Here is a 288,358-nt window from a genome sequence, read left to right as displayed (position 1 = left end):
CGTATTACGCACCCCTTTCCGTAGGCGTAATTGTTCGACCACATAGGGTTTGCTGGACCCGGGCTTTCCCTCTTCATTGTTTACCTTGTCGTTGGGCGCTAGATTTTCCTGCTAGCAGATCATCAATCAAAAACGAAGACCGGCTTGGACTGCCGTGTTTTTGGCCCCCCTCCCTCCTATCCCATTCCTTTCCTCGCCCTCCTCTTTCGTCCCAACAACTCGCCGGCGTATCAGTAGGTGGTCAAAGAATGCGGTGGCCGCCCGGTCTGCGCGTGGGATTGTGAGCGCCCGGGAGAAGTGACAGGCGCCTCCATTAGACAAAGTTTTCACCTTCGCCTGAACAGTAACCAGCAGCGCCACCAGCGTCCGTCAAGTCCGCGGAAGGGCAGGGTGAAGGAATACGTCAACCGACCGCCGGCCGACTGTCGTGCTGGGTCCGTTGTTTTTCCTACGCCGTCCGTGTGTCAGTGTGTCAGCTCCGGCACAAATCTCGGTGGGATTAGGGACCGGGGAGAGAACGCTTCTTTCCAGACGCCAAGCAAGATTTGCGTGTGGCAGTTCCGCGCGCGAAATATAAAAGAGCGCCGTTTTATTCCCGACCGTCCTCTTGTTTTGATGAGCGAATGTGAAAACAGGTCCGCTAAATGCCACCGAAAAAATGCAATCTGTCATGCCGGTGGTCCCAGGCGAGGCGCAAAGATTGTTTTTCCACGTTCCTTTGAAGTGGTAACCTTTTTGCCGTTTCCTTGGCACATTAATAAACAGTTTGCCAAGGGGAAGCCACCGTTAAAAAATAACTCCATTTTTCATCACCAAATTTGACCAATAAAGTCATAATAGAATGCCTTGGGAGACACTCGGGATTGGACACTTTCGTCTTTTTTCCTTCCTCTCTTGCGAAACGTTTCCATCAGCTCCAAATGCTGTGACACGCACGTCATCGCTGGTTTTCTTTGACCATGAAACACTGTTTGACCAACCTGATCTGCCGGGAAAGGAGAACACCAGTTGAGTTGAGGAACCGGGCAACCTTTTCCCTCCACCTTGCACCTTGGCCGGTTGTTACGATTTGTTGTCGGTTCTCTTCCGATTTGCACTCGAAAATGTTGTTTACGGAATGCGTGCAGAACAATAATCACCCTCCGCAAGCTAAACGTCCCGCGCGCCAAAGAACGGTTCAATGAATGAGAACGCGCTTCGCGGCTCGACAGGAAAGATGGAAAAAATCACAAATCGAAGCGGAAATGGAATCCGCTACACGTGCAAAAAGGCTGGATCACTAATGATGATGTTTCGCTTTAAGAGCACGGCGACGGTGGGACACGGTGGCGGAACGATGATTGATTGAGGAATCGCGAAAGATAAATTACTTATAACGGGTTGATCGGTGCTTCAGATCGACGTCGCCGTCGCCGTGAGTCGTTATTTCAAAGTGAAGAAGTTTGTCTTCTTCCTTGGGGGGTAGCGAGGAGGGGGAGAGGTGGACCGGATTGAAATGACTCCAGGATTGGTTGATTGATGAAACGTTCACGCTTGAATGAGGTGAAAGTTTATTTTGGGAGGTTTTAGGATTTCATTTCGTTAATGTCTAAATTTTCCTCTTTATGGCAATGAGATAACTTTTCGGCAAGGTTCTGTAATTTCAATATTGATTTTTTTCTTCGGTTGGGTTTAATATGAGATGCTCGATCCACGAATAGTTGAAGTTTCTTACATTGAGAACCTTGCTACATGCTTTTTTTAATCATATCAGTGTTTGAAACAAAGCTCGGAGTAATTAAATATACAGAAATACTTCCAAGAGAATCTTTTTTCTCCATTGGTGAGCTATTGTTTTTCTTGTGGAGAAATTAATGTGTTGATCCTAATCTCGGTGGCATATTTCGAACATTCCCGAAAAATCCCACAATCAACGGCTACAGTAGTATGTGGCTAATAGGGATAAAAGTTGCGTGTGTAGGGTTGACCACATGATTTAAACTCCACGCTACGGTCGCGGAGCCGTCCATCGAACTTCCCCCGCAGGGAGTGTAAATGTGTTACGCTTTTATGCTATCACCAAAGCCATAAAGATTATACTGAAATCCCGCTTTTACAGTCAGTGGAATGAATCTATAAATCCTCTCGCTATGGACTGCCAAAAGCGTCGTGTGGTCATAAAATATTTGATGTTCGAAAACGGCATCGCGGAAGGATTGTGACGTTTGTGTGAAATTTTGGTTTAGAGCGATGGAATGAGGAAGTAAGATATGGAGAAAAGACTTTCATCACCAGAGAAATAATAAACTTTTCAAATCTGTTGTTTTGATAAGAACGAATGATCAACATTCAATATTAAGCTTACATAGAACAAACAAACCATGCTATTTTATGTATCATATCGGTCAATCATGGTGTAATTAGGAAGACGAACTTACGCCTAATGCAGAATTAAAACAACGAAGGAGCTAGTTTCTCGCGTGTAGATCACAAATCCTTCCAAATCTCTTCTCTAGAAATGATCGAATGTGACATAAAATTTGACTTCGTCTCGAAGGACTAATAATTTGTACGTGTCTGAGCCTCAAGAAGAGTCGCTTTTTTGTCTCTCTTTTCTTATGTCGTTGCCGTCTGACTGATTGAGCTATCAGTTCTTGAATATCTAGAAGATTTGATGGATTCGTTACCTGTAAAGATAGATTCCACTGAGAGATTCTAATCATAGTACACCATGCGACAAATCCAGAGTATTTAATTCTTATTGAACATTTTAAAACAAATTCGTCAAAAATGGAACGTAAGAAAATATATGTTAACGATTGATGCCAATCAATTTGACTCATTGGATTATGCCTATGATATGATTTAGGTTAGATAAGTTAGCTTACTGCATCCATGATATTAATTTTAGTCAAATAAGTTTAAATATTCGACATTTGGTTTGGTAAAAGCAATTCACTGGATGTTTTATTTTATTACGAAGATAGAGATACAATTTTCAACCACGATCGGAAAGACACTTCCCGGATAACCTGATGGGAGCTGATTTCATGCAGGCCATTTTCGGACGAATTCATGGAATCATAGCCAGTTCGGTCTTTTCATGATAAGCACTTTCAGGTACCGGAGCCAACGGGACATCCCTCCGGGCTAAGAATGTCCAGTAACTAAGCGCCCGCCGGTGGCATAAGACGTTCATAATTAATTACATTTACATAAAGCCTCGTTCTATGCAGCGGACAGCACGGCTTCCGCGTCCCTTGTTGATGGCATCGTTTTCCGTTCATTCGTCATGTGTTTTTCGACACCGACGGAAAACGGAAAAAAAGAATATCATCCTCACCATCCCGCGGGCTCAAAGTGAAAAGAAAATGAGCACGAGCTTCACCGCCGCGCGGGGAACGGAGCGGCAGGTGGAATATCATCTTACGGTGCCGTTTTTGGCGTTCTTTTATGCTCCAGCAAAACAACTTGCACCTTCATCAAACGGGGCATGTTGTAAATGGAAACCCACAGGCAGTGAAAGCGCTAAGCTGATACTGCGTGTTTTTCGGATGGTGCCTGTCTCTGGTCTTTTTGTTGTTGTTGTTGTTGTTGATTTCTCACCAGAATTTTCTCTCGCCGACGATTTCACCAGGGAACCAGGGTTTGTTCGTTGTCGTTCGCCCGGAAGGAGCGTAAGGATGTTTTTTTCCCCTTCGGTTTCTTACATGCCAACGTGCCATGAAATTGGGCTGAAGCGCGGTAATTTCGGAGCTTGTCAGCCTCGGGAAATGGAGGAAAATTTAATTTTTGAAGCGCCTTTTCTTCCCGGGCCGTCTTTCTTTAATGCCCGTGGCCGTACGGCGCGATATGAAAGTACGATGATCGGCATGGGAGGCACGGAGTGAGGCAAAAACTTTGACGGTAATTAGGAGATGAGCAGCCGCCGGCAGTGGCTTGCACTCCCGTGATCAGTACACGAAACGACCGGCAACGGTTGCACTCAGTTGAGGAGCTCGCGGGAAACCATTGCGGAGTAGAATTTGAACGTTGCGAAAATGAGGAATTATTTACTCTGATGGAGGACCATCGTGAAGGATACGGTTCTTGACACGAGCCGATCCATGCTGTGTTTGAAATATTTCACAAGAAACGATAATACCAGCCAGCGGACTGGAGCAATGTTTGTTTGATCTCTTCAGCTTTTCCAACCATGAAAAAATGTTTCCATCTAAAAAATTGCTTTTTATTTCACATTTTACTAAATTGGTTTCTTATTGACTTGGCGTTCTATTAACAATTTCTTTCTTCTCCTTTCTTTACAGATTTTATCAACACGCCAAAAGTTTCAATATACCTGACCACAGAACATCTAATACATTGCCGTATTTAGAATACCACAGCTGATCAAAGAGGAGTTTCTTTTGTGTCTTGCTAACTCTATCTAACCAGTTTTAATAAATTTTCATACTCTTTTGTAGATTCCCCATACACAACCATAAGGAAATGAAGTGAAAAGAGTTGTGCAGTGTATCGTTCGAAAAAGTGTACGCCAAAGTATCTGTGCGCGTGTGAGTTTGGAAAAGCCCCGAAGAAAGCTGGAATGAAACTCGTCCAGCTCAGTTGTGGTTGTTCGTGGGCTTTACTTTTAACACTACTCTCGGAAAACCCCATGAAGTGAATTTCAAAGGTTGTGCACACTAGCGTTGTTGTTTTCCTTTAACTTCTACTCCTTCCCCCCATCCGGTACTGTGGTTGTGGCATCATCAAACAAAAAGTGAAAGAAGAAGAATTGTGTCGAATTGTACAGAATCCAAGCCAACTGACGACGAAACCGTCAGTTTCGGCAAAAAAGGGGCGCAGCAAGCACGCGCGTGTACAGTAGCTTCCGTTAGCATGTTTACTCTTACCGAAATTCGAAACTACCTGTAGCTGTACGTACAAGTGGATGTCGCTGTATAAGATATTTTCTATCGCCTATTTATACATACATTATACATCTCTCTATATATACATACATGCGTGCAAGCATACCTAAGCTACTACAGTGTTGTGTACTAGAGTAACGTGGTGGACGTGGCGAGTAGTGTGTTTCGCCGTTTGATGCATCACGTCTTAGGTGAGAATGCGAGTATGCGAGTTCGTGTGTTTGCAAAAATGCACCACCAACATCAGAGTGTAGATCCAAATCGCTTCATCTCGAACGGTTGTGAGCAGGCGGGAAAAACATGTTGAAATTCGCACGCAAAATCGCCGACCCGGGCGAACCGGATACGCGACGTCTTTAGACACCGTCGGCAGTGCGGGCGACAACAGGCCGGGGAGAGATTGCTGTCGATGGCAGACGAAGGTAGAACTGGTGCATAACGGAGACAAACAAAATAGATAACTAATTACCGTCCTCTCTAACGTATAAGATGCAACGTAGTTCTTCATTCGCGAAAACGAGCGAAGTGTATATCTGTAGAGTAACCATAGAAACGCTCTTCTTTTAATCAAAGTAAATATCCCGGGAGTTGATGTTGCTGGTGGAGCAGCCCGCAATGAGTGACCCGTTTTCTGCTCAATCCTAGTAAGGCTACCTGTTGTAAACAGTAGGCGCAATCGTTTTAAACCCTGCTCAGTATCGACGTCGTTGTTTTGGAATGTGAAGGTGAACCCGACTCAAACCCAAACGGGAACGTGTGTGCCAAAGAAGAAGACGAAGAAGAAGAAATCCACCGAAGCATACGAAGATGCGAAGCTCCCTCTGACAGTATTTCCCAAACCAACGCAAATCAATTGCTCATAACGCAACCTTGGAAGAGAGGTCGCGGTAAAAAGTCATCGAATCACGTAATGTTACACCGCCGATTTGAAAAAGGTACAAAAAGTAGTGTATTGCAGTAGAAGTGTATGAAAGTGAACCAGGCAGACGGGCCGTTTGTTCTTCCTGGTAATATTGTGGTGACTATCTGAACCAACAATTTAGTGAAAGTGTCGCTTGAAGCAACCCCAAAGACGGACGAGTTTTAAAGGAGTAGAACCTACTTTAAGCCCATGTGCTTCTGAGGTTAGGCGTGTGGAATTGTTATGGCGTCCCAGCTCTTCGGTTGGCATCGATCCGTGTCCGTTCCGTTAATGTCGGGCCTGTGAGTCAGCTCAAAGGTGCTGCCAGTTACACATGATCTCGATGATGATGATGATGATGATGATGATGATGACGATGCGGCACCACGACCGTGTGGTTTTGATGGTGGAGAAAAATGGCAGCCTCCACGCGCAGCAGCAGCGCCTCGTAACCGCCCGAAGCAACCGGTGAATCGGAACCAGAACCAGGAACCAGAACCCAGCAGTCAAGGCGGCGGCAGTGAGGCAGTTCGGAGCCACCGGAAACGATTCCGCCGAGTGCCGCGCCCGGTTATCGTGCTCCCCGCAACCGCCCTGCCCGCCCGCCCGCAGGGTTTCGCGAACCACTTTCGGTAATTTTATTTCCCGATTTTCCCGCGCGTTCCACGTGGCCCTTCCGCATGCGATTACGATAAATGAGCCTGGCGAACGGTTGTGACTGTTGCTTGCGCGTGTTGCGTTCCGTTTCGTGCGTTCATGCGTGATTGCCTGCGTGAGCCGGGCACCGGTGGAGGTGGTGAAACGACGACGGTGAAACCGGGGCAGTGGTTTCGGAAGGGCAAAGCAAAGCTAAGGCCGGCTGCGTGTTGGTCGGGGTTTTACCCCGCGTGATTCGCACAAATCCCATTCCCGAAGCTCGGGAAACTCGCACCGCGTGGTTCGAAAGAAAAAGGTTATTTCACGCGCAATTGGAAAAGCTCCACCACGGGGCCAACAGCATCATCATCAGCAGCAGAAGAAGCGAGTGAAAAAGTTCTATTGTGCCATTTGTGAGTGCGGAAGTCGAGCCGAGCGTCGAGCGCTGGGGACGGTGCTGGAAAAAGGTGTAAGGTAAGTTTTCCCGGTCGCTTCCCCCCCCCCTGCCGAGGCGATGATTGCTTTTTATTAATTTATGTACTATGCTATGCGTTTGGTCGGCTTTCGTACCATCGTTGGCACTAACACCGAACGCTAGCGAAGAGGCGCGTGCGTGCGCACGGCATCTCGTTACCGGACCGTCGGTACCGCCGGGAATTTGGGTGCCATTTTATGACCAAATCGCAATTGCCTGCCCGCGCAGATTTGCCGGGGGAGAAAGGTTTATTAATGATACTTTTCTCACCTGGCGCGAATGGGATGAATGGGTGAATAACGCACCGTGAAGCGCGTGTCAACGTGCTCACCGACGCCGGGTTCCTTTTGCAGACATGATTTTCCAACAATTTGCCCACAACAATACACGTGCACGGCGTGGGTGGGCTGTTGTTCAATGGTGAAGATAAATAACGCTCGGCTCGATTGGCACTTTCGCAAGACGCTTCCATTCTTCCGCATGATTAATGGATGTGGTTTGTTGGGAGAAAGGCGAAGGCAAACGTACTGCAGTGATATTTCAAATATTTATTGCGTACATCTCGCATTCCCCTCGAGGGATGAGAAAACGCTATGTGAAACAGTGTGTGTGTGTGGCAGTGGATTAACGATTCCTTTAAAAGGTTAATTACAGCGAAGCCAAAGGGCGAACTAGCTACGGAAGCAACTATCAACAATGTTGTACGCTACGCACATGTGGTTCATTTTAATGTGTTATCTTGAAAATCGTTAAAACGGCGTCTTCTGGCTTTAATCGCACGGCTTTTTTCACGGTCTTAAGGCTAAAACGGCAACATATGACGAAAGAGGGAGGCCGACCCGGTTCCTCGGAAATGGTTCGCGCTCCAGATTGCACACGACACAACCCAAAATCCCCAATCCCGAGCGCATGGAGCATGGCGCACAATATTTATGCAAACGCTGTTCACAATTTATGTTCACCAGCAATTTACGGTCGCTACCTTGCCCTTTACGGTGGATGAAGATATTTCGGTTGCGCGTGTGTGTGTGTTTGTTTGAGTAAACCATGAACAACAACAACAACAGGAAAAAAGGGCCCGGTGTGAAAACATCCGACGAGTTCGCACCGTTCTAGCCTTTTGCATATATGAGGACAGCATCCAGCACTAGCTTCTACGCCGTCGGTGGCCGTTACCCTGGGAGCGGGTGGTATTGACATACGTATTTATATTGAAAAAAAAAGGAAAGAATAACTCATGGAAACACAAAAAACCACCCGCTGGTCTCGTCCGCCTTCGTGCGTCTGGGTTGTTGGGGGTTTTGGAGACAGGTGTGAAATATTGGCGACTCGTTGGTGAATATTGCTCAAGCGCGGAGTTTTTCCTCCAAACAACGGCTGTTGTTGTTTTACCATGGCATTTTTTTTTTTAATTCTATTCCGCGACAGATAAACTTATATTTTAAAGGTTGAACCCGGCTGGGGGGTGCTGGGGGTATTGTTTCCGTTAGCCAAAGCCAAAGTTTAAACCAAACCGAAAAGTGTCAGATGTTTTTTGGACGATCATAAAATTGGAAGAATGTAAGTACCACCATTAAGCGACCGGGTCGATGAGTCATTCAGTGTCGGAGTGGCAGTGGGAAAGCTTAGCATATTTTCCGATTATTATTATTATTTTTTTTTGCTTGGTTCCTGGTGACAATCCGCTACTGAGCTGGCCTTAATGCCAGGCGAGTTGGTGTCGTCGTCCGTCCGTTCATGGTGGATTTGTTTTAACCGCGGAATCAAATCACTCGAAACCGTTGCCAAACGTTGCGGTGCGTTTTCCCTCGCCGGCTGCAAAATCGCGGGATGATGAGGGGGGATGGGAGAGGGGAAGGGGTAGGGGAGCGCAGGAAAGTGGAGGAGCTAAAGGGGGCAAGTACTCGAACACTCGCGCGCGCGGGAGAATAATTAAAATTATAACGAAGATAATTTGACTTGTTCTTCTTGTCTTTCTCGCGGGTGTTTGGGAAGAGGCGGGGGTTTGGGACTCGTACGGAGGCAGCATGAGTGCGGCGGGAGGGCGTATGTGTACGTACGTGTCCCGCGTATGATGATCGGGTACGAAAATAGCAATTTTCAAGAGGCGAATTTATGTCCATCGGTTGCGCCGCCGATGGCCGATTGTATTTCCGAGAATTTTTGGGCAACGATGGTGGTTATTTTAACTCGTCTACCGAGCGTTTAAGATCCGTGCCGCCTCCGTGGCCCGCTAAGCCATTCAGCCATCGGTGCGGACGAAGGGGGCACTATTGTGTCACCTTTTGGCATGCACCCGACCGGCCGGAGTTGACCGGCGTTGGGAACGTTCCGCGGCGGTTGAGAACGCACGCCGCCGGACGGTTGGCGATAAATTGTGATGGGATTTTATCCTCTCGTTTTCTTCGCCGGCACTGCTTACGGCAGGGGTGGGGTGTTCTGTATGTAGGGCGGGATGCAGCGGTATTTGTTTTCATGTTTTCGCATCCCGAGCGCACGGAACGTAAGAGGGCGATTATTCAACATGAGCGATACGCTGGGCGGATTACGATTTATTTTAGTGTGTTGATTAAAATTTCATTCCCGCACTGAGGGAAACTTAGTGAAACAGTAAATATAACAAACTTATTATGAATGTTTTCAAAAATTGTTGTCAAAACTATATTATCGATTATCGAGAAAAGATGAGTACAGCAATAAATAGGTGACACTTATGTCTGTAAGGAAAAACCACAGACCACTTTAGCGATGTAACAGTTTGTTCCAACTTAAACCACCCCACGACGAGGGCAAATGGAAAGGTGTGCGGCCTCATTGGCGCGCAAGGCGTCATACTTCAAAGGCACTCCAGCCGGATGGCAGAAACTTCACCAATCCATTTAACCCACTCGTTTGGCACAAGCCCACTTGAGGCCGTATTTTCGTCGGCTCCGGTTTCGGTGGGCTGGAAGGCGAACAAAAATTCATCCCGCAACAACAAGCAGCCACTTGAAATCGTTTTGTCTTTCCCGTGTATTCGAGCTTTTTCCCGGTGTTGTTATTTTTGTAGTGGAGTTGATTCGATTCGCCACTTGACGCACGTTCGCGCTACTCCAACACACTTCGACTTTCATCTCATTTGGGCGTTTTGGTTGTTTTTTTTCTGACACCTTTACCCCTTAGCCCTCCTGGGGAAGAACTTTCCCATCGTTTTCCCGGCGCGGAGGAGGAAAACTTGTTCATATTTTATTCCCCGCTCACTCATCATCATCACGCGACGAGTAGCGTCGAGGACGTGCTGGACGACCTCTGGGGGCCGGGCATGAACAATCGGTCCCAGGAACCCGTTTCACTCTTCATCAACTATTCTGTTTGCCTGCCTCGTGCGGGGCGTCCTCTGCTCGCCTGTTGAAGCACCTCCGGCGCAGCAAAACAACAACCTTCCAAGTCTTGGAGGGCCTGGAAAGTTTGTTTTGATCTTCTCCCTCTCCATTCACCCACTTCCAACCGTCAAGCGCACCGGACGCAAACCGGACGAAGACGACGTCGTTTTTGTTCTGCCGCCGACAAAAGACGGTCAGCTCAGGAAACCGGCGAATGACGAGAGCTCGCCTTGCTTATCGCAATCCACGCCGTCCGGTTCAGCTTCCACGGGCCACGTGGGAAGAACCCTTTCGGTTAATTATTCTTAATTTCTTATGATAATTTCTTTATCTCGCAGTTGTCGCCCGGTCGGTGAATGACTGCGGAGGAAAATTTCGTGGAAGTTGGGCGAGTAAAAAGACGACGGGGTGTAGTGCAAACATAATCCTTCACTTTAAAATGTCAAGTAAAAAGAGCTGCCTTGGCTGGATTGGCTCTTCGGAGGATGTGCATTTGATGTCCAGCGCAGATGAAGAGATAGTCTCGCCCTGACCATGTTCCAGAATTTCAATCGTTCGTGGAAGAAACTGTATTTGTTAACCATTACCAAACATTTCCATTGGCATTTGGTGAATTGATCATCAAATTGTTTGGAAAAAACGACGTAACCTCTGCGTTACCTAAGTTGCACCGGTTTGAAGACACTTGACAAACAGTGATTCGGTGCACGTGTCCTTCCGGCCTGAAGAAACATTAAACTCCTATTGCTCCACACAGTGTGTACGCAAATTTTCGAAAAGCCTTCCGGGAAGTGAAAGCATAAAAAAAGCAGAACAGCTTTCCCCACAAGAGCAACCTACCGTCGATGTCGTCCGTTCTGTCACAAACTCTACTTGGTAGTCAAGTGCGAACCGAGGCCTGTGGTGGATTGTTTAGATGTTGAATTTCCTAATTAGTGCCAAGTACGATGCCACGCCAGGGATGGCATGAAGGCCCGGTGGGGGGTGGCAAAACTGGCAAGAAACTTTTTCCCTAGGAACATCCAAGGCCCCGTTTCGGACGTGGAGTGTAGAGTGAACCGTGCCCGCTGGCCATCTCGGGTGAAACACTAAAAGACACCCGAGATGGCCGGGAGCGGGGAGGTGAGAAAGAAGAGCAAACGAAGGGACGTGAAGTTCGTTAGATGGAAATTAAAAAAGGAAATAAAGGAAGGAAGACCCGGGTTTGTGTGGTCGTCCTTGCTTCGTTAGGATCTTTGCAGAACGTTCCCGGTGTGTTTGGAATTAAGTGTGTGTTTGGGGCGATCGCTTGGATGGAAGGAATCTTGCCCGAAAGTGTAAGCGTTCGTGTGTTCGAACTCGTAAGATAAGTTCGCCCTCGTACTCGTTGTGCATGCGCTCGTGAGCAGCTGCGATCGCCATTCGGAGGTAATGGATTTTATGGTCTCAAACTTGACACACTGAAGCAGACTGCCATCGGCATTCACATCGAACAGTTGGGCCATAAACGGGGGAAAGCAACCCCACCTGGACCGCTGGCTTGGCTCCGTCCTTCCTTCGCTCGGTTGCGCGCGCGTGGGGAAAACTTTACCATAGTTTTCTCCGAAAACCATCGTTCGTCACAAACAAACAACAGTGTGATGTGTGGCAGTTCCGAATCTCATCTCTTCCAACCATCGGGGCTCGCCTTGAGGCGCCGGCCGTTTCGGGGCGTTCGGGATGGGGAGGCCAGTTGTTTGTAGTTAGTTTGGCCAACTTTGCCTCCTAACCTGCCGCCACCGGCGATGACGTTGTAATGGTTTTATGTGGTGGTGTCCCGTCCAGTTCGGCTCGATGTGTTCCGGTTTTTGCTTTTACGGCACTTTTTACGACCGAATGAATGCTTTCGTCGGTTGGAGTTACTCCTTGGGCGGTCACTGAAATGAAGTGACCGACCTGGTGCTGTTTGTCGATAAGAGGATGTCGTATCTCGTGCAGCGCTTGCAAGAAGTAACGATTGGAGTTTGTTTTTTTTTACTATCATTCGTCAACGCATTTTTCCTGCCCGGAAGAATTATCGTTCTTTTACCTACACAATGATGGCGCTCACAAACAAGTGCTTTGAAGTGGACTAAAGAAAATATTTTGAAAGCAACAACTAACTGTATGCGGTGCAGTAATGGCACCAGTCGGGTGGCGACGTAATTAAAAGTACAGCTTAACTAACGGAAAAGCAGCATTGTGCGGGAACAAACATAATCGTATGAAAGTATAAACCGGGTAGCAAAAATAAGCAAAAGCGCCCTCTTTACAAATAAGCCCGTGGAAAAGGATGCACAACGTTATCGCAACGGAGCCATCGGACAGGAGGAGGAGGGGATTGAGGGGCTGTGGAAAGTCGACATTTTTCCGTTGCCAGGGCCACGCGCTGCCAGCGTGTCCCGTAAGCCAGGCGATTACAAAGGAAAAAGGTCCACTTAAGAAGATTTTGTTTTCCGCTCGAGAGCGAAAAAGTTATTTACCTCAGCGTGCCATCCCTTTGCCCGGCTTCTTTTGACCTTCCCCCAACTATCGTTGGACTGGAAACAGTACGTGGACAGCAAGGGGAGGAAAAGCAGAGAAAATGAAGAAATGAAAATGACCAAACGCCCCTCGCCGGGCGTCGCGTTCGTCCGTCGTCGTTTGACTTCTTTGGAGATTTTCAACCTTTCAGCCGTCGGGATGGTGAATTCCTGAAAATGGAATGAAAGTCAGAAGAGTGCAAAACGAGTGGCAATTTGACTCGCGTTCCCCTCTTTTCACGTTTCCATCAAAGCACGCGGAAAAAGGGGTCCCGGATGGGCCTCTCGAGTGTGGAAGGAAAATGGCGAGTTCAAGGAACGGTGGAGATCGCGCTACGGAACGCATCCCCGGGACGCAACAGGACGCCTCGGTCAAACCGGACGGCTTCGGCCGGGGGAATGTTGGAAGCGCAGCGAAAAATGCCAGCGCCGAAGGAATTCAGCTGAAATGTAACATAATTAAATTTTTATCATTAAATTACGCCTCACGGTGGGAGCTGCAAGGCAAGTGCCGTCCTTCCTTGTCCACCGCCAGGAAAGTGGTCGCATTGTCCTTCGGCCGTACGTCGCCAATGGTTCAGCGTGCTTTGGAAAGGCTGCCCGTGACGGTCGTCGACATTTGAGACATTGTATGACGACGCCGGGAGTGGTGTGTGGTTCGGACTTTCGTGTCGAGATTTGCCAGACAACCCTGGGCTGGGACGATTCGACGCCATCTCGCGCGTCACGTGGAGACGCCATTTTCATCATCAGCGTGGAAAATCTAAGCCATAACTCTTTCCCAGTCACTCTCTCTCTCTCTTTCTTTCTCATGGTTCAGAAGGATGTCGAGGTGATAGTGTGTTGGTTTCGATTCGACCATCCAGCCTCTTCGGTTCCTGGTTGGAGGTGACCGAAACAAAGCCGTCCGCTCGGATCAAACTAGCAGCGATGCACCGTGAAGCGCGTCGCCTTGGGGGCTTGAACTGACACCGACAGGTGTGTTTACGGGTTTTCGTGCGGTGCGGGAAACGAAACTATGCCGCAACGGCAAACGTCGTCGGCGTCGTGAGCGATGTCGGCTCCGAACGACGACGGAAACGAGCCATTTGAGTAGAATCACATTAGCAGCGTGGCAGATGCGGCATGGGAATGGGTGTGTTGATATGGTATTTTGACTAAGTCGGCTGCAGTTGGCGAGGAAAGTGGTTGGAAAGAAAGTGGCCGCCGCGCGCTCGGGCGAGAAAGTGTCGGAAAAGTGGCGAAGAATGGTACACGGATTAACGAATTTTTGGACAACGCTACATCCGTCGCAAATTTATCGTATTAATCCACGTCGCAGCTTGCCGTACGGGGGGCCGGAATCGAGGGGCGACGGGGGAATAGTGGTGTGGGCCGCGCGCTACCCAAAACTAATGGAGATGAAAAGGTCTTCGGATGTTTAGAGATGCCTACACATTCTCGGGTTTTTTTGGTAATGAGCTGTCTCGTGTTGGTTTTGTCGGTGGAATGTTGAGACACCACGATATATCATTTGAAATTTTGAGTCCATATTTTCTTAAAATTTTGTTTCAAATTTAACCCTTACAAGAAAAAGCCTTGATGGAGGCGCCTGGTGGCTCATGCGTTGTTTTTTTATTATGATGTTGATATTTTTCAATTGACAAACAACTTAATGCTACTTTCAAGATGCTTTTCTTTACCCTTGATTTTCCACTGCCATTAGTCAACGATACAAAGAAATTTGCTCAACCGCTCATCACGCGTCCAATCGGGTGACAAGAAGCGTTGGAAAACATCGCCGTCCCTTCGGATGGCAACAATATGGCAGCGTCTCGGGCAAAGCAAACACACGCCTCGGTTCATTGCCGGTCAGACTTTTCTGGGCAACCGTCCAAACTAAGTGCCATTAAACAATCGAGAAGTGAGACACTGTCGAGATTTCATAATTTGTTACGAACGTTCACGTTTGGGGAAAATTAATACCACTTGGTTATCGAATGGGTTTGCTCGTTTTCTGTTTACTTCTAATTTTAGAACGACAACAGTTCGTGCAGGAAACATCTGCTCCAACCTAACCCACTGGCAATGGCCTCCAGGGCTCGAACGGTTGTTTGGACAATCTGTGAAAATGTGTCACTTATTTTATCACACGTCGACTTTCGCTGTCCACAAATAGTGCTGAGGCGTCATTTTTGTGCCATTGTGAATTCATCACCAAAACCCTGACACGAACTCACCGCCTCGAGATTGGACCGGGGCTTATGGCACGGGCGTGGGTAGAATGAAAGTAAATCCCCATCCGAAAACGTGCCGGGAAAGAATGAAGCAACATAACAAACACTTCGCTTTGCTTGCGCACTCCGGAGGGCTCGCATTAGGATCAAGAATCAAAGATCGCTTCTGGCTGTCAACGCTTTGGTTGTGTGTGTGTTTGTGTTGGTGTTTGTTTTTTTCCCACCCGGTTCATCCTTCCTGCATTTTTATTCAACTTCCGGAGGCCATCGGAGACACGTGTTTGCTTTGCTTTTGGGCGAGGGCGCCGGCCCGAACGAAATCGAAGTCGAATAAATTGAAAATTCAAAAAGCCCACCATCGAAATCATCATCCCCACAATGGGGGCAAGGTTTGGCAGGTTTGGGCACTCCGCACACGTCCCCAGGTTTTCTTCAGGTTCACCTTCCCGAGCATCTTACAACTTCGATGAAACCCGGTTGGGGCTCCGATTGCTTCAACCTCGGTCTCGGGCTGTTGTTTTGTTGTGTGCCGAGAGTGTTTTGAGGGTGCTTTTTTTTGCTTTCCTCGTTTTCCACCGAACCTCGTTCTTCTTGTGCGCCATCTTGCCAGCCTGCCACCTGGGAGTGACGAAGCATTTCGCTCCGAAATGCTTCCACACACCGGTGCCATTTTATTCGCTCGTTCGCTCGTCCTTGTTTCAGTCGATTCGATTGCCATGTGACACAATCAACAGCCTCCGGCTTGCAACCACAAGAAACGGAGAGAGAGGGAGAAAGGTCGTTTCTTTGTGGCTCGATTTTCCTCACGGGAAAACACCTGCCCTACCCCCACCCCATCTTCCTCCCTTCCTATTGCGATTCACCCTCGCCGGGGGGGCCAAAGAAGACCCTTCATTTGTCCGTTTCCGGTTGCCTTCAATCATCGTCATCGTACCTCTGTCATCCTCCACCGCCCTCCCTCGCTTGCCTGCCCCCCGGAGTGGGCTTGTTTCTTCTTCTACGGTTTCCCACCGTGAATGATCAGGATTGGTTTATTTTTTCTTTGCCTCCAAACGGCTCTGGAGAAACTCGCAACGATGGAGGTTGCATTAAAGTTTTCCCTGAATGGCCAAAAATATCACCATCCTTCGCTCTAAAAACACACACACAAGCACACACTAAGGTACACTGAGACCACTGCTTCCTTCGACCGAGCTCTATCCCCGGTGGACGCATATATATATTCGGGTTTCTTTTCCAGTCGTTGCGCCTCCTTACACGTCTCGCGCCTCGATCCGATTTTTCCGATGCGGCGAGGGCCCTTCGTTGGAAGCAAAGGAAGTGAAAAGAGCGAACCGACCGAGCGAGGACATGTGGCACCGGATGCCGGAACACCGGCCCGGGGAATGGGAAATCGAAATCCGGTAGGAAAGTGAAGGTGATTCTTCAATTTTACTCTTGAATAGAGACGATAATGAATATCGAATAAATTGGTTTTTTTCTCTCTCTTTCGATTTTGTCGTCCTTATTTTTCTTCGGCTTGCAGGTTGTCTTTTTCTGCCTTCGCGTTCTTTCTTCTTGTGAGTCTCTCATTTCGGACTCAATTGGAAGCCATTGAATCTATGTCCTCCGTTCCCTTCGTGTTGCTCGTACAGGTTTCCTCTCTTTGGATTCACTTTTTACAGGTATAACTTTTGTATCGATCTATTTTCTTCTATTTCTTTTTTTTGTATAATTCTCTCTTCCATTCCATTTCGAACTGGCATTTGGGCTCCCGTGTTCAACCGAGGAAGTGTCAGATTGCCTATCTTTGATTGTTACGGATTTATTTCCGGGGAAAAAATGTAAAACAACAGATCCTTTAGGTTGAAAATGTTCTACCTTTTTTGGATTCAAAACAAGCGTAACAGCAGGTTGTGCGTATGACGACGCACAATTGTGCTGTATTTGTGCCGGTTGCCATGATTTATGTCCCTCCCCCCCCGCTCACTCCTTTCGCTCTAAGCCGGAAAGCCGAAACTCGGGAAATGCTCTCCCGTCAAGCAACGAAATGGAAACGAAACCGAAAGATTCTTCCCGGATGTGTAGCTTTAACGACACATTCGCACACACACCGAAAAACATTCACACACTTCCACGGCCGTGCGGCTAAGGAACAATCCCTGTGGGGATGGGGGAAAACTGGCCTCGGCGAGCGCTTGCTCGTTGATTGATGCGAAGACGTGGTTGCCTCCGGCTCGAGCGGCAAAGCGAGCAAAACTGCTTACTTATTCATAGTCACGTACTTCTGACTTGCTCTCCAGTGGCGTAATCCTCAGCCACCGGCAAGAGCAACTTACATTGCAAACCACCGTTCTGCACCGTTTTCCCCTCCCACCATCGCTTTCTCGGATCTCAGTTGGTGGAAGTGAATTTTCCTTTCCAATTGCGCCGACGGACGCGCGATTGAATGATTCGTTCGATTTTGGCCAAACCCATCGTGGTTCATTTCTATCGCGGGGAGGAAGTACGAAGACTACAAATGTTTCGTGTTGTGTCTGCGGCCCGGATTGGATGCGTGTTCGCGTACCATTCGCTTCCGCCTTCCTTTCGGCCCGGAATTAATCTGCTCTTAATCTTCAGGGAAGTAAAATTGGGTACAGGGAAGAGATTGGGAAAATGTGCAAAAAAGACGAAACACACCAAGCACAATCATCACGACAAACACTCGACCCCTGAGCTGGGCTGGTCAGCCCCCGCATCGCTCGCTAAATTGATTGGGGTCGATTAAATGCTATTTGTCTCTATTTCAAAGATCACCCTCCCCGTTGGGTGGGTGGGCGCAACCGAACACACTTTCGTACACGCTGCCATTAAAACGGCAGCTAAGGCATGGTTTTATAGCCGGCCCTGCCGAAAGCGGAAAACTGACCGCCACTAGAACGGGTGGGAGGGAAAGAGGATGGAAAGCAACAAAAAATCGGAAACATCAAAATCTGATCCATTTAATGTCTGTTCATCTCCATCAACTGCTTGTCCGCTTGTTGTCGCTGGTATGTCGCTATGGGTAGCGTCCCCTTTTTATTCTAGGCGTCCATTTTTTTTGCTTCTTCTATTCTTTTTTCTTCTGCCCTCCCACTGTTTGCCTCTCGCGTTTGGGAAAAGGAATTTGATTAGACGATGCTGGTCCGCTTCCTTTCGCGCTCCGAAAGTGGACAAAACCCGTGTTCGGTGTTAATTACTTTGTAGAACAAAATGTCTCGGCCCATCGGCGGCTTCGTCACCATCATCATCAGCATCGAACCCCGATGCCAATCAGTGGGCTCCAGCCGGTGGCCAGTTCGAAAACCGGTAGTCTTTTTTCCGCCCTTTCCCTGTCGTGCCGTGTCTCGTGGCTCGTGGTCCCTGTTCCATCAGTTTAGCAATTAAAAGTTTTTAAGTGCGGGACGACGTTGCCTGTCCTAGGTTGTAATATTCCTTCGACATGCCATCCTCATCGCAATGCCTGGCCGCCCACCGCCCGACGATGTTGGATGTTGTTGCGCTGCGTTGACGCTCGAGCGAACTTTTCCAAGTGTCCAACTTTCGGAATCACTCAGAAACCGGGCTTCGGACAGGGCTGGAGTGACGGGCTGCTGACGTTGCTGCCTCAATTGCGCTGGCAAGAAGCAGCGGGGGGAGGGTGTTTAACTTTAGAAATCCATCCAAGCGCTAGGCCTTGCGAAACATCAAAGGATAATGAGCGAGTAGCGCGCCGGTCACTTGGGTGGAGGGACGAAAAGGCGCGCGGAAGGTGCGTGGGAAGAGCAAACCAAGCACAGTTGACAACCCACGAAGGTGTGGGAGGAAGGGACGGGAAATGGCTCGACAAAGTGTAGTAATCGTGCTGAGTGCCATTTGATCATTCAACTATAAACGATTGAGATTAAAATAACGCTTTCATCGTTGTCTCGGCATGCGGTAAAGTTTTATTCGGGCAAGTTTTCTTTTTATATCAACAAGCTTTCTCAGCAGACAAACTTGTCAATTTAGACGGAATCAATTAAAAGTAAACTGTGTGACAGTTTTAGAAGTTAAATGTGTTTTTTTGTTTTCCACTTGCATGCTCGTAACATGACTCAATCCAAAATATAGCCTACTTATTTTGGTGAGGTCTTCCAATAAAAAATGGATGGATAAGTATTGTGATTCTTAATCATTAATGTTATATAATATGTACCTGTTTCTCTTCTTTATTTCAAAGTATGAAATTACGAAAAGTTTTAGCTCATGACATGTAATAATTTCTAGCGTACATGTTTTCATAATGAAATGTGTAACATAAAAAAAAGAAAAGATTGATAAAATGGCTTGCTTTTCGAAAATTACTTTTCTTTGAGCAATCAAGCACCATTTCCCATCCGAAACACGCACGTGCTCCACTTTATTAAAGATTATTCCGCGTACAACAGACTCGAGAAACAGTGGAACACATTCCTGTTTGACCTTTGTGCTGATCGCTTCCTTTTCATGCAAGGCTGTTTGGCTGCGTGTGTGTGTGTTTGTGAAACATAATTATTTCTTGTGCTTTGCTGAGCTTCGAGGGGAAGGGTTGCAGCAGCTTGCCTTTGGAACGGATGGAAACGGGGTTAAGTAGTATGAGCTTATGTAGTGCTTAGGTTGAATTGTTCCGGTTGTCCAACTTCTACTCGCGTAGGACGTGAAGGTGAAAGATGAGCTACGCGTTCGGGTTAAGCAGCACTTGAGCAGCAGTTAGCCAAGAGAGTTTTCGCGAATGAAGAAGGGCTGAAGACGCTCAAGGGATTGTAAACACTGGTATTGTGCGGTGGGGGAGGCTAAAGCCACTCGGCGCTTTTCGGCCGACTGCTGTTTTGTCGGTTGATGGTTTCGTTTATCAATTTTGTAGAGCAGTGCAAGCAGCTCCAATTGTGGATCGCCTGCTTCGGATGGTCGGTGGGAGGAGAAAAAACAACTGGTGGTGGAGCAGACGGTGTACGTGGTGCGCCTGCGGCAGGTGTCTGATTTTGTTGGAGGCAAGTCAAACGAGCGGATGCTGACGGTGAAGGTGAAGACCCGCTGCCACCGGTTGTAGTGTGCGCCCCGCGGCGAGTGTGGTGTTGATGGAGAAAATAATTAAATTAAATTTCTCAAACAAGCACCACTGGGCCACGAGCGGGGTGTTCCATGCCAACGGGTCCTGCAGGGAGGATGAGGTTTCGCGGACTTTGAACAACGGGATGGCAGTGAAAGGCTTCCGTTTCGACGCGCGGTGCTGCCCGGGACAGATAACGGCTTCATTTAATCAAATAGCACCGGGTTTAATCAGCAGGAGATGTTGTACAAAAATTCACCGCCAGGCTGGCTCGGAGGTGATGGATACAATCGAGGTTGATTGAGTGAATGAAGCGAGAGAAAAAAATCGCTGGAAAAACTTTTCCAGAATCGTTTGGCTGCTGTTTCAAATTTTCATTTTACAATTGTTATGTCTTAGCATTCATTGTTTGAAAAAAGCTGTTGGAAAAAGTCTTCATATAGAACATTTTCCCATGTAAGGATTTTTGTTGCTGGGAAAATAAGAAGAAAACTCTCCAACGTCTGGAATAAATGCTTGAACAAGACTTTTGTGATTCTCGTTTTCACATCATTTTGATTATTTTTTCCTCTATTTCGATCTTAACCATCATAACACTAAAATTGCACTTTTCATTTATCTTGCTGTTTTATTAATCTGCTTTTGTAATAGAAAGAGCTGAACAATAAAAGGTAACATTCCATCTGATAGCGCATATAAACCGTTAAGACACGGTATTTTTTCTGTTGAAGAAAATTTTTGTTACGTACCTTTTTCTCTTTGTTGAAATATACGAACACTATATTGACAAAAAAGCAGCAATCTTTGAGCTATACTTTTGGTTCTTGTAAAGTGTCCTTTTGCTTTTTTTCTGGGAGGTGTATTATTTTTAATTCATCGCCGGTTGAGGAGTTGGGTCGAATAATGGGAAATGAAAGTAAAAGAGGATGTTTCTGATGTAAGCAATTGCTTTCTGCTTATGGTTGGTGCAGAAAAAGTAGCGACATTTTACAGTGCAAAAAAAAAAATCATCCGTGGTGTAGGCGAATAAACAGAACAAAACGGAACTTGATAAAAGAAAAGGTTACACTGTGCTTTGGCTACGGTTCACTGTACCATTCTCACCAATAAAACGAAAGATTCATATTATGCCAAAACATTGTTCGAGATTTTTAAGCAAACGGGCGGACGCTGAGTGTTTCTTCGCTAATGCTACGCAAAGCGCTACCTAAGCCTACCTTCTAATGGAAACAGCAGTACGATGGAAAGATGAAAGCAACAACAAATAAATCTTTCATTCGTGGGCTTTTACCCGTTGCAAATATAGCAGGGTAAAGCTACGCTATATATTTGTTTGGATATAATGAGTGTGAAAAAATTGAAATATTGAAAATGGAAAAACGAAAACAACCAAACCCACAACATTAGAATAAGCAACCTTTCGATAAGTTAATACAATCGTAAAAGAAGAGAAAAGACATTTTATAATTCAAGAAAAATATATTTTTCCAGCTTTGAATAAAAAAAACTGAACAAAATGGACGCAAAGATTGGAATGTGCATTTGGGCGTAGGAAATATCATAAATTATGAATGGTTACATTCTCAAAGATACTGTCCATCGTTACTGAGATAAATGTAACCAGACAGGGTTCATCGTCAGAAACCCCGAATCAGTTGCAAATATGCTCGTTTGTGAGCAGATTATTCGTCACTGTCGCAACACGTCACCGGCGTCTTTCTTCCGCGTTCGTATCACGGAACGAATCGCCGCCTCAGCTCGGCCGCACACAATTAACGCAAACGAGTGCATACATTTCGGTGGGCAGCGATGCGACATCGCAGACAGATAACGAAGATGCTAGCGAAGATGGGTGGGACACCTTTGCACCATCGGGATCGTGACTTCAACATAGCAACATTGCGCACATAACGCGTCGAAGCGGTATTCGCGAGCGTGTGGTAACTACATTCTCCACATTCGTCACCCCTACCGGACTAAAAAGTAAAAGAAGTAAGGCGCACACACACTCACAGACATATGGTAACGCATGCTAGTCGCTGAATAGGTTGCCTTTCGCTCGGGTAATAGGACTGCGACAAACTGCGCTTCTTGCTTCGCTAATTTTCCCGAATTGCTCACCTCTGGCACGGCTGCATTCCATCCGAATGCGCGCCTGCAGCCGTGCCAGACGGCTTTTAATTGGATCTTGAATTTTCTTCGGCCTCGCCTCGTCGTTGCACGGTGTAAAAAAGAACCCAGCGGCTGCACGGGCGGGAATTTCTATCCACCCGTACAAATGGAGGCGCCCAGTACGCCACGCTCGGGGCGGGAAGAGGCTGTGTGGGTATTTTTGCAGAGACTAGTTTTTTTTTAATTACACATAAATGGAAATGTTTTAATCACCACTGTAGCTATGGGAAACGTGAACAGTGAATAGGAGAAATGAATAATAGAAGCTTCATTCAAAAATTAAAATACTAAAAGACTGTCCTTTCCCTTGTCCGATGTGTTCGTTTGCCTTCTGGCTGCACTGGAATGAAAATAAAAAAAGTGGCGCCTTCCATAGTGTTATCTTGTCCACCCCAAGCGTAAGCTATTTCTTCTCCTATCTCCGGCAAACAGACAGCCCTCTCGCGGTGTCCCAAGACGATAGGCAGAGAGACAACGCGTTCCTGCCCTACACTCGTGCGGCAGCCTCGGCTTTCCCGCTTGCATACACGGGAAAAGGGGATTAAATATTCACTCTCCCGGTGGCGAGTATGAAATTGTATAATTAGCTTTGTTTTGCAACACAATGGCAACGTCGCCGGCGCTGTCAGGGCCCGTGGCCAAGGGTCCTTGGCGGGAAGGTTGGACGCGATAGTGGCGGTGAAAGTATTAAAATGCAAGCGTAAAGCCAGTTCGTGGGGTGAAACGTAAAGCTGGTGACGGGAAGCTGCAAAAGAACAACCGTTTGCTCGGAAGTCCTTGGGGATTGGCAACGAAGAACGACATCGAAGAGCAGTGCTGTGGAATGCCATTGTTGTAGCATTCAAATGGACATCTGAGATGCTTGTGAGCTCCGAGAGGTCTATTTCCACGGAGTGCTGTCTCTCTGAAAGGGTTTGATAAAATTATTCAACTGTTTCTTCATTACTTTAGTTAGAAGGTTCTATCATCTTTTCCCCGCATTTAAAAGAAAGCATTACTATGTTTCCACTTTGTTAATAAACTGAAACTTGATCCGTTTGTTGAATATGTACCGGCAGGAGAAGTATATATCCTATAGGTTACCTTGTGTTCTGGTTAAGTTAATTCAATGATAGAGCACTTACTTACAATTGTATTGATAATGTTGATCCATACCTTCATTGCTTTTACCATCTCTCGTAAATTGAGGCTTTTGCATCATCCTGGAAAGAAGTTTCTATTCCAACCAGTTTATTGTCATACAGCATCGGCGTAGCAGTTGTATACGTAATGTATTGAATAATGAAATGAAAAATTCTTAATGCACCTGAAATTGGCAATGGGTTCTAGTTACGAATGGCGTGGAGTTGTCTGCACGATAAATTCCGCTCCTTCTAAACATCGCATGGCAACGTTTCGGTGCGTTCGGTTCAACCGAAAATGAACCCTGTACTGTCGACCGTAATGATATTAAAGCAATGCGTATCCTTTACTCCGAAACCCATCCACGAGTCCATTGTCCGTTTGCCGCATTAATAAAATCATGAACATCCCCGAGCGGGTCACAGCAACTAGACTGCGGTGCAGTTGTTTGAAATTTTCCCGTCGCTGCCCACTGTGGAAAAAAAATGAAACAAAGCAAAAACTATCCTCCAATACTTTCCGTCCCCAAACACACGCACATTCACACACACAGATACAAAGCACATTTGGTCAGTGCGTCGCATACCGTGGAGCCTAGCATCGAAATAATTTTATCAAACGCGTCCCGGTCGATAAACGGGGCAGCGTTGTGTGTGTGTGTGTGTGTGTGTAGTGTTTATTCAGATGATTCGGAATTCAGATCCCGTTTGGGAAGTGTTGTTATTGTTGTACTCCCTCTTTTATATCCTGGCTTTGCTTCATTTGCTTGCCGGCCTGCGTGCGCCATGTTGGTCGGCCTAAAATCGCCTGCATTCGTATTCACGCTTTTTCATGCAAGCAATTCCAACAACTAGCCGCTCGGTGAGTATTGTTTCCGGTGACTCCGTTTTCCATTTTCTGCGACCGGTGGAAAACATGTCGATATCGGTTGGTTAAAAATTTGCCAATCGCTTTGTTTTTATATTCACCTCGTTCATGCTCTTGTGGGTTCCTCGCGAGTTGAATAGAAATATTGTTTTCCAGCGGCTGAATGGAAGGATTTTCCAGTGCTTGTGGGAAAATTGTTGGCCTGGCAATACAAATGGTTTTACTCATGCAGAACCCGTTGCTAGTTGGGAATATTTTTCACGATCCTGAAAATCCCTTTGAAAGCTCACGTTTCTTTTTATTGCTCTTATTTTCAATAAACGGTTTGCAAAATGTATTGGCGAATGTTGTTGAATGCTTTGCAGAGAAATAACTTTTGCTTTTTAATTGAATTGCTTATTAAAGCCTTTTGTAATGCAAAGAACGAGAATAAAAGAGTTCTTATTGATTAGTACTGTGACATTTGTTATTTCAAATAATTAAAATGGAATAGATGTATAGAATAAAGATGTTTTGCTTGAAGACTCTAACCTGCTCCAACGGCGCACGTTTTTCGACGTATAAAAGCTCTTCTTGAGGGCAAGAAACATTTGTATGCCTGGGCATACATTGGCAATATGAAATAAAACTAATTAAATCAATACGATATTAATTTACACGCTTAAGCCAGCATCCAGCACGTTCGATCCTTTATGTCTTCGGGGCCGGGTTCGGTGTACAAAGTAGATGAAAAAGTAAGCAAGAAACTCCAACGATAAAGCCTCCCACATCGTTCGGTGCCTGAAGCTACGGACGATGGTTGGGGTTCCTGCCAGAAATTCGCACACACACACAGAAGCCTACGTGGTTCAGCTTTTCCTACCCTTGCGCATTTGTTGGGAATTATTTTGGGTGGCCAATCAAAGGACTTGGCGGAAATCGACTAATCGATGGGCAACTGAATTGACCAACCCTACTTTCCGTTACGGCGTTCTAGACTCCTTGGCTTGGTTAATTGATCCAGTTTCCCCGTATTCTCATCTAGCGAGGCAGCTTTTCAGCAGGAACGGGCGGAATAGGACCGGTTTATTGGGGATGTACATTGGGGTAGAAACTATGTATATCGCAACATTTTCCACGATAACAATCAGAACGCAAAAGCAAAGTGTAACGAAGCTGGCTGGTGCTCGTTTTCCACCGGTTATCGGCGAATGTAACGGATAGCAATGCAGCACATTGCACGCTGTGTTGTAGCTCTCGAAAAAGTGCTACAAACATAGGATGGCTGTTATCGTAGCCTCGCTGCACACTACGAACCCCAACGACCCGTACAGTCGGGGGAAAAGCCTGCAGGCTCAATCGATGAGATGTGCGATACAACGACTACAGCAAGCAGTAAGTCATGCAGTTTATTTTGATTGGACGGTTGCTCTCTCCCCTAGCAATTCTCCCTCCGTCCACCGGAGCTGACAGAACTTTTTCCGGGAAACGCTTTTCTCGTCAAATTATGGAAGACGGTTTCGTTTCGCAGGAAAGCGGAGAATATTTTTTTCCCCCATTTTTTGTTGCTTCTGTTGCCATCCCTATCATCCTACGCCAATCAGGGAGGGATCGTCCTCGTTCCTTCCTGCCCTTACTGTGCCATTTGGGCGAGAGTTATTGATTCCGATGACCTAATTTTGTTGCTTCCGGGGCAGATTTCCGCTTCGGTTAGCTTGCGTTTCGATAACTGCTGGTGCATCGGTGGCCAAGCTTTGTGTGAGTATATGTTTGTTTGTGTGTCGGAAAAACTGCAAAAAAAAAATCTAACACACATTACGCGACTGATAGGCGCCCAACAGGGACGACTTACAATGTTCGCTGTGATGTTGGCTGAATGATTCTGGTAATGATGCAACGGTTACCATTTTTTTAAATGTATTTTCAATGTTTAAAGTTATAGTTACGGCTCAATGCTCCCACCAGCATAATCGCAGCGTTTTGCACTTGTTGTGCTCTGTCGACTTTTCCCTTTGCATGATTTTCCAGCAAAGCTAAGGAGGTAGTTCATGTTGAACAACCCTGTTTTTACTTGTAAACCTGTAGTACCGTGAGCTTTTCATTCTGGGAAGGGTTGTTTTTTCTGTTTACTATTAAAATCTTTGTAAAGCAGACGGTGCATGAACATGAAGGGAAATGTTGAGAGCGTTTTATCATGGTCTTTGTGTAGATGTTCGACGTAGGAAATCGCAGAAATAAAATTGAACGATTTTTATTCGTTAAAAGGTTGCTTTTCGTTTCTATAAGTAATGGTTTTAATATGATGTTATCTATTATAAACATCACAGAAAAGCAAGAAATGTCATTCGTATATAAAATGCATTACACTTTTAATCAAATAAACAGAGAGACATAATTGTTTCTGCTGTACAAGTTTGCGGTTAAAATGAATTCGACCGCTTCCCAAACTCATCAAACCTCACCCGTTGGCGTAACCAGAGGGTTGATGCAAATTTCCCCCACAATTCAATCGGTCATAATAAACCCGACCACAAATTGTGGTTTTTTCTATCACCCTTCCACCGGCCGAGATGCCATCCGCCCCGCGGGGAGTCGCCCGGTTTGCTTACACTAGCGACATTTGACCACCACAAACATTGACAGATGAACCGAGCCGCTTGTAGCTGTCTACACGACGCACGGCGTCCGACATATCCGAAACTCTCGGATGACCCTCCGGTTCGGGCGGTCGGTTTCCATTTTCCCGACAGCCCGAAGCCGAGCGCAGAAAGAAGGGCGCAAAAGGCGAGACACTGTCTCAAGTGGGTTTACAGCTCAAGACAAATATTTATGTTTTCATAATTCCCACCTTCTCCTCCTTCTCCGCTGGGAGGGGGCAGCGGTGTGCGGGGGCCACCCAAACGGTATCCCCGATCCCGGGCAGAACTGACCTTCGGTGATCAGCATCATTCATCGGTGGATTTCGTTGGCGTTTCTCCACCCGATGGGCAGGGGTTTTGCGGTGCGAATTAGATTTGTTGGTGGGCCGATTGTTTGTCTTTCGACGGGTTTTCCTCAGGCCGTACTCCTCTCCCCTCCCCCTGGCTTGCTCCTTTCGTATTGCGTTTGATTTTTCCCACCCACTTGGTCGGCTGGACGTTTCGAGGGTGCTTAAGTTTTCATTTCACTTCCTTTCCGCCTCTCATTTGCCAGAGTGGTCTCGATACGATTGAATATTCTCCACTTATTTCTGAGTAGGGGTAGGTTTTTTTTTCTTTTTCTCGGATGGATGGAATGTCATAATAGTTTCAAGCGTGAAAATAACCACTTCCCACGAGGAAAGAGTTCAGATGGGATGGATTGCGGTTTTTTTTTCTTCTCGGGTGTTAATTTGAAACCCAACGAAGCATAAATTATGCCAAGAAGTGATGCAAAAAGTAGATTGTTTACAACTTACCGAACAACAAGATACACAACCAAAGTACCGCTCATGTATTAAGTGTAAAGCCGCGAAATTCCATAACACCTCCATGTGCAAAACTGAACCATAAACCAACCTTGTGCTCAACGTTTATTTGATTGAAGATCATTCAAACGAGCAGAATGAAATACTGAGGAGCTGTTTTTATTTACTTCGGAAACATAAATAAGGTCAACATTTTAAACCCATAAAGTCGTATCAGATCAGCGTGTGAGAAAATTAATGAATGTGTTTGTGTCCATTTATTTCCGCTTGGTTTTTGGTGCTTGGTAGCTATTTTGCACGTGTGGGGGTGCCACGGTGTGGTCATTTATTTTTTTCCATTCTTCTACGACCGCAGAATGCCGCTCAATCTTTTGCGATGACTTAATCGTGCGAAAAGTTGTATTTCGCTCGCTTGTCATAATAATGGTGCGCGAAGTTTCTGTGTTTGCTTTATTTCCATGTTCCCGGCTAACTTCACTTTGCATTTATTTATTCCGTCATCGGTGCTATTAATGTTGTGGCTCGTTTTTGCTTTGTCTTCTTGGAGAACACAACGGACGGATATTTTGAAAATACGACGTGTTGATGGTTACGATTGTGTTTCGCTCTTGTGTTTTCGTGCATGAAAAATGGTTTACGAAGCATTTTGGGATGTTTCCAGTTTAGTTTTATTTTCATACGTTTGTATGTATCATAAATACGCGTATAATTAGGTCGCTTGTGGCATACTTTAAAGGATTTGAAATTGTTCTTATATACTTGCACTTTTTGTTCATTTTTGCTTTAAAAGCAATTAAAGTTCCGTTCAGTTTCATTTTTGCAGAAGATATAAAGTATACCACGCGCTCCAAGTGCTCATCCGGCTCAGCGCCTGCATCACACGCTGCTTGTGTATAAATGACTCCAACGGAATGCATCACGTTCGAGTCTGATTTACGTCCCGGGCCAAAAGGCATAACCGCAGCCCAGTTCAGCGGTTAGCATACGCTTCAATTATGCATTTTATGCCCCAAAACAGCGCCATCCACCCCCTCTGGAGCGTTGTTTCTAGTTCGCTTGGCCAAGCCTGAACCGGGCCGACGGGTTGTGGAGGCGCCTTTCGCTCGAAATCGACGTTTTGAGGCATGCCGGGCTGCATACCGAATGCAATTTATTCTCGAACAAACAGATGCTCCACACCGGTTCGTGGTTTTTTCCGGCCGGCCGGTTTCCTTCCCTCGCCCCAAGGTGCGGGGGGGGGGGGGGGGGCAACGATGTCCCCGAAGCCGGTGTACGCGATCGGACCACGGGCCAGACAACGGTTCCATGCCCCGCAGACCGAGGCAGGCGGACGGGCGTATGGGTTGGGAATAATTTAAATGTTCATATGTTTATTTATTTGCTCTGACGAACGAATTGGTTCAACAGTCGGGAAAGTAGGATGGAACCCGGGGCGAAAAAAAGGTTCAAAAACGACGCATACAGTGGGGGGCCATGAGGGGATCCGTTCGGGGACGTAAATTAGAGTTCGGCGATAATTATATCCCATTCGTTGACGCTTCGTTACCACCATCGAATTGGAAAACCGGTGGTCGTTGCGCCGTTTGAAACGGAAAGCCGTAGCCCATTAAACTAGACCAGACGAGAAATAGATTGCATTTAAATCATTCGTTCTCTCTCGATGCATCACTAATGGCACCGCGGTGGACACTGGTTTCTTCTTCTTCTTGGCTGGCTGCCTTTTTCCCGCTCCTTTGCTCGAACGAAGCGATCGGCTACCGAAATTCGAAGTAAATCAAGAGCGTCAATAAACACAGCGTCTCTACACCAATGCGCCGCGAGGACACACACCGAAAGTATTTCGAGAAGAATGTTTTCATCCCTCATGCGTGGCCATGTGTTTGTGTTCACTTCCCCAAGCGGATCGCAATTAGCAATCGCGACAAACCCGATCCAAGCAAATCGAAGCATGGGCGCGAAATTCGTGCGCACGGATTTATTTACATAAATTATCGTGCCAAGAGTGCTGGCGGGTACGTGCCGGCAACGCCCGGGAGGAAAATGTGCGACGATGTGGGGAGAGTATCTGCATAACTTAAGCACCGTTCATTAAGGAAAATTTGAATTCGTGCTTGCGTGTTTTGTTTGGGGGGATGTTTGGGAGCCTCGAAAAGCCTTGAGCTCGAAACATGTATTTTTAATGTTTCGCATAGGTAAGCTTATACTCTCATGATGGCTATGTTTCTAAAGCGTTTTAATATTTCTGATTTTAAATCTCTTTTAATGCTACTGTATGATGAATGAAGGTCGGTGAAAGAAGGTTCCTTTTTTTTTCTTCAAGATCGGTAAAATAAAAAAACAACGAAGTAAATACTGTTCGCAACATAACGGTAGTCCACGGCGCACCTTTCAGTTCATCATGTTAATTAAACCCTTCCGGGAAGCATTCGCTCAAGATTGGCTACATATTTATGCCCTTCTAAAGAAGCACCACCCTTTCACGACCCCTTCCCGCCAACCATCTTTACGCGTCTCGTTATAGATAAATAATTAATATCGCAACGAGGAGGAAACATTTTTATCCAAAATTCCATCGCCACCGACGGGTTCCGGGTGAGCTTTGCTTAGAAATAATAATTCTCACCCTCGACGGTATCCACCCCGACGCCCCAGTCCGCTTCTTCCACCCCTCGAAACGAGTGAGCCAACCTTTCGGCATCTCCCCCTCTCCCCGGAATGCTGGAGGCGTTGAAATATCTTCCCACGAGAATACCGAAGGGAACCGCTTAGCGAGGAGGAGGAAGGAACGGATCGGGGATGAGCTATTGGGACCAGCCATAAAACTTGCTTCCACTCAATCAACCCGAAAATGGAAATTCCATGTTCATGCGCAAAACCGGCGGTGCACCCTTCTTTCGGTCGCTCGGGAATCGCAGCCAAATCGCGCGGAAGGAAGCATATTAATTAATGGCTAATTAATATGATCTCAACCGAAAATAGCGAAAATAATTCATCGCTCTCTGGGTGCTCGGTGACGGCGACGGGAAGGGTGGTTGGTTGGGAGATCGGTATTGATTTTTCGAAGCTCGGGGGAGCCTCCGACCCAAAGGGAAGGGATCATGATCTATTGCGGTGATCGTGGAATCGGGAGTTCATAAGAAAAGATTTCATTAGTAAGATTGCATGCTTTCCAACGCCAGTCAATTTTAGTGATTTATTTCTAATATTAGCACTACATAAACTAAACTGTTTTCTAATAACCATTGGAAACATGCTGAATTAAGTTCTTGCATTTTTTACTAACTTACGCACTTTGGTTTAAGAGCTTCCATGGTCGGTTTCAACACTCTTCAAATACCAAATATCGATTGATTGACATTTTTCCTTCGCTCCCCGGTGAAAGGTGGAGGGAAAACCGAGAGCGAAAATCGTTCCACGCTGATGCAGCGAATATTGTCCTGATCGAATTATTGTGCTAGAAATAATTCGGATGGAATTTGCCCGCTGCTGGTTTTCCGTTAGCGTGGAGTTTTTTTTTTTCCTCCCCTTTTCCATTGTTTTCCTGCAGTGTGAAGCTGATGTCGAACTGCAAAATGTCCGTTCATCGTTTCATTGTGCTGGCAGTGGATCTGGCCCTCCCCCTTTGCCCCTCGGTGGTCACATCACCGCAGCATTAAAGGCGGACAGCGTGAATGCAACGATGCATCGGCGAACCGGGCGAAACGGCAATTTATCGCCGGCTGAAATTTGTTTACCGTCTGACGGCTTCCGCCATTTTTGTTGTCCTGCGGTGCGGTGCGCCACGATTGTCGCCGGGCTACACTGTTTTGTCTCGTCGCTTTCGTCCCCGCTATCTTTATTTTCTTTTTCCATTTCTCTCTCTCTCTCTCCCTCCCTCTAACTATCTCTGCTCGTTCCCGCGGTCTGTGGTTGATTTAAGGGTGCCTGTTGTGTCCTTTTCTGACAGCTTCCCGCTTCCCCCCTTCGTTGTCCGGTGGCTGGTGATGATGATACTTTCGCTTCAGAAAACACCCCTTTTTGAAACCCCGCGACGATGCGATTGCGAGGATGGGATGCGAAAACTGTCCAAGGATGTGGGACGGATGCCAAGTTGCCAAAATTCTGCCACCCGTGGTCCCGAAAATAGACCCGGCCCGGTGGAGCATGCATGAGTCACCGTGGTGCACAACTTGCCCCTCTCCCCGCTTCCCGTCCTCAGTTCTCTCTCTCTCCTTTTCTCACCAACATTCTGGACCGGTCACCGGTGGGAAAGCTGCCGACGATCCACGGAAATTCCGACTCGTCGTTGTGGGGAGGGAGGTGAAACGCCGGCGAGCAGACAATCTTTCCGACCAGTTCGAGTTGCATGCTTTAGAGTCAGCACGTGGAACACACACACACACACACTCGCCAAACGATCGATGTTGGTCAAGCGCCAAGCTAACGGTGCGCGGTTTTGCCATCGCTTCGGTGAACGGATCCGCTGGCAATTCGAGGACGTGTTGTGAGACATGCATGAAAAAAGGCACGATTGTGCCACGAAATGACTCGTCACTCACCACGCCATGTCTTTCCACCCCCCTCCGCCCCAATCCCGGGTCTTTTTCACGAACCATGGGAAGGATACGGTTTCCTGCCACGTTGGCGAGATGACGATGCAGCTGCAGCTTCCCTCCTGAACCATGCGGGAACCCTTAAGGGTGCTTCAATTATTCTTACTCAATTCAAACCGCGATGCGTTCATTGTACCGGGATGATTTGACGAGGATGATTTTGATCACAACATTGTCTTTGTAAGAAGCACTATTTCATCATATTTAAAATGTAAATAGATTTAAGTAAATATAGTAAGAGCAGATGCCAATATAATTAAGATCGAAATCAAGCTTCCTGTGATCATCAACAGTCAATTATTCAATTGTCTATCGTGTTTCTGGATCCTTTTTTCAATGCGTATGCGTTCGCTAGGAAAAAACGGTGAACACTATGCAACTGCTGGAAAATTAAGTTCACTGAACCTAAAGTGCAATTAAACTCAATTCCGCACACGCATAATCATCAAGTAGACTTGATTCTTTTGTCCTCCTTCCATCCGTACCAAGTGTCTAGGGGTTTTGCTTCTGTACACCCACAGGAAAATAGCTACACTTGCTTGCCTGGGCTGTTTCGGTATGAAAATGGCTCCCTAATGAGTGTGTGCAAGACGATCATACACCTTTCGGCTTGCCGTCATGTTGCCACCGTTTAAAATTTCCCTCGCAACCGACAATTATCCGACGGCCCGTGCGGACGGAAAAAACGTTTCTTGGCCGGAAGCAAAACATCGTTTTCTTTGGTTCGCAGGTGTTTTCCGAAACACACACACACACACACACACACCCTCACACAATAATAGCGCTAATCGAATGTCGCGCACCGAAAGCGTCGCGCTGCCGAGCCAACACGTCCACGCCAATCGGGGGGAAAATGCTGGGACTTGGCCAGCAACGACACGCGGACTACTGGCAGAAGGAAAAAGGCATTTCAATTACGTTTAATAGCAGTCAATTATTTTCTCCCCTCCCCGCGGGGGCGGGGTGTGCCTTTTGATTGTGAATTTTTCATCGCTTACAATGGCTTTTTCCCCCCCCATCTCTTCTCATTTCGACCCAGGTTACCCCTGAAAGGAGCTTCTGTGCGCCGCCCGGGAGGATATCGTCCCCGCACGAGGGTTGAACAACGCCGACGCTCCGTAGGTCATGGCTGCTGTTAACTCGGTGAGTATGGGTGTGGCTATATTTCCGGGCTCTAGCAATAAATTGCGTTGGAATGCATCCACAATCACCGATGATCGATTAAATTGTCGGCTCGATGTAATCGATTTAGCTACTCAACTCGAAGGTGGAAAGGGAACCGACTCTAATTTATACTTTTTCCCGAGTCCATCGCGTCAGCGGGATCGCTGTTGGTTTAATGCAGCTTGGTAGCGCAATTATGGAAGCGATTTGTTAGCAAGACCCGCCCGGACCAACCTTTCAACTAAATGGTGCGATTATGATGTGTTTATTGGACTCGAACCCGGGTTCAAAAGGTTGCTCAAGTCCGGCTTCTTGCAACGGGATCGCAGGTGCTATCTAACGTGGTAACAAATGGAGCGAGCGGGAAAAAATAATTGGAAACCATTTTCCGAAGCAAATCGATAAAAGTGTTACGAATCAATGATCCACGCTCTCGTCTTGAGTTCTGTAAGAAAGCTGGACGTAGAACGGGCGCTGAGGAGGGGAAAATAAATACTCCGCTAGTGCAGGAAGGAGGGGACCACATCGTGCGACCTATTTTTATTTTGTTCAAACCTTAATGGGCAGCTATTTATTTACTCCCTCGGCTACCATTTCACCTTCTCGCACCACGGGTTTTTCCTTTTCTTCAATTCCACCCATTCCCGGCCGAATCGGTGGAAATAAAAACGCCAAGCGTTCAAATGCTTGTTACGTGACCGGAATTTCGAATTTTCCGCCCTTTTTTGGTGTCTCCAAACCGCGCACCACCTCCCATCGTTCCATCCATCCGTCCGGGCACATCATCGTTTGGTTTTTCTTCGACGAGTTTTCCTCCAGCGCTTGGGTCCAACCCGGGGCAGAGTGTTTTCTTTTATTCACGTGCTGCTGTGAATTTTCCTGGCATGATTTTCTCCTTTTGCTGTTGTTTCGCTGCCACCCGACCGGTTCCATTCGGTTCGGTTCGGTGCGCGCTGCCTGACTTTTCAGAACGCTCGCGTCTCGCTGTGAAGCTGGTGGGCTGGAAAATTGAGTCATTTTGATTGAGCTCGTGCTGATGCTGTGCGGCGCTGCTTGGCTGCTTGAGAGGCAATGGGACCCGTGGCCAGTTTGACGGGATTAATGAAATTGGCAGTAGCTTCTGCTGCTTGGTTCGATTCCAGCTTCGTGACTTTCCTCCGGCGGGACCGAAATGCCGCTAAACGGTGCTGTGATGATTGATTGGACGCGACGGGAATCGTAAAACTGCAGAAGGAAAAACGGCGATGCGAAAGCTGCGTGCGGCTCCAAATTCGTCATTCATTCAATTAGAAGGGGAGGTGATTGACGAAGATTCTAATTGGTGGCTTAGGGTTAGAATCACTTTTTAAATTTAATCAAAACGATCTGGATGAAGAGTAGTGTGGTTTCATTTGGGTTCAGCGAAGAGGGATTATTCTTAAAATGGGTTTAAAACGGACGTCAGGAAAAATTAAACGTTTCTTGTGGTACTTGTACCGCGTTCGATGGAATTATCATCAAAATTGAAATGTGAATGCATAGATACAACTTTCTAAATATCGTTATTTATAATCTTTACGTTCAATGTGTTTTGACTTATGTATTTTGACAGCTAAACAAATGTTCCGTTGTCAATTGTTGAGTAACATTCTTGAACCGCATAAAACGAACCTGCTCGTGAGTCATTTTACATCTGCTCGAAGACGATGAATCCGTCCTTCGACTTCACTCCAAACGGTGGCATAAGCAACCGATCAAACGCGACCGGCCCTACACCCCCCCCCCCTCCCCCCGCTCAACCCAGCTGCACAAATTGCATGCAAATCATCGCTGACGTTGGTGGATCCCCTTCGTTGGCTGTGATGCAATCAAAAATGGTCCGGGTTAGAAACGCGCAGCCGGGAGCGGGCCAATGTCATGCCACCGTTTGATTCATGATCCGTTCCATCCGTTGCCCGGCGTTGCCCCCGATCGCCGATCCCCATACCTTTTCCTTTCAATTTTCCGCAACGTGTTTGTTTTGCAGCTCGTCGCCGTCGTCGTCGTCGTCGGGCGTCGTTTGTTTATTTTCGTTCCTGTATTGCATCGTCGTTTGGTGGGATGCGCGCACAGGGACGCGAGCGGGGTTTGTTCATTTTCCACGTTGTTTACTTTGAACTCAATTTTCACTCGCGCTCAGCATCGGGCGGAAGGGAGAATACAAACCCGCAACAACAACCCATCGGGAAGCTCCCCCAAGGCACCACCCCTACGGCCTCTTTGTGCAGTTCATCTCGAGGTACTCCGTTTTTGTAATGTTTATCCACAAACAAATTATTGTCGTCTCGATGGATTGGATCGATTATTTTCTGCCCCGTTTTCGGTACATTCTTCCGCTTGCCGAAGGAACGATGGGAACATTTTATTGGAATATTTAACGTGCGCAGTTCATCGCAAGGGTCAAATAGGAGGCTCTTAGTCTTAGTTATAATATTTCTTTCAACAGTTTTCAGTTTTCCGAGTGCAAACTATCTACGTTTTTTTTGTGTAAATTGTTGGAACCTGTCTTAGTCTTTATGTTTCCGTTTGTTGTTTACTTATCATTTGAGTGCTACTATATCTTGCTTCGTAGGAGTGTGAATCGAAAAATAATGGCTGTTTTTCCACCTACTCATCGCAGATTGTTTCATTCACACGTCTTCAAGAATGTTAACGAATATTCGTTCTAGATGCAAAACGGTCCGTAGGCTATAGGAGTAGAAGGTTTTGGAAAAATATAACGCTCTTCAAACGATTCTTTGGAACAACAGAGCTTGTCACCAGGGAGAGTTAAAAGGAGAGGGATTGAGAAACCCAAGTGAGAGGTCCGTTTTCTCTCATCATTTGTAAAAGGTTGCAGGGCCTTTTCCCGCTGGAAAATGTAAAGCACGAAAACATCACACTCACCCCACCACCGCTCCCTTCCGCGCCCTACACCGAGGCAAGCGCGCAGGAAATTTATTAGACAGTAATTAAATGATGATGTGTTTTCGGATGTTGTTGCCGAACCCACGCGGGAAATCCCGTCCGGATCCTCCGTCCGTAAGTGCGTGTTTTCGAAAGGTTTTATGCGACGCGGGAACGCTGCGTTGTTGTGCACGTTTGCTGCCGATGTTGCTTAGCCGCTAATGAGCGACATTTGATGGAACGCCCATTTTACGACCGCAACGCCCATCTCTCCCCCCGCCAAGGGAGCTTGGATGGGGGGAAAATGGTAGCCCCCTCCACCGGTTTCGGTAGGATGGCCGGAGTTTCGGTTCGACTAATGGATCACCGGCTGGAGTCTTCAGGCCCCCGTGCCGCTCATTGCCCATCGGGTCGTCGTCGCTGGCGCGCTGTTAGCGTCTTGTTGATGGACAACTTATGGTTCATAAAAGCCGGGAACGGTGCGCGAAGACTTACCGGTTCATCCCGTGAGCCAGCGTGCCGTTAAAGCCCCAAAGTCCCGCCTAATGGCGAATGCGGGCTCTTTTGATCCGCCAGCTCAGCGAATAGTTTCTGGAGTGCTGTAAGCCTACGTTGGAAGAGGAATTTCTCATCATTATTTTCTACTTTCTGCTAATGTTTTCAAAGCTGGATCAATTTTCAAAATGTAATATTTGAAACAAATTTCCCTAGCATTTCACAGAACATACATCGTGGATGTTTTTGCAACAACAGCATAGGAAACGTGCCCGTCTGCATAGAATTGTTTTGACATAAGTGAATCCTTCTAAAAATCTCGAAGTAAACAACATAACCTCATTTATGGCAAAATCATAAGTAGTTTCAGATATTTCGGTTATTTCCTGTCCGTTACATACCATTATATTTTGTGGAAATGGTAACGAAATTTTACCAATTGTCTTATCGTTCCAAGGACAACAAATAATATCTTTCATATATAAAGTACTACTAAGCGCGCACATCATATGCTTCGCTTTTATAATACAGCCATGAGTGCGTCCGTCATATTGCATTTCGTGGTGAATAACTATATACCTAGTGCCAATGTCGGCTTCCCCGCAAGGTGATATTAAAATCTGTCGCACATGATGCACCCGATATCTGGAGTGCACACAAGACAAAGTTCATCAAAATTCAATTAGAGTCATCACAAAAAAATCTTAATTCACTACGGGGAATCGCGCTTGGTGTTGGTGACACGACTCGCCCTAGAATGGCATGACATGCACAAGTTCCTCCCGAAGAGTTTCGATAGCCTGGATTTCTGTGTGTCCCTTGCACTAGGGGCGTGCCCTGGTTTGCATTTCCCGAAAAAAAAGACCCGAACAGAAGCTTTAGGAGATGCTGAGCAATACGCTCGTAAAACGCATTTTTTTCCCCAACTTTCGGTTCCGGCAGAACTTTGCGGAACGTCCCTGAATCCAAACGAAACTTCTAGAAGAAAAACTCCTGCGCGGAACATAAAAAAACAAGCTATGGTATCATTGTGAGCGGCTTGGTGGTATGTGCAGGAACTTGGTCGGAGGGGAGGGTAACGATTGGAAACTTTATTAATAACGAAAATCAGCATGTGGTCTGCGGTCGTTTCGATTCCGATCGCGACCCCGAGCCGAGTTTCTTCCCGATCGAAATGTGCCACACCTGCGGGCAGGTCCTGGGGTTTCCTCGGGACGGGGAAAGCATTGGAGGATCATTCTATTAAAGTTTAAAGTGTCTGATTGCAAAGTTGCCTGTTCTTTTCTTTCCGGGTGAACTTGATTAGAGACCGTTCATTATGAGTTTAGGGACTTTTTTTTTCGATGCTTTTTTGTGGTCGTCTTTGGGATGCCACGGTGTTGGAGTTTTGCGGCATGAATTATACACAAGATGGCGACGGTACCGAGCTGGCGAAGGTTCGCAAAACTTATCGCAAAGGGAGAGAATGGTTGACCTTCCGGCTGTCACGAACACTCGTATGTGGTTTCCGCAGGGACAAAAAGAAGGAAGCTTAACGAGGGTAAATCGGACCGTTTTACCAATGGATATGAATACCATAACTTATGATCCGTGGGCCCTATGGAGTAGACGCGGGTTAGCTAGGAGTGGGCTGTTTTTATTGGAGACCCAATTTACGGCCGCTTCGTTTATCCCTTCTCCAGTGGTAGCTGCTCCTCCGGGACGTCCTCCGGATCGCCGTGCGTTGGTTTCGGTTGGGTGAACGAAATCGCGCTGCCGAATTGGTCCACCTTGGGAACTATCGATGCGCGACGCCGGACCAGCTCCACAACGGCCTTGGTTGGTCGCTCGCGGTCGTACTTGTGCAGCCAGAGTAGGTGCACGAGCTTGTAGAGGACACCGCAGCAGGCGGCCGTATAGCCAACGTACCGGAAGGCAAGCTTAAGCCCGACGCGGGCTATCAAAAACCCTCCGATGAACGAACCGATGCCCTTGCCGAGGCAGAAGTGCACCATGCCGGCGACACCGATGAGGGTGGCCACCATGCTGGTCGGCGCCAGGACGGCACAGTACGTCGTGGCGACAACCCACATGAAGTAGCACGAGATGGCCTCGTTCAGCTCGATCGGGAAGCACCAGAACGGGTTCGAGATCCACGAGTAGCCAAGAATTCGCAGGGCATGGGCGAAGAACGCCACCACCAGCAGGTTGACGTGACCGACGCGGTGCGTGATCCGATTCAGCAGGGCCATCATCGGAATGCTGGCGACCGTCCCGACGGTGTACGTCAGTCCGAGCAGGTAGTTCGGCGAGCCCATCGCGGTCATGATCACGAACAGGTAGCTCTCGATGAAGCCCCAGAAGTTGCCGAGCAGAAACAGGAACGCCAGGAAGGCCAGCACGTGCGGCAGTCGTAGCAGCTTTCCCAGATCCCGCAGCACGTTCTCCGACGGTGTCTTGCGTCCGATCGGCATCAGCCAGACGGAAACCAGCGAGCACAGCAACAGTGCGTCGTAGGTGTAAAACGCCGGCGTGTAGACGGTGACTGTTTTCCCGCGCGACATCACGTCGATCATCAAACCGGTCAGCGGCGTGAAGATGGCCATACCCACGCTGGAAAACAGCTTCTCCCGGCCAAAGTCTCCACCGTGCTGCTCGATCATGTCGAGTGCGATCGGATCGGTGATGGTAAGTGTCGAGGCCAGCATCGATGTTGCCACGAAGCGCACCACTAGATACATCCAGAAGGTCCGATCGTACTCGCTTCCAGACGGGATCAGCTCTGTCACTATGGTGATGTCTGTGGACTGCAGCACGCACTTGCTCACGTTGTAAGGGCCACAGCTCGGCTCGCTCGTTCCATTGGCGGCGTACAGGTAGGCGGGGTAATTCTCCACCACCTCTCCATCATCGCATTGCGCCGCGTCGAGCGTCCACTTGTGTGGACAGCGGCCCAAGTTGCTCTAGCGACGGGGAAGAGATATACTTCATCACTCGATGACACACTCGCGCAGCCAACGCAAACACCTACCTCGATGTGCATAAATGGACCCCTCTCCGACACCTCGACGCTGTACGTGTGCTGCCGGACGGTGTCCGCCCTCGGTGGGATGAAGTGGATGCAGTGATGCGCCACCAGGTTCAGCACGATGCTCGACAGCAGCACGGGTTTGTAGCGCCCGAAGCGATCAATCAGAAACCCGGTCAGCGGTGGACTGAGGCAGGAGGTGAACAGCAGCGTCAGGTACACGGAGGCAACCTCTTCCACCGTCAGCCCGATGCTCTGCATGTGAATCGTGAGGTACGGGATGAGGGCACTGGTGGCTCCAAACAGCAGGAACAGCGTCACCTTCAGTTGCAACAGCTGTGGATTGAACCAGCGGCCACTTTTCGGCGCCGGAACATCACCTTTCGACCTTCCGGACTCCATCACGACCGTGGTGAGATATCGTACTGACGACCCTCGTGTCTCTTGTCACAGTGAGGCGATGGATAAAAACGACCTAAGACGGCGACACGCACGCCGAGCGGTACAAACACAAACAAACGAGTTGTTTAGCCTAATCCCGGTAATTGTGACGGATAGCTGGGCGGTTGGTTTATTGTGCGGTTTAGACCAGACCCGACTGGCCACAAGTCTTATCAGCTGATTGCGGCCAGCAAATTGCTCTACAGCAGTAAGATCTCCACGTCCATTCGCGTACGATGGTGATCTTCTAAAGGCAGCTGTGTTCGGTCTGTATGACATAATAAAACTAAGATGAACGATAACAAACTCATAAAACGGATGGAAATCGCTCACGTTTTTAGTAGATGATGTTTTTCTAACGTGAAACTAACGAAGTTTTAATCAGAAAAATTTCTACTTTCAAAGTCACACTCGCTTTTTTTAAGCTGCTTGAATAAACAAGTATGCAAAGTGCTGAATTTGATGCTTTAAAAGTGTGACGCTTGGGTTCGATACGGAGCTGGTAAAAATGTTTACTTAAAACAATTTCCCCAGCTCGATGCCCGGTGGTTGTTTTCATTAATATTTATCGTCAACTCCCGGACACACACACTGCCAAGGGGAAAACAAAACTCTCCCGTTCGCCCTTGAGCTCCAGGACTCAATTTAATTCCACTGCCTGAAACAACGCTTCATGCAACGGTGAAGTTGCGAAAAGTCCAATTGCGAACGGCAAATCCATCAAGCAGCTGGAGCAGTGTACCCGAACGCAAAGATACTTCCATTTTCTTGTACCTCGTTCGCCTTAGAAGGCTTTTTGTCGGGTTGAGGGGAGGCAAAAACTCATTTGAAAGTTCTATCATTGCCAACCATTTACCGTTTGCTGTTTGTAGGCTGCCGTTCCGGCGATGCCATTCCTCGCGTGGCCGTGATTTCCCTTCCCGGAGTGTCGAGAGTGCCCGAGCGGGCGGCGGAAGAAAATATTCTTTGAGCTAAAAAGTTTCAACCTAACGTTTTGTGCCCCCACTCTGCCGCCGTCACCACCGCCGCCGGAATGAATGACGACTGCTGGTTGTGTTATTTTTTCCTACCGATTTCTGTTTGCGCATTCAGGAAACGGAAACTTACTTTCCAGCGCGGTTTCCTTCGTTGCCCGCTTCGTTGCCTTCTTACGTTGACAATTGCGAATAGGAACATTGCTTTGTGCGGGAAATTGTTGGTGGAAAACTGACTGCCAGCAGCACCGAATACGGAAACCGAACGGGATGTGATCTGGAATGTATGGGAATGTTTTTATTTATTTTGTCGAGCGCCGACAACGACAACGAAGGCGCCATTGAACCTGAAGGACGCAAAACTTCAGATGCGTGATGGCAACCGTCGATCAGCGAGGGCTTCGAGTGTTGTTGGTTGCGTTCGTAGATGAATCATTCACTACTCAAAACTCTTAGCCTAGAGTGCGCCTCGTGGACGCCACGTTTTTAGAACGAAAATTTCAATCTGGAATTGAAAACACAAAATCAAAACTTCATGAGAATAAACAAGGAAATAGAACTTCAAAATTATAAAAATCTCCTAGACGTAAGATTCGTTAAAAACTACTGTTGTATGTAAATGTTATATTTTTCCACAACTTTCCGGTGTCAGTACTGATTCATTTATCAACATAAAACAAACTGACTAACCTACTTTCCCCCATTGGACATGTCGCGAGACTAAAATTCGGCCATCCCACATCCACCCGGTGGACCAACGTCTTCGCCGGCAAACAAAACAATGGCAACGGAGATGCTATGGATACGAAAAAAAAAAACCACTTCGCCAGCAGAGTGTTGAGAGCCGACACGACGACCAAGCGCTTTATGTTCGGCGCGTAACACAATTAAACACTTTAAATATTTCTTCGGGAAAGTTCACACCTCCCGGCCTCCCGAGGGGCAAAGGGTTTGTGCCGAAGCGCGGGGAATATGTTTCTCGAGTTTCTTTTTTGGTTTGATTTTAAGACTGTCGAAAAATAAAACGGGAAAGCAAAAAAAAAACAATCCATCCTTGGGTGAAGTTGCGTCGTGAAAAATAGAACTCCCGTGCACGATATCGGCATGCCGCCGTATCGTCCCAATTGCGTGCACGGTTCGTGGTCTGTGTGCGATTCCCACCGTACGCCAAGGATTAATGATACGGTTTTCGGCCCGACACACACACACACACACATACACACACATGTACGCCGGTGTTTGGCAACGGGGAACACCCGAGATTAAGAAGCAGCAATTCGAAGGCAGCCGCATGGACGAAGATTTATGACAAATCGTAGGCCACCGTACTGACCCGGCCGGCATTTTTATGCAGTCGTCCTCCGCCCGGTGACCCTACTTAATTTCCCGGCGTTCGGTGGGCAACGGTTTTTTCGCCGTATATTTTCCTCCACCCCACCGATGGCGGGGATGACCTCGTCGACTCAGACCGGCACTTCGATCAGACAGTTGAATGGCGATCGTTTCGAGGAATTGATCCAAACTAGTTGTGGCCGTCTTTATTTTTCTCGTTTTCCCTAGCATCGGAGCCATGGACGGGGAGGAAAACACCATCCGGCACCGTGCGGGTTTGGTGACAATGAAAAACGCACTTCTCGGCGGGACATTCCTGTACCGTCTCACGCCGGCGAGCCATCACTTCGAATCCCACGGGGCGGGCGTAATTAAAATAGAATCATTAAGAAAGGGGGGAGGAAAACATAAGAAAAGAAAATGCTCACTCCGATGGCCACTTTTTGTTACGTTTCGGGAGACGAAACAATCTTGCTGTTCTCGTCAGTCGGAGCGGATAACCCAAATAAGCAGAACGCTCGAATCACGTAGAATTTACATTACTCCCGTTCGGTCCTTTCTAGTCTGGTAACCCCACCGACCCTACGCCCCTGGTACTCCCCCTTCTCGTTCGCATCATTTCGCTTCGGGAAAGCGTTTTTCTGCGTTAAACTTTTTACAGCGGCAGGTTGTAACGTTTTAATCGCACCTCATTCCACCATGCGCGATAAATTTATTGCTCTGCAAAATAATTGCAGTTTTATTTCAATAGCATTTCGCACATCGATGGGAAGGCAAACTACCGATTGCATGACGAATGTGCTTCAACCGCTCGCAAACAGGGCGTTTTTACGACTTTTGTTTCAAATGAGATGGCTGCCCTATAATTGTGACCTCATTGCAGAATTGCGCAATCAAGCCGAGTTGAATCACGTGAATGTTATTTTGTTTTGTGCGAGATTGTTTCTCGGTTATATCATGTTTAAGCCTGGCGGTGGTTAAACTTTTATCGCACATGCAGAAACATGACACTTTCAAAGTGACTCAATGGTGGCATGGTGGCTTTCTCTGCAGATGAAATTGAAAATTTTCCATTGATGTTTCAACCCGGTCCGGTCCAAAAATGAAAAACATTAGTTAATTTGTTTCGAAGCTTGTGCCGCGTAGAAAATTATTTTAATCGAGAAAGAAAAACAGAAGCAGTCTCAGGTGAATCATCTTTCGAATACCACCCCGGATTGTCCGTGTGACGCTCCCGGTAGCTTACATGATCAACTTTCTTCACTTTAAAAGTCAACCTCAAACATTCCCCATTCCGCCGAGGGGTGGAAAAATAAAGAAAAGAACGCTAAAACTCAGCCACTCGTGCGACGGCAGTGCGAACGCTTGTTTGTCGACCCCGGTTCTGCCCGACAACTATGCGAAAGTCTGGAAATGCCTTTGGTTTTCCTTTTCGAATAGAGATGAAAGGCCGGCGGAAACATGACACACGCGGTAACGGGTTGATATCAACCATCGGGGGTCCCCCGAATTTAGGGGGGGCAAACTTTGGAGGAATTTCGTAATTTGATTTTGTTCGTCAGGTTCCAGTTTCGCATTCTATTTCCCCAACGCGTCTTATTTATCGTGAAGGAAGTGCGATAGCTCTTTTGGACCTGTAAAAGGGTAGATGTTCTCTTTCTGCAGTGGAAATTCTATGTTAACTGTACAAGAGCTTATTATATCTATAAATTAATTCGCCAAAGAATATCGAGAAAAGCATTCATTTTTTAACAATTCTTGCGCTAAATGGAATTACACATAATGCGATGGTATCCGTTCGATCAAATCAAATTTGGTTCTTGTGCTTAAATTCTGATAGTTTCGCCTTCACACGAACTCAAAATAAACCAATGCAATGGAGGATTAACCACAACCACAATAGTACAATGTTTAAAGAGGCAACGATAGATCGGGTAATTCCGCGAAATGCATCGACCATAATCATGACAGATTCCATCAAAATGGTCTTTCAACTGATTAATTAATCTCAACTATTGCTATGCCGTGTGATAATGCGAGGGAAATGAATGGAAAACTGCATCTAACAAAAAACAGGTTCATTCATTAGAATGATGACGGATGATAAAACAACATCACATCTATCATAAACGTGCATATTTACACGGCAACATTTTCAATTACCGTGTTTATATCGCTTCAAAATCTGTTCCATAGAAGGATAAATAATGGATGTTGTATTTACAGCATAAATCGTCATGGAATTGAGGAGAGTTTTTATGTCATTCATCAAACAATAGTTCTTTTTTCTGCTTTCAATTAAATGGGTTCTAACAACGAGATTTTTTGTCTCTATTTGCAGATCTGGTTAGAGTTTTATATTTACCACGCTGGTGCAGTAAATATGTACCAAAGCATCTGCTTATACGTCAAAGCAAATACGCTAGTTTTTCCCAGCAATGGTTGTGTTTCAACTCATTCGATCATCGGATTTACCCATTTCCCGGCGTTAAGCTCGTGTGTTTTCTAAATGCTTGCGCTAGAAACAATCTCATTCTTTAATGGCCTCTCTTCTCTTCTGCCTTTGTCGCTTGATCCGATGGTCTCGATCCAACCATCTGCCAGTACAAATGCTAATGGCACTCTCAGTGGGGCTTACACTCTTCAACCACTTTTTGTTTTTTTTATTTCTTTTGCTCAGGACTACGATCCTGCAAACGAGCTCCGCTCTTTTTATTTCTTGTTTTTGTTTTTCCTTACATTTATTTTTCTTGGTGCGCTCGCATTTGTATTTTGCTCGTGCATTCTGTTTTTCACCCGTTATCGCGTACTCTGGTTGGCCTTAAAATACTTTCCAAGCCCTTTTCCCCACTTCAAATGCACACACACACACACACACACTTTCGTTCACTCGGACGGTTTTTATCTTTTTCGCCGTGCTCCCCTCTTCACACTACGACAAACACTTGAGTGCAACACTCCGATTCCGGTAGGACATTGCCGGACGACATTACACGATGGAGTATTTTTCTCTACTCCCCCCTCCCCTCCCCACTCCCCATCACCCACCTCTTTTTGTTGAACCCCTTTTCGGGTCACTGTGGGAGTCGCGAAAACTACGGATAAGGGAGCTGGAAACCGTTCTCTTGAGAGCGTTATCACATTAAAAGGATCCCCATGGTTGAGAATGTTCTGCACTGCCTCCCCAACCCAATCCCACCCAGGACCAGTTACCCACTGCTTACTGCAGATTTCCACTTCAAGATGCTCCAGCGATTGAGAATAACATTGCCACCACGCTGGGCTAGCTTCGGTCCCGCCGGAAAAACAATATTGTACTGGTGCGGTACGTGGCGGAAAACTCCCAGCGGGGGACCACGGGATAAAAATGCACCACTCGCAGTGCAGCGCCAGCGAGTCCTTCATGCAGCCGTTTTCCCTTGGTTTCCCGCGCCACCATCACATTTCTTTGTTTTACTTTGCACTTTTCCCGGCTGGCCCGGGGAAAGCACCCGCTTGTTGGTGGAACCTTCCCTGTTTGGTGGGAGATCGTACAGCAAGGGGAAATGCAACCGAGGGGGCCGAGCTGTCGATTCCATTCTTCTTCGCCCGTCGACGACGATGTCAATAGCTGCTCACTGCTGAGAGCACATACACTTCACTGCTTTTCGTCTGGCCGTTCGTGGGGCGGGTGCTTCTGCAGTCGTTACAGTTTTGCTCCGGCCCGGTAGTAATGGAAGCTGGGTAGATGTCAGCCCCCCCGTCCCCGCTCTCCGCACTCTGGACGAACGTCATCGACAATAAAATGGCTCGGGAAAGTTTTCACACTGCACAATCCGGGCGACTCCTGGGTACGGTGACGTCACGGTCGGTGTGATTGGGGGGACGGTAAGGGGGGGAGGAACTTTAGTGAGCTTGATGGCGCAAAAATCGATAACAGTAACAACGGAACTCCGGTCCGAACGGTACCCGGGAGATGCTTGAGATGTTGTGCTAGTTGTGGTGAAGGCTGCGAAGTACGGTTTATAATCTGACTTCGTTCTGGGACTTCAAAGCTATTACAATGCAGAACACACTCTCATCAACACCGACTTGTTTTTATTCTTAGTGGAGTGTTGATGTTTCTAACATAATTATTGTTTTTTTGTTTGTAAAACTTGATTTAAGTATTGAGTATCAATTTATTTTCAAATTGTATTTAAATACACTAAGTAGAATTTAAAGTTGTTTTCCGTTAAAACCCAAAACAATTTAAAGCAATTTACCTGGCCCGTACACACATATACAAACACACTTTCGGCAGTAGTTTGACCCAGTTTCAAACCACATGCAAATCTCTGCCTAACACAATTGCACACAACTCGTCTTTCTTGCGTCGTTAATGGAATTAAATTCAACATTTGAACAATTTCATCGTCCAAGAACTAGTACGGAAATGTGCGACGGGCACGACAATGGGAACGAAGGCGTTCGGGACGTAACCTTCCGGCGCATGTTTGCCAAACAAATTCCGTCCTCCCGCAACCGCCCTCCCATGCACTTATAAGCGCTTCCAGCAGGAATCTAACAAGTTTTACGAGCAATAAAGTTTCTTTACCACTTCATTACCCCTCGGGGAGGGGGAAGGTTTGGAGCGGGTGGGCGCGAGTGAGAAAGCTTTCGAAAGCGGCCGTTCCGAACGCAAAACGGAACGCGTCCAGCCTCGGCAGGATCAGGGCCAGCAGTGGCGCAACAGCGCGGCAAAAGGAGCGGTTGCTGCTTTAAGCTCCGGAGTGGCGGTGTGCCTTTTCTGGACGGATTTGTACGGATAGGCGAGGTGGCTGCACAAAAGAAAACTTTTCCCTCCAGCTCGCAGCCGCAGTTCGTTCTTAACGCTGCGTCGTCGACTCGGAAAATGTCGAAGAATCGCTCCGGAGATGGTTTGGTGCCTTCGACAAAACCAATCAATGGAACGCACCGTGCATGGAGAAGTAAATCCTTCCAAGTCGCACCAGGTGGGGTGCTGTGGGGGAGAGAAGAGGGGGTACAAAAAACCTGGAGCCAGAAAGAGGCATGACGCGTTTCGGGAAGGCAACGGAAAACAAAATCAATTACTTAAATTAGCAGTAAACGAAAGTTGCGCTTGCTCGAAGTGGAGGCGCATTTTTTTTTATTCTCACCACCACTTCGTTTACCCACCCATTTCCACTCAACCATGGTTCGATTTTTCGTGCGAACCGTAATGCTGCTTATATTTTGTCCCGTTTTTCCTGTGTGTGTGTGTGTGCCCAGTAATCCCCCGTCCTTGGGTTTTGCTTCGGTTCGGCTGCCAAAGTGGATTGGTTTGGTTGGTTGGTTGGTGATTGTAGGAAGAAAAAAGAAGTAGGAGGAGGAGGAGAAGAAGGGCTCGGCAAAACCGTTCGGTTAATGGAGTGATGGTGCCGGCGATGGAAGGCAATTGGGCGAGTTGAACGAGTTCCGTCCAATAAATGAAGTGGAGTTCAACTACGCGCAACTGTGCGAAAGTTATCCGACGTTTTTCCATCACTGTCGTTTTCTCTTTTCCACGCACCAATTTTTTTCTGTTTCCCTCTTCCTATCTCGCTCACCATCCGGAACCGAAAACGAAATTAATTAACCACAAAACTTTGCCCCGCCCACCTTTAGCCCCTTCGCTTTCCAGCCGATCCGGGCTTTCCATCCCATGTGCGAAAAATGTTAATTTCCATCCGAAAACTAGATCCAATCGAACGAGGGCGAGTTTCCAACCGGTATCGGCGTGACGTGAGGGGAAAATGGGAAACTAAACCAACGGTGCTGGAACACGGCCGGGTCATGGTTCATCATTTATCTTGTCAGCATGCGCTCGGCAGTTTTCACTCCCCCTCTCAGAAGCATGTTAAAACCAAGGCAAACCAAGGTAAACCATTAGACTGTAGAAAGATTAAAGCGACCACCCGGGGGCTTTTACAATTTGACCAGCGCATCAAAGTTGAGGGCCAAGTGTTATAGTATATTCTGTTTATCCTGCGCTTTGAAAACCACGGATGGATTTCCGGATAACTTTTCGCACACGGAGTGGTATTAGTAAACTCCTTTAGTGACTCTAGCTGGGCGACGGTGCTGTTGCATAGACAGTAAGGTAGAGTAATGTCCGGTCTATTAAAATATCTTCAAAGCGTCCGGGGTTGTTTCAAGCAGCCCGCAAGAAGGGATCACAATCCATCGGGGGATTATTTGTCTTTCGCGTGGACAAGAATTTGCATCGGAACAAACACTACCCTCACCTTCATTATCCTCGGTGGGTGTGTGCTGGAGTGGATGGGGAGAGGGGGTAGACCCTTTTGTCGCAACACGCAGTGGAATGTGCGCCCACACGGGCCATAATTAATCCTCCCGACGACGACTTCCTTCCGTTCCTTCTAGCGCGACAACCCCATTGTCAAGACAAACAATACAAAACCACGCCGAGGCGGGCATCTTGGCATCTCCGGCAGGAACAATCAATCCATCAACTGTCATGGCGACCGACAAGAGGACACACCGCGGTATCCTACACGGGACATTGTGCTCAGCAAAGTGCTTGGAATGTCTCCTTCTGCAGTGGAAAGTCAAGCCGTTTGCCCAAAAACTCAAGAAACCCAAGCCTCGGTAAGGACACGAGCCCTTGGTTGCCCCGTAGCGAAGCGCACGTACTCCAGCACCGAGGAGTTAATTATAACCAAATTGAATATTTGCATCTGCAAAACCACCATCCACCACCCGCCCCCGATGGCGTCCCACCCCTTCTGGCGGTGTAGACAAGCACCGAACGATAAAAGCATGCAACATCAAAGCAATCGACTCGTCGTCTGGTGCACGAGATCCCGCCGGTCTGCGGGTGGCAGGTTCCGGTGGTCTGTTGTGCGCCTGTTGTCGCATGGCCCAAAGTTTGCTGCAGCCATACACACCGCCCCCTTTCAGTTCTCCTACCCTTCGTGTTGCGAGCAAATAATGTCCTCGTGCGTACCGCTTATCGACGCCTTCTGCTCTGCCTTAATTCGATGCTGTCAGACGCCGTCTCGGGTGATCGTTCCCTTGCCATCCTGGAAACCGCCTTGTCTCCCTTGACCTCTCACACGCACAAGGCACGCTTGTCGTGGCAACATTTTTATTTCTATTTCGTTTGAACTTTGGCATTGCCCTTACGAGCCCCACAAAATGGTGCCACCATCAAATTATCGAACGATGCAGCATGCTGCAAAGGTACTTAAATGGTTCTCAGGTGTGTTTGGGGGAGGATTTTATGTTGTGTAGGACGGAGGTTTTGTGGTTAAAACAAGTATTTTTAACAGACTGCGACGTGTTTGCAAACTGGCTTCATAAGCAAAACCAATGGAGACGATAGAGATAGCTTAATGTTCGGTAAAGAATGTTCAACATTTGCTCCGCATGGTAAGATACTTCTTATTAAAAAACAATTTACGTGATTAAAGGATAGACCAACAAGAATCTTATCTTGAAACAATGTAATGACTTCAATGTGAGCAAAGACGAAATGTTGCGAATAAAAGCATCGTTGAACGATGTTAGCTAGCAACCGGAAAACAAACCGCAAATCTTCCGAAAAATCAATTTGTCACTTTAAATTAAACATCCAACCAAAGTTGGCACCACATTTTAACGCCAAACTCCCTTTTGTATAACGCTCCCCCTTTTTCTCGGTACACTGGCTCGGTTTTGTTGTCGGGAAACAAAAAAAAAACGGGCGCTTTCCTGTTTGTATCGGCAAGTTGAATGTCATCGTAAATTTACGCTGCACGCAAACCAGACCAGGCCATTTCCTTAGCTCCGGTTGCCCGTCGTTATCGCCAAACAAAGCCAGGCACGGGGTTCCACAACGAAAAAAGGATCATGCATGAATGCACGAACGCCTGGCGACGAACAATGGCCGTGGCCGGGTCGAGATTAACCCGAAAGGGTCGGCACCGGCCTTGCCCGAACACTTCAATTTGTATAATTACTTGTCATGTGCACCGTCACTGCGAGGTTGATGATGTGCACATCAGCCATCGATCGGAAGTGGGAGATATAAATTCGACCCCCCCTCCCACGCCTGCTCTTCGAGGGATCCTTTTCATGCTCGACGCTTATCGCACCAAACCGTCTTCCCTTCCGGCTGTGTGAGCCTTCGGGCCTGATTTCAAAGTACACACACAAACAAGCCCGGCAAAAAAGCAGCTTCAAAGGAAAAGGGCCGTTTTGTGGCCGTGGTTTTCGGGGGGGGCCGTTGCCCGTCGGGATCAACTCGGCTGTAGGCGTTTGATCTGCATATGACGTCGCCGTGAAGCACGCCGGCAACCACGATAAGGAACGAGAGCGTGGAGCGACGAATCTCGAGCCCGGCCGTGACGCTCGACGACCCGATAGCGATTGATAACGAACCAATCACGCTGATGGAATGCGTGTGACAGAGTGTCATCGTTTTGATCTCGCTAATAGTGTTATTGGTTATTGGAAAAATAGAGTCTCGCCTTCTCCGCATCGGCCGTCGGAGGATTCCATGAATCCGGTCCTGGGAGGGGCTGGAAAAACTGAAGGATCAAGTTTTTGCTGGACCGTCACGATTAAATTTCCAGATAAACGTGCCCAACTTATTTTGCGGGGTTATCAGATCCATCCTTTGATTGTGGATGGCGCATGGCTTTAATAGGAAATGATTCTTTTTCTGATATTTGTATTTCGTTTTTCAATGAAAAATGTCATCAATTTCCATTTATGAATTTATGTAGAAATGGAATGGAAAGACAATTACTAGAGACTAGTTCGAAACTTGATTAGTTCTTTTTAAGGACAATAATGGAAATAGTAATTTTTGAGACTAGATTACGTGTAAAATTTTTAACATTCGCGTTAATCGTAACTCACGGTTCTGTTTGTAATGCAAACCCGTTCAACGCAGCCCGTTGGATGGATGAATTATGGAAGGATTTTCCACCGCTGAGCGAGATGAAGACGCAAACTGAACGGAAGAACAGAAAAAAACAACAACCGAGTGACAGAGTAAAAATAAACATAAATACCACCGCCTCGATTAAGGGTCGAAGCGAAGGGTGAAGGGCGCGACATAAATTATGATCGCTATTAACTGTCCATTTCTCTTCGCTCGGCAACCCGAGCACTCGGACAGCGCTCGGGAGCTAATTCAGTTAAATAATATATTGGTGCTCTCGCGGGTCCCGTCTGTCCATCGGTCGGACGCGAATGAATTGATCCACCCGGGAAAGGCCAACCCCCGGCGGGTTGGTGGGTGGGTGGGTGGGAGAAAAATTATGCCGCCTTGTGCATATTTCCAACCGAATTCGAGCGCAAAAGAAATAACCCACAATTCAACGGGCGGAATAAAAACGGGAACTCTGCCAAAAACAGACGCCATGTCTTCCGTTACTGGAAACAAGCAGGAAAAAACCCCTTCCGATTACAACTGGCGAACTTTATACTATTTCGCAGCGTTTCGTTGTTGTTTGTTGTCTGTTTTGTTCGGAAAACGAATGGGACAAACGGCGAGACGTCGCGGGCGAAGAAAAGCGAGCGAAGCGAATGCGGAAAGTTTGGCCAGGGGAGCCATAAATCAACGTCATTACATCACTTAATCGAAACAAACATTCGCGTTACATAATAACCGAGGTTTGATTTATCTCTCCGGTCCGGAATATGTTGTGCCGGGAATGCCATTCGCCCAAAAGTGCTCCCATTTCGATGGCCCCCATTCTTGCGGGATAAAAATGAGTATCAAAAACCCGACCCAATCCACCGAACGGTGCAGGTCAACTGGGGACTAGGAAGAAGATAGCTGGCAACGTTTATGGTTTTACTGGCGATAGAGCATATCGTTTCGGTTTCCGAGGCTGTAAGGCTGTACGGGTTTCTCGTTCCGCTTTCATGCGATTGCGATAAATTTCCATCCTTCTAGGATGGTCGAAAGGAGGCATAACTCCTCGCCCACATATCCCTTTTAAGTCAACGTACCTTTTCTATCCTAAATTTAAACTGCACATCCTGAGATGGCTTATTTCGGAAAGCTAGTGAATCATAATATATAAAACAAAAACATTACACACGACATGGCAAATTTTCCGATTTGATTTTTTTTACACATCTTCACATCTTTCTATTCTGGATGCTATTTTGACCTAGATTTCTTACCATTTCCTTCACACCCTTGCCTTGATTATTTCTTCTCCACCCGAAAAAAAACGTACACAGTCAACAATCTCGCTTTCTTCGGCCTGACGCTTTTCTTGGTCCGCTGCTTCGAAGAAAACATTATCTCGACCCAGCCGGGCGAGTGCGGGGTAAATCCTTTTTCTCGCTGGAACCGCTTCGCGTCTGTGTGTCTGGGTGGATCATAAAAATAATCTCAACTCTAATTTACTGCCAACTGTGCCCGTATATCGATTTATCTTCGGTGTGAACGGGGGAGGTCAAATGAGGGGTGGGATTGAGATAAAGCATAAAAGGGTGGAAATGGATCCAGTGTTGGGGGTGAGGAGAGCAGAGCCTTGCCGAACTGTGAGGCAGCTTGTTTACGAATAATATTTGATGGAGATTACAAGTATCTAGCAAAAATCGACTGCCAGCCGAGCATGTCTAATCGCCGGTTGCCTGTAAATCGGTGTTTCGGGCTAACGGCAAGGCCATAAGACCATCGCAATAGCAATAACGAACTGGCTCGGCCATCCCACAGGAACTGATTGGCAAATCAACAACACGATCATAAGGACAACAAATATGTGGCACGAAATTAGGCAGCCATTGATAGAGGTCACCAGTAGCTCATAAAAAGTGCCTTAGATTTAATGTTATTTCGTTAACACGAAGAGGGAAGGAGATAGATTTACAAATAAAAAGGATCGTAAAATTGGTTTCTTAATCAAGTGCTTGTAAGGATTACTAACAACCTTTAAGGATTACAAAACATTTTAAATTTTATGCTCTCAACTCAATTCAACTGTTTTAATGAAAACAAAATCCGAGTTGATGCTCTTTTTGTGAAAATTAAGATAATCCGAAGACGACTCGCAAAGCTAATGAGATCCCTTGTACCGAATTCTCCGCCCTTTATCCGAACTTGTTTTCCTTTTTGTGAGACCTGGCATCTTAAATTGGAACAAGTTGAGAAAGTATTACTTTTCTCAACATCTATTGTTTAAAAGAAGGGCCCTGAAATTCAAGAGCCTTTGGTTACAGCATTTACATAACGCCACCATTGAATATTTACGCTATGTTTTTATTTTTGATAAAAGCTTAGTAACAACACCACGTTACTGAGATCAAGAACCGACCATAATTATAATTATTACTAAACGAGAGCCCGTAGCAAAATAATAACTTAATGGATAATACTTAACAGATGCGCCTTGCATATATTTTAATTAATTTTAAACATTAATTAATTGAAAACCAGAACGTATTTGTAATCGGCAGATATGGGCTTCTTTGGAAGTTGCTAGTAATGCTTCATAATGTTATTGCTGTCTTGCAATCCCTCCTTGGAATATTCGATCAAGCATTATATCGCCTGTGACGACGCAAACAAACGCCAGAAGCCTAACGGCGAAAGACAGAGCAACTTTTCGCTGCATCCTTTTGCGGGATTTCTCGTGCTAATGAGAACGAGGTGCAGAGTGGAAGCCCCATCCGAGGGCCTGAGGGAACAGAAACTATGAACACGCTGCCAGAACAAGACGAACGATGTCAGCAAATGGATGTTTTCAATCAGTTGGACTTTAATTAAATTAAAATAAACCAAGCAAACCGTCCCTTCACCGCAGGCCCGGAGCAAAGCTAGGGGTGAGGGGCGGAAGGAATGCCTTGGTGACGATCGCACCCAGTCGGTACACAGCTCCAATCTGGGTTCGGTGGATGCTGGCCGGGAGAGGAAAACGCAGACGCGGGTTGTCTCGTTGCGACAAGAAAATTGTGCTCAAATATCTTCTTCCGCCGTTGCCATAGAGAAGTGTTGTGGAATGGTGATGAGGATGGGGATGGCGGTGCCGTTGCGATGGTAACGTGGCGGTTTTGTGCTGTGTGTACGTGCTCCGTTCAGCTTCACAGAGAAACCAAACTAGTTTTCCACACATTCCCGCTGGCAGAAACCGAGCCCTATGATGTTCTGATTCTTCCTCTATGATGTTCCGATCTCTGTTCACCGATGCCAGCTTATGAGGCGAACATGCGACACGTTTGCATTGGGCAGGGAGAAAAGGGAACCGTTGCACCGGCAGCCGGGGAAACAAAGGAAAAAGACTCGGATGATCGAGAGATGTGACAAAGGGAACCACAAAGATGCAGGTGGAGTTTTCCATTCACTGACTTATTCATCCTAATGCTGTTAGGGATGCATTGAAACCTGCCATCCTGTCGGGCTATCGGATGTGCAACATACGGTGGGATCCTTCGAATCGCTTTCGGGGATTAACTAATGAATCTACCATTTCTGCAGCACGTCGGTTCTTGTCTTGACGGCAAAACGGAAAATCATATTTGAAAAAAAGTTTAACTATGCATTTACTAATGAACACTTTGTGTCTTCTTTTCTTTACAGGTAAGTAAGAGTCGGTTCTCAGAGCAAATAATATCAACATTAATCTACAATCACAACGTGGTGTAAAGGACAATCATCTATTATCGATGTTGGTTGATACTACGAAAGCTCCACTGGTTCGTACGTAGTAATTCCATGTAATTAAGGAATTTTTCTGAATATTTGATATTGTGTTGTTTTCTAATTGGCTTGTGATGTGATTGCTAGCCCGGCTCTTATGAAATACCATGCGCCTCCACCGGTTCTACTAGTAGTATACTTGTGACATTGCGGTTTTATGGGTGTTTTCCGTTTCGGATTTTTATATGCAGTCTTTCTCATTAGGTAAAGTACGCGGTTGCAAAAGAAAAAATAATACCATGGATAAAGAAATAATAGAATGTTTCCATTGTTTCGTTCATGTAATGTACCGACTCAACCTTATCCGGATCTCTGGCAGGTCCGGTGGAACAATACGTTAGCCCTAGGGGCCGTTATCTTGCCGGTGCGGTTTATGTATGATGCTGTTCGCGTATCCCACGTAGCTCGTCGGTTTTGTTCCTTGCTTTTCATTCCATTGCCATCGATACGTGCACATAAGTACGTTGAGTACGTCCATGGGTATGCAAATACCCAACGTCGTGTGTCCACTCCCCGGGGGATGTTTATGTTTGATTTTCGAAACACCTCGCCACCGTCCAGGAACGCTTTAGTGGAGCTTAGCTCCCCTTCCTAGCTGGTTTCCCGCTGCGTGCTAACGGTGGTTTGTCTTAAGACATTGGAGAATCACAACGTAATGCAGGAGTACAGGAACGAGGCAAAAACTGTTGTCCCTCGTATTACCTATAGTGAATAATTTGTATACAGATTTCATATTCAGCGACAGAGAAATAAAAACCCAAGCCAAAAAAAAGCTCCAATTCAAACCGGAAAATGCGGTTCACCAGTGGAACGATTATCTTTCCTCGGCCCTGGTCCCCGGTGCAGGTGTCTTTCAGCTTTAAAAAAAAACCCAGTCGTTCATCAACTTCACCGGACTGGGATATGGAAATCCCCCCGTGGTGCCCTTTTACTATCGCATGTTTTATAAATGTCCCCGTTAGGCTCAAAACGGAGCGAAAAATGGATAATCTCGCGGATGTTTCGCCGAACTGTACGCGCACAGCGCGGCCATTTTGTGGAACGCAAGCGTACGCATTTCCCTGCCATCGCAACTTCGCACTGCGTCATGAAAAGTTTTCATGGCATGTCTCTTCCGGCTGGCAGGTTGCAAATGGAAAGCTGGAATGCTCGCGAAGCTTCGGTACGACGGATTTCAAGAGTTGGTATTTTAAAACCATTCCACCATACCATCAAAAGCAATACTTTTGGTTAACGCTGCTGGATTTCGCTTTCAGCTTCATGGAATAAAAATCAAACTTTCATTGTTTTTACTTTTGAAATTTATTTATAAATGCAAAGCAACGGCAAAACGTACACTGGATTATGCACGAATTAGCTTGGAATTAAGTTTGGTAAAAAACTACCATTTTTTTCTATTCTGCACAAAAACAGAGATTTTTTTTTTCGATGAAAATGTATATTTATATCATCTTAGAATGTCATTTTGGCAGTGAATTTATCTTTCCATCTTTTTAATTTTGAAATGTTCTCAATATCACGCTCAACGAAAAAGTCAAATTCATATTCTAGCTTCGTTTTACTTGTTTTCATAGCACACTGAAGTGATTTTTCGTTGTAGAGTACCAAACTATGAAACGGGAAACGATAACGAGCAGTGTTCTCTAGTCCTCTAGGCATGTTTTAAACTGGCCCTGTATGTTATTCAAATTTTCCCGCCGCACCCGCGCGCATTGAACCGAGCTTCCCTTGACGCACTATCGGCCCGGTACGGATCGAGATTGGCAGCAGCCGACGGGCAACCATCCCAAGAGAATGGTTATTCCCTTTCGATCTGCCTTCATGACAGCCCAGCACAAGGTTGCTCGAAGTGATTGGAAATTCTTACCAACCAGCGTGCGCCTCCGGGGACGGCTCGATGGAGAATATGTTCTGGGAGAGTTTTGGGTACGACGGTGTGGAAGGAGCAAGTAGATGAACTCATTTCTAGCCTTCTAGCATAGGCTGTTGTTTTAAAATTAGTATGCTTGCGAGAGAAGCCAAAGGGCGTATATGAAAACTACAAATTGATGCTATTCAAGTGTGTTCGTGATGGTTATTAAATTGGCTTATTATTAAATTAATTATACCAATTTATCGTACATCAATTCATCTGTCAAAAGCTGGCAGTTTCAATGACACCGGTTGCCCATTTCATTTCTCTACTTGGCAAAAGTTATCAAAGTGCCACTCAACACTGCCCAAGCCTCGCTTAAGCCAGCATTGGAGTGATGCTTACCGGTTGAAGTTTTTCGGGTTGAAAATTTTCAACAACAGGCTCTCAAGGGTTCCCTCAGCGATCGGAATCAACAACCAGTTCAAGGAGCAGCCATAAATAATCTGCCAGCTGTGCATGGACTCCTCTTCCAGGTTTCATCCTCAAAATAGGTCACTAAAGTCTTGTTTTGCCAAATTTTGTAGTTTGATAATCCTGCTCTCTGCAAGGGAATATCCAAAACCAGGTACACTCCAGTCGAGTGGGATAACTTCTCTTGATTCTCCGGCCACTCCTGGATTAGCAAACAACGATAGGGAGTTTTAAGCAACACGTTAATCCAGCCTCTGCCATTTTGCTGAGATCCTGAGCTGGATTGAAGGCAAATGTTGTCATAGTGATTCGATGGCAAGCGTCGTTTGCCCACCCGCTGTAGCGGAATGCAGTCGAGCTTTTATTAGATGGGTAACGGAAAACTGGTCTGTACGAGCTAAAACTTTTACCCCTCGATGACACTTACCTCCATGGCTTCCATAGTCGGCAGCGGGTCTGTGGTTCGAACGATGTAGAGAGTTATCCCATCCCTCAGGCTCATTATGACTCGTCGGCATAATCTCGACGAGCGGGTGGTAAAGTTTTTACATCGTAGCACCACCTACAACCAAGCGTCTACCTGGTACCTGGTGCTGTCGGGAAACTTTGGCCAAACCATTTTCCGAGTAAGGACACCATCGGAACCACGGGCCAAGGCCATTCTCTTCGCCGGAAAAGCATCCCCCCTCCCCCGGTGCAATGCGATGAACGCTGCGTCCCGCGTTATCGGTGGGAAACTACACTTCATTACCCACATTTTCATCCACACTTTCTGCAGTGCTTCGAGCATGTAGCCCCATTTCGGTGGAGTGAAACATTGTACTAAAGTTGCGTAGGGGGAAAAAGCAGAGGAAAATCGCACATCACTTCCATTAATCCACTTCGCTGCCGGTTTGCGATGATTCGGTGCGCGCAGTTTTTCTTTTTCGCAGGCAAGAAATTAAATTTGAAAATCCATTTCTCTTCTCTCCGCTTGACGGGCGCTCGTCTGACGGCGGGATGGGAGTTTGTTCTTTCCCATATTACGCACCCGCCCTTCGTCCCGAGTCACGAGCACATGCCAATGATGGGAAATGAGGTTTCGCGCCACTCAAGCCGGTAACATTTAACCATGCGTATTTCCAGGACCTAACACGTGGGCTCGTGTGAGTGTCTGCAGGAGTAACTTTTCCCTAACCGACTCCCTCCGTAACTTGTACGCAACCTCGATTATGCTAAACTTCGTTCCAAGCTACGGAAAACGACGGTGTGCTTAAAATTTAAATTCCTTTGAGGGCGCACGGAAAGAAAAACTGAACTCCGGTGGAGTCAATGACGAGGGCCAACGCGTGCTCTTACAAATTTTCCCGCCGCCGTAACTTCTTCGATTACGACTGTACGAGCTGGCGCATATAAAGCATACGTACTGACGCTCGTCTTCCATTTGCTTTCGCTTTTGCACCGCGAAGCGACGGAAAAGAAAAGTTATTCCCCTTGGCTTGTTGATAAAATTTTCCCTATTTTGTCAAACTCTCCATGTGTGTGCTTCGCATGTGCGCCTCCTCCTCCTCCCACTCGCCCCCTTTCGAAGCGAGTTTTCCTCGCTGCGATGGATGGTTTAAGTAATTTTTGTTTCCCAAATTTCAAGTCTTTTCTTTTCCTTTCCAAGTGCTTCCACCGGCCGATCCACAAACGAGCTGTAAATTGATTTGAACAAGTTTTCAACTTTACACCAGCCAGCTGGTTTTCTTATCCCTACCGCTATCGAATGGAACTCGGCCCGGTGGAAAACTCTATATGTGTGTGTAGGTTTGGAAGCAATGTTGTTCCTCCTGCTAAAACAGAGGTTTACGAGGGTTGGAAAGCGCGCGGAGCGTAAAGCGAACGAAACCCATTAGTCGTGTTAACCAAGTTGGTTTGTGATCTACGAGGTGCCTCGGGTTGGGTTGGGGATGGGGAAGGGGTGGAGAGAGGTGTCCACGCATTTCGGCGGTTTTCGGTGCCGGTTGTTTATAGCCTTGTCGGTGCGAATATGAACAAACGATCGTTTGTGGACGACGCTCGCATCTTTTCCGGCACATAATGTGTGTGTGTGTGTGTGTGCGTGTGAGAGAGAAAGAGAAAGATGCCACTTTCGTTTCGCTACTGATTTGCTTTGAGGTTGGGACGGAAACTTCCGAAACTGTGAAACACAACCGGAACCAACCTTTCGTCCAAATGAAAGAAAGCTACCACAACGATGGTGGTTTAGGAAAGGGAGACGAAAAGCAAGGAAAATTTCACCAAGACGTCAACAGCCCACCCCATCCGAAAATGGGTGGGCCAGCACTCGTCGTCGTCGTCGTCGTCTTGGTTGGGCACAGCAAAACATCGTCGCTCGTGTACGCTCGTAAATTTTCCACAAATCCCAATAAATAACAACCTTAATTTAATTATGATAATAAATATACGAACGAAAATGGCGAAGCGGAAGTGAACTTGGTTCGGGCTTGGCGGTTTTTCTCGCGCACCCCCAGGAAATGTACTCCGATGGAGACGCCTGGTGGAAGAGGTTTCCGATTCGGCTTCGGTGGGGTGTCCTACGGATGGGGCTCATTTCACTTTTATGAATTAAAAGGCCAATCTGGAATGGCTCCTGAAGGAGGAGGGGGGGGGGAGAGTGGGCGGGAAATCAATGACCGATTTGTTGGTCCTTCTTGGTGTTCATGTAAAGATCGAGGGCCCTGGCCCCCAGCGGCTGATTAAGCCGCTATTAACTGGGTCACTTTCGACATGTCGTGTCGAACCGCTTCCGGTGATGTGAGGCAGATTTTATGGGTCTCCTGTCTTTCCGGCCCGTCTGCTAGCCTGGCCAGCTTTCACACATCACGTACAAAAGGAGGCACTGCCTGGCGGGATGGCTGGGCTCACTTAAAGATTGTGACGACGCCGCTTGTGAAGCTCCCATTTGCAGACATGTATACATTGTTAATAATAAATTACATCCCATCGGGTCGGCGCACACCGAGACGCTCGTTCCAAATCGCTCGGTCTGAAGGCTGGATCCGGTAACATCCGAGCGGACGGCAACATGCGATTGAAATGAAAATCGCGTTACGTTCAATTTTCCGCCTGTATCTGACATGTTTACATCCGGGCGACAGCCTTGTGCAGGCTTCGTTTTTCGGGAAGTTAAAACCCAACGCTCACCCACTCGGGGGAAATCCTGTTTCCCACTGGAACACGAGGCGCGTCCTGTCGTCGAAAAAAAAGACAGATCGCGAAAGGTTAGGACATTTTCTTTTCGCCATTCACAGCACGGGAGGGATTGAGGAGTGGGAAGGCAGCTGAGGAAGAACAAGCCGGCGCCTTTATATGACACCGAATTACTCTCCCGCACACATGCACGCACGGCTGTTTGGCTGATGGAAAAATTTTAATCAAAGTCAGATTCGCTCGGTACGGTAATTTTCCTTCACTCGCCTCGCTTCAGCGGGATTGATGGAGGATATTTAAGTGCAGTTTTGTTGTTTCGCATGTTTTCCCAAACCGGGCGCACCCGCCCCCCGGAGGGAATGCAGCCAGGGAAAGTGTGCACATTTTAAGAAAATGAACCAATCGGTTTGGCAAATCCCAGGAGTCGGCAGTTTGCGTCACATTGCGTGTTTCGTTTAACGTTTTAATTTTTCATTCGACTGTTTTTACTGCGATGTTGGGAAAGCAAACTCTTCACCAACTGTTTATTAAAGTAGATTGTTTGAGAAATATTTAAGCTCAAATAATAATAATATATACAAATAATAATACAATCAGCCCTTTTCGTAGAGACAGTAAGAAAAAGCCTCCAAAATCGAATATAAGGTTGATTTTAGTATTTTAGTCACTTTAAAAGTCAATTGTAAACCATTTTGGAGTTCTTTTATAAAGGTAGTCTGTAGACAAAGATATGATCTACTGAATCTCAATCTTTTCCGTACAATACTCGTAAGATTATAGTAAAAAAAACTGTATCGTAATCAAAATGTATATTACAATTTCTATATTTCATTTTACAAGGAGTTCATCACGATTCATGATTCTTTTCTCTGTAGTTGATCGGAAAGTTACTTTGATTGTTTATTTTTACACGGTCCTGTTAGGTACTTTTCAAACACAAATGATAGCTTCACTCGTGGGAAAAAGTTTTTTCCGGCCGAAAACAAAATTTTGCAACGCGAGCAATTGCTGTACGTTGTTCTATCATCGCCTTATATCGCTTATACAATTATTCCTTTGAGCCGAAAGCTGCCCAACATTGCAGTGTACGCTTTAGGGTAAACAATATCGTGTAGCAAGCGTTTCATAACGCAAATCGTCTACCAAAGACAAGCGCACATACACATACACACACACAGCCAAGCGGTTGATTCCACTTTCTCCATTAGTGCCCCTTGAAGGTACTTAGCAAGACAAACTTCACCATTTTCCTTCGCCCGTTCACACTTTTTGCAACGCTCTCTTTCTCTCTCTCTCTCTCTCAGCGTCATCCACGTGAAGCCATCCATTTCGATCCAATTTTCCCTGCCCCCCCTCCCTCCCACCATCATCCGTCAAACTACGGTGGATACATATTTGTCGGTCATATTTTATAGCTGAGATCACTTTGTCATTCAAAGCATCTCCCGATCCCCGCACACCCACACGCTCCCATCGCTACCGTGGACACGCTTTTGAAGTGCCCACTTTTCCTAACCCCCTCGTCCCTCCGCCTCCGTTTCCCGACCCGCTAGGTCCTCCAGTGGTGTGGAGTGTGTAACCCGCGCGCGGGCAAAAGTTTGGCGGAATGGAATCGGGCCACCATCGTTTCCCACCACAGCCGTCCTCCCCGGCCGCGCCTCCGTTCGGGCTGCCCGCTGAAACGGTCGTTTATCATCGACTCTGAAGTGGGCCTTGTTTCGCCGGAAGGAAAGAAAACAAACAAGCCAAATCCCTTGTTTCGTCTTCGGTCGGCCACTCTGTCTCTCTCTCGCCACTTTTCGCGTCTCCGACTCCGGAATCGTTTGGACTGTTGGCCGGCGTGGCGGGGTCGTGCCGTGGTGGAGGCACGCGGTCTACTTTCAGCAACAAAAACAACAACAACGAGCATAACCAGCACTACCACCACCACCAGCACCACATTTCGACAGCTTCCGGTCTCTTTCCGGGAGGCCTATTGATATATCATTTTGGCAGCCGACGCCGCACGCCGTTGTTGGCATCGGGCCGGTCGCCGCGCTGGCCACGTGGTGTCCTTTTTCCCCGTGGCCGAAAACGGAACATGTTTCGGGTCGGAAAAGTCCCAAAACAAAAAACAACAACAATGCCAACTACTCCAACCGTCGTCGAGCTGGGACTGAAGAGGCGAAATAAATAGAAGGCACAACACACACACACACACACACACAGCAAAAACAAACTCTCACTGCCACAGAAAAGTTGTAAAGCAGAACGAAAGTTAATGTATATTTGTCCCCGCGATTCCCTCCCCCGCTCGCCTTTCGGAGGCCCATGGAATTCGCTTGCTTTGGCCATCGGACGTTTCTTTGTTTTCCGATTCGCCTTTTGCTTAGCGTGTGGAAAACTTTTCACTTGCCGTCGACTTTAACATACAATGTCGTTTAGGCCGTAAAACACAACCAACATTAGTATCGGCTGTGTATATGGGACTTGAAGGGAAACTTTTCACGTGGAAACAGTTCCGTAGAAAAATATCTTTGGCAAAGTACGGCTGGATCAGGATGAGCTGTGCTCAGATGCCGGAGAAGCATAAACATTATAGATCCACTTCGTAGCCCCTACAGTTTTTTCTACCTTTTAACATAATTCACAATTAGTCTTGCACCATTTAAGAGATAGCTTGAACGAAAACCAATTTCTTAAGAACCTTCTATAAGTTTGTGGGATTTTCATCGTTATGTGACTTTTCAAAGAAAATTGTAGAGGCTTTCACTTTATTTAATTAAGGTCAAATGTGTCACGAACTAGAGTTGTGTAAATCTGATTCAGATTCATGAATCTGAATGAAACTCTCGCCTTGTAAGGGATTCATGGTAAGGGAATCTTTCGTTGAGAGATTCATGAATCCCAAAGACACACCAAATGATGAAAAGTCACCAGCCAAAAATGGGTTGAGGGACCCCCTTTGTTTTTTGGTCTCATTATCCACGCCTTTGAAAGAATCAGGGATTTTCGTGACGGACCCATGAAAGATTCATGAAGATTCATTAAGGTTTCGAAAGATTCGTTAAGCTTTGAAGATTCGAATCCGCAAAGATTCATAAATCCCTATGAATGAATCTTAGGCGAAAGATTCTTATGAATGAATCTCGCGAAAAGATTCATTAAGCACAACACTAAAGAGAACGCTTGGAAAAAAAACACATTACTGCTAAATTCAATAACGATCAGCATTAACTCTAGATTGTTTATTGTGAAGAAAACTTCATATTATTTACTACTATGTATTTGAATACATATTACTTTAAAATTGAGGCTGCTTACATAAAAACTTATTTTTGTGTTCTACGTTTTTAAACTAGTTCCAATCACTAAACGACTCCAACATAATAAATGGGTTGTAAATTAGTTTCAAACAATTGAAATAGAACATCAAACATACAATATCAAGAATCGCTAAAAATTAGTAAAATTAATCCCAAGTACAGCAAGAGAAGTAAAGAAGGTGGCAAGAGCAAAGTTTCAAACTATTCCATTTTTCAAAATGAAGGCCAAACTTTTCCAAGTAAGTGAAAATATAATTTCCAGTAGACCATTCCTTCACACGCTTAGAATTATAGATCCAACTATTTGCCTCAACGCGTTGGCCTAGGAAACAGTCCGTTAATTTGCTTCACACCAATCAGCCCCATACATGACAGGGGCACTAATTAACTTCCACATTGACGGCTGCATTGTACCGGGCAGAGGCAGCCTCGGGCCACCAACAGCAGCAGCACCAGCAGCTACCGGGCACAAAGTGGACACTTTATGAACCCCCTCCGATTGGGCTTTCGGGTTTGCGCGAGCATTCTTAATTAATAACGAGAAAACCGTAACAAAGTTAGAAAACCGCTTAGCGTCACATGCGGAAAAGAACGGCCCGAGCAAAGTGGCCACCGCAGCTCACTGGATGGCCGTTTGCGTAATGATGGCGCTTCGGCGGAAGGGTAGGTGTCGGTGATTGCGATGATGAAGTGAGCACTCTCCGCAGGGAACGACGACACAGTTAGGCGAACGCCTTGTCACGTGCCTTGCGAATCCGACCATCTTACTCGGAACGGGAGTCGGATACAACAACGGCGCTCCAGCCATCGGAAACAGCTGCGATGCCCGCTGGACTCACTTCCGGCAAAAGTTTATTTACTAACCAACTCGAATCGGTGTGGTTGTGTGTGGGTGTGTGTATTGCTGTGACACAACGGAGCCGGATGGGTTTGAAGGAGGAAAATTGCCAACGGCATCATCATCCAGGCGAGGTTGGAGCAGAAGGACTGGACAGCAGAAAATAGATGTAAACCATTACCAATTCATTGGCGTGCTACGCTTCCGGACCGGAACTCGGTAGACTGTGGTGTCGCCATTGCTTTTCTGCTCGTGCTAGGTTGTTTCGATGTAGCATTGTTGGTTTATCAGGAAATCATTGTTTTTTTTAAGTTTACAGATAGTCTACCGCACGAGTTTACATTTTATGCAAAAGAAAGTCAACAAATATGTTTTTATATAATTTTCCGGTGTGAAGTGCAAACATTGAAAATGATATTGAAATAACAATAACAATTATTTGATTCGATGGTTATAAAAAAAATATATGCTTCAGAGTATGACGATATCTCCTATGAAATGGTGCTGGTGATTAAAAGGAGTAAATCAATTTAAGTTTTTTGCAATTAATGTTTCAAAATTTAGAACACGTTCAAACATATCACTCTGTGTTTGGTGTTGTTTTACAATTGATGACTCACACCAAATCAATCACTCCAACGTTGACCCAGTTGACCAAATGAAACATTAAAGCCAAAGGTGGCTTGCTATAGGTTTTACCAAACCTCCTCCTACCTTTGGCTGTCACATTCTTAAATCTTAATAACCAACCGTTTCTTTTTTTTTATAAAGACTTTTTTGAGAACACCGGAAAGAACAACAAATGACCAGCGATTTTTTATTACCCATTGCTAGCCACTTCTGCTTGCTGCGTGAGTAGACGCATTTAAATTTATAGTTCATCCGAAGGGCGACTCACGAAATAGGACATAAAAATGACGTCCTCCAATCGGCTTTCCGAGCATGCTGGTTTGGCGAAGCCGGCGAGTGCCAACGTTGATGCTGCGTGTCACAAAGGTGTTTCTTGGTTTTCTACTGTTGGTATGCATTCTTCTGTTGGTGTCTAATTTTAATTTGATTTGTCACTCGACGGACATGAGCCCGGTGGGAAAGGGGTACTGTTGTTGGGGTGAGATATTATAAATGGGGTTCTCGAATCATGCCTTTTGTCGGTAAATTTCACTGCGTTAGTAATTGTTGGTTTTTGAAAATTATTATTCATCAACTAGATTAAAAATAAATAACTAAATAGTAAATTCTGTTAGTATTACTTTTAAACAGAAACCAAAAGAAAAGCACACGAGGTGACAAAGAATATAACAATGACTAATAAATATCGTAAAAAGCTCAATAAATTTCCCCACTTACGCACAACCAAGGTTGAGCAAGCAGCAGACGGTGCCTAAGTAATTAACATTCCGTTCGATTGTTTATATTTCAAGTATTTGTCAGCGGTGCGGGAACAACTGTTCGAACCCTTTCCCTATTTAATCACCAAAGAAGGTTCGCTGAGCCATTCTTTATTTTTACATTTTAAAGAATCAACTAACGTCTCGGAAAATAATCTACCATGCGCTTGCTGACGACATCCGCATCCAAGTTGGGTGAGAATTATGGCTTAACCACAGCGCGTCGTTGGTTTAATCTTCTGCGATTAATATGCGAACGTTTTCCGGCCTGGGCGGCGGGGAAACAGCGCCTCCCAACCCTGCGTCCTTCTGCGGGCTGCGGGACGCGATTCTAATCGCAAAACCCGAAAGTGTGTGTACCCCGATTGAAACAACAAACTTCGTCGTTCGTAACCGTAAGCCGAAACTACGCGTAAGCATATGCATATTTTTATGCGTGTTTGATTTTATTCATAAATTTTCCCCCTGACGCGGCAATGAAGTGTTTATTTTCACAATTAATCTATGCAAAGAGCGCGAGCGCACGTCTTGGTGTGTTTGTTGGATCCGCCTTTTCCGCTGCGTTGGCCTCCCCCTCTTTGACTCGACTTCCCGTGAGGAGGAAGGGGCAGAATACCCCTTACGGGCCGAAGAAATAATCGCATTACCCAAGCTCCACTCCTCCCCCACCATTTCGGTTTCGCTTCGGTCCATTGTTGCCAGCGGCCTAAGACGACGCCGTTGCGCCATCGCAATTTAATACACGCAACATGGGTTTTATCGGCTCATTTCGTTCGCCTCGAAGCGCCTCGGTTAAGTTTGTTGCCGCCGAAGGACGAGACCTCCGCACGGCGATCGCACCGCTACACGACCGCACGCTTTCCAAATCACAATCCGTTCACGACACTCCCCCTCGCACCTCGTGTTTTACATGTGTGCGAAGGAGAGAGAAAGATTGAGCATGCATCGAAGTGAAATGCTAGATTTACGATCAGCGTCGCTTTCTGTGGTTTAACGTTGCTGAAAATAAATTCTTTACCGTTTGCCCCTCAAGACTTCCACCCCCCCGACGAAGAGCATCGTGGTTCGCAATCACGATAGAAATTCACCATTTTCTCGAATCGTGTTCGCTCCACCACCAGTCCCCGTCCGCCCGTCCAAGAAACCCCTGCGTCGTGCGCACCGGAACCATCTTGTAACAGAACTATTCCTGCTGCTTGTAAACATATTGCATTCTATTCCTTCACCATTCACCCACCCCCACCACTCCTCGCTTTTTGTCTTCGGGCGAACCAACAAACGAATGAAGAACTATTTCACTCGGAAATACTACCCCGCGGCATTCGAGTTCGGTTCTGGCCGTTTCGTCTCCCGCCCATCGGAAAACCCCCTTCTTGCTGTCGGTCACGGATCAATAGTCTTCCGAGATTCGCTGCTCGCTTCCATTCGATTGGTTCGACGATAGTTTTCCGCTTTCCTTTGTAGCTCCCGTCCTCCTTTTTTATCCCCCCGGAGCGGCGAGAACGGACTCATTTTCCGCAGTTCGTCAGCAGAGGCATCGTTTTACACCCTTGACGAGCCCTCGAAAGGGTGGTGGTGGTGGTGGTGATGTTTCTACTGCAGACGTTGATAACTGCCACTATGTTATCTAGCAGTTGGTGGAAGCACACGACGAGATCTAACCGACAACGTTGCTGATGTCTGAGTGTGACGAAAATCGACACTGTGTCGACGACGAGTTTCGATGCATAGCAAATGGGATTCGGTTTTCCTTCTCTTCTGATACCATTTTGTGCTTGCATAGGGTACGAGAGAAGAAAAAAAGAGAGTCACCCCTTCCTCCCCACAATGGGTTGCAGCCTCCCTTCATCGCGATTTGTGCAGCTACCCAATTTCGTGAGCCGAACTTCATCAGTGGTAATGATTTTCGATTTCGAATTCAACTGATTGAAAATTCTCCTTCCGTTGCACAATTCGTTGGCAGTCAGGGGAGATGTGTTCGAATTTTTCTACTCGGTGGTATGTGTATGTGTGTGTGTTACGGACTTGTCACCAAAGAGTCAACCCATTTTTGAGCGATTCCCTTTCCTTATGCTTAGGAAAATCGATTTTATTGTAAAAAAAACACCTACGTTAACGAACAATGCAGTCTGCTGAGAACCCATTCCCGCTTGCATCAGCTGTTCCGGGTGCATGTTTCCGGTCTTGGGAATGGATACCACACTTTGTACCCAGCCATAAACGAAACAAGTTCGATTCACCAACGTTCCACCGCTCGCGTCGGTAAATGATCGATCACTTTACAAAACGGCGCCGTTGAAAGTTTCCCAGAAAAACGATTGATCCACTCGATTGCATTGGTAAATTTCGGTATCGCTTCTGTATTGTCGCTATTTCCCCGCGTGCTCTATAGTTGATTGGTTTGAAATACCACCACTGTTTGGTGTTTTTGATTAGGAAAATTGTGTACACAAACCTTTTGATCTCGAGCTTTGACAACGTGTTACGGTGGAAAACTAGCAATGGGAATGCTTTATTTGTATTGTTTGTATTTTATCTCTTTCATAAATTTGTTTCCATGTTGCATTTTGATTTGTTTTTAGTTACATTCATGTTCTTTAAATGATTCCCACTCGTGGAAAAGCTACGAATTGCTAGCAAGTTGAAGAAGTTAATGTAATTTTTGATATTAACATTCTTTTCTATTTCTTGTTTGTAATACCAAGAAAACAATCCTTACCTTGTATCGATCTGTCCACTTTTACGGTCACGTAGGTTCTTACTTACCGCCCAAAGCGCACCTTTACGGTGCCACGATAAACGGTCGAATCGATTGTCGTTCCGGACTGGAAACGATGACAATCAACGGAAAGAGCCATGACACATTTCGTCTCCACAAGATGGAGGATGCCGGCCATCGTGATCAGGTGATACCGAGCCCCGAAATGACACCTCAATTTGGTGTGCCTTCATCACGGTCACGGCGGTACCTGACGGCCCGAGCGCCCCAAAAACCCAACGGACTGCCGAGTTGTAGTTTTGTCACGTGCGCTCCATCGGCCCATCGGCGAACCATTTCATCTGCTGAAACAATAACTGCCCCTAATAGCCGAGATGGCCGTGGTCCGGCACTCGCTGGCGTTCGTTCTGGGCCAACGACTACGACTTTCCTCCCTCTCTCTCTCTCACTGTCTCTCCTCGACTCTACCGGCCGGAGGAAGTTCCGAAGTCCCTGAAGTTGCCGTGCTGGATGTGCCTGCCGAAAAGCGATGCAATTATCTGTCCACGGCCGACACGGCCCGGGAGTCGGCTTAATGACTCATTGCGATCACGTATGACGCGTCTCCGGTGACTACGGTTTCCAGTCGGCCTGGCCTTCTGCCGGTGCACCTTGCCGTTGGACGGTATTATCATCTCATTTCAATTACTCTTGCCCATTCCTTGCCCGAAGTTCACACGCTTAGGCCTTTTTCTCCCTCTCTCTCTCTTCACCTCCTTCTAGCTTTCCCCACCACTCACTCACAGCTCCAGTTAGAACCTGGATCGGCTTGACTCCTGGAGGAGTTCTTTCTTCTTCTTTCCGACACCTCCTCGTTGGTGCGCCATGCTGGATATTGAATTATAATACAAATTTTCTCCTTTCATCGAAACGAGGCCGAGCTTTCCCGGTCGTCCTGGGGGAGGGAAAAGAAAAATCTTCCACCCAACGGCGCTAACTAGCCTGCTCTTTGACGCAACCCCCGGCCCTGTGCCGGAACGGGAAACGGAAGCTGTGCTGGAAACTCGTGCTTTGCGTCGTGCCAAAGTCTCCTCCCGGGGTCTGGAAAATCGGTTCGCTCGCAGCGTCAAGGGCTTCCGGCGAACGAAGGGAATGGCTGCCTTGTAAAACCCATGGTCGTACTGTCGTTACCTCGCCGTTGCCACTGATCGAAAGGACAAAGGTAACGGTAACTTTATACGGTGGAGTTGTGGGAGTCGAGGATGGGAGGGAAAATGGCACCGGAGGCTAGTGGACATTCGGACAATAAGGGATAAAATTATATCCGATACGTGTCGTTCGTTGTACGCTTCAGATAATTCCGCCGTTGGCGTAGACATTCAGTAAGGAATTGTTGAGGAAATAATTGTATGTTACAGGGTAGAAACAATAGACAGGTAAAATGGTTTCTGATAAGAGAAAGTAAAGGGATTAGGGATATAAAATATCTAAAAAGTTGTGCAGTGTGAATCATTGTGAATACCTTGCGCATGAAACATATTCTAAATAATATTAAGCTCTAAGGAAAATAGTTTAGTTTTCAAGTCTTTAGCTGAAACTTCTTCTGCATAACAACAACATGCACAAATCCTTGACCAACGCTGCATCGAGCATACCGTTCCGTACCCATGCACCGGCGTTGCATTCTTTGTCTTATGTTTCATGCTCCCGCTGCCTTCGACCCGATGACTTTTAGTCCTTTCCTCCCATTAACCTCTTTGGTCAACGGCTGCGTTCATCGTTCGTTCGGTCGCTCGGCACCGTTTCGTTCCATGTTCCGTTTCAACCCGGGAACTGGGGGTTATTTTCCGAACGACAATGAAAAGGTGTTCCTGGTCCGGAACACCCTGAGCCGGAAATTTTAAAGTCTGAGTAAGAATCAACCAGGTAACAGCCAGGTTGCAGCGGCAAGGTTGGGAGATAATTCCTTCGCCAGCGAAAGAAGCTTAGAACTTGTTCGTACCGTGTTGAGCCGATGTGCTTTTCTGCTCAAGGAAAAACGGGGAGAACGGGGTGAGGAAAACTTTTACCCTCGTTTCCAGTCCGAATATTCCTTTCAGGGCATAATGGCACGGAATGGTTGTTCGATGCCTTACAGCGTGTTCACCGGTTTGGTTAGCTCTTTTCTCTCGCCCTACCGGAAGGAACCTCAGCGAGCATTAATGAACGTTAGGGGTCTTCGGGAAAAGATTTCAGGCTTAGCCAAGCGATACTGTGCAGCATGACGCAATTGAAAAGTTTGGTTTGAACTATTGCCCGTACCTGTGGTCAGAAGTTTTGCAATAACCTTTACAGAGAGATGATTTAAAGATGGGAATTACCTTGATAGATATTGGAGGTGATTAGGGAACTTATAAACTAACTTTTTTTTTATTTTTGTTTTGTTTTTCACAGGTAAGATGCCAGATGAATCGCTTGAAATTCAAATCATCCCACCGTGTTTTAGATCCAGCATAAGAGTAAGAGAATATCTTTCAAGTACTCACATTTAGCAGTTTTGTAACTTCACAGGATGTTACTCCCAATTCCCTTTTCAATATGTACCACTGGTTTTCCAAAGTCTCAAATCAATTTGATTTTGGTCATTATAAATTTATTGATAATGGAAACTTAGCTTCCGTTCGGTTCCACTAAAACTGGCCATTAATCATTTCTCGAACGGATGGCGGCCAGCAAGTTTCTTCGACGCTGTATCGAGCTCGATCTCTGCTGTTCATCAGCTTCAATTTATTGCCCTCGAGATGCTTTCCTTTGGCGCTAGGGCCCAGCAGCCGCTGGAAAGTAGCTGCCATGTCCATTGGCTTTTTCACTTCACCCGTTTCGCTCGCGGTTACGTGGTCATGTGGTCGAAACGGGGTATATTTTCGACACAGCGAACCCAACGAAGATGGTCCGGCGCACCGGTTTTTAACCACCGAGCTCCCCATCATCGATGCCTGGCTGGCTGGCTGGTTGGCCAGCGGGGGCTTTGGTAATGTATGGGCTCCGGAAAACTCTTGTCCATCCACACTTTCTGGCACCAGAACGTTGGCGCTGCTGGCGAGCGAACCTTGAACACGAAACAAATATTTCCCTCTGCACACAACCGAAACCCCTTTTGGGCTCTGGGTTTCCGGGTGCGGGCTCGGAATGGTTCTGCCCTACACCGGGCTACCCACACCCCCTCCCCCAAAACGGGTTGCTTGGGTTGTTTTTGGTTGCAAAACGCCTTCGCTTCGCCTCCCCCCTCACAGCCGCAGTGGGATGGACTGTATTTCAAAGGCTCGGTATTTTCGGTTTTAGAATTTTATATTACCCTTCCGGTTGTTTTCAGATCGGGCCGGGCGAGAGCCGGGTGGGCGGGCGGCCAGGCAACCAACTGTTCGTGCGCCATTTTGGCGAACGGGAAAGTGCAAATTAATTCCCGAGCCCACTCGTGCCCTTCGGAGGGTGGAAAATTAATTTGCGCATGTTTAATATTAAAGCAGATCGTACGTTTCGCTTCGGATAGCTTTTCTCGGGGTTTTCGGTCGAACGGAATGGGTGGTATCTTTTTCTTAAAGTTTATTGTTCTTCCTGCGCACGCTGGAGAAGCACTCGGTTTAGAACATATTTTCCTCGCAGGAATACGCTTTTCGCCACTAGACGCAACTATCATGTCGTTAAGACCCTTCAAAGTATGAATCTATATTCTGAAGTACTTTTTTTCAGTTATACATTTCAAAAAGTCATTTGTCTCTTTTTTGTGATAATAATAGTCTTTTCTTCTCGTTCGTAAGGATTAAGCCATGAATAGGTTCTTCTAAAACATTTTTCATCGTCTTACCGTAACCCCGATTCCCCACTCAAGGGTTAAGACACCGCATTATGCGAGTGTAAACCCGATCTGTTGAAAAATATACGATTCGCCTTTCCTTAGCTGCGCCAAACCGTTGCGGCTGCACTTTCGTTCGAAAGGCGCTCGACTGGACGAAACCGAACGAAGCTTTCTTCGAGCTGCTCCCAAGCCGGCCTGCCGACCGAACCGGAAATGCACTTAAGCCAGCAATAAATTAGCACCGAAATGAGGCTCCCTCTGCCGTGGCCGTGCCGCAAAACCTTTGCTGCGTATTTTGCGAACAACTCGGACGCTGCGGCCTTTCTTCTTTTCTGCCATGCCCGACTTGTTTAACGGTGTATGTATGTGTGTGGGGTTAATCGGCCACCGCCATTTTTACAGCCGCAAGGACCATCGCCTTCCGGACGAACCGGGGATAAAGTACGATAATGAATGGTTCTGTTTTTACATCTTTACTTGCCCTAGCTCGGCCGGTTGGCCGAAGTACTCACGTGGATGATCCTTACGAAACGCCTCATGACGTCATCATGGAAACATATTCTTCTTTCTCTTAAAAAAACCATTGCTTGTTTTTTTTTGCCAACCCGTTTTTTTTCTATGTTGGTTTGGAACATTTTTTTTAAAATGATCCATTCGGGTCATCGTAAGTGTTGGTTCATCCAATCGCCATGAAGCGAGCAATATGCCAACCAATACGCGTCGGTAAGGTATGGTCGCCAGCGGCCATCCGAGGCTAAGCTGTTGGCCAAACATTTACGCACGTAAAAGAGCCCATTTGTCAAACGGCATCGGTGGCCCCGGAAGGTCGGCGGGTTTTTTAGCAGCCCCAGATTCCCCAGCCAATGGATCATCATTATGTGGAACGAAACTAGCGGAGAGATGTTTCGCTTTTTATGTTATTAAAAAAAACCCTCCGTATCGTAATTTATTGTGACGATAGATAAGGAAGAAAATATAGAACTCAAAGCATGCGCTTAAAGTTTGTATGGTTACAGGCCATATAAAGATATAAAGACTTGACAATTGGCAGAAAATTACGACGATAGTAAGCAAGAAGTGTACAAGTAAATATCGTAAATTTATAATGAATAACACAATGAATAGAAAAATTAGCTTCTAGGCAAAACATGAATGTGCTTGTTCGATTGAAAACATGAAAAATTTGCGAGAAAAGGTTTCGTTCTCTAAGTGGTTTGGATTTCCCAAAATATTCCGTCCAGAAGCACTTTGCAAGCCGCGGAGGCATTATTACATTACCTAGCGATGCCTGAAGCGTTTCGCAAAGGTAAACGTTGGCCTGAAGTGGGCGTTCGAGGCCTTCGCCAAGCGCATCCGGAAAAAAGGGCAACGGTCAGCATGGTCCGCTCAACTGTTTGCACTACGGGGCTATTCATCACCATCGGTTAGGTTGGTTTTGGTTGTGCAAATAGCACTTGCTGATGGACGCCAAATTGTTCGGCCATTTCGTGATTTATAACGAGCACCCGGACGCCGGACGCCGCCACGAAACAATGGAAAGCCGCTGCCGTTGCAGGAGCGCACGGCGTGGAAAAGGGGGAAAAAACGATGTATGCTAAAAAAAAAGCTGAATAAAAGTAAAAACGAAAAAACAAAGCTAAAACAAGCGAGCAGCAACGACAAAAAAAAAAGAAAAGGCCCGTACTTTCGCATTGTTCCCACAAAGGGGTCAGAAGGTTCACGGGTAGAGTTTTCCGGAAGGAACGGCACCGAGGGGCTGGCATTTCTATGCGGCGTGGTTTATGTTTCACGCGAGCCTGTCCCGTGCACCGATGGGTTCGCTTTCCCGTTCCAAATTGGATGATGAATGTGAGCGGAGACACTGGAGCGCCATTTTTTCCGTCAAAGCGTCCAACCTCATGCCCCTCCCGTTGCCTCCGTCAATGCCGACGCACGCACGATCCCTTCCGTACCGTCATCGTGCGGTCCACTGATGGGGAGCTTGAGGATGAAAATTTATGAGCCCCGAACATGGTGCACCATCACACAAACACACACACACACACAGGGAGCTTGAAATACGGAATACGGAGAGAAAAGAAAAACAAGCAACCGAATTTTATGTTACGCTGGTGCTTCTTTTATCTCACTTACGCGTTGGTTTTACTTCATGTTTTACCGCCTGCAAAGGCCTACGGGATGAAGGAGGTATTTTTATGTTGATATTTATCCCTCCGCCCTCCGTCCCTCAGCCCGGCACTCAAGCCGCCGTACGCCGCATTTCGCAGATTCGCAGTTTGCACGTGCTGCGCGCCGTCAAATGAATGGGCCTGTACCAGGACGATGTAATTTCCCCGTGACCTATATAGTGCCTTTTTATTTGACGTTTTGTTCCACCCCTTTTTCCGGTCCGCTGCCTCTCCGCGCGCAAAACATTTCTTTAAACACGCACCCTGCCTTCCCCCCCGAAAAGGGCCCACCACCAACGGGTGGTGGCGTGAAAACGAGTGCCGCATTCAGCACTTTACTAAATTGCAACATTTCACCCCGGGCCTGGCGGCCATTAATCGCACACAAACGCACACCCCGGTGGCCCGGTGCTGCTGGACGGAATCGAATGGACCGGGCGTTCGGACCCGCGCTCGATTGTGCTCCGGACATAATGAACCGGCGGGCGCATTGCACTCCGTTCTGCATGGGTTTGCTAAAACAAAGTGCAACGCTACGCTGAAAACGGTACTGATGAGCTGCAATTAGAGCTCCAAATGAAGCCCCGTAAGCAGCGGGGGAAAAGGTGGGCCCACACCTTTCATTACACGGTGTTACTGTTGACGAACGAGGTATAGAATTTACTTTACTTTACAGTATAGAATGCGCAAAATTCCTGTAAACGAACAAACATTTTTACGCCCAAAGGCTGGAAATGTAATTTCCAACAAGATAAAACCGCGATCCACTTTAATAATTAATCAGAAGCAAAATATAACTCTTTCGGATTGATTTCCAAATGATGTTTTAGAAAACTTTTCAAATATATCAAACAGACCATGCCACTTTTGTAAATTTTTGTGGTCATTAATGTGCTTGATTGAAGTAAAGTATGTGGCGTTTATATAAATTTCCATTCAGAATAACGATAATAGTTTTACTAAAAATTGCCCCTGCACTTAAGCTAGTGATAATCTAATATCAATGAGCTCAATAGACAAGTATACGTCATCAACAGTTACTGTAGAATTTAGAAAAATGATGTTTATTTGCGAACACTTTTTCTTTTTAGTTTTAAACGAAGTAGTTTTTCTATTCTCTTCAAAGCAAACTGTTTAGAAAGTGTTTTTGCAGATAAGGAATTTAAACTACTTTCAACACAAAAAGAAGGCCTAAACTACAACTCCAAGGAAGCAAATAATGCTTTAACAATGAGTGTATATTATTGGAAAAACTAACTTGATATTTGGAAACACTGAGTTCAATAATAGAAATAAACTTCCACTCTGCAGGAGAAAAACCCCGCTCCTGAAGCGTTTCTTTTCCCAAGCGGCTATTGTTGCTGATAAACTTCAGTCGAACCGATGCCAAAACAAAACCAAAAGCACAAAAAATCCCACCCGTCGGTTTGGCGGTGGCTGGCGTAATCGAAACCCAGGTTTCAGAAATGGAAACAGAAACTGTTATAAAAATCCAATGATGCATTACTCCGACAAAAGTTGCGGCGTTATGTAAGCCGAAAATGGGCCACCGGTAAGCCGGAGGGAAAGGTTACAGATAACGTGACCCTCGTTTTGCTGCCCCTTCCCCCCAGTCCCTCCTTCAGCTTCAGGTTTCTTTCGGAAACTTGTTGTTGGTGGGAGTTTTTTACGACGACAATAATCCGCTCCCTCTACCGACTGCCGGGCCGAGTGCTGTCCCGAGAACTCGATGCATTTTGTCTGCTTTCACAGTGTGGAGCTCGACAAAAAGTCTACCATTTTTGGCGTGCTGGGAAGGGGGGCAAGAGGATAGGAGCTGTAAAAAAGGGTGATAAAAACTAAAACAAACCGCGCACGGTGCTTTCGGGGTGTGGAATGGGGGAGCGGAGGATATTTGTTGCTGTTTGTTGCGAAAAGTCACCACTGGGGCAAAACGTATCAACTATTCCCGCCGCCAACCAATTCCGGCCGGCAGTTTTTCCAGCACTTTTTTGGCGCGCAAACATGTCGGCCATACATAAAACATCTAGGCCACTCGCGGGGTAGAACGAGAACGGCGAGTAGTTTAAGGGACAAAAACATTGGAGTTCGACCTCATTTCTAACAGGAGGCAGGACGACATGATGGCGGGCGAGCATGTTTCGGATTGTTGTTCGTAAACAATGATTCGTTCCTGTAACGGAATAATCAGCCGGTCCGGATCGAGTTTGGATGGCTCCGATTCGTTCTCGCGCTGTTATGTAAGCGTAATGCCAAAGGTTAAGAACTGACACTGGTCAGCATCCCCGGGTAAGGTAATCGTGAATGTTGAATGTTTTCTCTTAACAGATTCTTCGCCTTCGCCTGGCTATGATGTGATAACGTCAGCTTTAACTCCCGCTCCCGCATGACCCACTCCGCTCGAACGAGCGGGTTTGCTCCGTTTCGGGTTTTTCTTTATGATCGCTTTGTGCTATCAAACGGCGCCATCCAAGACCACCCTGCACTTTTCCGAAAACAAAAAACAAAAAAAAACGAAGCACAACACGTAATACCGCGTGTGCCCGTAAAAGCTATCTTCGGTGGCACTCGGTCGCTTCTCGGCGCCAAGATGTAACTTTTTCCTTCGCTGCCGAAAATTGGCCCGAAGTCATTCGAGCATCCAAGGGCGAAACAACAGCGTGACAGTTTCATCCGAAATTGATATGGCGTCATTTTTCACGTGGCGCTGGGGTTGGTTGAGCGCCATCCGCTCCGGCTTTATTTTCTTCGCCACTGCGAGCGCTTTCCCTGGCGCGAGTTTCACGAGATGGCAATCGATGGAAACGGGTTTGGGGACCATTCGCGTAAATAGCCGAGCCAACCATGAGCAACTTCATTGGAATGGGGGGGAGGGCACATATCAGACGAAGGCACATGCGACACACACGGAATTGAAGTTACACCATTTCTGTTCGGTGCGCGATTATGACAGGCTGGCGAAACCCCTCAAACCGTGTACCCAATCGTTGCTGTAGAGAAAAACAATGTCAATTTTCCACGGAAAATTTAAGGCTCCGACTTTAAAAACGAAAGAAGATGATTCGCAAACAAACACGCTTGTGGGTGGGTTTTGCTAGAAAACCATCATCTCGAATATCTTCCACAATCTGTCGTCTGTCATCGATGGCACCTTTTTTATTGCTTGCCGATATTATCTCTCTCTCTGCCGAGCATAAAGTCTGGGGGCGAAAGTTCAGCACGAAGACGTTAAATCACGGGTTACGATCACGTCATATTGAGTGACGGTAATGAAATTCGACGAAATGATATCGTTGTGGCACATTCGTTCGGTTGTAAATATGTTTGTGCTTAAGAACTTTGCCGGATCGGTAGTTAAAGGCACGTGGGATTCTGTTTCGTATTATGATATACACATGCGGGACTCTTCTGGGGAGAGGTGGGGGCTCGATTATGTAATCCTTTGTGCTTGGCAACCGAAAGGAAAAGTGATAACAGAAAATGGTTCTCACAAAAGAAACACGTTCTTCTACAAACATATAATCCCTTAAAGAAAAGAGCTTTACAATAAATAGAACAAGTTGACCTGTTTTTACACAATTTATGTTCCTATAAAAAGACGAACGTCACGCTGAGCCTCCTCGGTGGTACATCAAACATAAACCTTCCCTCATTGTTCATACCTTTACCGAAACACACGTATTCAGTGTGGAATCATGACAAATCATTTCCAGTGCCGTGCGCTGCAAGAAAAATGTGCTCGTGGAAAAGGGTTCCGGTGCATTTCGGTGCGATATGAATATGAAAACCCATCCACGACCGAAACCCACAGCCACACGATAAAACCAACCACCACGTACGTAGGTAGGAACGTCCGGAATAAGCAAAAAAAATGATAACGGTACAGGTGTGCCGGGGAATAAAGGAACAGAAAAGAAAACGCACGCTCAACATAACGGAAAAATAGAAACGATGGATGTGGATTCGGATTCGGTGGACATGGGGCGGGTTTTTCCTTTCATCTCGTCCTTCCGCCAGTTGCCATTCTTCAAGCGCACAGACTGTTGTTCCGTTGGCAAACAAGTACGCAAGCCATGCGTACGCAAAACGCGTGAGGTTTTTATTTTCTTCTTCGTTTTTCCTACTCCGAGTGGAAAACCAACCGTAATGGAGCTTTGTTGCGGAAACGGTACGAGCGAAGGCCGCGTAGAAATAACATAATTTGTGAACAGCGTACGCACATCAATGGGAATGGGGGAAGGGATCAGGAATGGTTCGGATAAAAACGCGCATGAAAAGGTCCTGCAATCGAATCGTTTATTTGCTGATGGTTGTGTTTTTTTGTTGTTCGTTGTTGTTGTTTAGCAATAGGGAGTGGTTTTTTTCTCTCATTCACATTTTCTCGTTCCGAAGAACAACCCGGCTGCACAGAAACAGATATCGTCTTGTTTCGAAGTCTACCTGTACCCGTCCACCACGTCCTGCACCTCCCCCCCCCACCCCACCCTTCAAGCTCATCAACATAATCAGCATGAATCAGGTCGCAACGCAGCGGCGCCGGAGCAAGTTCGGTGGGCACGTTCGGTAGATAAACGAGTCCTTACGCCGGCACGGATGCCCCGACCCGGCATGGTGGAGCACGGATTTTCCGGACGGACCGGATGATGATGAACGCGTAGCATAGATTTCCCGCGCTGCGTTCGTTATGCTAATCCGGCCAATAGAACAATCAATCTGACGAATCGCCCCCGGGGGTTTCTGCTTGTTAATCATAAATGTGTTACCGTTGGGGATATTTGGCTCTTCTTTCTTTCCTACTTTTATGGGGTGATGGTGTGGGGGTGGGTGTAGTCAGCAGGGAATATTAAACGTATTTATGATGTGATGCAGCTAATAACATTTACATGAGCCTGTTTGTTTTCGATTGTACGCCGCTTCATTATTTCATTTGCTTGTTTTGATGAAACATTACGAGCATTCGTTACAATTACCGTTAGCCGTTACCTTTGAATGTCAATTTTTTTTTTCGTAATGGAGGCGCCCAGTAGTTTTCAATTTTCAAGTCTTGTAGATATTACCTCATGCCACATTGCGCCAGTTCGCTTGGCGAAACGATGCAAAATCCTATTGTTGATATTTTCCAGCAGGCAAAGCAATAGATCACATCAAAGTGTCACGCCACCGCAGCTTGAAAAATCAAACACATACTCCAAACCGGGTGGCAAAAGCCGGAAACCGTAAAGCGACTGCCGTTCCATTTCAGCAGCAACAAATCATGCCATTCGCCGATGCCACTCGAAGCGATTGATCTTGGGCTTCCGGATCGGGATATGCAGCACCCGACCTCCACTCTCCACTTCACTGACAGCCAGTCACGGGCTATTTATCGTCCCTGTCAACCGACAACTTGGTGCGGTGCCGGAACGATCATCCCCAGGTTTGTTCGTTCTGGAGAATTGTTGTGCGTGGGCTTGTTCTTCCCCTTTTTCTTTCATTCGTTCTTTTGGCTTGGATTTTCCGGGTACGCATACACATTCACACACACGGCACAAGGGTTTAGTAAATCCATGTGCCAGATTTTTTTTCCGCGGGCGCCCGCCACATCACCGTTCGCCGCGGGACGGGAAAAATACGACAGCAATCTTTCACCGTGTCACGGCGTGACTACGCGGATGAATTGCAATTGCGTCGGGACGAGTCCGTGTGCGCATGTGTTACCCGTTGCCAGATTGTGCTTTTTATATTTTTCACGTTTTTTTTTTATTAGAATAAGCTTTCGGCAAAGGAGGAAAAAAATCGTTGGAGAAGCGGGAAATGTTTTATCGTCCACGCGCTGAGTCTGGTGAAGTTTTTGTTCCTTTCCTGTGTCAGGATTTTGCCGTTATCTTTTCTCAATTCTTATCCTAGAACTTTTACGCTGCGAGAGACACGTCTTCAAGTGCCACGCACGGTACGGAGGGCCAAAATTTTAGCGCTTCCCCGGTTCGTGGCGCGCGCGCCATTTTCGTGCCTTTCCGGTGTGAAATATTTATCACCTTCACCGACCACCCGAACCAACGCGCGGTGGTTAGGCTCACCCTGCCAACCCCATGGTGGCTCGTTTGCATTCCAAAGGCAACCGCAAGTAATCCATCCAGTAACACCGGTACCCCGGTGCACAGCTGGAGCCCCCGTGAGTCGTCAGGGCAGGGCCAACCTCCAAACGGAATACCTAATCCAAACCCGGGCGCTGATGAGCCATCCTCCATGTTTGTTATTTAAGTGTTGTCGTTTTTTTTTACCTCCGATGTTAACATTGTCAGGGTACGTACGCTCAGCTGGCGGTACAGAGGCGTTCCTACGTGCTGGCATTACTTTCGTGCTAAAGCCTCCGGCCACCACGTACACGCCCGGCAAGACGAGGGCGCAATCTCACACCAAACGTCATGATGAGAATTTGTAAAATGTTGTCCTAACCACTCCTTCCCGTTCCCACCGGGCACAAAAAACAAGCCTTTCTCCTGGTCGTGGGGTTGTTTTCCGCCACCCAAACTTATGTCACTTGGAAGCTGTTCGAAGCAACACACCTGCCTTTTTGGGACGCGAAGCAACCGACAGTGAGTTCCACCCGTTTTTGTGAAGGACGCCTTAAGAAAGTAATCTAATTGATTGCCTGCCGATTGCGCTACGGCTTGTGGAACTAAAAGATGTTACGCTGTCAATCAAACGCCAACCGCTTAATGAGATCGCTCTTCTTAAAAAAAAAAACAGCTGGAGGAAGCAATACTTTTGTGGCGAATCTGGAAGCAAGATGAACGAACCGGCTCGTTTGCCGAAGATCAACCGCACTGATGATGATGATCGCGGGACCCCACGAATGCTCGAGCTGTGGTGGGTGGGAAATAATTTTTCACCCCTCCACCACGCCACGCTGTGCGAAGGCTTATTTACATTTTTCGACCGTCCATCTTGTGCCGGTACCGCTTTTGCGAACGATGCCCAACAGGTGCCATAATCGGATTTTAACCGTTCTTTTAAATTCACCCCGTGAAACGTTCTGGCGGAACTCTCCGGTTGTGACGCGGACTTTTTTTTGTATTTTCCCTTTTTCATTTCTGGTACAATTTCCACCCCACGGTTGGCTGGGAAACCGACTGGGGGGTTCCTTTCTCGTGCCGGTTATTTACACGCGCCCGCGAAAAATGGCCCCTCGAGCGAATTCGTGAGGGAAGAAGTCCCGAACGCCGGCCCTGAAGATGGAGATTAATTTCGATCGTCACGGTGGTTCTTTATTAAAAATTTCATTAGAATTTCGCCACGCTCCAGCCGCTGGGGCCTCTCCGGAGCGGTCGAGTGTGTTCTGCCGGCGAGGACGTGCAGTTTTTTTTTTCCGGGGAAAACACGACGGAGCTCGAGAGTTCGGTGGTGTTTAGGGGTTAAAAAAGAGCGACCAAATAAATCGTTTCCTTAATGTGGTTTTCATTTACCACCGTTCGTGACCTTTTTTTTATTCGACAACCACCGTTCCGTGTTGCAATACCCGCCCGCAGCACCCGTCGAGTGTAGCCGAGATTGATGAGTTGAGATTTAATTTTGTGGTTGAATTGATTCGATTTGGGCATGCTCTCGCTGGCGGTTCTCATGCTCGCGCGCCGGTGCCGTTTCGGGAGGTAAAATGTAAAAATACTAACCTAAAAACATGCCCCCTGAAGGAAAAAAAAAACACACACACTCTTACTCACTTAAAAAGCTGGACGCGTACGCTGCTCGCCCTCACCATTTTTTTTCGCACGCAGAAGTCAGCCAGATAAATCACACCACACTCCGGACGATGGACGACCGGTCGAGGGCTGGCATGTAATTCAATTAACGAAGGTTAAACGAAGGAAATTATCACCTGCGGTCGGGTGGGAAAAACCACCGCCGCTAAGAAACGGCGTCGCGTGCACTTCGACAACCACTGCCCGTTAAGGTGATTACGAGCAATTCACGGGATTTCTCACGGCACTGTTGGAGTCGGAGTCTGTTTATCCCGACCGGCCAAGGCCACCTTGAAGGTGTAGTACACTGTCGTAAAGGAACGAAATTAGTGCGGGACAGCTCATCAGCACCTTCAGCCTTGGGCATTCTTTGGGCAAAAGGGAAGAAAAGTAGCTGTCCTTTTAAAAGGGTTTTGCTTTTTTAAAACTCATAATGAAGCTCATTAACAGTAAACGAAGTTATCGTTCGATTGCACTGCTTTGAGATACACTTCTCACAGCTAAACCATTCCATGTGAGGCAAAATGTTTAGAACACGAATAGATTGTTGATTACAAGGATAACTCTATTAACTGTTTGGGTTGTAGCTCGGCTTTCGATTAACTAAGGTACTTCCATTTTCAAACCTTCAACAGACATATTTATGTGCTGTTCTTATTTTTAAACTACACAAGTAATGTTGTAATTTGTCATTATTTTATATGAAACCTGGGTGTTTACAGCCCATTGACCCCATGTTAACGCAAAGTTTCCCTTCGTTATCGAATAACGAGACTGACTTCGGTAATAAACCCTACTGACAGCAACTTCGAAGTCATCGTTGCAGAAAAGACAGCATCAATGCAATGCTTCCGTTCGATCCGTTATGATGGGGATGAAAGATCCTTCATACTTAATGCTCGATGAAACAGCACCATGATAATAGCGCATCGTAGCAAAACAAGCTCAATGAGGATAAATGAAGGGCTCGTGTTGTTGCTGCTTTCCTTTTTTCCCCCCCTCCATTCGACTGGGAAAACTGTCGGGCTCATAAGCGTAGGATGCAAAGTCGTTGCATCCAAACGACGTCTCTCACCTTGGTTTCACCGCACAAAACAGAGGGTGGAGAATTTTTCCCATCTCATCCGCTCGTTCCGTGCCGGGAATGTCGTGTTCTTTCCAGTGGCCAGGGAAATTCGTTGCACCGACAATTGGTTTCATTTCTGTTCCGGCACGACCAACCGACCGACCGAGCGTCCTGGAACGTCTCGTCACCCGCACTCGGTAGCGACTTCACCAGCGACTTCCAACCGATTACCATGACCGACGTCCGATGGGGCCCGGATGATTTTCGTGCTTCCATCTGCCAATCCGAAACTATCCGCCGCTTGCAGTGGGAATGTTTATTGGCAAAATTAAGCAAAAAAGCAACGCTGGTTGCCGGCGCCGGTGTGCTCTAGCCGAGCCTTTGGGACGAGCTCTGTGGGTATCTGCATGCACTTGCCGGAAGTGAACCGAAAACTGGCACTGGCTACTAGTTTCGTCCTGGCGAGGAGAAAACATGGAGTGGTAGCATTTACATGCCACTTGGGCATTGTAGTGGGAGTGGATGGCTTGCTGCGGGAGGGATCGAAGGTACCTTTTGCATTATACCTTGGTGAGTAGAAGTTGAGCATGGTCAAACACCGAACGATGCGCCAGTTGGTTTAATACGATAACCATACGGTGTTCGCGTCATGTACTACAAATAAACAAGCGTCGTAAAATGCAACCAGTTTCACTCGGACAACGTACAACGTACAATTAATCCGGAGAAAACTTGGCATAGTAAAATATTGAAAATGCTTGTTGGGATGCTCATAAACACAGACAATTATTTTCGAGAAAAATTCAATGAAAATACTTTAAAAAATTGTATTTAACATTTTGAAGCAAATGTTTCTTTTATTTCATATGCATAGCTAATGTTAAAAAAGTTATTTTTTCTACGTTTTGCTACTTGAGAAAAGTTAACAATTGAACCTATCAACATGGATCTTTAATAGATTTCACGATATTGTGGATTGTTGTTCTATTCCACCGATTATGCGACTAATTTAATATCTCTAAACCAATTTAACTATTTTCTTATGTCTTTGTCCCTCGTTAGGGACAGAAGGTTCAATGGTTTGTGTTCTAATTATTTCCCTTGAAAACGAAAACATAGAAAAGTGTCTAACCAATGAATTTCAGAAATGCACTCAAAAAATGAGATCAAATCTATTTCAGGATTCTGCATGTGACTCCTTTATTTGCAACACATAAATTGCGGATGAAATCAAGAGGCTGTTATGAGCGCAAAAATACGACACTTCTTCTCTTGCCGAGTGTTTCACGCACGTGTCGGCTCGAACGAGCTCTGATCGGAAACGACAGCTCCAGAGACGAGATGATCCGGCGAGAAGATGAAAACCACCCGGTTCAACTCCCTGGCACTCTACATTCTTGCCAACCATCTGCATCGTCTGCTTTTATGTTTCGTGGAAATTTGAGAAACAATCCTACCGTGCACACGCTCACGTGCCTCGCTGCCAGTTTGAAGTTTGACGCTCGGACGGAAAATATTTGCTACCAAATCATCCCATCAAAACCCATAAAAAGGTGCTTCAAACGATCGCTGAGGCGACCGGTGATCGTACGCTATTTCCATCGCCTGCGCCCACATCCATGTAATTGATCTTTGATGATTGCAAATTCCCTGCGTTTCTCTTCCTTCCTCGCTGCGACGCACGCGAAGGGATGCCCTGGGATCGTGGGTGCCTTTCAATCTGTAATGTAATATTTTAATGCACTTTCGGTCCATCTCGCTTCAGGGCAGGTGGTTCGTTAAAAGTCGAACCGATCGGTCCGGCGTGATGGACCGTAGACGGTTCGGAAAAGGTAATACGATCAAGACCGCACTCGGTCTTTTACTCTCCTTCTCTCTCTCTTTCTTAAGTTTCTATAGCTTGAAACTTTCCAGACATCGCGGGACATAGGTCGTAAGGCCGTAAAAAGCGAGAAAAAATGGTCTAGAGTCTCGAGAATTTGCGATCGATAAAAAACAAACCGTTACGGTGGGCTTGTGAAAAACAAATGTGGGTAACGAAAAATAAAACTCACTCAAACCGACCGGACCACGTCGGTGCGGTTAGGTCACAGGCAACCCTCGGACTGACTCATGTTCGGTTGTTTTTCGGTTTTTCCTTTTTTCCCACCACGTCCAATTTTCTCCCTACGAATGCGTCATCTCCTCGGCATCGCAGACGCTGCCCTGTCTTTGACGCTTTCGTTTTCCTCCCCGCCATGACGTAAATACACATGCAGCTCGAACCATCCCCCAAAACACACAGACACACACAGAGCATACAGCATCTCCATGCCGTTTGCCAGCACGCGCACAATACGCATCATGTTACGCGCGCTGACACTTGCGCAATCTTCGACCCGCCGAACCGGTTGTTGATGTGCTGGATGGACGTCGGCCTTTAAGAGGCACTCGTTTTTCTTCATTTTGCCCTAACGCGCGTGTGGAAAAACCTGACACTCCAAAAGATGCCCCGGACGAAGTCGTCTTTGGTTCGTTAAGTGCTTCGGGTGAAACTACGTAAAAATATTCTTGCTCACGAGTCCCTGCTTTACGACACTCAACATTCGTCCGCGTCGTGCCGATTGAATGCTTACAGACAATTCACTCCAAAACTGTCTCAGATAAATCGATCACAACCTCTGCCAAAGGCAATTCCCATGTTTGTGACAGTTTGCTCACTTCGGACTGCCCTCGAAGCGGAGTGGTTTTTCGGAACTTTTATATAATCATCGGTCGGAAAGACGATCGTCAGGGCAGGGTGTCATCCATTCGGATTTAATTTGACAGCATGGCACCGTCAATTTGAACCGCCAACAATGGGTCCGAAAAAGGGCAGCGCCTCACCAAGTGCCCGCCCCAGACCGGATTCACTCAAAGGTTTTCCTGCAATGGCAGCAAAACTCATAAATCAAACACGCGGCCCCCGATGACACTCAAATTAAGCCCGAAAACAGAATGAAGCCACCGACCGGAAGGATCGTCATTTTTTCGTCGATGGAAGGGGGGAGCAGGGGGGGGGTCCGAGCGAGTGGCCGCAAATGTCGATCAATTTTCATCTCATTGCCCGCCCCGTGGCGTGTGTTTTCCGGCGTTTTATTTTATTTTTAACTCACTGTGAAATAAATTGAATCGAATTATCCATGCAGGACGAAAAACGGTAACAAATGGAATGTCTAACGGTGGGGGGGGGGAGGAGTCACGGGTGGGGAGGCAGATGGTGACAAAAGCAGGGCGAGGAAAAGCAAATAGTGCCCAAAGAAAAGGGAAAACAAGTGGCATCAAAAATCGGCCCATCACATCCGGACAAAAAAAAAGAGCACCACTCGATCCGGGGAACGGCCCTGGAAAGCAATTTGGGAAAAATAAAGTTCCACTCGGCAAACGGGTGGGGGGAGGGGCAATCGAACGGGAGAACCAGTGCGAGGTAGTGGCACCGGAGACGATGAAACGGATGACGAATAAATAAATAAAACAATTTCATCGACCAATCCTCCGGGAAGCTCCTCTTTTATTTACCCTAATTAAATTTTAATAATCACATCATTGCCCCATCGAACATTGCCCGGCCGTATTTCGCCTACCAGTGGAACGCGTGAAAAGCGTCGGGAAAGCGTAGTATTGGGTAGAGGAGGGGGGAAATAATAGAACGGCAAAAGCGAGCAGCGCAAGCGGTGAATGAAACGAGTCTGAGACTGTGCGACCAAAAAAAGCCTTCCACCGGTACCGTTCCGTGGGAATATGGTTTCAATATGGCTGGAAAACCCCACTGCACACACATTCACACACACATACAAGCACCCTCCGTGATGATGTCGTCGGGACATTCTCCTGAGCGGCAAACGATACCGATGGCGATGCTGCTGATGATGATGATGATGGTGATGGTGATGACCATAAAACATTGATAGATATTTTCGACCATTAAAAATTCAGCGTCCATCTCACGTCCGGTTCCGGGAGCTCAAAAGAGGGTGCGGGAGGTTGAGCGGAGGGTCGCACAGGAAAATGAAACCGCGCCCACTGCCACACCCGTCGCCGGTCAACCCGAACGGCAACGACAATTGCAACTACCTCCGTCTCCGTGCCGCCTTCATACTTCCCGTTCGCATCAACATCCGCCCGTTGTTGGGCGGAAAACGCTCCCCGAGTCGCTGTCCCTTTTTCCGACGGGTCTCGCGGTCGGTTAAGGGTCGGCCAACGCAACGGGTTGCAACGATCCCGGCAGACAGCTCGACGCCGTGATGAAGGCATGAAATATTTATTTACCGGAAAACGCTGGATTCGTTTCGAAGCGGCAAGGGTTTCTATTTTTATTGGAACACTGAATGAAAACAGCGTGGGCTCGCAGCCGGCGAGCACTTTCCACAGCGCTTTTCTCTCGCATCTGGTTTCTCTAATAAACGCTTTAGTGGATGCTTTAAAATCTTAAACTGTTAGGGATTTCTAGTCAATCATTTCAAGCAATTGGTAACTGTGATCGAAATTAAATTGAAAGAAACTCTTTATAATTACATTGATACTTAAACTTAAATACTTAAACCTCAGAAACCTTAAACCTCAAAAACCTTCAATTTATTTATTTTAATGATCTCCTGTGTCAAACACGATTTACAATGTTTTTATTTCAGTAGCAATTTAATTTAATTTAAATTAAATGCAAAAAGCATATCAATCAGATACCAAAGTTGAAGCTTCATTAGCATTACTTTTTCACTGTTTCACCCTGCGATACACTGTTTTCAGGGCCAATTCGTCGGCATCAAGCTGCTCTTTGTTGGTAGTAGGCAGTGAATTGCACTCGCACGGTTTTTGTTTGGTTTCGTTAGGAAGCACTTTGGGTTTGTTAAGTTTAACTTTGCCATTATCGGTAGCAACATTGGCGCGACAACAACGCGACATTTTCTCGTCGCGTCAATGTTGCTACCGATAATGGCAAAGTTAAACTTAATAAGCCCAAACTGGTTCCTAACGATGCCAAACAAAAACCTTGCGCGTGCAATTCACTGCCTACTACCAACAAAGAGCAGCTTGATGCCGACGAATTGGCCCTGAAAACAGTGTAAATGTTTTCCCCTACACTACACCCGTGTTGCGAAACAATAAAAATTGTGAATTGATTTCCGCAACCGAAATTGTGTTGCGTGCAGTGAACCAATTCTCCGGCATGGCATTTCTGTAACTAATAGCCGCTAACGTCAGCAGGCCGTCGTATTGATCATAGTTTATGCGTTCCCCGTCGTAAATATGATCACTAACAAATGCACTTTCCCTGCCTCCCTACCAGCCTAGGGCGGGCCGGAAGCGCCCGGCCCGGCCGTCACCGGAATGTTCCACGGCTACGGCGAATAGTTTATTGCACCATAACCATTGCCATAATCAAATGGCCGATTCCGCGAAAACATTCACTTCCATCCACTGGCTGGCGCGGCTGGCAAGGGAAGAAAGTGATGGCCGACCCTTGGTCCCTCCTTAACGATTTTCGTGCACTTTATCGTTCATCAACACATTTACGACGCCCGCTCCGTATCCCCCCCCCCCCCCGCACTCACCGTGAAAAGGGAAGACTGGTGGCATCCGTTGCGGCCAATCGGTTGGAGGGCGATCCGATGGGTTTTATTGATCGCAAATGGGAAGATTTTGCTCTGTTTTGTTTTGTTCCTTGCTGGGCCAATAAAATCCATCCGCCGGCGAACCGATGCTGCTGAACGTTTGCCTCGCCGTACGTCGGTTCCGTCTACGGCGTCAAATCTGCCCCCGCTGAAGCGCATCGTCTTCGGTGTTTTTCCTTTTATTATGATTTTGTCCCGTCCCCGGTCCCGTCCCGCACTGGCCGAGTTCGATTTGATGATTGCATTCCCGACGGGCGCACACATTTGGCAAATAGTAAAACAGCGGCCGACCAGGAAATAAAGACAATAAAACCTGAAGGCCTACTCCGGAAGTCAGCACAGTTTGGCCCAACCAGGAAGGGTGAATGGGAGGCTGGAACTGCGTGAGGCAAACATTTGCATTTGCATAGTGCCAGTGCCATCATCTTCTTTCGGGCCAATCGTCAACCGAACTTTTCCGATGTCAAATCCGGCCTCGTTCTTGGGCTCGTTCGCTTTTCTTCCGCTGTCCACTGGTGCGACACATATGGTGCGACCGGAATCCAATTACTTTTCGAAATGGCCTGGCCAGAAACGGGCCGGTTTTGAGAAGCGGCGAAGGCAGCATCTCCAAGCGCAAGTGGCCTCCGCTTGGCGTCGGGTAATAAGACGATAGCGTGTGAAAAACCCGTGTCCAAACTTCCAAGGTGGATCGTAAAATGTTGGCATGTGTGGAGGCAGAGAGCGGAGGGGGGAGTGAACAAAAATATTAAAATTTGATTACATTTGGCATTATTCGAAACATTTTTCCTACAGTAATGGGACGAAAAATTGGGACCCGTCGTGAGAAGCCCTGCACGGAACCGACGGGCAATATTAAAGAAAACGAAAATCGACATGGACTACAGTTTATCTTGGTTTACGATCGAATAACGCTGAGTCGTTGGAAAACAGCCCAGAGGTGGATTAGATAGCGAAGTTATACTGAAAGAGGAAAAAACCACATGTTTACAAAGAGTTTTCTAGACTTCTAGACAGAAGATAATAAGTGAAATAAATTGCATAATATTGGAATCGGTTGGAAATATAAAACGGTATCACTTGTTACTGAATATAATTTCCTTAAATTAAAGAAACGACCTGTCATTAAATATTTACTAAAACATTTATCGGGAATGAAATTGAAGAGTATATCCCTTGGGTTTCCCCTGAGAAAACAACTTGATTTTTTCTTTTCAAACGAAAGGCGAACGAGACGACCGAAAGAAAATCAAATCCTGGAAGGTTTCTGTTTGCACATGAATGGGTCAGCGAATCTTGTGAAGACATTCCTCTCATTGTGTGTCATTCAAAACTGTCCGACGGTGGAAACCGTTTCTTGGGCTTTCGGCTCGGAAGGTCTGTCCTTTTATCCCCAGATCCTTTGAACGGTTCAAGGAGATCCGAGCGCTTACTTGCGCCGCTTCGCCCGCGGGGACTATGATCGATGAAAAGCAGGTTGAAAAATGGTTCATGAACCCGAAAGCAATCGATTCGGGAAATGTTCGACAGCGTGGCGGCGGCGAGGTGGAAAACAAACAGCAACATAACCTTAAAACGACCGGATCAGAGAAAATGGGGCACGCGGGAAATCCGGGACGAATAAAAGAAAATCCATTAAAAAACGAAATCCCTTCCGCGTGGTCTTCAGTGTCGCGCGAAGGTACATCATTTCCCAAGAGAAAATCCGACCTCGCTCCAATGGAGCGCCCGGGTGCTCGAGCAACTTGTAAAATTTACGCATGCTTGTGTATTTGGTGGAAATGTGTTCGGCGACGGTTTTCCTCTTGCTCCGTTGCGCGAGCGCTCCGTTTTACAATTGTCCGCGATTTTCCACAAACAGAGCCTGCCCGTGCACTCTACATGGCCATAAAGCATCGTCAAACGATGGCAGTTATTCAAATTGGCACCGAATGAGACCGTTGGTGCGCCGTTTTACGACCCGCGCACCAACATTGTCCGCGTGTCCTTGGAGCGGGGGCAACTGGCGGTGGCCGTAAAATTGCCCCCTCCCCTTGGCCGCAGGCTTCGTTCGCCCGGAACAGATGCGAAATTACCGCCCGCTTAAGGGATATACTTCGGTTCTTTGTTACGGCCGTTAAGGGGGCGGCTCGCGCCTGGTGACGATTTCAAATGCGCGCCTGAAGAGCGAAAACTCCTGCAGCTTCCTAGCGTTGAGCTTAAGTCAAATCTCGTTCTTTTAGCGGTTTTCCCCGCGATGGTCAAAGAATTTCCCGACAATGACGCTAGGTTCAAGAACTTAATTTGAACGGGATTGTTTAAGGATCGTTGAACAATTTTAAAGAAATCTTATTTTTCTTCTACTTCCGTTCGTTAAATTTCCTTTCAAAAATGTCTACAATCAGAATCAATTCCAGAAATCGCTTATCAAATATATCGTGGAGGATACCGTAGCTCATAATTAAAATTAAAAATACAATCAAAACTAATTAATATCGTTTTCGTTTTAAAATCAAGCTTAAAATCATCCAAGTTGTATTGGTTTAAAGTCAATCAATCCTCATATTTCCATCGCCTCTCTTTCGCCACAGGTCCAGAACAGTATCCGGTTGCCGCTGGCCGGCCTGGCCCCTCCCCGCGTGTTGATGTGCAGTGCCTCGATGGGCGCGGAAGGATCGGTCACGCTACAGCTGCGCGAAGCCGTCCCGGCACCGGATGCGACCGGTTCGCTCGATGGCGCCCTCACGATCGGCTATCCGGACTCGGAGATGCTGGCCGACATGCTCGGCACCTTCCAGGGTGCCTCGACTGGCGGGGCCGACTCCGACGGTGGCAGCTTTGACCTGCTCCAGGACACGGGCCGGACGGCGGCCGAACAGATCGAGCACATCCTCACGAAATCCACCGCTTCCAGCTCGTCCTCGCTAGGTAAGAGGCGATGAACATCTAGTGCATACTTTAAACAAACTGACAAAAGGTTGGACATGACGGACGATCTTCCAATGTCTGATTCTCTCTATCGCGAATATTTTATGGCATGTGAAATTGACCCCCAAAAACCATTACGTACAGCATTACCGAAACCTCTTATACGAACACCTCGCACGATAGCCATTCCCCGGGCAATCCACTATCTAAATCTGCTAAATCCATTTGCATCACAAATAACGATCGGCTTCGGCCGCATGGAAAGCGTTCAACAAGTACCCACCGTTCACGTGCGCCGTACACCGTTTTCATGGGCTCGTAAAGACTAATCATGTGTCAGGGTCTCCCGAACGGAGTCCGAACCCTTGTGCATGTGCTGGCTGGCAACTTGTTGACCCTTGCGTCCATTCTGGAAACCGGGGTCGGGTATAAAAATCTGAACAGGCAGGTGCACCTAATCCGGCCACCAAACGGACGATGCAACACTTTGTCCACCAATTTTGGAGAAGGAGTTCCCTTTCGCATGGAATGGTTTGGTTTTCGATTTTCGGCAAAGATTTTAATTTGATCAAGAGGAATAATAGTAAAACATCTGAAGAAGACTCTCTTCTACAAAGGAAGGCTTTTCCCGAATAATTCCATACCTGTTGGGTGGGGATATTGCGCCTCTCGATACTTCATTTGTTGTCATAAGGTTCATGTATAATAAACATGAGGGAAGTTTGGAAAAATTTGCTCTTAGATTGCTTTCAAATTCATACCACATCAAAAACCAACCACTTAAAATATAATACAGTCCCTCGTAGGCTGCGATTCAATCCTCCCAGTATTTATGCTACCCAAATGGAATCCATTTTGGTTGTTGCTATGGAAACTGCTTCCCGCCATCGGGAAGCCATCAGGTACGGTCACACGAGACGAACCTTTGATGGCGAACCTTTCGCACACTATTACAAACGAATGCCAAAAAAAGGTTCGCCGAACCTTATAGCGTTCACACGTAACGAATCTTTGATGTAGTTTCATTGATAGTTGGTAAGAATAAATCAAAGTAAGCATTGTAAACAAATGGGGAAACCGAACGGAACGTCAAAAAGGTTCGCGGCAAAGGTTCGTGCTATCCACCAAAATCGGTGAACCTTTTCTGCTCGAAAAAGGTTCTCGAACTCTGCTCGATTCACTAACACATTCAAGAAAAGGTTCGCCGAGCGTCCAAATTCGAGCAGGGTTCGTCTCGTGTGACCGTACCTATCGACTGGCGCATTGAAAATTGCCATAGCTTCTATCGATGCTTGTTTTTGCGTTCACCGACGGCTTTCACTTCTTTTTTAATGCTCCGATTCTCTATGGTCTCATGTTTCATGATTATTCAATATCTGCACTACGGCTTGGGCTATACGTTCTCTTGCATCCCGGTTAGCGGGACGAAAAAGGGAAGCAAAATGTCCGTTAAAAAATTGATCAACCTAGAGCAGCAACTCCCGGTCCGACGTCTGCGATGCACGGACAACGGTGTGTTGGTTATTGCAACGACACACCAGAAAACATAAATTTATTGAAATAACTCTGCATATCGTCCCGTCGGGTTCTATAGAAACAGAGGGGAGGAGGGGGGAGGGACGTGCGAGGCCGTCCGGAAACCCGCCTTCTACCATCCCAAGGTTGTCCTCCATCCGAGCCCAGAGGTCCACTTTGTCCAGCTTTCCCGATCGACTCCCAACAGGTCTGGCAAAATATTCCCGTCCCCCGAAAACCCCCACCATCCCTTATCGCCTACACATGACTTTATCAAAGCTCAGATTCTCGCCTACCAACGGACGTACGGAACGGGCACACATACAGCCACACAATCACCACCATCACCACCAACATCATCATTACCATGGCAGAGCGGGTCGAGTGCATAAACTTTTCAGCTAGGTTTTATGGTTTTAAAGCATATTTATGTGCATGCACATGAGCTTTGATATCGACTCCCATCGGAATTTTGCACCGGAACGTTTTTCAACCTCCCCCTGCCCCCTGGCCGACCGAGAGAGAGGAGATCAAACTATGAACTTTTGCTTTGCCTCGGCTCGGCGAATCTCCTCGCCCTTCTAACCCGCCACGTTTTTCCCCTCGTTCATCCACTCGTTCGAGTGCTGGCGGCCATCTTGTTGGAGCATTTGTGCCCTGTCCTTTTGTCGTCCTGCGGACTAGTCACTTTTACGCCCGTGCCCTCCGGTCGCTCGGTAATTGTGCAAACCAACAATGGCCGTGTGGCTGGTGGTTGTTTGTAAAAGCGAGCAAATTGCACAGTCCGTGACCGTTTTCGGACACACTGTTCAAGAAGTCTTATTTTAGATTGTTTGAGAATTGTTCCCTAACGAGCGTTTGCATGAACGGCAGACCTGCACAATTACCTGTAGGTTATAGATTCAAAAGAATAATTTTTGTTGCTAACATCGTTTACATAATTGATTTAATTTTTAACCCATGATTTCAAATATGTTAAAGGATTAAAAACCTAACTTCATTCTGACATATTGTCGTAATGTTACAAAAGATATAAGTCTATCTTACCCAATGTAGAAATATCAAAGATTCTGCCGTTTGCGTAACCATCACTGTAGCCTATGCTGAATGTCGTTAAAATGTTTCTTTATGCACCGCGCGCCGTCCGTAAACACCGGAATGTGCACTGACCGTCGGAGTACGAATGCGAAATGGTTTCCGATGTCGCTCGTTTGCCCATCGTTTGCCTCCGAGTCAACCCTTTCCCGTTCGCTTGCTACCCACCCACGATCACCAAATGGCCACCGGGGGGAGGTCCGGAAGGTAGATGTACGTACGCCTTAAAGCAGCCTCATACATATTTACATTAAATGTGTGTACTATTTGCATTTTATATTTATCTATCTAGTTTTGTGAAATTATAAAAGCAACCTTTGTGGGCATCCCGGACTGCCGTATGATGCGGTCAAAGGGTGACAGTGACATCGTGGTTATGCGTGTGCATGTGTGTGTGTGTGTGTGTGCAGCCCTAGGCTCTGCCCTGATGGTTCCGCAGAGGGTCCGGTCTGCATCACAAAAGGCCCAACCCGAGCGACCCGATCCTGATGACCTCGATCGGTTCGGAGATAATAACCCTTCGGTGGACATGGACGTGGGAAAATGGACATGAAATTAATGATAGACATTTTCCATCGCAGCACAGGCCGTACGGTGAAGGCGGCGAGGGGTCAAACGGTTGTCACGATTGGAAAAGCGAGCTGTACAAAACTCTACAGATTGCCTGAACTTTCCAGAGGGCTTCGGCGGAAGCAGAAACGCCATGATCCTCGCGGAAAATGCATTTGCATGGATCGCTGGTTGCCGGATAAACACGGCCGTGCTGTGGCCGACCTTGGCCGCGGTCCGGGCTGGGAAAACACACGCCCGGAAAATACCACCTCCGCTTCCGCTTTAATGAACATGAAATGTTAAATGTCACGGTGATTGACGTTTGGGACCGGTTCATTAGCGCTGCGGGACCGATGCTGCAGGATTTATGCTCATAAATATAAATAGTGGGTTTGTTCCGGAAACCCCGCCTGCTCGCCTTCCGGGGGGCGCCTGTATGCTGACGTGTGACTTTCGTGGTCCACCACACCAGGCCCATCCCCGGCACTCCAGAGGTCGGAACTCTGAGATCAACTTTATAATCATCCCACCCTAACCAACGGCTCTGGGATGAAACAATTCGACCCATCGAAACGCGGTTTCGGTCACTTGTTCCTTCACTCTTAGTAAATTTAATCCGCTGCCCAGCGTGTACCCTCAACTCGCCCGCTCGCCGCCAGCAAGCCACACATTTTGTTACTAATTGTTTTGCCAACACATCAGCCCAACTTTGCTGATCGAGATTTGCCTTCGCTCGGCGGGCGTGTGACAGGATTTAATTATTGACTTTTCGCCTAAACTACCCGAGCACATTGCTTCTATAGGAACGTGCATAATTATGTGCATGACAGCCTGCATTGACATTGTATTGAATTAAGCAGCGAGAGGAAGTGGAAAACTGCACTTTCGAACTTTTCATTACATTTTAGCAAGCCTTTTTTAACAACTTTTAATAGTAAAAATAGTGAAAAAGTATATAATGCGTAAACAAAGAAAAAGTATCGAAAATATATTCTATGTTCTAATCAGAAACAGAAAGAACTTTGTAGCTTTTTGTACAATCATCACTAAGTAAGAAATAGATCTTTTCTAACTGTACACCATGTTTTGCAAATAGATCACGTACCAACACAAACAAGAAACTGTACTTTTCGTAGCTCAATTAAAGGGCGTACTAGAGAGTAAAGTGGAAGTTTTTACAGCATGCCGGGATCTTTTTCATGATGCATAACAACGTCTTTTTCTTGTCGTTGAAAGTAAACGAAAGTTTGCTAAACAACAACATAAAAAAAAGATAAACAACAGATAAAAAAGAGAGTCTCTCTATGTAATGGTAGACTGTTTTCGGACGAACCATCAAAGTTCCCGTCGATTCGGAGTCCCTAAGCAAAGCACACTAGATACAGCGGTGCAATAGAAATACTGGGAAAGTCCCATGTGTGTTTTTTTGGTGCTATGCTTGAATTTGCGCACGTAGATCCGTTCTTGAACAATGTTTTACGTTTCTCTATTCCGTTTGGTGTTTTTATTTTCTTCTTGACTTGACTGATTTTTCTATGCGAAATCAATAATCAGAGCGAAAAACTAGAAAGCAAGCACCGGGTGAACATGTTTTCGAGACCTTAATACAGCCATTTTTAACGAGAAATAAATACCAACAGCGTGGATCTTTAAATGTACTGGCAGCAGGCACACAGTTTAACTATGGGACACTGCTCTCGACTCTTGCGGGTTTTGGCAAAAAAAAAGACACGACCCAGTCCAGTGCGAGCATCCAAAATAAACAACCAAAAGCGGACCAATTCGGTTAGCCTAACGAGTGGAAAAGCTCCCGACCGTAGATTTTGGAGCTTTCTGCGACTGCCATCGTCGTCGGAGCGCCATTTGCTTTTGTGTTGTGCCAGCACGCATGGGAAGGCAAAATGGCGCCATGCGCTGGAGCGAAACTTGATAAGGCCACTGCAGGCATCGCTAAACGGTCGACGGTGCGGACGAAGCTCGGATAGGACGTCCCGCCGTGCAGACATTGTCCATTCGAAGTGGAGAATGCCGAACATGTTTTAGGAATGGATGGTTGTGATTGTCCACCTCGTGGCAGGACTCACACTGGAGGAATTTCTTTGAAGATAATCCTTTACAAAAGCTGCATTGTGCATTCATAGGGCAAGCCAAAGGGGTTTCGTTGCGCCGAGATCAATTCATTCGTAAAATATTTGTCCACCCTTGCACCGGTGAAAAGTGGACAATAAAATGGCTTTGATAAAAGACAGCAGATTTCATCATAACATTTAAGTTTATATTAAAAAAACCTCCACATATGAATACACTTCAGTAATGCACCTCTTTTGGCATCGTGGCTCAAAAGGAACCAAAACTACGATGCATTAAATAAAACTCAATTAGAATTCAATCGACTTCTTGCCATCATTTCTCCCTAATGCTTCATTAATTAATCGCCAACGATCCCTCGGACACGCTCGATTCCGGACAAGAATTCATCTTCACCAACCGAAATTAATTCGGATTATCGTGCCCGCATACACACACTACTAGCGTGGTCCAGCTTACCCAAGTGCAATGGTCCTGTGCAAGGGTGTCCTGTGCATCGTTATTGCATTCCGTTCAATTATCTCTAATCCGGATAAATTCCTTCGAATTCGACCGGTCGAAAGTACTGCCAGATCAAAGCTGCTGTTTTCCCGGAGTTTTCTTTTGCCTGTCGCTATTTTTTTTTTTTTTGCTTCTAGCTTTCGATTCGCATGCAATAGAAAATCTTGTGCACGGCAATCTTCCCACTCAATTACCCGACTTTTCCGTCCCGTTCGACGACACGGTTGCCAACGATGGCTAATCCGACAGTAGACGCAAACTAAATCCGCCCGATTCGTCGAGTAGCAGCTGGTGGGGTTTTGACAGGGGAAGAGTGGCTGCGACTCCAACCGAGGCGGGTGCCAACGAGGGTGAAATGGAGACGGATTAGGAAATCTCATTTCGATAGTAACTTCGTTGCGAGTCGACTCATCCGGGAGGGGGTTTTTTTCCCCGGCAAACGTTTACGCCCCCCCGTTCGCTCGCAAACGATCGAAAAGTCAACCTGATATTGATCGGATTTCTTTATATCGTTTCCGGTTTCCGTTTGCCGCCCGTTCCCGCGCAGGCACGAAAGCAGCCACGGAGAAAGCGAATGCAATCACCAACCGCCTGAGCAGCTCGTCCAGCACCAGCTCGTCGCCTTCGTCATCGTCGTCGTCGTTGTCGGGCGTTCTGCATCACGGCACCACGATGGTGACCGTGAAAAGTGCCGCCAGTGGCAGCAGCCCCAGCGCCAGCATTGCCGCGGCCAGCCCCACCGCCTCCACCACCAGCCTTGTCCTGACGGCCGTCGGTCGCAGCGAGACGATTTCGCCGGCGATGGCTTCCGGCAACAGCTCGGCGGCCTCGTCACCGTCGGCCGCCTCCTCGCCCGGCGGGCTGGCGAAGAAACCCCGGCCCAAGACGGTCTCACCGACCCGGCACGGGCCGCAGCAGTGTCAGGTAAGTGCGATCCCAGCACTCGACGCCACCTTTCGCCCGCCTCATTATTGCAAATTCATTATCGCTCGATTGGCACGGCAGGACTTTTCTACCACAAGTTTACTCGAAGACTATTTGCGCTACCCTTATTGCCAATCTCCTGTCGTCTTTTTGAAGTATAATTATGGACCGAAACTGTATCTTGCCAAAGGTTTAATCCATTGCAGTGAGCATTTCATCATATAATTCGTACCTTTGCAACGTTTGAAGCTACTCTACCCTGCATTCAACCAAACTAAACATGAAAGAGCGTCACGGGATCTTTATTCATAAAATATCCTCTTGTTAAAGCCCCATAAATCATTCGGCTTGCTTTCGATCTACCCACCAGCGGGAAACCCTACTCACCTTTACGACCGTTAAGTCCGCGTACGAAGCTCAACAGGAAAACACGAGCGGCACTGCTTAATTTCGTGTGCCGTACGCTATTTATTTAATTTTCCCTACGTGCTGATCGGGCAAAGGGATCGGCGTGCCACCGGTGTGGACTTCCGGTAGCAATCGAGCGCTCGTTTCTTCGTTTCTCAAAAGGCCAACGCTATTCGGGGGCGCGTTTTTCGGAACCGGGGTCGAAACATTTCTACGTATTCACCGTCGGACGGAAGCAAAGCGGTAAATTTTCCCGACGGTCGCTTACCGCGTGCTCCCTGACCCAGCCACATCATTTCCTTGGCTCTCTTCTTGTTGATTAAATCATGCACGAAAATGGCTCATTTTGAAGCGACGCGATGAAATGTTCCATCTCTTCGCTCTTGCAGACGTATTACCGTGCCGATGTCGAAAAGCTCTTTGTTGAAAGTTGCAAGGAGACTGGCTGTATGTGGCATCGTGAAGGACGCCCTGGAACGAAGGTGGAGGAGGACGGAGAGGAGGGATTGGTCGTCCCAAAGCCAACCAGTTTGGCAGCGTCCCGGAACGCAAGCAATCCGAAACCAGCTCGTCCTCGTCGGGTCCGTATGTGCAAACATAAGACAGCCAAGCTCTTACGTTAATTTGATCTCCCATCTTGGGCAGGTTTTCGGTGCGTCCGCCATCATCGGCAATGTGTTTAAGTTCAAATACACACACGCTTAAGACGGATCACGTGTCTTATTATGGGTGCATATTTATTCCCCACACAATTTGTTTTTGTCCTTTCGAAATTGTATGCCACTCACCGTTAAGTCCAAGGTTTCTTTCCCAACCGTTGAAGAAGATATCCGCGAGGTTTCTTATGATGCTTATCGCGAAAAACTTAAAGAAAGCAAGAAAGCAACCAACCCGTTGATTAAAATTAGCAAGAAGACAATTTCAATTCCCTTTCTTGACCTGATTTCTGTTAGTACCTGAACTATTTCTTATGCACCGTTTTTTTTCATAACGAGTCACCTAGTTACTAAAAATATGGTCGATAATTTTTCTCCCATTCCATCACCCTTTTCTGCCCATTGGTTGGTGCATCAAAGTAAAGTTAACCGAAGCATGCTCGTTATGATTTTTCCTTTCGAACGAGGGAGAAAATCTCCAACGATTTCCGAAACGGAGTCATACGGCAAACGAATCGCAACCGCCGCGAGTATCATGCAAAATTGTAATCGGAACCGGAAACGAAACGGTTTCCTTTTCCCTCCGTCGTTCGCTTAATTTTTCTTCCGCCTGTCGTATCAGTGCTTTCCTTCGTGGTATTGCTTTCGATTAGGAGAAACTTCCTCGACGCTGATGACGATGACGCGCGATCCATTTGACAGTCTTAACGTTTCCGTAGTAGGCGGGATGGAAGGATATACGTTCGCCTTTTATGGTACTAGGAAAAATCCCCTCATAAGGTAGACGGTTTCCGTATCCAGCCGTGCTTCAAAAAGGATGAGATGAGTCAAAGGGAAAAATAATGTGAAGCGGGATGTTAAAATCATTTAAGCAACGGAAAAGTACTTTATAAATATTTTCCAGACGAACCTATTTTGGCCACCAGCCTCATATCCAGCCCCTTCTACTATAGCAGCTCGTTCAGCGGGATTGATAAGGGATGAAACTCCTCCGTCTGAAAGGGCCGTCGCTTTCCGAAGGACCGCTGTATCACCGTACACAGTCACATCACCATCATCGACATCGTCCATGACAGTATCGTTTTGAAGCGAAAGGACCCATTTCACTGGAGCCATGAAACACCGGGCCGATTTATTTTTGATCGCACCGAGCGCTACCTGTTTACCTCGTCGATCAATCTCGGCGGTGCAAAATTAGAGCGGAAACGCTCGATAAGGGGATGGAAAATTTGTTCAGATTTCATTACGCTACAATATCGCACGGGGATGGAAAGCTGCGTTCGCGTTCGAATCAGAGACAGGTGCGAAAAAACACACCGAGACACGGGGCAAAAAAAAAAACATTAAACAGAGGCAAACAAAATCCGTCCCTTTGGCAGGAAGAACGAGATCTACCGCAAACACGGTATTTCCTGAAAACGATAGCGAGACAACTTCAAAGCGAGATACGGTGCGTTGTTGTTGCTGGTTTTGGTGCGCACACCGCTTCGGCTTCTTGCCGCCCTTTGCGCCGAGGGCACCGATAACGATATCCATCTTGTTTTCCATCCAGAGCCGAGGAACTGGTTCGGGGCCTTACGGTAAACATTCGACAGATCAAAAACATGTTCATTAAAACGACGAGGCTCGTAAACACGTTATTATTGAAAAGTCTGCCGTGGGACGTGGGACGGAAAAGCAACAACATTTCCTGGATAAACAGTTCGAGATTGACCAAAACATATTTCGAGCCATTAAGAGTTCGTTGTGCTTTTCCGGCAATGCATTGCCTACGAGAGTTTTTAATTGGTCATTAGTAATGTGTTTGGATTAAAAACACGTACTGCGTAGGAGTTAACAATTATCTTCATTCGACGAATATCCATTTATATTCTATGATGTTTTTGTTATTCGATTCATTTTGTAAACAGATTTGTTAAATTTTGCTAATATTTCTTATGAAAATTGTAAGTCACATCGTTTTGATAAGTTAGCAAATTACTTAACGTCCAATTTTCGCATTACCTTTCCGTAATGTATTAGAACCATTTGGGAAACAGGGAAAAAAATCGTCCCCAAAGTTTCCCACCACGGTTGAACTGATCCTACGCTCATTGCATTATCTCAATGGGCAAGACTTTTCAAATCCCATTTTAAACATCAGCCCAAAACTTCACTCCATGCCCGGGTTTTCCGGTGGAAACATGTCTTGGTTCAACTGTTTCGTCCCTTTTCTCGAGCGCTTTGATTAACTTTTCGGGCCTCGGGAAAACACCGAGCCGTTCAGCCCGGACGAGCAAACCCTTCCGCGCGCACGCAAGGTCAAATCAAAACGAATCTCCCATCATTTATCAACCCTAGGAAGCGCTGGCATGAAAATGAAGCTGCCCTGCCCAAAACGGACGACGAGCCGGACGAGAGAAGTCCGAGCCAAACATGATAATAAAAGAACAGGTTTTCCGATCCCGGGACTAAGAAAACATACATACACGGCCCAGTGCTGATAATAATCCGAGCGGGCCTGCCCGACAACGGGGTGTAATAAACTATAAATCTCCATCTTCATTTCTTCATTTTGACGCTGGTTTTCCGGTTCCGGGTTCGAGCACCGCTTTTTGCACACCGGAAGGAAAGTCTCATCGGCAGGTATTCTCATTTGTAACTTTATGACAAGCGGAGAAAGAAAAAGAAAGCGACACAAGCAAGGCATGACCGAAGCGTCCTAAGCCCGGTGCCATCCGCAACCCTTTGGCCGGGGGAAAACCCCCTTTAACAAATCTCGTACCGGCGTTTCGGAATAGTAGCCCTCCCCCACTGTTTTCCTCCCTTTCCCGGTGAATGCCCTCCCTCGTCACGGGGTGCCAATTTCTTGCTAAAATTGCTGTCCAGTACAACTACGGATGGTTTGCCCTCGGACTGCCGTCGCAACCGGACTTTGAAGATGAAAGGCAACTTGTTAAATCCCATGCTGCCTTTCACGTTTCCACGTCGACGGTCGACCGGTGTGTTTCCAAAGCCAGGTCCCAGCTCACCTTTTCTTCGCCCGCTTCATCCTCCACGTGCGAACGGTCGGAGGCAAGAAAAAGGCTTGAGATTAATAAGGATTTTCCTTCGCCGGAGCGTACTCAATAGATCACTAGCAATTGAGGGTCATTAATTTGTACGTGGAATGACCGGATATCGTGGACGGGGTCCGATATTGCTTCCCCGCCGGACCGGTCGCTAAAGGATCATCGGCCGATCGCCCGGGACGATTGCCGGCGCCCATCCGTGACTGCACTTAGCGAGATAAACCTTTTCACTTTCGGGGGGCTGAACTTTGGCACTTGTACCTATTAAGCGCAATTTGTTATCGTACCCGGTTCGGGTTTGCCTTGCTTCCTGCTGGCTGCCGTTTTTTTTTAAGTATCATTCTTCAACCTTCAACTTCCGAACTAGCAGCGTCCGTTGAAGCGTTTCCCTATTGTAATGGAGATAATTTTCAGCATGCTGGTCAGCCGAAAGAGCGACGGAAAATGGCATCATTAATAAAACGTTTAAATTTAGCAATCGTTCATTTTCAACCCCCTGGGCCCAGCTAACTGTTGCCATTCCTTTCGTTTCGATAGAGTTACGAACGGGCCAGCATATCACATCGAAAACCTTATATCTCTTTAAGCTTCCGTTACCGAATTTTCTTACGTCCGTGTTACCAGCGTAGAAAAAACCAAGAACGTGAAATAAAACAAAGGAAAGGAAATTAAAATCTCATTAACAGATATTGTTGGTCGAAGGGGAAAAAAATCCCTCCAAGCTTCGAACGTTCTAGACCGTTCTCCCGAACGGAGAAACTTTCTTTATCCAAATCAATTGCGCGAACCATTCGCTGGGAAATCTTCCGGCTTCGAGCTTCCATCGTGTTGAGTCTTTTTTTATCCTCCCCTCGTGTATTTATCTCGGGAATGAGGAAAAACCTTTTGATGTCGATTAGTTAGCAGAATGCAGCATTTAATTTCGATTCCATTCGTAGATTGTGTTCGTATTTGCGTACTTCCGTGATGTTTTTCAACGTCCCTCGTTTGTTCTGTATTATTGGTCCTTATTATAATTGCTTCTGGTAGTTGCTTATTTTCCCTTGAGAAATAACCTTGTGCAGATAAAAGTATGCTTTATACAGTTGTATTAAAATACAAGTTCATGCTCACGCCAAAACACTCAGAAAGGCTCCAAACCATTTCACAATCTCGTGCAATTAAGACTAAGCTGCAAAGTAAAACGAATCTGCGAATGGTCCTTTTCACGTGTGTTTGAGTGTTTTCTCGCAAATCCTCCATAATGAATGGTTTTCGTGCCCTGTGGCGGGCTGCCACATGAAAAGCGGGAAAAGTTCCCGCTCGCTGCGAGTCCTCCACACCTAACGCTTAATCCCACACCTTAACGTTAATGACAAGGTAGCCCCAAGTGAGCCTCCTCCTTACCTCATTCTCTCCACCCCGTAAGTGTGAGCGTGTGGTGGAAATTACTTCGACATAAATTAAAACTTCCTGCCTCCTTAACCGACATCCCGGAAGTGTGTCATTTCGAAGTGTGGTTTCGCTCCGCTCCGCCGGCAATGGTCCTCGTCCATCCCCCGTTCATCGCTCGTTCGCCTGATTACGGTGGCCGTGGTTTTTGGTTTTGTTTTTCCTTCGCATTGTGCGCCAATCTCCGTCCCGTTTTGTGCTCCCTGACGATCGTCTATGAACTTGGATTTTTATTGTCTTCTGAAGAGCGGACCCGCATGTCCGCTCCGGCTCCACTCACCGTACCCGGCAGTCGTTCGACTAATTCGTCCGACTAACGATTATCCTTTTTCCGACGGGGCTGGACCTCCCCCGGAGTGGGTTGCCCTGGCGTGCGTATGCTTTCCCGCAGACGATACACAAAAACGTGGACGGTAAACGAGGGGACGGCGAGGTGAACTGCAGCGGGAACGGGGATACGAAGGAAAGATAGTAATTACGGTTGATAGAGCATCAAATAATGCCCGACGACTGGCGGTGGTCCAAAAGGGAGGATAAATTTCATCCCGGAAAGGCGAACCGGCAAACCCGGCACCGGGCGATGCGAATCGTTCCCGGGCCCGAAGCCGAACGACAGTTAATGAACTAATAAAAATAAAATGAGAAACTGTACGCCGTCGTCCGCGTCGGGGATGTTTTGGTCGATTCCAACCGGGAAACTAACCGAACGGAGCGAATGCGGAGGAAAATGTCTCCATCGGAACGAGCGAAACGATAGTGGAAAATAGCGAAATAAACATCGCAGCAAATGTTGGCACTTTCAAATAGCAATTGGCATGATGAGCTAGGGAGGTCATGCTGAGAGAAGAAAGCATCCGATGTCCACTAGTTATTGTAGGCTTTCTTAGTTTAATTTGCTTTCCCAATCAGTTATAACCTTTGTTTTGATGAAACTTATGAACACTATTTTGTAATTGATGCTTGATGCTAATTTATGCTACGTATTTAATATAACTGAAAATAATTTGTTAAACCTTATTTGATTATTATGCAAAAATCCAGATTGAGCATAATGAATTGAACTCATTTTCGAAATTGATCAGCCCGACCAATAGTTGAAAAAATCATCGACTAAAATAAATAAAAACCAAATGTTCCATTCTACAAGCTCTATCGAAAAAGACAGAACTTAGGGAACCTATTTCAAAACTTTCGGTGAGGAAAATGAGCTGGAACCCTCTTCCCAATAACATCTTTGACTCTTACTCCCGAGCGGGATGCATAAATCTTCCCGACACCATTTACCGACCTTTCAATCATGATTATGGGCTGTAATTGCTAGGCATCCTGGAGCCGGCGTCGAGCCTGCCCGGCCGGTAATGGATGAGAGTCGTATATAACTTTTACTTTCGCGCGCCTCAAACCGTACCAGCGCCGATCGAAAGCTTTCCAATCACTTACCGTGGCGGGTGCTCAAGTTTCAATACTTTCCAAAAATAGGGCGCCACTTTGGTGCCGAAATGCGAACATCCCGCGAGATGGAATCACGGAAGTGATGGTGAAGAACCAAAAAAAAAACACCATAAGGCTTCGAACGGAGCAGACGAACACGAGCGCACGTTTACGTTCGTATTTGCACGCACGCACGTACGCACGGGCGAACGTAAAACACGCCCAAACCATAACCATCAGGGCTCATCAATAATGCAGCCCCGGCCAGGCTTGGAATTCACTGAACGAGAGTCGACCACGCGCCACCTCCATCCCGTTCCGGACCCACGCAACCCGACGTTGCCCTCTTGCAGGAGTTCGAATCCTGGCCCAACGCCCAGCAGCGAACCTTAACTGGCCACCTGGGAACCGGTCGCCGACGAGGCAACCAACCAGTTGCTCGGTTCGCCTCGCAAACCCCACGCCGTTCCTCAGCCTATCCGTCCAGCCAAACTCGTTGACAGCTGGTACGAAGGACAAATGGATGACACGGAGGAAAGCGCCTGCCGGGACGCAAAGCAACAGCAAGGCAATCTCATTAAACGATTCCATTGCGTGACAACTAAATTTATCATATTTTCACGCAATCACGCAACGCTCACACACACACACATACAATCGCCCAACCGGGAATGTGTCGTTTGCGTGCGTGTCGAAGACATCAGGTGAATTCCGTGCTCCAGATTTATCCTCACACAACGCAACGGAAACGGTCGGTTTCCGACGGCGGACGTGGGCCGTGCGTGTCACGTAATTACAATAAGGCTGGTGGTGGTGCTTTCCACCCACGGTTCTCGTTTCCCTTTTTTTTCTTGTGCCTTCCTCCAAACCGCCAATCTCGGTGGTTTTTTCCCCTCCCAGAGGAAAAGGAAAAACACGGAAATCTTTCCCGTTACCGCTGTCGCTAATAAAAGCGCATGTTTAACAGCGCCATAAAAGTGTCCACACTTTCGTTCGAATCACTTACTGGATTTTTCGTACCGTATATTTTTTGTTTGTTGCAATGGAATTTTTATGTTATCAACGCATTGTTTATTTCGGTTGTTTGAAGTGTTTTGAAGCAGCCAACCTTTTGCGAATATAAGTATTTTAATCGGAGGTGATAATCTTTAGTTCAACTATTTATCCTTCTTTGTCCACATTATTCTTTTTGATAAGCGATCGAAAGGAAATTTATCTTTGTTCGGGATCATGCCATACAATTTATGGAATCTGCTTGTCGGCAGCTGTAACTACCTCTTGACCTTCAGTCTCGATAGCAGCTGCGTTAGCATCTACTCAATGCCGTTTCTAGCCACTCCACGACCTCTCGTTACTCAGTCCTTCGGCAGATTATACTTTCACCACCGCGAGCCAATCGAAACCACCCCTATTAGGAACGGCGTACGGTAGTGTTTCGCGACCCCCGACCAGCTGTACAAACGGAACCGGAAGTGCCGCGAGCTCTGCCCGGCCGCCTTTGAATGCTTACTTTGCGAAGCGGGAATTAATTAACGATATGTATGTACACCGCCCTCAACACTGTGGCTTACGACGGAGGAGAGTGGAAACTTGCTTCGTCGAGATGAAACTCGTCTTATCATCCACCGTCTTGCGAGGGTGGCGTCTCCATTTCCCCGTTGCCTGCGGCCAACGACGCCTGGTGCGCCATACTTTTCCCGCACACTAAGACACAGCAACAAAAATAAGCCTCCAGAGGGGGTGCTTTTCCCAGAAGGGGCGTTCAAACTCGGCTCGGCTCCGGTGGCCTGCACAAGCTCGGGCGTTGGTGGGGATTTTTGTTTTAAGAGAATTATTAATTAATTTCTCCATCGTCATCGCGCCGAGGGAAAGGCCGCGATGTCTGTCTGCAAATCTCGGCAAAGCGGTTGGCCGGGGGAAAGTGGCTACGGCCCTGGAATGTGGCTACCGACGCGCCGGTAATTGCTTTCATGTCCAATTAATGGTTCAATTTGTTTTCCGTTTCCCACGCGCGCACCAACAACGGGGGGACGCGCCCGTCTGGATTATACAATCCCGGAATTCCCTTCCCGGTCCGGTTTGGTTCCATTCAACAGCCAAATTCGAGGATAATTTCCCCGGAACGCAGCGGAAGCAGCGATGTAAATTTGGAAATAATTATTATTTATAGGCAAAATTTGGGGGGAAAAACTCCGATTTCAAAGGAAACTTCTGGATGCAATCGAAAGAAAATCGAACCAGAAGCAGTTGTGCGCCAATGTTCTGATGAAATTTGGCAATTTAAGCTCCTTAATTAAAATTCTATTGATTAAATTTACACACTCTCCGACAACGAGTTTTAATGGCTCTGGTGTGTGCATGTGTTCCCCAGATGATTGTCTAGATTAATCTAATGTAAAAAAAAAGGAACACACACACTTCCTGCTGCATAATTTCACCCCCTCATCCATGGACAGGAATTCCCAAACACAAACCCAGTTCAAGCTGTCCATTTTAACGAACTCAGAACGAAAGTTTAATCGCTTCTAATATCGACAGTATGTCCTGCCGCAACGATATAGACCCGGCAGCTCTGGGACAGGGACCGCACACAGCAGCACACCGAGTCAGCCTTATGGCATGTCAGGCGAGGCGGAAAATGAATGTCCTTCCGCCGCACCTTCCCGGTAGCGAAAAGACCAACACCGGGCAATATTGACCATCGAGGAAGGATGGTACGATTCGTGTGCGGTAAGGTGGGACGTGCGAGCCAAGGGGTTTCTATAATCGGTACAGTTTTACGACTCACTGACCAGCGCCCGGCCGGGCCGGGTTTGGGTTTTGATAGTTTTGGGACCGGAACCGAACGGAACCGGGAGGGCCGTACAATCGGGCCTTAATCGGCCCTCGGAGAAAATTAAAAGCTATTTTGCTATCAACCGTAAAAAGGGTTGTAATGCTGATATCGGCCCCCGGCCTTCGCCGCCCACCGGTGTGTGTGTGTCCAACCGGAAACCTCTCCCCGTGTGGAGGTGATAAACGTCACCGGTCGGAACGATAGAGGTACCGTGCCAAGGTTCGTGGGCCCCGCTCCATAAACCCCAGACGCTCCATTTCGACGAAGCGACCCTTGGGATTCATTTACAAATAATTGACATTTGCGTGGCGAATTTTTGAGGACGATCGCCCCCCTCCAAACCCGACTCGGGCCGAAGGATGATAGAGTGCCGTTTATGGGTGGTTGCCGTTTATAGGGAAATCTAGGAAATATTTATCTTGCAATCTCGAACGATCGTTCCGGGGGGAGGCGCTTGAGCAAGCAGGTGCGAGCAGAGCGAAAATCAGTACCCGGAAAGCAGGACCCGTTAAAAATGAATCACTTTCGTGTGTCTGCTATAAATTACTACACTCACAATTCCCAATTTATCGAGCGCCCTGGAATTTACATAAGTTCTGCACGATTCTCATCTTCCGCTTAAAGGTCGTTTGGCTTAAGCTTTCCCCCCGGCCCTTACCATGAAAGAAAGAAGCTTTTCCTGTCGTAACCATTTGAGTGGTTTTCGAAACAAGAGTAAACGAAGTGAAAACGATTGCTTGGGAAAATCCCGCACGGGAACTACTCCTTCCTTCCGGACGTTTCTTCCGGGTGCGGTTCAGCTCCGCCCAACCGATGCAATAAAAATAAGAACCAAACAAATTTCAACCCCCCCGTCGCCCAAATCGCAAAACCGTTCCCAAATTGGGTTGTCCCAGGGAATAGACGGGATAAAAAAGGATATGCCGGTATTGTCCAGCACCTAGGGTGCACCTTTTAATAAGGTCAGGTTAATAAATAACTGCCCGGAGGAGTATCCGGACCCTTTCCACACTCGGAAGGGACCACCATTTTCCTCGACCTGAGATGCTTAAACCCTCTTCCCTCTTGAGTCGGGATCGTTCGAATCCTTACTTCGGTCAGTGAGCACGACGGGGGCACAAGGGTCGACAAAATGTGAGGGCAGGATAAGATGATCGGGGGGGAGAGAAAAAAAAATGTAAACCTCAAGGTGGATGGGTTTTTCCGCCGTCCGGCGAACACCGAGCGCCAAAGCCTAAATATGCCATCCCAAAATGAAGTGGGGTTCGGTGCCAAAGCTAGCCCGAAAAATAAAAGACAAGACAGAACAAACAGTCCACCTCGTTCCACCCCGTTCCCTCTCTCTCGGTGGTGGCGGAAAAACCACGCGCAACAAAAGGGGCCAATGGCAGCCAAGAAAAACCTCGAACACGGAGCAGGAAAACAACGACCAATGTAACAATGTTTCGACATTTCGGGTTCGGTGTTCGAACGGGGCCCCGAAGCCCGATGGCCGACGCAACGGAGGAAAACTTACCGGCGGAATAAAAGCTTGGGACATTTTCCTTCCACTTTGGGCTGCCGGGTTTTTTTTCTAGCTTCACCCTCCCTTCGAGCCATCGGTTGAATGGGCTTCGAAGACAAAGCAGGGCCACTTGAGAAAGGCAGCACACCCACAAACAAGGGTGGCCATAGTTTTCGGCGGCATGAGCCGCAAACATTACGCTGCCGATGTCGATGAATGGAACGGGGGGAAGGAAGGCGGGAACACACACTCCCAACAATGGCCCGCAATTTGAAAGCATTTCAAACTCCGCCCACTCCCGGCCGGTACCGGTCCCGACGAGGTACACCAGGATGAAAATCGATGCGATTCCATTAGAGCCCGGTGAACAATTGTTTCAATAGGTCAAGCAGCACCGGAATCCCTGCGGAGTCGGAACACGGGGTGCGGGGGAGTGGATAAAACACGCACTTCCCTTTGATGACGGAGAGGAGGGGGGAACGGGAAAGGAACTCCTTCGAACGTAGGAAACAGTTACCTTTCGGCCCATCGAAAGCCCTTTTGTTTGAGTGATGATGATGATGATGATGATGGCGATGTTGATGCCGATGCCGATGCTGATGGTGTGGCTCGGGCAAAGTGGACCTAATGGCCGACGTCGTAAGGTGCACGCGGCTCGAGCGGCTCCTCTAAAATCTGACTTCCATTCACGGTCCGGGTGAGTGCCGAGTGGCCCGTCTGCATGAAAAATAGAACACTTCGCTCCTCGTCGGACCGCAACAAAGGTGCGCAACAATAGGAACCTTAACGAAGGACCGTACCGGGCAGCCCCGGTGGTACGATTTCTATCTTGCGCTCGGAACAAAGCCTCCTGCCAGCTGTCGGATGGTGATTTTTTCCTAAATGAAGCAGTATCGATATCGAACGAGCTATGAATCACTAAGCGAACTGACGCACGAGGAGTCGTCTCCCCAAAGGAGGATTGTTCATTGATAAGATTCAATAACATTCTACTACCACGAATAAATCATTTTTCTCCTAGTTTTTGATCGTACAATTATCTTTTAAAAAATATTCTCGTTTGCACTAACCATCGCTCCTGAGTTACGATTATTTCTGAAATTGATTGTTTCAGTATGGACGTGATTAAACATCCGAACGCTCTAGTTTACAGTATAATAGTTATGTATGATAAAGGCCAGAGCAAAGTATTTCATGCTAGAGTTGTGTAATTCAGATTCAGATTCATGAATCGGAATGATTCTTTGTGGTTTAGAGATTCATGAATCCCAAAGATACATTCACCGATGAAAAATGTTGACCCAAAAATGGATAGAAGGACCCCTCCTTTTTTTGTGGCGTGATCCACACCAATGAAAAAATCGTGGAGATTCGTGACAGATCCATGAAAGATTAATTAAGGTTTCGAAAGATTCATTAAGGTTTGAAGATTCGAATCCCTAAAGATCCATGAATCTATCTGAATGAATCATAGGTGAAAGATTCATATGAATGAATCTCGCTAAAAGATTCATGAAGCACAACACTATTTCTAACCGTGAATAGCTTGAAGTTCGCGCAAAGAACCGTTCTTTTTGATAAGAAATTCAACAAGGTAAAAGCTAGCAAGCTTTCTATCAAGAATAATGAAAGGACACCTTCAGAGATGCGATAATGCCATAAGATTCATCAAGGGCCCATTTGAAAATGGCGAACTATAGTATTAATATCTAAAAAGATAGGTCTGTTCTTCTTAAAACTTTGAAGCGGATTTCAATGCCCAAGAAAGCCCCGTTTACCAGGTTCGACTGTTTATTGTAAAATTAATAAATTCGAAACACCATCAACACAAAGGTAGCTTCTCGCAATGCGACGGCAAGATCCTGTTATAAAAGCTGCCGATGCGCTTTGATGTCTCCGCCATTGTGCGCACCGTTATTCATCAGATTTCATGCTCATCGCTCATCTTGCCCAACAATATGTTTTACTATATTTCCTCCCTTTTTCCTCCGATCCGCAGGTCTGCAGCAAAGTGTTCGGGAACGCGTCCGCCCTGGCCAAGCACAAGCTGACGCACAGCGACGAGCGGAAGTACGTGTGCGGCATGTGCTCGAAGGCGTTCAAGCGGCAGGATCACCTGTAAGTAATGAAGCCCGGCTGGCTGCCATCGAAGGGCTCATCGCGCTTTTGATCGCCACGCTCACCTCCCTCTCTCTTTCTCTCTTCCGCCCTCTTCCAGCAACGGCCACATGCTGACGCACCGCAACAAAAAGCCGTACGAGTGCAAGGCGGACGGATGCGGCAAGTCGTACTGCGATGCGCGATCCCTGCGGCGTCACACGGAAAATCATCACACGGCGCTCGGCCTGGCGGGTGGCGCTTCCGGCACGGCCAGCCCCGGCCCCGGCGGAGGCAGCAATGCCGGGCCACCCGGGGGGCTCAGTCTGTCCCCGGCGACGGCTAGTGGTAAGTCGATGTCTGCATACGTGTGTGTGCGATTCGAAATAGGGAACTTCAAAAGGGCACCATTGGAGTTCGTTTGCCGAAAAAGGTTCGACTGGATGCAAAACGAAATCCAATTTTCGAACACGGTATGGTCCGGGTTGGTCGCGTTGCTTGAGGCTGTTTTTCACTTTATATACTTCCATTGTGAATATATTCTCAATCGTACAATGTTAGCAATTTACAATATCAGTAGCGTACGTTGTTCCTATCGAACCAATAACATGAAACTCTAAACAATGTGAAATTAAAACTTGTCAAAAACGTACGGAAACGGACGCTCTTTCAAAAAGCATACAACAAAGCATCAATGAGCGAGTATTAAAATATCGACTTACAGTAAGCGTTACTATTTTATTTTCATTTTCCCTACACATTAGAGCACACACTCCCTTTGAAAAGCTCTATTTACCAATTCCCAGACAAAAACGGGCCGGGCGAAAAATAAAGCAACACATGCCATGAACACGTCCGTACGCAACGTATTAGAGTGCGCGATGGCAAATATCAATTTTGCCATGATTTTGAAAACTAATTTCACTTGCGCCAAAGCCCACCCACCCCCTTTTCACCGCTGCTAATCAGATCAACATTCACTCGTGCTATCTATTTTTGTTTGCCGCGCGGGACCGGGAACGTAAAACCTGGCCTACGATTTTCACTCCTGCTTCTTTTTTTACTGACGCCCAAACCCCCCCCCCCCCCCCCCCACCCGCCCACGAATGGTTTGGATCGGAAAATCGAAGCGGGCGTTTGTTGCATGCCGAGTGTTCCATTATTGCCGTGGCTAGCTGAAAGAGCGCTTTCAGCGTGCATCCATCGCACCGGGCTTTCCACGTCCCGCCCGGGCAAACACACAACCTTGCACAATGCGGGCAGGTATTCGAAGTGGGGGAAAAAAAAAGAAAACGTACCGAAAAAAAAGTGAAAAGCTTGTGCTTTCAAAGTACGTGCAAATGTGGCATTGTTTGCACAACGTTCGAGCGCACATTTCTGCACGTCTCCATCCTCGTGTGAGGCTTTTTTCCCTCCTGTATCCTTTTTAAATGTTGTTGCTGTTGTTGTTGTTGTTAGTGTTGTTGTTGGTGCTATGTCTACGTGTACCTTTATTTCCCCTGACAGCAACAGCATCAGCCATTTGCTGCGGAGCGATGCGGGTATTCGGGTGGAAACTGGGCGCGAAGCGGCGGAGAAAAAGCATGATTTTGGTTATTGATGGTTTCCACCGACACGTCAGCATGCCAGCACGAAGAGCAGGGGGGGGGGGTGGTCGAGAAAAAAGCGGGTTTGAATTTCCCAAAGCATCCCTTTCCCTAAACGGTACTTTTGCTCGTAGTTGCGCTGCAGCCATTTTCGTTCGCTCGCTGAATGTTTCGCTCTGACGGCTGCCGATGATGCGGCCGATGATGGAAAAAGGATCGAATTGCTTTCGAGCGGCTTTCGAACAGGTAGAATAAACTCTGACCTTACTCTTCCTGCCCACTTCTTGATACACACACACACACACATGGCCGTTCTTTGCTGATATATCCTTTCCGATCGGTTTCGGCGAGTGTATTCCCACCCGGCCTGTCTTCTACTCCGTTCCTTCCCTCGATCCCACGAAACAACACACCGAAACCGAGTACGAATTCAGACAAGAAGTTCACAAACCCCCCCATCACCACCACAGAACCCTTTCCTCCCCGGTGAAGGGCTGAAAAGAACGAAAATTTGATTGGTGCTGACAGTTTATTGAAATTGAATGGGATTTTCGTTTGGAAAAGCAACAGCGTTCCCAAGGGGGAGGGATGTTCGGCGGGGAGTATGGAAGCGTATGCAGCGTTCGGTTTTCGGCACATATTCCAATGATGTGCACACTTGAAAGTGGTGAAGACCAGTTTGCCGAGAGGCTCGGAGAAAGGAAACATTCCCGAGTTGGAAGAAAACAGCGAAAACTTCATCCAATGCTTGGCTGGCACCATTTCGGGAAAACACGCCCGGCGGACGGGGTGTCAGTTGGAGATAAGTTGAAAGTTTTACCCCTCCCACTCCCTTCCCCGCCTCTTGCCGACGATCGGACCATCGCCGCCAAATCGATCGGGATGAAGGAAAAAGACGGCTGCTTGCTGGTGAATGCAAAATGTACCAAATGTGCTGATGTGTGCCTGTTCGGGAAGGTAAATCGTCACTGACGCTGACGCCACCATTTGTCCGGAGTTCGTACACGGTGACGACAGCATTTTTATTTTTTCGTGTCCTTCAGGTTCGCAAGCATAATGATCGGGCTTTCAACATTCTCTGCCAAAGGAGTATGCAAAGTTTCGGCAATCTGTCCGTCGAGGTTGTTCTGCAGGGAAGGGAAAACGATGTGTCCGGAAAAGCAACTCCAATCAGCCCGAAGATGTGCGGGTTGACGCTGACAAATTTGTCCATCCTGTGGTTGTTCTTTTGCTGCCACTATCCATATCTTCACTGCCAAACGGAGTGCTGAAAGCTTTCCATTTAATATAGTTGCGTAAAGTTGAAACGACATTTCCACAAACGAGAACGAGCTTATTGACAAACAAATAAATAATCAAAAGAAATGCGATTGGGACTTACACAACTTGCATAAAAGAAGTACTTAAAATGAGGTACCTGAAAGTTTGTTGTATTTGGTTAAATATAAAGCGCGTCCAACAAACTATCTCATGTCATGAACACAATTTAGTATCATTCCTAATAAACGACACCTTTCTCGATACGGTTTATCAAAAATGCATACTAAAAGAAAACATTAATGATGTTGTCTGACAGTTTTTGAGGGTATATCCTCAGTACTGTCCATAGTTTTTTTTTTAAATCTTACAGATTATATGCTCTACTGATCATGGTTATGCAGATGTCTGTCGTGCAGATACGTACGACAGCTCAGAGTTGACTTCAAACATAAAAATAAAATAGCTATGAACTATGTTTACCCTTTTCTCCCACTTCTAATGATCGTCTATCAATTTTGTCTCCCTCCCGGTGACAGGTGACGCTAGCTCTCCGCACGGCGCCACGCTCGTGCAGTTCAGTGCCAACGGAAGCAGCGGAACGACCGGTTCCGGTAGCTCCAGCAACAGCAATTGCAGCCTTTCAAGTAGTTCGAGCAGTAGCAGCTCAAGCAGTAGTAGCAGCAGCAGTAGTAGCAGCAGCAGCAGCAGCAGCAGTAGTAGTAGTGGCAACGTGAGCGACTCCAACTCCAGCTGCAAGTCACCATCGCCAAGCTCGCCGGCGCCCGGTTCCGGCAACGAGGGTCTCACCCGTCAGCAGCTCGATCTCATCTCGCAGATCATGCAGCAGACGAAGCAAGCGAACGCGGCCGCCGCCGCCGCCGCTGCCGCCGCTGCCTCCTCGTCCTCCTCCTCCAGCTCGAGCAACGCTTCCAACAACACCGCGTCATCCAACACCAACGCTTCGGGTACCGGAGTTGGTGGCCAGAAAGTTCCGCTTCGTCCGCGGACCTGGAACATGCAGGTGAGCTTTAATCAACCAAGGATTAGCCGGGACTGGGGGTGTGTGTGTGTGTGGAGGGAGTGTGGGGCAAATGTTTATGCAAGATGCGTCCTTTAATGGCCACTCCCGGCGTGTCCCGGCGGTGGCATTAAGCATTTTAACGACGGCCGACGGCGTGGGCCCGAACGATTTCCATCCGCAACGGAGGAAGGTAATTTAATTTTTCCTCTCGGATTCCACGCGGATAACGGCGACACTGTCCCTTCGTTCGCCCCGCTTGTTCCCTTTTGCATTGGATGGCGTAGCGAAATGGATGCCATTATCATATCCTTCGCTGGCACAGACACACACATACACACACGGTCACGCCACGAAACATACACGATCACTTTTCTGCCGTGAAACACCAGGCGTCTCCATTGGCCGCGAACAAAGCAAGATACCGGAAGCGGTACCTCCGACCGACCAGACTCCGGTTCGGCAGTGGAACAATGTCCCGGTGCTGTTTTGCATTTTGATATGGATTCGAGTTTCCGTTCCGCTCGGAAAACCAAAACCAAAATGGCGCACGGGCGCAACGGGAAGGAAACCTGGCAACCTATGGTTTCGTCGAAAGGGAAAAGTGAGCAAAACAAAAAAAAGCGCCAACCGTCGTAGTTGACATCGAAACCGGTGGAATGGTTGGCCGGAAGAAGCGCAGCATTTCGCAGCCGGGGGTGGGAAAACGGTGGGCGGCGAAAAAAAAAAGGAAAATCGAGAAACCGATCCACCCTCAGTTCCGTGTTCTCATGTGTGTGTCCTTTCCAGTTTTTCTTTTCCAGCCGGTCGTATGCAAAAATAGCGTACCGTGTACCAATGTTACCCACCCACCAACCGACCCCCTCCCCCCCCGTACAGTTTCCCCATGGAGACAACTCTCCCCGCCCCCGCTCCCCCTCTCTACCAACCGAACGAATCGCTTATGGTTCCGATGACAATGGGGATAGCGGGAAATGTTTTATTCATAATTTCACCCAGCATCCGCCCCCTCCCCCCCCCCCCCTCCCCCTTGCCAACCGGTCCCGGGGCGGAACACGGTCGTTGCGCCACAAAGGAAAACCATTTTCCGCGCCCGCAGGGCACCAGGTTTCCGGCATCGCGACGAAACAGCCAAGCATCGAACGGTGTCTTCGATCCCTTCGCAACGGTCGGTCGGAAGCTGTACAGCCAAAAGCGAGCTGGCAACGGGCCCATTTTCACGCCGGTGCACCGAGCCGCAAGTCCATTCGCAAGTCCCGCCAATGTGGCCAATCGTCGGCATCGGCATCGCTCCCGTGGCGGATGTGAGCATGTCCTTAGCAACTTGCTGTTTATGACTTTCTTCAGCTGCACCTGCTTGAGCCACCTGGCAACGTGGGTGTTTGTGCGTGTGTGTGTCGATGCGTGCCAAGCGCCCCTTCATCGTTCGAGAAGCTTTTAATGGCCGATATTCGACAGAAATTCCCTATGATTTGTTTCCGAGTTGAACATGAAGTGCATTAATGAGTACTATGGATCGCTCCGAAAGGCTCTAAACCGTTATTTTCCGACAATCCTTTTCCATATTATTCAAATATGGGAGTAAAGCATTCGAGGGAACAAAGACCTTTATATTGTGGATCGATACATTTTCATGTTCTTTTTTTTCCAGGAACATAGAACATTGCAAGCGGGTTTCCATTCACCCAGGAGTTACGTCCGCTTGTTTCTATCCTTTGTACGGCAACATTCCCAATATTCCATTGTTATCGGTGTATGTTGCCTTTGCTCGCCTTGTCGATCGAACGAACAGCCATTTGCCGATCAGCAACCACCCCCAAAGGGAATGTTTCCAGCTAACATTATCTACGAACTAATTTCAATCAGTAGAAAATCAGAAACAAAAGGATTTTCATTTTATTCTCACTACGTGAAAGCGTGTTTAATTCAATGAGGAGGGTTAAAAAAGTGGAATTAAAACAAACTGAACATGAAATGAAATCCGGGAAAATCAAGTGAAACATTTCCATTTCGTTCCCATTAATTACGGGCTCCACCCGCTCCAGAGCGGTCACCCGCTAGTTGTTGAAACTTTTCCCACATTTGCTGCCCAATTAGACCGACACTAATTAGTGTGGGCGAAACTCTTTTGATGTAGTGTGTGTGTGTGTGTGTGTGTTCGAAAAACCCTTTGCTCGTGTGGGGGTGGGGTGAAGTATAAAACATACCCCATAGAACTACTCCCCGAAATAGCAAAAGCGTAAATGTGACGTTTTGAACTGGGTTTTTGTTTTTTCGTTTGCTTTAATTTCCTTTTGCGCACGCGTGCATCCAAAACTTTCGAGTCGGACCTTTGATGTCGGTTTAAACCCAAACCCCATTTAGAGCCGTTCTGCTAAACCGTGTGGTGCGCTGCATATCGATGGTCTGGCCGCTGGAAGGTCGCCTTGTCACCAATGACACCGGCGGGTGCCGAGTCCTGCAATATCCGGGTTTCATTTTCACTGCGATCGGGTCGCTAGGGGTGACCGTCCTGTCGATCCGCACACAGGACACAGGACTCGCCCCGATTCGGTCGTATTATTTCCTGCAATTTCAATCACCCCGTATTGGCCGTCCGGTTTCCTGCCCGACGCGCGCCTTGTCATGTCATCGGCGTTCAGCATGCAGCAAAAACGGGAAAACTTTCAAATTAGCAATTCTACATTCCATTGAACAGAGGGACGGTTTTTCATTGCGGGAAAAAAACGCACTTCTGACGCACAAAAAAAAGTCAACCTTTTGAAAAAAATCATTCCTCTCTAAAGCTAGTAACTTCATGCAACTTCATGGAATGGCAAAACGTTCGTTTCTCCCTCTGCTTCTAGCGTTTTAGATAGTTTTCCTCGGCCTAATAATGGTGTCCCTTTGAGGTGGACTCAATTTTCAAAAGTGAACATTTCTTTTGGGGTCTTTTTTCCGTGCCCTCGGTCGAACGGCCCAACGATGCAGACGTTGCCATTCAGCTTCTTCTTGAAATCAAAAGTAATACACGGCGCCAACTTTGGCCCATTTTGCATCATTATGTCGCTTCCATCGTTGTCTACCAATGTGTGGCCTCCGGGGCAAAGGTGTTTATATTATATTATTGTCATTATCAACAACGCCACCGTTGTCGTTACCTGAGATCGAGTCCACGGGATATTGGCAATCGAGAAGTGCTTTCCCATTCGCTCCATCACCCTGTTGCCCTTCACGTCCGTGGGCTCTATATGCCGTGGGGTTTTTCCTCCCCTTTTTTCCTAAATCAACATTCCGACCATCTTCGACCGAAAGCGTTCGCTTGGAAAACCCTCACGCCGTTGCAGGCCCATTTCCCGGCAGGCTCGCAAACGCTCGATGGTACTTCATAATTTTCTGAATTCTCAACCACCCGCCGACTTTCGGTACCCGTTTCGGTGACACTCTTTTTTTCTCGCTTTCGTGCTCAATTTTGCGCTATGTTGATTGTTTTTTTTTTCTTCCTCTCCTAATAATAATGCTCCACACCGACGCCGAATGCCAATTGGCGAGGAACGGCGATGATGTCGAGGGCGGCAAAACGAAAAACACACTCAACGATTGAGAAGTAAAGTGCCCCGCTTTGCAGAAGGATCTTTTAAGGGTGGGGACCCCGCTTTACCGAAGGGTCCTAGGGTGGAGTATACGCAATCATACACACACACACACACACACATTTTCACCTGCCCGGCCAAAACGGTGAGCAAGCGAGACGGCGCACACGAGGAAAGCGCATTATGATAATCGATATGGCAAGTGCTTGGCTTTTATTTCACACGAAGCACACGAAGTGTCGTCACGAAATAAACGTTAACGAGGTTCGGTTGTTTTGTCCCTCGTCTTTTTTTTTTTTTTGTCTTGTGTTTTTCATCGCACCCAAAACAAGAGGGCAAGAGCGTTCAAGTGGAGGGCGCATCCTTTGCAAAGACCTTTGCCATTTTCCCAACGCCCAAATTGGGCGACAATGGGTACGGGGGGGGATTGTTATTTTGTAACGTTTCTTCACCCTCACGGTTTCGAAAAAGGTGTAAAACTGCGCATCGGTGCAAAAATGGCTTAATCTTTTCTTTTTCCTTTGCTGGGCAGGGAGATTGGATGAGTTTTCACCGTTTGCGTATCCACCGGAAAGCTTGTTTAAGTTTGAGTGCCAATTGAAGCTGATATCGAAAATGAAAATGGTTTCAACTAGTTTTTATTCGTACCTCCGGAGTCCGGACACACTTACAATGGTGCGGAGTATTTTTTTTTTCTTCCGCGTGTCAATTAAAGCCCAAGCACGTCCCTTAAATTCACCAACCTCCAGAAAGCTGGCGTTTGCGTTTGAGTTGAATCGAATAGAAATGTTAAATTTCCCAGGTGGAAGGATTCGGTCGGCTTATTTCTGTCACCCTTAATGTCAACCTCATCGGCCGGTGATTTTTCACGAGTAATGATGGGAACCCCCCGGAGAACGAGGAGGGGGGGGGGGGAGAGAAAGCCTCGAACCGGTGCAAGAGGAAAAGGAAACAAAATTAAGCGCAATTCAGCGATGACACCGACTCGGGCCCGGAGCCCACTGTCGTATCGTTCATTTCCTTTTTAGGGCTCTATCTAAGCGACGCAATCGCTCATTTCTCCAACGACGATGGTAGGCAGGGGGGCGGGGGGGGGGGGGGGGAAAGTAGACCTGAGGAGAACGCTTAATGCTTCGCGTCAGCAATCCTGCCTTATGAATTATTACCTCAGATAGTAGAACGGTCCATTAAGTTTCGCACATCTTTCGCACCGAACCCTTTTTTGCTCCGGCGCGTTGGGAAACCCTTTTCCACCCGGGGGAAAAGTGTCCTTCCGAAAGATGCACACACACACACACAGTGAGACGGCTCCTTGTCCCAAGATAATAACGAATCGGGCCCAAATGCTGGGCGCCGCCGAAGGGGTCATTCCTAGCAAGACGCAGCCGGAACGTAAACCTTCGAACGAAGCCGAGATAAGAAGCTGCAGAAGGCGCTGAGAAGGGACGAGGCGATAAAGAAAATTGTCTCGCTGCGCTGACAATCGGGGCCATGGCGCGATTTGGCGCCCGTGCCTTCGGAGCAAATAAAGCCCCGGTTTATTTCGTTAATCGTGGCGATGTTTTATCATTTCCGCGAAGCAATTGAAGCTTACAGACGGCGGTGGCGATAGCGAGGACTAACGGTTGGTAAACGGTGCTTATTTATGGTTATTTTCACAATTAAATATCTCGCACTGATTTTTCAATTGTATTTTCCAACACTAATTAACAGGAGAATGGTACTGGTGCCTTTTTACACCTCTGATAATCCTCAATTGGTTTTATTTTTTATTTAAAAGAGAATATTTATTTTTGGTTTGCACTTATCGCTTAGGCCATGTTTTAAATATATAAAGTAGCCCATGCTACTCATGAAAATGGCCAAGAGCTTTCTCCAAACACTTAGGCAAAGTTAGACTTCCATACGATAGATATGGTTCGCTATAAAGTCATTAAACATTTCACTGAATCGATACGCCGAAACCTTTTGCCGAGAGCGATTTGTCGTAAATTATTACGGATCCTCACTTTGAAATCACGCCATGCAAGCCATTCCCCGGAAAGGATCCCACAAAAATAACCATTTTCGGTGTATCGTAAAACCGGCACACAAACCCGGACCGGAACCGTAGTGAGGTCTCCGATCCGGAACGAAAACTCACCAGAAACCGGTCTTGCCTGAGGAGGGACGCGCTTGTATGATGAATGGAATAGATCCGGCCGTAGCAATCATTTACCTTTGCTCGAACCCGCGCCCCAACCACAGAGACGTAAACATTGCCCAGCTCCGTCTCCCGGAAGGATCAATCTCTTTCCATCGAATACACTTAAAATCGGAAAGCGGACCGGATGTAGCGGATTCCGACGTTCCCGGTCACAGATATCCTTTCGTCTGCGTGTGTACTTTTCTACGGACCATATCGCAAGCCCTTATTTACGATTGCTTTCAGTTGCGGAAACACATCCCGATGGATGCCACTGTATGCCCGGGCCTATTTTGGAAAATTTCTCCGTGAAGGAAAATAAAACACAACCCAACGGGAACGGTTTTAATGAACATGAGTTCGCATGCCACCGTACACGCAACTCCAGTGTGCTAGGATTTTCATTTCTTTTCATCTTTCCTTTTTTTTTATTTGGACATCCATGCCGTCCTGTTCGATCCTGTTTCGTCCCTTCCGAAAAAGAAACTCATTCGGACAACCCATTCTGGCGTGCGGAATTGCTGGAGAATTTATTACTATCATAACGTACCTGACTTCTCAATGGGCCTAAAGCCACCCTTTTTTACGGCGTGGATGTCCTTCCATCACCCCCCACCTCCCATCTTCCTTTTATTGATGGGTTTGCACAGCGATTCCGGGAGAAATCATCTCCAGCATGAAATTGCTTCAGGTGTAAGTCCATACGTCCGTGTGGCTTTGCCCCTCTCCTCGGTGTGGTCGTACACATCGTTGCAATCAAAAACCTGATAGTCTTCATAAATGCAGCACTAGCAACCGTAATTGGGCCTCCATCTACATCGTCCGGGCGGATATATCGCACCGGCTTTTACATCGAGCGGCCAAATCCTCACCATTTCCCCAGCTTTACAATGCCACCGGAATGGTGTAAGCGTAACCATTGAAGGGACATACAGGCCCACGGCCTCTAGGAAACCGTGTTCACCCCTTTCGTGGTCGGGGGGATGCGATATGGCTTAATTTACGTCAAGATTTCGTTAACCCTCGCCACCCGTTGACAGGAGCGTGATTGAGCGCGCCGGAAGGACTCGTTAGTGGGGCGAGCGGGTGGCGACGGTCGCCCAAAGTTGTCTCACCGACCGAAAAAGGGAGGTCCATGAATAAACTCGAGTGTCCCTTTCGCACGCCGGAATTAATGCCAACCATGTGTGGTTTTCGTTTTTCCCGAAATGAACATGTCGCTCCTCATCTAGGGAAAAGTGACGAAAGACGGCCTACGCCGGGAACAATCCTGAGTTCCTGCTCGGCTAGGAGGATCACATTCAAAGCAGGCTCAGCTTAAGGAAGCTTCCGCATTTCAACAAGGGCTCACACTCACTTCTGCATCTTCAGACGCTTGCGGAAGTGCTAGCGATTTGCGAAGCCTCTTCTGGCCTACATTTGCTGCGACATCCGATATGCAGCATCCTTTTTTCCGGGGAAGCCATCCCGTTGGACTTTGTCGCAAGTTGTGTGAACATTTCGTCTTTTTTTTCCCCTCTTCCTGGCTCGTCCGGTGACCCTAAGCACATTTGCCAGGGTGGTCTGGTACAAACCGAAAATCTCATTTAATGGGGTACCAAAAGTTGGCTCACCACATTCCAACTCCGGCTGCACCATTGTGCTGCTGAGTGCACCGCGGCAAGTTTCGGGTGCCATTTCGCGGGCCCCGAAAACTCCATCCGGGGCCGCGGGAAGGGTGGACGAAATTTGATTGAATAGATAAGTTTCAATTGAATTACGGTCTTGCCAAGTTCAGGCGCCACGCTTCGGTGCGATTGTGTAACGATTCGTCCCGGGGCGAAATGTCAAACGTAGATACGTGGCCATCCGCGACGACTTAACCTTCCACGGAACTCCTCCCCTCCTACCCTGCGTTTCCACCAACATGCTGGAAGAGATATTGGGTCAGATCCAATTCCTGATAGTGAACCCAAACTCGAAGAGAACCGAATGTCTTCGGGAAGGGCCAGCCAGCGTAAAAGCCACATGCCTTTCGGCTGCACGAGTGTCGACCAAATGGGTTTATCCCATCAGAAGGTCGCATTCGTAACGAGTACGCCCCGGGTGATGGGATGGGATTACGCACACAACAACGCCACAGCACCCCAAACAAGTTGTCGAAAGTGGCTAGCGACCGTGGGGAAGTTCCGGATCAAAACTACCCGGGGACATTTTGCGAAATGCTCCATTTGCTTTCGACCGCGCCCGTTGGGCAAACGGTGGCAGTTTAGAGGAATCGAATGAAATGGTCAATTGAAGGATGGAAATGTTATTCCTCGGCGAAGGCATGCGATATTTGAAATGCATTGACATTTCCGAATATATAAGCATTTGGCTCTAACTCGAGGATTACTGAAATTGCAACGAAGAAAAAATGCATAATAATGTGGATAACAATATTTTTAAAAAGAGTAGATTCAAGACAAAGCTATGTACAATCACTATTTACCAATTTCGTACATGTAGAATATTGTAAATGAGAAACAAATTCAACGGCAAAAGGACTAACAGACTTGAAGGTAACATTTGTCATCGTGTGTTTTGAAGTTTTCCAAAACTATGCTAAACTTGGATCATAAATCAAAATTAAATTAACATTTCAAGCACAGTAATATTAAAAAACATGTTCTCATTGATATTTTTATCAATTTTCTGTAAAGTGGATATCAATAACATCAGTTGGCCTGTTAAGTAATTCATTTGTGACTCATTTTTCTAAAGATTCAGTTAGAATCTTCAAATGGGATATTTCTTCAAATAGCTCAGTCACATAAGGTACAATCGTTGGAGCGATACATTTATAAAACCAACTTGGATTACTTAAGAATCATTCCATTGTTCCTCTTAATAAAATAACGACTTCTATATTTCATTTCTTTGAGTGCAATTTAATAGGACGCAAGTAGCGAAATAAATTCAAAGAAATATCACATTACTAGGACGCAATTATTGGTCGACGTTCTTAAATGGTCTTTCCGTTTAAAAACTCCCACGCGAGCTGTGCTCTTGCAGTTTGAAACTTTCTGCACTTAATGCTAAGCCGTGTGTCCTTGAGCGCGCCATACGCCCACCACGCGTTTCTCGGGAAAGTCCACCCGCCGGGAGCTACTTTTCATTTTACACTCAAGCGCCTCTTAAGCATTAACGAAGGAGAGAGAAAGAGAGAGAATGATGGGGGAAGAAGCAATAGAGAACGCCGCCAAAAAGAATTGTCCCCACGAGAGGAAATGGAATCTCGCTGAAGTTGACCCCGTGGTGGAGTCTCATAAATTGTTTCTCCAATCGCACACAGCTCCTCCGGTCCAGCGTTATGGGGGGGGGGGGGGCGATATGGAAGGCTGGGCCTAATGTAATGGACAAATGAAACCGCCCATTAAGTAGGGACGTCTGCCTTTCCCGAGCGCGCCGGAAGTTGGTGGACTTTTTCCCAGCCGAAAAGGCGACAAAAGGCAGCATTTCTATTTAAAAAGATAATAATAGTTTCATCCCACCCTCCGCGAAGGGTGGGGGGTTGGCTTCCGGGTGGGTGGGCGTCGCTGTTAATTCTTGGGGTTTCGCTGGCAGATGGCAGCCCTGGGAACTGTTGGGAACAGTTGGGAAACTGTTCCAGCGGAGAAGGAAAAATAAAGCCCGATGTGGAAGAGAAAACTGCCGTAAATTAACATTGTGCCCAGTTTTTTTTTTCCTGCCTTTCCGGGTGGGTGTGGGTGGTTTTGGGGAGGGAAGTGGGTAAAGGGAACATAGAGGGGAGTTAGAAGGGATTATCCAAACTCGAGCCCTTGCGACGAAGGCAACCAAGCGGAAGCGGAAACAGAATGGCAGAAAGTCAAAAGCAGATTCCGCTCCCGCACCCGCCCTCACCCGGCCCATCCCCGTTCCGGTGCATCGTTAGCCACAATGGAGAATGGAGTTTCAACACTTCCGGGCTAAAAATGACCGTCTTTCGCCGCTTTACGCTTACTTTCAGCTGCAACTCAGCCAGAACAAGCTGTCCGCAACCGCAACGTCGTCGACGACGACGACGGCGACGCTGGTGAGCGCCGTCCCGAGCGTGTCCTCGCTAGCAGCCGCATCGACGGTTGCGTCATCGTCCCTCACCAGCACCCTCGTGTCCACCACCACCACCGCCAACAGCAGCACCAACACCAAGGTGCCAAACGCTGGCAGCGCAAGTGCCGATCCTAATGGACCACTCACGGCGCCGTCGGGCTCGGTGTCGTCCACAACTGCGTCCGGTGCGGTCGGTGCGGTTTCGACGGCCAACTCTGCCACGGCAACCACCACACTCACCACCGCCACCACCACTACCACCACCACCAGCCAACCCCAGCAATCGGCAACCGGCAGCAACAACAGCAACAACAACAAGCTCGAGCAGAAACCGGTCGAGTGCAATCTGTGTCACCGCAAGTTCAAAAATATTCCCGCCCTCAACGGGCACATGCGGCTGCACGGGGGCTACTTCAAGAAGGACTCGGAGGCGAAGAAATGTGATAAGAAGGAGAACACCGGGCCACCGCTGCAGACAGCCAGCGTTGGCGTGCGGGCGCTGATCGAGGAGAAGATCATCAACAAGCGAAGCAAGGACCTGAAGGTACGCGATGGATATGTGTGTTCGAATGTTTGTTCATTTTTATGTGTAGTTGTTTTGTACTGGCCGTTGCAAAAGGAATTGATTTTAGCTCTATTCGACAGCAGGAATAATCGAAAAATAAACGAGAGATGATCACTCATTTGTTTTACAGGGTTTTACAGATGATATCATAACCGTAGCAGTATTTATTCCAACTGTAGCACATGATATTCCAACAGCATCAGTTGATTTTATAACTCATTCATGTGTATCATAACTTTGTCAGTTGAAATCAGAATCGTAACAGTTGATATTATAATCCTCCTGGTACAGCAGCTTGTGCGAAGTATGCAACTAGCGAGTGTAAACGTATATCGCGCGAATGACAGCCCAAGGTGGATCTACATAGCAGGTCGGTTCATATCCAATGAACATCTTCGATTTTATTGGAACGAAAAAACTCACAAAGAAAGTTAAAAAAATGACATGCAGTTAACTTGAAAATTAATCAGCACTACTTGTTTACAAATTCATTTGGTTTTTTAATGAAACTAAAGCGATTCGTGTGATATAAACCCAAGTGATATGTTGAACTACCTTGGAGTCTCTTTCGCGCGATATACGTTTATACTTGCTAGTTACGTACATCGCCCGACCTGCCATACCAACTTTATAATATCAACTGCTACGATTCTGATTGCATCTGACAGAGCTATAATAAACATGATTGCGTTTAAAAATCAACTGATACTGTTGGAATACCATCTGCTGCAGTTAGAATAAATACTGCTACTGTTAGATATCATCTGAAAAACTCTGTAATTTTCAAACGATCCATTAAAGAAAATGTTAGGTTAGGTTCTAACAAAAAACATATATAACCAACTATAAAGTGAGAACTGAAAGATTTTAAAAGGATACTTTAAATCCTTTTGCAACTGCCAGCTACATTCATGTTCTTCCGTTTGCTCTTCTGTTCCGTTGTATCCTAATGTGTCCGTTATCTTTCTTCGGTGTAACCGTTCTGTCCCACCGTCCCCGCCGTTGGGTAATGATAGAATCTATTGTTGAAGGGTTCGTTCGTGGTGCCGGCGCCGCCCCTGACCGCCCGCCGGCTGATCGAGGCCAGCGAAGCATTCCTCTCGCCGAAGCCGGGCACGGTAGCGATCGTCTCGACGCAGAACGGCACCACGCAGATCATCAACACCGGGACGCTCCACTCGAAGGCAACCATCCTGACGGCGAGTAATGCGGCCAGCACCAGCGCACCACCCGCGATCACGATCAACGGGCTGACGACGACGACGGCCGCCGGTACGATCATGGCCACGGGCATCCCGCCCGGGACGGAGCTAAAGGATGCCACGTTGATCGAGCTGCTGAAGCGCGGCACGAAGGTGGCGGTGAAGCGAGCAGCAACGCCGATACTCAACCAACAGCAGCAGTCGGTTGCGTCGTCCATTACGACCACGACCTCGAGCTCTTCGGGAGCCGGGAACCTTATCAGCACCGGTTCGCGATCGGTTGTGCTACCCGGGACGACGAAGCTAACGACGACATCCTCGAGTGGTCTGATGAGCTCGACAGCGGACAGTGGTCCACTTTCGCTGACGATCTCCCAGGCCACGGGAGGTAGTACAGCTGGGGACGTGTTCACACTGGCCTACTCCACCGACACCGGTGGAGGGACGACCTTCTTCAGCGATAACGACGTCTACAGCGTGAGTGAAACGGCAATGCTCCTGCAAGCCGTCGATTCCATCCAGCTATTGCAGGACTCCAACTCCGCCGAACCGCTGGACGAAATCGCCCTCTCGGACTACAGCTCCATCACCGACCAGGGTTTTACGCCGTCGCGCCAGATTCAGGCCGTGCTCGATTCTCCGCTACCCGAGAGTCTCGCCGAGTTCGGGGCTCTCAACTCCAAAGACTTCGTCCTGTACGGGAGCTCGCAGCCGTCGTCCGTTAGTAACGGACCGTCGGGCAACTCCACCGGCGCCGGCACTAACCTGCTCGAGTCACCGTCGGGTGCGCACCTATCTCCGCTTCCCTCACCATTGGCCTACCCAACGCCACCGGCTTCGCATGAGGCGGTGGCCCAGGCATCGCCTTTCCTAGACGACTCGCGCCACTTCACCGATGCGGGTTCGTTCTTCGACGACAAGCGTGGTCAGAACTTCCTCGACGATGGGTTCTTCAAGAGCGAGCCCAAGGGCGATGAACACGGTGCGGGACCGGGAGCGGGTAAGCTTACCGACAGCGAGAAGATACTGGCGCTGAAGAACGAGCTGCTTGACCATGAGCACCACGATCTGTTCCGGTCGAACAAGAACCTGTTGGACGAGCACTGCTCGGAGCTGTTCAAGTCGGAGGATAGCTTTTTCGCCGAATCGAAACCGTCGCCGGTCGACGGGACGTCCAAGATGAACCTGGACTTCCTCGACGACGCGCAGGTGTTCATCGAGGAGACACGGAACGCTGCCTCGCCGCTCTCGAATGCGTTCTTCTCCGCCACCATGCACGCCGCATCCGCCGAGGAGGTGAAGGAGGCGCTCGAGGTGGTACTACCGCACGACGATGACATCGGCGTGTCCGAGGGTGACATCGACCTCTACTACCTGAACGGCCTTTCCTCGCTGCAGTCGCAGATGATGCCCAACTCGGACGATCCGCTGCTGTCGTCCTCGCCGAAAGACTTCGCCCACCGTCAGCATCAGAAGTTCCTGTTCGAGCAGAGCCAGCAGCAAGCGCTGCAACACCATCAGCACCAGCAGCAACAAATCCAGCAGCAACACCTTCGACAGCAGCAACAGCAGCAGCAGAATCATTCATCCACGCACAATCATCCACTGCAGCAGCAAGTGGCCGCCGCCAACAACTGTATGCCACCTAGTGCCAAAAAGTCGAAACCTTGCGTCGGCGACTCCGGGACGATCCTCGCCGGTGACTCGAGCAAGGTCCCACTCACCGTACAAACCGAACCGATGTCCAAGGGCACGGACAGTGTGTTCCTCAGCCCGAGCAGCCTGTCGTCGCACAGCTCTTCGTCGTCGTCGTCGTCCTCGATGGCGACTTCCGCCGCTTCGCCCAAGCTCCAGCACGCCCTCCTAGGAGGCGGTGGAGGAAGTATCATGTGGCCTCGCAAGCGATCCCAGACATCCACCGGAGGCAACGGGCTGAGCCACCCGATGGGGCAACGTAAGCCAACCGTCTACCTGTCCAAGCTGCGCCGTTCGACCACGACGTCCCTCCCGGCCGTTCACTACACGCCTTCGCCTATGCTGAACCCGGAACGAACCGGTTCCACCGGGCTGTACGCAAACGTGGTGCATAATCGCGCGTCCGGCCTGGACACCGATCTCGACAGTACGATGGACAGCACGAGCGACATCTTCTCCGAGCCGCCCCTGCCTATACGGCCCCGGATCAACCTCGGTCCGGACTATCAGGCAACGCTGCCCGACTGCACGCGTCCCAGTGTCTACAGTGCGCTGCAGGGGTACTCCGCAAACCCGACGCAACTGTGGGATCCTGCGGTCGCACACAACGAGCGCCAGGTACAGCGTTTCATCGAACTGGCGCGATCTTCGGCCGCCCCCCTCGGTTGCCACTCGGAGGAGAACGCCCTCCAGGCGCTGCTGGAAGCGAACGGCGAGATTCACGTCGCCATCCTGAGCATGCTGCAAGCGCCACCGGCAAGCATCCATCGCCGCTGGACCGCCGGTGAAATCGAGCAATTCATCCAGGGTCTCGAGAGCTACGGCAAGGACTTCCATCGGATCGCCCGCGAGCTCCTGCCCGCCAAGTCGACGGCCGACTGCGTCCAGATGTACTACTTCTGGAAGAAGCTCTGCATCGACTACAAACATTCGCACGGCGGCGCGCACCGGCTCGTGGACGGGCTGGTGGCGTCCAAGTTCGCCGGTTCATCATCGCCGTCCCCACCACCGACTGCCCCTGCACCACCTCCACCACCACCACCGGTGGAAGACCTGTTGATGGACCATCTGGACTATACAAGTACCACGATCGGCTCGGCGAAGGGTCACCACTCGACTCAGTCGACGGCTTCGACGCACGGAAGTGCTCATCAGCCTTCCGGTAACGCACACAATGCGCCCAGCGATGTCCGACCGCACGTATGCGAGGTTCCTGACTGTTCAGCGGTAGGTTGCCTAACGTAGTCCATCACCACTGTGCCTTGTGTTCATAGTACTCCCTATTTGTTGGTTTTTAACAATTAATTTAACATCATAACTTTGATTTCAAACATTACTAAAGTGTATCCTTTGTTTCTTGATACTAATACTCACTGCATCTGTTCATAAAACCTAACCTTAATTTTCCTTTGTCGAAAAAGTATTTCCCAGCAATTTAACCAATGATTTATTTTCGTTAAATTTCTCGTTTGAAGAACTTTACTCACCACCTTTCCATTCTTGGATTTGTGGATTTCGTTAAAGTTAACGTAACACAAAAGGGTAAAAGTGGCATTTCCAAATTCGTCAAAAAATGTTTTACATACATCTTTAATTAAAATGTAAATGTATAATCGTGCAAAGATGTTATGTTAGAGAAGGAAACAAGATTTTCTCAAAGTTGCAACATTACAGATGCGAGTTGAAAGCAAAATTAACTAATTGAAATAGGTTAAATGTTTATTCTAGTTTGTAAATACCAACTCCGGTACTTTTTCTTGTACAAGCTTGAAGTAACTTACTATAACTTACTTATTATATTCAACAGAGGCAAGCAGTTCAAAATGGCATTCAATTAGAAACGATGCTTGTTATAATTCATTTCATTTACATATCTTTACTTTCTCATCCGTTAGAAAGGACAGAAAGGATTCCTCATGTTTCTTTTATAGTGCCACCCAACAGCTCCAACCCAATGCGTTCATATCTTTCATAGGTATTAACCCCAAAATGTGTTAATCCGGCGCTACGTAGCCTTATTAAATATTATTTCCCGCACCCGTACCATCCACGCCGATTGTGCCAGCGGAACTCACTAAAATGGCTGACGCTCTGTTAACGATGCCGTCACAGTGCTTCCTCGCCTTGAACGCTGCCTCCACCCCCGTTTGCCACAAAGCTCCATTCTAATTAGCCTTGCCTTTTGCCTTTCTTTTTCTCTCTATCACTCTCGATCTCTCCTTTCGCAGAGCTTCTCGTCGAAAGCGGCCCTTCACGGTCACATCCGCATTCACTGTATCGGACGTAGCCACAGCGCAATTCAAAATGGTAATTTCTTGAGTGCCGCCGGTAACCCCATTAACCCTAACCTCATACCGACAAAGGATGACTATCCCTGCAAGGTGTGCGGCAAGTAAGATCACCCCATAAATGCTCGTTTTATACGATACTCAACCGTTCGAAAAAACTACAACAACTTTACTCAACAACTCCACATCAACAACCACCCCCAAAAACAAACAGAACAGTTCGTTGCGTTGGCGTTTTTGGTTCTGTTGGACGCGACCGCGCGCAGGCAACGCTGGTGTGTGTGTGTGTGTGTGTGTGTGTGCGGGGGACGGTGGTGTAGCCGGGGCGAATGGCTTAATTTGGCCAACCCGGTGGTCACGGCAGGTCACGCCGGCGAGTACCACGAGCTCCAGGATCCAGTTTACGGCATCTCTTCTTCTCTGTTCCTCTGTCTCTTTTTTGCTTCATCTTTGCCACTCCTGTGGCCTCCCCGTGGTACTCCGCGCCGTGACCAACTCCACCAGGATGCCCAGTTAGTGCCATCGGACCGGAACATCCTTTCTCCTGCGCCGCCACACAGTGTCCTCCGCGGTGCGTCATCTCTCTTATCAGTTGCATCAGTATGAGCAGAAACAGGAATAGAGAATGCTAGAGTGCTAGAAAAAGAGAGAGTGTGTGCATGAGGAGGGGGTCGGAGAAGGAGAGGAAGGGGGAAACATGGGACACACCACAATCTACACACACACACACACACAGCGGTGCATTCGCCGGAAACAGAACAACAGATGCAGTCACAAAGAAACAAACACACCACAAACAAGGACACTGTACACTTCCGCATGATCGTGTGCGTCATTCTGTGTGACACGCCCGTTCTCTCTTCCTTCCTGGCGCGAGTAAGTGAACCCCTAGTGTGTATGTGTGTGTGTATGTACTAACTACTAAACAATAGTACAAGATCGCACGAAAGACGCACGCTACTTCACGAATCCTTTTCACTGTCTCTGTCTCTCATTCTTTCTTCGTGCGCTTTCGCTCTCTCTCTCTCTTTCTCTTTCTATCTCTCTTGCTCCCTCTCTATTTCTCTCTCTTGCTCTCTTTCGCTCTTTCTAATAGTGTCGCCATTCTTTGCCACAAACTGTTTCCAATATGGCTTTCTGTTAGTATCGATGGATGTTTCTTAGAAACAGTGATGTATCGTTAAGTGACACAATATCTTTCTTTTCGTATATAATTTATCAAAATCCTTATATTATTATCTTCCAACAATCTTTAGTTTTGAGTTTTATATTCAGTAGTACATTTTTCATTTATTTTTATAATTTGCAACTTATCTGCTACGAAAGAAGACAATTAAGGCAACAAAGACCGGAGGATAATAACTTAAACCTCACCCCCATAAAATCGTTGACTTACTTAAACTTCACAACAAACAATTGTTTGATTTTGTAATTTTTTTCTCTAAGAGATATTATAAAAAGAGGTTTTCTACAAGACCTTTGTAATAACGTGAAGACCCCAAAGGGCTGACTGTGCATGACCGAAAATAGTCGTTTGGCCATTAGGAACCAGTACTTTTGAAAAAGGACTGTTTGATGGTTTTGATATTTTTTTATGTTTGTTTTTCATCTTATATTTAGTTTATGAAACTCTGAGTATAATTATGTTCCCATTTAAAACCCTTTGAGATACTTTTCCTAAACTTTAATATACCGACCCGGTACATCACTGCAAAGGAAATCTATCTAAATCTGCCACCTTTCTCGTCTTGCGGTTTGTATAGACCCGCGCGTGTGTGTGTGTGCGAATCTGTATGTGCCCGTCGATCGTCTATGTTTAGAGCAACAACCAAAAAGTACTGATCAAACTAAACCCAAACACCTGCATCACCGTCATCCTATCTCACCCTCTGGACTGTCTGTGTGTGACGTACGGTTAGGACAACTGAGCACCCGTCTGGCTCGATAGTGGGCCAGATAGAGTGTCCCTTCCTCCCATCTCTCCATCTTTCAATGCTTGCTGTTCACCTTCGCTGTTTAGTGTATCCGGACGCCCGCAGTATCCCTGCTAGAGTGGTACGACGTTGCGAAACGGAACGGTGTGTGAAAATAGTCTTGTAACAGAAAATCGAAAACCACTAGCAGCCGATTAGTATTTGTTAGCTGTTGCTGGCGTAACTACTACTGTTGCTATGCTACTGCTGCCATCTACATCTACTATTACTACTGCTACTACTACTTCTACTACCACTACTCTTACTGCTGCCTTTAAGTACCTTGTTAACTGTAACTAACGCTAATGCATTCACGTCAAGATGAAAGCTAGTAAGAAACGCTTCTTAACTCAATGTTTGTTATGCGTCCCCGCCTTTAGAGCGTAGTGCAAAACTCAAACGACTCTCTGCAAAACAACAGCCAACAACTAACAACAAACCCGAACGAATCACTCTCAGACCCGCCAACCACGGCACCCGGAAAGGATCGCCATTAATTTTTCATTCTCTCTGTTCCCTCTGCTGCCGCTGCCTCCTTCTCCCGATCAACCGATGCTACAACCTTCCCCATTGCCGCCGCGTTGAAGGGTTTTCAATAAGGTAAAAAGCCGAAGCGCCCACATGAAGTCACACCGGCCCCAGGATGCAAGCGATCAACTGCAACACCAGCTGCAACTGCACCAGCAGCAGCTGCAGCAACGCCAGCAAGATAGCGAAAAACAAGGCACCACCGGCGACCAGCAGCCATCCAAATAAGTGCCGCCCACAACGGGGCCCGAATGCTGCCCGAGTGGAATGCAGAAAGAACGCATCGAGACAATCTTCAAAAATCCCGACAACGGCGGACACCCAACATTCGCACAGGCACAGTGAAGCCGGAACCGACATTCAGCCCGGATCCTTCGTGTACTCCCCCGGGTGTGTGCTAAAGTGCACCCAAGCAAGTGTAAGACAAAACATAGAACAAACTAGTTGGTAAGAGGGTGGGAATGGGGCGGGGAAGACAAAAAAAAACGTAATTTACACTTTACTAACGAAATGGTTGTTAAAGCTACGAATCACACCGACCGAATGGAAGTGACACACATATTAAACGCTCCACCCACTGTGCAGTGTACTAAACACTAGACACATAGGCAAACACAAAAGTGGATGACCGAGTTGCCCCCCCGGGCTGCTGGTGGGCGAAAAACATTGTCAAATTATGGAACTTCCAGCACACAAAATGACAAAATAGCGGTAGTCAAAGTGGTGAAAACAAAACAAAACTTTAAACCAGTTGTGAGACATTGAGAAGTGAAGAACTTTAAAATCCATTTGAATTCACCACGTGGGCGAAAAGGTGGCGAGCTCCGGAAGAGCTTTTCGCCGGGGGTGGGAAAAAGGGGGGAGATAAACAGATTTAGAAATTGTAGTAAATAATCGAAGCCCATATTTGTTCGAGCATTAAACTTACAAACAAAACTAACTATAAATATATATATATATATATATATACATACAATGATATTTGCAACACAGAAAACTATAAGACATGGATAGATACGCTTCGTGCGAGCCACGAACGAAATGAGACGTTTTTTGTATACCTTTTTGTTGTTGAATCTTTCTACTCTAGTCTTAAATGGAACGTGGAATGCTCAAAAGTATAGGAGAGAAGAGAAAAAAAAAACACTCACACACAAAATTACTCCCAAAAGGTAAATGATGTAGAAATGATGGACAAGATGTTAAACATAAGTCAGGAAACCGCGTGTTGGAGCGTAGCTTATAGTGCTGGGTCACCTCCGAGGGATCCTTTCTCGTCGTCTCGGGAGGCGGGAGACACCTTATGGGAGGGGGTGAACACACACACAGTTTCCACTTGTACATACGTATGTAAGCAGACACAGGTTGCGCGTTCATTGTTACGACGTTTTGAGTCCTTTTGGGGTGGTTCGCACGCAACGAAAGGCAACGGAAATGAACGGGCATGACGCAGACGAAACCACGGAACGCTGTACACACTCCACCTGGAAAAGCATATAGGAAAAGACAGCCAGCTCGCTTCGGGGTGCCTGATCGTTTACGGTTCCCCTCTCTTGGGTGGACACAAGCTGACCGATCGTGTGAGGAGTTTCCAGTATAACCACCAAAGAAATGTTTGACAACAGTATGATCGATCGAGGGAGCGAACAGTGCACGATCAGGATCGTTGAAGCGAGGGCAAGATGGAAGACGAAAAGGAAAAAACCAAGCAGTGTAAGACGCTCTATAGATTTGTTTTTTAATCAAAACGAGTTGCACTCAAATGTAAATCCTGAAATCAAGAAAGAAGAAAACTTGAAACATGGTTGTATCTAGAACTTAAGTGTTGATCAATGTTCTTAATTCTATATTGACTCGTAAGTTATTAGCAGAGGAGGAAGGGGCTAAGCAAGGGCAGTGAAAATAAAAAAAAACACGAAGGTCAGCTGAATTTTTCTGTCTGCAAAAGAGTTGAGCAAAAGAATACCAAAAAAGGAAAAACCTAGTCTCGGGAAAGGCTGTGGCCCCGCCATGGTGTCCCACTCACCGAAACCATTTGATTCGTTGTTAATAATGATAGGCTAAAGGAAACCAAAACACGGAGGGTAGTTTTACAAGCGGCCGAGTAAGAGCAAATGTAAAACTGAAGGCAAGAGACAGGGTCAGATCGCTTCCGGATAGGTTGGGGGAAGTTTGCCGAACGAAACAATCGATATCAGTGGGCGGGTGTGTGTCACACGTACGTGTACCATATGTTTATTTTTCTACGTCAAATTGCCACACAAAAACAAACCAAACCTATCTGACTAACTAAACACCTTCTATCCGACAACACTCATTGTTACATTGTACTACTCTACACCAGCGTTTGTGGGAACGTAATGGAACCGTTTTGCTGGCCGTAGGCAAAGCAGCCAAGAAGAGGGAATGATGATTCTTCGTGATTTTTTGTCGAACTTAGAGCAAATTTGAATCACTCTCCTCCTTACCTATCCACCCAGCAGAGTCAATACCACTCGAAGATATCTTACTCTCCACTACTATAAATTAAATTTTAGCTCCAATCGTGGCTCAACGAAACAGGATAGCAAAATGAGGAAAAAAAAACTCTTCTAAACTTAGGTAAAAGGGAAAAACACCGAAACATACATACACACACACAGAGTCCGTCTCCATTAAGGCCAACCGTACACTAGGCAATGTTATTCGATACTATATCATGCTAGATCACAATTCTTCTTCATGTTATTCACGATTTTCCCCTGGGTTGAACATGCGTAGAAGGGAAAGCGGAAACCACTTCTGATATGATATTACTTTTGCACTGTCTCTTAAAATGTGATATGGATAAATTTTGTAAAATCAAAAACGTGTTACCCTTAAGAGAATTTGAACCTTCGAAGCCACCCTGAACAGCACATTTTCTACAAAACAAAACGGAAGGAAGACGAACAATTCTGCGGAAATGCAAACCGAAAGTCTCTCGTGCTCAAGCAAATTTACGTGTACTATCTCTTTGGAATCAATCTTATTACATGTCGGGACGATATGAGTGACAATCGACATCCAGCCACTCCAGGTCCGAAGAACACTGGCAAGGCATCACATATTTTAAAGCGGGGGATTTTTCTTTTCTTATGCAAACATAGCATTGTTAACCCAGCTCAATCATCTTGTTTAATTGATCCTTCTTTATTCCTTCGCACCTCCATCTCAAGGCAACGAAATTAATAGCAAAGGAGACTCAAATACTCAGATATATATTTTTTCCGACTCTCTGGAAAATCGCTCAATTGTAATATGGTAACGCAAAATTAAGTAATTTACAAATGATGATTTAAAATCAGCTGAATGGCGAGTGCAATCGTATATTTCCAATCGTCTTTTTGAGCAGAGTATATTTCTACAGTATCACTTGGTTTGCCGCAAAAGGAACGCCAAAAGAAAGCACTCTAAGAACAAAAATGAATCAAACTTAATCACCAAGACAATGGTGGCAAACCTGTTAGCTCAAGGTAAGGTGTATAAAAAGGAAGCAAAATCAAATACTCCGCGTTGTGATTTTTAAAAAACGATAAACGAAACCACACAAATCGAAACGAGCACAACTGAAGCAAATGCCCAATTTGCCAGCGATATGGTCACCTTCGTTTTACTGTTTATACGAATCTAGAGCAATTTAATCTTACTTGTAATCTTTAACTAAGCGGAAGGAGTCTGGGGAGATCTTGGGAAAAGTTCTACGAATTCAACGCACATACACTGGGAAACTTTGGGGTTCAGTTTACCGTTTACTGTTCAGTATAGGGGACAGCTATTCGTATTTTGGTGGCCTAACTTGTCGGTTGTTGGAGCGGAACGAAAAGCAAACGACCTCAACCGTACTTCACATCCACTGGATTTTGTTCTCACTAGTCTCAAAACTCACTCAAAAAAGCATCAACGAATCTTAGTCGAGCCGTTTGCCAACGACAGTTTATTTTTCATCCTTCTTTATCTCTGTACGCAGACAAATGTCGGTAACAAGATCAAATTTCATCGACTCACTCACGAGAAACCTTAGACAAACCATAAACTGTAACGCATAAACTGCACGAATGGTGAAATTGAGATAATAGAAGTTAATACATATCAGTTTTCTAGCAAAAAAAAATATGAGGAAAATTAAACAACACACGCAACGGGAAATTGGGGGAGAAACGTGTGTATTTAACGCAAAGCTCTTATAACGCTGAGAAAAAGCGGAAAGCATGGCGAGGACTAGACCTCACACTTTTAATAACGGAACAACCAAATTCAAAAAACGTAAAACAAACAAACCAAACCATTCGGCAAAACTTGCGTGAAACTGTACAGGCTCGGGAACGTGTTGGACGATATGGGGAGCGTTTTAAAGGCGAGGCAGTGAAATCAACCTTACGAAACGTGTTGTGTACCTTATCTTAAAGACAAGTAAAAACAAAAGAAAAACACATGTGTCACGAAAGCCCGGTACGGTGGAACCGGAAGCGCCCGATAGGGCATCGTGTACTAGTATTAAGTTCCATACCAACAACGACTCAGTCGTTCGTCGGTGGATGGAAAGAAAGGAAAATGCCAAATTAATTTTAAAGAAACGAAAACGGTGTGTTACTATTTGGCAGCCTAGTGCCGACATGTTGTCTAGAGGAAAAAAGCAAGCAGTAGTGGCTAACACTTTTCTTCCCGCAATGATGCAAAAACAAAAATACCACTGACGTCCGAATGCTCGGAATGCCAAAAGAAAACCACAATACAAAAAACCTCTTGCAAAAGAAAGCAACACTAATGAACGAGCATACAACTTGGAGCCAGAGAGAAAGAAAGGGAGAGCGAGGGAGATTGAGGGAAAGGCAAGAAAGAATCGAAGATGAGAAGAAAAGAAATATAAATGTCTCGGGAAATGAAAAGTCTTTCCGCTCTTTTCGGGAGGCGAATGGAAAATAAAAGTAATATTCAATGACAATCCTGACGCAAAAGCAAGATGATAACTAATGAGTGATGAGCAATTGATAAAAAAAAAACGAACATCCATCGCATAACACAGAAACACAGCAACAACAATCACACAACAACACAAAGCCCGCAGAGTAAAAACACAAGCAGACAAAACGAGTAACAGTAATGCTAAGCGAAAGGAAAAACATGCTCCATCTCGCAGTGGAAAACAGTACGCTGGATCGACGCTTTCTGTTTTGTCTTTTCTTGTACATAAACTATTGTTTCACAATCAATATTAGAGTGTAAGTTACCAATGCAAACGCATTTGATTTTTAAGAGAAAAAACAAACACTAGAGAAAGAGATAAGAGAAGTGCGTGAAGAAGAACAGTACGGTGGCTGCCGTGAAGTATGTAAGACATTTTTCCTCCGGTTAAGAAGATCTAATGTTTTACGATATTATTTACACATTTTCTTCTTCTTGCGGGAAAACGGTTGTGCTTTTTAAGTTTTGCAATCGACAGGCCAGTATATTTCAAAACTCGAATTTAGCGCACTAAGGGTTACTTTAAATTAATTACTAAAAAGGGACTGTACACCCTAGAAAAAATGTATCCCCAACCGCCTCTAATCAAATCGAGTGAACATCTTGTTGTTATCTTTTAGTCAAACTTTTTTATTTTAGTGCCATATGAATGTGTTTAACGTTAATACGATAATAACGCCAAAGAGGCGGAGTTTTTTTTGTTTACGGAATAACACACTCTTTCCATTGCCCTCCTTCCTTTACGTTGACGTTTGAGACGGATCAACGATAAGTTTTACAATTTGTGTTACCTTTTTCGACCTTAGCGTTAACGTTTAAGCATAGATAATTTGTGAAGCTTACGTTTGTTCATTAGACTATTAGTGTCCGAGTGTGGTCGTTTGAAACTGGCTTTCAAACCGTTAGCGAATATTTTTTTAGTTTTATTTTGTTAATTCACCTTTAGGTGTTATTAGGTTAGTTCGTTTGTTTAAGGCAGCTGGATTTTGAACGCTGGCTTGCCTGCTGTTGCGTAAGAAATCGCTGGAATGGATGCCTGCTTTCCACAGCTTCCGTTCACCGGAAGGGCGATCCCCGCACTCCGCGCCATATCGTTCTTATCTCAAAGCTCTGCCCGCACCATCCATGGTTTATGAAAAGGCCATCGTAAAGTTATTATACATCATTGTATTGCGTGGGTTATGTGTGCATGGTTGGATCATACGATATAATATTGAAAAGGATTTATCGCGTCGTATTATGCATGATTATACATGATTATAGTAATTCAATTAAGTAATCGTTATCCCCAAAAGCATGAGATGGTCTTCGGAAACTTCGTGAAGCAAGCAAACAGATATCCAAATGGCCTGGCCACCGCGTACGTCCCTCGGGTGCTCGAAACATTTTCGACGCATTAAAGACGCTGGTTACCTAAAGGCCATACAGAGAAGAGCGCATTGCAATGCGAATGAATGGTTCAAAACATAAGAGATTTAATATAACAACCAAACAAACAAACAAACAAACAAACAGACGAACACACACGCAAAACACACGAAGGCTCACCCACAACCACTCACTTAAGAATATAAATGTTTTCACTGTTAGTTTTTAATGTGATTATAACTTAAGCAAAAGGAGGACCCGGGATGCCCGGGCCACTAGGAGGCAGGCAGGAGACCTGGAGGAGAAGGATGAGAATGTTATAACAAGTCGATTAGCGTGTGCACTGCACTCATTCGTTTGCATGTATGGAAATGGGTAAATTTAATTTTCTCTTTATCGCTCACAGCATCAACGATTACTGTACATTCGTTGCAGTAACATGTACCTTTTTTAAACTAACTTTGTCGTGCACAATTTTGTTTATTCCTGAAAGGAAAAAGATTTTGATCGATCGAAGACGATTTATACATTGATTGCTTTTACGTGCTCAAATGCTACAAAAAAAGACAAACACATTTGCTTGTGCCATCTCTCACTCCCGGTTAGTGAATCTCACTCAGATGAACGAAAACAAAAACACGTGGATAAAGAAAAACCATTGTCAATTCTGGAGCATAAAACGAAACTTTACCGCAACGATGATCTGTGTCGTAAGGAATAGGAGTAAAATCTCAACAATAACATGCGCTTTTGTTTGGTGAAAAGTATCATCAAGCAAAGAAAATACATACACAAAAAAAACACACACGCAGTCCCAGTGAACAAACAACGTACAAGCAAACGCATAAACAAAACACGTGCACATCGAAACTTTATTTCATTGTTATACAGACGTTTTACCGACCGCTGCAACGGTCTGTTTTAATCGATGGTTTACTAAACCGCTTTTCACACTGGATGAAACGTATGTAGCAGACAACGAGGCAAGCATGAATGTGTTAATCGCTTTTTATGCAATCCACCAGAGGAAACACCCCGCAAGGCTCACGGGAAAATTGCTTTCGCATTGTGCAAGAAAATTGAACGTTTGTCACCCAGGAATCGAGTACCAGAAGCTTTGCTGAAAATTCGAGACAAACAAATTGCAGGCGCTTAAATCTGTGCAACAATTTGGGTTTTTTCTTCTACGATATTATGTGTTAGAAACACGCTATGCCCGCTTTTACTGATGACAACAGTAAACAAATAAAAACAAACATCCATTATATACGTTAAGCAACAACAGCTTCATCACCGGTCGCTAGCGCAAAACAAAAGAAGAGAAAAAAAGAAAAGAAATGAGTAAACCACAAGGATGTAAAATTAAACGTTAAAGAATGATGAAACATGAAAATAAAGCAAAATTCTGTGATTTCCGAATGTAATTAAAGCACTTTCTCCCTCAAGGAAAACGAATCTTCGGGAAACCGTTACAATGATGTTAGAAACTACGTCTCTCTACATCCCTAGCATGCCCACGGCGTCGTAGGAACGTAGGTCGGCGCAGGAATGTTTTTAATTCTCAGAATACTCTCTCTTTCTATGCTCGTACGTTTGAGAAACAAGTGTAAAAACGGTAACAGGAAAAGAAAAACAAAAAAAATACGGCAAACCTATGCTAGCAAGTGCAAGTGTAACAAAAGAGCGCAAAAAACGAATCTACAAAACAGTGACTAGAGGGGGATGATTTTTGAAATATTAACCAAAACGATAAGCATACGCTAATAACGACTGTTACGTGCATATAAAATCAGTGCAGCAACGAGAGAATAGAGAATGAATAAGTAGATAAAAAGAAACAAAGACACATGATACAAAAACAAGAAAGCGTAGACACAAAAAAAACAGATAAAAATATTCCAGTGCCAGTGCTATTTTTAAAGACAAATAGAAGAAACAGATTTAAAACGAAAACACTTGATGATGATGATGATGATGAGCCAACCGAAGGGGGGAATGCAAGCATGATTCAATGAAACCGTAAGCCGTTCAGTTAAAGTTACCGACAAAACTACTAGAGTTTGAGACGACGCGAAGCACATGATGGGCGGGATGATTTAGAGACAAAGCGCTGGGGACAGATTGAACAAACCCAGGAAAAGAGTGATCAAAACTGAGAATGGAATAGCGAAAGGTGACAAACGGGCGCAAACACTGAAACCGCGTAACGGAAGATGAGAAACGATGTATATTTTAAACTAAATGTGTGTATAAAACCAGCAAAAAAAACTGTGGAAATGCCAGAAAAAGGAAAGAAATATATGTAATGTAAATTCTATTTAACCAAATGCCTTTTTTTCATATGTATCCTATCCTGTCCCTTTTAATCGTGAAAAGTAACGCCCAACCGGTAGTGGAATTTCAAATATTTTTTATATTCAAACGGTAGGTTACCGATTCAATGACCTTCCCGGAAAACACCGTCGAAGGACTTTGAACCGGTAATAATATTACCGATTAGCTGTATGAACGTATTGTGACACACGGTGGAACATTGTGGATGTATTCGTACTGCAATTAATTTCCAAAAAACATTTAGTTTTGACAGCTGAAACGTAAACAAAAACGCAAAGCGATGCCGGTTCTCGCGTCTCTTACCAGAAAGTAGTGAGTTTTAGTGAAATCCATCGTATTACTAACCCTCCACCGCCTTGTTTCCTTACCGCTATTATTTAAGTGCCTCCTTTCCCGCCCGTTAGTGATATTTTTGTTTTTATTTTCGAATCGGCTTCGCTCGTTTTGTGGTTGCTCTTGCAGCATACTAGGTGCGGCTTCGGCGACCGTACAACGTTTCCATTTGCTGCAGCCACCTCCTTACGGCCTCAAGATTAATTACTCCAAGTTCCACGGCTCGATGTCGCTGTCCGCGATGTCGAAGGTATGTTTTTTCAATCCATTTGCGAACGCTACATGTTTTGGTTTCATTCAGATGGCGGACAGATGTTCTACGTGTTTCAAGCGCCTAAAGTGTATGCACACAGCAAAGCACCCCTCCCCGGCCGAGGAATTTGTTTTCGTTTCGCATTTATTTGGATGTTGATGTTGTCCGAGAATTCTAATCGCCAGTAAACCAGTTCTAGACAAAACCGGAAAAATTCCCCACGTAGCGACAGATAAGTCGCCCGTCGCCAACGACCATTCGTTCTGTAGCTCTTGCTCGGTGCACAAGTGACTTTCGAAAACCATGGCTAATCAAGATATTCTTCCCGAATCGCAGCCCATCCTGTACTCGTACTGGCGCAGTTCCTGCTCGTGGCGTGTGCGAATTGCGCTCAACCTGAAGGAAATTCCGTACGATATCAAGCCGATTAGTTTGATTAAATCCGGCGGCGAGCAGCACTGCAATGAATACCGCGAGGTTAACCCCATGGAACAGGTTCCGGCGCTTCAAATTGGTAAGTTTTTATTCACATTTCGGTTTCAAAGCACTCTTCCAGCGTTTCTTTTACGAATTCGATCGTATAGTTGAAGAAAAATATGGCTTGGTTGAGACATAAATGCAGTTCCTCCACTGCGCTGGTATGGTACGTTGCCTTCCGCTCCACTATGCTGTGCAGCTCGTTCTCGATGATGAGCCACGCTTCCTGCACATGAGTCCACTGGTGCTGCAACAGCTCAAGCTGCTCGGCACGTTCCGCTGCGGCGTAAACTACGGCCAGCGCTGTACCGATGCTCTCCTTGGCCAAAAGATTCGCCGCACTAAGTGCGTCAAAATATTCCTGCCGAAGGATCTCGGCGAGCGTACGATGAAGATAATAGTTACACCGCGAAATGTCCTCACCAAGCAAATGCGCATATGTTAGTTGTGCCACGCGTGCCTCTTCCAAACAGGTTTCCTCTCTAGGTGTCAGGTTGCCGTTGAACGATTCGATAAAATCGAGCGATTCCACTGTTCGCGTGCGTCCGAGCGCACTGACTGTGGCCACTGCACGTAACGCGTTCGCACTTACGCCCGAAAACGTGTTCCGTTGAGCTTCACTGATTTGAACAGTTCGAAAGGTGATGTTGCGTCCGAGGGACGCAAACATCCCTTGGTACTCCAACAGGAAGCCATTGGCACCGATCGAACAAAGGGAATAAAGCAAAACTCGAACGAGCAACGCTTTGCTTCCACTCGCGAGAAACATTTCGAGTTTTTGAAATGGTGCATCTCCAAAAATTACGATGTTGGTCAAATAATAACCCGTATCGGGTGACGCCGTTGTAGTGATAAGAGAATACACTGATTGTTCAAAAGCGATAAGCTCGCTAATCGGACCACAATGCACATGTCAATCGTATAAAATGCTTGACTTTGATAACCCCTAGCAAGGAGGGGTCAAATTCCGGCAAGAATTGCAAATTGAATACAACGTCAACAAACGCTCCTTACGTATAGTGAAACACAATATTTAGTACAAATGCGTGTATTGCATTATATTTTATTTGTTAATTCATCATAATCAACTGTGCGCCACAGTTTGTGTCAATTTCTTCCAGCACGAAATCAACATCCAGCTGTTGTACGCTAAGACCCTCCTCGAGGCATGACTCCAGCCGGTCAATTGTACCGTTCATAAAGATTTCATGGCGATCCAGCTCGTCCTGTAACGTCATTTGATACGTCTGCCACGTGTTCCGATACGACTGTAGCTCGTCCGTAAGCTTGCGCTCGATTCCGGCTGCGTCGAAAATGTCACTCTGCGAAACGGTGCGCACGGTCTGATATGTAGCGCTGTTCATGATCCGCTGCGCCGAGGAAGCTTGCGGTCGGAAGCGAACAAACGTGTCGTAATCTAAATCGGCGTACGCACTCCTTGCACACTCCCGGAGACTTGTGCCCCAAAGCCACTGGTATAGTTCAAGAGCATCATCCAAATATTCTGAACACGATTCATCCAGATTGTCTAGCTCGGATTGAAGCGTATTAGTGAGGTTTCGAGAAACGGTCCTCATTGCAACTGTCGTTACTGCCATCTGCGCTAAAATTTGTTCATTCAACGCTCCATTTAACTGGCTGTTTGTGGTCGACCTGGCTGCAACTTCCCGTATTGCGGTGGAGCTTATTTCGGATAGATCCTGTTGGTACTCTAGCAAATAACCTTTTACCGAACTTCCACACACCAGCAGAAGGGCAACGAGGACCAGCGTAAACTTTGTCATCATGATATAATTCGACACCTTCGCTACGCAACGTTTCAATCAGTGGACAAACGAATACTGACCTCTATCATCTAGCAGGAAGAATGGATTTTCCCAAACCTCTTTATCTAAAATCATTCGAATCCGATCCGGTGTTTCCCCTTCCGAAATACTTGCTTAATGATTTTATTGCCCGATCGAACCCGATAGTGCGGTCGGTTCCGTTTACGACCGCTCACACGAAGTAGCAGTTATCGTCGAGATAACTCTTGATGTACTCGGCATCGCTATCCTGCCAGTAGTACGCAAAGTCGCGACAATCCTCGAAATCGTTGATCGTGACGTACGCGTCATCACCGTGCTTGGCCAGTTCCTCCTCCAGCAGCGTACCATACGATTGGCGCAGGTTCGTGAAGTACTCCAGCTCATCGGCCAGCTCGGCTCGGACCTCCTCCTCTTCCAGAATGTTGTTACGTCCCACCGTAATTACCGTCTGGCTGATGGACCGGAAGTTTTCCCGCGTGTACGACCGTTCCACCGGCAGGAAGCGATTCAGTGCGTCAAACCGTAGATCGGCGAACGCGTAGTACGCACAGTCCTGAATGTCAAACTCCTGGAACATACGGTACAGCTCGAACAGGAACAGCGTGTACTCGCGGCACTCATCGTCCACGTCATCGCGGTTCAGGATGTACTGTTCCGTTTCGCGGCTAACCTGGCGCATACGCGGAACCATGATGCCAAACTCCAGCAACAGCTCCCGGTTGAACTCGCGAATCAACAGCCCATTGCGTTCACGCAACTGCTGCAGCTCGAACTCTACATCGCGTGCCAGGGCCGAGAAGTTGCCCTGGTATTCGGTAAGAAAGTTGCCAACGGTGCTGTCCACACAGTAGCAACACAGCAGCAACGCCACCGCTAAGTTGACCAATTGGCGCATGGTTAATTAGAGTTATTCACTTTCGATACGATTCCTCACGCTGTTAAACGTACACTGAGGACTGTTTGGGAGTGCGTTGCAATAGTGATGCACGGAATAAGCTGATTGACCATCGAATTCGTACCAAGATAAGGCGGAGGCCGGCAGTAGCCGTATCGTCGCCTATTATCTGCCGGTAGCGAAGGTTATAAACTTCCGATCGTTTAAGCTATCGGGGAGGAAATTATCTTAACGCACCGGGAAAGCGGCTCACCATACGGAGCTTCAATCCTTCTTGTGCGTCAAAGGAAACAATAATTCGTATTATTCCAGTCGAAACGGAACACTGACCTTGTGTTGTTTGTATCTGGGCCAAAGTGCTGGTTCTTCCGCTGTATACACAATTATGTGTAACCGTTATCGGTAATCCGATATCACAGCTCGAAGGATCATTTGGTTTAGAATTATTTATTCTACTTGTGTTGAAGACCACTACGTTTCTTTTTTATTCAATTACTAAACACTCTTCTCGTATACGTTGAAAAGTGAAAATTCATGTAAGCTTTGCTTTATTTCATTCTTCCGTCTGTGTCTATTGCGTCATATTTTCACCGATACAAGATCCGATATTATACAATTTATAGACCTCCTATTATCCTTATATTGGTGCTTAAATTTATTTGGCTGATCATTCCGGGTTCCTAGCCTCTGGCTTCATTCTTGTAATTTCCCATACCACAGGAGTTATCGACGTAACTCAACACGTACTCCATATCGAGCCGATGCAACGTTACAGTTGTGTTCAAACAATCAGCGAGCGATTCCTTCAATGGATGATTCGGTGGATCGAACCGCTCCAGCTCTCTGTTAAGCACTACCTGTAGCGCATTGCTAAAGTTGTTGAATTCGAAATACTCCTGCTCCAGGCGCGCCTCGATGTCATCCATCTCGGTCACCTTGTTGTACTGCTCCAATATCAACGCTACCCTGTGGGTCAACTCCGTCGTCTCCCGGTGGGCAATGTTTGCGTAGCTAAAGAACCGTTGCGTGGTCCAGTATTTCAGCTCCTTGGTGGCATATGCGGCGCAACCCTGCAGCTCCGTCTGGCCTATCGTACGGAACACACCGTACAGCTGTAGCACTATTTGTCGACACGGCTCACCAATGGTATTGGCCTGCTGGATTGTGGCCACAGTGGCGTTATCGACCGTACGTAGCTCCGTCGTGGAGTTCGCAAGCATTTTCACCAGTTCCATGTTGAATGTAAGCGTTTCGTTTGAGTTGATCTTTCGCTTCAGTGCCATCTGATTTTCAGCGTTTACCGAGTATCCACTGAACCATTGCTGGTACTGGTTGATGACGAACTCACCGGATGCCGGTGTAAGACCGGGAAGGTGACTCCATCCGAGCAAGACACTGACGAACAATACCTTCCAGGACATACTACTGTGATGCGAAATGTTTTTCCGTTTGTTATTCTTGCGGGTAGGCGATGGCGTCGCTGACCACCTGTCGGTTCGCACTGATGCGCGGTACGAAAACGTAGCCGAAAAGATGAACCACTTCGAATTACGATAGGATCGAGATAAGGGTAGCTAATCGCTCGAACAGAGCTCATAAAGGCGACGTCAAAGAAATGTTTCCTTATCATTGAGGAAGCTTACCAGAATCGTCTAGACATGGCATTTGAAACATTTCATGAGGTCATAATTTCGTGATATACAGTTTGTGATCAAACCATGCTACTTTATTGCTTCACATTAACAATACAGCTCCAAGTAATCCAGAACAAACTCAACGTCGACGTAATACCACTCCAATGTACTGTCGAGACATTCGTACAGGTCTGCCCTCAGTGGGTGTTGCTCATCATCGAACCGTTCCAGCTCGTACTCCAGAATGGTCTGGTAGCTGTTATAGACCCAGCTAAAGTTTTCGTAGTACTGTGCCAGCAGCGATTCGATGGTGTAAATCTGCTCCAATGAGTTGTAGCTCCCGAGCACGCGCACCACACGGTGCGTCAGTTGCGTCAGCTGACCGTATACGTAGTCCGCGTACCGGAAGAATCGATCCGTCGTCCACGGAATCATGTCCTGCGCCGTGTACCAAGCGCACTGTTTCATGTCCACCACCGCGTACCAGGAGAAGTAGTCGTGCAGATTGAGTACGATATCCCTACAAGCACCGTCCTCCATGTCCGCCGTCTCGATCGTGTGAAGCGTTTCATTGAACGTCGTCCTCAGTAGCGCCGTTGCGTTCCCAAGCATCCGCAGTAGATCCGCATTGAGCTGACGAGTGATGGCCGAATTGATCGCCCTTCTCACTTGCATCCGCTGCTCGCCATCACTTGAAGTGTTCCCGAACAGGTCCTGATAGCTCACAATGGATGGGACAGCTGAAGTTACCTGGATTATCAGCCCAAATGCTAATACCAGATAGCACAATGTGATCACCGTTCGGCCTTTAAGCGACATTTTGTATCCTCTTACTACAACGGTTGCTATCACAATGGTGGAACAACACGTCCGTTCGGTTGTATTACCACGAACAAAGTGATAAGCAGACGTTAATCAGCTCAATTCTCTGGTAGATTGTGAGATTACACCTTAAACGGGTCTTAAGGTCGGAAACACTTTCCATACTTATCAGTTACGCAAGCTATGAAACAATTCTATAGGTTATGAATCATGACATGATGATCAGCAGTAAGAAGCTCATTTATATCATTTTGCATGTAATAAAAACAACTTCAAAGTTGTTTAACACAAGGAGTTTGATTTTCTTGCATGATTATATTCTTTATTGCCTTATTATGATCGCGCAACAATCAACAACCATCTTATGTACTAGAAGAGCTCACAGTTGTTATCAACATAGCTCGACACGTATTCCATGTCACTCTCGTACCAGTAGACGGCCCGGTCCAAGCACTCGTACAAATTCTGGCGCACCGGATGGTCCTCGCCTTCGAAACGTTCCAGCTCGCCGTTCAGGATAATCTGGTAGCTGTTCTGGATGAACCCAAAGTCTTCGTAGTACAGCTGCAGCTGGTCGTCGATGCGATCCATCTCGAAAATCTTATTGTACGTGCCGAGTACCTCCAGCACGCGGTGCGTGAAACCGCTCAGCTCCCGATGGACGTAGTCGGTGTAGCGGAAGAAACGATCTTGCGTCCAAAAGATGAGCTGATCGGCGGAAGCCGCAGCGCACTGCTGCACGTCCGACTCGCTGAACCAGGTGTAGATGTACCGCAGGTCCTCGATCAGCTCCCGGCAGTCACTGTCGAGGTTGTCGGCACTCTGAATTCTCTCCAGCGTGTCGTTCTTTATCTGACGCAGTGCCACCGTGGCCGTTGACATTAGGCGCAGCAGCTCGACATTAAACTGATTCGATACTTGCGAGTTGCTATTGCGCACTCCCTGCATCAAGCTTTCTCCCACTCGGGAATAGTTGCCAAACTGTTGCTGAAAGGACACGAAGGCGGGCACCGACTCCACGAGACTCACCGCGGACAGCAGGCCCACCAGGCTAACCGCCAAGCAAAGCACCGTCGTTCGATACATCCTTTTTCCCGTTGCAACGTTACACTTCCTTCCGTGGCGAGCTATCGGTGACTTGTACGATACGTTGATTCGACGCTAAACGGATGAACGTTGTAAAGAGGAGTGCTCACCTAATCCACCTTTTTAATTGCGATAAGCTAGAGATAATTCGAAACCGGCCACCGAACGATCTACCCCATCAAGGGCAATATATCAGAGCACCGGCTTGGAGATATAGAGTTTAGATTATCAAAGCGCAAAGCGTTTAAACTCTCGCTCAATGTACGGGGCAATAGGCAACCGGTGTAGCTATGGTCAGTTATAAACAACAGTAACACATAAGCGATTTCAGCTTTTGGGTGATAATAAACGTTCACCGTGGGTTGCTAATGGCGACATCTATGTGAAAATCGACAGAGGAACTCTCGTAAACGAAGCTTTTCAGGACTTTGTTGCACGCAAGGAAAAATTGTGAAATAGTATCCAACAGGATTGTACATTTAACGTGATAAATATACTGATGCAAAGCCTCGTTTCAACGATAGCTACATTCAATTCATGCTAGTTGTCCAACGCCTTCTGTGTCTCAAGCAAAAACTCAAATTACTATGGAAATGATGTTTGCTTTTCGACGTGCCTTAGTAATCTGAGTCTACAATTGCTGGTTTGGGGTTCGGAACATTTTTGAGGTTTAACGTTGACTGCTGCGTACTTTCAGCAAAAGTTTGAGAACTATTCCTGGACGGAAACAATCATGATGCAGGATTCGACGCTAGGAACGAAACAGTTTTATGTGAGTCTAAATATTTGTCCATCCAATAAATGTAATTTCATTTATGAAGGACCCTTGAAATTATTAGATTTGATGTAGATTTCCAAAAAAAGGGTATAATTACTGCATTGTTTGTAATTACATTCGAAGTCCTCGACATTGACAGTTATCCATCGCCATTTCGCGTACAGGATATCCCGTTGTTTCTTATTCATTTCCGACCACGTGCACAGGATATAATCGAACTGCGATACGAGGGTCGTACGGTCGTTATCGCACCGGGTAGCTTCTGGGACACCTGGTCGGCAATAATACTTTGTGTTGAGTCAAGTTTCCGCAATCCCCGGGCACCTGTGGGTACGGGTTTTAAGTTATCGCCCAAAACGGTTAGCAGTTAACCGTGGACCTGGTTGCAGCAATCTAATCGGATATGTGTTCCGTTCGATTAAAGTGGCTTGTCCAGCTGCTGAATCGCATCCGCCGAAAGCTGATATAAACCAGCGGAACCGGGTGCCCTCGGTGCATTTAGTTTAATTTAGTGGAGGCGTACAGTGTTGTCCAATCGCCGTCGATCCAACGATACATACATAATGGCCTGGAATCGTGCGTTGTTCGTGCTTATCGGCGCATTCGCTGTGCTGGTAAGTGTTGCGACTTTCAAGGAAACGCAGGTGTTTCGCGTCGGCTCGAGATAATCCCCCTGGCTGATGCGGAAGGAATCGATTCGGGAGGGTGAATGCGATTAGATACACGTCATGTAACACGCTCGATCAATTGCAGGCCAGTGGAGCCCCGTCGAAGACGGCCGTCAAGCCACGCAACGCGGAACTTCGGGAAGCCCTCGAGGAGTACCGTGTGCGTTTCGATGAGCTGCACCGCGAGAAGGATCAGTTCCTGCAATTTGCCCGCACCGGCCTGTGGGCTTCGGTGCGCACGATGAACGAGCAAGTCCTGGAGGATCTGGGTGAGGCCCGCAATAACGCCGAGTACGGATTCGACGATGTCCGGCTAGAGATTAGTCTGCTGATCGTCGAGGGTAACCACCAGGAGCAGTGTCTGCTCGATCTGGTGTACGAGATCGTCGACGAGAAAGTTCGTCTCGGCGATGAGATTAGCGCCTGCGCAGCCGGTACCACCGAGAGCAAGGATTCCCTGCCCGAGTCATTCTACGAGTTCCTGAACCTGCTCCAGCGTCTGTCCAACTCGATCGCCGAGCTGACGCTGTACTCGTTCATTAGCCAGAACGCGGTCGCCGATCCCGAGCGGCACCTGGAGTTCCTGGAGGAAACGTTCGTCGAAACGGAGCGTACCTGGAACGATGAAGCACGCCCGCTGATGCAGTTCGAGCTGGACGCCATGGAGTACAACCGCCCGCTGATCGTCGCCGACAATGCCGACTGCCTGCAGGTCGTCGCCGAAGCTCAGCAGAGCTTTGAGGACTACATTCGCGAGAAGATCCCATCGTGTCTGTAACCACGAAGCGTTTAGTTAAACTGCTAATGATATAAATACACCTACTGCTAGATTACATACGTGTAGTATTTATTTCTTCGATAAATCGTTTCAAACTTGCGAGTACCAAATTGTTGCTATAACCTACGCAAAATGCAAGTGAGAACACGAGGATTTGGATTTTCGAAGTGATTAAAATTGATATTTAGTTTGACAGATAAGTAGCCGGGTCAAGGTGGTCAAGGTGCACCAAGCCAGAGGCCTTGGTTTGTCGATTCTCGAGTGTGGTACCTCCCGCTATTACCGGCCTGTCCACCGATCTTTAATATATCTTACCCCCATCCAAATTCTGACGAAGATCGCTGTCTACATTCAATAGTTAGTTCACTAAACATATCTCCTGAGCAAAATGTCTTACATACACTTGCAGATTGACAAAAAATTCCCATCTAAAGAACCCAAGAAGTTTTAGACCCGCATAGGACTGGAACATTTTGTGTCATTTTGACACTGACAGCTACTCTGACGTGTAGCCTTTTCAACAATCTTGCTGTCTGGTTATAACCTCCAAAGTGACCTTAAGATTAAGGATAGGAGAAGCATTTCAAGAAAAAGAGATAAGAAGGAAAGTATTCATATTAATAGTACGTTAGAGATAATGCAATTGATAGTCATGTTAATACCTATTATGCAACCGGTATAACTTTTATCGTTCCTTTTTCGCCAATTATTTGGAAAGTCACGAGAATCGAAATGTTTCGATTACCAAAATGACCTGAGCGACTTTAAATGCGAGCGAAAGGACGTGACGGCCACAATATTCCACCTGATGAAGTAGATGTCACACTTCATCGAATACCTTTGCCACCGATAAGGATGTTTTTGTGCTCTTCTTCTCCGTCGTCGTCGTCGCCGTTCAATCGACGATCCTTATCGTAGGTTCCATTTTAATCAAGTCATTCGGGGGGTAGGAGTTATTTCGCTGGACGAAAAGAGACCGCCGGATATAGCTTTTCGGCTTATCTAAATTCCATAACCAATTGGGGCCGTAATCTATTAGCTAACGCCATTATAACGTGATTATTACAATTAATTATCGTTGGTTTTCGCGCAGGCCAGTTATCAAATGTTTTCGACCTCCGCCCATCCGTTGTGGCTATTGTGACGCAACGCGCTCGTTTCGGTTTAATGTGATTACGGGTGTTTATTGAGTCGTGGAAAATGCTATGCACCTGGAAATGCATGCCGTGTGTGTAGGTGTGATGGCTCCTAGCAGCCGTTGATCTGAATTCGTACGTTCTGCATGGCCGTGTTCAGCCGAGCGATGGCAGCGTCCAGGCAGGCACGGTTTTCGGCCACCAGAATGGGACGGTTTATCTCCATGTTATCCAGGTCTTCCTGCGCCTCCGGGCGGGCCACCTCATCCCAGAAGGCCACCTGGTTGGCGTAGTTGCGCTCCAGCCAGTCAATGTGATCCTCCGGATCGTTGAACGAATCGTGAATGGCGAACGTGTAGAGCGTGTACTCCGCTGCGGCCGTCGAAATGCGCTGCAGCGTGTTGGTAAGCGTACGGAACTCATCGCCGAGACCTTCCTTGATGGCGATCTTGTCGGCGGCGCACGAGCTCATGTCATCACCCGCCCGGCTACCCTCGGCAATGACCGTCTCGACCAGGTTCAGCAGGCACTGCTCGTTGGCGTTCGGTAGCAGGATGGCGTCGGCGATGTCCGCGCGCGCATCGGTCAGAATGTCATCGATTTCGTTCCGCGCATCGGCCAAGTTCGCCAACGTTGCCTCGTTCAATCCCTTCAGCTCGGCACGGATAAACACCCTCGCCAGGCGAATGAACGCATCCTTGTCAGCGTGCAGCTCGTCGAAGCGCACTCGGTACTCCTCGGTGATCTCGGCCAGTTCCCGCATCGATATCTGCGCCGTGACACTCTGCCGAGGGAACGAACATATTCAGAAATACATTAACACCATTGGAAGATCCTCAAACGAAGCGAAGGATCACTCACCACGGCAGCCAGAAGAACGCAAAAGACAACCACGGACTTCATCTCGTTTCAGTAGCAACAGCAACAGTGGACGAACAATCACTATATCAGGAAGGCCCCCAATGGGTCGCTCTTATATAATTTTGATTTTTCGAGTGGGATTAACGACCACTTCCCTGCGTGGGGCTTGGGTCGTACGTAAACATCGTTCGGTAATCTAAATGTGTTTTTCTAAGGAACCGATAGGGAAGTGGAGAAGCAGATTATCGCTTTCTTGCCAGGTACATTCGGTGCTGCTATCGAACGATTAGATTGGCTAGCAAAATAAACACTTAACAAAAAAAGTAAAGCATACACTCGCACACACACACACACCCAAAAGTAATGCGAAACAATTATTTCACCTGCCAAAGAACCCGTTTATTGGAAGCAATATTTTGATAATCATGCGCGCATACCCCGAAAGAGGAAGGTTAGCGCGAAGCCTTGCGAATGTTATCTCTATTGCGGGTCGGAACTTTACGACACCGGAACCCAAGACCACCCCCCCACGAATTCGTGTACAGAGCATCCCGACGGGGTTTACGAGCATTGCAGCGCTTCCTCGAGCAAGAGACCCATGTTGAAGACAAAGTTACGCCCTATAGTGTCCGACATGGCCCAGATATCCCGGCGAACGTTGTTCACCACCTCCTGGAAGTTTGCCAGCTCCTGCTCGATACCGGCAATCACGCGCTCCACCTTGTTCTCTTCAGCCTCGTACTGGTACGCCAGCTCGGCCAGCACAATGTCCAGGTCGGTGACGATGTTCGAGCGGCTCAGCTTCTCCACGACAGCACTCTGCAGGTCGGTCGAGCTGTTCTGGAACGCTTGCACCTGCGGGTAGAAGAACACTCGGGAGGCGGTCGCCATGTCGGCGTACGCCAGCTCGGCCGCGAGGCTTATGTCGGCGGCAGCTTGCGTCGCCTGTCGGAGTGCCTCGTCGTTCTGCGCCACGATGCACGGGTTCTGCGTGTCCCCAATCTCGAGCGCATGCTGCAGGATTAGATCCTTGACACGCAGCTTCTCCGTCTGGATGTCCGTGATGACGATGCCGAAGCGCGAGATGAACTGGGCGTTCAGGTTCTTAATGGCGAGCGATTGGTTCATGCGCAGCACGCGCAGCTTGTAGTCGACGTCGTAGTGCAACCGGTTGAAGAGACTGTCGAACTCGAGCAGCAGGTTTCCGTCGGCCCGCGGGCCGAGTACCTGCTTCACGGCTTCCGGCACTTCGGCTACCTTCGTCGACAGGACGAGCTGCAAAGGAGAAAAATCCCCAAGCCTCGTTAGTCTCGAACAGAAAGGTGACGTACCGTTCACTCCACACAACGTACCTGTTGGCAGGCAAAGGCCGCCAAAACGGTTACGAGTGCAATTTTATGCAACATTTTCGCGCGTTTGAGGACTACTTTCCACTTCACTTCGTTCTCTTCGAGCACCAGATGCAAACTGACGCGAAGTCCTCCCGGGCGCTCGATTCTATAGTTTACCCTCCGCGGGAACCGGCAGGTCATTTTCGATCCATCCAAACCTCGGCAGGAAGGAAGACACGGATCGTCCATCCAATAAAAGGTTTATCATCCCTAGTGGTCAATTTCGGTCCTATAATCTTGCCGTCCGGCTTTATGACACCCACTAGCTCGCGGGACACTTCAATGGACACCGTGCCGCTCTCGGAACCGGCGAGTAGTTGCGTGCCATCTTATCGTAGATCATCCATACCGCATCGATAGACCTCCTATTCCTTTGGTTTTCGTTGTGTGATAACGGGAAGGTTTTAGCTTCACGAAAGGTCAAAGGAAGAGTTTGAAATATGTTCAGAAATGACCCTTTTTAATGAGCCGATAAGGCGTGACGAAGTATCGAAGCATTGCAGCCTAATCTCTTTCTTCTCTTTGTAGATGGACACACGCTTGTTGAGTCGCTGTCGATCATGTATTATCTGGAGGAAACACGCCCCCAGCGTCCTCTGATGCCGCAGGATGTCTTGAAACGTGCCAAAGTGCGTGAAATCTGTGAGGTAAGATATCCAACACCTGCACTAACAAGCGAAATAGTTGAAACGTAAATAATTTGTACTATGTTTTAGGTAATTGCATCGGGCGTTCAACCGCTGCAAAACTTAATCGTGCTGATTCACGTCGGCGAGGAAAAGAAGAAGGAATGGGCCCAGCACTGGATCACGCGTGGCTTCCGGGCGGTCGAGAAACTGCTCTCGACTTCGGCTGGAAAGTTTTGCGTTGGCGATGAGATATCGCTAGCCGACTGCTGCCTGGTGCCGCAGGTATTTAACGCCCGCCGGTTCCACGTCGATCTGCGTCCGTATCCGATCATCTTGCGCATCGACCGCGAACTCGAGGGCCATCCGGCGTTCCGGGCGGCGCACCCATCCAACCAGCCGGACTGCCCACCGGAGGCAGCCAAGTAAGGCAGATGACGATGACGATGAACCGATCGCACATTCCCTGCACAAACCGAGATGACGAGTGTATACGCGCTGCACTACGGACGGACTGTCGAACGTAAAATGAGACGTAAAAAATCGATCGCACACACAACCCACCTCTCGATGAGAACACCTCAACTAGCAACTACTCTCAACTACAACACCGCGGACAAGATCTTCCAACAATCTCATCAAGGGATTCTTTTTCTCGTCCTATTTGCCATCAATTGGAACTACAATTCTAGTCGTATATTGCATCATGTTAATGGTGATGATGTTCACAAGTCATTTTAGTGCGTCGGAAACGAGATATTACAAATACTATTTACAACCAGAGTGGAAACAAAAGGAAAGGACATAAATTGTAAAACGGAAAAACACGCATTTTAAAATAATCAGCAAAACAGTAGGAGTGAAGCTGCCATATGGAATGAAGATACACAAAATATCTACACATAGGTCGAGGACGTAATGATTTATATTGTGTGATTCAGCTATTACAAAAGCCCCATGTGAGGATCAACTCACTTGTGAAGTGAGTATGGTCGGAAGACGTTTTATTTACTTTTCGTTGCTTAAAAGGAAACACCTTCCTGGCAGGACAAAAGTATTTATTGCAACTTCTCCTTGACTATCAGACCGTAACCCGCGGCGTACAGGCACAATCAGCAACTATACATCTTCTCAAACAATCGTTTTGCGTCAGGCTAGATGACGACCCCCGATGGTGGTTTGCATCTCTAAACATTACATTACTTTAAAAGGTGGTTTGTGCAACATTTGCTTACATTACTCTACGCTATCGAAACGAACCTAACTAGTGTTTAAGTCAAAACGTGTCGCTACTTTCAAAAAGGTAATAATTATATCTGCATGTTTTCGCGCTTCTGCTTCGTCTATAATCCATGCTAATTATTTAGTACACTTAGTGTCGCTTGACTTTTTGGAACAGCCATTCCCTTCGTTCCCAGCTATCATTTTTAATTCGTGTATTTGTGTCGTGAATGAAAAAAAAAATTACAAGTTCGCTGGAAAACTATCCAAGACGTGTGGACGACGAACGAGTGAATTCTATTGCGTGTGTTTTTCGCGAACCAGAACAATAAATATTTTGTGAGCAGCTACATTGGAAAGTTTATGCTATTTCATCACTGAATGAACATCACATCGTTTTAGAGATGCAGTCGATTCTTATTTTGCTGTACCAAATGTTTGGTAAATAAATTTTTACGGTTTTTTTTCAAATATTTTTTTCAGCCAGAAAGTATGCAACTGTATGTACTTCATTACGTTACGGTTACGTTACGATTTGTAACGTCCGCTTAATTTGAAAAGAATAGAAATAACTGAAAAATTTTACGATACAATTATAACAATTGACATCATTTGACCTTGTTAGAAACTTTCAAGGGCTATGGATCATTTTTATCAATGTAAAACATTCCAAATATGGCAGTAGTAAAGGCCTTTCCAAACCGAGACGTAGAAGTTTCGATAACCCGGGGTAGTCCGCATGATGGCATTTGCTACCGATAATGAAAACATTGGAAAAAGGTGTTTGTCCCTAAGAAAAAGTATCGTTATTAAACACAATTACTGAAAGCCTGTGTCAGGTAGTCGCACAAGTGCCATATCAATATCATCTCCTGATCGGATCTTTGTATTTAGACTCCCGTACCGGTCGCGGCTGCTACTATCAACCGTGTACTTTGCCTATCTCAACTATCACATTGCTTCCATTACCAACGTATCCTACACATTCGTACTACCGTATAACATATGAGCCTTAAATGTGTCCAAAGTTGCAACATAAACTTGCGCGAGTGGCAATGCTTTGTGGACGCACAAAAACCCACGCTGAAGGTCAACCACCGTTGATTGAGGCATTTGTTCCCGGTAAACGCCTATCGTCGCTTGGGGATTACATCATGCTTGGTTGCGATGGTACACACAACCAATGCCGGTATCATACGGAGTGCCCAATGGCCGCGCGTCCGTTGTGTGAGATTTCTGGAGAAACATTCAATTGATGTGTCCAATCAAACAGATTCGTATAGACTGGCGAATGGCTGGTGCGTTCGGGAGATATGATGAGAAGGTTTATGGTTTATTATCTGTGGCATGTGCCATTCATACCAGTCGCTTCGAGTGCCGTAGGTTTTTTATTGTAGCATTAGACATTGAAATTGATCATGTCGGAAGCTTCCAACTACGATCATGTCCTCCAAAACAGTCATCAGAAAATTGAAACCCATTCGATTGCAGTTCCACCTTTCACAGTCGAACGAAGATCACTCAATCCCAGTACTCGCCGCTTGCAAGATGTGTGCAGCCTCACGTACAGTTTTAGCGAGGTGTATGAGTGTGCACAACGAGCACTCGTTAGCCCAACTAACTCGTTGCCAAGGCCAGCCCAGTTAATCATATTCATCGTCATCAGCATCATCATCGTGGTCGTCGTTGATGCGATCAATTTGTTCCACGATCACCGCATCAAACCGGAGATGCAACTGCATCCGACCCTTCCAGATGCACTCCACTTCGAATGTGCAACACTCACACAAACCGAACCGACGATGCTGTCCGGTATTCAAATGCACACCCGCATCAACCCGGCTGCTGGAACGATGATAAGGGTATGGGGGATGGAATTTTACAAACAAAACTCCCTTTCCATTCGCGCTGGTAGCGGACGAGGTGCGCGATCGTGGGTCAAAACAGTTAATTTAAAAAATGCAAATGCATCCCGACCGTCGCATCTGACGACACAACGACACGCAATCCGGGACCTACCGGGTTTAAAAAGGGTGTCCCCAACCCAACGTAAGGTGGGTGATTTTCTTTTCCAGCCTGTTCGACCCGGATGACCCCAAACGATCGTTACGCCAATATATTCCTCCCCTTTCGGTGGAGGGAATGTCGGGTTCCGCTACCGGTTTTCCCCGTCTCAATGCGTTTGACCTTGACATTGTCGGATGATTTTCCCTTCATTTCTGTTTTCCACTTTTCAAGACGATTTCGACGCCGTTCGTGGCGAAAACCTCGCCCTTAGCCTTCAAAACGAAACAAAAAGGCTGGAAAGCCACCACACCACAACCGGTGATGATGAAAGCGGGTTGCGTGATGCAAGAGGGTGGTTTTTGCCTTTGCCTTGCGTGCATCGGCCAGTGCATCTTCCGGCACTTGGCAAATGGCGTGTGTGCGGTAATTATTGCGCAACTCCATAACCTAGAGAGCAAACACACAAACACAAATTTACCCTTTTGGCCGGATATAAAATGAAACGATTTTTTTGTAGTTGTTGGCGTCTCTTATTCTATGATTTCTGATTCTGATCTCGGAGCTCTTCCACTTCGAGCAACAATTCCCTATTGTTTGCTGATCATCGGATCGTAAGTGAGTTGAATACATACACAAGCATACCCGTTATGTAGAGCCACAACCGCCAAATAGCTTAGCTAAACGCAGTTCAATTCAAAAGTTTAATGTTAACAGAAAGAAACGTAATACAAAATTAGAAACAAACGAGTCATAGAGCTTTTTTTAAATTGAACTCTTAACAGCTTTGATTTCATGATTCTCGTTGAACGTTTTACTTCATTTCGTCTTCAAATGATCTACCAAAGCATGTGTTAAGATCGTTGTTCAATCATTGGTTGCTCGAACATCGCTTCACCCCTATTCCAAGGCAAAGTAATGAACAATTAAATCGCCAATGTTAGAAGTGACTTTGTTTATTTTTTTACTCCACAACCACAACCGCCTGCTTGATTTCACTCGTAACTTGACGTACTGTATCATGTTGTAAAAAACCATAAATAAAAGTAACCAACCCGCATATCCTTGACATTTGCCTCGAAAACTGTACGCGATCGGTTGGTGGGAAGAGCAGGGGAAGAACGGTGAGGTTAAAATTGGAAAAAAGACAACCTACCGTCACGCTGGATGGAGCAAATCATCTCGTCCATTCTTGTTAACCGCTTGTTTGCATGACGAAACGTTCTCTAATGGCAATGACAGTGTCTTTACGAGCTTCGAGAAGCTGCAGTGCAGTCGAAGCATTACGCTAAATGATGGGTATTATTTCCATGTGAGTTATTTTTTAAGACTAAAAGTTTGTTTCTTCCTCTTTGTTTGTTCATCCTCATCTGCTGCAGATAGCACTGTCTCTTACGTCTTTAAAGTGAGCTTACCTTCAATGTGACCTTCCGGGACGATGATTCGATTGAAAAGATCGTAAAGATTCATCAATTTTAACACCTAGGTCGAAAATTGCCATCCACACAATAGTTGTTGTGTGTTATAATAAACAATATTTCAACTATAGTTCACCGATGCATAAATGATTTAGGCACGGAAACTTTTTTCAAATCAATTTTTACTAGACACATTTACTAGTTCATGAAATCTGCATAATTTACGATCATTTATTACGGTCAAGCAACTTTTGTAAATTTTTGGAAAAATTATAAGGTTAAATTATTGATTATTCGTTTTATTTTATTATTTAAACCGTTGGCGTTCGAGGTTCGTCAAAGAAGAACAAATTAAAACGATGTGTTGAAGAATTTCGTTCAGTCCTTAATAATTTAACGCTCCGTTTAGCTTCAGCATTAATTGTTTAGCTTCAGTTAAATACGATACCTAGAAATGAGGGCCAACAAAGAGAAGCTAAAATATGTTTCAACATTATCGCATGAACATTTGTTTCCTTATCAATTCATTAAAAACCTCAACTCTACAAAATAACTCGCCACTCTGAATCATGCATGGTACATTCGTAGGTCATTCTTTCCGCAAATAGATTCTTGGCAATAAATTTTATTCAAACATATACCCTTTTTCCCTTGCTTGAAGCGCAGAAAAACGGTTGTGCGACCATCCATCGATCACCCAAGTGCATTTTGTTCGCCCGATAACGATGCATTTATGATTACTTTTTCCTCATTTTTCTTTGCACCTCGCTCAATTCGTGTGAGTTTTCAGAACCATAGGAAAGCCACTTTCCTTCGGTATGGGCGAAATCTTCAGCTCAAAACTAACCAAACCATCCCTTATCTTATCGGAACGCGTGTGGTTTTCGTTTAGTTTTGTTTCCATTCCTTTTTCGGGAGCCCTTCGCGCATAGAATCGTCATCCGGCCCAATGGTTTATCGCCCGTCACGACGGGTGGACTTATCGGGTACCGTTGTGTTCGGTCGTATTCTCGCTTGTGCTTGGGAAATTTGTGCCCGCGCGTGTTTGATTAAGGATAGCAGCCCTCGAAGGAGTCGAAACCCGGCGGGTTTCCTTTGCGCGCCACGTCACAAGGGTGTGTTCGGTGCGCTCGTTATCGGCTGACGATGGCCGTATTTATGATCTTCGATTCGGGAACGATGGTTCCGGTCGGATGCGCGGCCCATTTAGATGTGCCCAGGTCACGGAGGTCCGTTCGTATCGTTTGGCTTTCTTTCCACTATCAAGCACCTCAGAGTGGGCCGAGCTTTCCAACTTTCTCAGGCCCATCTTTTCATACGGAACATTAAAACTGACCAATTCGACATCAGGGACGTCGTTTCAACGTTAAAAGGCCTACTAGTCACTAGCTTGGAAAATGTATGAAGCACTCACTCTCCATGTCCTTGTAGGAGGATAAGTTTCTCGTGTGCGTGTGTGTGTGAGTGTGTGTGACGGACTTTGAAATGGCGTGACCGGCCCCAATATTTGACCCAGAAAAATTAGGCTACCCCTAAGCGAGGGGGAGCTCGCTCCAACGCCCACTGGAGCAGGCGTGTAGGCGAAGGGGGCCTTAGGTCAGGGGATGGAAAATAAATTTATCTACCCATCAGTGTCGATAAGCCGTCGCCCGTTAAATATCGAGCTCGTGTTTTCCCGCGTCGTAGGCACCTGGCTTTTCTTCCCATTTCTCGTAGGTGTGACTAAAAATACGACAACGGGCCTGGAGAAAGGGGATGTTGGGGGAAGAGGAGATTGAATGGCCACGATAAATACTGAAGGCGCGTGGAAGGGGAGCGCGGGAGCGAAAAATAAATAAGCCAATCGATCCGGCGATCCGCGGTCCGCTTCCGGATGACCTTCTCCGGTCCGTTAGATCGAGCTCGAGAAAGAGAGAGAAAGAGAACTGTTGTTGGGCGGTGTGTAAGGAAGAGGTGTGGTGGTGTGGGAATAGTGGTCAGTGCCGGCGGCCAGTCGTCCTCCCGCTACTACACCCCGTCTCCAACTCAACTCCAGCTGTTCATCCGACATGACATGAAATTCAAATTTTCTTTCGTGACTCGATGCAATCAAAATGCGCTTGAAACGTTGGCACGCGTTCGACGGATGGTGGGGGAGGACTGGACAGGAAGGCATGTTGTTGTTGTTGTTGTTGTTGTGTATTTTATCATAATTTTACCCTCCAAACCGTGTGCTTTTTCCCTCTACGCCGAACGGAAAAAGTGGTTCAAAATTCCCATCCGTTTGAAAACTATAGGTGCCACGTTGCGGAAGTGCTTCGAAGCACCTCCAAGGGAGAATTTTAACCTGCACCGGCGGGAGGGCACAATGCAAACATTTCAAATTGCCCGATGCCCTTGTGGGATCGTTCGCTTTGGGGATGGCTGGCACGATGGGCTCGTCAAACGGCTTTCAAACGCTTAACCGACCCGAAAGCGGCGAAACATGGCGTTTGATTTCTCTTCTAACGCCTCTGAACGTACGCACCCGGGAAGGTGCAGTTATTTTTTCGGCATGAAATCTCGTTAAGTGCCGAAGCTGATGAGGCCAAACCCAATTTGAAACGTTTTGCCGCTCGGTGGCTCTTTGGGGGATATTCTGATCGATGTCGTGGGTCAGTTTTAAGGTTAGGTGCGATTTGTGAGGTCACCAAGGGGACGCTTGAAGGTTTGTTAATATGTTTATGATAAAACCGATCATTTAAGCCTTGCATAAGGTCGAGGTGAGTAAAACATTCCCATAAGAATATTGACATTTGAATGAAACAATTGAATTTGAGACATGATTTCTTCTTTTATTCGGTAAATAAATAATATTATTCTACCCTTTGAAGGAGGCATGTTTTATTTTCTTGTTATCTTAATTGAACTTTCTACTAAGTTCAAATTCAAAAAAGAATTGACTGTACTTATAATCCTACCCAAAGTAAAAACTTAGAGATTACAATCTATTCATGGTGATAGAAAACCAATATAACTTGTTTCGTCCAATTTCACCCATAATGCTATAAAACATTTGTAAGTATTTGATACCGTAGAACAACGAATAGTTCATCCCATCATAACAAACAATTTTACACATGTTCCCATGAGTAGTTGTTATTTATTAATTAGTAGGTTGACGGTTTTCTTGCCCCATTCGGTACGATAAGAGCACCGAAGCGTAATAAATCTTTTCCTGTATCGACGCTGATGATGGCAGGACAGCAGCACATATCATCAGGCCCCCCCCTGTTTGTACCTTGTACTTATTCTAATGGCCACTAGCTGATGAAAATTGACAGCCACTACAGCCCTTCAGGGCACAACGCCTTCCGCAATGTGAATCGCTTTGATCACACCATCGAAACGCTTGTCAGAGAAGCCTTTGTCGTGCCGTACCGCGAGAGAGTCCCTCCTACATTCCCGGGACGCGCAACACCAGGAAAGAGGAGGAAAATCGAGAGTCATATGGTTCAGATACACCAACACCGCCAATGTCCACCGACATAACGGCCACACGCGGGTCCGCAACGCAACGCCGTCCGGTTGGCGCGGAGAATGCCCATCCCAGCACCTGACCAGGACAGGCAGCAGTAGGAGGTAAATGGGCAGCTAAAAATAAATAAACCACCGCACCCTAACCACCGACCCTCACCGGGCAATTGGCCGAGGGATGGTCATTGAGCAACAAACGCGCGAAAACGCGCCACGAAAGCCGACTCAACGCAAACCCCCGGGCCACGACGTGGCCGAAGGAAAGTGTTACATGGTTGTTTGACCAGAAATGAAAAAAAGGAAAACACCGGGAGATGAGAAGAAAAATGAAACAGCCCAAGCTGGTTGGCCCCCCTCAGATGACAGGATAGGCGAGAAGCGTGTTTAAGAAACGAGTGTACTTTCTTCGTTCTGTTGGCATTGGGAAGAGGTAACCGTTCTCTACGGCTTGAAGTATTTGAAAAGAGGATCAATGCAGCTGAAATATGCTGCACATGATGATGATATGACTTCTGGTATGAACTTTTCGCCTGAGAAAATTATAAAGAGAATGTTCAATAGGAGAACTTTGTGCATAACATATTAACAGTTACTAACATTCAATCATTCTAAAGTAACTGAAATTCAAATTGCCTTATAAAATCGAAATAAAATGTAAAATAATCACACTCCCATGCATTCTATTTCGATAACGTTTACCAACATAATGCGTAGAAGTTTTCTTTCCCTTCATAAAATAATCAATCGATTTTATCAGGTTTCTTTTTAACGCAACACATGTTTTGTTATGATTTAAGAAAATGGGCCAAAACCAAATGGGCCAAATGGGATTTAAGAAAATGGAATTTTCATTTCATCATGTTGTTGGATAAGACTTTCCATAATAATAAAGCTTATATGCTGACATTCAAAGAACCGGGGCGCAAATGAGTATTATTTCTAGTTAAGCCTTGAAAGATCTAACATTTGCATGGGGGAAAAAACATTATTACTTCACGGGCACTTCATGGATTAACCTTATATAAAAGACCAGTTTGATAATAGCCCACATCATCATCGGATTGTGGTCATCTTGACCCGGCTCCGGGAACATCACGGCTGCTATCCCAACGCGCAGTACTTTTCTCGTTAACTTCATGCACATTCCCATCAATCAGCCCTTCGCTGTCCGCGCACGCAAACGTCGCAGATATCATTTCAACGTGACAACGAACACAATAGGGTACCTTCCGACACCTTCTTCGCGGTTTCGCGGTAGACCTCAGACCGGGAGACTGTCGCAGATGTTCGCGGCTATATTACTCACACACCCTCTTGATTGGTTAAAGATTGGATGATTGTATGAGTTTTATACCTTTTGGATTTTACATTATCTCTACGATGTGTGATTTATTAAAACTTTACAAAATCTACCGTTATTTCCTTAGAAAAACTCACTGTGATGTATTGTTGGCATAACCGCGCTATTGTTTGCCGGTTGAATTGCTTTGGACACAATTGTATTGGGACGAGTCTAAATACTAGTACAGGCAACGCTAAACGCTTACAGTTGATGAAAAACATGTTCACGAATATATTTTCATTTGCTTGGTAACAAACTGCCCAGTAACAAGTGCACAAAACGCAAAAACTCTGGTGGGATCATCCATTCCATCATCTTTTGTGGCATGAATCATGCAACGGCTGAGTCAAAGATGATCGACAGAGATGAGATTTTCTTCCCGCTTTTGTCAAAATATAACCAATAACAGATGTTGGCGGGATGAATCTAACAAGAATTCAAAAAAGGAAAAGTACAGATCATGCAACTGCAAGGCTATCCGCTACAAACACATCTGCTTCCGAAACGCAGGGGAGGATAAAACGCTCCCCTTATTTTTGGCCGCCGTCGGTAGCTTTTCTTGTCTCATTCGGTGCGTCGCTGCGCCACCGAACGCCGACCACGTGTTGGATCACGTTTTTCCGGTGGCGTTGCGCAGCGCTGCGCAAGCTGGCGAGCTATATTGGCTGTGTAAAGTAAACAGTCTCCCGGCGCTACGCATTCCCGGCGTGTACGACGTTGGGAAAGGCCACAACAGGGGAAAGGGCAGGAAATTTTCTCTACGGTGGAATTGCTCAGCGGATAGGGGCCAACATTTGGCTGCATGCTGGATGTGGTACTGGCGAGCCGGGCTGATGAATGTTCAAAAGACGGTTTTAAAACCGGGATGGAAGTGAAAACATTCGAAAACATTTACCTTTCCAGCTTCACCGCGCGATGTTTACCTGGGGAGTGTTTAGATTTTTCGTTCACTCCAAACGCAAACGACTTTTCCCAAGGTTGCAGCCCCTCCACGGACGGACGGACGTCTCGCGACAAAACGTGCCGGCCAACAATTTGGCCAGCCTGCCTGCTTTCCTCCGGGTTCCATCCCAAACGGCTTATCGCACGACCATCGCGAATGCAAGGTTTAGCAGGCAGTTAATAATTTCCCAACTGCAATGGGCAATTAATTGCGTCGTGGAGGTTTGATGTGCAACCAGTGAGTAAATAAGCAAACATGGTTAGCTTCACACCTGATGGTCGTATGAATTGAAGTAAAAAATGAGTTAAAATTAATATTTTTTTGTTTTAATTATATAAACATCAGAGCAATCATAATTTTACAAATGTGTTCTTGGAATGAAAATTATGTAGTTGAGTGAAAACCCGTATGCTGAGGGAAAAGGCCACCCAATACTTTCCATTTTGAACCGACAATTTGGCTCGGAAGGCACGATGACGAGTCCATAACGTGGTCTGCGATGTGGAAACTTTAAACATGTCCTTCAACGGTTTGACAGCATCAATCATCGCCGTTTCCATTGCTATCGCATATCTCACAACCTCCCTCCACCCCATTCAGTTCCACCTCACCACTCCAACACCTGTCATATGGATAGGTAAAGATTTTCAGAGATCGTTTTCAAACGTCAGAAAGAAGATCACCGATCAGTCGATCATTTACGCCTAGTTTTGTGCTTGCACACGTGTTCCGGTGCCGGCTGTTTATCTGCAAACTGCACTTTGTTGTTTGTTGCATCTTCCGCCAGCTGCAATTACCGTTCTGTAAATTGAATTGCAATTGATCAATTGAGATGAGCTTCCAAACAGGTAGTATTTTCGTCATTCAAACATTCGTGCAAACATTCCTTCGATCTCTCTCAACTCGCCGTTCTATGTGTGTGAGTCACTAACACCATTGCAGGATCTTCTGTCAAAAGAGATGATTTTCAACTCAAAGAGAGAAAACCTCTCAAACTTGAGCGAGCTGAAACTTAAGAACCGGTTGAACGGTGAGAATGTGTGAGTGTACACGCGAAACGGTCCTAGGTTACCCAACACCTCGATAGGGGGCACGCCAACCGGTTTGTAGCGGTTATAGAGCATTTATGATACTGAGCATGCTTTTGACAAGTCGGGCGAGCGTACCACAGAAACATTCTGGCCGCTGGTGGTGCAGCATGCAGAAACATCCAGGTCTGAAAACATACGAGTTTTTAACGAGTGAAACAGTGTCGAAGGTGACTGGTTTTAGGCTTCCTGCGGTGTGTGCGTCCACAGTGGCGGTGCAATGTGATCAAACTATAGCTAAATAGTATTGTTAAAGGCGACGAGTTTGGTATTATTGTGCTACAAACTACTATAAAATTGTTCGCCTTCGCCCTTCGTTGCCTCTCGCTCTGTGGGTTTCTGTGTCACCTCGAAACTCAGTGACGTCATCTTCGCGCGAGACTTGCGCAATCTTCAACGCTCCGACGATCGGTTCGCCCGCTCTTGCTCCAACGAATTCCTCCACATGTTACCGAGCTCGCACGCATACCGCGAAGGAAATCGTTGCGAAGCGTTCGCGGCGCCAAGTGCGACGAAGTTCATATACAAAAACAGTTTTCGCAGTTTGCTCAGTTTAGCTCAATTCATCTGATGTTCTCGTTTAAAACACAGAACAGTGACAGGACACCATTGGATTGAAATACTGTTCTGTGATATAATTAAGAAAAAAGTACCTTAAAGCAAACATAGAGTGTGCGACCTTGGTCAGTGCGGGTGCAGGGTAGTGTGATGTGGGCTGTGAACAAAAACACCACAACATATTGTGGCGCACGGTGGCATTTTTCGACCCATTTTGTAGCAGGGGGTGCGAGTGGGAGAAACCACTCGCTACAGTGAGGCAGTTTATATACACGCGCCTTCTAGCGCTGGCGGGCTGGGAAGCCCAAAAGTGACACCTTGCACGTCCGAAAACGGAAAAGAAGGAAGCTGCTGGCACGGCAATAACACACGCAACAATTCCATTTTCAAACGCCATTCAGCAATGTGCAGTTTTCTTTCCATCGCTCTCGATTTCTTCTTCCCTCTCACTCTCTCCACCTGTCTTTTTCTCTCTTGCATCGCTCGCGTCTCGCTCCTTTTATCTCCAAATAATCCCCAGATATCCAGCTGCAAACGAAAGTGACAGTTGAATAACTTTTGTTGATGAAAAAACATCCAGCTACTAGCTTTGTTGTGGTCCTGCAGTTGTTGTTGCTTGCTGGCCACAATTTCCCCAACAACTAGTATTTTAGCCTTCTAGTGGGTGGCTCCTCACTTCCTATAAGCTTGGTTGGCTGGCACTAAGGACATGAAAAGAAGTTTAACCAAATGGACAGAATCGGAAGCAATTTCCAAACCGACGTAGGTCCATTCATGTTCGGACAGGCTTCGAGCGTGAAAACGATGTCGCGAACCACAAAATTCCTTAATTCTGGTAGAACCAAAAAGAGACAAGCAAAGAGAGGGAAAGCGCGAGCGGGGAAAAGTTAAGAAAATCATAAGAATATGTATGCGTTCGCGACGTACTGAAGGGAAAGCGAAAACCCTCCGAAATGGAAACATATCGTCCTCGGGGGAGTAATGTTTTGTTTTTTAGAGAGTATATCATGTCGGTGCTCTACCATCTTGTTTCAATCTGATCCCTGTTTTTTCCCGACTCTCCGGAAAACTTACGCATAGTTTGTCTTCCTCAGCAAATCCTCCTGCTTGCAGAGAGTGTCTTATCAAGCGAATCATTATCTGGTTTTCTTATTCAACCTTTTAGTAGTGAGCTTCGCTTGTGACGCATTCATTGTTCAAGGAATGATGCAGGTCTATTTAAAAGTGTGACAACCAATTGGCTGCTCCCAAGTGAATGATCGGCAGTCCTCCATTTTTACTTTCGTACTCTTTTGTCTACTGACAGTGCTTAGTGATTGGACGTAATCAAATTCCAATGGTGGCTATTTGTTTTGGTGATTCCATCACACGGCACAGTGATTCGCAAACCCATTTATGATGGATTGTTTATTTCATCAAGCTAGACGATTTATAAATTATTTGAAATCGAAACAGGATATTAACCAATTTTATTTAAAACTATCCCTCCGTAACCTGCAAACGTTTACGTAGCAGGCATTCGATGAAAACGGTTTGGGAACTACTGTACGGAGGTCGGGTAACATTTTTAGATTATTTTCATCTACCCCGGCCCATTCCTCCGCTACCCGGTGCTGTTATCACCGCATCGCATGCACCTCCCCGGGCCAAGTCGAGCCATTTTGCTCCGCACAATCCAACACAAGTTCGAACGTGTCCAAGTGTTGGTTGACGGACGGGGTAAAAGGGAGCGCGTCGCGGGTAGGAAATCCAGCCAAAGTGATAAGCGGCAGCGCGGTCCACCATCGACAATGTTATCAGCTCCGCATTCGTTATTCGCTCGTGCCACGGGGCCTTTGGACGCCATGTTGTACCCTGCAAGAACGGACCAATTGAAAGCGATCGGTGTTGCGATGGTGGCGATCGTCGTCGTTCGACGCTCGAGAAACATCACACATTCGTTGACTTGCACTCACACCAACCTGAACGCAGTAGGCCCCCGGGTCGAGCACGACATTTTTCGTTTTTAATCCTTGAGCAGAGTAAACAATTGCCCAGCAAAATCTAGTAGCACTGTGCCCGCACTGTGTGACAGTGACTTTGTGCGTTGTGACGCTATTAATCACAATTTACCTGTTTCTTCCAAAAACCCTACCACGCAGCTAGGGAACGAAAAAGAACGAGCGTCACACGGGAGCAAACAGTCGTGCAACGGAAAAGTGATCAATCAAAGTGTGTGATGCGTGTTCGTGCGAGTCTGCTTTCGTAGCCGAGTGAAAAATACACGAATTCAAATATCGTGCGCTGGCCGATGTGTTGACGCGTTTGTTGTTTTGGCAGTACTTTTCCGCTTCCGATGCAACCGCGGGGATGAATTCTGATGCTGTTCGACGTCGTTATTGTTTCGCCAGTGTCAACGCGCTCGTCGTGAGCTAACGTAGGTGTGTACCGACCGTTAAGGGCAGCTGTATGCTAGTGGCCTGTTTCTTCCTGCCCGTGTTAAAGTGTATTTCCCTTCCACCCCTCGACCGGAGGCCGTTCTAATGTTTTGATTAAACACGAGAGAAAGTAACGAAGTGCAATACAGGCAAGCAAAGTGAGGTATAGGAGGGAAAACGGAAAACCGATCCTCAAAAGTACACCTAAAAGTGGCTGAACGGGCTTTCGCGAAGGAAAAAAGTATCACCCTGTGTCATATTAACCCGCCACCCCGCCTACTCCGGTTTCTGTTCCCGTTTCGTGTTTCCACCACCACCCAAAGAACGCGCGTCCAAATACCTCAGGGTGTGTGCATGTGTGTGTGTGGGTGAGGGTGTGCTTTGCGTGATCGTGCGTGCGTACGTTCGCCGCGAGTGCTTCTGTCGTGTCGAGGTGTTTGTGATTTGTTTTTTTCTCTGTATCCATAAGTGTGTGCGCTCCCCCAACCCGGGACGCACCAGACCGTGGGCAAGATAGAGGGTCAACTGGGAGATTTTTCACCGTTCCTAAGCGCCCATTTGCCACCCCCGGTCGCGCAACTTCCGATCACGTTGGAGCACGGCACAGCAACGGCGGCGGCGGCGGCGGCAGCGGCAGCGGCGGCAGCAGCGGCGGCCACAGGAAACGCAGTCTGCGACAAAGTCCTGAATATTATCAACAACAATAACAACAACAGTAGCAACAACAACAACAACAACAGCATAATGGCCGCCGATGCCGCCATGGACACGACCTGCCCGAGCCCGGAACTGGGTGACTCGCGCAAGCGACCCCTGGACGACGGCACCGACGATGGTACCTCGAAACGGTCACATTTCAGTACGAACGGTAAGTCAACTCCCGCCCCCCACTCCAACTCCACTGCGTCTAAGACGCGCGACATTGCTTCATCGTTGTTGATTTTCGTAGCTTCTTCTTTCCTTTCCCTACAATCCATGTTGAAGAGAAAAATGCATTCAAGCGTGTGAACTCCTTCACCCCAAAGTACGTGTCCTTCGGTTTCGATTTTCTCTGAAACAGAATGGTTGGCCATGCCTCATCCTCTGGTGAGCCCAATTGATCGAATTGATCGCTCCGCTGGAGACGTGACGTAAACGTTACCACGTGCTTATGCCTCTGTCTTTTTTTTTTTTGTATGCCTTGGGTTCCTCTCTCTTATCGTAAACTTCCTCCAGTGGATTGGTTTGAACAATGCTATCGGTCGCCGCTGGATTCTTCTTTATTTTCCATCGATTTGTCTTCCTTTCCCGCCGCACACCGAAACAGTTTTCCCTACGGTTATCGCGTCGATCAAGCAGCATGCGAGCGAGCGAGCGAGCACTACTAACCCTAGCAAAACCCCTATCGGGCGTGTTGACAAATGACCGCAAACTGTCATTCATCATCCGCCATTCTGGAGCAGCCACCGGGACGGGGTAGCCTATTGCCAATTTTTCCTCCCGCCTGCAAGAGGTCCCACTGCCGAAAAAATTCATGCTTCCTGGGAAACTATGATCCCGGGGCAAGTTAAGGCTCGAGGAACGTCGGGCAACGATAGGAAGTTGCTCCAAATATTGGACCCACGCTTATGCTTTTGCTACTGCAATGTTCAATCGGTTAATCAATCATCAGATTTTATTTTTAATCGCGCCCAAACCTTCTAATACCCCTTTTTTGAGTTAAGAATGTGTTTCAATCGATCGATAACTCTTTGATTCACTCCGATTCCAAGGCTCTCCCATTGGCCCATGTTTTGGTTACTGTAAACATCTTTCAATTCCCCGTTTGCAGTGAAGAATGGGACCGATTAATTTTCGGGATGCCGACATATCGCTGTTCAAAATCAATCAAAATCTGGTTTAGCTGGTTTGGATCCTCTTGCAAATCAGAATCAGGAAGGCTTTTCCGACAGTAACATTTTTCATTGTTCAAATAGTCTCTGACGTTATTTATACTGAAACCCATTGTTTGAACAAACAGCGCTACTATCCCGCCATGAGGGAGTTCAATCAGTTAGCAGAAACAATAGACTCGCACTGAACCAAGTAGAATTTCCAATGCACCTCCAAACACTCATCTAATGCACCGAGTCAGGGAGGAACAATCGTCACGAACAACGAACAGTAGACGCCGCGCAAACACACACACACACACGGGGGAGAGATGGTTGTTCACCTGGTCCATCATCGGCACCATCAGCTCGCCAGCATTGGCAGGCTTTTGTGCTTGTGGCGCGGCACAGATACGTCTATCTGGAAGCACCACTTCGCTATCAATTCGCCCGTTTGCCAAAGCGCACACACAAAGGGTTTAAAGTGACACAAGTGTAGAGGTAGACCGGCTACAAAGAGTCGACAGCAACCCCACCGGGGAACGGGGGGAGAAAAAAAACCCTTGATGAGTTCCTCACGTATCGAAACCTATTTATTCGTTTGCGGAAAAAGCAACGGACGGAGATGATGGACCTTCAGTACGGGCAGAGTTCATCCAGCCCAGGCTAAATGGTCTCACCTTCGTACACCCTTTGCGTTTGATGGACGTTGCGCCAGTTCCTTGTGGCTTCCAAGGGAAGTTTGCTCCCAGCAGCAGGGAACGGAAGGCCGTCGGTTCAAGTGCATGTGCATTCGAGTTGCGAGTGAGTGCATCATACGGGCACCATCATATTTTGCAGTTGGGAAGACTCGATTAGTTCGCTGAACAAAGTCGAGCCATCGTACACGTTCGTTCGAAAGATTCTAATGCTTCATTCGACGCCTTTTTTGCACAAGTTTTTTACCATTCTCTGTTAAGAGCTTTACGGGACAAAGAAACCTTTTAGAAAAAGCGACAATACCAGTAGATGAAGTCCTGGTTTGCGCTGATAGAGCACGTGCTTCGAACACTATTTAAAGGTCAACGTCTTCCCGAGAAAAGTCTTAACTTTCCTTTTGCAACACAATGGAGAAACATTTCCCGAAGCATGAAAAATGGCTGAAACTACTTCAAACAAGATTAGAACTTTCGAAAACCTGTTCTAAACTTCAAATTAAAATTAAAATTATAATTAAAATGTAATCTACATATCCCTAGGAACAACTAGAGCTAGTTACCCGAAACACCACTTTCGTCGGACCCTTATTAGATTATTTTAGTAAATGTAAACGCATTACTCATCAACAACAATGGCGTTTAAAATTGCTTCAGCTCGCTTTCTACCATAATCGGCATTAACTTCCGCCCATTTTTATCAGCTCCACCGAACCGCGAAATTGTTTTGCTATTTCGTAATTGTTTTCCATAGTTTCCGAACGGATGAGGGCAGGAGTTGCTTTAATAGAACCGAAAACAAAAAACAGAGTGTACGTACAATGCGGGAAACTAACTATTGGTGCTCTTGTGTTTACGGCAACCCACAGCCGTTCTACACCCGGGCTCTTATCAACATGGCAAAAATAATTAAGTGCTTTTCTAGTTCGATTGCCTCGTTATTCCCATTCGCACAGCTGCCGGTTTTTATTTATTTGCTGTGTTTATGCACTTGCTTTTGCTTCAAGTGCTGGCGGGGTTTGGGCGTTTATTGTACGCGTTTATGAGGTCTCCAAAATTGGGGTTGGTTGACATCAAACATTAAAACCGTGAGGAGTGCAATACATTTTTTTGCCGGTACTCTGCTTTCCTACGGTTCCGTCATTGACTTACAGTTGAAAACTCGTTTGTTGTAGGTTTGTTTTCGTAAAACATCAGAGGCGCTTCATAAAGAAAATTAATTTATTCGTTCACCCCACTAGCTTGCCACCCACTAGCTTCAGCTTTAATAAGCTTGAACCATTGTAGAGTGGCTTGCGGAAGTCGGAATTCACCGAAATGCACAGACACACACACGGAAGCGTACCTTCGGCGTTATTGCCTGGGCCAAAACTTCGTAGGCTTCGCATATCCCTTTGGTAATTCCGGCCGAGTGCCGGCCGCTGAATACAATCATCCCCTGGGTGACCCATTTTCGATGGGTTCTTTCATTTCAAAGATTACATTATTGTTTTATCGTTCTCGGCCCCCCAAACCGCGGGCCGCCCCCCATTCTCTTCGCGCTTATGTTGTTGCTAGATATTCTCATATCCGTTTTCGGGGCGCAATCCTTTATGCTGCTTCCACCTCAGTTTCGTTTCCCCCCGGGCATGTCGTTGGGTGGGATCCCTTTTTCCAAAGGGGGAGTTCCTGCTGTTTCTTTATTCGGATGCCACTCTCGGCTCCAATTCCGGGGCTGCGCTTTGATTTGTTGTGCGCTTGCACAATCCCGGTCACGAATGAGGTCCCGGGATATGGAGCAGCCTCACCAACTTTGTACCATCCTCAAACCTCGCACCTTACTTCCCCACTCCCCCCCCCCCCACCCCCCCATCCCCAAGGCACTGCGAGCGGTGTCATGTCGCAAGCGGTGCTAAATGAAAAACTTCATCACCTTCGTGCGTCCTACATTTGCCCGCTGCAGTTTTTCCACCGCACCGCGATTTTTCCCCTTTCTCCCCCCCGTGCCCACGGTGGCAGGGTGGCAGTGCGCCAAGAATGTGGCTAGCTTGGGGGTTTGTTCGGAGGCATCCTTTTGAATTTTCGCTTCCCGTGCCGCACCCTTGCGTCCGTTTCCCGAGTTTTGCGCGAGCCTCCGAACATCACCTTTCCGATTTCGCAACGGGTGGACGCATCACCACCGACCGCCGGTGGAGAAAAATAAAAATAAGTATCCCATTTCCCGGTGCCCATCCGCAGGCGTTGGTGTAACCTGATTCGAATGATTCGGAACGAAAACGTCCAGCTGCGAGAGCGAAGTGTCCTTTACCAACCTGTCCACCAGTCCACCCCGCGCCGGCCCAAGGCGCGCGGGTTTATTTCCGGCGAAAGTAGGATTACTTCTGGAATCTTCTTCGTCGCTTTTCATTTTTTCCCGATCCCCGACCCCTTGGCGGGCTGGATTAAGTTTTCCCGCGTCGTATCAATGTTTTTCAAGAAAAAATCAACATTCACCGAAAATCTCGACACGCCGCTCCAAATGCTGTCGGTGCTGAGCGGTTCGGAATTAAGTGGAAACGAAAACATTATGCTTTTCGGAAAATCTATGTCCCGGCTGCCGGAAATCGGAGCTTCCTTTCGAAGGAGAAGGAATTTCGAAGAAAATAATTTTTACTAAGAAAGCAAAAGCCGTTTTTTCTAGCTACAAGAAACAAAAACTACCAACTTTCCCAAATCCTTTCCATCTCTCTCGCCCCTCCCCCTCCTATGCCAACCAAATTTTTCCGTTTCGTTTCAAATGGGAAAAAAGCCCCCGCCATCACTGACATCTGCGCAATGAGCGCGACCTTGTGTTGGGAATCCGGAGCGAGGGAAAAACCGTTTCCTGTGCGCCCTGCCGAGGAAAACTAGGCGAACGCGTTTGCTCGAAGCCTAGCCAAAGAGAACACTCCACCAACCACATTGCTCCCATCCGCGAGAGCGTCTACTTTGTTTGTTCCGCTCACGGAGGGAGTTTTTCCTCGCCGAAGCTGTTGCGTATCCCTTTTCTTTTAGTTACATTTGGCCTTTTTTGATGTACCTTCTCAAGCTCCTTTCACTACGATCAAGCTTTTTTCTTGCGAAGCTAGGTGCTGCAATCGGAAAAACAATTAGTCGAAGCCCGAACCATTTTCCCCTCTCGCGATGGCGGGGTTCCAGTGTTTCCCGGGAAACGCGTGTCCTTCTCCGGCGTGGTCCAGGATCTCTCGCAACCCGAAGGCCCCCAGCTGTGCTTTAGACGCCATTGGGCTTCACTCTCCCGACGAATGGGAAGCGCCACGAGCGTCGTGTGGCAGTTGCATGTGTGCAGCAGAACCGACCGCACCACGTGACTGAAGCATAACCGATTATACCGTTTCCACTCCCACGCGCGTCTCATCTTTATTCGGTTGCTTTCCTTTTATGCTTCCCTTTTTACCCCATTTCCGGTATGATTTTTCAACACTAACGCTCGTGCTAGATAATTAAATGATACTTACTCGTTACGTGCTATATTTACCTTCATTTATCAGTGAGAAGCACCTTTCTTCCGCTATACCCCCTCTCTCGATAGACTCATTTGCAAACGGTCAGCTTTGTTTGCTGGCGTCGGTCACGTTAATTTATGACACGCCGCACGGAAGTGGAGCCCTTTAACCCTTTCGAGAGGGGGTTTTGTTTTCCTCCTTCTTTGGGTTTGAAACGAAGGCTCGTCCATGGTGACACAACAACTACAGGAACCGGCTGGCGACAACAGGCCCATCAGCCGTCGAACCTAACCGATTCAGGTCGATCGTTAGTTGGCCTTTTTTCTGTCCCCCCCACAAACCTTTCCGTATGTTCGGTAGAATAATTTATTTCCTCGGCAGGCAGGAAACTTCAACGGGCTGGTTAACATGCAAACATATTCCCGTTTGCTGCCGAATGCGTCGTTGGAACTCTAGCACGCCGCGCTGTATCTTATCAAGTTCCCATTCCTAATGTTTTATAATAATTCATAGTGGTGGGAGGTTAATTCTTAAGCACATTTTGCACTCCTGATAACGTATCGTTTAAAGTATTCTTCGGCTGGAGTACCTCAAAGTAAAGGGTGCCTGTTTAAAACGCACCCACCCTTTCGCACCCTTGCTTTCATTGACCCAAAGCCAACGTGCCACAACAACACCTTCAGCCGCACACATAAGTCGCTCTAATTTATGACCCAAAACATCCCGAAAAAGTAGTTCAATCGTCTTACAGCACGCGAGGGGACCGCAAGCTTAAGGTGGGATGTGCCGTAAGTAGCTTTAAAAACTTTCTTATCGAAGAAAGCAAAGCCACGGCCAAAATCCTACCACACTTATGCAGTCCTGGACGAGGCTCTAAACTTTAACCTCCCGGATTGGTCATGGTCGCACGGCTTTCGGTCGGCAGGAAACGTTCCTCAACATGCTCGATGGAAGTGTTATCGTTATCGCAGAAGAAAAAGGAAACACATTTCCCTTTCAGCCGCGGGAGTCCTTCTACGTGCGACGTGATTTATGAAGGAAATCAAAACGTATCCAACATTTGGAATGGTTTTACATACATCACAACATCCCACGAGGGAAAACTTGTCAGGTATTTATTTGTGATTTTCGGGTGCTTAATTCTGGAAACTAACAAGCCAGACATCCTTGAAGGAAAATGACTTTATGCTTTCCGAGACACGCTTTCGTTTTGCGCTGAAGCAATTGGATACGAAAATAGCTTCATCCCACCACTTTTGATCGTTTTCGGAACATCGTAAACATTGTTCATTTAATTTCCCAAATTACAATTCATCATCAAGCGTCGAGACAGAAACGAGGCTGGCCCATTTGCGGCGTTCTCAACCCGAGAACAACAGTGCCAACCGATCGATTTCCACGCGGGGCTCGATATGTCGGTGGGACCTGTCATAAAATAATTAAATCCATCCGATGCCGTTCCCGGGGCCGAGCCCCGCTTTTTCCGAAGGCTCGTGTTTGGGCCGGCGGCCAACATTTTCGGCCCTGTGTCCGCAGTGCGTCATCTCCCTCTCTCTCTCTCTTTTCCTTCCTTTTTCTTTTTTAAGTCCGTTGTAGGACGTGTCCTTCGAAAGGTGTCCGGATCCGGGAGGTCATGCTTCTGGAACGGAAACGGAGCCGGAAATTCTCCGCCGCCGGCCTCGACCTCCCCGCATCGAAATCTGTGCCCAAAAATCCGTGACACGGCACCATGTACCGAAATTCTTAACCGGGATTCTCGGTTCCACTGGGTCATGTTCTACATTTTTTTTGCTTTTTTTAAATCCGTGAAGGGATTTGCTAGCAGTCAGCGGGAATGGGAAAGTGGGCTAGAGGTCAGCCGAGGATCGAATCGTGAAGCGGCGTTTAATTAAATCAGAGATTCGTATCAAATGGACAAACACACCCACACACAGACACGCACAGCGGGGCCACATAAAAAATGGAAAACCACAAAACGTACGGTCTGGCCCTAGAAGCACTAATTTGTATCGGTTCCGGTGCTGGCGTGCTTTTTATGATGCTGGCCAAAGGGAAAGCGAAAAAGAGAAGAGCAAACGGCACACGAAAAAGCGAAGAAAATGCGAGTCAAACTGAATCATTTAAAGCATCAATCCATTATCCCATTTCATTCGTTTGATGTGGGGCGTGTGTCCTGGAATCGTCCTTGGGCCAACAAACCGCCGTGTGCCTTTTTCCGATGCCCCAAATGTGATCAACCCAAAATGTTTGCCCTTCGGTTCCTCGTGCGGTGTCGTCTTGTGCATTGGCGATGGGCCTAGTTTTGTGAGATTCCAATTTAAAATGCGACCGGACGATGCTTTTCGTTGGAAACCGTTTTCATGTGTGCTTTTTCCTTCCGGCGGGTGCCATTTCGTAGGGGGATCTTTTTGTCTCCGAGTCGGTTCAGAAGATGCTTTTAACGTACACATTTTACCGGCAAGGATCGATCCGAACAGCGACCGGTGGACTTTTCTGTCCCCTTTGTCCATCGTCGTGCATTATTCGAACAAACTGAAATAAATATATATCAAAGATAGAATCCGATTGAAAATAGCAACCTACACCTGATTTGATGCATCGCTCGCTTTCCTTCGTTGCACAAAGCGACATCGGATGGTTCCCTTCCTAAAAGAGGAAATCTTGTACGCGTACGGAATTAGATCGCTTTCCAACGACGACTTTTCACTCGCTCGAGCGAGGTGCCCTTGAAAAGCGCATCGTCACATGGCGCTGCCGAGCCAGGACGATTCGGTTTATTTTCGGACGAGCTTTTGATCGACCCCCCCCCCCCCCCCCCCCTTTTCGCCCTCAACTCTGTATGCGGGCCTTATGAGTATGTGTTCTATTTTTCCCGCGCGGGTCGACACCGTTTTTGTTGTTGTTGTGTATCTCCTTCTCACGCGGAGGAAAAGTGTCGTTGAATAACAAATGAACTTGGTGTCCGTGCCGAGTGCACCATCGCCATTGTCGGCGGGCTGTGCACATTTGCACTTGCCCCCTGCGGTCCCCTCTCTTCCCCTCTCTCTCTCTTCGTCGTGTCATCATTTGGGCCACAAACGCGCGTATGCCAAAAATAAAAGTGGACCAACCAATTCGGAATCACACTCTGGCATATCGCCCTGTCTAATGGTTTCGGGGCTGACCAACGACCGTTTGCGAGTGTGTGTGTTTGGGGTTGGTTTGACAGTGGTTTTGTCTTGCAATGGCGGCGAGGAGGCAAAAGGTGATAATTATTCGTGCGGTGATTATTAGCAACCGGACACGAATTGTTGCGGTATCATTTTGCCATTAGCTAATCGAATTCGCCTGCAGCGTTGACGCAACGTTCAAGGTTATCGGTATGGGTTTAATTATTCGACAGATCCTCCCGGTGTCGTCTTTGTTTCGATGCTGTTGCTAAGAGCGTGCTATTTGTCTTGCTCGAAAAACCGTGCCATACTTTGAAGCTAATCCAGCTGTACGGTTTGAATTTGTGCTCCTCTAAAACCTTCCCGTTTCTATCGTTCGTTTGTTTAATGTTTGCGCTTGTTTTGCAGCTCATTTTATTTGCACCCCTTTGCTGGGAAGCATTTTTCTCCCGCGTGGAGGTGTAAATAAAACACAATAATTGCCCCCGCAACGGCCGGGTGCCGAGTAAACAGTGCCTTCGTAACTCCCTCGTGTGCTGCCCGGAGATGGGAGAAATAATTACAATAATCCCATTTCGTGTCGAACCGATTAAGTTCCTTGAAAGATGCGGTAAAGGTGGCGTTTAAACGTGTGCACAGAGGTTTTTTTTTTTAAACTGAAGGGGTACCTTTGACGACGGCACACGTGCAGGTAAACTGGTTAAATTGTATTCAGCACCGTGTCGGTAACGCCCTGGCCACCACAAACCGGTATGCGCTGTTGGGTTAGGGACACAACACCCCCAACAGCAGCGTTCCAGATTTGATCGGGGACCATGACGCCATGAAGATCATCTGAATTTATGATCAGTATTTTACAAAACGGGCCCGTGTGAGTGGGATTGTGTTGGGAGTTTACCCTGTTTGTTGTTGTTTGAATTTGTTGCTGCATCTTTGACAATCGTTCGTCTTGGTTGGAGGTTGGCGAATCGGGTTGGCTGGCCAGCACGGTCTTTTAAAACTATGAAAACACACACTTTTTCTCACAAAATTCCTAAAATTAAAATCAGCGATTTAATTTTATTACGAAATAGGAAACAAATTATGCAAGTGGGAAAACATAAGCACGCAAAACACAAGACTTTCTCCCAAAACTTACAACCAACATAAGAAATAAAGTGTACAACACAAAATAATACAACTGCTCCGACAATATACATCCAGAACACGTTTTGTGACCATTTTCCATGCCATCGCTTCATCTTGTTGTTTTTTTTTTCCTTTTAGATGACCATTTTCATGATCATTACACACTCTCATTCGGAGCGCTTCATCACGCTAAATCATCTTCGAGCAGTGGCTCTGACCTGGTTCAGGGCTCGCCGCCGATTACACAACCATTTGGGGGCAGCACGATCGGTAAGTGTCGTTTTCTGTTTATTTTTTTAACATTTGTTTACTTCACTGTCATATCACTTTTGTTGCTCTGCGAGGTAATCAGTCATAAGAGAAAATCTATTGGTTTAATTGAAACATGATATTTTAATTGAAATGATTTCGTTTATTTGTTAAGATAAATAATACAAGTGTTGGAAATATATTCTCAAATGTTCTTCAATATAATTTCAAATTGTAATAACAATAACAATAACAATAACAAAAACATATTCAATGTTTATAAGAAGCGAACAAAATAATCCATTCTGATATCCAACATCTTAGTACATTGATTTAAACGTGGTTACAATCCGCCCGAGGGTTTCACGTTATTTTATATCATCCACCGGGTAATCCACTCGGAAGCATAATTTATTATGTCTGCCTTTTACACGGTACTTTACGTTTACCAGCACCGGGAGGCAGAGAAGATTTAGCTCAATGTCTCACTTTTCTTCCTCCGCCCAGACGTCGTTTGGTTGCCATTCATATCATCAAAGATGTCTCTATCGTATCATCTCGCTGTTTTTTAAGAACAAGTGAAATCTCTTGCCTTTATTTCCCTTCCTTCATCTGCGCACCATTCTCTCGCTCGTTAAACGCGTTAAAACTCGTTCTCCCGCTTTCGTTTAGTTGGGCGGAAAAAAAGGAAAAACCTCGCCACGCCGGTTGTTGCGCTCGGATCTCGTACACCGTTCGGCGTCGACTCCCCCTGTTTCTGTCCTGATGAGTTCGTCGTTGGCTCATCAAAGTAGATTTTCATTCGCACATTTGCACAGACGAGCAGCAAGCTGGGAACCTTCCGACCACCAACCCGAAAACCGCCCGGTCAAGGGGAAAAGTGGAAACGCGAGTGCTTTCGGTAATTGGATTAACTTTGCTGCGCTTCGGATAAGGGTGGTTCGGTTGGTGGGAAAAACCGCGATCCGTCCCGCATCTCGTTTCGGGGGCGCTGCCGCCTGGTAAATTTGTACCCCCAATTTCCGTGGGCACACCTTTCCGTCCGGTGGTTTCACATTTAACTCACCGCGCATATGACGTGCTCGTGCCTCAGGCTTCAAAACGTCATCATCATCATCATCGCGATGAGTTTTGCAAACGCCGTAGGGGGAAAAAGGTTCAAACACTGGCAATGATTTTCCAAACGGTCGTTAATTGCCGTCTGCTTGCGAGTCACCTGCTTCCGGAAAATGATTCTTCAAAGCCGAAATGGAAGACCGCTGACGTCGTCGTTTTACTTCACACAGTCCATTAGAGGCTGAGGCATCGTTTTCGAAACCATCTTCTGCCGTGCCGTTGTTTGACATGTTTTAGTGAACGGAAAATTCAATACCTCACCGAAACGCTCGAGGCTCACGAGGACGCTTTCCATCTATAACTCACGCCAGGCACGAATGATCCTTATCTAACCGATAAAAAGCTTCAGCCACTCCCAAGTACCAGCTAGTCTTGCCTCAAATGTTGTCTTTGGTACTTTTCTCTAGCCGCAACTCGAAGGAAAACTGCTACGGCGAAAGTTTGAAGGTCGACCTCAAGGAGCTAATGCTTTTCACATGACCTCAGCGTAATCTCTTTTATCTTGCGCGCCGACCGGAAAGGAAATTAAAAAGGGACGACCACTCGCAACTAGACCTGTAAAATCCAGCTTCCTGTTTATTTGGTAAACTTTTAAAGGCCTATCTTCTTTTAGAAAGGTTTTACCAAAGTTTGGCATCTGAGGGTGGTTTTACAGTGGTAATTTTTCCTCTTTTTTGACCTTGCAAACAGCAAAGATAAACTAAAACCTTCTTCTAGTATCTTTCTCATTTTTTTAACAGTTCAAAATATAACTTGAAACATCCCAATAAAAGGTGGAAATATTTTCGATTGGTGTTAATTTACATGATGTATGTATGGGGGTCCGCGACAGCCGAGCGGTAGCGCCGGTTAGAAAATCGGCCCATGAGCGCCGGGGCTCACCACCTCGACGGCGTGGGTTCGAATCCCAACCGAGACCGGACCCTCCCCTGTACGAGAGGACTGACTATCCACGTACAACAGGGAAACAAGTCTCGTAAGCCCTTAACGGGGCAGGCATGACCAAGAGGTCGTTACGCCAAGAAGAAGAAGAAGAAGAATGAACAAACAACCATACCTGCGAACATTCGTATACCACAAACAAAAGATAATAAAATTCCCATTACGCCGGAAGTGCGAAAAGTGGTTGCAATGTCAACCGAACGAGGGCAAACCAAACGAGCAGCCATCGCAGGTCGATGGTTGCTGCCCGTAACAGGTTTAAATCTGCCAATCTGCTTTCGTCATCAAAAGCCCCTCCTTTTTCGCTCTCCCTTCCTCTCTCTTTGAGGTGAGGTGGAACAAGCCAGTTCACAATAAATAACTTTACACAATCGCACTTCATCGGCTTCGTATCATCGGGTCGCATACACTTATCCCCCTCTAGACTGCCTCTAGAGCTTGCTCGTTTTCTTTCCACTGCAAGTTTGTTTCGTTTGTTGATGTCTTATTGTTCCACTTCTTCTTGGCCGCTGCTTTCGGACATTGTTTCCCTCTCCATGCGGCACCTCGCCCGCTGCAGCATAATTTCACAATGGCGCTGGCGAGCCCGATCAGCTGGCAGGCGGCGAAAAGTAAGACAATGTCATCACTGGCGTGAGCGGAGCCGTCGTCGACCGTTGGCAGTTTTCGGTGGCGGTCTGGCCTATTTTTGCCCCTGAGTGAAGTAATCGCAGAGAGCACACACAGTCACACACAATTTTTCAAAGGAAAAACCGGTTCGCCGTAACGAAGATGATCAATTGATGGTCGTATCAGCGGTCGACGCGGTTGTAGCCTTTCAATGGCATTGCCAGAAAGGTCATCGATGAGCGCGATTAAGGCAAACGGGTGGAGTGGGTGTAAGGGAGGTCGTAGTAAAAGGAGGATAAAAAGGAAAAATACCAAAACGCCCGAAAATGATAAAAGTGAAAGCACCATCGATGGCGAAAGTTAGTTTTTGGGTACTCACTTTTTTTTTAAATTGTGAAATTATTTTCATAATTCAAATCCAAATAATTCAAACATACGATTACAAACCGGTTGACACATCAATGCTTGTGGAGAACTCCATTTTGTTTATGAATTATTTTTCTTTCCTTTTGTTTTCCATCTTCAACTGATTTTGCATTATACCTTTTTGAACAACTACAATTGTGTATCTGTGAATCTTATTGATGTCGCTCGAAAAGTGGCGAAACCTGTTTTTACGACCATTCGCGATGTAACGCCTTGGAATAGGTCAGGATGGAATCGAAAGTTTTTACGACGAGCTACTGGCGCCCCCTTTTCTCCTTCGCTTTCCGTTGCGAACCTTCTATGCAAACACGTGGTTGGTTCATCGTATTCGAAGTTGTTCACTGTCAACTTTCGCCATTTTTCTGGATGCACTCAAGCCGATTGTTGAAACGGGTGGGATAAAAAATCAACAGATTCCGAATCTGATGGGTAACAGAAATATGACACCTTTTTCATCGACGCCCCGACACACCTCTCACACGTCACCCTCTGCAAATGTGTTTGTGTGACACGCCTTTTCTGCTCGCACGTTGCACAATGCAACATTCAAGTTTTGCACGGGTGGATCCAACCGGCGAGGAGTTTTACCCGCTTGCTGGGTGTAAACGTATTAAAATTAGCATGTTTCGGTGTCAGGAACTATGTCTATTCTGCAATAGGAGAAACTAAATATGAATAGCAGCAAGCAGAGACGCGAGTAAGCTGCTAGCTTTTTCCCCCATTTTCAATTTGATATAAATATCTATAGCAAGTGAAAGTGATAGAAATCAATGATGGCATGCTAGTATATGTTCAGTAGAAAACAAAAATATTGTTAAATTAAATATCCTATCGATCTTGACTTGAATACATCTAAATTTAAATTATAAAAATTTCTGTATTCAAAGAACACAAGAAAGTATGTTTCTTCAGCACTTTCTATCTGTTTTTTCGATATGTATCTTTTTGAAAAGATGCATCTGTTAAACAACTTCGGGCACCTATCATCGATCTATTTTGCTTGGTTTTGTTTTCCCACGGCACGCGAGGGCAGGGCGCAAGAAAAACCATCCCCTTTCCCGGGGACATCTTAGCGATCGTCGTCAGCTCGCGCCGAAAGGTCAGTCGAAATCACTCGCACGATTTATGTGTGTGGTTGCTTCTAAGAGGCCTATCCGAACAACTAGCGAGGTAGAAGAGCAGGGAAAACTTCCCTTCCACATGCCTTTCCCTGTTCGTGCGCCGGCGATGGGCTATAAATCATCTCCACCGGAGCAGAAAGCGAAGCACATTTTCCGCTCGGCTCAAGTTACCCGAGGGGGGAGGAGGGGAGGTTTGGCTTCCAAAATCCATCAAATTGTGCAACCGCAGTTCAAACGCTGATCACCCCTACGGGTGGGCGGGGGAAAAGGGCACCACTTCTGTTGAGGATGAGGTAAAACTAAAGAAACGGTTTGCGGTTTAGAGGGTTTGGAATCGAACTAAAGAGAGTGCCCTCTGGGGGTTAAAAATTTGGCCCACCATGATGGGAGTAGGTTTACATTTCATTTTGTGGCGGTTGGAATTTCAGAAAAAATATTAATTGACACAATATCCTGTGTCCGTCGCATTAAGTGGCAGGGAAGGAATATGTTTCCCAATCGCACTTCTCAAATCCATTGTGGGAAATCATTCTTCACCTCACTTGACTCGGTGCATACAGACAGGGGGCTATTTATAGAATTGTGGTTGGTTAAACAAACGGCAAACAGTAGAAAACAGAAATCGTGAATTGACCAATTCTGTACATTCACCCGCGTTAAGGCTGACGCATCTGCACCAAGCAAACACTAGTTGTTTTAGCAACCTGCAGCTTTTACATCGCCCGGGAAAGGAGGAGGCTTTTTTTTGCCATCACCGGTGAAGATAATGGAAGCAAAGGCAGACCTGGTCAAACATTTCAAGCTCAAGCTGAGACACACCGAGGGAGGTTTGCGTTCGGCACCTCAGAGTACCACCAATTGCGGTGCCAGTGTATGTTCGGATCTATCCGTCGATCTGCGAACCGTCGCTCGATGTTGATCGTACGCTCCTAACGCATCGTACCTTCTTTTACACACCTTTTTACGCAAGCGACATGCGGCACAAATCTCGGACCGAGTCTCCGGGGAGGAGGGAGGAAACCGTGGCTAGAAAAGAAGAGTCCAATTGACCAATTGACTGGGCACTTCTCGCGAGTTAGCGAGGCTCGAGTTCGGCCAGCGATATGCGGGCAGACGATGCTTCGTATCGTCGCCGGTGTTGATTTTAGTTCGTCCATGTGTGTGTTTTTTTTCTTCTTCTTGTTCTCGCTTTGCAAACGGAAGCAGCAGAACGCCGGAACATTTTCGATCTGGGGCCCCCACGCGCTCCGGAACACACGGGCCAAGTGGTTGATGGAATCAATTGGATACAATTTAGCATACTTGAAACGGGCCTATTTTTCCAAGCGCTGATATTGTGTCGATGTTGGAGAAGAAACATGGATTCAAAAACAAAAAGGGAAAAAACGGACGGGAACGTACCCTACCGTAAGTTCCTCGAGCGGATCAATTTCGATCTTCACGTCATCGCCATCGTTCGGGCCGCATCGGGAAGGAGGGAGGTGGCGCGGAGTTAACACCATTAAACGCTGCGATTGAAGAGCTTTCGATATCGTTCGTTGGGTGTTCGCGCTCTCAGCTTTAAGTGATTTGAATTAGAAACAATTTCCCAGCATCTGTCTTCAGTCAACGAAGTGTGTTTTTTTATTTCGCGCTCTCCCTGCCAACAGCCATGTGGCGTGAAATTCGTCTTATTTAACACTTCTTCAAACACATTTTCAAAATAGGAATGATCTGATAGGTCTCTTCCTCGCCGTGTGACGAATTTATTTGCTTAGTTTTTTCTTTTTTTCCTTTTTTTTTTGTTTGATTATGGTAAGACGTATTTGGCATACAATGCTATTTTTTATAAAACTCAAAAATTATCATCTATTCGAATAAACAAATATATTTGCATGAAACAATTTAAACATATGTCAAAATGTGATCAAAGATAAAAAATATGTGGATGTCACTCACATCCACATTTGAAAATAATTACGATTACAACGAGAAAAGCAACGAGGGTGACAGCATAAATGCAACTTTTCATAACTTCATGCATTCAAAGCGTGACAACATCCGGTCACAAACAATGCATTCTCCCTCACGCCGTGCCGTATGAAATTCCCGACGAGCGCGCGTTGTACATTCGGGGATTATTTTTTGTACATGCCCAACATCATAATTTACCGTCGAGTGTGAAAGGAAACTACGAGCGGCGGAGAGATGGCGATTTGGAAATAAAAGAGATGGATAAAAGCAGTTAAGTGGTGGACAGTAAGCCCTCGGTAGCCGCGAGCCGGAAGCAATATTCCACTTGTAAGCGATGATGCTATCATCGCGCCAAGGGGGGGCATCATCACCGTCATCATGATCAACCAGCCCGGGCACATCATGCTTTCACAAACATATTATGCTGAGCTGGTACCGCACGTCGAGAGCACAATATAGCGACGGGCTAATGCGATGACGTTCTCGTTCGCTGCGATTTTGAGCACACCGAAGCGCACGAACGACCGCGTTGAGTGTTAAATGTCATCTGAAATTGTGCAACCGTAAACTTCCGAACAGAAACAATGTGGGAAAGCACAACGCATCAAATCCGGAAGCATTACAACAGCATTCGAACATTGTTTTCAATATTTGAAGTTCGTAATCTGCTCTGCACGTGAAGCCTTTAAAGGTTTTACTGTTTAACACTTTAGCGCGCTGGTGAATGAGTGCTTGAATGAGTTACTGACCTTTACGATTTCAAGAACTGACCTTTACTGTGAGCATGTTTATGGTCCATTTGGCCAGGGTAAAGTTTGTTTGGAACTAAAGTTTTCCACAAAGTTCCTCTCCTTGTCACTATTTTAACTCTCTGCTTTCGCGATTCTTACGGCTTATTCTAATCTTTTCCCAAGTGAACTTCTCCTGTGAACGAAGTGATTATTAAAGTAATCCGTCTTGGTGGACTATATTAAAGAGCGTTAAGTATGTGTATTGCGCCGAGGGGGTTAATCTGTCTCAAAGTGTATGCCTTATGTTTGATAAGTGAGCATAACAGACCCGTCGCCATCCAATGCTTCATTTGTTGACAATCGTGACTGGGACCCTATGGCGCCTTTTTTCTGTATGAAGGAGACGAAACCAGGCTGAAGAGGCAGCCAGACACCCGAAGCACGCCGCGTCCGCCTCACTTTGGACAATCATCTGCGTAAATATTTCCCTTTCCGAGTCCGCCAGGGACGCTCGTCAAGTCAACAGCGGGCCGAGACGAACCATGGGCGCGTACTTTGGGCTCTCGAAACAGCTGGCAATACTGGCGCTGGCCTAAGGAGCGTTCAGGAGCCCCTATGATGGTCGTAAACGAATGAAAACGGTGATTAGAAAATGGGAATATTGTACCGTGTGTAATTAAACGACATGACGACCATCACGCAACGGTTCTGTGTGTGTGTGTATGTGTAGTCTAGATTGTGGCCGGATTGCTTCCTCTCGTTTCTTTAAACTCGCCCGTTCCTTTCCTTCCTGCATTGGCCGTTTACAACATGTCTGGCATATTTTTGAACCACAATCGCCCCGAAAACCCTACGCGAGTGTTCACAGCGTCGAACGATTGAGTCGCACTGCGCGAGATAAGATTAAGTGCCGGTTGTTGGTTGGACGATTGGGCCCTATTCGTGGGTTCCCTGGTGGGAATACTTTTGCTTTTAGATTGCCGTTATTACATGTATGGTATTTCAATCTTATATTCACACCATTGCGCACTCAAATTCTCATGCAATCGAATGATATGCTATCGATTGAGTTCACGCTACGTTTCGACGACGGATGTAGATTACTTTTGAAAGAATCGGACCGTATGGAGACGTTAACCGAATGCTACGATGTACTCAGTTTTTTTTTACAAACGTGTTGTAAACTAACATCATTATCAGAACTGTTATCAGTGAATCCTATTACATTAAGCACTCGAGAGGCGATGATGATACTGACTTTTCTCAGACAACCTTTTTTTTAGAAACGCTGTGCTTACGATTTATTTTCGTTGAGTAATAGCACGGATTCATTCCTCCTGGAAATAGCGTCTCTGATAAGCGAACGAACCTCGTCACCAGATGGTTTACCGACTCATGCTAGCGGGCGGATCTTGTGGCAGCTAGGTTTCTTCCCTCGCCAGACGACGTAATTCAATCTCGCGCAACCACAAGTGAACATAAGCCGAGTAGTATCACGGTAAAGCGCTGTCGAATGCAGAGAAATTCTCTGGGAATCAACTTGTCAAATCATCGATGATGAGTATGAGCTTGTTTTTGGATTTAACAACAACATCAGGTAATAAACTTTTGCTACAATAACAGTTGACGATGTCTTTCTTAGAAAAACTGAAAACATATTATTAAAAAAGATTGAACTTTTTTTTAAATCGTTCAAATTGTTTCCTTAGAGTTTACAAATATTTACCAACTCAGTGCTGGGTGTAAAACTAAATTATGGTAATCAAAACCATACAACCCTATTCGAAAACCTTACTAGTTGTTGGTTTTTCATATTCCATACTAGAAATTCGACCAACTCAATATTCAGCATGTTGAAATAATCATACTACACACTGAAAGTTTTAATGTCATACAAAACTTTTTGTTTCAACCTCGTTGGTTTTTAATGTGTTTTTGCTCGTTTTCTCTGCGCTTTCTCACATTTTCTTCACTGCAGGTCCTATTTTCGCATGTCACTGGTCGCTCCTCTCGTCGGCGCGCAGCAGATCTTATTTCATAATGCGATCTGGTGGTCAACAATTCGTTTGCTACCGGGCCGGGAACGTTTTGCTGCTCGGCGCCTCTAACGCTTCGCAACCAAGCTCGCTCATGATTAGATAACGAAGTGCTGTCATTTGTTTTGCTCCTCTTCTTGTTTGCTTCCTTAATCTTTTGCTCTCGACAAGCCCGATTCGGGCGCTGGGTCCATTCGAATGTTCTCGTGCCTCTTGCACCGCTTCACATGTTCTGTTTTCCTTCCCTTGCGTAAGGCTCCATACTGTCTTCTACTTTCGTTGGCCCCGTATTGCATCACAACGCACTGCACGGCTTCTCTAGGCAGAAGAAAAAAAAACACATGGCGCATACAATACTTTACATGTTGTTTCCTTCAACTGTATTACCCTTTTTACCGGGACGCTATAAAATGTCCCACAGTGAAGCCTTTAAAAGGGATCAACACCGTATGGGCCATGTTCCCGCGAAGAAGTTACGGTGGCAAACGGCACACAAATATATCAATCGGGCTCTGCAGGTTGACGGTGACAGCGGAAAGGGTTTCCGGCAAGGACGCACCTGTACCTGATCTTACCTCCCACCCGCTCCTCGTCACGCTCATTTTCTTGCCCTGTTGGCGTCAAGTCGTAATTAAAATCCAATAAACGGCAGCGTCCTATTTTGCCCATGCTCAAAATCGATACCCTTCCCCTCTACCGACCACAGGTCTCGCTCTCCCTCTCTTTCTCCTATCCTTCCCGCTGCCGATTGGCATAATTGAGTGGATCGATGCCAAAATACCCGAAACATTAAAAAAAAGAGGGCGAAACGGGCTGAGCGGTTTTCCCTCGCGCTCAAATGGCACGAAATCCTGGCCACGTGCAGGATGCCCGCTAAAATTGGGAACTGTTGTTGAAAGGGACCTTATGGGATGAGCCAGGAATTTTTTTTTTTCACCCCGAACCTGCCTGCATTTCTTCCCGTTAAAAAGGATTTTAATGAGAAATTTGAATGAATTTTAATTAGCTCCTAGTGAGCCGACAGAAACAGAAACAGACACAAACACACACACACACACGGGTATATGGATCACGCCGTGACCTCCCATTAGCCAAAACGCTGCTACCTCCGCCGTGTCCCATCGCTCGACCTAATTTGACACCGAACGACCAGACACGGCCCTTTTCGGTCCGGTGTGGGTGCGCTTCGGATGGCTCGAAGGCTTCCATGATGGCTAATTGTGGCGCGGCAGGAGCCTTTCCCGGGCCGGAACCAGTACGTTCACCTGCCTTTTTACGGAGTGAAATTTGGTAAATCTTGCTTACTCAGCCGCCCGGGGGCTTTTTAGGAGGATGCACTGTCACAGTGACTGCCTTTTAAGTAGCTTTCAAATTATATTATGTTTTACAGTGCCATACACAGTGTGGTGGTTGTTGTTTTGGAAAATCACTGTGCAAGAATTGAGAAAGTTTAATTTAGTAACGGTGAATAAGATTATTCCTAATATGTTTCCCAAAATGTTACTTTCGGCATAGAAATCTTAGAACCTTCACTTAGAACCGGTACTTCAAACTGAGTTTGTTGAAGAACGTTTAGCAAAAATGTTTTAAATCTATTCAATGAAATCAGATTGAAATTTAAAAACACTTCTGTTGGAATGTAAAAAACGCGAACAAAAGTGTCCGTCTTATGTGAGTGACGCGACACCGTACAATTCGTAATTGACAAACCTGTCGAATAGTTAGACTGTTTGAAGATCCATATCTTATTTAAAATTTCATCCGATCTGATCTGATCCTCGCAAAACGTTCAAATTCCTATGACATTATACGGATCCGTAAGCTTACGAAAATATCCACCAGTGTACATCCGGTGACACCTACACTACTACCACTAGCCACCCAATCGGTAGCCGCGTCACTCATTGGCGCGCGCCTAAAGCCCGTCGTTTAATCGATTCGGAGGAACGGACGAAAAATTAAACAAGCTTTTTGAACGCGGTTGGACGTCGCAACAAGCGAAAATAAAATTAAACGGGCTTCGGAACGCGGAATCCAATCACGGAAGGTCGTCCGAATGGCAGAATGCTTTTCGCGGATCACACGAATAAGTACACGCGACCGCCGAAAAGCGCTAAACTGTGGGATTTCGGCTGACGGTCGAGGTGGGGGGAGGAAGCACTATACCTCCCTCCTCCACCCAGAGGAAAGAAAAAACCGATCAACCTTCGAAATCCGATTTCGTGTCCGTTTCCGCGCAACCGGTTCGATTTAAATGCTCACCATATTTTCTCTCCCTTGCCGTCCGTTCCCCTCCCACCATCCTGTTTGCGTTTGTTGTTAAATGTTGTTTCATCACCACAATGCCATCCGTTTCTTTTCCTGCGGCCAAACACGTTTTGTGGTCGGTGGTGGCTGTCCGGTTTCGGCGTCATCGTGTCAGGGGCGCGGGCAAACACGGTCACGGGTCCTAATCCTTGGCCGTCTTTTTCCCTCATTCCGTTTCGTTCCGTTGAGCGCTCGCATTTGGGGCTTTCGCTTCTATCCCTCCGCCTCCCCGTGCGCCCGCGGTCGGAGGATGCCAGTTGGTGGATAAATTTGGGGATATATTTTATTATCTTGATTTTGTTTCCCCCTACTCCCTCCTCCCTTCTTTGCTTCATGTTACAGAGCTTATTTTTAAATGGTTGAGCATATTCGCTTCTTGTCGCCACGATCGCATGTGATCCCCGCCACAAGGGGGCAAAACTGGTTATGGATCTTCCAGCAGCGCTCGGATTCCTCTCGTTGCGATTCGATCCATCCTTGGAGGGGTTTAAGCCAAGTGCGAAGGTCGCCCGTACGAGAACTTGAGCCCTTTTTTCAACTGACGAAACACGTGCTGGTGCATTTCGGCGTGGAAGGTTACGTTTCGGGAAGGTGAAGAGATGCTTCAAGCGATTATTTGAGTATCTCTTCGCCTTGGAAGAAAATCACTTGGTTGTCAAAAGATTTTTGAATGCTATTTGCTACCTTGGTTTAGTACCTTTTACTCGACAAATAACCTTAACAAGAACATTTTTTTTCAAACAGCGAAATTAAAAATTAAAATAAATGAGTTGTTCAAACTACAAAGTATCAGAATATGTAACACATTTCCAATATTAGATGTACAAAATCCGGAAAGTAATGTTGAAACATAAACCATGGAAAATTTGGCAAAAATTAACAACATTCTTTCTAGTGGCCTACCAATCCGAGAACGATTGTCGATTGATTGCTATTAAATACGATACTATTGTTGGTAAAAACAAGGCACGGACCTTGCATGTCCCTCAATTTGCCCAACAGCCCATTGCAATGTTGTTAGTATTTTTTAATTTGATGGATTAGCGATACAGAGATTGACATGCAATCCACACAATGTAGAGTAGCGAAAATAGACGGGGGGCATAAAATTGGAAAGCCATCCGATACGGATCACAAGCTGCGTCACTGCTCTGCGTGCAGTCGGAAGCTTGCAAACATTGGCTCCCACATTCCCTTCCCCCCCCTACCCCCTCGGGTGACCCACATTATTTCCTGGCACGAGCAGGCACCCTGCGCCCGAATATCCTCGACCGTGATGCCGCAACCAGGGCAGAGCAAGGATGCGCAGGGCTTCTCGAACGCCAGGAGAACGCCACACTCAGCGTCATCGTTCAGTCGAAAATAATTCGTACACATTCCATTTCGACTCTCTGTATGTGTCGCGTTTTTGCTTGGTAGTTCTCAGCAAACGTCACGGCATGCCTGATGGGGCATGGTATGGCGCTCGCTCGCCAGAGAGACGTCCATTTTTGCTGCACACCATTACATAAACACTCGTCTCCCCATGTCTCCTTCAATCCCCCTCCGGATTGCGGGTGGTTGGAGATCCCCCCAGGGCACTCAATCCACAAACCACGTGGACAAGAACGGTTCCTGAGCGCCAGGACGCGTTGAGATTCTCTCGCGATGTGGCATTTCAACCACTGAGCAACGACGAGAGAATTAGTACTGGCAATAATGCTTGCCCAACATTACTTTGACGTACACCAGGACATGTGGACGAGGAGACTATGCCCGCGTAGGAGTAATTTGGCTTCTGCTCTCCTTGCGATATTCGATCGCCCAACGAGCAAAATGGACATCGTGTCGCGGAAGAAGATGAGTTACCACCATTCGTTCTCCCGAACCGTGCATTGGGAGTCGTGGATTAAGGCTGCTACCAGCTGCGTCGCTGCCCACACATACACACACACGTGAGAGTAGCGCACAGACGCAATCGGTTGCGGACACTAGCGCACTATAGCAGGCCGCCGTGAGTGTGCGGGCCACCGTGTCTCCAGCTGACCGAACACCTGAGCGAGTGTAACGTTAAAAAAAAAGTTTGACGGTCAAAGATAGCAAGAGAAACAGAGAGACGAAGAGAGCAGGTTTTGGAGCAGGCTCCAAAGAGCGAGCCCTGAAGCGAGGAATAAACAACAACGGACCGCGGTTCTCGTTGGCGTGGTGTGTGTGTTCGTCGATACACCACTGCGCCAACCTGACAGTTGCGCAACCTCTCTAGCGGTTTCCCCCCCATTGTGTCTTGCTGGGGCTGCCTTGGGGCCTTCACCTCTATCCCGTCGCGTCGCTAAATGCAGCAAAGCTAGCTGAGAGCGAATGCCCACAACACGGAGAGCACACGAGAGGGTGAGCTCCGTTTTGCCATTAGAACCGTGTTTGAGTGTCGCGATCACCGACGCGCTTCGGGCGAGAGGGAAAACAGGCGTGAGGGTGTGATGCTGAACAACGGGGGGGGGGGCAACACAAGCAAGAGCAAGAGTGCCAATCGGTCGGGGTCGCTCGGGCGGTCGGATTGAATCGGGTCCCCACAACAGAGCATCCACAAAAGGTTAGCTGCGCTGCTATCGGCAAATCCTTCCACACTCTGACAACGTTCTCTCGATCGCGGAGCCTCTTCACTTTGGCCGCCATCACCGGTTGGTCGCCGTATTCGTCGTGGCCATCGCTGCTGTCATCGCGTCATCCCCCTGCCGGGCTGGCCGCTCCACCCCAATCGCGCCCCCCCCGGGTACTCGGTTTTGGGCGCGCGCTGTCATTTTTCGAGTGACAGCAACAGCAGCCGCAGCAACGTGAGTTTGTCGTCGCGTCTACTTTTCGCGCACATCATCCTTCTCGCTCTCATGTGACACATACACACACACATACATACACACGATCCAGCTGCGTGCGTGGTGTGCTTCAACCTCGAAAACGGGCGACCATATCGTCGTAGGCACATTGCAAACTTCGCCGCTGCGACACATCATCAAACGCATTCTCTCGTGCGGTGTGTGCTTTTTTGGAGCTCTCCGGTGAGGAGCTGCGCGTGAAGCAATTAAACAAACAAATCCACCCCTTGTGCGTGCGTGTGTGCGTGTGTTTGTGCCACGGCAGACAGAACGGAACGCGGCCAGCCGTAGTAACTGTTAGTGTCAGGTGAAAATCCACGACCATCAGCATCGGGTTCGGTCGGGTGTAAAACCCTGCCGTGCGTCAGACAGTCAGAACAAACCAAAAACAAGTGAAGGACGACCCATCAGTTCACTAGAAAGAGAGCCAAACAGTCTCTGGGACTGGTGTGCGGATTCGTGTTTATGTAAAATTATTTGATTGAATTCCTTTACTGAACTTCATTAGCGAAAAGTAGCGTGTGGTGTGTTTGTTTCCGGAACTCATCGAGGTCCTTGTGTCCATTAGTCTCCGGGGGCGAGCCAGCTGAATGTGGGTCCCGGACTAACTGTGGAAGCCCTGACTGGTCGTTTTGCATCCTGTTCGTCCTCGTGTCCCTGAACGTCCTTGCTTTTCCCAGTCGCCAAAGTGAGCTGTCTGTCCGCGAGCCCCTGATATGCCAATCAACCGGAAGTCATGTTAGTTAGAAAGTAAAACACGACCACCCCGGTTAGCGAAACGGTGAAAAAACGGGCAAGAAAAACAACATATCCTTGTGCCGCAGTGGTTGCCGCAGTCCGGACCGTCGCCCCGGAAGGGTACAACTTGGTTCCGGCGGTCGGGTGGCGGATCGATCGGCGCGAACGTTCAAACGTGAAGAGGTGGAAAAACTAGAAGAAGATTAAAATGCCCTAGCATGGGAAAACTTGAAAAGCCAGCCCGTGCGCCACCAAACCGTGAAACACCAGCTACGGAAGGTGACCCGGGTTACCGAGGGAGGAAGGATGCCTTGTAACACCTACAACATAGGAAGCGAAACCCTCTCCCCCTCTTGGCAAGAACGAGACGGAACGATGCAGTGTAATTGAAAAAAAACGGGTCGTGGAAAGGAGAGGGACTATGGTGTGCGGGAGCGAGAAAGCGTGCTAGTTTGTGTCATAACGGACACGGCTTGCTGCAATTTCCATTCGTTACCAGGAAAAGTCGTTCAAGAAAAGCAGCGTAAACTCAAAGAAACATTCTCTCCTTTCCTGCTCCTTGGGCAAGCAAAAGCGTCACGTCATACAGAGAGAGAGAGAGAGAGAGAGAGAGAGAGAAGGAGAGAAAGAGCGCATCATACCGCGATTGCTTTGAGTTTCCCGGGGCTTATTTTTCCACGCATTGTTATCGGAATTTTTGTGATCACTTTTTTGTAGCTTATTTGTTCTATGCCATTATTACCCTTCTTCCTTCTAGTAAAACAATAGGATCCCTGCTTCTCACACTCTTCTTGCACGTGCGGCCCCCTGGTCGTGGACTGAACACAGTGTCTGTGAGTGTGCGTGATTGTTAGTGGATCATCGCTGCAGGAAACGGGCAACAAAAAAGTAACCTAGTGTCCTTTACTGCACGCTAGTTCCTCCGTCGGGTTCTGCGGTGGTCGCAGTGTCGCAGCGAAAGTGTCTCTAACTAGCAGCGTGTGTGGCAGTTCGGAGTGTGAGGTCCCGCGTTCACCGTTTTCGTTTTCCGGAAGACCCGTGCCCCCGTGTGGGGAGGGAAATCGATCGCGAACCTGCTTCAATTCCGTGCCCGTGTCCTTCGCGTGGCCCGTCGCCGTTCTGCAGGTGTTACGACATACGAGCCGAGCCGTCCTTTTCACTCGAACTCCCTGCCCCCCTGCCCCCCTCCCGCCAATCCCGTGGAAGCGATTTTCTCCAAGTGATCGAACGCGGCGGAGTGCGGGAACGCGGCCGGAAGTGGCGGCCACCGACAAAATCCAGCCAGCTTAGCAGGCCAGCGGGCTCTCCGGTTCGGTTTCGGTCGGTGGCGCTTCTAGGGCTACGGGCTACGGTCGGTCAGTCAGTCAGTCGGTCAGTCAGTCGGACAGGCGAGCAGGCGAGTTCACAAGGCTCAGTCGGTCGGTCCGTCCATAGTCGGGCAGCAACCTGGATTCCTTCATCGTCAACGGCGGTGGTAGCCAACGTAAGCAGCTCTATTTGTTATTATGCTCTCATTTATTTATTTTTCCCTCGTCCGTGTGTGGTGTTTTGCTCCAGTTCTCCATTTCATTCTACGTTCTTCTCCGAATTCGTACCATTCCGTGCGTGCACCGTGAGGTTTCTGTCCCAGTTACATACATCGAGGCACATCCAAACGGGATTATTATGCGTTACATTGCGAGGCATGTGTGGTTTTATTCTAATTCGTCGGGGTCAGCTAGCTTACCGTTGGAAAAAAGTATCTATCACTATTGCGACTTCTTTAGCCAGATACGTGTTTTGTGGTTGTAATCCTAAGTTTACTTGAATCAATGAGCTTAAAAGAAGATATTTTTATTTGCATTAACGATTAAGCATGTCTTATAATAAGAGAGTGACATAGCGTACACACAACGACCTCGGCCAGGTTATCGTCCTTGATCGCGCGTGTGGATGGTGTCATAATCGGACATTGATTGCGGCAAACATTGCGAGGTTTTTTAACCCTCTTGGAAGGATATATTGACGAGAGTGTGCCATACAGCAATACAGACACACGCGTTTACGAAGAATCTCCCAGCTGGCAGGACAGCATACAAGGGAAATACCAGCGCAAACAGTGGGAGAACATCTCACTTCGCGGTGCTCTCTGTCATGAAAGTCCTTTAGCGCCCCGAATGTTCCTGTTCACGTGTGCATTCGGATGTTGATGGTATCCTCCCGAATGAGCTGCAGCAAAAGTCTGCTGGAGAGTCTTTGGTAGCTCCTCCAGACAGCGACGTTTATCCTTTTTGGAGGTCCTGTTTTAGCTCATTGCTCTACCATCAACAAGGCATATCTTATTGCTGGTTTGGGTGTGTGTTGTTGTGTTCGTTATATGCTCCACTCCCCGGGGAAGGTCATTCGTAGAACACACTCTGCTGCCGTCGACGCTCATAATGACGTTGCCAATTCGCGTATGTCCTGAGCGTGCCACGACGAATTCCCGAGCCAAACGATTCTCTCATTTATCCGGGGATCTACCCTTATCTCCTGGTCGACATTGGTCCGATACTCGCGCCTCGAAGAGAGCCATTTCTGGCGCACGTGTTTTCCCGTGAAAAGCATCGGTCCTTGCGGTATGCAGGATAAAAACATGAGTGACCTACTCGGAGAATCGGCCACTCGTCGGTGTTGTACCATTAAAAAGAGTCCTTTTGGCAGTTACGCATACCACAGAGCTCCCCTAAATTGCACGCACATAGATGAACAGGATAGTGTCCCACGCCGGGCTACCCCGGGGGATGGCAGGTACTCCGAACGAGATGGAGCTGAGCTGAGCGCCCCCAACATATGTCACGAGGGCGTCGGCATCATCGAAGCATGACCGACGAAGGTTTATCAGCTGTTTTCGGCAGGCTTCTCCCTTCTATCGCAGTCCCTCTCACTGCATTTTCGATCCCCAGGATCCCATTGTGCACTGGGAGCTGTCAAAGTGGTGGATGTCAAACACTCTCTCTTCGGGTTTCGCTCGGCCATTGCTGTAGCGGATGATCACACTTTTCATAACACATACCGTGTTTTATTATTTATTTTCTTTTTACTTGCCTTCTCTTTCTTCAAAACCCCCTTGCAGACGCCTTCGGGTTGTCGCACTGGCGTCGGATTTCAAATGTCGTATCTCGTCCTGAGAGGCAGAGAGACAGAGCAAGAGAACGAAAAGCGGGGGGGGGGGAGGTAAACTAGTCCACCTTTAGCGAGGTCATCCGCAGTAGCAGCAACATCGCAACCATGCGGAGGCTAGCGCGTGTGTGTGTGTGTGTATATTGTCCTAGATTGCATTCAAATATGTCAAATGTCAGGGAGGATATTTGGGGCGGCATTTATGTCGCCCGTTTGTTCGACTCTCCACTCTAAATTTGCATGCATTATGTGTCGTTTGATCTATTTCGTGATCATGGAGGGTTTTTGATTGACTGCATTGGGGCTTTGCGGGATCCCACGAAGGAGTATGATCCCTTCCTTAAAACTAACAAACTATTCATAAAAAGCAAATGCTGCAATAATGTAATGCTTGTACATACATCTACGTTAATGTGTGAAAACTGATAGTAAAACAGTCTGTGCTTTTTTTTTATACAGCTACGTACACTGTGTTAATTTGCTATTTGTTTACGTTTGTTTGTTCAATGGCGCACTTTTTCACGCGAACTGCTGTTTTCATTCGAACAGTCCGACAAAATTCAGCAAGAAGCCAAAAGTGATAAGGCCGACATTATGTTGAGCGCTTGTTTTCGGTCCCCCTTACCGAAAGTGTACATACTATGCAGCGATAAGTGGTAATCATACTTCTGCGCACAAACACACTTTCCGCGCTTATCTTGGCGTGCCTCCGTTGAAAAAAGGCCGACGTTTTACTTTTCGTTCGGCATCTCCTGCCTTCACCGGGTAGGGGTCAGCTACTCACCCGTAACCGTTTGTCGATGTTCTGTCTGCGTTTTTTTTCTTTCTTTTGTGTGTGCATACGGAACCGTTCGATAGGCAATGGGTTTAGAGCGCGGGCTAAGCCTTCAGATTGCTTATCGGATCGTTATTTATAATTCCTATATTTTCCCCCTCTCTTTTCAAACGTGTGGTAAAAAAGCTTCCAAGTTGAACCTTGATTGAATGTCGCGCCATTTTGCGTAAAAACCGCATTCGTCACCGGCGAAACGGCCGATTCTTTGTTGTAAAACCCAGTTGAATGTAACGGCTGAGCAATGCAGGAAACTGGGCAAGATGTGGTATTGGAGCTAGGCCGAAAATCGTTGATGTAATGACCGTTTTTTCTATCACAGAATACAGAAGCTATCTTTATACAGATCATAAGATTTGGTCATAATTGGAAGAAGTTATGAATCTCCCTATCAATCATTCCATTGTTAAACGATGGCTTCCTTTCCATTCTAGATATCTTTACGTTGTCTTGCTGCACTTAAGGGTAATTCTTCTCCACCTCAATGCCATATCTCAGCTGGTTCTTTTCTGCTGCAACTAGTCACCGTTGCAGTTGGCACGATGCGCCTACAGAGCGTGTGCTTGGGCAGTGGCATCGATTGTGACACGGTACGTTTGCATCCACCCGGTGCGGAGTACATTCGGTGGCGGGGCTCAAACATTGAGCAAAGCCTGCGCTCGCCAACGTTGGCCAACGTGGTATGTCCGCCATCTTCTTGCCGACGTTGACCGGGGTATTGTTGACCCGTTCGCCTTGGACACCAGCGCCGATGCCGGCTGGAAGGGAGTTATGATTGTGGTTAGTGGGTCGTAAAACCGTGGGGTATTTCCAACCGTGCAACTGCGTCCACTCGGCTGTTCGGAAGCGATCGTTCGATTGATGGACTGGTCACGGTGCCGGATAGAATCGGCTTCGGGGATTTCCTTTTTCCAAGCCCATCCCATAGATCTTGCCGGGGGAGATGGGTTTGATGAGGAGTGTAAGTATGAAACACACCAGTGCCGGGGCGTAAAGAACACATTCTAATGCTATCAATAAACGAATCGATTCCTAGGAGGATATGGCGGTTCGAGCGTGCACCGTTAGTGAGGAAAATCTTGGATAATGATTGCGAAAAGCGAAGAAAATAATCGGCAACTCGAAACGGTGGACCTCAGTACTGGGAAGTGATTGCCTGTGCAGACCGAACCGTAGGCAATCGTGTGGAAATGCCTGCCCTCCCCAACACGCGTGCCGTCCGTTGGCGCAAGATGGCGGCTCCAGTTTCGACAAAGCAATTGGCATCAATTAGCGTCAACTGATCGAGCTCAAGGATGCCCGTGTACGGGCTCGGTGGGTACGAAGAGAAAATGTCCGGGGGAAAACGAAACAAAAACCAAAGGGTGAAGGGTTTTTTTAAAGCCTAATTTCCATGCGAAAGTGATGAACCACGTGGCGTGCACAAGGATGCACAAATGCGTGCGCGCTTATAATAAATCACGTGCGCGATATGTCTCGTCGCAAACGAGGCCGGGTGGGGGGAAAGTGGCTGTAAATTAGTGAACAATTATCGACTATCGATCGCCAATTGGGGGTTCCGTGCCCGTTCGGAACGTTCGCCCAAGCGGAACCTGGTGGTCGAAAGTGAGTCGATTTCGGGCGAGTGCAAAACGCACTTTCGGAGCGTATTCACTCGCTGAAATGAAACACTTGTTGCATGATGAACAACATTTTGACGCTTAATCGCATCCGAAGCAAGGTGTCCCAAGTAGCATTTCGTGCCTTGTCGCATCAAAACGCCTTCTTGTAGCGATCGCTGGGTGAGATTGGGAATAGAAACCAATAAAATGTTGGTCGCCATTTGTCGATCGTGTCGATCTCCACCTCTACATCGAATGAATGTACATGTGTTGGATGGAATCTACACAATTTCCATATGCCACCGATTACCAAACGGCGTTTGATAGAGGGGAAATCTAGAAAAAAAAAACGAGTTAAGCAGCCTCATCCGCCGCAGCCTCCGCCAACCACTGGCGTGAAGATCGCCTAAACTGCCGTCTTCCCTGCTCGCTCACTCCGTCGCCCATCCGATCAGTTCATTCTGTCGCCCTGGGTCGTGTGGCACAAGGTTCTGTCGCGATCGTTCGGGTCGCCTTGCCGGATAACAAGTCGAATCTATATCTCACTCTCACACAAACACAGCAACCACAATCAGCGTGTGATCGTGGGGCGATCATATGGAGATTTTTTATATCCACCCTGGGTTGAGAACCCGAACCAAAGGGATGGTTTTGCTGATAATGGGAGAAAAAGTCCACCGCGGATGCTTCGATACGGATCGCCGTCGATCTGACGACGTGGGTTTGAATTCGAAAATCCCCGAACCTCGGGAACTTGCACATCCGCGGCGGGAAGGGGTGGGAAGGGAGCTCATCGATTCTGTTTGGTCGTCGACGCTCTCACACAGCGCGCGGAACTAAGCCGATAAGGCGCCCTCGTGGTGACTCGACTCGCGCCCCGCGGGTTAGTGTGCGTCCGCGATCACATCTCGTCCCCCACTCGTTGCTCCTGCACTCCCTCCTGTCATGCGGGGCCCGTTCTTGGAGCGTGGACTCGTCGCGGTATCGGCTCGGGGCGAGTAAGCGAAACAGATAGCGTCAGTCTAAACCAGCAACAGCAGCAGCAGCGGCGGAGGCAACCAAGCGCCGCCGTATCTGCAGCGAGCGAAGCGAACGAACGCGACCGGACTGGACCGACGACGACGACGAGTTAGCTGTGTGTTCGACGCGATGAGGGCGTCCGCCGGCGAGTGTCAGTTTCAGTCCAATATCGGTCGTGCATAGAAATAGACAAAAACTCCGTGCAACTCCGCCGCTTCAGTCGACGTGCGCGCGCGCGGGTCCGCTTCAGTTTACTGTGCTCCGATTCCACCGATTCCATCATCCGGAGATCGGATCCGTACCCTTGTTGTTCCTCGGTTGCTGGTTTCACAGCCTACCAGGGGGGAAATTTTTGCGGCCACGGTGTGTTCCACGTACGCGTATTTCCGGAGGAACACCTCCAACCCATTGCTCCACGGCTAGAACTGTCAAAATCGTTAGCTGTTTACCTCGGCGTTCGTGAAGGCTATCCTGTTTCGTTCCCTTCTTGTTGTTTTTGCTGAGGGGAACGGCAGTAGCTCATTAGCAGCTCGTGACACAACCACACGCATCACGCGCGCGCACCCGAGCCCGTTTCGCACTTGTCACAGGCGCTATTGTGCCATCTAGCGACCGTCGGTGGCAACCTTCCCGAGCGTCAACGTCAACAAGTGTCAAACACAAGACCATCCCGCGCGACGGCCTGCCAAACCGGGATAGGCGACCCCGGGGGGGAGAGGTGGGGGCGCATGGTGAGCGCGTTAGTGTGTGACACGATGCTTGTCGATCGCGCCTCTGGCCACGGTTGACGACGATTGTTGCGCTGCCGAAGAACCGAACCACAAGCTCTCCGGAGCACACAACGGGCAATTGTTTGTTTGTTTATTTGTTTAGTGAACGAACAAGCGGCAAACGTAGTTGGTGGCTCGCGATCACTGGACGTGGTTGACAAATCGATCCGGTTACCCGTTACGAAGTGTTACGCGATCGTACATGCTACTCCTTGAGGTGTACAGGCGTTCGTTATTTAGAACAATCTTCACATTTGATTGGTTTTATTTTCAGTTCGTTTTGTTTGCTATCAAGTGTTCTTTACTTAGTTGGTGACGTACGCGGAACGAACCTATCTATCGCTAACGGGAGTGTATGTGTGTGTTTGGTTGGTGTCTATTTTCGGTTGTTCGTGTATTCCCACTGGGCCACTAGATTTCAATGCCCGATAGGTTCCTCCATCGGGCGACCTAGGGGTAGCAAGCAGCGTACTGACCCGTTGTTTAATCGACACAAAACGCCCAATTGGTAATCTCTCTTTGCAAGGAATCCTCAGCGAAATGTGCTCCTAGTGGTCAGCATTGCGGTGCGCGATAGAACGTTTCAGAAAACAAGGAAGGAACACGCAAAACATCCTTTTTTCCTATCGGCTAGTTACTCGTTGTACAAGTACAAGGATCGGAAAAGCGTCGGAAACGAAAAGAATGGATTCGCAACTGTTAGCATTGTTCCTGCAAAGTGAGTTTCCATACAACGATAACTTACTATCCCTTTCCTAACCGTTCGACAGAAAGGCCCTCCGGCGAGCACGTTTCGTGAATCGTGGCGAAAAAAAAACGGGGGTTTCAACGCCTTTTTAAAAAAATATCTGCTTCCAACGCATTCGTGGCACGCAATTTTTCACTCCACATAGACACACAAACACACACGCCGTGGAATAAATCAACCACGGTGGCAGTTGCGTAGCGCTGGCGTATTGTAGGTTGAATTGCGCGACGATAAGAAAACAACTTCATTGAAACAGTTGATATGTGTGTTTCTGTTGCCCCCACCCCACCCGCTTTGTTTTTTTTTTTTGGTTCATCCCATCTCCATCCTTCCCCTATCGCCGATTCGCGCTTCGGTCGCCAAGCCTTCATCATTCCATTCCACAACGGCACGATTGCGTTGACTTATATTTCTCCGTTAACTGTTTGCGCACATGTGGCGAGTTCCGTTCCCGGTCGCGTCTTCTTTCCGATAGCGACGGAACGTACCCACGTATTTTGTTCTCCTCCTTCCCGACCCCTATCGCACCATCTAGGCGCTATAGCCACTTCTTTAAACTCTCATTGTCGCGGCTGAGGTGACGATTTCTTAGCAAACGCTTTGACCTAACGCGCGGTACGCAAAAGCGAGCAATGGTTTCCTCTCAGACCGAAGATGGACATTAATTGAATGGAGTCAGTCAAATCTATCGCCCGTCGAATGCATGCGTGGCGTAGAATTTCCATTTTCATTCTACGGTCGGCAACTGTCGTGGGACATTTCCCACTCGATGTTTTTCTATCTCCTCTGTTGTTCGCTTTTACATTGAACCGACACTAATAGCGCACACATCCGCATGTGTCTATTAGGTGAACTTCTGGAGCGCAACTCCGGTTTCGGGAGAACTTTTCACGCCCTTATCATCATCATTACCACTAATGAAACCGATTGTCTGCTGTAGTGTTACTTTTTTTATCTGTAACTTTCCAACCGTGGTTGATATCTGGGGAAAAAAAAAAGCTGTTCGAAGCACATACAGCTTGCGATATGCTGTGAGGGGGCGCGGAGAAATGAAGAATTTTGAAAAACAAAAATGTTTCGAATATTCTCCCCCCTAACAGCGCGCTAATGTTTCCATTTTCTAGAGCTCGCAATCAAATAGGCCAACCTGCTCGGGCAAACGGGGTTGGCCGCTGCTTGAATTCGCAGCTATGGGTAAATCATGTTGTCACAATCAATGACCCGCACACCATGATACCACCGTGGTGGTCGGGGCCGGGGGCTGCTGCCCACCATCGGCTAATCGTCTTCAGTTGGCCTTTCGCTCACACCTTTTTCTTCTCGCTCAATCCTTGGACTTTATGATTCCCCATCATAAGGCACGCGCTTCTCACAAACCCCTTCCCTGGTTTCCGCTCCAGCCCGGCCCCCAGCCATGACAACATATGTGTGTGATCACCATTCGTCCCGATCCCGGCTCGATGTCGCTCGCTTTGCCCACGTTTGCCACCGAAAATGCAAACGCAATCTGCAGAGGCCGGTTTTATTTGAATATTCAAATATTGAAACCTCCCCTAACCTAACCCGACACCGTTGGGGGGGTCCTCTCCGTCGATCTTTCACCCCCGTGCCGATTGGGGAAACGTGTTTCTTTTACTCGCTTTTTGACATCTTCGTGCAGCGAGAACCGAAGAGCCTCCCGTCCCCGGCTGGACATCAATGGGTAGTGGAGTTTGTCTCTGGGATGAAGAAAAATACACAAACTAGCGATAGCTTCATTAATAAGCAGTATTAAGTTCCCAAACAAAAAACAGCATAAGAACCTACGAGGAAACATGATCAAACAGCTTGAACCCTTTCAAAAACCTGAAGACAATTTTACTGCTCTGAGAAGATTTGCTTCGTCGTTACTTTTTAGCTTTCGAGTTCTTCCTAACCGCATTAACGCGCTTATATGTTTGGGTTGATCTTTTACCAAGTTTTAAGATTTTTCTACTGAACAAAATTTCCTTCACTAATACACTCAGGCTACTTGAACATTTAGGGCGAAACCCAATTTTTAAATGTTTGTTTCATAATGTTTGAATTGTAACCCGAAAGTTTGGCACGCACGCGGCATAAATATGTTGGACCAATATGAAATATCATCTAACGAAACCAGTTATTTTGTTTTTTTTTATTCATATTGTAGCTCGCTTATTGTTTCCTTCGTTACTTCGGAGTCGTAATTCTCGCACTGTCATTGGTCCGTTTTTATTTTATTATATTTTTATACCAGTTTCATTTCCGCTCGATGTTCCTTGTGTGACCATCTTTCGCAACATTCTTCGCCAACTCCCGACCGAGCTGCTCTCTTTTCAAGCGTTAGTTAAGGCTTTCGACACTGCTGCGGCCATTGCAAGATGTTGCAAAAATTTTCGCTAATGTGTGACACTAAAATAAGGTGGTTTGGGATCGTTTTGACTTTAATTTGCATTCGTCTTTTAAGGTCGCACTCGCTTTGGGTCGTTTTTATAGTGGTCTTGTTTTTTTATGTATTTTAACCAATTTGCATAAACTGAAAGATACGTTTGATACGTTACGGGGAGTTGTTGTGGAAAACGCGCTAAATATTCGCGAACTTAAATGCTGATGCTGGTTTTCGGTGCTCCAGTTTTGCAGCACCTCGCCAAACGGGAACATCTCGAAGGGGTCGATGGCACGGTCGCTGCTAGGAGTCGGTGTTTTGGTTTGTTTTAGCCCGAAACATGTTTGATCGATACAACGCGATCAAATTCCCGGCCGCTTTCAAGGGAGTTGTAGAGCTAGGACCGGATTTCGGTAAACCACTACCTGCTGCTTCAAGAAAGCACAACTTTTGTTAGAAAATTCTTCTATTTTAACCGTTGTTTTTCCACCAGAAATCAATAACCAGGCATATTTCGCAGATCGTGGTTCTCGTTCGTTATTTATGGTTTTTTTTTTTCGTTTCCACCCAGTTTTGGTTTTATTTCCCGATTATCGTTTGTGCCTTCCTTTTCTCCGCAGCATCTATGTTTGTTCTCCAAAGTTGAAAAACATGAATTATTCATCCCGCATAAATTATAGATACCTCATTTTCGAAGAAGATCGTTTCGATACGATAGTTTAAGTGTAAGAAGAAGAAGAAAAAACTTGATTATGATCAAAATAGACCGAAGCGGTTTAGTGTTGTAGGTGTGTTGGGGGCCTTACACACTGTTCGCTCTTTGTCAAGCTATCTTTTCCGTCTTTTTTTTTCTATTTGTTTGTCGCATATTTTTATTGATTTCGTTCGATTTTATAACCTTCTACACGGTGTCTATTGCTGCATAGTAAATCACATTCGCCATCCATCCTTCTGCTTTTGACACAATCCAGAGGAAGTAGCAGAAACATGAAATAGTTGGCGAAAGCCCAAAACCAAACCACAGCAGCACACCACACCGTTCCTTGAACTCTAGCAATTCGCGGCTGGCCAGTTTGAAAGGATAAGAAACTAAAAAGTGGTACACTAAGCAGCGCCCAAATCGGTTAGATACATGGAAAACGAAGTGCAATTATCCACCGATCGAGTGTTTTTTCTCCGACCCATGGCGCATCGAGAGTGAGTGTTTTCCTGCCTTCAATTACTGTTCACCTTGTTAGATAGACAGAGAGAGAGAGAGAGAGAGCGGTGGGCTTTAAAAATTAACCCACGAAAACCGACCACCGGAACAGCGTTGCGGTCGCGATCGGTGTTACGGAGTGGCAGTAGCGTTTTGCTGTAGGAAAACAGATCGGCGCTCCTTTTTGCGCCGTGCGTGCGTGTGTTTGTGTGTGTGCCTTTCGATTGAGGGGAGCTTGCGGTGGTTAATTTTCCGGACCGTTGCTCCGTCCGGCCGGCAAATCCGTACGCGACGGTGTGTTTGCGCGAGAAGCCATAAAAAAGGCGCCAAATGATAACCGCAAGCCAACAACAACAGCAGCAGCAGCAGCAGCAGCAGCAGCAGCAACAACTGCAGCAACAACAATATGGCACATTACAGCGCCAAGACAGTGGGAGGGCGAACGGAAGCCATTCGTCGTTGGAAAATTCACCCGATCACACCAACAATGGCTACTTTATGTTCGACGAGCTGAGCTCGGCCCTACACGATGAGCGCAACAATAGCAGCCCGGGTAGTGCTGCGAACCACCAGCAACACCATCGCGTCAGTTTCCACAGCCAGCAACACCAGAACGGAAGCGCCTCGTCCGTTGCTAGCAGCACCGGTAGCAACAGCAGTCTGCTGAGCAATGGCGACAGTTTGATGGCGCGCATCAACCAGCTCAGCCACCATCAGCAACAACACGGCCATCAGCAGCATCCTCATCACCACCACCACACGCAGCAACAGCAGCAGAACAGTGTCGCCAGCAGCATCATCGGAACGCCGACGAATCACGTCGACGCCGGTCCGGTGTTCCGATCGACTTCCACGCCGATCGGCTCCCCCTCCGACAGCATGATTGGCCAGCAGCAACATCACCACATGCTATCGTCCGTGCTTGCCCAGGAGTCGGGCTCGCCGTACGCCTCACAGCGCTTCCCATTCGAAGCCTCCGACGGAGCGTCCTTCCAGGTGGGCAACGCCAACCACCACTACGATAATGGAAGCACACAGCTCAATAGCTACGCACAACAGCAATCTCTCGCTCAGCAGCATCAGCAGCAAAGTATTGCCTTCCATCACAGTCAGCAACAACAACAACAACAACAACAACAACAACAACAACAGCAACAACAGCTACAGCAACAGCAACAACAGCATCACCACCACAGCCACCATCAACATCATCAGTACACTCAGCAGAAGTCCGGTTTCGGTGAGTTTTCACTCTTCCAAAACCTTCCACTACTAAAGTGCAGTACATCAACTTTCTTTTCCGTATGCCTAATTTATGTCAGAAGCAAGCAAGCAAGCAAGCAAGCAAGCAAAACAAAAAACCAAAAAATAAGAAAATAACTTTCGCAATCGTTTTGGGCAAAACAAGGGCAAATTTTTCGTTTGAATCGATCAATGCAAAATAAGCCAAAACAAACTATCATCACAGTACAAACAGAACAATGAGCCAATGTGCAAAACGAAATAAACCAGAAACAAACTTGGGGTTCTCTTGCCCGGGGCCATTTTGTTTACGAACGCCAGCGCGAAAAATCGATCAGCTGAGCAATGAATCAATACAGGAATGGAGACAGGCAAAACACGCAAATAGAAAAAAAAACAATGAAACAACCTCTAAGCCACATTTCGACGCATCTGCATGTGAATTCACCATTCTCACCATTGAACCAAAAACCGTCAAAACATTCACCACTATCATCCTCATCATCTGCCACCGCCAATCCGTCGAGCAGCAACTGTCGCTACGCCACACTCCGGGCTGCCAAAGAGAACGAAGCCAGCACACACACACATACACACCAACGCACGCCCGCAAGAAAGATGGAACGGACGGAGCGCCAAATAAATGCGACAACCACCAGAAATCTTTGACACCGCTATCAAGAGTCAAAAAAAAACGGGCAAGGCAACCTTCTAAGCACACTCGCGACGTATCCTGGTGACACCAACTACTTTACGCCTTTCTACTCACTACCTCTTCTTCTACATGCGCTTTCTATCACTACCCGCTTCACTGTTTTCCGCCAAAAAGTATTAAATACACAACGCGCTCCACACATCAATGGGAAATGGAAGAGAAAAGAGCTGTCCGGTTCGCTACTGCCACCACTTTTCACTGCTGCTTGCTGTTGCCAACGCGAATGGATTACCATAACCAGAAAGTCATCGAAAGAGGAGAACACCGAATAAGAGATGAGACAGTACTACGGGACGGGCATGTACAGGTCACACCGAGAAGCCATTCATCGTATTTCATCATCGACATACATAAAGAAAATCAAAAATAAACACTTTCAACTCAGATTTATCTTTTTTATTAACATCGTTTTCATAAACTACCGTTTTATTGTATTTATCACCGTAATAATTTCTTTTTATCGGTTTTTGACTATTATAATGATATTTTAATCCCTTTTCTATGTAGATGCTTTCCTATAAGGTGTTTTTTATATTCATGTTCAAGGGTTTTTTCAGTTCCATCTGTACAAAACTAACAGTTAACACGGGAAAAGTTGCCAGCAGTCACATTATAATTTGTGAATATGCTTTTAGTATATTTTATTTTACCACAACGGTCATAGTTCAGCACATTTTCACGTCACCATTTCTCGATTCACTATATTTAGACGTAACACTTTTTTTCGATAAGTTCGATAAGTATAAGTATAAGCTTTGCCATCTATAACCCACTTAAGGAAGAAACTCAAGGACATATTTAGCGGTTGTGTGTGGTGCATAAAGCATGATAAACGGGGCACGAATCGTGGTAGGAAATTGCCTTACCCTTCCGAATTCGCGCTGCATCGCGGGAAATCCCTTTTGCATAATTAATGACCCTCCATGATCACGCCCACCAGCTGCACGGGGTTCGGTAAATGCTGTCCTCAGCCAAATTGCTCATTAAGCATAAAACGCCCCCCCGGGGGAGGGAGTCAGAATGTTGCTGAATGATATGCCGTTGATTGTGCTTGTGTGTGTGTGTGTTAAGCTTGCACATAATTTTTTCATGCCGAACAAAAGCACATACACTGTGGTGATCGACTTTAGCAGCCGAGTGTTATAATTATGAAAATCGTTAGGTTAACGCGTTTGGCACTATAACGATTCTATCAACGAGTTTATTTAAAACTAGAAAAAATAAACAAACGCAAGTGGAATGGGAAAGCAAAACATCAGCCATTTGAGCAAAGCGGTTTTATATCTTACATTCATAGATGAGGTACTAAGGCAACTCCTTTTAAACCAAGGTTTAAAAAAATCAAAAGGGAAAACTTTCCCCCAGATAGTTTTTAGTCGCCACATAGAAAAACAAGAGTTTATCCTAGAGTGTGACTATCCTTCATTGTCGTTCGTGCCGTGTTGGTAGAACCCTGCCTGAAGCAAGGGGCCACGGTTTGCTTGACTCCAGCTCCCAAAGCACATGCGCCTGATCCCGAGTGCAGCGTAGGGCTGCCCTTCGAACCACTCCACCACTTGCAATGGGGGGTGGATAAAATCGAACTGTTTGTTGGCCTAGTTTTTGTTTCATACTTGCCATTCCACTCACCCCGAACTGTTGTTTTATGTCGCGAGAGAATGTATGATCCACGCTTCAGCACGGCTCGGTTCTTATGATGTCCTGGTTTTTGTTGAAGGGTGGATAGCAAAAAGTCTCAATTCACACAGTGAAAGCGTTTATCTGGAGGATTTGTCTTTAGATTTAGGTCGAGTTTCCTTACCCACCGCTTTTTCTTAAAATGAATAACATAATTATGCATTTTGAGACATGATATACACCGCCAACAGTATGAATATCACCCCTGTCCCCACCATGGAATTGCGACATTTGTGTCGCGTGTAATTCTAAACCAAATTCGAATATTTTTCTACATCTGATAAATCTTCTTAATGATCCATTGAATAGCTACGAAATATGACTACAACCTGGCTATCAATGCATGCTCATTAGTGTCTATTCAATGTGAAATCGAACACTCTCTGAACATTTCGATGTTATTCTGAGTTCAGTATTACCCACTTCACTTAATATATTTTTGTTATAAGTTTTCCAAGAAGATCGAATAAAACACTTAATGGAGGCGCCTGGTGGTCGACAATTTAAAGGAGGCGCATGGTGATGCACAAACATGAGCAGATTTGACATTCTCAAAACAAACTAGCGTTTTTTTTTTTAAATATTGGTTGCTTTGATGATTTGATGATTCTATCTTCTTTCAGTGGAGAAAAAAGCGCCACAGCTTTTATTTTCCAATCAGCGCCACTTTAACACAATTTCCCCAATTCACACACAATGTTGCGTGACGAGCGAGCTTCAATTTAATCGAGGCAGAAACCGATCGTACCCCCCTTGTGATGTACAATAAAAACACGATTGATATCAATTTCTGATTGGCCGCCGGTATCAGATGCGACGCTTGTCGTCGTGGTATCATTTTTATCGGTTTTCTCTTCCACTCTGTCACTGCCGAACATCCGAACTCGGCGAGAGGAAAAAAAAACAGCCAGTGCCAAATGGACCGCCCCGCAACAAGTGTCAATTAGATGGATTTTTTTACCCTTCACACCCTTCTGCTTTGTGCGCAATAAATATATCGTTATGGCAGTGTGGTGCGTACTGCAGTCGTTCTGAGAGCATGCTTTTTGCCAGTTGCAAATTTCAGGCAGCATGATTTGGCTCCCCCCTCATGCGCAACGGCGTGAGGTGGCTTATTGTTTGAAGTCGTTTGATCAATATCCAGTTTTCAAACGTTGTGTGTATGATTGATATTGCATCGTCGGGTAGGTTGGGAGGAAGTGAAAGATTGATGATAGGAGCACAAGCGAAAAAAAAACCTAAAACAACACCGCATGCAATAGTAACATGCTTGAAAACAACATATGACATGGAATTGGTTTTCTTGTTTTTGCGCAACGCTTTCACTCGTTCACGAGTACATAGTATTGCCTTTGGCTCGATGTATTTAAGGGAGCTCTTGCGTGAAATATAATACTGGTTATAATATCGGCTATAGTGCATTTGAAAGACTTCAGTTACGAACTCCACTCTTCAAGCTCCCAATTTACCATATTTGTCTTACAGCTTTCGATCGTTCGATAAAAAATCTTGGAGAACTTTCTAATTCCCCAGAGGAAAATTCCAAGATCTTCTTCTCCTCATGAATCTGTCTTATTTCAACACGACCTTTACCAGTACAGCCATCCATGCCCAGAAACGGGGCTTCCACCTAGAATCCTTTCTCCCATGAACGTTTGTGCTCATCCGAAGTCACATTTGCATTCTCCCAAAATTTGCACAAAAGCCCCGAAGCTTCTCATTGCACCCGAAACACAATTTGCCAACATTATTCAGCCCATTTCGCAGCACACAAACCACCGTCGATCCATCGATGGGAGGGTGCTTCGTTTTGTTTTATGCTCAACCTAGGCCAATGAAATTCGGAGGCAACAACCGTTCCTCTTAAGGTTGTTAATAAAATATGGAAATGTATGATACCCTGGAGACGGCTTGGCATGTTGGAGAGAAAACAGCATAATCTCTGGACGGTATCTGTGACTCGTTCACCTTCGTAGCTTTCCTTTTCAGCGGGCAGTTACCTTTGGGTGCAAAGAAACCAACAAATCGCCAGCTTCGTCAAGTTTTGCTTTTGGTGAAGATCTTTTTGGGTGAACTGTTGAGGTGAATGTTTTTTTGAATGCTACTTACTCTTAGCCCCGAGTGGGTAAACGATGCCGTAGAACTAATTAGAACTCTTACCACTCCCCCGAGCGGGTTATGTTACCTTCTCGGATGCTTTCATACGGTTTAATAACAAAGTATCATATATCAATGTTTGCTTGTACGGGAGAAACATTAGATTTATTTTCTACTCTCATATTTCAAAATTATAGCAACATGTTATGTTCGAATTATGGCTAAGTCGTTCACAAATTGTTTGTAATTTTAAAGAGTTTCGAACACGGTTTGTATGTTGTCTTGAGTTGACGTACAAATTAGAGAGTCCCTTAAAATGCAACACATTTTGAAGGATTGACGAACTTTTCTCGATGGAACATAGAGCCGCTCGGCACTGTTTTCAAGATCCTCATCTATGTGCAATGGATTAATGAACCTCTGAACCCCTCCTCCCTCCTCCTCCTCCTACTATTTTACCTATGACCCTGCTGGCCGTTGGTGATCAGAAATGGCCCCGACTGCTCCAAGACTCCCACCTAGCCCAGGAATGTTGGTCACGCGAAGCTCCCTCCATGCTCCGCCAGGCTTAGGCTTCCATCCATTTCCAAACACCCCCAGCCCTCGTTGCGGTCACCCCCCCTGTCGCCCATCCTTGCACCACACTCGCTTTCATTCACCTGCTATTTTTATAGACCTATATTTACGTTAACAAAACAAAAAACGAACGAAAGAAAAATAGAACAGACGCACAACACCGGTCGGTGCCGGTGTTACGTAAACGAGTCTTCTAATGTTACGTTTCCTTTTCTTCTCTTTTTTCTCTCCCCTTTCTCCCCGCGTTTCGCTCCGCACAGGTAAGTTTCCCGATGCGCACTTAGATCTCGGCACGATGGCCAACGTACAGCTGAACCACCGCGAGATGGAACTGCTCGAAGGTAGGCACGCGAAAACGGTGGAAAACGGTGTGCGCGAAGCGATGCTCCGGGAAGGAACGGTTGAAACAGTAGGGTAAAGCTCCCCCCCTTTTTCACCCACCCATCACGTCCAATCCGTTGGCCGTTGGAAGTTTTGCTCGGAGTGCGGAGATGCGCAACATTTTCATTGACTTTTGCCTCTTCACTTCCCATAAATATTGCAGTTTATGGAAAGTGTTGCTCCACCGGTGGCCTGTTTGTGTTTCTCACCTTCGGAAAAGTTGCACAGATCGGTGATCAAGAAGCATCGAAGCAGGACGAGAGGTCATGGTCCTGCGAGATAGGCTGGAGAAACACTGTTTTGAATCATAAATTGTAGTCAAATTATTGTAGGATCGCATAGAGAACCTATGTTTTCGTTTTATCGTTTCATTTCACTACTTGTCTCTGTCTTAAATATAGTGATTTTGGAACATTTCAAACGCGAATGCTAAAAAATGCTAGGAGAATGAATGCTCAGAAATGGATTCGTATTTAACAATAAGAAAAATATGCAATCTTGCTGATCGTATGAAAACAACGTTCATCCGATTGCAGCTGGATGATTTACAACGGACTTCTATTGCTGCGGTATTTACCAACCTCAGCTGAACCGATTGGTTTGTTTACGGAAACTAAAACGATGTTTTGCGCCATTATTGTCGATGCAAACAAACTACTCGTGCTACTCACATATTTACGTGTATTCGGCCATGGAATGCGATTCAGCCGAACTGCTGGCTCGTGTATAGTCCATTCACAAATCAAACCCCGAATGAGATTGCGGGCTGAAAAGCGTTCAGTAAACGTAATATTAAACCTTTTTTTACCGGTATGACCTACGAGCGCGATCTCCGATGTTTCATAAACACCAATCAACCCGCCCCGGGCCGGTAGTTTATGTGATGAGAAATTATGAACTTCGCACCATTAGCCGGTAGCTTCGTAGCAGCATAAATATTACCCTCCACTCCCTTTCGCAATGGCAATACGGGCTGGGAATCTTCCGAATACCTGCACGATTTTCTTTTTTCTAATTTCACTCCTACGCCAGATGAGAACTAAAAAAACCATAAACGAAGTTAGAAACCCCCATGAGAGGCAACGTCTTCGATTCACCTTCGGTTACGCGCGACGCCAGGGATGGGCAACGCAGATCAGATGGACGGCACTTACCGCCATCCCGACCGAATTATTATTATAATAGCATTACGGACGGAAATTCTTACCGTGTCGCGCCGGTGTCGTTGTCTGGTTGGAATTTTCGCACCTAAACCTCATCCGAGCCAACGCCGGCCGTCCGAGGGTCCGCCAAAGATTCCTCTGGGGTTGCTTTTTTTTCTCCTCTGGTCCGACTTAAAATAGAACTAGCGCCCCGGGGGAAACGCACGTGGTCAGTGCGGGGTGGCAAAAACGGGGGAGGGATAGTGAAGGATTTTTCGATGTGTCTGGCGCAAACCAGACGCATTTGGCCGGGTGAAGCGGAGCGTACGGCTGGGGCACACGGTGAGGGAGGAAAATGCGAAAATCCGTTTGTCTTAGAAAGTACTTCATCTGACGAGCTGTGGACCGATTTGGTGAGTGTTTAAATTTACGAGAACTTTTTTACCACCATCTCAATAGTGTGCCAAAAGGAAGGCAATGGCGTTTTAAATCTTATGTTTAACCTAAATCGTTGCCATCGGTTTTGTTCGTTCTACACAAAAAGACAGAAGATCAAAGACATAAATCGTCCCAATGTGGGGCAACTCGTAGAAGCAAACGGTGCAATGCATTCGATGTGGGTGATTTATGTTGCAAACCCTTAAGTTTGTATTATTGAATAAGACGAGAAATAATTATTGTACTACTTTTCAGTAATGTGTTTATTTTCTACAATTAAAGAAATTAAAATTCCTTCTCATCATAACGAATGCCTTCTTCTAATTGAAGCATGTTCTCTAGCAACGAACCATTCAAGCTGCCATCCAATTCTCGTGTGTTTAAGACAACTTGTTTATTTGCAAGAAAACACTGCCCGAAAGGCCTCTCCGTACAGTCGAGGGTTGGCTTCGGCAAAAACTAGCAAGACGCGAGTACGCGCGCAGGAATTTCACCGCTACAAATTGCCGCACAATGCCAACGGATCCGCGCCGAGAAGGCGCAAACCGGAGCTGGCAACGACTTGGTGCAGCCCATACCCCGGGAGAGGGAGGGGGAGGGGAAGGCTGGGGGTTGCATACCGGCCCGGTCGTAGGGCCATGTGAGACGCGCGCGGGTCGCTGCCGTGCTGGCCTTGGTACGCATTTTCGCGGCTAACTAAATAAACGACTCTCCCGGCCGACGCACGTGTTTGTGTGCGATGAACCACAACGACGTGTCTAATTGGTGGTGGTTTATGTTACGGTGCAGAGCAGGGGAGGAAACACGTGGACAGGTGAAATGCTATTTAGACGCCCTCTTGCACGGTGCTTCGATCGATTCCCTAGGCATTCGAGTGCTCTGTGACCTATTTCTTTTCCGAACCGTCGGGGACGATGTCTTCCCCCCGGTGTGTGTGTGTGTGTGTGTGTGTGTGTGTGTGTGTGTGTGTGTGTGTGTGGGAGCTTCTATTTCGGAAACCCCCTTCAAAGTGTATCATGTGTAGAGAGTGACAACGTTGACATCAACGGTTACAAACGTTTTACAAACTCATTGTAAATATTGCTTCTACTCCTAACACTGCGGTTATTTTTCTCGCGCAAAGCAATGCGACAATACTTGCAGCTCGTTCGGGCGGTTTCAGTTTTTCGATGTTGGATTTTTATGCTCCACGGCACAACCGTACCCAGCGAGTGGCGTTTTGCCGCAGGAGAAACCTTGTCTGGCCGGCGCTCCGTGAAGGTCGCTGTCGAATGATAAATGGCAATAACTAGCTGCCTCCATGTACGTCTATCGGGCCACGGTTCGGCTGGACAAAACGTTCTTCGTACATCCCAGCCAGCCAGCGCGTGGCCTTGCCTGCTCGTGTGCTTGCTTGCAGCTTTTCACGTCCACGACGATGGCGACTCGTTACTGCACCTTACTGCAGTGGTGCTTTATGCTCGTCCGTCCGTGGGTTTGGTGGCATCTCTCGTGCGCGCATCACAACTGCCAACGTGCCCGTTCCGCTGCTACCAACGGTGGCTGGCGACGGGTCCGTTGGGCGACGGGGAAAAGCGTGTCACATTACTGAGAAACCAGGACACCATCGAACGGCTAATGGGCTGCGACAGAAAAGAAAATCGTTTCCGAATGTATGTTGCATTCCATCGGAGGACTGCCTCATGTATGCTGCAGTCAACCGAGAACTTAAGCTTTTCCACACGCTTTTAGTGCATGTATTTTCATCATTACTAATTTATAGAAAACCTAGAAACGTCCACAACCTTCCTTTTGCCACTTTGTCCCTGAATCGATTGACTCAAGCTAGCCCTTTTTCCCGCAATCCTTTAGACCTGAAACTGCATTTGGTAGAGGGAATTATTGATGATATTGACGCATGGTAAAGAAAACCTTGTATCGACGATGAGCAGTTGCTAGCAGCTAGCTGTTTACCGTCGTCCGTCCGATAGTAAAACCAAATAAAAAGTAAGATCACCTACCCTGCTTGCGCCCGGGGTCGTGAACTGTGGTAAACTGTAATCCCAGCTGATTCATGCGTAAGGCGCACGAAAACGACCCCCGTCAGACCACGAACTCTCCGAAGAGTATCGCAAATGGAACGAATCAAACGTGAACCTCTCGGCTTCCATCAAATATTTACAAATCTTTGGCAGTCCTTGGGTTTTCGGGAGGGGGGGAGTGGGTTGTAAATATTTAATTTGGTTTTGCTTGCACCGATGTCGGGAAGTTTTTGTATGTTGGGTGTACAAACTGTTTTGCGAACAGCCGAAGCTTGTGCAACGTAAGTGCAATGGTTTTTGGTTGAATTAAATTTTATATTAAACGACCCTTTCTCAAAACAGTTTACATAAAATCTTTTAGTCTGCTTCTTACTGCATGTCATTAATTTTCGCATCGAACCAAACATTAGCATATCCGTACGCAGGTTTACCAAATAACCGGTATGGCAACATGGACAACAACTCATTCCGTACATCAAAGAGGCTAAACATTTAGCACCGACGAGACGTGTCGGTTGCGCAAACAGGCGAAATAAATCGTGCTGTTGAGAGCAAGTAGAACCAGTGCCGGCTAATCTTACTCTGTGTGCAGTGGGCTTGTGAAAACTCCGATTGCACCATCGCCGCCATAAATTAATGAGCATATTTTGATTCCGCACGAAACGATTACAAATTAAAAAACAAAAAGAAAACCCATCCGTTCCGCACAACTCCACCGCGCCATTCCGAGCCGGTGGGGGGTATCCATTTAACGCCAACTTTTGTTTATTCCTATCGATCTCGGTCTCTTTACAAGGCGGTTTTTTTTCTCTCCTCCCCTGGAAGTGATTTATCTTCCCACGTCCATGGCAGCAGCACGCTTTTGTCGGTAGTGAAGAGATGAGAAAAAAGAAAACAAACGGATAAAAATAATCCATCCCCGCGCAGGAAACGGAGTTCGAGAGCGTTAAAAAGAGTGAAGGGCATCACGCGGATGTGTTGGTCTGGAAGGTTCGCATCAATTCCTCATCGTCAGCATGAAATCCCTTCCGGAAGGGGATAACGGGATGGATCCGCTTTCGTCAACTGCATCGCACCCTGTTTTGGAGGCCGACAAAAATCCTATACCGGTGAAGCTTGAAGAATTCTGCAAAGCTAGACTTTCCGCATGCCAATTGTGCACGGATTTGTCCCAACGGATGACACGGAAAGCAGCACAAACCGTCTTCGGTTTCTAGTGCGGATCATGCGGGCCGGAAGTGTGTCGAGAATTCTTGAAATTCAATTCCTGCTACTGTATCCTGCTTCCGGGGGCGTCATCCGCTCTTCCCAACCTCCGTCCGGATGGAATTTATATTCCTGATGTTGCTTTCAACGCGCGCAATCATAGCCGAGTGAAAGGGGAGGAAAAAAAAGTTTCCACATTCAAAACACCATGGAGACAACAGTGACACTGTGAAGATGGGAGGGCCATGGTGTGAAAAGACAATTTTATCCCACTGCGCGGCACACACACACACCTTTCCCTCCGGTGCTCGGTTGTTGTCGGTTTTCTCGGTTTCGCAACATCCTGACAGTTTGACGATAGCTGTCAGATCAATCCCAACGGCACAGCCCCGGGTCGAGTATCGCTATGAATATACCCACCCTTACTCGATGTTAGTAGGCGAATACTACAACCAACGACGACGGCGACGCCAGTGCAGAGCCTACTTGATAGACAGGCAGGCGTCTCATGCCGCACTCTACAGTCAGCCGCACTCTACTCTCTGAAAAGCATTCCCCGCGAAGAAGTTCCAAGGGCTGGATTAAAAATAGACTCTACTCCCACACACACACACACACACACACACACACACACACACACACACACACACACACACACACACACACACACACACACCCACACACACACAGGGATAACGAGTGCTCCAAAGAGATGTTGCGAAGCGCCAGCGGGCACAAGATAGGTTCGGTTTGAACTTTTGCTTTCGTTTTCCTTTTACCTTTTACCTTTTCCGGCTAATTCACCTCAACGAGGAATGTAGTCCACTCTGGACGGGGCATTGAGGCATCTGGACACTTTGCCACGCCGTGCTGCAACTTCCGCCGGTAGTCTAATCACTTCCTTTCTGGCTGGTGGGCTGCAATTGTTCCATCTCCCGGTGGAAAGGGCATAGTTAAGGGCATTCTTTCTTGCCCCGGCTCCTTAATGGCCGGTGCGGAATTTAGCCGACGGTCAAAAAGAAAAGCGGGAAAGTCCATGGATCGGAGCGGGGAACCGGCCTTCGTCCAGGCTTGAGGCTTTCTGCAAAACGGTAAAACCTGGGACGACCATCCCTTAGATCAATGATTGAGCGTAGCGCAAAGTAAGTCCTTCCAACGGGCTTTAAGAGAAGCGAACACCGAACGTTCCTTCATTTACCCGTTGGATTCTGCGGAAGTTTTCCGCCCGGCGCACACATCCGCTGTTACGGTTCGCTGGGCAAAAGGTGCAAAGAGATGGAGAGAGGTCGGGTCTTGGATCCGCAGTCGTCCTTGCTCGATTCACGTTCCCGGGCGGTGATGACGATGTACACAAGATGCTCAAGATGGTCGTGTGCCGTGACGGACCGTGCTGAAGATGGTGACGGTTTCGACAGACGAACTACAATAGCTCCAGAAGGACAAACCATCCAAGGTCCATGTACGAGCGAGTCACAAGGAAACTCATTTTTCTCCAGCCTTACTTCCACTTTTCTTTTCTCACCCAAATGAGTGAGTGATAAATTTACTTCTTTTCACTAAACTTACCTCACTTCAGCCGTCCACCCTAGCCCCGGCAGAGTCCTCATTGACGTCCCAGCACTCGAAACACACCCGTAGTGGTAGTGCTGACGGTGTGGATTCGCTTTTTTTCGTAGAGTCGTAGTGCGGTAGTTTATTCTTCTCCGGCAGAAGACTGGGAACCGTTTTGAAGCACCATTAGCCTGGTGCCGGAGCCCGGTACTGATGCCGGAACGAAAGGACATTTTGAAGAGCCGCTGACGAGGTAGAAACGGACGCCGACGTCCTAGCGTCCCCGCACGGTTAATGGTGATTTTACCAAACACTAGAGCAACTGCTGCTTCGTTACGCTTGGAGCAGGGAAAATTAGTATGCGGCAGCAACTTCATAATCATTTCGGTGGGAAATTTTTTCTTTTCCCCACTTCCAAGCGAACAACGGCGTAACGGCGCGATCTGTTGCTGACGTGAGTCGATGGACTTGAGATATTATAGTGAACATTTAAGGGATGTTTAAGGAAGGATGTCATGTTAAACAGCTTTAAATCTACATCTGGTTTGTCAGCTGGAAATGGAACGTAATGGATCCTTGGGAAATCATATTCCTACATTGCGTCAAATTGCCAAACATCTCGGTGGCACTGTCTCTCTCTCTCCTTGTAGGAGTTCCTAGCTAATCCAAACCCAATCCATCATGCAATTGGACGGGCAGTAATGGCATTTCTTCCCGGGGGACTAATTAGAACGGAGCCGCATCATTGGCGTCGTCGTCGTGATAGATGTAAGACCCACCTTCTTCCTCGACGCAGAAAACTTATAACGAAAGGTGGAGTGTGGGCCATACCGAGACGCAAGGCTGGAGTTGTCCCCGGTGCTGATGAGGTGTAAATATTTTCATATCATTAGTCCGGGGCGACCAGCACTCGGGGCGCTTCCGAAAGCGTAGAGTTTCCGCGTACGCTCGTATGTTTTCGGTATTTGCGAAACATCCACCCAACACCTGACCATTCCTCTCCACCCGGTAGCCGTCACTTCCCCGGGGGGAAATGTATATTCGGACCGTCCGATTTATGGCCGGGATTTTCCTTCTTCCTTCAAGCGCGCGCCATCAGATCGGAAGTACACCCAAGCGACCCCCGGCGTTGACACCGATACTTCGAGTGATTCTCCCGTTTGCTTATATATGTGTGTGTGAGTGTGTGGAAGTTTGGTCCCTGGGTGGGCAATAATAAAAATCCGGTGTCACTATGCGGTCTCCAGAAGTGAAGCCGCAATATGCCTGCCTGGCACCGGGTGGAGAAGAACACTCCGTCGTGCGTTTGATGTGCCCCCCCCCCCAGCTCCGGACGGCGGCCCAGATGTGCACCGGAAGTGGCTCGTAAAATGGCATCTTATTAGCGCGCGGCTGATTGCGTAGACGCCACATGTCTTCTTTCTCGATTACCTCGGTGTATCTTGAGATTCTTTCCCGACACTTGCTGGCTAAAGTGCTAAAGGTGTTCTGGGACTGGGGTGGAAAAAAACGACGACGTGGGACGCACTCTGACATTATTGAGATGAAACGGACGGCTGCGTGAAACCGACCCGAAAAACGAGAGACATGGATGGGTGTATCTTAAAAAAAACCTGACAAGTATGTCTAAACAAATGCGTAAAGGATAGAGAGAAGCTAAAAAGTATGTTTTCTACAACGTGTCAGGATAGCATATATTTTTCTCTTTTCCTACTGGTGGATAACAACTAATCCTTTTCAAAAAGGTTTCGTACTTCCACAAACCATTTGATGATGTAAAAAACCACGACACTTTTCTGTACTGAAAAACTCTTAACATCCATTATCACTTAACGAGATGACGCGTACATTTCCCGCAACCTAAAACATGTGATTTCAATTATCGACACTTGTGTTTCGATGTGTTGGCAAACGGTGGGTGGAAAAAGGGGGAGGTACAAAACGATGTGGTTGATGGTCGTCCATTTTTCTCTTCTCCGTTTCCCCCGGCGGTCTTGCGGTCGGGACGGTTGGTTTCGCTGACCTTATGCAATCGGGTACCGATCGGGAGCTAAACCGCTTCTGTGCTAAACACTTCACAACTTCAGCGCAGTTCGTGCTTCGTCATAGTTGGGAAGATTAAACGGTGCGAGTAGAAATCGCATAACCAGAAGCCGCCGGTTTCTTCCGCGTCGAAATGCACATAATGCGAAACGGAGAAGGCATCTGGAATGCGAAACAACAGACTTGAAAGATAGGAAATGGAAACTTGAAAAGAACTTAAAAGCCGCTGAAACTGATAAAGGAGAATACCGCAGAACCTTCCGCCCCCTCCCCACGGGACGGGTTCGCTTCCGCTAACGATGGGAGTCAGTTTTCGTATCGGTCCGGTTTTCTTCACCCCCCCTCCCCCGGGCGCTATCGGGAGTGAAGTGAGCCTGTCAAGTGGCGGTGACCGACATTTTTTCATCGCGGGGCGTGCTCCCCGTCAACGAGCCGTAGAATTCTCACAATCCCAACCAATTGTTGTGGGGCAAAAAAACGCTAAAACGCGCACACACACACGCCCCACACAAGATCGTCTCTCCGCCCGTACTCTCGGCGATGCTCTCTTGACGCCACCCAAGTGCGCGCTTCTTTTAACGGACCCATTAATATGGAAATCGTGCATGAAAATGGTCTGGTCGTTGGGATCTCGGATAAATGTGCATAATTTTTACAACACTCCAACACTCACTCAATCTCGGCGGGGTTCGGTTTCGGCGTCGGTTTCCTCCCCCCCACCCGCCCGGCGTCAATTGATTTTCGAGAACGCTGACCACTGTGGCGCAATTAGTTGCTCGTAAACGAGCATTTCCTTTTATCGCTGCGCAGATTTACGGCCATTAATTTCAATTTTCATATCCCAGCGTAGGGCGTGTTTGACCCGGTTGTTGGTGAACATTAGACGCGTTATGTTAGTTTACCCCGAAAAAAATACAGAATTTAAAAATTTTTATTTAATAAAAATCCTTTTTCGTCGACATTTCCCAAACACTTTCTTATCACTTCCAATGGAATCGATTGATCTTCCATGGGGAATAAGCATACCATTTATTAGTCCACCAGAAAAGAGGGAATCGAAAACCGGCACAGGGTACTTACAGTAACCGGGCACTTGCAAAACCCCACCGCGGCCAAACCCACCCACCAGCCCTTTTCCCTCGACCCCTTTAGCGCAAAAGTGGACGCTCTAAGTGCGTCTAAAAATAGTCACCCAAAAACACAAAACCCCCCCATCCCAAAAGGCCCTCGCAGCTCGGCAGCATAAAATCAGATTTTTCTACACCTCATTCTGCGCATTCGGACGGCCGCATGGGCCACGCGGCGGAAGGGCCGTGATTCGCCCGGACGTGCGGGGAGGGGGGGGGGGGGATGCTGCGATTTTCCTTCGGGTTTGGCTTTGCTTTTGTTTTTATTATTGCGCTTCACCCCATTGCGCCGCGTGATTTCGCTCACTTACGCGCCAAGGGTTGTTGTTTTTGGGGTGTGTGTGTGTGTTTTTTTCTTCTCGTTTTGGCTCGTTACAATAAAAATAATAATAACGCGCGCCCAACGGTAACATTTACGAGCGCATAAAACGGTGATGCTTTGGTGCAGACGCTTCCCTGGTCCGAAGTCCGCGAGGGTCTGTACATCTTTTCGCGTGCGCTTGTGCGTTTGTGTGTGTGTCTTGGGCACTTTTGGGCCACAACCATACCATGCCTCCTATGCGCCATTTTCCAAACCACCCCTCCCTCAGTGGGTGTACTTCTAAGCTTTAAGATTTTCAACCAAGACGCCGCACCGACAAATATTCGGTGATGAAGTCATCAAAAAATGAAATTGACTCGCTCTGATCACGGTCTGATCATCACCGTCAACTTCGCCTGGTTGTAAAGGGCCAGCCGGGTTGGCAGGAACGGGCTTTCCCGGTGGTCGTTACGCGGGAGAAATGTCGGAGGAATTAAAACGTGAGCGTGTAGCGAACGCAATATAACGACACGCTTTTTTTACGCTACGAACGACCAACAGTTAAATGCACTCCGGGCGGTGGCAAGGTAAGTGTTTTTTCGCCACGCTTTCGCTCGCAAACGTCCCAACGTGCATTTAATTATTTTTATTTCCCCGGCCAACAAAACTGGCGAAATGTGCCGATAATGGACGAGCCCGCGAACAACACGCTGGAATGCAATGGTCGATCAATAAACGCCGTCGTTTGGGAATGTTTTAACGTTCCGCGTTGTGCTCTTCGTTCTTTTAAAGCCACTAGAACGTTCGACATGTTTGTCTAAAAAGTATTTAAATCCGTTAGATGAGCTCGTAGTTCTCACGAGAAAATAGTTAAACATGCATGCCAAAGGACCAGCATTCGTTGAAACCGAAGAGTGGAGTTGATTGGAATGTCCTTGAAAAGCATTAACCGATTCAAAACTACCCATGTGGAAATTGAATTTCATTTCCCCTACAGGGAGACCCGTTAGAATCTTGGTTCATCAGCCTTCCTGAATCATTATACTGTGATTAAACAAACATTTCGTGAGATGAATTTACAGCTCACTCTAAGAGGCTGTTTGGATGAGGAATTCATTTACAATAGTGCTAAATTTTGAATTATTAGTTTAGCTCGTTGAGTGAATAAACTCACAAAGCGAAGCGATCCAATAATAAGCGGATAATAAACTTGGCGCAAACAATTCGCAAATTCTCATGGCAAAACTGTAACTGTTGTTAACTTGTGCCAATCACCGGCGGAAGTTTCTGGGCGAAAGTTTTCCTCGTGTGTGCAATACGAAAAATGGCGTCATCAAAACTTTCCAGCCAACTACTAACATGGCTCACGAATGGTCTTTGGATCTCCAACGAATAGGCATTCTGACTTCTTCTCCGGCACGGGTAAGCCCACGAAGGAAAAGCCATACTTTTGCAACCGTAAGCCACCGGTAATCATCGCCGAAAATGATAAACATCGGAGGGAAAAGATTGGCAAGATGTGTGTCAGTTCGCAGCAGGGTTTCGGCGACGAGATGATGCCATCTCGCAAACGACCAACACCAACAATCACGTTCAATTCCGCCGGCAATCAGCTCCAAAACGCCCGGGCGTACCCGTGATTGCCGTACGATTGAGTATCCGCCAATCGTCTGCCACGTTGCGTTAGCTTTCGCTGGTAATAATCATAATCGTCGGAAGTTTGCCCTGCTGCACACCGCCCGCCCTTCGGCACCTTCCGCAGGCCCCGCTCTCTGCGCGCGAGTTAGTCCAATCATTCCGAATGACACTTATTGGGTGTCCCCCTTCCTACCAGCCGCGAGTTCAACGCTCAACGCAGATAGAAGCGCCAGAATTTTCCAACACACCACGGAAACGTGGCACAAATGAAAAGCGATGGCGAATGGATAGTATGACGTCAAAGGTTCGAATAACCCGGCACAACTTCCCTTCGCTCCTAGGGCATCCAAATCAAGAAAGATGTGCCAACGGAACGGGAAGATCAACTTTCCAGTCGTTCGAAAACAATCGTATCTCCACCACTCCACCACCGCCGAGCTTCCACTCCTCCACCCACCCACCGTGGAGGGTGTTGATTGTCACACTTGTGTTAACACCTTGCTGGGTGATCGAACCGTCAGCGATGTTTTGATGGTGCCGCCCGGCAGCCTTTAATACATCGAAAATGGTTCGATTTTTATCGACTCGCATCGCTCACTCTCGCAGCCCGCTCGGTCGGAGGAAAGCAGCGCGCCCGGGGGGGTGCGATTATGGTGGTTTTATCTGCCCATAACTTTTACCGCCCGCACTTTGCTCCCACTAACCGACCGATTAGTCAGCTTTAACTGTGCTCTAGTGTCGTACTTTATTGCCTCAAATTTTGACATGTTTTTAAGAGTTTAATGATTGGCTATTACTGCTCACTTAGTGACTCTCTGACGTTGAGTTATGCATGTTAGGTCCATGTATATATATCCATTAATTCTATAATTTTTTCAAAACATTGTAGATTAACTCGTTTGCCTTGAAATTGATTTCTATCACATTTTAAACTTACGTTTCATGAATAGTATTGTGCCTTACGAATCTTTCATATAAGATTCATTGAGAAGGATTCATGAATCTTTTGGGATGCAAATCTTCAAACACCTATGAATCTTGTGAATCCTTAATGAATCTTTCACGAATCTCTATGATTCTTTCATTGCAATGGATCAAGCGACAAAAAATGGGGGTCATTCTATCCATTGTTTGCCCATCATAAATTGATGATTTTTTGGGATTAATGAATCTCTATAACATAAAAAAACCATTCAGATTCATAAATCTGAATCTAAACTATAATTTTAATCTAAAGTTATATTTTTTTTAAAAACCCACAAATAAACTACTTTATTTAAAATTCTTTCCCCCAAATAAATAACTCACTTTTCCACATAAGCCGGTGTATGTGGCACACTATTATCATCACAACCTCCGTGATTGCGTGTCGGGGAGAATAACTTTTCTCGGATTGTTCGAAAAGCCAAGCAAACCATTCGTCGTGTGCATCCGGAATGGTGGTGACGGAAAACGGAAGCGGGAGCTCAAAATATGCACCAATTGCTATGCGCAACTGCAAAAGCTGGCCTCTGATGTGATGCAGTATATATCGTATGCATGCACACACACACACACACACACACACACACACACACACACACACACACACACACACACACACACACAAGCCCAGTGCTGATTAGTGGATATGCGTTCGGTTCCTGCGTTGCAGACAAGGCGGAGGGCGACAACAGACACCCCGTGCTCCAATCTGGGCTGTTTTCCCCCCAACCCAACTCGGGAGACTGCCCGCGGATGAACACGTGACCCGTGGTATCCCACTTTGGGGACAGTTTCCCTCGACGTCCCTTTTAGCCAAAGTGTGCCTTTATTGCTCATTTGAATCTTAAACGAACGGCAGCCCAGCCGAATACCGAACTGCGGAACGACGCGCCCGACAATGCGCAACATCAGAGAAAACAACGGGGAAAACTCCACCGCCTGGTTGCAGTTGGTCGGTCACGTTCTTGGGACCCGCTCTCTGTCTGTTTGTTTATTTTATTTCCCTCCCGCTTGAGAAAAAGCTTCTCGTTTTCGCCACCCCAAAAACGGTCGCGTTGACGTAATAAAACCACGTATGCGAGCACGAGAGACGTCGATTTTTTTTTCGACTCCCGAGAGATGGCTCACGGTCACCTCGCGACACCTCGCGGGACCTTGGACTTGATTCGAAAGTTTATTTCATTAGCAAGCTTTTTTTTCGTCGAGGGTCAAAGGATTGGTGGTCGTTCTGTGCTCGGATTCGATACAGCACCGCACGATGATGATGATACCGGGCATCTCTCAGACGAAGGAAAACCCGACAAGACAAGACAAGAACGTAATCATTTCATTTGTTATTTCGCTGCGGGCTCCGTTCTTAAAATAGCGATCCGTCTGTTCCACCTGTAGCCGACCACCGGACCCCAGCAAACGACACATCTCGGTGTCCCATTTTGGTGTCCCTGTCCCAAACCCCCCCCCCCCCCCCTGTCTCCCCCCCGGTGGCCAACTAAACGACGAACTGGTACGTGCACACGCTTGCCTCGATCCGTTCAATTATTCAATCAAATCGGAACTGCAAATGAAAGCAGATCGATGTCATTCGTTTGCATCGCCGTCGAAATTAAGTCGAGCGACATACTTAGACGACGGGCCCGACATCAGCGGGCACCCAAATGTCAATCGAGCGATGGCCACGAGCGCGGCACCGAAGCAGGCTGGCTGGCAAATCAGTCACTGTGAATAAAATATTGGCCGAGTCTGGGTATTGGTGGGTGCCCGATAAAAATAGATCTTCTCGCCCGTGTGTGTAGGTTGTTGCTTCGAATAACAATGCTAATCGGCATCAATCGGTTAACACCGTGGCAACGCCGTGCCTCACCATGATCGGACACTTGAACCGAGTGGCCCGAAGGGGAGGAGAATAGCTTCAATTAACTTTTTGCCATCACAATTGCACCGTACATAGAAAGTATGTTGTATGTGACAACAGCAAAAACAAAAGCGGACGCGAAATAGACATAACCTTCAACGGAAACTAGGGCCTACCCTCGGAAGGGTAGCCTCTTGCCTTGTAGGACAGGTCGCGATTCTATCGTTCAGTAGTAGGTTAGAATGTACTCACGCACACCGGCGCATCGAAGGAGTCGCTGCAGAACCCATGGCAGTGTGTCACCCGCGTCGTTGACCATGACCGAGAAAAGATCGCTTGTCGTAGGCATTGATCTAGTAAGACAAGAGCCGCATGATCATGAGCAAGAGCAGCCGGAACCGGTCAGCGTAGTCGCAACCTCCACCAGCAAACGTCTCAAACGTCTTTGCGCAAAAGATGCGATTATCCACTTGCCTGGCGTATCATTATGTCGTGATTGTTTGCAATTTTACCCACGTATGATGAAGATGAGATGGTGCTTATTAACTCATAATATGGCTTGTTTATGATGTTGTTGATTATAGCTGAGAAATTATCCTCATCTCGATGAGGTTCGATGGATGTAGCAAGTTTTCAACGTTAGAATAAGTTTGAAGTTTTACGCGCATTAGATAAAGTATTTCGATCTGTAGTAAAAGACAAATTTCATTTTAGCACATTTTTAGAACACTTGCAATGTGTGTAAAGACGAATAGGCTACTTAATTTACCAACTTCTGGTCTCCTAATAATTATTTATTTTAGTTACCCGGAGCACGAAAGGAAAACCACAGTTCACCAATCTTCCCATCATAGAAAAACATGTTGCGCAAGTTTTGCCTCATTTAGCCTCTTCCTCCCTGCGAAAACTTATCTTGCACAGCGACACTCACTCCCGGCCATCTGCCTCAACCGAATCCGTCTAAAGAGCTAACTGTGTTTACTAAGTCCCATTTTTATCCCACGAACCAACACAGAAAAGCCACCGCACCGCACCGGACATTGGAGTGCGCTGCTCTAGAATGAACTCTCCCCGGAAATAAAAACTTACCCATCTCTCCCTACGTGACGTGACGAGCGGGAAAACTTTTTGTACGAAAGCAGTGTGCACGCGCCTCCGAGCCCGGTCCCGATAGCTAATGGGTCGTACGAGTGCGGTCGGAATGAACCCGGGCCGCGTGTTGCGACAGTTTCCCCGGACCGCTAGGGAAAAACACAATTAACTTTTATAGCCTCCGCTCCACCCCATGGGACAGTTTTTTTTTGCGGGGGGAGGACGGGAGGGAGGAGTGTAGTCGCCAGTGGTCGCCGTGACTGGGATTTTCCTCAGTCCAGTTTCCAGTTTCCCAACCACGTGCAAAGTCACCGAAGAGAGCGAGAGAGGTGGAAAAAAGGAACGCCAGTTAAAAAGGGATAAAAATCAGGAACATGCTCAAGTGAAAAGGATCAAATGAAGCGCAAGAAGCATATGGCCCCTAGAAGTACCGATTGTGCAAGGAAGGGAGACCGAATGGAAAAACAAACAACTACACATACCGAACACCGGAATGGCGCAAATGGCAAATGAACTACCCAACACCACTAGGGCCAGGGCTTACGAAACGAGAAGATTATAGCAACTCGATGATAGAGCACGATCTGCTGGAGTTGCTAAATTGCTTCAGAAAGGGACTTATCGGTTCGTTCTAGTTCGCGTGCTGCTCGACAAGAAGTTTAATTTCAAAGTTCGCTCGATAGTTGGCAACACTCGGGCTGACGCTGACTTATCAACGTTGCTGTTCCATTGTGGTTTGTGTCCTATTATTGGGTATAGGTTGTCACACTGGGTTCGTTTTTTGCCCCGTACGAAACTAAATGTGTTCAATATGAAACTCCAAAAAGTATGTACCGTTTCTACGATATTTTACAAATGCGAGTCAATTGCCTAGTCCATGTTGCAATGTCAAACTAACAAAAAAAAATAGACATCACACGAACTCCTTTCTGGCGATCACCGTCACAATAATTGAACTCGTCGAAATTGAAGCATTGCACCAAACATTCAATCTCGGTCTCTTGCCGGCTTCTCCAAACTTCTGCGGTCGATAATCATTCGTCCCACTTTACTGACCCCGTTCGACGGTGGAGTCGAAATTTACCAACAACTGGCGCTCGAAAGTGAAGACCTGAAAGTGAAACCGAGAATCCATCCGTGGGCCGGGCGAATTCCTCTCGAGGTTTTCCACGCGCCCCGAGCCAATTTACTCCACTTACCTTACCTGGCACAAAAGTGACAGTTCTTCAAAGGATTGTTTTTTTTCCTTGGAGTCCTATGGCCGTCCCCGACACTTTGCCCTCCCTCTCCCCTCGGAGATCAAAGTGACAAGTGGGTTTTGATGTTTTCGATTTCGGCAGCCCGCACTTTGGGGCAAATAACTCCTCCGCCATTCGTCAGTGGTGGTGAACGATATGGAAAAAGAGGCGTACACGCTTTTTTACGTTTTTCTGGCATCCTTTTCGCTTGGAGGCTTTGACGTAAAACCGTCTTCTGTCAACATTTTAACGGTGGAGTCTTCTGGTGAAAGACCCTGACATTCAGTGGTATGATAAAAATTGTGATCTCTTCTTGCTTCAAGGTCACCATCGAAGCAACTGCTTGCCGACGTTGGTGGAAGACTCCCCCCATGGTGGTGTGTGCACACACAGTGTTTTACAGAAAAAGTTACGAAAGAAACCAAACATCCTTTTCCCAGTTGAACGGGCACAGTTTTCAGCAAAATCAACGGTGAAGGACTGAGTAAATGAAAAGGTTTTTATACCAACGAAAAAATCCACAGTATGGCACACGAACATGACGCGATCGTGGGGGCGAATGGGGGTGGAGGACAAACTAATGTTAACACGCGTAGGTGCTATATGCTTCTGCAATTCCACCTCAACGACCACGTCCGTAAACATTCCGGAGAATTTCAAGGTGAACCGCTTCTGCTTTGGACCCCAAGCAAAGCGAGTATGGCGATAAGCAAACGCTGACACCGGTTGTCTTTTGGTGCTGTTTGATCATGTCCTATGTCTCAGTTGATTGGTGGCTAGACATCGTTGGGTGTTGGCGTATCAGATACCAATCCATGAAGCTAACTCCCTCTCCCACGATCGAAAGAAAATTAAACTTATTATGTGGTTTTACGCATAAGATCGGTATATCTGGTGAATTCAGATATATTTCGTAGCAATATAGCACATACTATTTGTTGACCCAACAGTTCGTCAACTATTTTAAATTAGAAAATGTTATTTAAGAACCTTAAAAAAGCACAAGTTTTACCAGTTTTTACTAATCCATCTTCGTTGTTTCCATCTCAATCTGTTTTCCAACAGCCACGGGAACCGCCACCGCCACCACCACCACAACCAGCAATGGCGGCGGGGACAACTACCACTTCAAGACGCTGGTGCCGTCGGTGGCCGCCGGCGCCATCATTGGCAAGGGGGGCGAGACGATCGCTTCGCTGCAGAAGGACGCGGGTGCACGGGTGAAGATGTCCAAATCGCATGACTTCTACCCCGGTAAGTGCCGTCGGCTCTAATGTTTTCCTCCCGCCCGAGCCCCTTTTTCTTCTGCCCTGCCCTGGCATCCCCACGATCTTCTTCTCTTACTCTTTCCATCACGTTTCCTCGCGCTACGATCGATATGTCAATCGGTCGACGTGCAGTGATGAGCCTCGTTTTAGTTGAGTTTTATTTCTGCTGTTAAAAGGATAATGATGCTATGGAAATATAATTTTAAAAATATCGTAACAATCTCAATTCAAACAACTACAACTTTTCCCTAAATTTTATATTTACCCAACATGTACTGTTTTTGTTTGTGTCACCTTTTTTGATTTCTTCTCTGTTGTGCGCTCCGCAAAAGTCACGCTCACAAAATAATCGAATTCGAAATGCTCCAATCATCCACAAACAGCAGCGCATTATTTTGCAAACAACAAAACACCAAAACATTCGTGTATCCTAACTCGTCGAACTCGCCGGCTATCGATTGTTAGCAAATGGCAAACATTTTTTTTTGTTTTTGTTTTTACGTTCTAGCACTTTACGTGTCCTTTTTCTTTTCCTTGTTTTGCTATATATGTATTTACAAAACCCCGCAACATTTGCTGTTTCATCCGTTTTTCGGTGTATCACGCTCCCTGTCGCCGCTCTCTCTCTCTCTCTCTCTGGCGCGTTTCATGCCTGCCGCCCATCGTGTGCACTCGCTGGTCACGTGTTTTATTGTTTATATAGATACATTATCAAACGACAACATCTCTTCTGCGCCTCTGTCGCCTCACCCACCCCCCGGTCGGGTCACAAAAGGACACAATCATGCCGATCAACGACATCAGCCACAATAATCATATCTATTTTCAAACATCCCTCTAGCAAGGTCTCCAGCGTGCAGCTCGGGAAATGTGCTCTCGGTGCTCCGGCGCGACTACGCAAACACCCCCACCGACTAGTGGGATCGAAATGTTCTTGTCATTTTTCCACTTTTCCCCCATCGTCGGAGATGTTTGATGTGTTCTCAGAAACAAACAGAAAGGTTCTAGCCTTCCCTTGGAAGTCATTCTCTCGGCACGGTTTGACGTTTTAATTGCATGAAAAAGGTTCACTATAAAACATGTCTTCAGCTTTTTAAGGAAAGTGCATTTCATTTGTGCTAATGAAGTAGAAAAGTTTCTAACAAACCTGCCTCAAAGCGTGTCGGGATGTCTGACTAAAAAGTATCCTTGTTTTATTCTTTTCTCACCAAAAAAACACATCGTCCCAACGTACCCTTCCCACTTCTTAGTCCATTTGGTCTTGTGATCTTGGTACCTTTTTGAAGGAAATCTTTAAGAACCATTTGTACAAAGTTACTCACAGTTCAGGCTCATCAACTTTTTTTTTCTCTCCCTCTCTGTCTCTCTCTCTCTTTCTCTCTCTCTATTCTCTCTCTCTCTCTTCTTTTTCTCTCATGTTGACCTTCTCTTCATTTTCAAAGGAACCACCGAGCGTGTCTGCCTCATTAGCGGCACGGTCGATGGCATCTTGACCGTGCTCGACTTTATCATTGACAAGATCCGGGAGAAACCGGACATGACCAAAGCACTGACCGAGGCGGACGCGAAGCAGGCCCAGGAGCGCGACAAGCAGGTCAAGATCCTGGTGCCGAACTCGACCGCGGGCATGATCATCGGTAAGGCCGGTGCGTACATCAAACAGATCAAGGAGGAATCCGGCTCCTACGTGCAGATCTCGCAGAAGCCGAAAGAGCTCACGCTGCAGGAGCGCTGCATCACGATCATCGGCGAGAAGGAGAACAACAAAGTTGCATGCAAGATGATCCTGGCCAAGATCGTCGAAGACCCATCATCCGGCACCTGCTTGAACGTATCATACGCAGACATCAACGGACCGGTGGCCAATTTCAACCCCACTGGTTCGCCATTCGCCGCCTCACAGACTCCCAATTTCAGCTCCAGCACCGCATCACTCAACTCCGCCATCAGCGGGCCCCTGCCGAGTGCGACGGCGGCCGGTTTGCTGGTCAATGGCACCGGACTTAATCTGTCATTAAACCTAGGTGCACCATCACCACAGACTAATCCTACAGTTACTACACAATTGCTTGACCACATTAAGGTAGAACTTTCATGGTTTTTTTCTTTCAAATATTCTTACCCTGTTATTGTTTACCCCCTTTCCCCCAGCCACATCCCCCCCATCCCATGTGATCCCAATCCCCAATTTCCCCAAAACTTCCTACATCGCGCGCGGAGTTTCACCGGAGTCAGTCCATTTCTGGAAATTCCTTTTCTTTTCCACATCTTCAGTTTATAAATATATACATAGTTGTGCAAATATTTCTTCAATCAAATTACCCCCGACCTACCCGTCCTCAGTCAGTCCCTATTCTCTCGATGTCTATCTCTCTTTGCCTTTGCTCTATCGCCCTTACGCCGTCAGTGTCTATCTAGCCACATGTTTTGCCTCATTACATGTTCGTACATGGCGCTCTCTGTCCGTGTGTTGTGTGTGCCGTATTTTTTTTTTATTTAATTTTACAAAATTTATTTCCACACCTCGCCCAAAGAATGCATCTAACGTACGGTTTTCCACCCGCGAACTTACCGCCGGTTTTGGCCAAACATGTTGATCATCATATTTCTTTCCATCCGCCAAAAACATTCCGCATCGAGATGGGCTTTTCTTTTTCCGTTATCTACTTGATTTTTCCCCCCAAGGATCATCCGGGGCTCGCGAACGCTATGTTCGATGTTCCACATGAAGCAAACGGCATTCTGGCAGTAGCATTTTCCAGCTCCAATATCTCCCGCGGGACCGTCCCGTTCTTCGGTTTGTGGCAGTTTCAGGAGTACTTTATTTGCCACCAATTCTTGACTTACCCTTTTGGCTTTTAAAGATCAGTAGTCAACGTCAAAGGGAGGGTTTTATGTTAATCGATAATATTAGCTGAGACTGCCACAACCGTCAAGTGCTCTTGTTTGTGTCCCCACCCATCCCAAATGTTTAAGTGTACCGTGTTTTGAGCTTGTTACTTTCTCTTACCGACCTTCCCAATCAGCCATACTAACTTATCTCCTTTTTCTCCGTTTTTTTTCTCTTTTCCCCTCATTTTCCATTTCGATGGATCCGTATTTTGTGTTTCTCTCTTTCTCGGGCGCCTTTCCCCGGCTGAACCCCACCTCCCACTGCTGCGGTCCGACGTCATCACACAAACTCAACCGACCTCAACCCTCACGCGCAACGCGAACGGCGCAGGGTGCCATGAGACAGTCCGGCTACTCCGACACGGCTACGGCTGAGGTGCACGCGGCGCTCGGCGTCCTGGCCAAGTACGGCGTGCTCGGCATCGGCGTCGGCCTGCAGAACGGCACGCACTCGACCACACTCGGCTACCTGGGCATGCCGGAGATGCAACCGACGACGGCGGCCGCGGCCTCCGCCGCCCCTGGCGTGTACGGCGCCGTCGGCCAGCTCAACCTCGACTCGTACCTGCACGGCGCGGGCACGGCGACGCCCCGCACCACCGCCATCGACCGCTACGATCCGACCTCGTTCGACCCGTTCCGCCACCCGGGCACGCAGGCCGCCACGCCGATCTCGATCAACAACAACGCCTTCAGCCTGAGCAACCAGAGCGCGCTCAATGCGGCCGCCCAGACGCTCGGCTCGCTCAGCAAGAGCCCGACGCCGGCCGAGATGAGCACCAGCAAGGAGAAGAACGTCGAGATCCCGGAGGTGATCGTGGGCGCCATCCTGGGTAAGTTTCGCGCACCGAACTCCTGTTTCCCAACCAGTCAGTCGTTTGGTGTTTTCTTTTTGCGGCCCTTGTTTTTTATTTCAATCGCCATTCCTGCCAGAAGTGGAACTACACGCACCACACCTTCATATCCTCACACGTACACACCCAAACGAGCGCATAAATACAATCATCCAACTCCCATCACGTCATCCTTTTTTAAGACGGTTAATTTGGACCATCACCACATAACATTATCATTTATTCGCTTAATCCTCTCAAATACTCATCACTTTCATATCACTCATGTCCATTGACCCTCATGCTTAACCTTCGCACACCACGTCTATATCCAACATCCCATATTTTACATTCTCTTCCGTTGGAAATCATGCTTCCAACCTTGGCTTCGGTTCCTCGCCAAGCCGTTTTCCCCAAAATTTTCACCTTTCTCTTCTTATATTTCTATATAATATCTTCCCATAAAACACCGAAACAACAATCCTTCTCTCACACAAAGTGCACAAACTAAAGGTCCCTAAACACTAACCAGGGTCCAAGGTACCCCTGGAGAAGGATTGTTTTTTCTATCGATTTCTTTTTTCTCCTTCGTCTACAACCCTACGTTGCGTCTTCTTCAACGCTGTTCTCTTCACGATCTTCTCTCGTTCATCTCTCTGCGCGCTTTCGAAAACAAAATTCTCTTACTGTCATTCGGGAAATCTATCACCACCATCGGTGACGGGGAGCAAATAGGGAGGGAGAGGCGGATGTGGGGGGGAAGGAACTTGATCGACGGACGGTTGTTCGATCGAGCTCAGAGATCGTAACCGCATTTCATGAAATTTTCGAGTTCAAGTAGCAGCAGCCCATTGCCACTAACAACACATTCAAACCTGGTCGAAATCTGTTTTCTGATACGAGATCTTTTTCGTTGTCATTTTTTATATCACTTAGTAGGCGGTAGAACATTTATATGTGGTAATCTCTAGTTTAATACAAGCAAGCCAATTTTAAATCAAAGTGATGATCGCTGTACGACCATCGCTTACCTCATCCAAAGGAATAAACTACCCTGCCAAATATGAAACACTATTTTCAATGGATCAATTTCCTACAATCAACACAAGTTTTTGTTACACATTTATTTTATTTTATGTGAAGCAACTTGTGTGTATACGACCTATGAATTAAAGATCGCCAGAAAGATAAGCTAATTTTTCGGAGTTGCTTTTCATAAATCTAAATTTTATAAACATTCTAGCGATACTAACAAACTCTGTTGAACATTTTTTCTGTACAATACAATCTATAATTAATTCAGAAACATAAAGCCAATTGTACAAAATTCATCGATCATCCCTTCTTTCCGTTCTTATCGTACGCTCACTTGTGTATGGAACCATTACAAGCGTTACATCGTTGTACAAAGAAAATTTTATTTAAATCATCATTGGATTCCACGCATCATGTCACTGCTTCCGGAGAACCATTATCGGCAACCTTCACGCCCATGTCACGACACGTCAGAGAGCAGTGCGTCATCATCCTGATGGTCTGTTCCGTTCTACCAACAGAGTCGAGAGTGGCGCATAACATAACTGCACTGCTTCTGCAGTGTTCATTCGACCAAATCCCATGCCATTCCATTGTATCAACGAAAAAACAAAAGAGAAAACAATGCTGAATCAATTAAACGAAAATACAAGCTTCAAATAAACCGTCATCCGTTGCTCGACAGCAAGCCACAATTTGACCAAATAAACGTTTACTCTTCCAGGTAATCCCTACCTGCAATCGACATACATGCCATTTCTGCAATATCCCATGAGCTCGGTCGACAACGTAATCGATCATCACTTCTGAGACCACTTTGACTCCGACCCAAAAAAAAAACACACCCCCTCCCTACAGAACGGTGCAAAACCGTGCCACGATATCGAACACATGCACACAGTCACACTTAGATAAGACTCACCAGGGTAGCGCGTATAGCCAGATAAGCGTTAGAAGGTACAACGAATGCCACTAAAGACTTCAACACATACCAAACACCACCCAAGTCTCACCGGATGCGGACCCGGAACTCGTCCCAGGTCGCAGTCCACCGACACCTAACCTGTTGCCACTGAAAGAAGCTACAGAGCTGGGGAAGAATTCCACATTCGCTCCAGAGCGCATCGCGCGGAAGCTCGGAAATCTAATGATTCTCTCGTGTAGAACGAAGCACATCGTACATGTGATAAGACCTAGTGTGTCCACTGAGCTTGCAGTTTTAAGGAGCTGTTTTTTTTTTAAACTGTTTGTACCTCTGAGAGGGTATGAAGGAAATGTCATATGATATAAACGCATCGTCGATGCCCGAACGGTAGGATAATATTGTCTAGATCTTTATCCAGGGTTGCCATATGCATGAAATCATTCCACTTTGTTCGATCCTATTTACCAGAAGACTATCTATTGTTATGTTTTTGTTTAATTTTATTCTTTTTCTTTATGTCTCTTCGACATTTTATCAAACAAAAAAAACATTTTGTAGATTAAGGAAGCCTTACGATAAGAATCACACGCATTTGTTGAAGAATAGCACTAGAACCTTAGTAAACATTGATGCCATGAGTACAAACCACCAGGATACTACGATAGGCATAGGGCTCGTCAGTAACTGACAGTCGACTGACAGCTAGCAAGGACAGAACGACGCGACGTGGTGATGCATCGATCGTTTGCGATCGTATTATTGCGATCCGACCAGCTTTTTCGAGCTTATACGACGCTGGAACACTTCGCGTTGTGGCCCGAAAAATCCCATTTTGCTAAGTGAACCATTCCGAGATGGGAAAGAGAGAGCGAACGCAAGAGAATGAGCGAGAGGAACTTGCGTGCGTGTTTCTCGCCCAAGTGCAACGATCGATCGAGACCGAATATGGCCGCTTTTTTGTCCCTATCTGCCAAGTATATACACTTTTTTTGTTCTACTTCTACTTCTTCGTACTATATATATGTTTCCACTACCGTTGCTTTATCTTTATCGCGTCGTCTTTAAACACACTTCATCTAACCCAAAGTCTGCTTTACTTTTCTCGCTTGGTACAATGTATCACTTTGAACATTCACGTTTCCTCGAAAGCCACAGCAAGTTTGACCCAACCTCAAAAGCTATCCCCCCTCGGGTGGGATTGATGCCCAGGAACATCTTTCAAAGCGATAGGAAACATTCTTTGTAGAAAACAGCATTTGCTCCATCGACTAACCTGCACGATCACTTGAGGGTTTCCATTAAGTCCTAGCCGAATAGCGAGGGGGTTTGTTTCGTAAATCGCTTGGTGGGGTTGTGCGTGTTGGAAAAAGTCGCATCGTACAGCTTGCTAGAATGCTATAGTTGTGGACACAGGTGTCACAGTTCCAGTTGGAATGTCTCTGGTGTTGGGTATCAGGTTGCGTCCCAGGAATGAAACCATCCTCAGGGCATCTCATGTCTCTGTATTTATCATGCTTGTAGTTCACAGAACCATTGTGGAAAGGAAAGAGCTATTACAAAAACTGGGTAAACAAGATTTGATTAAACCTTTGTAACAAATGAAGCTAATCAAATGCAAATTATGGGCTGACATTTAATTAAAATACATACGTAATAAAAATATTTTTTTAGACTTGATACCAAATACATCCTAAGCATATAATATTTTTCGGTACAAATTGTTTTTGCTATTTAAAAACTTACATAACCGAACCTTTTGCATCAACACGAAAAGTAAACCATTGGGTCAAACTTGCTGTGGCGTTGGAAGCCCCCTCTACAAGTGGCTTCATCTTGCTGCCCTCTTATTGCCCTATCAACGCTTAACCTTTACGCTGTAGACCTCTGCGCTTACTAACTGGTGATGGTGAAACGCTTCTTCAAACCCTCTATCCGTCCGCAGAGGACACCGTTCCAGGAGAAACGGCGCTGGAGCATGCGGTGCACTGAAGTCCACCTCCGCCTCCTGGAACGGCGTCCGCAAACTGCACGTCACAAATTCGATGCGATGATGCAGCGAGCCACCCCGCACCGGAGCGTACTGATAATGTTTTTCTCTTTCTCGTTTTCGCATCGTCAACAAATCAAAAACCAAAAACCCAAAATCGTACCACATCCAACGTCCAACATCGCAGGACCCGCGGGGCGTAGTTTGGTCGAGATCCAGCACATATCCGGAGCCAACATTCAGATCTCGAAGAAGGGCATCTTCGCGCCGGGCACGCGCAACCGCATCGTCACCATCACCGGCCAGCCGAACGCCATCAACGTGGCGCAGTTCCTGATCGAGGAGCGCATCAGCCAGGAGGAGACGAAGCGCGCCTGCCAGACGGCGGCGGCCGCCAACAAGACGTCGGCCGCGTCCGTCGCGACCGTGTCGCAATAGGGTTGCGGTGCCGCCGCATCAGCCGCCGGCTCCGCCACCGCAGCTTTTGCCGGCACGGCCAAGGGCCGCCCGCAGGCCGCCATCGACGAGTTTAAGGCAAACATTCACCTGTACGTAGCGCATCCTTTAATCTGAGCCGACGTCACCGCCCGCCCGGCCAGAGGTAGATAGAGAGAAGCGATAGAGAAGCGATCCAAGCGCGAAGGAAATGTAAGGCAAATGGCGCATCAGGCCGTTGGTCGGTGGCCGGCCATCGTGAAGTGTGATATCCTTCCAGGCAGGGGGCAAACGATCGTTTTGCTGCATTCACATTAAACGCGAGCGATAGGCAGCGGACAGAAACACAAACATACAAACACACACACACACACACACAATGATTTGCGGTCCTCCTTTCATAATCTATATCTTCCTTATTATTTACCCTCGCGTTGCTTCCTGCAGCAGGCGAGAGGCGTCGTTTTCGTTTTGAAGGCAGTGAAAGTTAAGAGTTTGTTTGTTTGTTACGTACTTCTTGTTCCGAATAATTTTGTTGTTCTCTTTAAAATCATTTTTATCCGTGCAAGGCGCCATTTTAAGTTTAGTGACGAAAACGAAGGACAACTGGAGGCGCGCATGTGTGCGCGATGCTACGAAGCATGCAAAACATAAACAAGTAGACATGTTAGCGTTAAAATTTCAATCGTTATAACCGTAATGCTACCTACAAACGGAAAGGAAGGAAAATGGAAAGTCTATAAAACGATTTCGCAATGTGATAGCGAACAGCGAGGGTAGGCAAAATGAAAAGAAAGGACGAGAAAGTGCAAAGCGAGCAATGGAAAGTGGAATACTAGCTATAACTAATACAGCAGACACAGACAACATAGCAAACATGAAAACATACACATGAATCGAACGTTCGTGGAGTGGAAAATAATCTAGTTTATAGTTGTTATTTTACTAGGTAAATTAAACCGTGATGAATCAATAACAATTCATACACACAAACACCTACACACATTACACAGTTTTAACGAGGAGCGTGGTACAATAGTAACAAAATCAAAAGATGTATGAAAAAAACAATGTAGGCAAATGGAAAGGAAGGTTTAGAGTTAGAAAAACTGTTGGAGTGTGATGAAAAAAGGTGGTAAAAATCGCAATTCAAAGAAAATCACATAAACACAAACAAACACATCACGCATAACTTCAAACGGTTACGATAAACGACACGCATCACAACACATGTTATCATCAGTCATTTGTTTAGCTATGACTAGCCCCCTTTAGCCCCTATGTTGAAACTTGCATGCATTCTTGTTACCGATTTGGGTGGAATGCAAATTTTGTTACCTGTTTCACTATGTTTCTCGTAGGAAAGTTATGTTTTTAAAAGTTCAATTTCTGTATCATTGCATTATTGTTAACCCTGTTGTTAGCAATGAGCGGGTGGAACTTTAGTATGACCGTACGAACAGGCGTACTTACGTTGCTTTTCCACCTGATGTTAGATCCTCCCTCCTTGCCATGGGCCATCCTACCTGGGTTAGTAAAGTTACATTATGTTTTTGTGACGAAGCACACCCATCATCCAGGGACATTGTGATGGTTGTGTTCGGTTTCCGTTATACTCTGCCACGTACCTGGCGTACAGTGGTTACCGTTCGGCGATCGTGCCCTCTGCAATGCCAGTCATCGTTAACGAATACCAAAACCGAATCATGCACTCTACCATTTTGTTTTTTTAAACTTTTGTCACATTCGTTCCGCAAACCATATTATCACCCGAAAGCAAGAAAGACCGCAATGGTGGCGTATCGATGGGTAGTGATGTTCATTCTAGCCATAACCGAACCGGGAGTACCTTCCGCCTTCGTGTTTTGTTTTCTTTCTCGTAAGGTGTAAGTTTTATAGGGATGTATGTTATTTTTTTTTAACTTTAATAAATTTTAAACCTTCTTTCTTAATACCTCGTTCTCATCGCAGAACGGTCGAAAGGCGTCGGGAAAAGTGGAATAGTTAGCGTTCGATCGGGCAGACAATCAGTGTTTGCGACGGAAGCAAGGAAGTAATGGAATTGGAATGGTTTATATAAGGGTGTATTTTTTTTTTTTTATTACTTTTAACGCGAAAAATATTCTAGTGTTTGTTTGACGATTAAGATTTGCCTTGTTACGAACGGATGAAACTCCTTACAACGGACTACGGAAACGTTCACTAGTGCATGAATGTAGGTTAGGGCATAAGGCGTAGGAAATAAAGGTTACTGCTTCTAGTAAGCCACGGCCATCCTCAATCGGACCGATCGGTGCCGTTTCGGGGGAGGGAGGTGGTATATAAAGTTACGGTTTTATCACTTTAATCGGTTGGTTCATCCGTATTGTTTCTTTTTGTTTTCGCTTACTTACTAATAACCGAGAGTCGGTTAAAATGTGCACATTTCCTCCGTGCGCCATTGCGACGGGTTCCAGGCCAGGCCTAAAGGGTTAATTTCTTTCTTTTCCTTTGACTTATTTTAGTGTTGTTTAGTTAGTCGTAAACCACCGGTAAATTAGTAGCAAAACGAGCGATTTGAAACGTACGTAGCTGTTGAAGGGGAACACAGGTTCTTTTGTGGCAAAGAATGCGTTAAAGGTTCTGTTTGGAGTATCTCAGACTAGGTATAGGCATCAAGTTTACCATTATTGATGTTTTGGCGCATCTGGTTGTTATGCACTATCATGTACCGAAACTCTTCATCGTATGACACTAGCCTCGCCTCGGAGGAAAGTTACTATGTCCTTTTTTCAGTTTGCATGTTATTATTCGTTCGTTTTGCTTCCAGCTTAAACGCGGCTGGTTTAGTTAGGGTTAGGGAATCGGTAGTTATTTCAACGAAACCGCACGGTGTGGAATGACCTTTGAAGAAACCAAAAAGACGATAAACCTTGGCCCCGTGGAGGTTATGGGAATGGCGGAATCCTAAGGCGCCCCAGAGGAACATTCCGCCAAAATTATCCCCCCCCCCCCCCCCCCCCCCCGTGCCAGGATGTGAAACGGCGCACTGGCTGCCAGCGGAATGTTGGACTTTGCCCCTGATTTCCCTGTGGTTTTTTGTTTTAAAGAAAAAACAACCTGTTCGAAACGCAGAAAAAGACATGTTCGCTTGTGTACGTGCCAACCCTGTCCGCGGACACACAGCAACTAATCCAACATGGAAAAGCCCCGAGACGGGTGTTACCTTCCAAAGTGTTTTAAGTCCCGTTTGGTCACCTGTTTGCACTGTTAAAATTTGCATCCAAAACGACATAACAACATTTCCAAACCATTGTGCACCCCTGCGGCCAACGACGTCACTGGAGCGCGTGGAATGGGTTCTTATTCGGCGTGAATGTGCGTGGTTGCCAAATGAAAAAGGAAAAAAGGACCCCACACGTTGGGGCAGGTCGCGAAATGTTCTTGGGGAACACGGTTAAAGTCCGGAACGGAAACGGGTACAGCGTAAGCGAAAGTTGGTCCGTATATAACTTTATACATAGCAAAACATTGAAAAAAAAAACACATCACTACATATATAAATATATAAATACTAAACATCCACGTAAAGATAATTGTGTAATTTTAAATACGGATCTTTGTTCAGTTACCATTACATGAAACCATAGAGCGAGCGATCGGTGGCGTTGAAAGGAGGGCGAAGGAAGGTTCGCCTGGTAAAAAAAAAGAAAAATAGATTCTTAAGCTAAAGGAAAGTAATACAACACACATACGGAAAAAAGAAAAGAACATTAAGCTTGCACGGGTTAGTTTTATGTAGTCGATACGGTCTTAAAGACGCGTCTCGTCCACAATCCACCACCAACACACAAACATATACACACACAAAAAAACATCTAGTTCCAAATAAATTAGTTAATCGGTCAACCCCTTTCCCGGCGATGCGCCACACACCACGTGTGTGTCCCGGAAGAAAGGGAAGGAAAAGCCGGAAAGCCCTACCTTCGAACGGTGGGGCAAACGTTATACCAAACCCGTTACCATCCCGTTACACCACGCACCATTTTCACGAGCATTAAACACATACGCATTGTAAAACACAAGCATTACACTCGTACCATCTTCTTCTATCTACTGTGTTATGTTTTATTCAAAGTTTATCTATATTTATAGTGAAATGACGAAGGAAACGAAACTGAAGGAAAATGCGTGCAACATCTGCAAAATAGTACACCACATATTAGTAGTCAAGCGAGGGTGACAACTACAACACAAAAAAAAACACAAACACACACACATTGTAAGGATACTATAGAGAAGAGTTGCAAATAGATGAGCGCCATTCAACGAAAGGTGTACTAGTAAATAAACAAATTATAGAAAAAACAAACAACAGAACGATTATCCATCCGAGGAGTGGAGAGCGGAAAAAAACACGTAATTGTGTGTAAAAGAAATGCTGCGAATCGAAGGATTCGATCGTTACCGTTGTGGAAGGGAAATGAAACTTATGAAGTAAGTAAGTGAGTAGACTAGGACAATGGCGGCCCGAATGCTACAGCTGCGCGAGACAGACGGGGAGGGGAACCGAAAGAACGGAGCGTTTTATGAAACAAAATTTAGTGAAAATACATGGAATATAATGAGACAATTAATGGAGAAAAAAAACACATATGGAGTTGCCAACCACACCGGTTGAACAATCTGACCCTGGGCCCTTTCTCTTGCAACGTTGGTTGTTGGTGCTATTCGTCTTTCTTTTACTGTTTTGTTTTTGTAACTTTGCTGGAAATCTGTTGTTTATTTTTATTTATTTTATGTGCTGTTATACATTATTTTCGCCTGATGTACTGATTTTATTTTCCTTTTATTTCACCTTCGGTTCTTTTCTTGTTTGCTTGATTTGGTTCTGATTTTCCTCTTAGCTCATCCCAGGTCTATTTTGATGGTTTGTTTTGTTTTGTTTTTTGTCCTTTTTGTCTTATATGTGTTGCAGTTAGATGTGTTTACTGTTTATTCTTCCGCGTTTCTAGTGACAAGGGCTCATAAGCAGTTGAATTGAAATGAAAATGGATTCAGCAATCGATAGTACAACACACGGTTCGCGGTGCGGATCTGATGGGGGTGGGAGTCGGGCAGGATTTACCGCCAAAAACCGAAAGGATACGGAGCGGTACTAAGCAGCCGTGGTAGAAGAAAACAAACAAAAACCCATGACAGGAAGGCGAGCCACTCCACTGCAACAAAAGTAAGTCGCACTGAAGGTGGTTAAAGTGTACATAGTTCGGGAAGTCAATACAAAACAGATGGCAACTAGCGTGCCGATAATGTCTAACGTTGTGATGGTAGATGAATCTATTGCTGTTACTTGTTGAATGGATAAAAAAAACACACACACACAAGCATACACTCCAACATAGGCACCGGCCCCCGCATGGGCAATTCCCGCACATTGGAACGCTGAACACTCGAGGACATCTTATTTTATCGTTTATTCTTCCTCAATTTCCTTTTTAACGAACTAGAGAATGGACTTTGCATGACGCAAAACAACGTTCCCTTTCTGAAAGAGCATTACGTACCTTAAATAAAAAACGAAAAGAATAATAAATATACAACCATGGTTGGTAAAGATATTTCAACAAAAAGGATTGAAAAAACAGGTATTCACCGGAAAAGCTAAATTTGTACCGTTAGTTCTTACATTCTTACAACTATCATTAAACGAACCATTTGCTTCTCTCCCATCCTGGAGACGAAACGAAGAAAAATGATTTTTCTATTCTATGAAATGGAGGATAACCACACAACCGACATCAAGCACGCATGGCATACTACTATTGTCACTATCCACGGCAGCACATTGGTGTTGCAGTTCTTCCTAAACCTTTCACCTTTCTATATCGAAAGCGAGGAGAGAAAAAAAAGAAACACTAAACCAACCAACACACCCACAACAAAAAATGTTAAATGTAGTGAAATCTATATTTGTAGACTGAGAGTTCATCTAAAAGAGAAGCAACAAATTAAACACAAAGTATGAGTTCAAAGTGGTACAACATACAGAATTTTTAATGCACTCACGCAAAACGGTAGAAATCAGCGAAAAAAGGGTTTTTATCTAACCCAGTGGGCAAAACAAAATTCGCAGAAAATCGGTGTGTGTGTGTGCGCTGTCACAATTAAAAAGTTTGAAATTGGAGGAAGTGTTAAATATGGTGAAATTAAAAGAAAAAAAAAGTATCAGAAATCAAAAGTGGTACGGCTAACGCTATCAATAATGAAAATACACCAGAAATAATCATTGATTAATACCGGTTTTGCCCCAGCAACACACAAACACTATCGTTGCCAGTTGTTCTAAATCTAAACACCTTTGCACGTACATACTCATCCTTTTCCCGCGGTTACCTGCCAAATATAAACTTTTACTAACAAAAGCGGTGCGCCAGCTGCACCCTGTGCCCCCATTGATAGGAAGCATACCCTTTTATGCAACACAGGATATCGGGCATAAACCTTTTCAATCCATTAAGCACACTTCGTAAGGCACACATTTGACTACGCGTCCGCATAGCATGTTTAGGAGCAGCATTTTCATACCACACATATTAAACCGGAAAAAATATATATATATACAATTCCATATCCCCCTTTTTTCCACTGTGCCCTTTAACAGTACACACACTCTAATGGTTGAACAATATCTGTGGGTACCAGAACCGAATTCCGGCCAACACGTCCTCGGGGTCCCAAATTGCTGCGCTGGACGAAGAGCTATTATAGAAAACAATTCAAAAAGGGCTGCGGCATGGGATTGGCATGGAATGGAACTTATTACCTGTAGAAAATATAACACAAAGTAGACTTTAAGGAACACAAAGTTAAGTTTTTGGCTTTGGGTTCGACTTGGTTTTTCTTGTTTTGTGCACGCAATGTGTGATACTCGTCTACCCCTTCTCGTACTTCATGGAAGTTTACTAGCCTTTGTTAGTTTGTTTTCTAGCATCGGTTGAAATAAATATAGAACTTACTAAGAAAAGTTCATACAACATTAAAGGTGGAATGTTATTCTTTCAAATCCGTTGTAGAAACAATACCCCTTAGGATGAACATAAACAAATAATTAACTAATTAAAACAAAAAAACGAACTCAACTGTCAAAGAAAAAAAAATCTTAAATCCTTAATAAGGCAAACATTATAAAAAAAAAGTTGTTGAATAAGATGATAAAACCATTTCCCTACCCGCACATTCTCCAACACTCACTCCGAAATCGGCCGAAAAATCTTTAATAACAAAGCATAAGAATAAAGTGTAATACCATTACAATGATAGACAATATTTTCAAATAAGATTTAAACAACCATCAACCACGTGCTTACGCCATGTGGTGTAAAACGTGGACTCCTTAAAACCTAAGCGAACTTAGAGTTCACCTGCGAGCTGATAGCAGATTTCTGTCCCCATCCGTACAAACCCTTTATAAAAAAAAACACCACTAGAATCGACACACTCTACGGCACACTTACGAGGCCCATTTTTCTCACTTTAAAACTTTCACTCACATACACGCGACTGTTTCTAAAGCCTAGTAGTTGTAACTGTTGTTAAATCGTGCGAGTGGAACGCATCCCTAAGCGGCAAAGGAAAACATACACAATTACACAAAAAGAAAAGGAATAGAAAATTAAAACAAGGATCGCCTTCCATAGTTCTGTTTTGTTCTCGTTTCCTACAACCGTGGGCAAAAGGTTTTCTATTAGTCGTTTAGCGAGCATCTAATAAACAAATTATAGTGACAACACATAACACGTTGTGGTGTTGAGAGCTAATTTCGTGCATCTGTTACATCGGGCATCGTGCATGGTAAAATAAGTAAAGAAAAAGCTGGTGAGTTCGTTTAAGCATACGCGAAAGAAGCAGTGAAGTAGGAAACGCGGTGCAAGGAAATCTAAAGTTGATATGTTCGTTTTCATTTGCTAAATAAATAATCTGTTCTACGATTTATAAGAGAACAAGAAAAGAGCTAAGACATCTAACAAAAAAGATAAAAAATATAATGGCACTGTAGAATAGGTGGCAAACATGTGTTATAGTCAGACAAACAAAACGACATCAGAATGAAATGTGTGAGGGGAAAATTTAGTACGAAACGAAATAATTCAAAAAGAAAGAAAGCCAGTGTATTAGAGAATATAACAAATAAAAGTGAATAGATAGTGTCAAGAGAATTGTTTATAGAGAAGAACGATGGATGGAAATAAAACTGTAATAAAATAACTTAAAACAAAATCAAACAAAAGCGTACCACGTGGGATAGAACGCCAAACGTAATGAATGGATGACAAAGGGCAGAGAACACTGTGGACAAAAGTGGTTCCAGTATTTTCCTAGTGCAAGGTAGGGAAAATCTAGTTTTGTGTAAGGGAAATACTTTCCATGGTGAATGTGGAACTGAAACATAAAACACCTTTAAAGCTTTATCACATACCGGCATTCGTCTTCATTTTTGGCCCTTTCAAACCCTTTTATTACCGTTAGTGCTGGAATAGAATACTGATTAACCCCACACTCGATGTCCTAACGTGGCATAAGTTATCTTAAGTATCTTTCACTGAGTATAAACCCGGCTGTGTATGTCCTTTTGGTGGCATAGATGGCATGGTTCGGCGCTGGTAGCGACCATGCTTTTGTCGGAATTCCTGCTCTAAATGTAACTTAATCCTAAAGAATCTTTTGAATTAATTTTAACAAATACATAAAGTTTGTTTGTCAGTACAATGATGTTACGATGTTACATCTTTAGGAAAAGTGAAAACTTAATGGGTCAGTTTTTGAAATGTGCGATAAACATGCAAACAAAAACTAGAGAAAAGTTCAAAACAAAAATCGCATACAACATACACAAGAAGAAAACCTATCCGTCAAATGCAAAGAACAAAACAGCAAAGCTTACATTTTGTAAAATGAAGCTAGTGGGGGAATAAAAAAAATGGCATTGATATTACATTGTTCATATTTATACATCATTGTACGGTTCAATATGATGAGCGGAATGAAAAGCAGGAATAGAAAAAATCTACAAAAAAAAGCAAGCAAGCAAACAAACATAGAATACTTCTACAATTCCCTCATCTTACATCGTTTATCAAACTGCTGAGAAGATTAGAACTATTAAACGAAATTACAAAGAAAAATCTAACGAGTATACTCGAAACGCAACAGAGGAAAAAACACATCCATTTCAGCAAACATTTAAACCTAGTTAATGATAATAATAAAAAAGGGTAAAAAAAAAGCAACAGAAGTTATGTGCAGTCGAGTGATGAAAAATTATTATTAACCACAAATACATTGAGAGATGGCAAACAAGAATTTTTGCCGACAGAAACCATCTTGCATATGAAATATATTTAGAGAGTGAGCATATAGTGACCGGAATCTGTCAAATTAGTTCAATTATTAAAAAGGAAATTAAAATAAACGCTGTAAGGATATGAAATGGAGGCACAGTGGTAGTGCGCGTATAGGGCGTTACAGTAAGAGTACATTAAATTTAACTGAATTTATTTAGTAGGAACACGACGCTACTTGGAGAGGCATGTTATAAACTTGAAAGGGTTGGAAAGGACCTGTATGGAAAGCTTCCAGGATAGAGTTAGAAAATTGCCTCTACAGAGAATTTGTGGAGGGAAAGGTGAAAAAAAGAAAAGCTGCGCCAATTGACCCGTTGAGCTGTGGCGTCTGTGTGAAACTGATGCCATTTATAGCTGTCGATGTGTGGTGTCGACTGTGTTTTCGATTGAGTTTGTTCAACATCGTTTTATGGATTTAATAAAGAATGAAATATGGTAAATCGAATGATCAACTTGAAGCGTCAATTTATGTAAAATTGTTATCGAACTCTCCGTTATGGATTATGCAAAATGCGTTTGGGTGATTGTTTCAGTATTATTTAGTTAGTTTTCTGACCATTCCATTTATTACTCTACATAAAGAAAAAACAATTTTGTTCAGATTTTTAAACTTCGGTCAACACCTTGGTTTTTGTTTTGTTTCTCCTTCAAGCTTCAGATTAAATCATTTGTATTCATACTCAACGTAACGGTCGACAAATGCGATATAATTCAAACGCCTCTTCATGTCAACCGACAGAAACGTCAAAGTTGCCACACCTTGCTATCTTGCACCTCCTTGGTTAGCTTTCGCGTGGTTAATGATACTGCTATTTTGTTCTCTCTACCATCAAGAATATGATGTTATTCTCCAGTACTGCTAGTGCACTCTTTCTGGCGCTGCAATGATGAACCAATTCACTCGATTGACGTTAAAACTGGTATTTTAGTTTATAGCTGCCAGTTAGCTGTCGTTGTCTACTTCGTGTCGTTCGCTTTTCTGTTGGATTCAATCTACCCTCGCTACCGCAGAAAGCCGCCAAAAATCTCAAACAAGAAGCATTTTCACCGCGTAAGTAAATCGGGATAGTTTTGTTACGTATTGTGGTTCAATTTCGTGCAAGTTTTCCATTTTCCACGGGTGTGGCTTTAGTGCTGTAATCTTGTTTCTCCATTTTCTTCGCCATCCGAATGCGCTTGGCTTGGCGTGCCATCAATTTATATTGACAGTCTAATCGTATGTGGGGCGCGCATCATTAGAATATTGAAAATCTTAACCAAGCGCTTGGCGAAGATCGTTTCCGTAATCTGTCCAAGCGCAACATCGAACGCACCGCTTATGGAAATAGACGTGTGAAGCCTAGCGTTATCTCGTCGTGGAATGTAATGGCGGCAAATCGTAAGCATCCTGGGACGCTTCGATAAACTGTCCATCCGTCGCACGGTAACGATAGCAAAACTACACGCACGGAATATTGTTGAGTTTTTCTCCATATTGTAGCAAGCGCTGCTTGCCGAGGTTTTTTTTTATCCTCTTCTGAGAATCGATCGAGAATATTTCCAGCCCATTATTATTTTGTACGGAAAATTACATCCGGTCGTATCATAATTTGGTGTAGTTGCATTTCTGGCATGGTTATGTGGTGATAGGTTATTTGTTTGACACGAAAAAGGCCATCTTGTCAACTAAAGCCATCGTCTAGCTTATCCAAATGGGGCTGAGAAAATTATTGATGAGTAAAATTACGAAAGCAATTAATTTTCCTATTTTCGTTTAACAGCATATTTTTTGGCCTTAAAATAATTCTTGTGTTCCTGTTCTTTTCGATGTTGTGTGGCTAAAATTAATTACAAGTTTTTATGTAATCGAATGGATATTTACAATTACTACATTTCACAATTGGGAAATTATTTTGCACTCAATATTAATACCTTTTCGAAATAGTAGTTAGTTTTGTTTTTCATTTGAGCACCACCCTTCGAGATGACCGAGGAACCACAGGTGAAAAAGGGACGTGGCCGTCCCAAGAAGAGCGTTGTGAACGTGGAGGATAACGGTCAGGAGGTCAAAAAGTCTCCAGCAAAGGTGAAACCGGTGGCCGTGGTCGAAAACGGCGACTCCGACGGAACGGAGGAGGAGGTTGCTGCTCCCTCACCACCGAAATCGGCGAGTAAAAAACGACAGGCCGCACCAGCAACGGAACCGGATGGCAGTGACAACGAGGAAGCACCGGCACCGGCGAAGCGAGGTCGCGGTCGTCCCCGCAAAGGGACGACGAAAAAGGCCAATACTAAATCTGCCAGGCGAGAAAAGGCGGCAGCTTCCAAGGCTACCCAGGGCACCGGTCGAGGCCGAGGACGCCCGAAAAAGAATCCCTAGTGCAGTACAAAATCATTTCACTAAACGATAGGCAGAAGGGACGAGTGGTGCAGCTTTATGGCTGCATTAGATACGGAATAGGTGCAAAGGTTCTCTATTCTCTGAGAGTAGCCAGTTTACTGTAAAGCCGTTTTTGCCATCAACTAACCACTTCGACACCAGTTGCCTCATTCGACTTTTAGGCTACTTAAAGTTTGAAAGTAGACATAGAGTGTTTGAACATACACAGTATCGCATCTGCAATCACATCCCTGACTATTCCCTAAAACAATACACACCAAAAATTGACCTTTCCTGAAGGGTACCATTCTAGCAACAATCATCTGTATCCCCTACCCCTAAAGACAACTGGTTGTTCCGGGAACGGTGGCAAAAGCGTTCATTTATATTCAGAGGACAACCACCTAAATACACATACATACACTTGCGACTAAAATTTTTAAGCTAACGGTTCTAGGACAGCGTATTTAATTTCCATTAGCCGAGGATATCAGACGAGGCAGGAGTATTTTGTGTTTTCTTCGTTTTGGTTCGTTAGATCCGGATCGGTTATACGGATTGGATGTGTTCATGTCTAGCCTGTATTTCACAGCGATGGATGATGGTTCCGAGCGTCTCACTGGCAACTGCTCACCCAAACCCCCGAACATCCGAACAGCCTTCGTGGGCAGTTGAATGTGGTGGAATGTACAAAACTGTATCGGAACCGATAGGCCATAAATTGTAATAAAAATGTATGTACGCTGAACCAATACACGATCGGTGTTTTTATTGGCAAAGTAAAGTGGTCGACCTTTGCAACGAAATTAGATTTAAGTAGCAAAAATTGGGTCTTATTTGATTGTATTATTTGCAGGTTGTTGTAGCGGTGAAAAGCTAATTTTCACAATGCTAACGAATAATGTAACAATTTTATCCTTCTTCGCTTTTCTTAAATGGACGGTTTGGTATTGAATTATGTTTCACGGCGATTTAAACTAGATGCATTTAATAAACAAGATGTTAATGTTCTTTCTAGATGCTACAAGATATAAATGTGGTTAAAAGATATGAATAATATATTCAGATAATGAATTCGCTACGATTCATATTCAAGAGGGATAAAACTCGCATCGAACAAACTTTATGATTGAAAAGTCGTGTGTGGGCGCGGGAAATTCGAAGCGGAGAGAAAAGTTCTACCAGCGCGGAAAAACTACGCTGCGCCTCACGCTCTCCTCTGACCAAACCCATACCGGACGGAAGAACAGGGGGCGGGCTCGAGCATCATCCCACACCACATGCGGACGAAAGCTAATTTTCACGATTGAGGAAAGGAGAAATTTTCCCTCCACTCCGCGCGGCGCGGAGGTACGTGTGCACCGCAGGGACGGAAAAAGCTCCTGAAACGGTCGAGAAATATATATTACTACAAGCCGGCCAGGATTCTCTCTTCTCATCGTTTGCTCACCGAGCCTTGGCGGATGCGTTGAGATATAACACCGATAAGGAACGCGAACTTGACCGAAAGGAGAGCGTGTGTTTTCGGCAAAGCAGGCGCTGGCGCTGAAAAACGGAAAAACGGAAGCAAACATTCGCCGTCGAAGCCGAATCGCGCGCGGTGCGCCAAAGTCGTGGCCCAAAGTTGTGATTTGGGAAGCAGTTTGGAAAACGGATTTTACAGATTGCAACGAACGAGGTAATAGACGAGGTGTGAAAGCAAAATAGGATAATGGGCCAGTTTTGTTGAAAATCGAAATTTTGTCAGTTAAGACGAGTGAAAGCCTTGAGGGTTGTGCGATTGTTGATGAAAATTTTCACTTTCACCTCATCGATTCGTCCAAAAGGGACACTTGTTCCTGCTCGGTGTGGAAAAAAGGAGCAAGAGAGATACGAAACTGAGGCTGAAGTGTGTGTTTGCCGCGCTACCGGAATACGGGACGCAAGCACTGTGGATATCCTTTTTGTTGGTTTTTTTTTGTGGGTGGAGGTTGGGGGGATCACTTGTGTTCAAAATGGCGGGACAAACACAGTAAGGATTATGCGTGTGCGCGCGCGTTGTCCCCTGTGTATGTGGATGCTATAGAGAAAGAAGGGCCTAGAACAGGGGAGAACTGAGGACCGTTTGCCGGGGTTTGGTAGTTTTGGGAGAATAATTTTGGAAAGACAACTGGGGTTGTGTGTGGTGATAAAATAAACCTAGATGCCGTCCTCGGATTCAAGTTATTGATCAACGACAGGAAGCAGGATTTTTCTTTGCTTAGCAAGGAATCAGTCGAGCTCTGGTTGAGAAATTAATATTTTCTCCATTAAATTCTCTTTCGTCGTCCAAACCCTCGTTCCCTCTTTCCTTTCTCCGACCGGGGAAAGTAGAAGCTTACGCTCAGTTTGTAGGAAAGCTAGCGCCGGAAGGAAGCAAAATGTCCGACACGGAGGTCGTTGAACCGAAGAAGGGCCGTGGACGCCCGCCAAACGCGGAAAAGGTGAGTGAAAACCCATTCTCGTGGGAGAGATTTTTTTTCTTTTCCTCTTGGGTTCCTTGTGTTTAATGCCATCGTTTATATTTATTTCGTCACTGAACCAAACAGAACAGCGTTGCACCGAAAAAACGTGCTCGCGCCCTTTCACCGAAGGAATCAAAGTTGGAGGAACGCGGTGAGAAGGACAAGGTGGTCGCATCGGACGATGGCGAGGAACCATCGCCAAAGCGGGGACGTGGACGCCCGAAGGGAAGCACCAAGAAGGTAGCGAAGCCGACCAAGAAAGCTCCCTCAGCACCGGTTGGCCGAGGCCGGGGGCGCGGCAAGAAAAAGCCAATGAAAGAGGAATCCTCCGAAGAGGAGGACGACGACGATGACGAGGACGAGGAGGACGACGAGCCGGAGGATAGCGAGGGAAACGAGGAAAACTACGGAAACGATGAGTCCGACTCGTAAAGGTTTCGCACGCTGCCAATTTTCCCCCAACGTTCGGAGTCGATCTGTTTCCTATGGCGCGGCTGGATGTTCCGGCCGTGTGTGCGAATGTAACAGTATTCCAATTCTCTGATTCTTATTTCCGTTCATAAAACTTTAGACTAAATAGTACGCCATACTTCGTCGGTCAAAGGAAGTGAGTCAAAGTGTAAACTAAGAATCTTTACATTCCAATTTTAAACTTTCCGTGAATGAAACTGTGTGTTTAAATAAAGCGGAGTGAAAAAGAATTATAAATGAGAGAGAGTTATTAATATTCATTTCATTCGAAACAATAAGTATCCATCCATGCATTTGTAAGCAACAAGTTCTTTCCAACAACAAAAGGAGAAAAGTAACAAGAGTTACGTAACAACATCAAATACAAAGCTTATCAAGCGATTTATCTGGCAAAATGCATGTGCATAGCAATGCATACTTCAAACCCATGTTCGTTCAACCAACGCAAAATGGACATCGCTCATTAGCGAAACCACTAAAGTTCTAAAATAACCTTGCCAATTAAATAGCCATTATCCCTGACTGACGCCGCAATTATGGGCAACCAATACGGTGCAGACGAATTTCAATATGTTCGCGCACGTGGAATCCTCCAAAAACCCAGCATGCGGTGGGATGCCGCGATAACGGCAGGTCAAAATTTGAAGTACATTCAGTTTTCTCTCGACCGATCGCAGCGCCGCCCCGTCGTGTCGACGGTGAACCGGTGGTACTAAGCGGGCTGAAAAGTGTGAGCTTTTGATTGGTGCTACGCGGACCAATCAGAGCGCTCCATCTGTCAATGCCGATGTGCCGGGTCTGTTTATCAACAAATAAATTGAATAATTTAGCTAGCCCGCATCGTGCGAGGCACATTTTAACCTGTTCGCTATGTTCTCAATAAGAATAAAGTCTGCTTGAATTGACTTCCATCGAGAAAATTGCAGAAAAAGAGCATTCTGATCTCCCTCACTGCAGTCTGCTACACGTCGCCGTGGAAATCGAGAAAAATGTACGTTGCCATTCGGCATTTCTTTCTCTCGCGTGTTACGCGTGGTACGAAACGAGATAGCGTTCGGCTCGAAAATACCTATGTCCTCCGCAAGGTGGCAGCACAAGCAACTAAAAAGACCACGCAACCGTACATTTCATAATAAAGCCGCGGTGCATTTCGGGATCATTCGTCGTTTGTCATCGAACGGAATCGGACGCGCCGGCAAAGGTTGCATTTCAAAGGGGGAATCATCCATTCCTACCATTGAGGAAAGCTAGTTAGTGCAAAATATTCAGTGCTGGTGCAAGAAAACATTGTTTCCTAGTAACATGCGTTCGTACGCGATTGTTTTGGCCACCGTGCTGGCCGCGGCTGCCGTGACGGCCGAGGTGTACTTCGAGGAAGGATTCAAAGACGGTAAGTGGTCAATGGCCAACCTCTCCGGCGTGTGTGTGTGCAAAATCCGTTTCGGAACGATGGAGTCACATCTCCTCAATGCGTTGTAAAGAGCATACGTGGCTCAAGCATCGAATTCATCTTTCCCATTCTAATGTTTCATGTTTTTTTGCTTCGTTTCATTCCACCCCCTCGCTAATGTTGTGATACAGATTCATGGCAAAAGACCTGGGTCCAGAGTGAGCACAAGGGCGTCGAGTATGGCAAGTTTGTGCATACGGCCGGAAAGTTCTTCAACGATGCTGAAGCTGACAAAGGTAAATATAAAAACTCCCCGATTTAGAGGATCGTGGCCCAGGTGTAGAATCGCTTTGATCTAAAAGAAAATGTGTACGTGATCGCAGCATTTATCACCTTCTAACGGGATGGCTAAGCAAACATAGAAAAGCAAACAGAAGAAATGGGCCATTGGAAGGGTGGCAGAAGCTGCGAGAGGGTGTGGTAAAACCACCGTCCCAAGCAGCAACGACGTGTCAATTTTTCTAGAATGTGAATGACCGTTACGTTCTTGGTTGGTCGTTTCTGCGCGGTGTCGCGCAAGGCGAAAAGAAGTTGGCTGGTTTCTTGCGCCACGCATTTCAAAGCATCTCACGTAGCGAAGAAGAGCTAGCATAAAGTGGGTGTGTGGCGAATCGAAGGAGGCACGGACTGAAATTGCATAATTAGTCGAGCTAAAACTAGACGGCCAAGATCAAGGGAAAAAACCCCTCGGATGCAAAAAAACATAACGAAACTGCATGAGAACTGAAACGGGGAGGGCAACAGTACAGCTCTCACTCAACGTAAGAAGTAGTAAGAAAGCGCAAAGATTGAGATTAACCGAGAGAGATAGCACAAGAACAGCGTAGGTAGCAACCAGACGCGTCGTTTATGTGACGTACCCGGCATTTTTTTTTCTTACCACACACTTCTTCTGGACTGGAAAAACCGGCAAAACGTCTTCTTCTCTTCGAATCTCTCCTCGCTTATTTTTCTGCAACCGTGGCAACGCGAAAGGCCAATGTTGCTGCTGAGATGTTATGTGTGCGAGCATAATCAGTACCATCCCCCCTCCCCAACACTAATACTCACCTCCCCCCTGCCAACTGGACGTGGCTTTCATGTGTGACGTGTCCGTCGAAGCGTTCGTTTGTTGCCTCGCCTTCGCGTAGAGAATATTCCAGAAAACCTTCACGTTGGCGCTGCAGCGGAGCGCGTTCAGGGTCAGATTGAAATGGATTTATGATTACACGGCGATATTCCTTGCTATAGGCCTTGGGGCGGGGTATAGTGGAGGATGGTAGCAAGAATTAAATGGAAACCATTTCACTGTCAATCGGTGTGTAACGTCGATGACAATCTGGGTGGCCACATGGGGGAATTGAATTGTGTGTCGATTCTTATCGTCAACATGTTGTGTGGCTATAAACTTACATTACCATAACACCGGCCGGTCGGCACGAATCAACTTTCCACTTGCATTATGGAACACTAAACTATTTTCCTATGAATCATGCGAGGGACGACGACTACTGCGATCGCGATATGGAACACACCGTGCGTGACATAGAGGATGACAGGAAGTCCGGCATTGCACACCTTGATGTTCATTGCGAGTTGTGAACGTGCCAGAACTCTTCACTGCATTACCCTTGAAGGGGTGAAAAAGGGAAGGCTAAAGAAGTTAAAAATTAGACAAATCCGAACCTCAGCAACTACCATTCTTGCTTATTTATTTGCTGGTGTAGCGTTCAGGATTGTTTAGCATAGACTTGGGGCATTATTTTACGTTGGAGAGTTATTTTTAAACACATCTCCCTTTTTTACGTTTTCCACATATTGATGCGCCATCGGTTTAAGCAACGAACTGAAACCGTGTCATCACAAAGCGGCCTCCGGCCGTGGCAAATATGTTTTTGTTTGCAAAAGCCGCCATTGGAATATGTGGGTTGATGGTTTTGAGGTTACTTTGCTTCTTACCTCGGGGTTCATGGAAAACAAAGCAGTAGCCTTCTTCGATGTGCGATGTTTTTGTTTGCAACAATTGCTCTAGAAAGAAATAACACTTTTTTTTTCTTTTCATTCCGCAGGTCTGCAAACGTCGCAGGATGCCCGTTTCTACGCACTGTCGAACAAGTTCACGCCATTCTCGAACAAGGACGATACGCTGGTCGTGCAGTTCTCGGTGAAGCACGAGCAGAACATCGACTGCGGCGGTGGCTACCTGAAGGTGTTCGACTGCTCGGTCGACCAGAAGGACCTGCACGGTGAGACGCCGTACCTGCTCATGTTCGGACCGGACATCTGCGGTCCCGGCACGAAGAAGGTGCACGTGATCTTCAGCTACAAGGGCAAGAACCACCTGGTGAACAAGGACATCCGCTGCAAGGACGATGTGTTCACGCACTTCTACACGCTGGTCGTGCGCTCGGACAACACGTACGAGGTGCTGATCGACAACGAGAAGGTGGAATCGGGCAGCCTCGAGGACGACTGGGACTTCCTTCCGCCGAAGAAGATCAAGGATCCGGAGGCGAAGAAGCCGGAGGACTGGGACGATCGGGCGACGATCCCCGACCCGGACGACACCAAGCCGGAGGACTGGGACAAACCAGAGCACATCCCCGACCCGGATGCGACCAAGCCGGACGACTGGGACGACGAGATGGATGGCGAGTGGGAGCCGCCGATGATCGACAACCCGGAGTACAAGGGCGAGTGGAAGCCGAAGCAGATCGACAACCCGGCCTACAAGGGCGTCTGGGTGCACCCGGAGATCGACAATCCGGAGTACGTCGAGGACAAGTCGCTGTACCTGCGTGAGGAGGTGTGCGCCGTCGGTATTGATGTGTGGCAGGTGAAATCGGGCACCATCTTCGACAACTTCCTCATCACGAACGATCTCGAGGCGGCGAAGAAGGCCGCCGCCACCGTCAAGGAAACGCAGGAGGGCGAGAAGAAGGTGAAGGACGCGCAGGAGGCCGAAGAGCGCAAGAAGGCGGAGGAGGAGGCCGCCACCGAGGAGGCCAACAAGGATGACGACGATGAGGATGATGATGATGAGGAGGACAATGCACTGCCCGGAGAAGCGGCCGAAGTGGACGATGGCCATGACGAGCTGTAAAACAACAAACCCGGAATAAGTGTGTGTGTGCGTAAGCCTTAGCGTTCCTGTGGAATGCGATACTAGCGAAGAAGAAGGAAGAAAAGGAAGAACAAATCGGCTACCACGGAGAGACGACGGTCGTCGAGTACAGACTTAACGGACGGACTGACAGATAGACAACCAACACAAAATAGTCATAATGAAACGCTGGAAGAAAAATCGATCGTGGCAAATGGGGCTAAACAAAAAAGCGACCATAGGAAGAAACCCAACCAGAGAGAAGCTCGGACTGAGAATTGGATCCTCCGGCATGCAGCCTGGGTACGTGTCTGCGTGAATTGCATTTAGAAGGTCTTACCTACTACCCCCCTGCAGCACATGCTCTCTTTTGCAATCCTGTACTAGAGTTAGGGAAGGATCCTCTCACCATCTCCTTAGAAGACGCATCGGTCAAACCAAAAAGGTTCTTCAAGCTTACGTTAACCCCACTTACACCCTAGGATTCGAGAGGTTTATTTTTCTTGTTATGATTTTAATATTTTTTTTTTCTTTTCGTGTGTTCCATATTGTGTATTCGCTCTCGCGAATCGGCGCCACCGTCGAGATCAATCGAATGGTAATTGTTAAATTTTGTGTAAAAAAGAAACACTACTCGAACTATGTTAAAGTAGTTTGAGTACAAACGAGCGAGAGGAGAAAGGGGAAGGTGTACAAGTGTGATGAGTTTAGATTGATGAATCTCGCACCGAACGGTCGATACGGTTTTCCGCCGTTCCGTGTGGGTGTTTTCTTTTATGGCCACATTCGCTATTTGATTGTAACTAAAGTATGGCTTTTCCATATCGGTATGGCCACACCGTAAGGTGGTTCGCGACAGTAAAGTGACAAAACCCGTTAGAAGGAAACTTACGTGACTAGCGCAAGTGAACAATGCAGAGAACGTGTAAAGATGAAAAGAGAGTCAGAAAAGTAAAACAAAGAAATACAAAAAAAATCCTGAAATACAAATAACAAACGTGTTGTTTTGATTTACCAAACAAAATTAAATGGGTTTTGAAAGAACAATTTCACGAAATGATGAAAAAACTTCTCTTTTGGAAAGATAGCATAGAACTGAAATATTATAAAAGATCCTTGAAAAATTGTCGATTCCTAAGAAGTTGTCTGTTCGTCATAAAAGTCTTATTATTTGTCCTAAATTTATGGTAATTATACCCTTTGCTTCTTGCAATCTTCATCCTCTTTGGCGTGGTGTGATATCATCATCGCATATGGTACGATAACTGAAAACCAAAAGAAACCGAAACGTTGCTCAATTATTATTACAATTATAACTCATATTTCCGACCGTCTTTAATCTTATATTCATAAGTTGTATAATGACAATGTGTAGCGGGAATCGGGTGCTGTTTCCTTCAGCGGATTTTTCCTACAATAGTTTAGTTTTTTATTTAAATAGTTTACTCACTGCAATCTATCCGCAGTTGGCATCCGGTAAGTTCCGAACAAGCGGGGGCCGAGTTTCAAGAAACGTTAAAAGTAAAACAAACGCAAATTAAGAATCGTTCCATTGAACGTCGCCGGTTCCCTTGCCGGTCTGGTGAGCTTCGCGAGCGTACCTTTCCTTATCAAACGCTGGCTGAAATACGTACTGCAACATACTTGCATTGCTGTGGGAAATCTAGTTTAAAACGATACGATTTCAACGGTTTCAACAACAACTGCCTCAAACCGATTGCCATTTGTCACAGCGGGAGCGTTTGTGTTCCCCTTCTCGAAGGCCGCCCCCGGTACCACCCAGCTGGCGAACGGAAACCGTAAAGTTGCCACGGTACGTCATGTGGTTCTGTTTCCCCAATCTACAAAATGCTACAAGTGGCAACTTTGCTTAACTAAACGACGTTCCGGAGGTGGCGCTGCTAGCATTCCCGCTGGGAGGGAAGCGTACTAAGCGAGTTCCAACTGACAACGTATCGAATAAGACGTACCAGTTTATTTCTGTGTAATTGATTAGCGAAAGCAACCTAACTTTTGTGCTGCTAAAACACGGACAATGTTTAGAAAAAAAAGAAACATGGAAGGTACCCACAGGTGTCCGGGGGGTTCTCTGCCTTGGCCACATGTAGTACGTACCTCCACCAAATCCACATCATCATCACATCCGATTCGATCACAATCTGTTTGCCTCCGCAACGGGTTTTTGGGGGTGCATCATCGTCAATTCCTTTCCTCAGAACGGTCTCCGCCCCCTCCGCGTTTGTTCTCCCGTGTCCCCCTTTTCCTTACGCCAACGATCAACAAAAACGGCAGCGTGACTTTCGGCAGCTACCGAAATCCGAACTTTTCCGTATGTACAAACGATATCCATTCGTTTACTTTTATCTAGGCGTTTCTTTTGTTATGTTTTTGTTTTTTTCGTTTTTAAATGCAACAAACGGGCGCTTCTTGTGTGTTTTTATGTTGTTTTTATCATTTTAGTTCCTGCTTTTCTCTGGTCCGGGTTAGTTGCTAGCCTATGTATGTATATATATATGTATAGATGTATGGTGGAGTAGTGTTGCACGGAAATGCACCTAACGTCCTTAATGCTACGTATTTTCTTCGCCCACCTTCCCCTTTCTTATAGCATCTGTTTCCTAGCTTTTTCCTATGTATGTAAAAAAAAGAACGGCGCCTTCAAATCCGTTTGAACGGCACCGCTAGGATGTGTGCTCTGGGTGCTTGTTCTGTCCTAGGGACATAATCAGAGCGCGGTGGACGGCCCCGGGATTTACCACCACACAAGTTTTACCCCTTTTCTACCACCAATGATTCTATCGAGACCAATTTTCCGTGCGATTACGTTGTTCACTATTACGGAGGATACTAATTTCAAGCTTTTGTTTTTCTTTATTGCAATATTAGTTTTTTACCTACGAATACGAATGTACGTGTTTTGTTTTGTATGAATTTGTTCCGTAAATTGTATTTATCGTTTTTGTTTTATTTTCCCCTTCATGTATGGGGCAATGTTTCTTATGGTTGTTACCTTTAGTTTTACTTTAATACCTTCCATCAAAAGATGGGATGATACCGAACCGCTCGTGATTGCATCGAATGCCATCTCAACACACCCGGGCCGGGGTATGTACCCCGTTGGAACGCTTTTAAATGGCTGATAAATTGGGTCCTGTTTCCGATAAAGAGGGACCCCATCCCGCGATTCGTAGTTAGGAGTGATTGAAAGCATCCTACCCTTTAACAATTTTCCTTTAATTTAAATGTTATTCCTATTTTCACCCGATCTCGATCGCATAATTTAAGTACACTAAATACTTCATCTTGTCCAATGCTCCAACTGCTACGCCACCACACACACACCCCTTGTCTCTCTTTCCCTTGCGAATCCACTCAATCCCGCTGGTGGGCGAATGAATTGGAAATCAACCTCGTTTGGAAAATGGCTTGAGAAAACTAACAACAACCCTCCTCCCTCACCATCGATTGGCCAACCGATTCCGTTCGGTGTGGTGTTCGAGCGGATCACCTCCTGCCACACATGCTCGTCGTCGTTTAGTAGCTTAATTATTGTTGTATTTTATTATTTTGAAATTATCCACTGCAAAACGTGCGGATATACGATAGGATTCATCACTATGGTTCCGGCGTTCGTGTACATAATAATTGCCGTTACGGTTTAGCAGTTTACTAGTTTTTGTCAATACTTTTTGCGTTATACGTTCCTCTCCACCGTGTGCCATCATGTTGTGTTATTAGTTATCACCGAATCGCTTGCGTAATATAGGGAATGATTGATGTAGGAAAAGATGTCGTATCGGGTTAGGTTTAAAGTAATGTGGAAACTGGAACAACGAGCAACGTTCCACATTTTCTCGCTCGATGTACATTTGTTAAATTTCGCTCTTCCGCCCTAGAATAAGGTGTGGAAATGGACGAACGTACAGTTGCAAATCACTGTCCTTCCACCCTCCGCTTTCCGTTTTCCCCCGTGGCAAAACGGCTACATAAAAGCTAGCTGAATGAATAAGCTAAACAATAGAAACTAAATATCTATTGCACTTCCTTCCGGCGGGGAGCCATTGACGGACGACCAACTATTACCGGAATCTACCGAACCGATCCGTGCGCGCCCGGAATGGAATCGAAAAGAATGTTTTGTGCATGTGTTCAATTCTCCGATGATGGGAATTTCTTTCCCATCTTTCCCCCCCCCCATTTCGTCCTACCCAATTCGTTCCACTGTACACAAGGGTGCGTTAGTTAAGGGTTCCTTAAGTGTAAAGGGTTTGCGCATTTCCGACGACAACGTTCTGTTTGCTTCTCTTCTCACTTCCCCCCTAATCGTCTCTAATAGATAGACCTAGCAGTAGTAATAATAGTAGTAGTAGTAGTATTAGTTAGTAGCTAGTAGAAGTAACGAGAGGGTAGGATTAGTACGGTTTTGTTTTTGTTGTTTCTTTAAAGTTGTGGAGTAATAAAGGTGGGACAGCGTGCGTCGAACCGACGACGACGACGATGACCACACTCTCCCACCGCCCGTTACTCCGTCTATCATACTTGCGTGACGCACTGGGCGTACTTTTCCAGCTCCTTCTGCAGCGTCCGCACCTTGTCCGACTCGTCGCGCAGCATCCGCGTCAGCTCCTCGATCAGCCCGTGCTGGGCCGTCAGCTGGCGTTCCATGCGGTGTACCTTCTGCTCGAGATCCTGCACCCGACCGCACACGTTGTCCATCGAGACGCCGCCGGTGGTGATGGTACCCGGTGCCTCATTTGAGGGTTTTCCCGTGCTGCCACCACCGACGATGTGGATCGTTTTGGCGTTCCGGTTCTGGGGTGTCGGCGAGAGGCTCGTGTTCCGCAGGTGCACACTGAGCGGCCGGTTGTTCGCCGGCGATGGTGGCAGGTTGGTCGCGTCGTGCGTGCCGTTGTTGTTTTCCACCGTCGTTGTCGCCGGCACCGCCGAAGACGCCGTGGATGATGACGAGGAGGAAATGGCAATTTTGGTGGTGGTGGTGGACGCGGCGGCGGCGGCGTTGGTTGTGGTACTGCTGCTGCTGCTGTTAGTCGACAGTGCCGACATCGACTTGGTCATCGCGCTAACACTGGAAGTGGTAGAGGAGGACGTGGAGACGGAGTGCTGCTGCAGATCGTTGATCGGCGTCGAGGAAGCTAGTGTCGGTTCCTTCCTTAGGATGCCGGAGGACGTATTGTGATCAAACGAACCGCTGGTGGCGTTGGTATTTGCGTTTACGTGGTTACTTTCCGTCGACGGTACGCTCGTCGTCGTGGCGGACCGTTCCATTAGCCGTGCGCGGGCCACATTGCCCGACGGTGCGTTAACCAGGTGTGTGGTGGTGGTGGTGATACCGGTCGAGCTCGCGTGAAACGACTTGGAAATGCTCGACGACTCTTCCTGGTGGAAGTGCGTGTTGGTGCTATTGCTAGTGTTGTTGCTAACCGAGTGCAGGGAGGGATGGTGCTCGGGGGATTTACTTTCCGCGGCGGTCGTTTTCTTCGCCTGGCTCGCCTTTAGCTCGTCCATCCACGGTACTTTGTTCTTTTCCCATTCGCGCGCCTTTGGCACCTTCGCGAGCAGTGCGTCGTCGTTCGACTCCGGCACAACGTCCGGCTTGGGGCTTTCCGGTTCCGACGACAACGAAAGCTGACTGAACAGCCCTGCGTTGCCGTTGCTTAGCGAAGGGCCACCTCCGTTGGTGGTTCCGGCGGTCGATGCCGGATCTCCTATAATACTGCTCGGTGACGAAGGAGGTCGTCGCTTCGGGGCTTTCGCTCGGTTCGCACGCATGTCCTTCAGCACGGAAGTACCCCGCTCGACATGCCCCAGCTCCACCTCGATCCGTTCACCCACGATCGATCGATCACCGTTGTCGGCAATCTCCGACCGAGGCTTGCTTCCGCCAATGCCATCCCTTTCGTCGGCCTGATGCGTTCCACCGGTGGCCGTTTTGTCCACCGAACCGCTTCCCTTCACCTTCTGCTTCAGCCCGGAAAACAGGTTCCCGGTGACGCTCGTGATCGAGGGCGACTTTTTGATCGGAACCTGCGGTTTCTTGCCCAACACCGGCGGCGGGGTGGACTTCTTTTCGTCCAGGCTTTCCAGACTCTTGCGAATATCGGACGCCTTGTTTTCGAGGCTCTTGCGCGGCGGTTTCTCCGTTACGACGCCCGGTTGCGGCTGCGAGTCGGCCACCTTGCTCTCGAGCGATTTCCGGTGGGCCGCCACACTGTTGTAGGTCGGCGAACCGCCCGTTATCCCCACGTTGCTGCCGGTGGACTCGTTCAACGAATCCTTTGAGCCGAAACTCTCCTTCCGGAAACCGGACGATGCATTGTTAACCGACGGTGCGCTCACTTGGCCCGTTTTGGACCCGAACATTTGCACCTTGCTCGTCGCAGGTGGACGCTCCGGTTTGACCTCTTTGATCGGTGACACCACGGCCGGATGGTGTGCAATCGGCCCGGGACCCCCACTGACGCCACTCGCACTACTGTACCCGCTACTGTTGCTTCCGACCGATCGTACCGACGCCGAAATGTGCGCCGAAGACTTGCCCCCACCCTCCGGGGGCAGAAGCGAAACGAAGTTGTCCGGAAAAACGCCCACCCGGCCGCGCAATTCGCCCTTCCACCAGCCCTTGTCGGGCAGCTCCTTCGACAGGATCGTAATGATGTCCCCTTCGACCAGCTTCAACTCGTCATCGTTGGCCGGCTGGTAGGCGAACAGTACCTTGCACAGTTCGCGGACCGGTTTCGGTGGCAGCGAGGGCGCATCGTGCCGATCCAGATCCTCCCGCGAGCTGTTCAGGCTCGTCCGGCTCTTGTTGAGACTGTTGTTCTTGGAGAGGCTGCTGCTAACGCCCAGCACACCCGGCCCGGGTCCACCGCCCGGGCCACCATCGATCGCCGTCACTCCTAGGCCCCCGACGTTGCCACTCTTACGGCTCGACGACTTCGGAGACACCGATTCGATCATCTCGACGAAGTTCGAAGGAAATACACCGACGCGTCCGTTCAACCGACCGCGCCACCATCCTTCTTCAACCTAAAAGAACCAAAGTGGACGTGTGAGCTACCCACGGGGTTCTAAGAAAGGCTCTTCTACTTACCTCCTCGAAAAATTCGACCACATCCCCAACCGCCAACGTCAGCTCGTCCGCCTTGTTCTCCTGGTAGCTGTAGATGACTTTACAGCGCCGATTTATGGTCGCACTTTTATCCCTTAAAAGGAACGGAAAGAAAGAGAGTTAGAGCATCCTGCGGATCCACGGAATCGTAATTAAAAAAGCACCCTCCTACCTTAGAATGACTTGACTTTTGTCCGGTGTTTCCAGCACCCGGACGAAGTTGTCCGGAAAGACGCCGGTGCGCCCGGTGCCGGCAAGCGTGCCCTCCCACCAGCCGCCATCCTGCACCTTGATGTTCGTTATGATGGCACCTTTCTTCAGCGTCAGCTCGTCCGGCTCCTTGGCCGTGTAGTCAAACTCGACCACCGCGCTTACTGGAAAAGAAAATCGCAAAAAAAGGGGGAGAGTGGTGGTGAGCAAAACGATGATAAAATTATTTTTTGAAAAACATTGATAATGTAATTTGGTGTTTTCTCGAAATTGTAACACAAAACAATGATAAAAACATATTCACACGACGTTACAAACGGATTGTAAACATAATTCACGCATAAACAAAAAATAAATGGGCATGATTTTACTTTCTTCCAAAGAACCTGAATCTTAAAAGTGATTGGGATAGGAAATAAAACCAAAAAAATATATAATTCGATGCGATTGCGATTCTATATAATTTTAGTTTTCTCAACAGCGTGCAAAGCAACAAGTTTTAATGTTCCCATCTTGTAGTCATAATAAAAAAAAAAAGATTTTCATAAATAAATTCCACGCGAATGCAATCGCACGGAACCGTATTATTTAATTTTTTTTTTTTGCACAAACCGGGTCTTAATATGATCAATGCAAAAATATTCGACTATTATGCTTAAAACGAATATTTATCAAGCGAACATGAACAACAAACTATCGTTAAATGCCGTTCGTTCAACGCCGCTACTCGCGATAACGTCTTGATTAACTATTTGTCCTTAAAATTATTTATGCTACACTCCAAGATTAGCTACTTTCCTAAAAACAGAGTGTTAGTATTTATGAAAATGCACCGAATGACCGAAACGAATTCATGTTTTCAAACTAGTGCCCTTTTGATTGGGTTAAACTTTCTAAATAGTAAAGTTACATAAAAAGAGGTGAAAGATAAAATAATAAAATTTTTATCGTTAAACATTTTCTTACTTATTTTCGTAGAATTTTGATTTTTTTTCCCACAACAGGAACACTTCGTTCAACAATTTGAATGGTAATTTTGGGACGAAAATAAACATGACATCGTGAACAAATTCGAAAAAAATTGAGATGGGTTGTTTTTTGTATGAAGCAGTAACATTTTCTTACAGGCCGGACTTTGCCAACCCCTGTACTAAAGAGAGGAACACAAGAAGGTAGAGCGCGTGTCTTCGTTGGGCGATCCTTCACGATCGCGCCGAACCCACATTCGGATGAGTTACAGAATCGCGTAAGTTTGGCGACGAATATTCCACATTCACCAAAGTGCCACATACCGAACATGCGGTGCTTAGCAATGGTGGAAAAAGAATGGTCCCGCAAGAGAACTCGAGAGCAACAGTCGCCATACGGATCACGATGACGACGACGACGACGATGGTGGGCCGGGGTGGTTGGCTTCAGCGACAAGCAAAGAACGGTTTAACCTATATCGCGCTCCCCACCACCACCACAACCCTGCCCTCTATCCATCGTAAGGACTGGTTTTGTAGGGCTGGAGAGCTTCGTGGTGATCTTTAGGCGGGTGGTGTTGGTCGCGTCGGTGTCTAGGTTTCACTTTTCCCCCTTCTTTGTGCCGACCGGAATGGCCTGGTTAGGTTTAGGGTTCACCCGAGCGCGACCATGGCACAGTCGGCGTGCGATTAGCTCTCGTCGTGGAACGATCCCTTCAAATGTAACCCTTGAAACGGGGATTGGGGCTGGCCTGAACGAAACCGAAATTTATTCTACACCTAACTTTATGGTTTAACATTGTCAACAATGCTCTAATCTGTACTGTTAGTACAAAACTTAATGAGAAAATTTTCCCCTTATGAACTCATTCAACGATTTATTCCGAACAACGTTTGGAGCCCGCTCGATTCTGGTCTCATCGTAAGATCGTGATCATCTGATCGACAGTTGTCGAGGGAGTGCCCGTTCCATAGCATACAGAGAGAGATCGAGAGCACGACCTGCCAAGAATTCCGACGGGTTTCTGGGATGGTGGTAGATTAAAGAAAGTGGCCGAAATGTATACCTTCCTCACGACGACGATACGGCACCACATACAGCACACGCCAGTGTTCTATCCCGCAAGCCCATTCTTTACCCATCCCTCAACCACCGTTCGATCTGAACGCGTTAATCGCGTGACGATCACACCCAAAACATCCCGCTGGAAACGTTGTTCGAACGCTTAATGCACGATGGCCTTTCGGGAGGATTAAGATGCAAGCAAGGGGAAGAGAAATGAAGAAAGAAAGAGGAGCATGAGGGAAGACGTTTGGCTGGATTAGGGCACGCAATACTTTCCTAGCGACTCAACACGGGAAAACCCCGATAGGAAGTGGAGGTATTCTCTCGACAAAAATCGACGTAAACAAACGGTATTAGCCGGTGCTACAAGCACCGGAGAATGCACTCCGTGGTCATCGTTTTTGGGCGGTGGAAGGTGGTTTAGAAAATTACCAAAGCTCCACACGGAAGGAAAAAAAAGGTACGTCGGGCGAAAGGTGAACAACCGCCAAAGTGGGCTCGCCGTGAAGCCGCGAAGAAAAAGCGCACCGAGAGCTCTCGATGATCCTCTCGCGATCCGCCACCAAAAGAGAAAGGAAGAGAGCAATAAGAATGGCTTAAGGTGGTCTCGGGAGCTGCAGGCCACCGTCGTAGTGGCATCACGTCGTCAACCCGACACAACGAAGACGACAAACTCCGGTGGCTTTCACGCGGATCGGATCGCGAAATGAGTGTTCCTTCGAAGAACGCCCGATAGGATCGCAAGAGACGGTCATATGGAAGGTGAGATTACTCTTACTGCAGTCTCGTATTTAAGTCGTACGCTGCCGGGAAGGAAAACAAAGAGTGTCACTAAGGTGGCATCATCGCTGTCTATAAATATAAAAGAAAAGTAGATGCTACCGGGCGAATGATGGAAGAAGCTTAAGCTGCTGCGAGGTGACACTGGGCAAATGTGTTTGAACAGTTCACAACGGGACCTTGTGCTGGCCTTGTGGGTTCGAATCCCAAATCGAGACCGGACCCTTCCAGGAGATGACTGACTACACTGATAGTCTGATAGGGCAGGCATGACCATGACCAAGTCGGTATTTCTATTAATTCTTGAATCTACAACAGGTGTGATTTGACAACGACAAAAAATATTGAAGTAATTAAGATAGAAATGAAGCTACACACAGATTAAAAAGGGCTAAAAAATGACCAGCAACTACATACAACATAACTTCGTATCTCCAACATATGCACTCCCAGCAACTTATGCAATCAAACACAGATCTAAGTAAAGGGACAAATAATATGATAAGCTTGTCCAGACAAACACAAACTTATGATAAGGAACAATAAGTTATAACTGTTTCTTATCTGGTTTGGTAGGAGACGTAACGACATGCGAGTGTGATGGAAGAACTCACTTACTTAGGAAAGAAATAATGGCCAACGCAAGAGAACCTGGTCAAACAGATTGAAACAATTAGAAATGTTCCAAGTATCACAAATCGGAATTGTATTTTATTAAATTTTCTCTAGACCAGATTTATTCAACTGAACATTTTCATCAGGTATCGTTAGAATTGATCCATGAATATTTAGAGAGGATCATCAATCAGCAAAAAACATTGATCAATCGCTGAAGAATCGTAATTCCTTATTCGCGATTATCCCTTTCATGAATCGTGAATCCCTTAAGTTTCAAACTCATTTAGTCCTGATAAAAGGAGATTTATTCTTTCTAGTAAAAAGATCCGATCGGAAATGCCAAAATGTAATAAGCATTTTTTTTTCTCGTAAAAGACGCATCTGTCGTCATCTATTTTGCAATGAATAATGCGATCGACGGTCGATGAATCATCTCGTTGCAAAAATCAGTAATAAATGGATCCTCGGCTTCGGGTACGGATCGGTTTGGAAGACATTTCTCCCGGTATCTACCATACAACCATTTCTTGGCCAACCCAATGTTGATAACAGTTTTCAACGCACCAAAAGTGATTCGACCTGATAAAAAGGAACGAACGAAGATGAAAACAAAGTAGCACAAGGGTGGTTTTCATTATCACGGATATGGAGTGTACAGGCGGGAAACATTCGCCGTTGAGGTGGCGGAAAAATTATCATCTCTGTTTTTGTCATTTTGCAAGTTATGTTATGGCAGGAAAATTATGAAATCTAATGCCAAATTTTGAAAGAAGTCATTTCTAATGTGTGTTATCAACCCTGCCATCTACTACTCGTGAGTAAATACCACAGGAACGAACGAGAAGACGCCTCGCAATAGACGCAATTCGCCATAAACCTAGTGCCTGCCTCGGTTGGGTTCAAGTCTCCGATGATAAATCATCCGGCTGGTGCCATCATCAACATCAACATCACCACCCGGTTGGCCATGAAAGCAGGCGCCCGGTGTTGGGGCGGTGGCGCTCATCAAATAAAACACAAACCAGTACTGCCCCACCGGTACCACCTCCCCCCTAGCGCTTCGCTTCGTCCGGGTTCCGGACAACTCAGCGTCGCGATCGATCGAGAGTCCGCTCGAGGTGAAACAAGACACGATGCGCTCTACACGCCAGTACGCAAATGAACGAAGGAGGTGGGGGACCCGTTAGGTGGCCTAGCCGTTGGGCCTGTGCCATCATTTCAAGTTGGCCTACCGTTGATTAGCGAGAAAACCGGGCGGCCCGCGCAGCATATGTACTCTAAATTTAATGACAAGTTACCGGACCGGACGATCGATTGCTCCGAAATGCCACGAAAAACGGCGCTACACGGCGCGAGCTGTGCCCGGGGAAGGCAGGCATGATTAGGATTTATAGCTATCACCACATCACCTTATCAGGGGGCTATAATGGCCCCCAGCTGGTGTGCCCATATGACGGCCAACACTTTCGTTTTCCATAGCTAGACCTGAGCCACCAATGGAAACCCAAAAAAAGAGAAATAAAATTGGACGACGGTATAACCATAAAGTTACGCTCGAATCACTAAATTATTATTTGGTAGTTAAGCAGTTTGTTTTTTTTTTGCCTTTTGCCGGCAACAACGAATGTGCATCGTGCACCAAACCATGTCGATGAATTGCAATAAGTCGGGCTGAACCTCGGGGGAAACTGAAACCCGTTTGCAACCGCATTCCCGTAAAGCTGACGACGCGACGATGACGACGACGACGACGCAGTGGAACAACGTTAAAAAACACATTCATTCAAAATTTCAGTTCCGTTCTTTATTCTCCGCGTAAACGGTTACTGTGGACCCCGGGATCCACCTGCCCCGGGGGCTGAATGCTGGCCGCATTGTCCGAATGCAAATAGGCGATCATAAATTTCGGTTGCAATGTTGCCACGCATGACTCATCCGGCGGCGGCCGCGCACTTTTCGACTGCCACCGAGATGTTGTCGGCGCAAAGAGCGTGACCTCTGTGTGGACCGTTCCTTCAATGTGGTGTGCGGATGGATTGGAGATAAATATAACTATGTGTTAATAAATAAACAATGATAAAAAAATTATTTCCGACAACAACTTTCGCTAACAAAAAATGTAGCATTTACATTGACAGCCAAAAAAAAACAGGAAATACTATTTAAGATAGCAATTTCTAATAAAATCCAATCCGTCCGTCCGCCGAACCTCCATCGGTGAAAAGCTTATTGAAGCGATGGAAGCATGAAAATCGATTTGAAAAACAATAGCCAGCCTCTCTCTCTCTCTCTCTCTCTCTCTCTCTCTCTCTCTCTCTCTCTCTCTCTCTCTCTCATCTCTCTCTCTCTCTCTCTCTCTCTCTCTCTCTCTCTCTCTCTCTCTCTCTCTCTCTCTCTCTCTCTCTCTCTCTCTCGCTGGCCAGTTTGGGGTGACTGATAGCGCTGGTGATAAGATAAACCACCGCCAAAAGGGTGGCGGCAAGTTTCTCCGCAAAAGACCGGCTCTGGCTCTGGCTCTGACGGGCTGACGGCTTGACGAGCCGGGCGGACGATGTACGATGATTTGAACGATTCATTGAAAAACATTTCGAAACTCATGAAAGATAAAACTTCCCGTGTCTTTTTTTTTGTTTGAGCTTTTCGTGGAAAGTTCCGTGTTTCAGTATACGGAAAGAAATGTCCGGCATCATCATGGAATACATGCCGAGAGGGCATTGCAATTGGTTTTTATTAAAAAAAAGCCATAAAGATTCGATACTGAATTTAAATGAACAACTTTTTCTCGACACGTGGGGAGTTGCAAAAAAAATAAAACGAAAACATACACAAACTGAAGGAATTAATCCATAATCAAACACCTATAAATTAATGCGGGATAAATTTTGTTTGGAACCGATTTTCCGATTGAACACTATAGTTTAAAGCAATTCTTTAAAATGGCGAAACTGACGTGCCAGGGGAAGATTTTTCCAACCTTTCCTTCATAAAAACAACAACAAACCGCAACTACGAACGGACTCCAACGGAGCAGTCCGATAAATGTGTTTTCCAATCAAAGCGGCTACTACCGGTGGCCTCAGCCCAATTCCCAAACATCTGAGAAACGTTCGACATTCCGACGAGAAGGAATAAACAAAAAAAAGTAAGAAATGAAATAACAAAACGATCACGCTTGTAAAAAAGCGCACACAAATACCACGGTGCACGCGGGGCAAGCAAAACACCGGAGTCGGTCGCATATGGCGCAGACACGGCCCCGGGAACGTGCGTGGAATACTTCGCGGTTAGTCATCAGCACCATCTCACCACCGACCGATGATGGAACGGCGTCAGTCGTTTGTGCGAAAATCTTTGCCCCGAGCGAAATGGTATTTGTACCATTTTGGGGTGAGCTTTTCTTCCCTTGCGATTCCGTACGATGGATGGATGAACGCACATTTCGCCAGCCCCAGAAGGATCTTTACACGATCGCGGGGCGCGGGACATCCAAGAAAGGGGGCTGTTTATGAGCGGTCCAGCGGTCTCGTAAATCGATTTGCGAAGTGTGAAAACTAAACCAATTTTCTATGCGCTAATCCGTTTGAATCGATTGCTATAAATCAAACATGCAGTCGTCAGTTTGGAGCGTTTGTTGCCAAAAGAAAACAATTCAATTATAGTAAGTCATAAAAAACATCGGTTCCAGTGGATTCCCCCGTTATAAACATGGTCTGTCCTTCGTTATAAACAATGCTAAATTTAATGCAAGCATATTTTACATACTAAAATTCACATTTGATTTAACATTTCGCACATTACATTTGAATTTTCAAACAGGACGCGCCGGCCAAATGGATAACTGATAAGAAAACCTTCAGTATTTTTTTTTAGTCTCAGTACCAGGCCCGTCTTCTTGCTCGTCCATTTCTTGGGGATATTTTTCGCTCCGTTTGTCGATGCACTTCATTGTTCCCTGTCGCTTGGCCGATGTGATAAAGTTCCACCAACATCCGGCCGGCCCCGGGTTCAGTGTGTACACCAATCTTATCACTGGCTCAATGGCCAAGACGACGGCGAGTAGGATTTAGTCTGGGCAAGGAGAAAAGACCCTGGTAAAAGCCACCACCAGAAAAACGGACTCTTCTTGCACAGCATACACGCACACACACACACATGGCAGGCGACAGTTTAGTCATTCTGGTTTTGCCACATGGGTGTGGCCGTCCAGTCTGGGCTCGATCGTGGCAGCGAACGGAGAAAAGCGAAGAAACCGCTGATCTAATGATGCGACACGGTGGCCACGGGGCCTGTCTCCGCCTTCGCTGTGCGGTTTGCTCAGGTTGGTGTGGTGTGAGATAATTGAGTCATCCCCTCCGTGAGTGAGTGTGTGCCGATTTGTGGTTGCACCTCCGCGGGGCCGTTACTTGCTTATCGCTTCTATGTGAGGCTTTCGCCACCGGAAAACGGACCGGTATCTTTACTATCGCGGGTGCGATAATGACATTGCCTTCTTGAGGAGAGGTAAAACACAGAGGAGAGAACAACAACTGAACTGAAGAGTGACCCATTCAGGATACTATGATTTTCACCCGCTTTAAAACATACCATTCCTTTCGGTGGCGATAGTGACAAGAAGGAAAATGTTGTCCTATTGCCCTTCCGGCACCATGTCGGAAGCGAGCTCCGGTGGTGGGAGTGACGTGAAGGAAAATCGAAATCGATCCATACGGGAAATGGGACAGCCAACAGACTATATCCTGCATGGCGCACGGATGTTTCGTTAAAGTGTCACCAAACGGTCATTAGATACGTTTTCCATTGGGTTTCTTTGCCGTCTATTCTTCCGTCAGATATTTCCTCCTTTTTTCTCGTTTCCTTTTAGCAAACTCATTTTCTGCATTAAAAATAAAAGATAGTAACAAGATTCTGCGGGACATTCACTTCCATGCATATTTTATCGCATGAGAAAATGCGATCTGAAATAGAGAAGACGTGTTTTTGGTTGTCAACAGAACTCTTGCTTGCTTTGTCGCATCCTCGGCTACTCTTTCGAGAACCTTCGCTTTAAGGAAGCATTTTCTAGAAAACATCCTTTCGGAAAAGCAAAAAAACGCCAGTAGAAATTTGTCAATGTATAAGCGTAAAGTTTTTCACCTTTGACAATCTGGCCATACATTTCCTTTTCCTAGATGAAAAAACATCCAAGCAGACTCCTACTACATTGCCGAGGCCGGTACCCGGATTTACCCGGCACTAGCTGAAAATTTGAGCGAGCCCTCCTCTCCAGACAGGAGCGTAAGAGATGGGTCATTGAACTTCAGGCTGTTCCGGAAAGCAACCAAAAAAACACTCAAAGTCAGACGGCTTCGGGCGGTTGGGATACCGCGTAATTTCTTGCCGTAGGTCGAAATAAATCTCGCAAGGTTCCGTCGGATAATCACCTCCAGTCGGCGAACCCGAGGAAAAAAACGGCCAAAAGGAAACGGGGAAAAACAGGAAACTCTCGCTCCGGGAAAACTGGGTCAACTACAAAACACTGACAAGCCGATTGACACGAACACCCGGGCCCAAGCTGTAGACCGGTGTAATCCTTTTAGAGCCGACTGTTTTGTTTCGCGGGAGGGAGAAACGGGAACGGAAGTGGTGTTAATTAAAAAAGGCTCCACGAACGGTGCCAGGATTAAATCAAACGACACTAGGTCATTTATTGTCATATGCTTAGAGCCCTTCGATGGTACCCATAAACATGCAATTTCTAACATATGCCGGGGTGGCTTTAGATGACGCTTGCTTTCACGTCGTGTTCGTTGTCAAGGCGCACATCATATTGACTCATCATCATCATTGGCCATTACGCACCTCGCAGGCCATATAAAATCCCGTCACCTTGGCACAGTTTTCATTCACGCGTTCGGGCGTGTAAGTAATTCGGTATATCAGCACCATTTGACTGTAGAATACGTGCTTAGCGTGTTGGGGACATTGTTGGGATAGGGTTTACAGGGCGTTTGCCAACGAAGCATAGTATCGCTTCATCATCAATCTTCGCCAACACTGCGTCCCAGTAAATGTCAAAATCGTGGTGACTCATTTATTGACATCAGATCTTTGTCACTATCTCCTGGTTGCTTGGATTCCTTACATTTCCTTTCAACCAAAAATCACGAATGGGTTGCTTTTCCTTCAACGAAACAATTTCAATGCACAACGAACCAGTACGCTTACCTTCAGTTTTAGTCAGAAGATCCATCGTATTGCGGCCGGTTTTGAGGGAGTTTAAATTGTTGTGTTTCTCGTAGTCCGCGGGCCAGGAAGCGCAGCTTATTCGATGTCACGTTCATACACACGGCTAGCACGCAGCTTCTGGTACTCGTAGTGCACTACGGCAGACGGTACTAGGCCAGTAGTAGGCCACCACTAATATCTACTCAAACTCACACGTATGTGACCGCGGATGGCCGCGATGTGTGCGCTGGAGAGCTGCACAACACTTTGCACAAGGGTTTTTGTGTTGTTGTTGTTGCTGCTGCTGCTGCTTTTGGTCGGTTTCCTTTTTCTCGACGTTGGCTGCTGCTTTCTTTGCTGCCTTTTCCCTATCGTCCAAACGGCAGACAAACGAGAGATTTTCGCTTTTCCTTCCCGATGCGCACCGCTGAATAGTGGTCGTGGTGGTCGTCGCGGACCGCGGACACCGCCTGCGGCACCAAGAGCGACTGGATGCCGGGGGCCGCGAGAGGGTGTGTGTGTCTGTGTGGTGTGCTCGGTGTCCCGCACCGAATGATATTATTAAAAGGGCGGATTTGGGATTTGCAAGCGCGTTTGCCTTCTCCTCCGGAGAAGCTAGACGACGGATGACGGGACGGATTGTAGCGGCCAATGAGTGCTGACGTGCAGGCACACATCCAAGGCATACGGGCAGCAGCTGCTGCTAATCCTGGTGGCGGCACCCTTGGCGTTGCCTGGCGGAACGAATTATGTTTTCGTTGCGTGGTTCCAAAGACCGGAATTGCTGTTTACGTTGTTTTCACTTTTCACTAGCATACATTTTTTCACATTAAAACTGTTAACAAAAGAAGAATTTAAAATTATGAACTGTTCCATCAAACTTGGAGTGCGAGCTCTTTATTGTTTGTGGACACTACGACATTAAACTATAGCATGAACGAGCTCATGAGAGGGTAATTATTTAGAGAGTAGAATAATTAATAGAAATAGAAGATAGATCGGAAAAAGCACAGCTGCACTTATTTACGCAAAAACAATTCGCAGCACACTTATCGTGAGCCCACTCGTAAGACTCTCGGGATGTACAACCGGCTTGAATCATAACATTTATAATTATTTTCGTTACCCCTTTCGGGTAATGTTATGGCTTTCCTCATCTAGAAAAATGGGCCATCTAAACAAAACTTCTCTTTTAACTCCATTGATTGAAGTTTAAAAGGCTAGATACAACCAATTCTGTCGTCGTGTGCATTTGTACACGCCTAGCGGATTAGGCGATGAGAGCAAAGAAATTCCACTTCACAGCTTACTGTTGCTTCGTTTCATTTTGCAGTTTCGTTTCGTTTGCCACTCTGGAATTGGAATCAACACATCACATCTTCCGCCGAGCCGACCGTCAACATCACTGGTCAACACACCTTTCCCAACACATCGTCACCGTTTCGTACTTTCCTTCGCCCGACCTAGTCAGGGCCCTTCTGAGGGATGTTGATTACGGGAAAATACCTGTAAACCATTGACTTTCTTGGCACCGAGGACTTGCAAATGCTTATGACGCACCATTTACACCCATTTCCGAACGTAAAACACCCATTCCCTGCTATTTTAGACGGACAATAACTAGAGCACGGGAAACTAAAATGTACCTTTTAGGTAGACGCTCTCTTTCTGACTGTTCGATCTGTCTAGTGTTGGCAGAATCGGGATTTGGAAGACTTGAAGATTCGATCCCTAGACGGATTCCAAAGATTTGAATCCCATCTGACGGATTGGGATTCGAATCAGATTTGATTTGTTTGGGACACAATTTGACTCGGTTCTGACTTGTTCCTAATCTATTTGAATTGGATATGACTCGATCTTGACACGAGATGAATTAGTCACGTAACTAGTAGATCTAGAGACAATGTGATTGATTTCAGTTTTCTCGACACGGGCGCTGGTTGGAATGGATTGGACATAGATAAAGGTTTTTGCACGATTTAACTTAGGTTCGAGAAAAAATCATGAACCTATTTTTGACTAAGAAATACAGTAGAACAGCGATTATCTGGGGTGTTCTACCATCACATTTAGCCCACGAAGTGACAATGATTCAGACCAGGATCTGATTTACATTTTTACCAGATTTTTAATGGAACTATCATTCTATATTGATATAAAGTAGATTAGTTTAAAGATTTCCAGACCGGCATTGATTGCTTTACATCGTCTCGCGACTGTTTGATGGATTGGGATTCGGATTTGGGGATTCGATGTACCCACCACTAGAACGAACCAGCAGCGCGTCAACAAGCTTCAAAAACCTTGGTCACAGCTTGATACAATGACTGAAATAGCTAATTTGTTAATAATTTTTTAGTGCCTCGGTCAATTTCTTCAACAGACCCCTCAAATGAAAGATCTTTGGAAGGCGAATAACTTGATACATTAAAGCTTCCACCTCGAATTGAGATTTACGAAATAAACATTTGAATGTGATGTAAGTACAGATACCTTGGTTTATAATTTCTGCTGAAATAATAAATTTGTTAATAACTTCATGATCGCTTAACCAATTGGTACATGCGACCCCTGAAATGAAAAGTCTTTTCAAGACACACAATTTGTGCTACAGTTGCTTTACAGAAGATCTTTCTGTCTTTTCTAGTTTTTGAGAAAACTAATTTTGGCATTGAACTAGATATACTGTGGTTACCAGCTGTCAAACATTTTATGGCCTTGATAAATTATTTTCTGCTATAAATTACAAAATGTATTTATTAACTCAGAAAATTTAGAAAAACTGCAAATGAAAAAAATTTGAGCCTCCACAGATGCATTTATAATGTTCGACTTAAATCAAATTGAAATTTTCATAACTACTTGAAGGTACTATGCCTTTGGCGTATTTTGACCCTTGGAATTAACCCGTTTGCATTTTTTTCCCAAATTTAAATGACTCAGACAAAACCGCTTATCAATCGTAACTAATGACCTCACACCAAACGGAATTTTTGATAAGGCAGGCATAGAGGGTCAACTAGTCTCCCAACAGGACAAAACCGTGGTAAGAACTAAAAATAATGACACTTAGCGAGCATTTTGGAAATGGAATGTTCTGTTTTACCTATTTGTTCGTTCTATTTATTCCTTTTCCATTGGTTATTCTTGTTGAATATCAAAAGTATAACAAAATTTTAATGGAATTCCGATCCGATCGTTGACTTTTTGTGCAGCATTGGAGCCTGTATGATCGAGTAGTGTTAAAAATTAGGGAGCTTACATATACCGAAGTGTGATAAACATAATAATATAAGAACTTCATTCTTGACGATAGTTCCATAATCGCCGTTTATCCGGTTTGACCGGCTTCAAACGCTTGCAGGTGGCACATCAGGGCCATCAATCTAATTATCACTTAGCGCTCCGGATGCAGCTGGGACTTCCGATGTTGTACCACGATAGACGTCCTCATTGACCAAACGTTGGCGCTCGATATACATCGATACGCGAATGTTGCGAACCTGATGGTTATTGATCAGTTTTAGAAGCGAAAAAACCGACAAACCAACCCAAGTCGCAAATGAAGCCCATGCACCAAACTGTGCGGTGCCCATTTCGATATAAAATCCAGAAGTTTGAATGTTGAGCTCCACCTGGGTAATGTTCTGACCATCAGCAATGTCACATCTAAAATACAAGCAAAGATCATGATGATGACGAATGGGAATACTATCACTGCAATCATGCACTGTTCGATCTTACGATGGAAAGCGTTCGGTCATCTCCGCACACCAGGCCATGAAACCGAAGGTGATAATGATTGCAGCAATCAGAGTCATTGCACAGAGCGAAACGCTAAACACCACATCGAAGAAAAGGCCAAGGAAGGAGCTTTCCAGTTCACGGTAGGCAAGCAATGCCATCCTACAATTAAACAAAGGATAGATGCAAAATTTTCAATTGCTTGAATGTTTCTTTCGTTCCCATACCTGTAGATTTGAACGCCAGCAATAATGAATAGGGTGACCCCGACGATGATGGGATAGTTGCAGTATGCTTGCGACGCCCACCTCACATCGAAGAGCCCGTCCTTTTCCTGCCAGGTACCGGTCGTAAACAACAAACAGTGTCCACTGTCGGGGATAGAAGCAAGGGATTAGAAGCGTAAGGGAATGTCTGAGCAAATTCCGCAGTATTCCAACTTACTCGAATGATCTGACATGGATGGCGAGCGGAATGAAGATGCACATCGATAGAATAAATGCAAACACATGGCCAGCGATTTGGCTCAATATTAACACGTTGGATAATGCCATTTCCTCCTGTGGCGCATCAGTTAGCACGCCGTTCGCAAATTATTCGATCAGGTTCCGAGCAACTTTACTTTCTTTCGTTTCTTCGCGACGAAGTCGCACTGTTTATGTTTTCGCAAATAATCGTGGTTTGACAGTTGATCTCGTGAATTGAAAAGTTCCTTTATCGCAATGGAACTATTGTATGGCTCTGCAAAAATATCAACGATTTGATGTATTGATGCTTGTTGTATTTGTAGAAAAATTTGAAAATAATAATTTTATTCAAATAACACGATTAAATTTAACTAAAGGTAGAATAAATGATAAATTATTTATTGAAATTAAATGTTTCACCGTGAAATGTGATATAAGACGATGAAAGAGAAATTAAAAACAGATCACGTCAATTTTACTGATTTGTGTATATTTTAATTATACATATATGTATATATATATATATTTTGTTGTTCTTGCTATTGACAAATTATGTTTAACCTATTTATAATCACATATATTTATATATATTTATATATATATACTTTATATAATTCACTTCTTTATAATAATTATTAAATAGTTAATAGTATTTCTTCTGTTTTTCTTCTTCTCCCTCAATCGTTTCTTGTTTAACCGTTTGTTACCCTCTGTTTTCTTTTTTTCTCATTTGTGTTGTTCTCATTCAGTGGCTTTGCTATTATTATTATTATTTTTTGTTAATTTTTCTTTTCTTCCTCTGCTTTCATTCTTATATGCACGTGTTATTTTTTTTTTTAATTCTCCTTATGCATGTATTTTTCACTGTTTGCTACCGGAGGTATTGTTTCTTGATCTCTCTCTAATGCTTTTCCCGCGATCGTCCAAGCGATTCTTAAACATTCCGTTTGTTTCGCCTTTTGCGTTCGTGATGGGAGCCTCACTGTTGCCGTTTCTACAAGTACTCCGCAGCGTTTCTCAATTGCACTTCACGCTGCCCCTCTCCCATCACGCAGTGATCTTTTACATTTTAACTTTCTTTTTAATTACTTGGGTTGGTTGGTTTTGTATGTTCAGTTTTTTAGTTTTTTTTTTCACTACGCTCCCTACAGGAGTACACACTGTGGCTTCGTACGATTTTGCCTAAACTCCCTTGTATAATATGCGTTAGTGGGCGATGCTTTTGGGTTTCTGTTGCCAACTGTTGTGTGAGCTCGGTGTCTAGCCTGCCCTTACGCACACTCCGGTTTGCATGCAGAATTACGTGGGTTAAGTTTTGGTTACTTTCCTTCTACTATGTATATCCGTTTAACCGTATGATGTTTCCTTCTTTTACAACATTGTCTCTTTATTTTTTTGCCTCTTGTGCATGTTGCATTAACTTTTGCCATTCATGTTTTTTCATGCTCACACCCTTATGGTTTAGTTGTTTCCTTTCTTGTATATGTTTACCCTTTTTTATTGGTCAGTTTTAAGCCCTGTGAACAATAGCAGGACTAGCGGATGGTGTGGTGTTTCGGTTAGTTTTCTTTTCGTTTTCCTTTGCACCAACTGCACGCAGTGTCAGATTTAACGTGTTTTCTTCACACATGCATAACGCTGGAGGGACACCATTGTTCGCCAAATCGTTCCACAATGATCGACTGCGCATCGTCCCGCAACGAGTGTACCAACCCCGCCTAACAAATCTTCCCATCAACCAACAACCGTGTGAAAGATCTAGGATCCGGGCCAGCCCCAAACCGGGCGTCGGTTCACGAGTCGTGTACGGGAAAAACCATTGTGAAACAAATTGTTATGCGAATCGATCCACCCCGTTGTATTGTGTGTGAACCTATCTGCGCACGTTATTTGCTTCGTTAAGTTAGTTTTTTTTTACTTTTTACACTCCAAATGTGCTTGCTGATCTCTTGCGCGTATAGAACAAGTTATCGCTGGTGCAAAGAACTCGTTACATCCACCATTTTAGCGCTTTTCTTTTAGGGTTTCACTACGTATGAAACAAAACAAAAACATTTTAGTTTTGTTTTTCGGGTGGTTGCATTTTGTGGGTTTGTGGTTCTGTCTATTTTTGCTACGGTCTACATTCCGCCTTTCGCAACTGGTTTTACACGAATGGTATAGAAAGGTTCGGTTCAACTAGTCTCATGGAGCACGTGTTCGATGACCTACCATGCATGTCCATATCGTGTAGAGATTTTGATTTTTGTTGTTGTAGTATGGTTTGGTTTTTCAATGTTACTATGATTTTTCGTGTTTGTTTTTCTGTTTCTATCGCACGTTTTATCATTTTCTTGCACGTTCTAACTCGTTCCCGAACTGTTCCACTTTTATCGTTTACCTTAACTTGTCCAACTAGAACGTTACTGCACTAAATGATGGTCGGTGTGGGTTGTGTGTGGTTTTCTGTTTTCTTCTTCGACCGAGTACTTTGCCAGTGCACTCATATGTCCGTCGTGATGCCTTTAGGCACGTGTTTGCTTTTTGCTTTGTTTCTCTCCTTTCTCTTCTACAGATTTCGCCCATATTACACCTTAGTTTATAATAATAATAATTGTTTACTGCTATTATTATTATCATTATCGTTATTACATACCAACTAGACCATTATGCTGTAATTCCCTTGTAGTTGTGTGTGTGTGTGTGGGTTTGCTGATTTTTTTCTACATACATCGCCTTCAAACCCGCTCGCCGTTTGTATTAACAGGAAAATTAGGAGGAAAACTAACCGAATAGCATTACTTGAATAACTGTCGTACGCCCGAGTGCGAGAATTTTCCGTGTCTCGCCCTCGGGGGCAAATGTATGAGTGACACGCAAACTGAGCAAACCGTTGTAACGGAAAGATTTCAACGAACCAAGGGTGAGAGTAAACGGGCGAACGATGAGAACCGGATTTCGGAGGGCGACTGTAAAACCGCATAAAAACGGTCCTCCGATGACACCAACCGAAACCACGTTAACCACGAACGAAAGCTACCTATGGTGGCGGCGGTGGCCGGTTGGATCGGATGGATGGTGGAGAGTGTCGCCATCGAGAAACGGGTATGTGCAGCTAATCTTCGTTGCTCGAGTGCATGCCCACCCGTAAGCCTGGGGTTCGTAGCTGTCGCTGGATGGAACGGACCGGTGCTTCTAGCATCGGTTTCCGTCCACTTGCTGGCGGGGAGGTTATTTGCATTTCCTTTTAAAAACGATGGGAAAGGATTAGTGGCTGGGATGGGGATGAATGTGGTCGTTTACTGTACAGAGGGTCAGATGATCAAGGAAGGGCTAGCTTCTCCAAAGGCTTAAAGGTTACACTCTTTGGCAGAAGTAGCGTAAAGGGAGTTTTGACTGGTTACCGAAACCAATGAGGAACGGGGTGGTGTTGGAATAATAATAAAAAAGGATCCGAAATAATGCTTCCCTCACCAGCCAGATGGAAAACGATGGAGAAACGGGAAAAATTGGAGAAAAGGAACAGAACCGATCCTATGCCCACCGGAACAGAGTCGCTGGCCGCCAGGACGGGCGCAGAAGGGCGGAGTGGTTTCGCAGAAACGGTCCACCCTTATGCGTGGCATTCTGATCCGGAATCACGTCTCGCACGAACGCTAGCCACACTGAGCCCCTACCCTTTTCTCGATGATGAGCGCAAATGGGAATCTAGGGACCGGCAGGGAAAGAGTTGGAGTGACAGACGATAGAGAGAAGTAGAGACAACAGCCTGATTGTTTCCATGGTCCTTCCACTCCGGATGGGAAGGAGGAAACATCGTCTGTTGGAGGGATGGGGGTGTTCCGTCGTTCAGCTGGTTGAAAGGCACAAACCACGAAGATAATGCCTTTCTCCAATCTGATCAACGCGACATTTTTTTTTTTTTTTTTTAAAGGAGCGTTTATATAGAACGCAAAAAAATTGTCTATGAATCCAAAATCTTGTCACAAAAAGTGAAACCAAAATGGGGCGCACGCGTTTTTTCCTTCGGTTTGTAATAACATAATTCGCGCCCCGTTCGCTTGATCGCACGTTCCGGGTTGGGGCCGATGATGCGTGTAGGTGTTGTCGTTGCATCAAACACTTTTGGGGCCCCAAGCACAGACCGGTGGACCACTGAGTGGAGGGGAGTTGCCACAGAGAGTCTTCCAATAGACACATGGAACCCGAACGCTACGTTAGTGGAATAAATTTACACGTGGAGTAGAGGGCAATCGGAACCGGAATATCCGCTGGGACAAACATATACTCCCACACACGCAAGATATACGATCACCCGAAGGCTCGAACGATCGATAGCGATCGGTCCTTTCTAGAGATTCTGCTGTCGTCTAAAGGATTCCTTTTTTTTCTAGTCTTTGCGTGTGTTGTGTGCCCCGCAAATGAGACATTCGGCTCGGTAAATCCTTCGACTCCAAAGCACCCGAGTGCCCCAAGTACGTTGGGTTCCATTCCAGCAAACTCCACAAGTTGGCGCTCGTGTATTTTCTCCTCCACAGCTCCATTAAAGATGTGCACTCATACATTTGCCTTTTTCACTTTACGCCTTTTCGCCTTTACGCAAGCTTCCTGGACCTTGCCAAATAAACTTTAACCAGACTCCCGGGATGCGTTATCCTAGGCCAAAACCGTGTTTGACCGTGATCTTACACCTTCTCTGGAAGTGACGTGGTTCGCAGGAAGCTTGAGCGCTCATTTCCGGCGGGATCTTTATTGATGCGAGTCGTTTGGTGAACAATCGTCTCGTTTAGTTTATATTTTTGTTTCAATTTTGGATGTACCTCAACGCGAGGCTCGTTGATGAACTGTTCACCGCCCTCAAATGCTTCATTGTCATTGTTTTCATTTTAAATTAAACCGTTAGAAATAGTCGCCTGTTTGTGATGTTTGGGTCTGGAACGCCTGGTAGGCTTTCATGGAAGGTGTAAAACAATCTTTACGATTGTCGCTCGTATTTAGTGCGGGCCTTCTGATGCCTTCCTCTACGATGAATGCGTTTTTTTTTCTTGTAACAATGAGATTTGGGTGTTTTATGTGTCGTTTTAAGCTGGTAAAATACCATACATAACGTAATTGTTGAAATTACATTTTACAATTATAAACACATTGTTCTGTACTTCTACCCTCTAGCTCCTTTGGTATGGTTTAGTGTGTATGTGTATGGCTTTGTGTGAAAATCTTTCGCTAGCCTCACATCTTAGTGTAAACTTCCGCATTGATGGGTCTCTTCCATTTCTTTTCCGACACCATCTTCGTGTTGCTTGAACAACTTAAGTACTGAACATACGAAACGATTCCACACGTCCGAATCTCGATATTCGAACACTTGAATGTTGTCCTTTTCTTTGTAACCAATGGGTTTTCCTATTTCCCTCCACGTACCCGCACCCTTGCTCTTATTTACAAGGCAAAATAGAAATCACAACAAAATGCTGGTAAATGAAAAAAGTTACGATTTCGATCGATACGCCAAGACCTAATGCGGCTAATACACCTTGCGGGACTCAGTGACGAACAGTTCCTGCATTTCCTTTCCAACGATTTTCTGCGCTGCCCGATCTACCAACTACTACCTCCCCCCTCCCTCAAACTCCCTGTTGACAGCCCGTTGTCCGGGGAAGGAGAGGGGAAACATTATGCACCTTAAGTCATCTATCACTTCCGCTAGCTTGGGCAGTATTGATACGGTTTATGGTTTCGCTATGTTTCTTTAATTTATGTTACTTTCTACATCTTCTGTGACTAGTTTTTTTTGCTCGGCTTCGGTGCTATCTTATGTACCTCTTGCAACTATTGATTGTTTGCAAAAAATGCTGCTCTAGCGCGACCCCTAAATTCGTAATAACCTCTAGAGTTTTCCTTTCCCCCCATTTTTGTTTCATTTATTTACTAGCCTTGAATTTCTAATACGCTTTACAGTGGGTCTGGGATACAGTGTTGCGTTTGCTTCGAATCCGGTTGCATTTGATATTGATCGAATTGCATGTGGGATGGATGAACGGCTTCAGTTGGAAAGCTTTCGTCTTGCACAAACATGGTTGAAAAATTAGTTTTAAATAAGGTTAGTTTTAATAACATTCAGCGGAGATTTTATGATTTTATTTTCAAACAACTATTCCTCAGGTGACTTCGAACGCGGAGGCAGTTGCTTTATGAGAGCAAAAACAAATTCAGAAGCCAACATAATGGCTCCAACATCCCGCTCCGGATGCTGACCGCCAAACGGGTGGGAAGGAAAAGGAGCGAACGTTTTCTTTCTTAACCTGCAAACACAACCTACAAAAACCATCGATCGGATCATCGGGGCCCGTGCAGCTGTGTGCCCCCCGTTACTCGGGTGCACCGGCCAAAAACCAAAAACGTAACCAAAATGAACGGTCATCCACAAACGCCATGTTGTCCTTATTCCATCGAGCGGAACTACGTGTTTATTGTAGTTTATATTTTTTTCTTTTAAGTTTTACTGGGAGTTCGGGAGTTTTTCTCTTTGCACTGTACCGGATCGCTTGCCTGCCGCTTGCCACGAACGAACGGGACACTGATTATATCCAATATACTGCTGATAAAGTACTTTTTTGTGTGCGTTTGCTCATTTTATCTAGTTATACGTCTACGCTAAATCTGTTCATACAATTTCTTTCGTCCTGGTGGTTTTGTTTGTTTGTTTTTCTTTGCTTCGCCAAGCAAATCTCAAGAGCCATTAATTTAACGTTCTTTTGCGTTTGCCGTTTTGCCTGTCGCCGTCCATTGGTTTTGTTTTTGCTTGTTCGCTTCGTGAAGGTTTGTGTGTTGCTGTGTTACTGTTTGTTCGGTTGTTCGTACGTCAATGTTGTGTTGTAAGCTACAGTGTTTCCTTGCTGGTTTTGTGTTCGGTTCGATCTACTTGTTCTGTGGTTTACTTTTCATCTAAATTATCTCTTTGTATTATGCGTTCTCGGTAGGACAGCGATAAAGTTCGTTTCTTTTGTAAGATGTTCTTCTTTTGTTCCCTTGGAAATGTGTTTTGGTTTGTTGTTGCTTCTTTGCGATGGTTTGTTTCGTTTCGATTGACTTTGCGTTTTGTGTTTTGTTCCTTCTTGAATGTAGTACTTTTCCTCGACAGTCGGCACCTTCGTTCGGATGCCTTCTGCCTGCCTCCAAAATCACCATCCACTCGCACTACCA

General features: G+C 46.4%; 12 protein-coding genes across 14 annotated transcripts; 7 read left to right on the top strand and 5 right to left on the bottom strand.

The window, feature by feature from the left end:
* Positions 1–38,454: 38,454 nt before the first annotated feature.
* On the bottom strand, positions 38,455–40,197 carry LOC131260661 (major facilitator superfamily domain-containing protein 6-like). Its single transcript, XM_058262449.1, has 2 exons — positions 39,715–40,197; positions 38,455–39,658 (listed from the first exon to the last, which is right to left on the bottom strand). Exons 1-2 carry the CDS (start codon positions 40,195–40,197, stop codon positions 38,456–38,458), a joined length of 1,686 nt encoding a protein of 561 aa, XP_058118432.1. The 3' UTR covers position 38,455.
* A 51,710-nt stretch (positions 40,198–91,907) lies between these two features.
* Positions 91,908–134,518, top strand: LOC131260654 (serine-rich adhesin for platelets). The gene is given in 10 exon segments (XM_058262440.1): positions 91,908–92,280; positions 95,456–95,479; positions 98,558–98,934; positions 112,250–112,368; positions 112,469–112,695; positions 115,730–116,214; positions 125,957–126,583; positions 127,621–130,728; positions 131,730–131,893; positions 134,350–134,518. Coding segments are annotated over 10 exon segments (5,604 nt in total). The 5' UTR covers positions 91,908–91,976.
* Positions 134,519–143,233: 8,715 nt separating this feature from the next.
* Positions 143,234–158,086, top strand: LOC131259957 (probable maleylacetoacetate isomerase 2). The gene is made up of 5 exons (XM_058261576.1): positions 143,234–143,287; positions 143,438–143,558; positions 143,898–144,075; positions 156,424–156,542; positions 156,612–158,086. Exons 1-5 carry the CDS (start codon positions 143,256–143,258, stop codon positions 156,948–156,950), a joined length of 789 nt encoding a protein of 262 aa, XP_058117559.1. The 5' UTR covers positions 143,234–143,255; the 3' UTR covers positions 156,951–158,086.
* LOC131259960 (uncharacterized) lies at positions 151,625–152,507 on the top strand. The gene is made up of 2 exons (XM_058261578.1): positions 151,625–151,675; positions 151,815–152,507. The coding sequence occupies exons 1-2, from the start codon at positions 151,625–151,627 to the stop codon at positions 152,505–152,507; spliced, it is 744 nt and encodes a 247-aa protein (XP_058117561.1).
* On the bottom strand, positions 153,756–154,546 carry LOC131259961 (uncharacterized). Its single transcript, XM_058261579.1, has 2 exons — positions 154,505–154,546; positions 153,756–154,427 (listed from the first exon to the last, which is right to left on the bottom strand). The coding sequence occupies exons 1-2, from the start codon at positions 154,544–154,546 to the stop codon at positions 153,756–153,758; spliced, it is 714 nt and encodes a 237-aa protein (XP_058117562.1).
* On the bottom strand, positions 155,066–155,910 carry LOC131259958 (uncharacterized). Its single transcript, XM_058261577.1, has 2 exons — positions 155,857–155,910; positions 155,066–155,779 (listed from the first exon to the last, which is right to left on the bottom strand). Exons 1-2 carry the CDS (start codon positions 155,908–155,910, stop codon positions 155,066–155,068), a joined length of 768 nt encoding a protein of 255 aa, XP_058117560.1.
* A 13,665-nt stretch (positions 158,087–171,751) lies between the features above and the next one.
* LOC131260652 (RNA-binding protein Pasilla) lies at positions 171,752–240,765 on the top strand. Its single transcript, XM_058262431.1, has 9 exons — positions 171,752–171,875; positions 200,842–201,023; positions 208,454–209,062; positions 209,105–209,306; positions 214,634–214,714; positions 232,453–232,641; positions 234,098–234,738; positions 235,879–236,380; positions 240,515–240,765. The coding sequence occupies exons 1-9, from the start codon at positions 171,752–171,754 to the stop codon at positions 240,763–240,765; spliced, it is 2,781 nt and encodes a 926-aa protein (XP_058118414.1).
* A 10,300-nt stretch (positions 240,766–251,065) lies between these two features.
* On the top strand, positions 251,066–253,255 carry LOC131271378 (high mobility group protein I-like). Of its 3 annotated transcripts, none has more exons than XM_058272788.1 (2): positions 251,066–251,193; positions 252,074–253,255. In XM_058272788.1, exon 2 carries the CDS (start codon positions 252,106–252,108, stop codon positions 252,499–252,501), a length of 396 nt encoding a protein of 131 aa, XP_058128771.1. In that variant the 5' UTR covers positions 251,066–251,193; positions 252,074–252,105; the 3' UTR covers positions 252,502–253,255. The 3 variants fall into 3 exon arrangements, with proteins under 3 accessions (XP_058128771.1, XP_058128772.1, XP_058128773.1); XM_058272789.1 differs by having other exon boundaries at positions 251,077–251,193; positions 252,070–253,255; XM_058272790.1 differs by having other exon boundaries at positions 251,095–251,193; positions 252,067–253,255.
* Positions 253,256–254,082: 827 nt separating this feature from the next.
* On the top strand, positions 254,083–255,652 carry LOC131258812 (nucleolin-like). Its single transcript, XM_058260192.1, has 3 exons — positions 254,083–254,179; positions 254,854–254,963; positions 255,069–255,652. The coding sequence occupies exons 2-3, from the start codon at positions 254,901–254,903 to the stop codon at positions 255,414–255,416; spliced, it is 411 nt and encodes a 136-aa protein (XP_058116175.1). The 5' UTR covers positions 254,083–254,179; positions 254,854–254,900; the 3' UTR covers positions 255,417–255,652.
* Positions 255,653–256,629: 977 nt separating this feature from the next.
* LOC131260769 (calreticulin) lies at positions 256,630–260,770 on the top strand. Its single transcript, XM_058262585.1, has 3 exons — positions 256,630–256,845; positions 257,037–257,141; positions 258,954–260,770. Exons 1-3 carry the CDS (start codon positions 256,758–256,760, stop codon positions 259,985–259,987), a joined length of 1,227 nt encoding a protein of 408 aa, XP_058118568.1. The 5' UTR covers positions 256,630–256,757; the 3' UTR covers positions 259,988–260,770.
* A 2,760-nt stretch (positions 260,771–263,530) lies between these two features.
* Positions 263,531–278,598, bottom strand: LOC131272006 (CD2-associated protein-like). The gene is made up of 5 exons (XM_058273609.1): positions 278,469–278,598; positions 276,963–277,797; positions 267,289–267,490; positions 267,099–267,210; positions 263,531–267,034 (listed from the first exon to the last, which is right to left on the bottom strand). Exons 2-5 carry the CDS (start codon positions 276,985–276,987, stop codon positions 264,521–264,523), a joined length of 2,853 nt encoding a protein of 950 aa, XP_058129592.1. The 5' UTR covers positions 276,988–277,797; positions 278,469–278,598; the 3' UTR covers positions 263,531–264,520.
* A 1,413-nt stretch (positions 278,599–280,011) lies between these two features.
* On the bottom strand, positions 280,012–281,364 carry LOC131272012 (transmembrane protein 179). The gene is made up of 4 exons (XM_058273617.1): positions 281,154–281,364; positions 280,937–281,080; positions 280,710–280,871; positions 280,012–280,634 (listed from the first exon to the last, which is right to left on the bottom strand). Exons 1-4 carry the CDS (start codon positions 281,261–281,263, stop codon positions 280,352–280,354), a joined length of 699 nt encoding a protein of 232 aa, XP_058129600.1. The 5' UTR covers positions 281,264–281,364; the 3' UTR covers positions 280,012–280,351.
* Positions 281,365–288,358: the final 6,994 nt, after the last annotated feature.

Source organism: Anopheles coustani, chromosome 3 (genome assembly GCF_943734705.1).
Source record: "Anopheles coustani chromosome 3, idAnoCousDA_361_x.2, whole genome shotgun sequence".
Classification (NCBI taxonomy): Eukaryota; Metazoa; Arthropoda; class Insecta; order Diptera; family Culicidae; genus Anopheles; species Anopheles coustani.
This window is presented reverse-complemented; position numbering and strand designations above follow the sequence as displayed.

Excerpts from the sequence above, each read along its gene's own strand:
- LOC131260661 (XM_058262449.1), bottom strand. The coding sequence starts at position 40,197 with ATGGAGTCCGGAAGGTCGAAAGGTGATGTTCCGGCGCCGAAAAGTGGC. Across the intron at positions 39,659-39,714 it reads CTAGAGCAACTTGGGCCGCT|AATTACCCCGCCTACCTGTA; the intron begins GTCCACACAAGT and ends GAGGTGGTGGAG.
- LOC131259957 (XM_058261576.1), top strand. The coding sequence starts at position 143,256 with ATGCCGGTTCTCGCGTCTCTTACCAGAAAGTA. Across the intron at positions 143,288-143,437 it reads GCGTCTCTTACCAGAAAGTA|CATACTAGGTGCGGCTTCGG; the intron begins GTGAGTTTTAGT and ends TTGCTCTTGCAG. Across the intron at positions 144,076-156,423 it reads GGTTCCGGCGCTTCAAATTG|ATGGACACACGCTTGTTGAG; the intron begins GTAAGTTTTTAT and ends TTCTCTTTGTAG.
- LOC131259960 (XM_058261578.1), top strand. The coding sequence starts at position 151,625 with ATGGCCTGGAATCGTGCGTTGTTCGTGCTTATCGGCGCATTCGCTGTG. Across the intron at positions 151,676-151,814 it reads TCGGCGCATTCGCTGTGCTG|GCCAGTGGAGCCCCGTCGAA; the intron begins GTAAGTGTTGCG and ends GATCAATTGCAG.
- LOC131259961 (XM_058261579.1), bottom strand. The coding sequence starts at position 154,546 with ATGAAGTCCGTGGTTGTCTTTTGCGTTCTTCTGGCTGCCGTG. Across the intron at positions 154,428-154,504 it reads GCGTTCTTCTGGCTGCCGTG|AGTGTCACGGCGCAGATATC; the intron begins GTGAGTGATCCT and ends TTCCCTCGGCAG.
- LOC131259958 (XM_058261577.1), bottom strand. The coding sequence starts at position 155,910 with ATGTTGCATAAAATTGCACTCGTAACCGTTTTGGCGGCCTTTGCCTGC. Across the intron at positions 155,780-155,856 it reads CGGCCTTTGCCTGCCAACAG|CTCGTCCTGTCGACGAAGGT; the intron begins GTACGTTGTGTG and ends TCTCCTTTGCAG.
- LOC131260652 (XM_058262431.1), top strand. The coding sequence starts at position 171,752 with ATGGCCGCCGATGCCGCCATGGACACGACCTGCCCGAGCCCGGAACTG. Across the intron at positions 214,715-232,452 it reads CGAGATGGAACTGCTCGAAG|CCACGGGAACCGCCACCGCC; the intron begins GTAGGCACGCGA and ends GTTTTCCAACAG. Across the intron at positions 236,381-240,514 it reads GATCGTGGGCGCCATCCTGG|GACCCGCGGGGCGTAGTTTG; the intron begins GTAAGTTTCGCG and ends CCAACATCGCAG.
- LOC131271378 (XM_058272788.1), top strand. The coding sequence starts at position 252,106 with ATGACCGAGGAACCACAGGTGAAAAAGGGACGTGGCCGTCCCAAGAAG.
- LOC131258812 (XM_058260192.1), top strand. The coding sequence starts at position 254,901 with ATGTCCGACACGGAGGTCGTTGAACCGAAGAAGGGCCGTGGACGCCCG. Across the intron at positions 254,964-255,068 it reads GCCCGCCAAACGCGGAAAAG|AACAGCGTTGCACCGAAAAA; the intron begins GTGAGTGAAAAC and ends TGAACCAAACAG.
- LOC131260769 (XM_058262585.1), top strand. The coding sequence starts at position 256,758 with ATGCGTTCGTACGCGATTGTTTTGGCCACCGTGCTGGCCGCGGCTGCC. Across the intron at positions 256,846-257,036 it reads CGAGGAAGGATTCAAAGACG|ATTCATGGCAAAAGACCTGG; the intron begins GTAAGTGGTCAA and ends GTTGTGATACAG. Across the intron at positions 257,142-258,953 it reads CGATGCTGAAGCTGACAAAG|GTCTGCAAACGTCGCAGGAT; the intron begins GTAAATATAAAA and ends TTCATTCCGCAG.
- LOC131272006 (XM_058273609.1), bottom strand. The coding sequence starts at position 276,987 with ATGGATCTTCTGACTAAAACTGAAG. Across the intron at positions 267,491-276,962 it reads TCTTCTGACTAAAACTGAAG|TAAGCGCGGTGGTCGAGTTT; the intron begins GTAAGCGTACTG and ends TTTCTTTTCCAG. Across the intron at positions 267,035-267,098 it reads TGGTCGAATTTTTCGAGGAG|GTTGAAGAAGGATGGTGGCG; the intron begins GTAAGTAGAAGA and ends TGGTTCTTTTAG.
- LOC131272012 (XM_058273617.1), bottom strand. The coding sequence starts at position 281,263 with ATGGCATTATCCAACGTGTTAATATTGAGCCAAATCGCTGGCCATGTG. Across the intron at positions 281,081-281,153 it reads ATCCATGTCAGATCATTCGA|TGGACACTGTTTGTTGTTTA; the intron begins GTAAGTTGGAAT and ends TATCCCCGACAG. Across the intron at positions 280,635-280,709 it reads ATGACCGAACGCTTTCCATC|ATGTGACATTGCTGATGGTC; the intron begins GTAAGATCGAAC and ends CTTGTATTTTAG.